Source organism: Macaca fascicularis, chromosome 11 (assembly GCF_037993035.2).
Source record: "Macaca fascicularis isolate 582-1 chromosome 11, T2T-MFA8v1.1".
NCBI lineage: Eukaryota > Metazoa > Chordata > Mammalia > Primates > Cercopithecidae > Macaca > Macaca fascicularis.
This window is the reverse complement of record NC_088385.1, coordinates 17,131,582-17,375,374: the sequence shown is the minus strand read 5'-3', so window position 1 is coordinate 17,375,374 and position 243,793 is coordinate 17,131,582. Positions and strand designations below refer to the sequence as shown.

At 38.3% G+C, this 243,793-nt stretch overlaps 2 protein-coding genes across 32 annotated transcripts; one reads left to right on the top strand and one right to left on the bottom strand.

Annotated features, from left to right (window-relative positions):
* The first annotated feature begins 16,310 nt into the window (after positions 1-16,310).
* Positions 16,311-84,007, top strand: PLBD1 (phospholipase B domain containing 1). Its single transcript, XM_045364784.3, has 11 exons — positions 16,311-16,587; positions 30,300-30,519; positions 42,459-42,542; positions 43,844-43,982; positions 47,981-48,121; positions 48,899-49,043; positions 75,475-75,675; positions 75,786-75,926; positions 80,341-80,526; positions 81,197-81,303; positions 83,715-84,007. Exons 1-11 carry the CDS (start codon positions 16,473-16,475, stop codon positions 83,895-83,897), a joined length of 1,662 nt encoding a protein of 553 aa, XP_045220719.2. The 5' UTR covers positions 16,311-16,472; the 3' UTR covers positions 83,898-84,007.
* A 707-nt stretch (positions 84,008-84,714) lies between these two features.
* ATF7IP (activating transcription factor 7 interacting protein) lies at positions 84,715-219,664 on the bottom strand. Of its 31 annotated transcripts, none has more exons than XM_065523779.2 (16): positions 200,545-200,690; positions 195,671-195,921; positions 161,259-162,820; positions 151,613-151,699; positions 149,773-149,918; positions 148,075-148,212; positions 139,374-139,439; positions 129,813-129,886; positions 129,155-129,243; positions 125,317-125,955; positions 119,894-119,958; positions 111,885-111,963; positions 109,411-109,566; positions 106,713-106,895; positions 91,316-91,428; positions 89,124-89,995 (listed from the first exon to the last, which is right to left on the bottom strand). In XM_065523779.2, the coding sequence occupies exons 3-16, from the start codon at positions 162,811-162,813 to the stop codon at positions 89,576-89,578; spliced, it is 3,810 nt and encodes a 1,269-aa protein (XP_065379851.1). In that variant the 5' UTR covers positions 162,814-162,820; positions 195,671-195,921; positions 200,545-200,690; the 3' UTR covers positions 89,124-89,575. The 31 variants fall into 31 exon arrangements, 25 of the variants coding, with proteins under 25 accessions (XP_005570268.3, XP_065379858.1, XP_065379849.1 ...); XM_074006306.1 differs by having other exon boundaries at positions 151,613-151,696; XM_065523783.2 differs by having other exon boundaries at positions 195,859-195,921.
* Between the last annotated feature and the right edge of the window lie 24,129 nt (positions 219,665-243,793).

Below are 243,793 nucleotides of genomic sequence, written 5' to 3'. Positions count from 1 at the left end.
ACTAATCATCAAATGGCAGAATATGGGCTGGGCACAGTGGCTCACATCTATAATCCCAGCACTTTGGGAAACCAAGATGAGTGGGTTGCTTGAGCCCAGGGGTTTGAGACCAGACTGAGCAATATGGTGAAACTACATCTCTACAAAAACGACACAAAAAAAAACAAAAACAAAAATAGCCAGGCATGGTGGCACGCACTTGTAGTCCCAGCTACTCAGGAGGCTAAGATGGGAGGATCGATTGAGCCTGGAAGGTCAAGGCTGCACTGAGCCATGATTGCACCACTGCACTCCAGCCTGGGCAACAGAGTAAGACCCTATCGCAAAAAAAAAAAAAAAAGGAAACTTTACAGGACAACAATCTGATGTCATCAACAAATAAACAATAAGAGGAAAATAAGAGGAAGGGGAAGTGACAGATTAAAAATAACTTAAGACACTTACTGATAAAGTGTAATATATGGACTCTGCTTGAATCCTGATCCAAAGAAGTCAAATAAAAGGAAAAAAAAAGAATCTATGTGATACTTGGACAAATTTGGAAACTGACTGAGTAGTTGAAAATATTAAGAAATTGTCAAGTTTTTTACGTATCATAATGATACTGTTATTATACTTTTAGAAAAGAGTCCCTATCATTTCAAGGGAAGAGGATATGGGATATAGATTAATATTAACCAGATTATTGAAGCTGGTGATAGGTACATGTGGTTTGATTTCAATCTTGTTTAGAAATGCTTTTCACAATAAAAACATTTTAAGAATTATATCTAACTTTAGAAATAATAAACTGTATTTTAGATATATAAACTGCATTCTCCACTGTGGCATATTTCCGTATGTATATTGGAATATAATAAAGTCCACTAAATTAAATGTGAAAAGATGTTTTTCTAAGATTAGCTTTAATATAAAGTTTAAATAGTTTGAACACTTAAAAAGGATTGTGTCATAAAATATGATTTACTCTCAGAAATAGTTCTGCAACATTTGTGTGCACAAAATTTTACAGAAACTGGAAGCTCTTAAAAAACATTTATTGAGTGCTTAGCACATACTAAGTTGTTACCAAATTATATAATATTAAGTATGATTATAGGTTCTTTGGATAGTTGAACACAACACAATAACACTTGGGTAGATGAAGAGCAGAACCGTTCATTACTTATAGCTCCAAACCAGAGAAGGCTTCCATGCAAGCCCACACAGCCGTGTGCTTCTGGGGACAGGATGACAGCAAGCTGGAGTTGTAGGGGGAGTTTATGTATAGCAGGTGGGATGGGGTTAGCTAAGTTTTGTGGGTTCCTGCTGACTGGGTATTTTGAATAATTCCACAGGCCCAAGAAAGAAGGAGTTATCCCTGGGTGTTAGGTATCTGGAGGCCTCTGGTAGTTGAGTATTATATCTTACAACCCAAGGATGTTAGAATCAGAACCTGAACCTGATAAGAGTAGTAGTCGGAGGGCAGGAGTTTAGCAAGCTATCCAAAAAGGGGAATTGAGAGTTTTTAGTTATGTCTTTCAAACTAGGTCAAGACAGCACTTGTGAAATACTGTATTACACAATTATTGTTCAAATCACTTTGACTCTATCAACTCATGGTACTTATGAAACACCTATGAAGTATTTACTATTATTAGTATTACCATTATACGGATGTGGAAACAAAGACGTGGAGATATAAAATCACCTGTCTAGGCTGAACACAGTGGCTCACACCTGTCGTCTCAGCATTCTGGAAGGCTGAGGCACATAAATTGCTTGAGTCCAGGAGCTTGATACCAGCCTGGTCAACATGGTGAAACCCTGTCTCTATTAAAGAAAAAAAAAAAATCACTTGCCTAAGTTAGTGGCAAAGTGAATATTTGAAACTGTATAATTTGGTTCTAGAAACCATATACCTTAACCACTACTTTTCACTGATCAGAAGGAGGAAGGCAAGGAGGGAAGTAAAAATAGGTGATCTCCAAGATTGCCAACAAGAGGTGTTGCATGGAAAGTATAATGGATCAAAAAGAAAAATGTCACTGTCGTTCTCTTAGGGGTACCAGGATTTCCATGTGTGGAGCTAGTGATGCAGTTTGGTTGAGAGGAGAAGCGGAGACTGGTGTTGGAGATGGGAGAGTAAGCTTAAAGCTTTTACTTAGCTTTGATGATGTAGAAAGACTTAGTGGAGGCTTTTGGAGACTGGGGCATCTAACATCAGTCCCCTGGAGGACCCATGCATCACCCACATTCCTGCTCTTGGGCAATCTGCCTAAGCTGGAATTCAATGACATACAACCCAGGTACCCTGCTGTTATAGGCTACTCTGGGGTAAAACAAAACTCATTTAACACGTACCCTGATTTCAAGGAATTTGAGAGGACACACACCTAAAACATATATGAAATAGATAACCAAGGGCCAAAACAAGTTATTATTATTTATTATAAATAAATAATAATTCCAACAGTAATTCAGCAAAGGGACAGGCCAGCATGGATTAAGAAGCGGAGAAAGGCTTTCAGGATAGAGCTAACTCCTCCCCATTGAACCGTATAGAACTTCCACTTGTTGGGTGGCACTTAATATTACTCTATCTATTCTGTCTAGTAATTTGTGCATTTCCCTAAATCCCACCACCAGATGGTGAGTGCTTCCTCCAGGACAATGGCTACAAGCTTTGTAATTAGGAGTCATTTCAGTGTCTAGCATAGTAACATTTTTTTTCACTTGGCCCTTGAAAGTGCTTGTTGAGGCCAGATACAGCACTTTGGGAGGCCAAGGCGGGCGGATCACCTGACGTCGGGAATTTGAGACCAGCCTGGCCAATGTGGTGAAACCCTGTCTGTACAAGAAATACAAAATTTGGCCGGACATGGTGGCACATGCTTGTAATCCCAGCTACTCAGGAGACAGAGGCAGGAGAATCGCTTGAATCCGGGAGGTGGAGGTTGCAATGGGCTGAGATCGTGCCATTGAACTCCAGCCTGGGCGACAAGAGTGAAACTCTATCAAAAGAAAGAAAGAGAAAGAGAGAGACAGAGACAGAGACAGAGAGAGAGAGAGAGAGAGAGAGGAAAGGAAGCAAGAGAAAACAGAAAGAGAGAGAAAGAGAGAAAGAGAGAAAGAGAGAAAGAGAGAAAGAAAGAAAGAAAGAAAGAAAGAAAGAAAGAAAGAAAGAAAGAAAGAAAGAAAGAAAGAAAAGAGAAAAAGAAAGAAGAGAAAGATACTTGTTGGAAGGAAGGAGAGAGAAAGAAAGAAAGAGAGAAAGAGAGAAAGGAAGGAAGGAAGGGAGGAAGGAAGGAAGAAAGAGAGAGAAAGAAAGAAAGAAAGAAGAAAGAAAAAGAAAGAAAGAAAGAAAAAGAAAGAAAGAAAGAAAGAAAGAAAGAAAGAAAGAAAGAAAGAAAGAAAGAAAGAAAGAAAGAAAGAAAGAAAGAAAGAAAGAAAGAAAGCTTGTTGAGCATCTCTGACTTGACCCTAGACATGAACCTTGAACAGGTTGGTTGGGAGGAGAAAACAGGAAGGTGATAAAGTGTGGAATGATCTCATCAAAAACAGAAAGAGTGAGAACAAACAGACCCTGTGGTAGAGCAGGAGAGGGTTCACCCAGGAGACATAAAACTAGATAGAAATGCATAGATCCTGCAGTGTAAAACTCTCTGGAAAGAAAAGAAAGGCATAGAAGGTCATATTGTAAAGGCTAGGCTATGAAATTTTACAGCATTCTCATATATTCTGGTGGCTTTCAACAATGCAGGCTAGAGGAAATACGAGATTTGGGGGAAGGTTTTTAAAATTCCAGCCCCAATAAGATCAGATTGAAAGAAGTGATAGCAGGGCAGTAAGCAGCCATGAGTATTTCAAAATCCTTCCTAGATGATTCATACACCCAACTGTTGCTTTTGGCCATAGAGATGCTTGAGAAAACAATGTAACAACAACTACCGAAATGGCATGAATGGCAATGTTAATCAACCTGTTTATTCAAAGGGAAAGGCTTGATCTGAAATATATTTTGTTCTAAAGTGTATAATAGCCAATTTAAAACTCCTGATTTGGCTGGGCGTGGTGGCTCACACCTGTAATCCCAGCACTTTGGGAAGCCAAGGCGGGTGGATCACCTGAGGTCAGGAGTTCAAGACCAGCCTGGCCAACATGGTGAAACCTGGTCTCTACTAAAAATAAAAATAAATTATCTGGGCATGATGGCAGACACCTGTAGTCCCAGCTACTCGGCGGGTTGAGGCAGGAGAATTGCTTGAACCCTGGAGGTGGAGGTTGCAGTGAGCAGAGATTGCACCACTGCACTCCAGACTAGGCGACTGAGTGAGACTTCGGCCAAAAAAAGAAAAAAAGGATTTGTTCAATCAGGAAATCAGGACACCTTCAGACATTTTGCTTATGTAAGATGAAATTTCCTATGACTATTTTAAATTTAAAATATTTAAATGAGAAAACTACTATATTTTTATCATATAATTTTAGAAAATTGGATCCAGTCACAGTTGTGCACAACTGTAGTCCCAGCTACTGGGGAGGTTGAGGCAGGAAGATTGCTTGAGCCCAGGAGTTCGAGACCAGCCTGGGCAACAAATACTGACATGCAGGGAAACAAAATCACCCAAAAATCCCAGTACAGAAACATCTATTATAATCTGCTCTCATGATTATTCCCTTTGCTCTAGTAAAACAAATTTGGTATGATACAATTTGCAATTGATTCCCATCCCCCCTCCAGCCACCATTTTCATTTCATTAAACTTGCAAAAATGTGTCCTTCATATTTAACTATTTTAATTTTGAGACTCTGCTCATAGCATTATGGTGGAGTTTTGCTGTATGTACACATTTTATTTTAATGGTGTCAATGGCCTTCCCTGCAGTGTTTTTGTGTTTGTTTTTTAGAGATGAGATCTTGCTCTGTCGCCCAGACTGGAATGCAGCTGCATGGTCATAGCTCACTGTAGCCTCAAACTCCTGGGTCGAGTATCTGGAACTTCAGGGATGCACCCCCACGCCCTGCACAGTTTTACTTGGTGGAAATTATGCTGACATGAAAAGTAAGCTTGTCTTCCCTGTTCTGTGGCCTGTGCTATCATTTGGCATCGGAACAGTGCTCTGATGGCCCCACACTTCACAAATTCCTTCTTGAAATCTCCCTCTTTTGCCTCTTCCTGAAGTCCCTTTCTCTTTATTTATTTATTTTAACTATTAGTATTATTATTATTTGAGATGGGGTGTCGCTCTGTCACCCAGGCTGGAGTGCAGTGGCATGATCTCACTGCTCACTGCAGCCTCTGCCTCCCAGGTTCAAGCAATTCTTCCACCTCAGCCTCCCGAGTAGCTGGGATTACAGGCACCTGCCACCACTCCCAGCTAATGTTTGCATTTTTAGTAGAGACAGGGTTTCACCATGTTGGCCAGGCTGGGCTCGAGCTCCTGACCACAGGTGATCTACCCACCTTGGCCTCCCAAAGTGCTGGGATTACAGGCATAAGCCACAGCGCCCAGCCATCCCTTTCTCTTTAAAAATGTCAAACTGAGTTAAAAAGGCAAGCAAATTATAGGGGAGGCACCATGCATTTCTTGCCATCCCTTCCTCCTTCTCTTCACCCATTCTGCCTTCCATCAAGTGCCTTCATACAAGCCTACTTCCCCAGTTCTTTTCTCAGCACAAATCAACTCCGGCAGATGGATACATGTGGACTCATGCATTTATCAGACATATCCAACCATGAATCCTAGTTTAGCTTAGCCAAAATCCTACAATTCGCAACCACGTGGGAGCATTCCCTGCAAGATGAACAATAAGAGGATGGGCTTCCTGACTGTTCATATATTGCCCCTTAGTCATTTGTTTTTCACAGTCAATATTTAAAAGCATGACATATTGGCCGGGCGTGGTGGCTCATGCCTGTAATCCCAGCACTTTGGGAGGCCAAGGTGGGTGGATCACAATGTCAGGGGTTTGAGACCAGCCTGGTCAACATGGTGAAACCCCGTCTCTACTAAAAATACAAAAAAACACAAATACAAATATATATATATGTGTGTGTGTGTGTGTGTGTGTATGTGTGTGTGTGTATATATATATATGTGTGTGTGTGTGTGTGTATATATTTGTGTGTGTGTGTGTGTGTATGTGTATATATATATATATAGCCGGGCATGGTGGCTTGCGCCTGTAATCCCAGCTACTCAGGAGGCTGAGGCAGGAGAATTGCTTGAACCCGGGAGGCAGAGGTTGCAGTGAACCAACATTGCAACTCTGCAACAGAGCAAGACTCCAACTCAGAAAAAAAAAAAAAAAAAAAAAAAAAGACCCATTATTCAGTGGGAGTTGTCAGGATGTCAGCAATGTACAAAATCATTGCTTAATTTGTTTGACAATGGAAATGGCCGTCATGGTTTTTATGTAACTTTCCTTCTGTTATGTAATTCTTGTTGACATGGTGTTTCAATCAAGGTACTTGGTAGCAAGTGTTGTACAGAAAAGGATTTGTGAGTGGTTTATGTGGACATCAACCACAGCAAAGAATTCATCTGAGCTATGCTATGAAGAATGCAGCTTGAGAAATACAAAATGTATCACTGTGCAAAAAGGAAGCAGAAGAAAAATACAGTTCTGCTCATGAGAGCTCTGAGGGGCAAGCTGCCCCTACATTTGCAGGATCCACCTCAGAATACCCAATAAATTTGATTCCTGAATTTACTAAACTGTGTGCGATTCCCCTTTAAAATTTTACATTATGACTTCTCTATTCTTCAGGTCTTAATTTTGACTTGTCAATCAATTGAAGTATATCAAAGTAATCCTTTCTTTCCTTTTCATTTTTTTCTTGAGTCGGAGTCTCGCTCTGTCACCCACACACCCAGGCATGTGGCATCACGCCCGGCTAATTTTTATATTTTTAGTATAAAATGTTTTTAGTATAAAATATAAAAATTAGCTGGGCATGATCACACACGCTTGTAATCCCAGCTAGTTGAGAGGCTGAGATGGGAGGATCACCTGGGAGGTAGAGGCTGTGGTGAGCCATGACTGTGCCACTGCACTCCAGCCTGGGTAAGAATTTAAAGACAGTGACAGCAGATGATTAAATCAAATGTGGGCCCCTTTAACACTGGGGCCCTGTTCGACTGTGCATGTCACGTGCTCAGGAGTCGGCCCAGCCAGATTTTATCCTCATGATTTGTGCCCCTCCCATCACATCATATCAGGAGAAACACTTAGATCTCTTTTTCACCTCAGGAAAGTTTTCTTGATAGTGTTTTCGTCCGTGATTCTATTCTAAGTAGTTTGATTCCTTGGTCAGAAACATCTCAGTTTTTGCTTGAATTCTGCAGTCTTTTGTGTCTCTTTCTTTATCTTCTCTTTATCTTCCTTTTCATTTTAATCTTTTTATCTTTCCCTCTTCTTCTTGGAGAGCTTTATCAATTTGTCCTTGAAATTGAGTTAGCAATTTCAGTTTTTCTTTTCTTTTTCTTTTTTTGAGACAGAGTCTCGCTCTGTCGTCCAGACTTGGCTCACTGCAATCTCTGCCTCCCAGGTTCATGCCATTCTCCTGCCTCAGACTCCCGAGTAGCTGGGACTACAGGCGCCCGCCAGCACGCCTGGCTAATTTTTTGGTATTTTTAGTAGCTAGCCAGGGTGGTCTCTAACTCCTGACCTTGTGATCCACCCGGCTTGGCCTCCCATAGTGCTGGGATTACAGGCGTGAGCCACCGTGCCCGGCCAGAAATTTCAATTTTTAACACTGTCAATTTCTCCATTTTACTATTGTCTCCAATGGAAATGTTAATTTCCACTATTAAATTTTCAATTTCCTATCAACACTTTCTTATTCTACTCATCTTTCCTTTTCATCTCATGCATTTTTCTTATATCCTGTTTTTCTTTACAAATGTTCTTCTCTTGCAGGCCATGTTTGTTCTACTCTGTGGAAGATGCCAAAACGTTTTCTAAAATGTTATTTCATTTCCTAAAATTGGTAGTTTTAGAAATCTAGCAAGATTACAAATCCAAGATTTCAAGACATGCCCCCTTTTGCTCTTTTTTTCCCCTTTCTCTCATTCTGCAATATCTTTCAAAGATTCCATGTCATGTTCATTCTTGCTTCTGATCATTCATCTTAAAATTAAAAGAGTTAGTAGACAGTGTGTTTCTCAACAAAGAGAGTATTCAAATTTCTTTTGGCACTGCTCCTCAGAACTCCTCAGAGTATAGTTGTAGAGAAGATTGATATGCACAGTTTCTAACTCAATTTCCTGTATCCAGGAGATGTTTGTCTAGGCTGAAATGTGATCTTTACCTAGAAACAAATTCTGGACTTTTGACTCTGGGTTTTATTTATTTATTTAGAGACAGGGTCTCGCTCTGTTGCCCAGGCGGGAGTGCAATGGCACAATCACAGCTGACTGCAGTCTAAAACTCCTGAGCTCAAGGGATCCTCTCACCTCACCTCAGCCTTTTAAGTAGATGGAACTAGGTCATGTGTCACCTCACCTAGCTAATCTTGTGTGTGTATGTGTGTGTGTGCGTAGAGATGGATCTTGCTATGTTGCCCAGTCTTGTCTTGAACTCCTGGCCTCAAGTGATCCTTCTGCCTGAGCCTCCCAAAGTACTGGCATTACAGGTATGAACCACTAAGCCCAGCCAACCCTGGGTTATATTTAAATGTTAAATCTAGCCACTTTTCAAGAATTGACTGCCTACAATTGTTCTTCTTACTGTCTTCATTAATCAGGAGCAGCCAGACTTATCAAATATTTATCAGGCACTTTTCGTTTAGTCATTGTTATGCCAGTACCATTAAGGCTTAAATCCTTTCCTACAAACTGAAAGAAGAGCTGTGGATATTTAACATAGGAATATTTCACCACTACAGTCAAGGCTCAATACCACTAAGAAAGGATTATGTCTTGTTAACTGTTTGTATTTGGCATTTGTAATTTTTTTCTGTGGAATGAAGAGAAGATACTAAGATAGTAAACGTGGAAAAAGAAATGTAAATAGAGGAAGTTGATGGCAGCTACTCAAGAATGCCGCCACCCAATTTAGGAAAGAGCTAGAGGAAAAGGTTTGGGGAAATTATGAAAAAGGAACGATTAAGTAAAAATTGCATCCTTTAAGCAATGCAGAAAATGCTCTGGGCCCTAAAAGTATTCGGAAGGGCCTTTTTCAGCCTCTGTGAAGATAAGGATGGGAAAGAAAAGCCTACCAGTAGGATTAAAAAGTTCATGACTTTGTTGTCTCTAGAAAAATAATAGTAACGATAAACTGCTTAATCAGTATTCAGCTTATACAGCAACTTCTTTCTTAGCCTCTGCCTCTCCTGCTGTAATCAATCCGTTCCTGATTCATATCTCACCCTTCAAACCATGGTCCTAAAGCCAAGACGTGCTAACAGCCTTATAATCACTGACCAATGGCAGCCCCTCTTGTTGTACCCAATTTACAAGACACTCACAGGCCAGCAGCGTGTATAAAGGACAGGCAAGTGCATAGCTGAGAGGACAGACTGACAGGACAGATGGTTATAAGTGGTCAAGATAAGCTCCATGGGCATTGAGCTCAAACCTGGGATTTATGAGAAATGTTCATTTGTTCTTTGATTCTGCAGTGGTGTAGACTCAGTATTCTGATACTGATGGACCGAATGTTAAACTCATTTTTTCCATATATATAAAAATAGACTTTTTTTTTTTTTTTTTTTTTTTTTAAATAGAGACAGGGTCTCACTACAGGGCCCAGGCTGTCCTCAAACTCCTGAGCACAAATCATCCTCCCACCTTGACCTCCCAAAGTGTTGGGATTATAGACATGAGTCATGTTGCCTGGCCCCAAATCCCAAATAGTAAATTTAACTACCAACACAACCTACACACAATAATGGAGGAAAAAATAGAAAAGGAAAATCAATTACATAAGTAAATGTTCATAATTGTAGTTAGATGTTAGTCTAAAATATTACTCTACATATTTTTCTTTTTCTTTTTTTTTTGTGAGATGGAGTCTTTCCCTGTCGCCCAGGCTGGAGTGCAGTGATGCAATCTCGGCTCACTGCAACCTCTGCCTCCCGGGTTCAAGCGATTCTCCTACCTCAACCTCCCAAGTAGCTGGGACTACAGGCGTCTGCCACCATGCCCGGCTAATTTTTGTATTTTTAGCAGAGACGGGGTTTCACCATATTGGCCAGGCTGGTCTTGATCTCCTGAGCGGGTGATCCACCCACTTTGGTCTCCCAAAGTGCTGGGATTACAGGCATGAGCTACCACGCCCGGCTTACTCTATATATTTTTCTTTTGAGAAATTGTTATTTACCCTAGTAAATCTTTCACGGCTATATTTATTCCAAAAGGCAAAGGCTTATTGCTCAAGGGAGGAAAAAACAAAAATATCAGAAGACCAAAGGGTAAACTATGTGGCTTTCTGAGACTTTGTATGTACAGAGACAATAGTCATCAAAGCCATGAAAACGTAAGATCTATGAATCTGAAGGAGAAAAATGTTTGGAAATATCAAAACTTGCCTTGGAAAATGGAAAGACAGACTGAAACAAAAGGGCATATGTATGATATACTAAAGCACAATAAATTAGAATAACAATATATGTTAATGTTGAATTCCTTCCTGCCCACAGAAGTAAAAAGTTTGAAGAGCTAATGAGATAAATACATAATGGGTCGATGTGAAGGGTCTAGGACTGTCCTCCTCCTTAGGGGTGGCGTCATCTGTTTGATGGGTGAGGCAGGGTGTGGAAATGTTTGCTAATGGAAACTCAAAGTAGGTCTCTAATTACCAGAGCAGAGATGTTTAAACTTTCCAGAATATACCCATAAACTTGCAAGCCTTGAATAGGACCCCTATAATCCCACACGGCACCTGAGTTGTAAAGTAGCAATAACTGAGGGAGATGTTTGGGGAGATGAACCCAAGGGCTGGCTCATTAATTTGATGCACACTAGATCAGACTAGCTTTCAGTCCCTACTGCCACTCCCACAGGGCTCAGAGCCATTTGAGAATGAGCCAAACGACCCGAGTATGCGAGTCAGGATGAAGAGGTTGCCAAGTGTGTTAGAAACAGCTGGCTGCCTACCAGAAATGCATGCTCTTACTTCCATGCCGAGCAGTGACATCCCAGCTAGAGGCTGCGTGTCCCTGTCTTGTTAGCATAAAGATAGGGCAATATGTCTAGCTCTTGCCGATGGAAGGTAAGCAGAAGTTATTAAGAAGCAGGGGTGCAGCCAAGCATGGTGGCTCATGCCTGTAATCCCAGCACTTTGAGAGGGCGAGGTGGGTGGATCACCTGAGGTCAGGAGTTCGAGACCAGCCTGGCCAACATGAGAAAACCTCATCTCTACTAAAAACAAAAATTAGCCAGGCATTGTGGTGCATGCCTGTATTCCCAGCTACTCAGCTACTAGGAGAATTGCTTCAACCCGGGAATTGGAGATTGCAGTGAGCCGAGATAGCGCCACTGCATTCTGGCCTGGGCGACAGAGTGAGACCTCATCTCCAAAAATAAATATATAAATACAAATGAAACCAAAAAAAGAAGAAGCAGGGGTGATGGGTGCTTTTCTCTTCTCTTCCCATGGCCACAAGACAATACTCCATAGCGTTATGGTTCCTCCACACAGTTTGGCAACCACAGCGAATGCACAGAGTGTATCTGAGGATATAGTAAATATTCATGGGGAACAGTGGTAGAAGAATACACTATAATCGATCAATGGAGCTCTCTGGGATACTTTACATGTTTGAGGGAAATGTAGCACCGTCCGTAGGACACTGAGCAAATGACTACTATTGCATTGTGTGGCCCTAACTACTTAGTAAAAAGAACTGATGGGTATTTCTTTTGGTCTGCAGCCCTAAAACTGTATTAGTGACACTCTATGGGTAGTATCAACCAAGAAAGCATGGGAACTTCTGCCTTAGAGAATCATAGAGCCACAACATGAAAGATCGGTGGGTTCTTAAATTTCTGCGTGGAGGAAAGCCACTTACTAATTAAGAACACCCACACTGGACTGGTATACGAGCCACCAATAAACTTTCATTGCGTTAACCCATTGAACTTTTGGAGTTTATTTGTCATTATAGCTAGTATTCCATTAACTAATACACAGAGTATCTGGGAATCTAAATCTGAGGTCAAGGTAAAGTTGTAGATACCAACAGCAGATGCGTATGCACTGCAATTCCTGCAGACCGAATGAGAAAAAAAGCTGTATCTTAGTGGAGGCCACTAAGCCAAGAGCATCACTCACAGAGTAAATGTCCCTTATCTAGTACCAAGTCAATACATAAGCCCCCGAAGCTAAGGTCATCCTTAAGGAAAAAGAGGAAGGACATAAAGGAGGCAAAAGACACTAAGGATTTGGCCCAAATGAAATTGAGTAACTTTAAATTTGGTATTTAAAAATTTTTACTGGCTGGGTTCACACCTGTAATCCCAGCACCTTTGAAGGCGGAGGTGGGAGGATCACTTGAGCCCAGGAGTTTGAGACAAGCCTGAGCAACATAGTGAGATCCTGTCTTACAAAAAAACAAAACAAATAAGCAAAATTACCATCAGTGGTTGTGTTTGAATGCTAAGTTAATTACACTTTTTTGGAAAAGAAACAAATTTACATTTTGCATATTTTATTCTGGAACTGGAACTGTAAAATTTTCAATCTGCCACATATATGTTACAGCAAGGAAAGAACTATAGAGGCCAACAGAGACCACCATCTTTGTTTCTGCAACTGGTCACCTGGCTATAGATAATTATATGTGACTTCCACACCTTTTTTCCGTGTTCCCTTTGCTTTGGGCCAGTATCTCAGCTGCTGGGATTCTTTGCCCGTTGAGATGAGGAGCCTGAGTCTCCAGTGGTGCTTCCTAGGTGAGGTTATGCTCCTAGTACTTTCGTTTTGTTTTGGTTTTGGTTTTTTGAGATGGAGTCTCTCTGTCATCCTGGCTGGAGTGCAGTGGTGCCATCTCAGCTCACTGCAACCTCTGCCTCCTGGGTTCAACTGATTCTCCTGTGTCAGCCTCTCAAGTAGCTGGGATTACAGTCATGAGCCACCACACCCAGCTAACTTTTGGTATTTTTAGTAGAGACCCTGTTGGCCAGGCTAGTCTCGAACTCCTGACCTCAAGTGATCTGCCCACCTCAGCCTCCTGAAGTGCTGGGACTACAGGAGTGAGCCACTGCACCCAACGCTCCTACTCTTTTTGATAGTCAGGCAAAATTACCAATACTACAATCCTATTCTTACCCATTCAAACATATTTTTACGTTTTAAGAGGAGCTCAAAAAAGACCAATTGCAATTCAGTAATGGACTTTCAAATTCCAATTCAATAAAACTTCCTTTCTGTGTCTCCTGGTAGAAATACCTCCACCCTTGGCTCACCAAAAGTTGGTACAGGAGTAGAATAATGGATGCTGAGTAGCCCCAAACCACACAAGTCCATTATAGAAGTGATGAGAACATTTGGCAGCCAGCATCTTTGGTCCTCCTCATTGCAGCTTTAGTATGTGAACCCAAAAGATCTGAGACAGGTCTCAGTCAATTTTAGAAAGTTTATTTTGCCAAAGTTAAGGACACACCAGGGCTACAGCCTCAGGAGTCCTGACAACATGTGCCTGACATGGTAGAGGTACAGCTTACTTTTATACATTTTAGGGAGACATAAGACATCAGTCAATATGTGTAAGATGTCCACTGGTTCAGTCCGGTAAAACCAGACAACTCAAAGTGGGGTCTTCCATGTTAGAAGTAGAAAAGAGACAAAATGTTACGTTCTTTTGAGTCCTTGCTCAGCCTTCCGAAGAATACACAGTTTACTCTGGCTCAGGGAGTCTGCATTTTTACGTAAACAATACTGCAGAGGAAGCAGTCAGACATGCATTTGTCTCTGGTGAGCCTCAGAGGGATGACTTTAAGTTCTGTCTGCCCTTCGTCCACAGGGAATTTCCTTGTGGGCAAATTGTGAGGGAGGTGTGTAGTTTCTTATCTTTGTAGCTATCTTATTTCAGAATAAAATGAGAGGCAGGTTTGTTTGCCTGACATAGTTTCCAGCTTGACTATTCTCTTGGCTTAGTGATTTTGGGGTCTCGAGATTTATTTTCCTATGTGTGAGTTTTGCAGCTCATTTTCCTCCCAGATACGTAAGACTGGCACAATTTAAAGAAAGCAAGATGTATCATCATTTAATTCAGTGATTCTCAACTAGGGGGCAATTCTGCTCCCCTACGGAAGCATTTGACAACGTCTGGAGACATTTTCAATGGGGGTGCTACTAGCATCCAGTAGGTAAAGGCCAAGGGGTGCCCAGGACAACCCCCCAACAACAAAGGGTTGTCTGCTCCAAAATGTCAATAGTGCTGAGATAGAGAAGTCCTGATTCAATTAATGTGTTTATAGGTATAATTTGCTCCCTCCTACTGGAATGCAAGCTCTGTGAGGGCAGGGACTTTGTTTTGTTTACTACTCTATGCTTGGAACATGGGAGTCAACGAATATTTGATGATAAATAATAGATGAATGAATGCCTCAAGGTTCACATTGGGCATTTCTATGCACCTTACTTCATCAGAACACTTGGCTCCTTGGATCAGAAGGGTTAGTAAGGTGAGGGAGGGTGGTATAGGTCAATATGACTCAAATATTTGGGGTGGCACCACTTCCTTGAATAGCCTAATGTGGATCTCTTCCCAACATAACACAACCAAAATTTTCATAATTTTTCTTCATTTTAATTTTCTAACTTGAAGGAAAATGTGCAACTTTTACAATGTCCTCAATTTCTTCATTCAGTAAATGTCATTAAACAGAATTGGGACTTTAATTTTAATTTTTAAAAAAATGAGACGGAGTCTCCCTATTTGGCCCAGGCTTGTCTTGAACTTTTGGGCTCCAGTGATCCTCCCACCTTGGCCTCCCAAAGTTCTGGGGTTACAGGCATGAGCCATGATACCTCGACCACAAAATTGTGACTTGTGTTTCACAATTTGCACAGAGATTTGATGTACTTTTAGGTTTTTTATCTTTTCTAACAATTACAAGTGCATTTTCCCTATTATGAAAGGTACTTCTTATTCTCTCTTCTCATCTCTCCTTGACACCCAGGTTAAGCTTAGAAGAAAGGCCAAGAGGAAGAGCAGGGTGCTGAAGCCCCCATCTGAGGGGTGACTTGTTCCCTTCTTCCCCCTCTTCCATGCACCTTAAACATAGCTCTAATACAGCAGAATGGCAACTTCTGTGTACTTTTTAATCTATACGGCTTAGTTTTGTTTTGTCTTTTTTTGAGAGGAGTCTCGCTCTGTCGCCCAGGCTGGAGTGCAGTAGCGCGATCTTGGCTCACTGCAAGCTCCGCCTCCCGGGTTCACGCCATTCTCCTGCCTCAGCCTCCCGAGTAGCTGGGACTACAGGCGCCCGACACCACCCCCGGCTAATTTTTTGTATTTTTAGTAGAGACGGGGTTTCACCGTGTTAGCCAGGATGGTCTCGATCTCCTGACCTCGTGATCCGCCTGTCTCGGCCTCCCAAAGTGCTGGGATTACAGGTGTGAGCCACCGCGCCCGGCGGGCTTAGTTCTTTTCGTCTGTGGTGAGGCGTGCTCTTAGTTGTCTTTATATCACTGGTACCTGGAGCATAAGATGGGCCCAGCCAATGCTGACTGAATGAATGAAATGCCTTTTGCCTACTTCACAATGTCACCTAGGGCACCCTGTGCCAACTTCACAATGTCACCCAAGGCATAACTTTTGACTACTTCACAATGTCACTTTTCACTGACCCCACACAGAAATGGGGACTCCACAGAAACGTAGGAGTGTGTTTAGTGTCAGCCCCTTCTGAATCACTCTCCGGTGGTGGCTCCAGCCAACGAAGAGGAAGCAAAAAGGATAAAAAATTTGAGCTACAGCACATGGATTTAGGTTAAACAGCCTGGGAAGGAGGGGCACGCTAATCGCTGAGGGAAATGGACCCGTGGAGGCCTCTCCAGAAACAGCAGAGGATCCGAGCTGCGTGTAGGCAGGGCACGCATGTCACCCGGGCCCCGGGCGCCTGGTCCGCTGCTGGAGATAAAAGGTCGGCCACAGAAGCAGAGGCCAGCAGTGCTGTTGACGTGAACTGATTCGCCCAAGCCTTGGGCCGCAAACTGCCAAGGAAAGCGGCAGGCAGCCTCTGCGTTTCCCATAAGCGCAGCTGGGGAACTTTCCCAGACCGGCCCACGGGTTGCTAGAGGGTCAGACCGAAAGGACCCGCCTTTCCCAGGCGGGGTGGGCCCCAGGCCACCACGTGAAGCGTCCTCGCCCCTCAGAGCCCGGAGCAGGCAGGCCTCATGAAACAGGAAAGTTGAGGACGCCCCACCTCGGAGAGGCGGCGCCCCCGGGTCGACCACGAGCCGCTCTCGCAACTTCTGCAACCGCGGGCCGCCGCGGCCGCCTGATCTCGCAGAGGAAGGTTGTGGCTGTGGAGCGATGACCCGCGGCGGTCCGGGCGGGTGCCCGGGGCTGCCACCGCCGCTGCCGCTTCTGCTGCGGCTGCTGCTGCCGCCGCTGTTGTTGGTCACCGCGGAGTCGCCGAACCCGGCAGGTGAGCAGAGTGCGCCCTGGGCGAGGGGAGCCCGGGAGGCTCCTCGGAATTTGTCCGCGCCAGTGCCCCGCGTCCGGCCGAGCTGACGTCCAGCGGGCGTCTGGTTCCTGGGTGGACGCCGAGAAACGCGCCTCTGACCGGCCGTCTCGCTCCAGCCCTGCGGCCGCGCAGCGAGGGCGCTTGAGAAGGGCTTGGAGAGTGCGTCTGCCAACTTTACAAGTTTTGGCCCGAATTCTCCGCCAACAAATTGGTTTGCTCCTGCGCCGATTCTTGGCCCACAGAGCCTGGGCTGGTCCTAAAAACTCCAGCCAATGGGCATCTAAATATATTTATCCAGACTGTAGGGAGATATGGTTCCGGCTTGCCATTTGTTTTGTGTTTTAAAAATTTACAGTGACTTTGGCTTAAACACACGATTGCACGATTGTCAGTTTGATATGTGCCAGGCAGTGGGCTTAAGGGCCTTCTGGATTTGTTGTTGTTGAGACGGAGTCGCGCTCTGTCCGCGAGGCTGCAGTGCAGTGGCTCACTGCAACCTCCGCCTGCCGGGTTCAAGAGATTCTCCTCCCTCAGCCTCCCGAGTAGCTGAGATTACAGGCGTCTGCCACCATGCCCAGCTAATTTGTGCATTATTAGTAAAGACGAAGTTTCACCATGTCACCATGTTGGACAGGCTGGTCTCGAACGCCTGATTCAGGCGATCCGCCTGCCTCAGTCTCCCAAAGTGCTGGGATTACAGGCATGAGCCACCGCGCCCGGCCGGGTTTTTTTTGTTTTGTTTTGTTTTTTAATATATGTCTCATCATAATCCTAAATAGGATTATATTCCCCATTTTGCAGATGAGAAAACTGAGATTGATCAGAAGTAATTTGCATAAAGATAACACAGCAAATAAGACAGAGCTAGGGGATGCCAGAGGGCTTTGCTTAACTACTTCCCTCTTGGAAAAACAGGTTTTATCTCTATAGGTATTCATGCAAATCTACATCCTTTGCAAAAATGAAATGAAATGAAATTAAAAAGCTTTGGATTTATGATTTCCATTTCTAAGGAAGTGAAGATTATGAACTATAACTAAGGGACTTGAAAGAATTCTAAAGTAATACTAAGAGAGAATTAATTTTGTTTTATTTCATAATCCCCTTTTCTGTGCTGACCTTGTACAAGAGTAGGGTGGGGCTTGGGGAGGATGCCCCTTTCTAAATATGTGTACTGATTCTTGTTACACCACCTTCCATCATCGAGTGCCTTCGTTTCCAAAACTTGTGCAGTTATCACTCTTCGATCTTAAATGTTTCCAGTCTGTGCCAGTCTGTGGGATCAGATGTACCCACAGGCTCCTGACTGGTGATTTTCTGTATTCTTTGCCTAAACTATGGCGGTGGCCTTGGTGCCTACTTCTAGTCTAGGGATACAGCTCATTCAGATGTACCTGGGGGTGGCTTTGGAGGGTCCCAAATATTCCTTTTCTGTTTGTTTTTTTTTTTGTTTTGTTTTGTTTTGTTTTTTGAGACGGAGTCTCGCTCTGTCGCCCAGGCTTGAGTGCAGTGGCGCGATCTCGGCTGGCTGCAAGCTGCGCCTCCTGGGTTCACACCATTCTCTTGCTTCAGCCTGCCAAATAGCTGGGACTACAAGCACCCACCACACACCCGGTAATTTTTTTTGTATTTTTAGTAGAGACGGGGTTTCACCATGTTAGCCAGGATGGTCTCGAGCTCCTGACCTCGTGATCCGCCCGTCTCGGCCTCCCGAAGTGCTGGGATTAGAGGCGTGATCCACCCCGCCCGGCCTTCATTTTCTGTTTTATTTTTGGACGATTGAGATTGTTTTTATAGGTGGAGGGGGCAGCCTGAGGAGTGAGATGGAGATGTTGGATTTCTGAAGATGGAGCACTGTTTATTCAAGAAGGTAACCACCTTGTAAGAAACTGCATCTGAAACAGTTCTTCCAACAGGAAGCTGACTCCATGCTTGGAGGTTCTGGAGCCAAGGCAGAAAGTAAGGACATTTCTGAGGTGAAGTGATCCTGATAGCACCATGCCCAGCAATCTGGAAGGGATTCTTACTTACATAGGTGTTAAGGATGTCTGGTGATGCCACACTATTTCAGCAGACGAGATCTGTTTCCTTTGTCCTACGCACATTAATCTATTTTCCCTTGAGGCTTTTTGGGTCTCTGCCTTCTACTAGCCTGCGAACAACCGAAGAGTAAAGAACTGGGGCTTGCTACCTCTCACTTGTCATGTGTTCTCTGAAGCACCCAGCTCAGTACCCTGAATTTAGTAGGAATTCAGTAAACACTAAAGGGACTGCATGTCCATCCCCTTGGAATGAATTTTATATCCACTAACATGCATCTATGTATCCAAAAACAACTTCTTCAATTTTTAATTTTACTTTTATTTTTATGTTTTTACTATTTTTAAAATTATTTTTATTTTCCCCCCAGGCTGGGTACAGTGGCATGATCTCGGCTCACTGCAACCTCTGCCTCTCTGGTTCAAGCAATTCTCCTGACTCAGCCTCCCAAGTAGCTGGGATTACAGGCACACACCACCATGCCCGGCTAATTTTTATATTTTTTGTAGAGACGGGATTTCAACAGATTGGCCAGACTAGTCTCGAACTCCTGGCCTCAAGTGATCTGCCCACCTCAGCTTCCCAAAGTGCTGGGATTACAGGTGTGAGCTACCATGCCCGGCCACTTTTAGTTAATTCTTGCATATTCTTCAATTTGTAAAGGTTACTTCATAGTTTTATTATTCCAGAAGTTGACAAATAATTGCACAGTCATTCTAGCCAAATCTTTCAAGCTATGATTTCAGACATACGGTGTTACCTTTATCTTTCCAGACCAAAAGCCCCATCATTGATTTTAGAAGGTCCTTATATAATTTTTTCTAAGTGGTATGTATGGAGAAGTCAGGTGGTCACTAGAGAAATAAGTGATACCTTTACCTGGTTCTGAAAAAGTTTAACATCTTGAAAGTCATTCAGTCTCCATAAAGTGATTTGGCAGACCTATGACTGGAGTCAGTTTCAGTTGATCCTTTAACTCTGCAGACATTCTTACTTAGGGTTGGCTGCTGAGAGACTCGGAAGATGATATGTATATTGGTAAAACTGGTTCACAATCTGGCCCTCAGTCTTGCAGGGCTAGACTCCAGAAATTCAGTCTTTCTAGTGCTCCATATCTGATCAGAAGTAAGGAAGCTGATTCATCCCAATACACACCCAAGTCTATTCATCAGACTTAGTGTTAATTTTTAGTTAGAAATATAACTGTCAGGCAGACTGGATATTTGTGAGGTCTACTCTAGGCACTTTCTCACTGTAATCAAACCACATGGGAGTAGATAACATGAGATTGTCAGGCTGGAGGCCTGATTTGTCTGTCTCCTGATAAGCATCATATACATCATATACTTGAGTCAGCCGAGAGAGTGCCCCTCCACTGCACAGTGCTTGCCTGGCATTGCTGGCCCCTGATGTTGGGACACTGCCTTTTCCACATTGCCATGGCTTACCAGTGTCCACTTGAGCATAACAGTTAATACCTTCATCTTGTTGTCAAAAAGTTTAACATCCTGAAACATTCAGTCTCCAAGGTGATTTGGCAGACCTATGATTGGGTTCAGTTTCAGTTGATCCTTTAACTCTGCAGACACTCTTATTTATTTATTCATTCATTTATTTGGAGATAGGGCCTTGCTCTGTCACCCAGGCTGGAGTGCAGTGGTACGATCATAGCTCGTTGCAGCCTCAGAGTAGATGGGACTACAGGTGCACACCACTACATTTGGCTAATTCAAAAAAAAAAAAATTATTTGTAGAGACAGAGTCTCACTATGTTACCCAGGCTGGCTTCAAACTCTTGCTCGCAAGTGATCCTCCCACAGGTTCATTTCCCAAAGCCCTGGGGTTCAGGCAACAGCCACTGTACCTGGTCTCTGAGGACATTCTTACTTCCCAATTCACTTGACATAAGGCCTCACAGTTGCTCAGTATATTCATTCTTCACACGGAAGCTTTTCATTCTTGGAAGTATAGTATTAGAGAGGTAACAGAATTCCGGAAAGAGGAAATCCTTTGGAACCCTAATGCCTGTGTTTGAATCCTGGCTCCAACACTTGCCATGTGACCTTTAGTCAGTTATTGTCTCTATATGTCCTTCGGTTTCCTCATCTGGAAGATGGGTATTGTAAGTGTCTGTCTCATGGGGTGGTTGTGAGAAACAGTGTGCCTGACATGCAGTAAGTGTTATATAATTGAGTGGCCACTGAAGTTGCTTTTCTCTAAAAAGTTATCATGTCTTGATAAGGCAGGCAAGATTGAAGATGATAATCTACGTGCTTTGAAGTAATTTTTTTTTTTTTTTGAGACAATGTCTTGCTCTGTCGCCTAGGCTAGAGTGCAAAGGCACCATCTTGGCTCACTGCAACCTCCATCTCCCAGGTTCAAGTGATTCTCGTGGCTCAACCTCCCGAGTAACTGGGATGCAGGCATGCACCACCATGCCTGGTTGATTTTTGTATTTTTTGTAGAGACGAGGTTTTACCATGTTGCCCAGGTTGGTCTTGAACTCCGGGCCTCAAGTGATTCGCCTGCCTTGGTCTCCCGAAGTGCTGGGATTACAGATGTGAGTCATCGTGCCCAGTGCCAACTTGAACATTTTCTCGTGCTCTCCCTTTATCAACTTGTTTGCATAATGTACACAAGATAAGTTCCAGAACAAAGTCTGAGGCAACTGCCCAGTTGTCTTTATTATTAAACTTTGTTTCCTCGTCCTTCTGAAAACATAAATTTGGAAGCAAAGCTAAAAATCTTTCTTTTGAGGAAAATTTAAAAGGATCTTCCTTCAGTGTTTCATTGAAGTAAAACAATTTTTAAAAAAAAATTTTCGGGCCGGGCACGGTGGCTCACGCTTGTAATCCCAGCACTTTGGGAGACCGAGGCAGGCAGATCACGAGGTCAGGAGATCGAGACCATCCCGGCTAACACGGTGAAAGCCCGTCTCTACTAAAAATGCAAAAAATTAGCCGGGCGTGGTGGCGGGCCCCTGTAGTCCCAGCTACTCGGGAGGCTGAGGCAGAAGAATGGCGTAAACCCGGGAGGCGGAGCTTGCAGTGAGCCGAGATCGCGCCACTGCATTCCTGCTTAGGCAACAGCAAGACTCTGTGTCAAAAAAAAAAAAAAAAAATTCTGGTGGTTTCTTTTTATAATATACATATATATACTATGAAACATATGAACTTTTTCTTGAGTGTTCTGACATGCAGAAAATAAATTTTTGCTTTCATACTTCCTTAGACATGAATTTTACATTGTCACTTGTTATCTTTTGCTTTTGTTAGATTTCAAATTATAAGACATTAACTATGGAGATAGCAAAACAAAAGAGGTGGTGATACCCTTCATGGAATGAAACCCAAGGGATTTATTTTCTTCAGCATTTTAAATAATTTTTATGCATTTAGGTTTTGCCTTTTTAAAAACTGGAGTAGGTTCTAGTTTATACAACTTCCATGTTACAATCTTTTGAACATCCAGCTTGAAAATGTGACTAGAAAATGTATTAATAATGTTATTATGTAGCTTCTTTGCACTACTGCAAAACAAAACAGGAATTTACTTAATATGGTAAAAAATGAAATAGAGGTAGTGAATTTATGGGGAAATTTTAGCTTAAAACTTGAAACACTGTCTACACAGATAACATATGTTACAGGTTTTTTTTTTTTTTTTTTTTTTTTTGAGAGGGAGTCTCACTCTGTTACCCAGGCTGGAGTGCAATGGTGTGATCTCAACTCACTGTGAACTCCGTCTCCTGGGTTCAAGCGATCCTCCTACCTCAGCCTCCCAGGTAGCTGGGATTACAAGCGTGTGCCACCGCACCCAGCTAATTTTTGTATTTTTAAGTAGAGATGGGGTTTCACCATGTTAAGCAGGTTGGTCTCAAACTCCTGACCTCAGGTGATCAGCCTGCCTTGGCCTCCAAAGTGCTGGGATTACAGGCATGAGCAACCACACCTGGCCACGTTACAGTCTTCCTAGAGAAAATTGTGTAAGTCTCTTGATTGAGAGAGTTGAAAACAGGATGAGCACTTCACTGAAAGAGATGGGCTGGTTCTGAAATTTGTCCATCTGCCTTGCATAGGCAGTAATAATTTCAGCATAAGGGAGTGTCAAGTTATTCACACCGGTGTTATTCTCTTTGAGGTCATTTTCAGACCTAAGACACCAAAGTTCTAATTCATAATTAGAAATCAAGAATGACTATACTATCAAGTTTATATAACTTGATAAAATCTGTCACCAGGTGTGACCTTCCCAGACAGTGTGAAAGTTTGGGATCCAGGCCGGGCATGGTGGCTCACACCTGTAATCCCAGCACTTTGGGAGGTCAAGGCAGGCAGATCACCTTAGGTCGGGAGTTCGAGACCAGCCTGACCAACGTGGAGAAGCCCCATCTGTACTAAAAATACAAAATTACCCGGGCATGGTGGCGCATGCCTGTAATCCCAGCTACTCGGGAGGCTGAGGCAGGAGAATCGCTTGAACCTGGGATGCGGAGGTCGCGTCAGCCGAGACCGTGCCATTGCACTCCAGCCTGGGCAACGAGAGCAAAACTGTCTCAAAAACAGGAAAGTTTGGGATCCAGGTGGCCACGTAATCCATAGAGCATTGTGCTAGGCCTAAGGGAGTGGATGCAATGAAATGTGAGACTGCACCTCTCATTCGCAAGGAGCTTGTAATCAAATTTTTGGGACCAAGCAGACACAAATACATAACTAATAAGTAATATAGATGAGGACTGAGCTAAGAGTAGAGAACCAGAATGAGGCAAAGTTGACTTTCTGCTGACAGGGCTTTTGGCAAGAACTCTGATTTCAGCTGCCAGTGACGAACGGGTATGTTTCAACAGGATGAAGGAAAGGGATCATTCCAGATCTAAGCAAATCTCCAGCATTTTTCCTCATTCGTGGATTGTTGTTTTGAAGCTAGTTTTTAAAGCTGTGTCCCTTTCTACTTATCTAGTGTGTCTCACACTTCCTGATCCTGTGGCCCACCTCACGTCCTCTCACTTGCCTTTTATTTCCACTTCATGCAGATGACCTGAGGGGCCTCATCTCTGCCTCACTGTAGAAATCTCTTACTTTCCACCTCAGGGCGTCTCTGAAATGGAGTGAGGGAGTTAACACTTCCTAGGGCAACGTTTAACCTTAATCAGATGGGAGCAGGTAGCTGGGTCTTCCGTGCCTGGGATGAAGATTTCCGAGGCTAGTCCCAGTGGGATCGCCCCTGTGTCCACAGTGGAAAGCAGCTCAGAATGCACCCTCGAATCAGTGTTCCTCTCTTTCACTCTCCCAGCCCCTCGCTCCTGTTCTCTGGGAGTACTTGCCAAAGTAATCCTCCTTCCAGCAGGCATCTTAGCCTCTGATCTCTGGAGAGAGCCAAGGCTTAAACACCTACTTACAATTTTGTTTACTGGAGATTGTTTAATTTACAAATCAGTTATTTCCTTAGTGACGCCGACGAAGAGTCAAAACAAATCCAAAAACCAGGCATCAATTTACTGGGAGACCTTTCAAAGAAGGCAAGTGCCATGCCAAGGCACACAGAGGTATACTGAGAGACCAGCTGAGCAGACATCAAAGAGAAAGCAGTTCAAGGACCAAAACCAGTGAATTTTTAGCTAAACCCAATATGAACAGATTATTTTCATTATAATTTTTTTCTATTTTCTCTGACATCTTTTGCTTGTTCTATTTCTCATTTCTTTCTCTTTTTTTCCCCTCTGACTTCTGAATATATTAAATAAACATTGCATTGCTTGGGGTTGAAAACTACCTGCTTTTTCATAAATGAGGTGCTAGAAAAATTATTATAGAATCCAAATATGGGAGAGAATAGTTTAAGCTACTTATAAGTATTTTATACATTTTTTTCTTTCTAAGACAGGGTAGGAATTTTTTTCAACTGAAAACAACGAACTCATAGAAAATATTGCCACTTGCAGTGGATCATGCCTGTAATCCCAGCACTTTGGGAGGCCAAGGCAGGCAGATCACCTGAGGTCCAGAGTTCGAGACCAGCCTGACCAACATGGAGAAACCCTGTCTATACTAAAAATACAAAATTAGCCAGGCGTGGCAGCACGTGCCTGTAATCCCAGCAACTTGGGAGGCTGAGGCAGGAGAATCGCTTGAACCTGGGAGGCGCAGGTTGCAGTGAGCCGAGATCACACCATTGCACTCCGTCCTGGGCAACAAGAGCGAAAACTCTGTCTCAAAAAAAAAAAAAAATAAAATAAATAAATAAATAAATAAAATATTAATCGGAGTATACAAGTAAATATTAATACAAAAAAATTTAACTTTGGCGTTTGGGCTTTTACATAGAAATATAAAAATGATGGCATATTTTCCATCTTTATTTATAGAAGAAAAATACTTTTTATAAATAACATTCCCATTCATTCAACAGATATTTAATCAAGTGCATTGATTTTGAGGATATTGCTGTTAAAATGTTTGAATTCTGACTTTTCATTTTCATAACTCTAAAGAAAATATCAACAAATAGCTCCTGCTCTTGGGGCTGGATAGACTTAATCCAAGATTCTGAGCCATTTAGGAAGTCTCTCACCCAGGCTTGAAAACATAATTACTTGAGCTATTTCATACTAACTTCTGTGAATGAGTGCTCTGATGAGCTTCGTTTTCTGGGAGGCTCAGGTAGGAGGATTGCTTGAACCCAGGAATTCCAGGCTGTACTGAGCTGTGATTGTGCCACTGCACTCCAGCCTGGGCAACAGAGCGAGACCCCAGCTCGAAAATAAATAATAAATAAATAAGTAAATAAATGGCTTTCTTTTCATTTAAAGAACACACACAAACTAGATTCGTCAAAGAAACATTATTTTGTCAGGTTTATAGAGTGTTAAGCAGAAATAGTCCCCACTTTCACAGAGCTTGTATAAAACTAGGTTTGCATTAGAATTATGTACTATTTTTCTACTTTTTTCACTATTACTTTGTTCAGACCATTCACCTCTCATCGTGAAGATGTCTTTTAAAAATGGAAAAGTACAATGGCTTAAACTGTTACAGGTTTTAAGAAAATCAGAAAATGGCATGAATAGTGGGAGAACCAGAAAGAGTTGAAACTTAGAGAAAACATTGAGGAGTGGAGGACCTCGGCTGGAGTGGAGGGAAGACTCTGATTTTGGGCTTTATTCTCAAAGCACATGCTAAGCTATTGGCAGGACACTTTTCTCACCAAAATCTCTTGGGGATTGAGTAAAAGTTTTTTCATGCATGGAGGTACACGAGTGTCAAAAAAGCACATATTTGCAGAAGTTTCTTTTTGTGGTCGGGAAATTAGGTAGGACCAGCAACAGTGAAAACATAGCTCTTGGTTTAGTACTCAGGTTGTCTTGGGCAAGCCCCAAATTACATCAAAAAGGAGTTGATTGATTGGAAGGTGAAGGCAGGCCTGGGTTGCCTAACGATGAGAAATGCCAAGGTTTTGGAGAAGAAGAAAAAGCTAAAATCATGCTTTGCGGGTAGAAAGAAAAGAGACACACCTTCCTTTTTTGTTTTATGGTTCCTGTTTATGACTCTGCTTTTTATGCAAGCAACCACACTTCCTCATTTCCCTACAAGGCTCCCTGGAGGTGAGGGTGGAAGGGAATGTGTGAGAAAAGCTGGGGATATGTGGTCAAAAATAAATTTGGAAAATTTATTGCCTTTGGGTGGAGAAGGGAAGTTTCCGTGGGTGCTGCCTACAATTGTCAAATTGTGGCCGAATGGCTCCATTAACAATCAGACAATTATTTGTCAACCACAGTTTATTGGCAAATTATTTGACCCTCCCTATTTCTTAATGCCATTACTTCCATTTAGCGATTGTGAAGGCCTGCCATGGTAGTCATTGTACTCAGAAGTAAATTGACTCAGGCCTACTCAGATCATTCCTTAAGAGTTTAATCAGGATTAGTTTCTAAGCCTGACTAAGCCCCAGCCTATCACCGAGCCCCTGGACCATGGTGCCATGATGCTGTAGTGTTAAGACTCTACTTTTAGTGCATGTTTGATAGACGGTCTTTTTTTTTTTTTTTTTTTGGCTGCATAGTGTTCCATGGTGCATACGTACCACAATTTCTTTATCCAGTCTACCACTGATGGGCATTTAGATTGAGTCCGTGTCTTTGCTATTGTGAATAATGCTACAATGAACACATGTGTGCAAGTGTCTTTATGACAGAACAATTTATATTCCTTTGGGTATATGCCCAGTAATGGGATTACTGGGTTGAATGGTATTTCTGTTTTTAACTTTTATTTTAAGTTCAGGGATACATATGCGGGTGTATTATATAGGTAAATGTGTGTCATGGGAGTTGTATGCATTATTTCATCACCCAGGTATTAAGCTTAGTACCCATTCGTTATTTTTCCTGATCCTCTCCTTCTTCCCTCCACCCTGAAGCAGGCCCCAGTGTCTGTTGTTCTCTTCTATGTTTCCATTAGAAACATAATGAACTAAATGATGTGTCCCTTTGTTTAGCTCCTACTTATAAGTGACAGCATGCAGTATTTGGGTTTCTGTTCCTACGTTAGTTTGCTAGGATAATGGTCTCCAGCTCCATCCATGTTCCTGCAAACACATGATTTGTCCTTTTTTATGGCTGCATAGTATTTCATGCTGTATATGTACCACAATTTCTTTATCCAGTCTACCACTGATGGGCATTTAGGTTGACTCCATGTCTTTGCTATTGTGAGTAGTGCTGCAGTGAACATATATGTGCATGTGTCTTTATGATGGAACAATTGATATTCATTTGGGTATATGCCCAGTAATGGGATTACTGGGTTGAATGGTATTTCTGTTTTTAGGTTTTTGAGGAATCATCACAATGGTTGAACTAATTTGCACTCTTACCAACAGTGTATAAGCATTCCTTTTTCTCTGAAACCTTACCACCACCTGTTATTTTTTGACATTTTAAATAATAGCCATTCTGACTCGTGTGGGATGATATCTCATTGTGGTTTTGATTCGCATTTTGCTAGTTATCAGTGATGTTGAGCTTTTTTTCATATGCTTCTTGGCCACATGTATGTCTTATTTTGAAAAGTGTGATAGACAGTCTTTTTGTTTGTTTGTTTTTTTGAGAGGGAATTTCACTCTTGTTACCCAGGGTGAAGCACAACAGCACAATCTCAGCTCTCTGCAGCCTCTGCCTCCCAGGTTTACGCGATTCTCCTGCCTCAGCCTCCCAAGTAGCTGGAATTACAGGCATGCGTCATCACACCCAGCTACTTTTGTATTTTTAGTAGAGATGGAATTTCTCCATGTTGGTCAGCCTGGTATCGAACTCCTGACCTCAGGTGATCCGCCTGCCTCGGCCTCCCAAACTGCTGGGATTACAGTGGTGAGCCACTGCACCCGGCTGATAGGCAATCTTAACATCAAAAAGTAAAATGTTGGCCAGGCGCAGTGGCTCATGCCTGTGAGCAGAACTTTTTGTTTTGTTTTGCTTTTTTTGTTTTTGATACAGAGTTTTGCACTTTTTTGCCCAGGCTGGATTGCAATGGCACAATCTAGGTCCACAGCAACCTCTGCCTTCCGGTTTCAAGCAATTCTCCTGCCTCAGCCTCACGAGTAGCTGGAATTACAGGCGCACACCACCACGCATGGCTCATTTTGTATTTTTAGTAGAGACAGGGTTTCTCCATGTTGGCCAGGCTGGTCGCAATCTCCTGACCTCAGGTGATCCATCCTCCTTGGCCTCCCAAAGTGCTGGGATTACAGGTGTGAGCTACCGCACCCGGCAGCAGAACTTTTAAGAGATAGAAACTATTGAACATTTTTAGCAGGCAAGCTAACAAAATCAGTTCGCATTTTAGAAATGCTACTCTGGTAGAGAATGAAGAATGGATTAAAGGTCAGAGAAACCTTGAAAAAGTCCTCTTCTATACTTAAACGGCCAGTTGTGTTACCTAAAGTAACATAGAAATGTAGGCATAAAGAGGTGGAGACTGGTGGGAGAGATATTTAGGAGGCTTTTTGATTAAACCTAAGATATCAGAGAGAGAAAGGAAGCCAGGATGGATTCAAATTTCAGGCTGGGAGATCACTGAGAGAGAAGCATCACGATGGAGGATATTTCGAATCTCTAGTGCGATGGAGTCATCCGGATTGTGTTATCAAGTGTGCTGTGGGGTTTACAAGATAAAGAGGAACCTATGGGGAGAATGAGGAAAAAGGCAGGCACAGGAGAAGGAGACTGGGGAGGGTGTAGTGTCCCAAAGGCCGTAGGAGGAAAGAGTTTTAAGAATAAGTGGTCACGAATCCAATGCTTTCAGAAGTTCATATGACATTAGGACTCCAGGATTTTGTGAGTGAGCCAGGCAGAAGCCGCGTTGGTATCCTGGAGGTGGAGAGCAGACTGCAGCCGGCTGGAGCAAGGGACAAGAGGAGGAAGTGCAGGGCGTGAGTGCATTCCTCTTTCCAAAAGGCGAGGCCTGGAACTGTGCCAGTCATGTTCACAGCTCTGTCACCAGCACTCAAAACAGTCCCTGATACAGTGTGGACACATTAAACTTTGTAATGATTTCGTGAAGGGAGTGAGAGATTCCGGCAATAGCTCCATTGGGTCACAGGATCCAGATGGCTTCTGTAGTTGGTTTATTTTTAGCTATGAGACAATGGAGCATGTTAAGTATGCCAAAGGGGGGAGAAGCTACTGCCGAGAGAAGGAGCTTTAGGGCACAGGAGCAAGAGGATATAGGATAGAACAAAGTTCCTAAAGAAGGTGGGAGGGTGAGATCCAGAGCATGGGTCGAAGGATGGAGGTGAACCAGAAGCTCTGGAGAGATGGGCGTGATGAGTTCAGGGATTGTGTAGGGATGGACCCACAAAATTATCAACACCTGACGGAGTCACAGGTGGTAGCTTCTACTTGCTTCTACTTTTTCCTGCAAAGAATCTAATGTCATATGACATTAGAAGAATTAAGCAGGAGACATAGGATAAGGAGCCTGAGAATGGTGATGTTTTGTTCCACCTGTTAAGGGGAATGGAAGAAGTTGCTGACTAGGGATAAGAGCCCTATTCTTGTCTGAATTAAGAAGTGGGCGTTGGATGTGAGGGCGATCTGGCTGCGACATCTGTCACCCCATTGACCGCCAGGTTGATTTGGCTGATCTGGCTGGCTGGGCGGCTGTCCCGTTCCTCCCTCACTCCTCCATGTGCGTCCCTCCTGAAGCTGCGTGCTCAGTCAAAGAGGACGAGCATCCCTGATAGAGGAGGACCGGTCTTCGGTCAAGGGTATACAACTAGCTCAGCTATCCTGCTGGAACCTCCAAACAAGCTCTCAAGAAGTTGGCTTAAGGTCCAGCTCCAGCCCTGCCCAGATTCCCACCCTCTAAGGATGAAGCACTCAGGCTCACCTCTATGATGCTGTAACTACACCCCTACCTTTGACCTTGTTCTTTGTGTTTTGAGCTTATTCCCCCTTGATCAAGGTTCCAGTTTTTCCTCACTTGGAATAAGGGCAAACAATAACGGCAGATTTCCCAATTCTAATAGAATGGAAATCTTTAAAAGCAAATGTCTTGAAATTGTTGGATACATAGGAAAAAAAAAAGCATCACAGCTCATTTGAACGGCATTTTTATCATTATTCCCTTTTCTTCTAGGAGTCTACTATGCAACTGCATACTGGATGCCTGCTGAAATGACAGTAGAAGTCAAAAATATAATGGACAAGAATGGGGACGCCTATGGCTTTTACAATAACTCTGTGGAAACCACAGGCTGGGGCATCCTGGAGATCAGAGCTGGCTATGGCTCTCAAGCCTTGAGCAATGAGATCATCATGTTTGTGGCTGGCTTTTTGGAGGGTTACCTCACTGCCCCGTAAGTATCCCAGTCATGGTGGGGCCACTGCCAGGCAACCCCTGTCCTTCCCATGTTCCACAGTGACTCTCATCTTCCTGGCGTTGCACATTAGAACTGAAGAGTAGCTGGAGTTCTTCACGCGTGTGATAGAGACATTATTACCATTGCATTTTTGCGGCGGCGGGGCATGGGACAGGTTCTCGCTTTGTTGCGAGGCTGGAGTGCGGTGGCGATCATAGCTCACTGCACCCTTGATCTCCTGGGCTCAAGCAATCCTTCCACCTCTGCCTCCTGAGTAGCTGGGACCACAAGCATGGGCCCAGAATTGCATTTTTTCCTATAATCAGTACCTGCCGAAAAAGAACAAAACCCCCAAGTGTGGCACTCTTTAATTCTCATGGCACTTTTTAAAAATCTTCCTATCCCATGAAACTATTTTATTTTATATATTTTTGCAAAGACAGGGTCTCCTCATGTTGCCCAGGCTGGTCCTAAACTGCTGACCTCAAGCCATCCTCCCATCTTGGCCTCCCATAGTGTTGGAATTACAGGTGTGAGCCACCATACCCAGAAATGAAATGATTTTAAAGGACAGCAAAGTCCTTTCAGCCTACTAGTCACTTGTTGTCTGGTAGAAAGCAAATGAGAGGTGGGGTCGCTCCTTGAGAACAACGGAGCAGGGAAGATTAATTAAAAATAAACGGTTGGTGCATTTATTTCCAGCCATCTTGAAACAATACCTCCATGTGGGCAGAGATTTTTAAATTGACATTATAATGAGTCTAAAATAAATGTTTCTTCTAGTTCTACTGTTACTTGATTCTAGTGTCCTTGCCTTGCCTTATAAAAGTAACATGGATGTAATTAATAATAATGCAATCAGGCTACATGCCTTTTAGAGAAGAGGACTTTAAGGAAAATAAAGTTGCAATTTATCTAATCAACTCTCATCCCTCCTTTGATATAAAAAGTGTCTTGATGACTTTGCTTGACTCTTTTATTCTCTGTGACCTAGATTGTTGAGTGCAATTTCACCAAACATTATTTAGGCTGTTACTGCCTTAGTCATAGTAAGTGAAATGTCAATCTTAATTTACTTTGAGTGCTGGAGATTGTATCAGATGTCGAATGACTAGTTGTTGGGCTCTGGTTGCTCTTTTTTAATTCAGACTACAAATTTTTGTTTTTATTTTTATACCCAATTTTTTTACTCTTCCATACAAATCTCCTTAACAGCATACTATTCAATCAATGTATAAAACTTCGTAAACGGAATCAGATTTTTTTAACATGTTTAAAATCATTTTATACAGGTAAAAATCTGAACTTCTCCACATCTTTATCCACTTCTGTTTCCACTGAATTCTGATTGTGTTATTTGAGTCGTGAGTTGGAAGAAACAATTTGAACCACAGTTGTGTGAATATAAATAGGTTAGATTAACTCATGAGTGACATATACAATGGGTTATTAATGGAAACTATGTGATCTGCAGAAAGCAGCTCTAATCTCTGAGAATGTTCTGAGAGTGCACATGTTTCCCTTGGATATTTCTGTTGGTGTTACTCTTAGAGCTCACAGAGATTCACAGGGCTTTGACAAAGGTGGCACCTCTCATATTCTTATGTCTCAGAAAAACATAAGCTTTAACATCTCATAGCAGCTACTTTTGAAGGTGGCTTTATCATTTCACCTTTACTTTTTATATAAAGCATTGAGCTATTCTTACGAGTAACTTTATCCACTAACCAAAAAAGTCTATAGAAAAAGAAGCATTCTAATAATAACTTTTAAAAAACACTTCTGTGTTAGAGTAAAAATTGTTTGTTTGTTTGTTTGTTTGTTTGTTTGTTTGTTTTGAGTTAGAGTCTCTCTGTGTCGCCCAGGCTGGAGTGCAGTGGTGTAATCTCGGCTCACTGCAACCTCTGCCTCTCGGATTCAAGCAATTCTCGAGCTTCAGCCTCCCTAGTAGCTGGGACTACAGGTGCATGCCACCACAACCAGCTGATTTTTACATTTCCTTGTAGAGATGAGGTTTCACCACATTGGCCAGGCTGGTCTCAAACTCCTGACCTCATGATCCTCCCCCCTTGGCCTCCCAAAGTGCTGGGATTACAAGCATGAACCACCGCGCCAGGCCTGTATTAAAGTACAAATTTTATTTATTTATTTATTTATTTATTTATTTATTTATTTATTTTAAGACAGGGTCTTGCTCTGTTACCAGGCTGGAGTGCAGTGGCGCAATCACGGCTCACTGTAGCCTTGACCTCCTGAGCTCAAGAGATCTTCCTACCTCAGCCTCCACAGTAGTTGAGCCTACAGATGGGAGCCACCACATTCAAATAATTTTGTTTTGGTTTTTTTTTTTTGAGATGGAGTTTCACTCTTGTTGCCCAGGCTGGAGTGCAATGGCACGATCTCGGTTCACTGCAACCTCCACCTCCCAGGTTCAAGTGATTCTTCTGCCTCAGCCTCCCGAGTAGCTGGGATTACAGGCATGAGCCACCATGCCCGGCTAATTTTGTATTTTTAGTAGAGATGGGGTTTCTCCGTGTTGGTCAGGCTGGTCTCAAACTCCCGACCTCAGATGATCCACCTGCCTTGGCCTCCCAAAGTGCTGGGGTTACAGGCGTGAGCCACCGCGCCCAGCTTAATTTTTTATTTTTAGTAGAGATGAGGTCTCACTGTGTTTCCCAGGCTGGTAATTTTGTTTCTTAAAAAAAGACACTCAGCTACTATTCAGGAACTGTTTTCTTGTTTAATTTGCCTTTTTGCTATGTCCTTTCAAAGAGAAGTTGAGATGTATAAGTCAGCCTTTGAAAATTTTAAAAACAAATAAACAACAATACTTCCTGCAAATTGTGATGTAGGCTTTGAGGATCTGAGTCTGCCTTCCTTTCATACCAGTAGCAACAGCCCACGGGCGAATGATCAGGAGTGGGGCAGAGATAGCTCTAGAATCTCTAAAACTACATCCTTAAGGAAAAGCTGGGTCACTCTTGCTAGCAACTCTACTGTAGAGAACAACCTCAAAAGAGCTTGTTAGCCATAAGTACAGAGTACAAGAGAGAAAAGCACCCCAGTGGCCAGAATAGTCAAAGAAGGCTTTTGGAAGAAGTGAGTTGTAGGCCTGGTGCTTGATAGAAGAGAACTACTAGGTTTGGCTGGGAAGAGGGATAAAGTCATTCCGAGCAGAATGTAATGGAACAGAGTAGTGAAAAAAGGCGCTGAGTCTGAAATAAGCTGCATTTACAAGGAGTAAGGAGTGGCTGGGCACAGTGTCTTGCGCCTGTAATCACAACACCTTGGGAGGCCAAGGTGGGAGGATCACCTGAGGTCAGGAGTTCGAGATCAGCCTGGCCAACATGGCGAAACCCCATCTCTACTAAAAATGTAAAAATTCGTCTGGTGTGGTGGTATGCATCTGTAATCCCAGCTACTTGGAAGGCTGAGGAAGGAGAATCGCTCCAACCAGGAGGTGGAGGTTGCAGTAAGCTGAGATTGCGCCATTGCACTCCAGTCTGGGCAACAAGAGTGAAACTCCATCTCAGAAAACAAAAACAAAAACAAGGAACGAGGAGTGGAGGCTTCAGTTGAACAATCGAAGGACGGTGGGTTTCAAAAGGCAAATGGGGACCATGTGTGGAAGGCCTTGGATGGAAGTGCTGCCAACAGTCCTTCTCTACTTGGAGCACAGAGTGCCCAAGGTTTCTTAAATATGAAAGATGGCCTCTCTGTCGACTCTGTCTAGTGTTTGTGACTGTGGTCATTTTCCCACCCTTCTCAAAGAGGGGCTTCCCATATATGTGGTACCAAGAGCCTGAGAGGACCTCTGCTGTGCAGAGTCTTTGATGTAGCTCAAAGGCCATCTCAAATGCTGTCTTCTTTTTCTTTTTTTTTTTGAGACGGAGTCTCACTCTGTCGCCCAGGCTGGAGTGCAGTGGCGCATCTCGGCTCACTGCAAGCTCCGCCTCCCGGGTTCACGCTATTCTCCTGCCTCAGCCTCCCAAGTAGCTGGGACTACAGGCGCCTGCCACCACGCCTGGCTAATTTTTGTATTTTTAGTAGAGATGGGGTTTCACTGTATTAGCCAAGATGATCTTGATCTCCTGACCTCGTGATCCGCCCGCCTCGGCCTCCCAAAGTGCTGGGATTACAGGCGTGAGCCACCGCGCCCGGCAAATGCTATCTTCTTGAAGCTTTTTAAGATTTCATTCCCACTGGATTAGAGCTCCAGCTCTCTCCTCTACCACCTGTTAGTGCCTTGATGGCCACCCTATTTTGTTAATCTTTATATACCCCAGATGTCTGGCATAGTGCTTTGCTCCCAGCTGTTACTTATTACATGCTAATTAGGTTTAATAGCATTCTAGTGTTCCAGTTCTATTAGAAACAAATTCTAAGTATGAGGTATATTTCCATGTAATGCAGTGTGATGGTAGCAGCCTTGACCAAACTGAAGATTCTTCCTCTGATTTTTAACTCTGTTGGACAGTTCCCTAAGAGTTACAGATTCAGCCTTTGATGTCTCATGAATGATATAAAGGCTGTTAAATAATCACGGATTGATTTTTAATAAAATGAGACATGAACTCTATCTGGAAAGCATGGTGATAAGCGTATGGGGACCTGGTCTCTCTAGTTTTTAATAAAGCAGCTGATCTCTTGTGTTGTTCATGCGGCTGCTGAAACTCCCTCCTCTGGAATTACACAGTTTGAATGAGTCAACTCAGCATGACAAACACTTGTTTTCCTACCTTGTGCCTGGCACTGAGGATAGGAAGAAACGTACGGAGTTTGTTCCTGACTACATTCTTCAAAGGCAACTCCTTTTACTTACATTAATATGTTGAGACAGGCGGCTCACGCCTGTAATCCCAGCACTTTGGGAGGCGGAGGCGGGCGGATCACGAGGTCAGGAGATCGAGACTATCCTGGCTAACATGGTGAAACCCCATCTCTACTAAAAAATACAAAAAAATTAGCCAGGCATGGTGGCGGGTGCCTGTAGTCCCAGCTACTCAGGAGGCTGAGGCGGGAGAATGGCATGAACCCAGGAGGTGGAGCTTACAGTGAGCCGAGACCTCGCCACTGCACTCCAGCCTGGGTGACCGGGCGAGACTCCACCTCAAAAAAAAAATTATTTTTTCTTCTTCTTCTTTTTTTCTTTTTTTGAGATGCAGTCTCACCTGTTACCCAGGCTGAGTGCAGTGGCACAATCTCGGCTCACTGCAACCTCCACCTCCCAGGTTCAAGCGATCCTCTAGGTTCAGTCTCTTGAGTAGCTGGGATTACAGGCATGCACCACCACTCCCAGCTAATTTTTGTATTTTTAGTAGAGACAGAGTTTCACCATGTTGGCCAGGCTGGTCTGGAACTCCTGACCTCAGGCAATCTGTCTGCCTCAGCCTCCCAAAATGCTGGGATTAAAGGCATGAGCCACTGTGCCTGGCCCACTCTCAAAAATTTCTAATGATGTAATTTAAAATTGACCACAATTATTTCTAATTATTCTAATTTTTTGTAATTATTTCTAATTATTTGTAATTTAAAATTGACCACAAAATACCAAAGACGATGATAACCAGCCATTATATGCCATTTACAGTGTGCCAGACTCTGTTCAAAGCATTTGACATACGTTGAGTTATTTAATCCACAATACCATGAGGTGTGTATCATGATAATCTTCATATTATTCATATGAAAACTTGGGAAGTTAGGTAACTAGCTGAAAGTCACGAAGCTTGTGAGTAGGAGCCAGGATTGGAACGGAGGCTATCTAGTCCCAGAGTTTGCATGCGCATGCGCATGCCCCGCTACCACAGACAAATGGATTCATCGCTGTGGGAAATACTAAAGGAGCCCAGTATGGTCTCTGACTCAGGGAGGCCAAGCAGGAGAGCGTAGGAGGTAGCACATGACAGGTGCTAAATGATGTGTTATTGCCATCATGCAAAAATATTCTGGGAAAGATGGGTGTGCACATGTCTTTCTGATCTCAACATGTAGAAGAGGTGTTGAAGAGGTAAAGGTGAGCAAAATCTCAGCCAACCTAGCAGGAAACTTACCGACTTTACACACTGCAGGAACTGAAACTAAACCTGACTCATCCATGAGGTTGACACTAGTGTCGTCTCTGTTGAGAATTCAGAAGCATAGAGAAGTTGGAATCCTGCTTTTAGTAAGATATAGCTTAGAAGTAGTGGAGTCAGGCTTTAAACTCAGAGCTCAAAGCCTGAATTCTTTAATGTTACACTGCATTGCTCTGCCACACAGAAGTGTAGGGTCCCAGGCCCAGGGATCAGAGAAGGGCTTCAACCTGAAGAGACTGCAAGAAGATTGTATTCCTTGGAGCTTCTGTGTGTGGCAGGATCAGGTGAGGCCCCCACTTCTCATCTCAAGGTGGAGGTTTCTCTCCCCTTGTACTGAATGTCAGAATCAAAAAGGCTAGTCTCCACACCCAAGAAAAAAAAAAAAAAAAAAAGCCAGGGGCAGTGGCTCACTCCTGTAATCCCAGCACTTTGGGAGGCTGAGGCGGGCAGATCACCTGAGGTCAGGAGTTCAAAACCGGCCTGACCAACATGGTGAAACCCCATGTCTACTAAAAATACAAAATTAGCTGGGTGTGGTGGCACACGCCTGTAATCCTAGCTACTTGGGAGGCTAAGGCAGTAGAATTGCTTAAACCTCTGTGACAAAAGTTGCAGTGAGCTGAGATCACATCACTGCCCTCCAGCCTGGGTGACAGAGCGAGACTCCATCTAAAAAAAAGAAACCAGAAGAAAAATTTTAATACTTCTGGCTCAGTCACCTTCCTGTATTTCCATCTGTCTTGTCTATGGTTATGTAGTAGACACTCTCAGCAGTGACACTCAAGTCAGGATTAATATTCCTCTGTTTAAGGATTTTCCCATCTAGACAATATTGACATTTGGGGTTGGATTATTCTTCACTGTGGCAAGCTGTTCTGTACCTTGTGGGATCTTCAGCAGCATCTGTGGCCTCTACCCACTAGCTACCAGTGGCACCTTCTCCCTCACTCAGAAATGTCTCCAGAAATGCTCCCTACAGGGAAAAATCAGGCCAGTTGAGAGCCACTGCCTTATCTTGAAACAGACTGAAAAATTTGGGGGATCTGGGACTCTGCGTGGAGCCAGGCAGGGCGCAGTGATGGAAGACTTTGGATAAAAAGTATGAATTTTTTGTTTCTTTACCTGAGTGAACATTGTAAGTGAAGAGCCCACAAGTTATTTGTTTCCAATAAATAAAACTGTTTTCATATAACTCTTTTTTTTTTTTTTTTTTTGAGATGGAACCTTGCTCTGTTGCCCAGGCTGGAGTGCAGTGTCATGATCTCTGCTCACTGCAACCTCTGCCTCCTGGGTTCAAGCAATTCTTGTGCCTCAACCACCCGAGTGCTGAGGTTATAGGCATATACCACCATGCCCGGCTTTTTGTATTTTTAGTAGAGACAGGGTTTTGCCATGTTGCCAAAGCTGGTCTTGAACTTCTGATCTCAAGCAATCCACCAGCCTCGGCTTCCCATACTGCTGGGATTACAGGTGTGAGTCACCGTACTGGCCTTCATATAACTTATTTTAAGAGCATGAGGCCAGGACAGAGGATCCCTCTCTTGTCACCCACACACTTGTCTAGCTTTAGTGCTGTTCTTGCTCTTGCATTTAGAGGTAGTAGAAGGTAACTAAATGGATCAAAGCAAAGGTATGTGATAGCATAAACTATATGTAAATAATAGTTTAATGTGATGATTCAATTTAATATATATACACAGGTAATTGGAAGAAAAAATTCTCATGAGGTAAAGTTTATTAAATTCCAGTACCACAAAATAAACAATTTCAAAGGATCATAATATTGTATACTTCACCAGCAATAAAACTATTCTCAGATTATTAGTTTCAGTTCCGGAAACTACTAGATAAAGAATATCTAAAGTTTCAAAATGTAGGAGCCAAATTCCCATTCTTGGAATCCAGCATGGCCTCCAATTCTAAAGTCCCGACATCAGTGAAAAGCATCAGATAAAAACCAGAACGAGGACTGCAGGTAAACATTCAGTCCAGAGGGTGCAGGGACTTCCTCTTTGCTCTAAACTTACAGCAAATTATAGGGAAAATATGAGAAAGAAAACCTCATAGTAACACAGCTGGGCTCCAGAACAAGATTAAATGTCTCTTCTACCAGAAATTGAACAGATAACAAAGTGATAAAATATGGATCTACTGGCCCTTGGCCTGAAGCCAGCAGAGGCAGCCACCTGCTGATGGGTGAGGGCCTCAATGCTTTGAGTGAGCTGAGTCAAGGCTGGGAGCCAGAAGTAGCCTTGATGCTTTTAACTGCTTGTAGAAAGGAGGCCACAAAATAGTGTGGGTGATGTAAGTCCTAGCCTATAGATTTATAAGAAACGGTAAGCTTGGGGGTGGGGAGGTGGTGGCAACCAAAAGCCAAAGCATTCACATGCTGGTTTGGTTATTTACAAATATCGCTGCAATATTCCATAGGATGGAAGTCCCAAAAAGGCACTGTAAGACCTGATTCCTAGGACTCAGATGGAGGCATTTGGACAGGGAAAGAGGGAGGGAGAGAGGGAGAGAGACAGAGGGGGGAAAGAAAAATGCCTACACACCAAAGTTCCAAAATCCACAAAGAAATTGAAAGATAGTTAACAAAATCAACAATGTGAGTATACTCCAGATTAATTTTTAGAATGGTTTAACAAAGACTTTACATTTGCATAGGGTGCTTTAAGTTATAAATGAAAGAAAACGGAGAATTTGTTAAACAAGGAGTAAGAAGTAAAAAGACGGATTTTTAAAAAGAGCTTGTTAGAAATGTAAAAGAAAATTATAGAAGTTAAATTTTTAAAAATCTCAATACATAGACAAACTCTGGACTAGATACAATCAGATAAAAAATTCTGAATCGGATATTAGTACTGAGGGATTTATACGATACACAGCCCAAAGAGAGAAAGGGTAAAACTTATGAAAAAACTGTTATTAGACATAGCAATTAGATTGAGAAACTCTCATATAGACCTATTAGGAGTTTCAGAAAAAGAGACTAGAGGCAATTGCAGATAAGCAATAATTGACAAGGTAATTGCTGAGAATTTATCAAAATGGAAAAAACAGGCCCAGTGCAATGGCTCATTCCTATAATCCCAGTACTTTCGGAGGCTGAGGTGGATGGATCACCTGAGGTCAGGAGTTCAAGATCAGCCTGGCCAACATGGCAAAACCCCATCTCTACTAAAAATACAAAAATTAGTCAGGCATGGTGGCAAACGTCTCTAGTCCCAGCTACTCGGGAGGCTGAGGCAGGAGAATTGCTTGAACTTGGGAAGCGGTGGTTACAGTGAGCCAAGATCACACGGCTGCACTCCAGCCTGGGTGACAGAGCAAGACTACATCTCAAAAATAACACAAAAAACAAAAAACACAAATCCTTAGTTGGAAGACACAGCCTTTTAAATTGCTATAATGCAGCAGATGAGACTGCAGACAATTGAAGATAAAGGGAACCATCTTAAAAGCTATTAGAAAGGAAAGACATTAACTACAAAGGAATCTCAGCTAGGAAGCATACTGCGGATCATCAGCAATAGTGTCAGAAGACATCAAGATATTATCTTAAAAGTATTGAGGAGAAATATCTAACTAGAATGTTATAACCGTTTAAATCATCCAGGAGGAGGGGCAAAATAATAATATGTTCAGATACATAAATTAAAACAGTTTACCACCCAAAGACTTCATTAAACTGTTAGAGGCTATACTTTACCAAGTATAATAGGAGGGAAAGTGTGGTATGTAAGGAACAATCATTAATATAAGAAACAAAAAAAAATTAATACAATTTAATTGTAAAGGTTAAAAAGAAAATATTTTTTGTTTTTTTCCCGAGATGAAGTCTTGCTCTGTTGCCCAGGCTGTAATGCAATGGCATGATCTTGGCTCACTGCAACCTCCGCCTCCCAGGTTTAAACCATTCTCCTGCCTCAGCCTCTGGAGTGGCTGGGATTACAGGTGCATGCCTCCAGGTCCGGCTAATTTTTGTGTATATGTATTTTTAGTAGAGACAGGGTTTCACCATGTTGGCCAGGCTGTTCTCAAACTCCTGACCTCATGATCCGCACACCTTGGCCTCCCAAAGTGCTGGGATTACAGGTGTGAACCATTGCGCTCGGCCTAAGAAAATAATTTTTAAATAAAAAATTTTAATTAAAAAGGTAAAACTAAATCTTTGAGCAATAACATGATGGAGGATGTCAATGGGTAGTTAAAATGTGCTAAAATATGCTTTATGTTTGGAGGAAGAGAGAAATATAAAACTCATTTAGACTTTATAAGAAAATACTCGTTATATCTTTTTAATGTTAAGAATAAAAATACATTCTATAGGTTTTAAATCAGCAGAACTGAAAAGAAAATAACAGAAGTATTATCTAAACAAAGAAAACATAAAAGAGGGGACGGGGACAAATGAAGGGATAGTAAATGGAAAACAGAAAAGATTATAGAAATAAATCCAAGAGGCTGGGCGCGGTGGCTTACGCCTGTAATCCCAGTACTTTTTGGGGCTGAGGCGGGGAGATCACGAGGTCAGGAGATCAAGACCATCCTGGCTAACTAACACAGTGAAATGCCATCTCTACTAAAATTACAAAAAATTAGCCGGGCGAGGTGACGGGCGCCTGTAGTCCCAGCTACTCGGGAGGCTGAGGCAGGAGAATGGCGTGAACCCGGGAGGCGGAGCTTGCAGTGAGCTGAGATCGTGCCACTGCACTCCAGCCTGGGCGACAGAGTGAGACTCTGTCTCAAAAAAAAAAAAGAAAGAAAAAGAAAGAAAGAACTCCAAGAATATTAAAATCCCAGTAAGTGGATTATTTTAATCAATTAGAAATATGAACTGTACACCATATGAGACATTTTTAATTTTTTTAAGTTTTAAAATAAAGAATTACAAATGCCCAATAATCTTATGAAGAATGGAAATTAAATGGAGGGACTATTTAAAACCTATCAAATTGTTTAAAAGTTGAAAAGTCTCACAATATGAAGTGTTGGTAAGGCTGTGGAAGAAGGAGAAGTCTAACATGTAGTAAGTAGGGATATAAATTGGTACGATCACTGTGGAGAACAATTTGGCAATATCTAGTTACTTTATAGCTATATAGAATACTTACCCCAACTATTATTCACATGTGTGTGTGTGTGTGTGCACGCATGTCCTAGAAGAACATGCAAATGTGTGAAAAAAAAAGACATATACAAAAACATTTGAAGTTGCATTATAATAGGAAGAAATAAAAAATCAGTTAAATGTCCATCATGGGAATGCATACATGAATATTGTCATACCATGGAATAGTATCAGCAGTTAAAAAGAATAAATTTAAGTAGCAAATAAAATAGATATTTCTTCAAAAATCATATTGAGATAAATAAGAGTGATCAGTATGATCTTTTTTATAGTGTGTTGCGAACATGATAAATAATTCTATGCATTATTTATGGTTAAATGTATATGTAGTAATTGCATATAAACATGCATGGGAATAATCAGATTCAAGACTGAAGTTATTACCTCTTGGGAGAAAGGAAAAGAATTAGCATCAGGAAGTGCACACAGGGGCTTTGACTCTACTCTTTTGTTTGATTTTTTAAATATATGTGGCAAATATGGCAAAATATAATAATTTAATAAAGTTGAGTGGTGAATACTTGGGTGTTTTCGACATTCTATCCTTTTCTATATGTTGCAAATATTTCCCAATTTTAAACTGTGCATTTATTAAGGAAAAAAAGATAGTAGGGAGAGTTTGTAATTAGGGACATCCTAGTTAGCCAAATGATTGAATAATTTACTGTGATGGAGAAATCCAAGAATAAAAATAGAAATGTGGTAATTTTCATGTATCATTTCAGGCACATGAATGACCACTACACAAACCTCTACCCGCAGCTGATCAGGAAACCTTCCATCATGGATGAAGTGCAGGATTTTATGGAGTACGTATACTAGCTTTTCTCTTTTCGTTGTTTTTAATGCTGCAGGGACTGAATCTGTAATTTCAAGCAGCAATTTTTTCTTTGCCCATTTCTTTTTAAATCTCGTTAGCAGGACTCTACAGTTGTTCTTGTAGTAGGGGATAGCACTTTTTGGTAATGGCATGAAAACTGGTTGCAAACAACATGCTCTCTAATGTCAGCTCTTTCGAAGGTTGAGTTGAGTATCCCATAATCAGTTGCTGACACGGTTAGAGGAACATCACCAGTGTAAAGTATCAGTGTTAAGTCCCTGGATCTCTTCCTCATGGAGGCCCTTCTCCTTCTTGCAGGGATCCCCTCTCTTCACTCTTTAAGGTGTTTCCTTTTCATGAGCCTGCAACTAATCCTAACTGAGGTCTTTGATAATATCTAAAGTCATAATTCTTAACACCCTCTGAGAATATTTCCATTTTAATAGAGTTTTCTGAAGACTAAAATTTTAAATGTGTTTACACTTGTGGGATGACAGGAGATTAATTTGGGGACAGAAAGGCTCTTGGGTTGGCCCTTCAAATTGCACTCTAAGCAACCTCTTCATGAAATGCTAAATTTACTATAGAGCTTCAGTTAAAAACCACTGGGCTACATCCCATGAAGCAAGGACATTATTCTAAGACTGATCTAGTGATTGCCTGAACAAGTCAGAAATAGTTTTCAGTATACAAAATTATATCAAATCATCCCATGAAAGTTCAGAGAACTGGAAGAATGAAAGGACCATTAAAAAATGACATTTTTGCTACCATGCTGGGACAGAGGCATTGAGGCAGTTCCTGATAACAACTGAAACGGAATGAATCATAAGCTATGCAAATGATCTGAGAGAAATACAAATATCAACCACCTTGCCCTTAGATTTTGTCCGGTTGTTTAACTTTACTACTTCTACAACTAAAAGTAAGGTTAATCAATGTATCTTTATTGACTTAGTAAAACATTGTGGTTTTACACAAAATGCATTTGGATAGTCTCTCCTCGACATGTTTAGGTCTCGTATCACAGGTAGGTCAGCATCACACTTATGCTTTTGTTCGAGATACAGCCCAGAAGAAGCTGTGAAAGAAGAATCAAAACCCTAGGGAGAAATTAAAAATCAGTTAGAATTTTCCCTGAAATCCTTTGAGTGACTGGAGTGTTACCAGATCTAGAATTGAAATCACATTAGCATAAGTGTCTGAGTATATAATCTCTCAATGCTGGTTTGATTGACCTGTGAATGAGTAACTATTGAGACTGTAGTGCAAATCTAATTTCTCTTCCAGGAAGCAAGATAAGTGGACCCGGAAAAATATCAAAGCATACAAGGATGACTCATTTTGGAGACACACAGGCTATGTGATGGCACAAATAGATGGTCTTTACGTAGGAGCAAAGAGGAGGGCCATCTTAGAAGGGACAAAGGTAGGATTTTAAACAAGCTTCTCAGAATTTACACAGTACGGTAAGAATATTGAATGTTATCTTTAAAATAACATTCCAGTTTAGAAGCAGATCAAAGTAGAACTACAGTATACATTCCTTACAGCCAAGAACCGTCATAGCTGTCATATTGTGGCACCTAATTTACAAAATTACAAGCCCAAAACACAAGTAAGCCAACTTGTTTCTGTGTGTTTTCAATCTCCCATAATACTGGGCTCAGGATTAGGTTAAAAAGCATGGTATGAATGTACTGGGTTTTTAACTAATCTGATAAAACTAGTGTTTTAGACTGCATGCTCATTAAGACAAGATGCTTAAGTATATAAGTTCTATGTTTCCCACACCCCACAACATTCATGTAAACACATATCCACACAAACATATATGCATTATAATTCTGGGGGAAAGCTTTACTGACTCACTGAGGCTTCCAATGTACCATTTGATATACTTCCAAAAATTGTGGATATTTTGTTTCCTGGGATAATATATGTATAAACGAAATATGTGTATTATGTAACTTTTTGTCTATTTTGCCAGTATATATGTATATAATATGTATATTATATAACATATTACATTTATTACGTTTTGTCTATTTTGCCAGTATATATATATATATATATATAATATGTATATTATATAACTCTTTTTGCCTATTTTGACCAGTGTGTGTATATATATATAAAATTAAGTGCACAGCTTTTCTTTGAACTTTTTGTCTATTTTGTCCAATGTGTGTATATATGTATATATACATATATATGCACATATATACATGTACATGTCTGTGTCTGTGTGTACATGTGTGTATATATGCGTGTATATACACATATATGTTGATAAATGTCAAAATAATGTCCAGTGAAAGCAGTGAGTTACAGAAAAATGCATACAGTAAGACTCTAACTTTTTTTTTTGAGTCAGAGTCTTGCTCTGTTACCCAGGCTGGAGTGCAGTGGCACGATCTTGGCTCACTGCAACCTCTGCCTCCTGGGTTCAGGTGATTCTCCTGCCTCATCCTCCCAAGTAGCTGGGACTACAGGCGTGAGCCAACACTCCCAACTAATTTTGGTATTTTTGGTAGAGATGAGGGCTCACCATGTTGGCCAGGCTAGTCTCGAACTCCTGACCTCAAATGATCTACCCACCTCAGCCTCCCGAAGTGCTGGGATTACAGGTATGAGCCATTGCACCCAGCCCATACAATATGACTCTATTTGTGCAAATTCAAAAAAGGTAGAGTTTTAAAAATATATCTTAAAAAAATATATATATATAGGTGATAAATATATTATATATAGGTGATAAATAATAGAGTGGCAGGTAATGAGCTATACAAAATTTAGCATAGTGGTGACCGCTGGCAGGAAAGGAGTGAGATGAGATTGGAGACTTCTAAGGCACTGCTGATGTTCCATTTTTTAAACTGTGAGTTGACTACATCGGTGTTTATTTATTTTTCCTTAAATTGTATGTATACATCTTTATTCTTTCAGATGTGTAATATCATCTGTCCTTCCGCTTCTAAGCAGCATTCCAACGTATGGATATATTATACAGTATAACAAAAGAAATGCAAATATCAATTACAGTGGGATACTGTTTTGCACCTATGAGATTGGAGATAAACTAAATGTTTAATATGTTTTTGAGGATGGAAGAGTTTTATTTATTTATTTAGAGACAGAGTCTTACTCTATCGCCTAGGCGGGAGGGCAGTGGCTTGATCTCAGCTGCAACCTCCGCCTCTGGGGCTCAACCAATTCTCGTGCCTCAGCCTCTTGAGTATCTGGGAATACAAGCATGCACCACCCCGCCCGGCTAATTTTTGTATTTTTAATAGAGATGGGATTTCACCATGTTAGCCAGGCTGGTCTCGAACTCCTGACCTCAGGTGATTCATCGGACTCGGCCTCCCAAAATGCTGGGATTACACTCATGAGCCACTGCACCTGGTCAGAAGAGTATAATTTAAACAGTTCGTATGAGAACAATTTGGCAATATCTATTAAAATCTAAATCACTTCTAGGAATTTATCCCACACATAGACTCAAACATAAGCAAAATGATGTGTCCAAGATTAATTATTGTGGCATTGTTTATAATAGCAAAAGACTAGAAGCCACTTGAAAACTCATCAAAGAAAACACTAGTTAAAAATATTATAAAACATCCATACATTGGAATGCTGCTTAGAAAAGTGAAGACAGGCCAGGTGCGGTGGCTCACGCCTGTAATCCCAGCACTTTGGGAGGCCAAGGTGCGTGGATCACCTGAGGTCAGGAGTTCTAGACCAGCCCAGCCAACATGGTGAAACCTCGTCTCTACAAAAAACTACAAAAATTAGCTGGGCATGGTAGCGGGCACCTGTAATCCCAGCTACTTGGGAGGCCAAGGCAGGAGAATCGCTTGAACCCGGGAGGTGGAGGTTGCAGTGAGCTGAGATCGCGCCATTGCACCCCAGCCTGGGCAACAAGAGTGAAACTCTGTCTCAAAAATAAGGAAATAAATAAATAAATAATAAAAATAAAAAGAAGAGTGAGGACAATTTTTACATCCAATATAAAAACATCCCCAAAATATTAAGTGAAAGATATTAAGACAAAAAAAAAAAATCAAGGTGAACAACAGTGCATATAACACACTACCATGTATGTTTTTAAAAATTGTATTTACAAGACATTTTTAAAACTCTGGATCCAAGATCACAGTGCCAATAGGGAAAAATAAAAAATCAAAAAACTGGCAGTATATGCAAAAAAACTAGCAAAATGATTAACTAGAAATGGTAGTACCTGAGCAAATGGAGAACAGGAAAAGGAGGAGACTTTCTGCTATAAACATTATTATAATTTTTAAAATCTTGAATAATAAATGCGTAACTTATTCAAACAAACAAAACAGAGATGATATTTATATAAATAAAAATTGGATTGAGTTTTTGCTTTGGTTTTAGTTTTTCGGTTAAAATGTTATTTGTGTTTGTCTTCCCACCACCTCTACCCCAAAACCAATTTGTTGATGCCTAACCCGGACCTGCTCCAGCAGACTGAATCTTCCTGGAGCAGTGCTCTCCAGTTTACACAAAGTTCATGTTCAAGTACAATCTGATAACGGCTTCAGAGTTAATGCTGGCCAGTCAGCTGGTCTTACGGTTAACACACAATCAAAACCAAAAGCTTCTTAGTTGAATGTTTTTGCTGTGTAGCAGTGGTTCTTGTCTAAGAGTGGTTTCTCTCCAGAGGACACTTGGCAATGTCTTGGAGACATTTTTGGTTGCCAAAACTGGGAAGTTGCCACTGATACCTAGTGGGTAGAGGTCAGGAATGATGCTAAACATCTCACAATGCACAACAACCGAAAAGAAAGTATTAACTGGCTCAAAATGTCAGTAGTGGCGAGGTTGAGAAGCACTGCTGTAGAGTGCAAACAGAAAGCTCTACTTTACTCTCCAAGGAGCCACTCCCAAATTCTGTGGCTATCAAAACATGCCAAAACAGCTCTTCTAAACTATAAAGCCATAAAAATTATTTTATAAGCTACAATAAAAATGTAGCATAAGAGACTCTTCGGAAATATTTTTTTTTTTTTTTTTTTGAGATGGAGTCTCACTCTGTCACCCAGCTGGAGTGCAGTGGCGTGATCTTGGTTCACCGCAACCTCCACCTCCTGGGTTCACATCGTTCTCCTGCCTCAGCCTCCCGAGTAGCTGGGACTACAGGTGCCCACCACCACGCTCGGCTAATTTTTGTATTTTTAGTAGAGACGGGGTTTCACTATGTTAGCCAGGATGGTCTCGGTCTCCTGACCTCGTGATCCACCCACCTCGGCCTCCCAAAGTGCTGGGATTACAGGTGTGAGCCACTGCGCACAGCCTGCAAGGGAATAATTTAATGGGACCCTAACGAGAGGAAAAACAGGAAAAGATGTCTGTCACAAATCGATGTTAAGTGCAGTCTTTGTCCTTTCCTAGCCAATGACCCCGTTCCAGATTCAGTTCCTGAATGCTGTTGGAGATTTATTGGATCTGATTCCCTCACTCTCTCCCACAAAAAACAGCAGCCTAAAGTTTTTTAAGAGATGGGACATGGGACATTGCTCCGCTCTTATTAAGGTAAGACATAGCAGCTCCTTTTGCCTTGTTCTGGTTCTTACAGACTTTATCTATATAGCGCCCAAGTATAGCAACATCTCATCACCCCTGGCTATACCAGTGTATCAGCTCATGAGTTCTTCAATGGTAGAAGTTAAGAACTGGAAGTAACTTTGATGGAGATAATTTTAAGTACCTGATGTTACATCTATTTCTTCCACCATTCCTCCCATGCTGTGTGCACCTGCGCCACTTCCACCTTCTAGAATCTTCCATTTTGTTTTTTTGTTTTGTTTTGTTTTTGAGCTGGAGTCTCACTCTGATGCTCCGGCTGGAGTGCAGTGGTGTGATCTCGCCTCACTGCAACCTCTGCCTCCCAGGTTCAAGCGAGTCTCTTGCCTCAATTTCCCAAGTAGCTGGGACTACAGGGGTGTGTCACCATGCCTGGTTAATTTTTCTTGTTTTTTTGGTATAGACAGGGTTTCACCATTTTGGCCAGGCTGGTCTCAAACTCCTGACCTCAAGTGATCCGCCTGCCTTGGCCTCCCAAAGTGCTGGGATTTTGAGTGTGAGCCACCATGCCCAGCTAGAGTCTTCCATTTTGAATGTTAGAAGGAAGAGTCTGTTTGGGGCCACATTAAAGGTTAATCTTGATTCCTTGGCCATATTTTCCAGTAATCAATATAGCAATAAACATTTACCTGAAAGGGCACAATCCCTGATTGCCTCTTACACTTAAGACAATTGCAGTCAGTTAGCTATGTACATCTGTGTAATCCACTATGATTCTGGCTGTAGGTTCTTCCTGGGTTTGAGAACATCCTTTTTGCTCACTCAAGCTGGTACACGTACGCAGCCATGCTCAGGATATATAAACACTGGGACTTCAACATCAAAGATAAAGATACCAGCAGTAGTCGCCTCTCTTTCAGCAGTTACCCAGGTAAATGAATTTAAAGAAACATCTGAGCACTCTGAGTGCTATTCCCGGATAAAGCCTTAGTGACTCAGTGTTAACTGCAATGGGAGAAGAAATGTTTAATGGCTAGTATATATTAACAATCAATCTGATTTTCAGAGTGCTTTTGAAGAAATATAGCTCAAATACTTTTATTTAATAGAATGACATAAACAAGGTTACTAGAATTGCCAAATAGAAGACACTTCATAAATGTAAACGGCTACATCTAAATTTATTTCAACAAATGCCAACTGAGTATGTATCATGTACAAGACACTTTGCTAGGCTCTGCAGCAGAAGCAATGAAGACATGGCTGATCCTGCGCTCAGGTACCTCCTTGAGGGCCTGTAGTGTTTCTTTTATTTACTGCAATATCTACAGCACTTAACCTTAGTGTGTGGCATCAAGTACTTAATAAATTGCCAAATGAATGGATGAATGAATGTGTAAGTTTATAAACTTTACATTATAGTCAGGAGGACAATATAAAGTGTAATATGAACAAGAGTAATAATATTACTGAATACTGTATGTACTACAGAAGAAGTGTAACCAGTGTTGTCCATTCCAAGGGGGTGAGACGCACATCTGATTGTTGGGGAAAGGAAAGAGAGGATGACCTTTGAGATAGACCATGAAGGATGGCTAGAATTTGAAGAAGTAGAGATGGACGGGAGGACAGTCCCAGTAGAAGAGAGGTTGCAAATTCCTGGGTCTAAATGCAACAGGCAGGTGATGTAAATGAATAAAGCAGGTCTGGTTTAAGAAAACAGAAAGTGGAGGCCGGGCACGGTGGCTCACACCTGTAATCCCAGCACTTTGGGAGGCTGAGGCTGGCGGATCACGAGATCAGGAGATTGAGACCATCCTGGCTAACACGGTGAAACTTCGTCTCTACTAAAAATACAAAAAAATTACCCGGGTGTGGTGGTGGGCGCCTGAAGTCCCAGCTGCTCGGGAGGCTGAGGCAGGAGAATGGCGTGAACCCGGGAGGCGGAGCTTGCAATAAGCCGAGATCGGGCCACTGCACTCCAGCCTGGGCGACAGAGCGAGACTCTGTCTCAAGGAAAAAAAAAAAAAAAAAAAGAGAAAGTGGAAACAAGCGTAGCAAACACACGACCCATGGAAAGGAGGTAAGGATCAGCTTTCACTGTCTGTTCTCCATCCAAGAATTTCCAGATCCTCCAACTTAGATCAAAACATGTATTTAAAAAAACAAAACTCACTCTGTAAATCCAACAAAGCGTATGTGTTAGCATGTGTTAGCCCCAGCCTCCTCAAGAAACATTAAGAGCAAAGTCAAGGGGAAAACACTAAACATCTAAGAGTTCGACTGGATACACTGTAACCAACATGACCTTTAATTACATATCTGTAACTTATGGGGTGGTTATACCAAACACCTGTCATATCTATCTACCTTTGTCAGAATATGTTTGGTCTTCCTATCAGAAATTCCTTTTTATTTTTAGAGTCAGGGTCTCACCCTATCACTCCGGCTGGAGTGTAGCGGTACAACGATAGCCCACTGCAGCTTTGACCTCCAGGGCTCAAATGATCCTCTTGCCTCAGCCTCCCAAGTAGTTGACACTACAGGCACACATCACCATGTCTGGCTAATTTTAAAAAATATATTTTATTTAGATGGGATCTTGCTACATTGCCCAGGCTGGTCTTAAGCTCCTGGGCTCAAGTGGTCCTCCAGCTTCAGCCTCCCAAAGTGCTGGGATTAAGGTGTGAGCCATCATGTCCAGCCCCTATCAGGAGTTCTGACCAAGGGCATAACCCAGTATTTCTCTGTCCTTGTGACCTGATCCTTTCTTTGAAACCACTTTGATTTCATCTTTGTCTTAGTTTGCTTAGTTGTTTTAGCATTGAGGGGGACTAGGGACTCCTCTCTCTGAGTTAGACTGTGTTTTGATTCTTTCACATTCTATTACACTGACATTTAAGGACAGCAAGAGACAGAGCAGTCCACTATTCTTCCTCTTCCTCATCTTTGTGATAAAATGCAACATTCAGATGTTATGTGCACTGCTTTGAAATCTCTGTGAAATACAATGCTCTCCAGTAGTGTTAACAGTCCTGGACCCCAGAGGTAGTGATGGAGAAGGTCATGGAAGGTTTTCTTACAAAATGTATAATCCCGTTAACATTTGCATATGTATCCTTCCAGATGAGTTACACAAATAGATATCATAGATCATATGTAGAGCTTTTTGGAGCAATTGAAACTCCAAGAGAGCAAAAGACACTTTTATATATACCCCAAGACGTTTTTACAGGAGCCAATGGAACAGTGGGATTCATATTTTCTCTAACTGGGCAGCTTTGTTCTCAGCACCAAACAGGAAAAACATGTGCAGTCTCATTTATGTTACAAATTATTTTATTAAGGGACCAGCAACATTGGATTCATTGAATAGACATGACATAGAACTATGCTTTGCGATGAAGCTCATGCCATCTTAGCTGCTGAGTCCAGAACAAAGCTGGATGGCTTCCTTGTTTTTCTTTGATGGAGGAGTGCCATGGTCAATTGAATAGGTTAGGAGTGTCGAGTCATTTTTTCATCAAAGAACGCAGAGCCTGGAGGCTCTTCAAGATCTGTGCAAGGATATTAAGAATTCCTGCGTCAGTAGTTGAGAACAATGTACTGTGTTTTTGAAATTTGCTAAGAGAGTAGATCTTAAGTATTCTCCCTACACACACGACACACAAAGGTAGCTATGTGAGGTGCTGAATATGTTAATTAGTTGGGTTGTGGAAATCATTTCACAGTGTATAGGTGTATCAAAACATCATGTAAACCTTGAATATATACAATTTTTATTGTCAATCATGCCTCAATAAGATTGGAAAAAAGAGGATGGAAGTGAAGTTAATTAGGAATTAAGCAAATAACTTGTGTTGACGTAGCAGTTTGTATGTTTGTATTAAAATTAAATGGAGGCAATATAAAAATTAAAAACAAACGAAAAGAATTCCTGAGTTAGAACATACAGATCAACTCAAGAAACGTTCCTGACTTGGCTGAGGCACGTTAGAGATGATGGTAACTGGGATGCTACAACTACCATCATGCTAAAGATACAGAGAATTCTGAGGATTTCATACGCTCCTATCCACCTTTTACGACACATCATGGCCTTCCTGCTAAATTTTTTGGAGTGATCGTCAAGATCATTGCCATGAAAAACGCTGAAGCTTCAAGATGGGATATTTTGTGTATTTTCTGAGGTTTGTAGGAAGGAAAAAGGCAGAGCTTGGACAGCTGCTAAACTCTTTCAACGTATGAAGTCCAGCTGCTTTACTTTGGTGAGCCACATCTTTCTGGCTGTAAAATGAGGCTAATAGAACGCTTGCTTCATACAGTTGTAACCATTATATAGTTTATTCATCCACAGTTTTCTGTTAAATTGGGCTAGGCAAAGGATTGTTGATGGAGACCGGCATAGACACAATTCCTACTGTCACAGTTGACTTTCTGTTGAGACGTAGAGGCCAATAAAAAAAATGACATTAGAGTGTGATTTTTGTAATAAGAGAAAGACTAGTCTGGGAACATTGAGAAAGCTAAGAGAAAGGAAAATTTAAGTCGAGGCACAAAAGACAAGATAATTTAGCCAAGCCCAATGGGGATACAGAGGTAGAATGTTCCTTGAGGAACAAACAGTATATGGGCAAGAGACAGCATCAAGAAGGCCAGAGAGAGGGAATGAGGCACGGCATGAGGCCACTAAAGTGACAAGTGAAAGGGACATGAGTAGATCTGCATTTGTGGATTATCTGGCCAGTTAGAGGAGGACAAGAGAGGCTGCCAGCAGAACATTTAGAAGGCTGGTGCAATAATCCAGGCAACTCAAACCACCATATTTTGTAAATGGTCAATCAGCATATGGATGGAAGCTTGATAATCCCTCTTCCAGAGGATAACAAATATGACTGCTGAATTACTGAAACACAACGCAACGTTATGTGTCCTCCTGTTGTCCTTGCAAGAATCCTTGAGGGATAATTACCTAATAAGAATTGTCAGGACACTCCCCAAATTGTACTCTAGCATAGGAGAATAGAAGGAATAATGGTAATCCTTCACATTTATCAATAATACAAAAGGATTTGCTGCCTTCAGTACGCCCAAACGTATTGAAGCCAGTCTCATGCTGTACGTTCACCAGAGCCTCAGTTCACTCCATAAAAATAGAGGTGGTTATAGGTTAAGAAAACAGAATAATTTTTATTAATTTAGAAAGAATTTAAGGTGATTTGGTTGCTTAACAGGCTTGGTCTTTTTTAGTCTTTTCTAAAAATACAAAGTGGAGATTGAGGAAATTATTTCACCTAAAGAGGCTAACATGCAATACCCAGGGAAAGTCAAAAGTATACCAAAGTATACCAGGTGCTGATAACCTCAGTACCACCCTTAGGTCTGGGCGCAGGAACCCCCACCCTCCCAGCTTGGAATTACATTCCTGAAAATTACCTAAATCCCCCTCCAGCATCCTGAGACCGGCCAGGTTGGCAGTATCTTGACCTGTGTCTCTGGGTGTCCAGTTTAGGCATGCCCAGGATGTCTCTGGGCATCCTTTCCAGAAAATTTCTAAATCCCCCTCTAGTGCCCAAGACTGACCAAGATGGCTGAGCCATCCAGGTCAGCTTCTCTGAGCCCAGAAAACAATGCACATGGGCCTTTGTCCCACATCTCCCTATCTGGGGGCTCTTCTCCTCCACTCCTGCCCACACATGGGTTCAACAAGATGCCACAACGAGCTCTGGGACTCAAGCCTATGGCCTGGTCTTGGTAAGCAGATTCCTCTACTTGGCCCTCACAGTATATATTTTTTGCAAGATGGTGCATAACCTAGCTATCAGAATGGTGGTCGCGATGACCTGGGGTGGCTCTCATGTCAGAGCATATGTTCAGGGATCTATGCTACTGAAAGCCACCTCTTACCCTTGGGTTTCAGCATGCAGCGGGGGAGGACAGTAAAGTGCAAGCGAACTTCGACCTATGAGCTCCACATCTGGCCCCCGTGGTGGCCTCCTCACCCCTGCAGCTGTGCACCGTGTGTCAGGCAGTCCTTGGGGCAGGCTAGGCCTGGCCCCTCTGAGGCCTTTTGAGAACCTTGCTCTACAACACAAACGGGCCCTTGTAGCAAATCTTTTGCTGCAGTTGATGATGTGACTTCCTACTGTCTTGAGTCAGTCTTAAAACAGATGGATTTTTCTTGTGGGATTGGGACAGCTCTTCCAGCTTGGCTTACAGGCTTCTCACTTATCCTGCCCACTGGTACCCATGGGTGAGGAGTGAAGGTGGCGGAGGGTTCAGCATGAAAAGAGATTAGGCTCATGAAGACTTGACTTGACTTAAATTGTGAAGACTTAAGTTATGAAGACTTCGCTTAAATTTTCCTGGGGCTTTGAGCCTATTCTTCTATCTTCTTATGTACCTACTTTCAAGTACATGCACTTAACATTTAAACAGGCTAAGCAGGCTCATGCCTGTAATCCCAGCAGTTTGGGAGGCCAAGGCAGGTGGGTTGTCTTAAGCTCAGGAGTTCAAGACCAGCATGGGCATCATGGCAAGACCCTGTCTCTGCAAAAATACAAAAAAATTAGCCAAATGTTGGTGGCTCATGCCTGTAATCCCAGCTGCTCGGGAGGCTGAGGCTGAAGAACAGCTTGAGCCAGGGAAGCAGAGGTTGCAGGGAGCCAAGATAGCACCACTGCACTTCAGCCTGGGGGACAAAGTGTGGCCTCATCTCAACAACAACAGCAACAACAACAACAACAACAACAAAGAGATTACATTCTAGGGAGGCAGCAATTAGCCTAAAGAGTCCAACAGAAAACATGTTGATCTGTGTTTACACTGTAAAATTCCCAGTGTAGCTTTAGTGACCAAAAAACAAATTATCATTCACAATTTTTTTAATACTCTGGTAAGACTTGCGTTTGTGATCAACATTAACAAAGCATAACAAGGATTTTTGAGTCATTAGAAGCTAGGATTCACAGGTGGCGTGATAGTTGTTGCAGAGTCATTAAGAGAATGGTGTTAGGGAACTGCAGAGGCAAGGAGATCTGTGGTGTTTGAATACAAACGGGTTCCAAAAAGTCATGGTTTTATAACAACAGTATTGCTACCTTTTTCTCATGACAAAAAATAGGAACTTAGCCAGGAACAATGCATTTAATAATAAAGAATACAAAGAGATGGTACCTGGATACTATAAAGAATCTTCGCATGCACTGATTGGACAATAGACAAAACAGAGTACGTTTCTCTGCCCACCATCCTAAATCTTCAATGATAAATCATCATACTTCACATGTACCTATGAATTTTTAAATATATGTTTTTAATCAAATTGTTTGTATAGGCAGGGGTCCTGTTAAACAAACAAAAACACTTGCCTGAGGCACTGGATACCCCAAAAAAAGTGACTTTGAATAGCCTTGTTCTAGAAGTTTCTGTCCCTAACAAGAAGGGTTTTGAATACATGGTCTGTTTTGCCTAGCAACTGCTGAGGCTAAGTAAGGAAGGTAAAAGCCCTGCACCAGCCCTCCCCATATATGTACTTATTTTGGCAATACAAATCAATAATCAATGAGGTAAGACAAAGAGATAAATCACTAGAAGATGATGGCACTGAAATGGCAGCCAATACAATGTGTGAAGACCTCAGCACAAAGATCTGATAGTTTTAACCAATTCAGAGAAAATTCACTTGTCAACAACATTGAGTCTTCCAATCCACTAATATAATCTATTTGTTTATTTAGGTCTTTAATTTGAGTCATATCATGTAGTTTTCAGTATTTAGGTCTTACATACCTTTAAGTAAGTTAAATCCTAAGTTATGTTTGATGCTCCTGTAATCAAGATTTTATTTAATTCTTTTTTCAGTTGCTTGTTCTCATGCATATTTATTGATTACCCATTGCTACATAACAAATTGCTCCAAAAATTAGTGGCTAAAAACAATAATGATTTAGTTACTCATGGTTTCTGTGGATCAGGAATTTAGATAGGACACAGTGAGTATAATCTGTCTCTCCTATGACTGGGGCCTCAGCTGGAAGACTCAAAGACTGAAGGGCTGAAATCTCTGATAGCTTAACTGAGACTGGAGTATGGGCTTCCAAAGCGACTTACTAACATAGCCGACAGGGTGGTGCTGGCAATTGGTTCCTCTTCACTTGGGCCTTTCCTCAGAACTGCTTGTGTGTCCTTCATGGCAAGACCCCTGGCTTCCTCCAGACCAAGCCATCCAAAAGAAGAAGGGAGAAATAGTAATGCCTATTGTGACCTCACCTCAGACGTCAACACTCACTTCCACCAGGTTCTATTAATTAGAAGCAAGGTATTATGACCAGCCCACATTCAAGGAAAGGGAATTAGAATCCACCTTTTAAAGAGAAGGGTGCCAAATAATTTGTGGAAATTTGAAAACTACCACAATATAGTATGACTTTTTTTGTACATTATTATCCTGAGATCTTTTTAAATTCACATATCACTTCTAATAGCTTTTTTATAGATTCTTTAGGATGTTCTATATATACAATCATGTCATCTCTAAATAAAGACAGTCTGACTTCTCCCATCCCTTGTATGCCTTTGTATTTTTGTATGATTGTGCTGGAGAAGACCTCCAGAATAATGGAGACCGTAAGTGGTGAGCATGGAAATCCTTGCCCAATTCCTGACCTGGGGTGAAAAGTATTGTCTTTCACCATTAAGTATGATGTTAACTGCAGATTTTTTGTAGATGCCCTTTGTAATATTAAGGAAGGTCCCTGCTCTTCCTACTTTATTTAATATTTTTATCAATATTAAATAAATGTTGCATTTTTCTGAATTCTTTCTCAGCAACTGTTGAAAGGATCATACGATTTTTTTTCCTTTATTAATATGATGAGTTATATTGATTGATTTTCAGATGTTAAACCACTTGAAATTCCTGGGTTAATCCTCACTTAGTCATGATGTGTTATTCTTTGTATTTATTTTTAGTTCAATTTACTAACATGTGTTAATGATTTTTTTCATTTACATTCATCAGACATATTAGTTTGTAGTTTACTTTTCTTATGATGGTTTTGGTTTTAGGATAAGCTTATCCTCATATCCTAAATTTGGAATTATTTCTTTCTCCTAAATTTTTTAAGAGCATGTATAGGATTGGGATTATTTTGTTCTATTTATTTATTTATTTATTTATTTATTTATTTATTTTTAAAGACAGGGTCTCACTCTGTCACCCAGGCTGGAGTACAGTGGTGTGAACATAGCTCACTGCAGCCTCAAACTCTTAGGCTCAAGTGATCCTCCTGCCTTGGTTTCCCAAAATGCTGAGACTACAGGTGTGAGCCACTATGCCAAGCCCATTTTCTTCTTTAAGTGTTTAATAGAATTCACAAGTGAAGCTATCTAGGCATGAAGGTTTTTATTAGTTGAAAAGTTATTAATTGTAAATTTAATTTCTTTCACTGCTACAGGACTATTTCAGTTTTCTAACTCATCTTGAGTTAGTTTTAAAAATGTGTCTTTCAGGGAATTTATCCCTTCTTTCTAAGTTATTCTAAGTTTATTGATATGAAGCTATTTATAATATTTTTCTTAACCTCTTAATGTCTGTAGGATCTGTAAAGTCCCCATTATCATTCATGATATTGTCCATTTTTCTTCTTTATTAAGATAAAATTTCCATTTTTATCTTTATTTTCTTTCTTCTACTTACTTTGCATTTAATTTGTAATTTTTTCTAGCTTCTTAATGCAGAAAACTAGATAACTGATTTTCATCTTTCTTTCTATCTTAAGCAAAAAAAATGATAAATTTTCCAATAAGCACTATTTTTGGTGCATCTGACAAATTTTGATATATTTTGTGTTCATTTTTATTCCATTTGGAATATTTTTTAATTTCTCACATGATTTATTTAATCCATAGCTTATTTGAAAGTGTATTGTTTAATTTCCAAAAATTTACAGATTTTTCAGATCTTTGTCACTGTTTTCCAATTTTCTATGGAAATTTATTTCCATAGAAATAATCATAAATTAATTGGAAATAAATTTCCATTTTCTAATTTATTCTGAGATTAGAGAGCATATTTGGTATGATTTCAAATTTTTTTAACTTTATTGAGACCTGTGTTATGGCTCAGCATGAGTCTATCTCAATGAACGCTTCATATGCAGTAGAAAATAATGTAAATTCTAGTATTTCTGAGTGTAGTGTTCTGTAAATGTCAGTCAGTGCAAGTTAATTGATAGTGTAATTCAAATCATCTATTTTCTTAACTTTCTATTTGTTAATCATTTACTACAAAATAAATATTTATACCTCCACTGTAATTGTTAATTTGTCTATTTCTCATTTTCTTATCTTTGTTCTCTAATCCCATGGCAGATTATATTTCTCATTTCATTTCTGGTAGTTTTGCTTTATGCATTTTGATACTCTATCATTTAACACATACATTCATAAGTATAGTATATTCCTACTATATGGACCCTTTTATCATTATGAAATGTCTTTTTTTGTCTCTAGGACAACTCCTTGTCTTAATGTCTATATTGCCTTATATTAATATAACCACTCCAGCTTTTTTATGTTTACTGTTTTCATACCAGCAATTTTATTTACACAGCAAGAACATACAGGTATCTGTTATAAATGTCAGAGATCATCTCTACATTTCAGATCTTGACTCAGTTTAAGGGCCAACAAAGGAAGGTTTTTCTCTTTGCATTAAGTTTCTTGCCTTTTTTTTTCTTGTAAAAAGTGTGAGTACTAGCAGGTTCATTACCATAGCATGTCTTTAATTTCCAATTTGAAATCTGATGTGCTGGAGAAAAGTGCATCATAAGTTTTTGTTTTTGTTGTTTTTCCCCTTACAAATTCAAAAGACTAGAATAATGGTAGTCATCTGGAAAAAGTAAATTATACTTTTGAAACTGATGGCTATACTTTTGAAACTGATGCTTAATGACAGCAGTGATTTTTAAGTGTGGTAACAAACGTTTTGGGAGCATGTATCCTCTGTCAAGGTGGTACTAGTAACAGATTCAAAGTAGTACCATATCGTATCAGACTGATGTGGGGTGTTTTATGTTTGAGATCAGCTGGTGAGCCTGTTGTTCCTTCATAAATTGGTGCCGTAAGCTAAAGTTAACATATTCATATTTTTTCCTACCAATAGTCCTTCACAAATAACTGGTCATAAACTAAAAAAAAACAATATCTGCAATATAAATGTGTTGTCTATTAGAGATGGAGCTAGATGTCTTAAGGACTTCTAAGTATATCTTAAAATTTATAACATAGTAGTTCATACTAAGAATCATCTGGAGAATTTTAACGAAATACGTGTATGTTCTAAACCTCATCACTACCCCATAAATGCAGCTTAAGTCTGTAAGTCTGAAGGAGTATGTGTATCCGGGTGTTTTTCTTTTTTCTTTTTCTTTTTTTTTTTTTTTTTTTTGAGACGGAGTTTCGCTCTTGTTGCCAAGGCTGGAGTGCAATGGCGCGATCTTAGCTCACCGCAACTTCCACCTCCCGGGTTCAAGCAATTCTCCCGCCTCACCCTCCCGAATAGCTGGGATTACAGGCATGCGCCACCACGCCTGGCCAATTTTGTATTTTTAGTAGAGATGGTGTTTCTCCATGTTGGTCAAGGCTGGTCTCCAACTCCCGACCTCAGGTGATCTGCCTGCCTGGGCCTCCCAAAGTGCTGGGATTACAGGCGTGAGCCACCATGCCCGGCCTTGGGTATTTTTCTTTCAACTCCTCCAGTACTTTCATACTATTCTGATATATTTTGTTGGTATGAAGCTATGAAGCAAAAGTAGCTACTACCAATGCATACATACAGTATATTGGTTTTAAGTTCCACCTCAAAGTGAATCTTAGAGCCTAGTGTAAGTGTTCCACTTTAGAGATGTACTTTAATTACTACTGTGCAAATTAAGGGAAATTTACGTCATCATTTGATTTTCTAAAACCTAAAAGGAACTGGCCATCATTATGAAGTCTTTCTAGATAATCAAGGGTAGATGGCTGGGTTTTTTTCTTTTTTTCTTTCTTTTTTTTTTTTTTTTTTGAGACGGAGTCTCGCTCTGTCGCCCAGGCTGGAGTGCAGTGGTGTGATCTTGGCTCACTGCAAGCTCCGCCTCCCGGGTTCACGTCATTCTCCTGCCTCAGCCTCCCGAGTAGCTGGGACTACAGGCCCCCGCCACCACGCCCGGCTAATTTTTTGTATTTTTAGTAGAGACGGGATTTCATCATGTTAACCAGGATGGTCTCGATCTCCTGACCTCGTGATCTGCCCGCCTGATGGCTGTTTTTAATGTGGCAATTAATGTAGGCATTCCTGCTTTCAGGTTCAAATGTGAATCAAAGCATATTTTAATTTGCTAGCACAAATGGAATGTCTTTACTTTCAAACTATTTGTGGTTTTGCGTTTGCTGTATGTCTTTTGTAGACAGATAATTAGTACATTTTGCTTTCTTTTCTATCAAGTTTGAGTCTCTTACTTTTGATGGAAGTGTTTGGTCCATTTACATTTACTGTAAATATTTATATATTTAGATTTAAGTCTGCCATTTCACTATTTAGTTCATTTCATCTCTATTTTGTTTCTCTGTTCCTCCTTTCCTGTCTTCTTTTGTGTTAAACATTTTAACAAAGATTTTCTAACAAAATAGTCTATATTTTAATACTCCAGTTGGCTTTCTAGCTATATTTATTGGCATTTTTAAAATTGTTGTCCCTGGGGCTTGTGATATGCATCTTTAACTCATCACAATTTACGTAAAGTTAATAAGCAATTATGTCTACTAAAAAGTATATAGGAACTTAAAATGGTAATTATCCCATTTAGTGCCTTCCATCCTTTATGCTATTGTTGTCATATATATGCTACATCTATGTATGTTAGTGTTAAGATTTTTTACTTAAAAACTTACTGTCTTTTAAAAAATTAAAACAAGAAGTGAGTGTGTGTGTGTGTGTGTGTGTGTGTGTGTTGAGAAGTAAGCTGTTAATTATATTATTTTCTGCTCAAATTTTTTTCTGCATTTAGATTTTTGGTGACTTCAGCTTTCTGGCGGGCTAACTCTGGTCTTCTTTGTGGTTATTTTAAGTTTGTTGTGCTGATAGGAACTGTAAATTAATGTTTTTCATTAAAGGTGGAGCTTTTTCACCACTTATAGCTTCACATATTTTTTCCTCTTTTCTCTGTCTTCTCCCTCTGGGACTCCAGTCAATTATTCATCAGATGCTAAACATTTTTGCACAAGTCTCTGGGGCTTTGTAAATTTTATGTAGTTTTTATTTTTTTCTCTCTGTTTTTCAGATTGGATGATTCCCATTAATCTTCTATCTTCAGGTTTTCTTTGTTTTATTTTTTCTTTTTTAATTTTATTTATTTATTTTGAGATGGAGTTTCACTCTTGTTGCCCAGGATGGAGTGCAGTGACGTGATAGTTCACTGCAACCTCCACCTCCCAGGTTCAAGTGATTCTCCTGCCTCAGCCTCCCAAGTAGCTGGGATAACAGGCATGCGCCACCATGCCTGGCTGATCTTGTATTTTTAGTAGAGACAAAGTTTCACCATGTTGGCCAGGCTGGTTTCCAACTCCTGACCTCAGGTGATCCACCTGTCTTGGCCTCCCAAAGTGCTGGGATTACAGGCGTGAGCCACCGCGCCCAGCCACAATCTTCAAGTTTTCTATTTCCTTCTTCTGCCATCTCAAATTTACTGTTGAAGTATACAGTGAATTTTTCATTTCATTTACTGTACTTTTCAGGTCTAGAATTTCAATTTTGTTCTTTTTTTAACTTCTAATTTTATGTTGAGATTCCCTCTCTGGTAAATCTTAATACTATATTTTCCTGTTTTGTCTTTTTCCACTAAACCCAATATCAAGGCCTACTTGGAAACAGTTTCCAGTGACTTAAGTGTGGGGTCATATTTTCCTTTTTCTTTGGAGGTGACAAATATAGCAAATACCACGACTTGATCATTACACAATGTATATATATATATTTAGTATATTCTTCACCACAAACATTTATCAATTTCTTATGGTAAGAACATTCAAAATCCTCTTTTATAGTTATTTTGAAATATGTAATACAATATTGTTAACTATAGTGCCTGGTAATTTTTGGTTGAAATCTGGACTTGAAAAATAGCACACCATAGTGTCTCTGAATTTGTATTTTTGAGAATTACGTTTTATTTTATTTTTAATTGACATATAATTGTACATATTTATAGGATACAGTGTGATGTTTTGATGCATGTATACATTGTGTAGTGAACAAATCATGGTATTTAGAATATTCATCACTTCAAACATTTATCACTTTCTAATGGTAAGGACATTCAAAAATCTCTTTTAGTTATTTGAAATATATAATATAATATTGTTAAGTATAGTAAGCCTACTGTGCAATAGAATACCAGAACTTTTTCCTTCTATCTAACTGTAATTTTGTACCTGTTGATTAAACCCTTCCCACCTTGCCTACCCTCCCCAGCTGCTGGTAAGCATTGTCCTACTCTACACTTGTATGAGATCGGCTTTTATAGATTCCACATCTGAGTGAGATTGTGCAGTATTTGTCTTTCTGTGCCTGGCTTATTTCATTTAACAAAATGCCCTCAGAGCTCATCCACATTGCCACCTATGACCTAATTCGATTCTTTTTATGGCTGAATAGTATTCCATTATACATATATGTATCACATTTTCTTTATCCAGTCATCTGTTGACAGACATATAGGTTGATTCCATATCTTGACTATTGTGAATAGTGCTGCAATAAGCATGAGAGTGTAGATATCTCTTTAATATACTTATTTCATTTCCTTTGGATAAATACCCAGCAAGGGGTCTAGTTTCACTCCTCTCCATGTAGATATCCAGTTTTCTGAGCACCATTTATCAAAAAGAATTTTTTCCAATGTGTGTTCTTAGTTTCTTTGCCAAAAATCAATTTGCTGTAAGTGTGTGAATTTATTTCTGTATTTTTTATTCTGTCCCATTAGTATATATGTCTATTTTTATGCCAGTACTATGCTGTTTTGGTTATTATAACTTTGTAGTATATTTTGAAGCCAGGTAGTGTGATGTTTCCAGTTTTGTTTTTTTTTGCTCAAGATTGCTTTGACTCTTTGGGGTCTTTTGAGGTTCCATACAAATTTAAAGATTTTTTTTCTCTTTTTATGAAGAATGTCATTGGTATTTTGATAGAGCTTGCACTGAATCTGTATATTGCTTTGATTAGTATGGACATTTTAAAAAGTATTCCTCAAATCCTTAAACATGGAATATCTTTCCATTTGTATCCTCTTCATTTCTTTTGTCAACATTTTATAGTTTTCATCATAAAGATCTTTCACCTCCTTAGTTAAGTGTTTGTTTTTGTAGCTATAGTAAATGGAATTGCTTTATTTTTTTTCTGATTGTCTGCTATTGTCATAAAGAAATGTTATAGATTTTCATATATTTATTTTGTATCCTGCAACTGTACTCAATTTACTTATTAGTTCTAATAGTATTTTGGTGAAGTTTTCAGGGTTTTCCCTATATATAAGATTATGTCATTTGGAATCAGGGACAGTTTGATTTCTGCCTTTTCAATTTGGATGCCCTTTTTATCTTTCTCTTGCCTTATTGCTTTGGCTAGGACCTCCAGTATTATGTTAAATAAAAGTGGTGCATTTGTGTCTTGTTCCAGATCTTAGAGGAAAAGCTTTCAACTTTTCCCCATTCAGTATGATGCTAGCTGTGAATTTGTTATATATGGGCTTTACTGTGTTGAGTTATCTTTCTTGTATATCTATTTTGTTGAGAGTGTTTATCATGAGGGGATGTTGAATTTTTTAAAATGTCTTTTCTAGATCAGTAGATTCAACATCCCTTCAGGGGTTTGTTCTTAATTCTGTTAATGTGATGTATTATTATGTTTATTGATTTGCATATATTGAACCATCCTTGCATCCCTGGAACGAATCCCATTTATTATAGTGAGTGACTTTTTTTAATGTGCTATTGAATTCAGTTTTTAAATATTTTTTTGAGGAGTTTTGTATCTATATTTATTAGGGATATTGGCCCATAGATTTCTTTCTTTGTTGTGTCCTTGTCAGGTTTTGGAATCAGGGTGATGCTGGTCTCATAGAAAGATATTGGAAGTATTCCCTCCTCTTCATGTCTTTTGAATAGTCTTCAAAGGATAGGTATTAGTTCTTCTTTAATGTTTTGTAAAACTCATCAGTGAGGCCATTGGGTCCTCAGCTTTTCTTTTGTGGAAGACTTTTTATTACTAATTCAATCTCATTACTTGTTATTGGTCGGTTCAAATTTTCTATTTCTTCATGATTCAATTTTGGTAAGTTTTATGTGCCCAGGAATTTATTCATTTCTTCTAAGTTTTCACATTTGTTGACATAGAGTTCTCCATATCACTCTCAAAACTTAGGAAGTTTCTGCTATTATTTTGTTAAGCTTTCTGTGCCCTTCTCCATCTCTTCTCCCTCTCAAGTTTCTTTTTTTTTTTTTTTTTTTTTGAGATGGAGTCTGGCTCTGTCGCCCAAGCTGGAGTGCAGTGGCACAGTAGCGCAATCTCGGCTCACTGCAAGCTCCACCTCCCGGGTTCATGCCATTCTCCTGCCTCAGCCTCCCCAGTAGCTGGGACTATAGGCACCCACCACTGTGCCTGGCTAATTTTTGGTATTTTTAGTAGAGATGGGGTTTCACTGTATTAGCCAGGATGGTCTTGATCTCCTGACCTCGTGATCCGCCCACCTCAGCCTCCCAAAGTGCTGGGATTACAGGCGTGAGCCACCGCGCCCAGCCTCAAGTTTCTATAGTGTGAAAATGTGTTTACTGAAAGGTGTCTCATAGGTCTCATAGGCTTTCTTCATTCTTCAAATGAAGAGCTGTCTTCAGTTCAGAAATTCTTTATTCTGCTTGGTGTAGTCTGCTGTTGGAAGTTTCTATTATATTTTGTCTTTCATTCATTAAAGTCTTCAGCTCCAAGAGATTTTTTTAAATGATATCTCTGTTGAATTTTTTATTCATATCATGAATTGCTTTTCTGATTTTATCAAATTGCCTATCTATATTCTCTTGAATCTCACTGATTTTCCTTAAGATCATATTTAAAATGTTTTTTATGCAATTAGTAAATTGCCATTTCTTTAGTTATTGGAGAGTTATTGTGTTTTTTTGGTGGTGTCATATTTTCTTGCTTTTTCATATTTCTTGTGTCCCTGCATTGATGTCTGGGCATCTGATAGAATGGATGCCTCTTCCAGTTTTATAGAGTTGTTATCATAAGGAAAGATTTTTGCCTGCAGATCTGTCCAAAGGTGTCAGTTGTGTAGGGTGCATTGGCTTTGGTTCCAGGTGGATGCAGGAGTGTAGTCACCATGCAGTTTTTTGAGCTGTAGTCAATGTTAGCAATTTCTATGGATGCCTCAGTGGCATCCTAGCCTGCAGGAGTTTGTATGGCAGCTCTGTCAAGTCATATGCATGGCCTTTCTGCTGGTGGCAGGGGTGCCAGGTTGTTTCATGCACCATGGGTGCACAAGGCCTACTCCAATAGGATTAGACACAGTCTCTCCTCTGGGGGCAGGAGTGCCAGGCTGTTATACACAAGTACATAGGGACTGCTCCTTCAGGGTAAGGTGTGGCCTCCCTGCTGGGTAGGATCATCTGTTCCTTGGGGGTCAGGACAGCACATGGGCTCAGGCACAAAGGTTATGGCTGTTTCACTGGGCCTATGCTCTGAGTAATTGAGGTTGAGGTGCTGCAGCCACAGGGATGGGGAAGATGGAGAGCCTCCTAGGCAGCATGGATAGGAACAGATAGGCAGCATGGATAGGTGGATAGGAAACAGTAGCTGCTCGACTGGTGAGTGGTGTGCTACTGTTTAGAAGCACAGTGTACTTGCAGCAGAGCCTCAGGATGGGGAGAAACAAACAGTGGTTACTGGTCCTCCAGAGCACAGTGCACTGCAGTAGTGGCGCCGGTCTCAAGATGGTGCTGTGCCTCAGCAGCTTAGATCACAGAGGAGAAGATGGCACAGTGGGCTCATTCTTTATAATACAGCCATGTGAATGCCAGGCAGCTCCCTAGAATGGGTTCACGGCTTGTGAAAACTGCAGAATTCTCAAGCAGCAAAGACTAGGTGTTTGCAGTGGAGATTGCTGGGAGTTCTCCTGCTCACCTTTTCTCCATAGGGAGACTGCCTCCTGGTTTCATACCAATCCTGACTGGGAAGACGGAGTGGCAAAGGCAGAACGTTTCACTCTTTTTTTTATGCAGCCATCCCAAGTCTCCATGCTCCACTGGGTCTCTGCAACTCCCTTATTGTACTCCTTTGGAACACTTTAGTGTTCTCCTTTGGGTACTCTAGTCAAAATATAGTTGTTTATTCATCATTTTGGTTCTTTTTTTTGTAGGGAAATGAATGTTAGACACCTCTAGTCAGACATCTTGCTGAAGTCACTTGTTTTACTTTTTGTTTTTAACAGGTAATTATTTTGCTTGCATTCAAACGTCAATGTATGTCACCTGCATGGTGTGCAGCAACGAATGTCCTTCCTCAGTGTTGCTTACTTCCAGCTGCTGCTTCAACCTGGTCCTCTGGAGGTTGCTCCTGCATCTGTGTAATTTAGCAGCCAGTGAAAGATGTTGGCAGCTCATATTCGTATTATAGAGCTAACTCTCTTTGTGATTTCCTTGATCCTCAGGTTTCCCCTATATTCGGATTTGGTTTTCCAGTTCTTACCTTTGTCCTCTGACAGCTTGAGGAATTTGAGCTGCATATGAGTTGGGAACCGTGGCAATATTAAGTTGCAGCAAACTCACCTATCTCACTTCTAGAGCAATTCTGTCTTACAAGGGAAAACCTTCTCATTTCTTTGTATTTTTACCCTGGGCTCCCTGGCGTTTCCCACGTTCATGCACAGTTAGTGGTCAGTCAGGGAACTGGACAGAGTTCATATTCAGATTTTGAATCTCTGCTCTTGTAGTTCTCTTGCTCCCAAAATTTTCCTCTTAAATTCTCAGCTGTTCTGCAACACTAGACTTTGGCCTCGCCATTTCAAGCCAGAATGACTGTAGTTTTCCATAGCTAAAGTTGGGTATGGGCTATATATTAGTTTGCTAAGGCTGCCATGACAAAGACTGGGTGGCTTAAACAACCAGAAATTAATTATTCTCCCAGTTTTAGAGGCTAAGAGTCCGAGATCAAGATATTGACAGGTTTGGTTTATCTCTTTGACTTACAGATGGCCACCCTCTCACTGTGTTCTCACACGGCCTTTTCTCTGTGCGTGCATATACCTGACATCACTTCCTGTTTTTTTCTTATTTATGTTTTTATTTTTTTATTTTTTGAGATGGAGTCTCACTCTGTCACCCAGGCTGGAGTGCAGTGGCATGATCCCAGCTCACTGCAACCTCCGCCTCCCAGGTTCAGGTGATTCTCCGGCCTCAGCCTCCCAAGTAGCTGGAACTACAGGCGTGTGCCACTACACCTGGCTAATTTTTTGTAAAGATGGGGTTTCACCGTTAGCCAGGATGGTCTTGATCTCCTTACCTCGTGATCCACCTGCCTTGGCCTCCCAAAGTGCTGGGATTACAGGCGTGAGCCACTGCGCCCGGCCCACTTCCTCTTCTTATAAGGACACAGGTCATGTTGAATTAGAGTTTGCCCATAAGACCTCAGTTGACCTTAATTACCTTTTTAATGCTCTGTATCCAAATATAGTCTATTTTCAGGTACTGGGGGTTAAGACTTCAACATATGAATTTCGAGGAAACAGAATTCAGTTCATATCAGGGGTTTAGGAATACATGCAGGCAAGGAAGCCTCATACTCCAGCTTAACCAATGCTGTACTAACGTTCTGTTTCTCCCTGCCTTTGGTCATTCCTAGTACCTTCAGATCATTGCTTTAAATAATTTGATACAGTTTTATAATGATTATTTGTGGGAAAATCACTCAATTTTATCATGCTGCTATTATTGGAATACTCACCCTTGATACCACCTTTTTATTTATTTATTTATTTATTTATTTATTTATTTTGGCCAGGTAATACATAATACCACAGCGCTTCTCATATTAACAAAGAGTAGCACAAGAGCTCCTTTTAGATGGTTTTACTAACCTTCAGGACGAGTAAGTCATCTCTCCTTTGAGCTTCCTAGGTACCCTGTGCATAATTTCTTCAGAGCCCATATTCTGTATTCATGCCTGTGTCCCTGGAGGAGCACAGAGCCTTGCATATTATAATCATTGAATAAATATTTATGGAAGGAAGTAGAAAAGAAGGAAGAAAGAAGGATTAGAGGAAAATCAGAAAGGAAGGAGATAGATGATGTCCGCTTTGATGTGGACATGGTAGGAACTGTAGGAAAGAAAGATGGGCAATAAAACAAGGAGGAGGTGGGGACTGCCTAAGAGATCACACTTCCTATTGTAACTTGCTTTCTATTCATCCTGCCCTCCCTTTCATACCCTGGATTTGAGAACAGGAGTCTAAGATGTTCAGGAATTGTAAACAAGGGACTTCAGATGCAAAACCTACGTGTTCAGCACAGGACTTGTTACTTGAAGAGAATCCTTTGTAGTAACCAGATGATAAATAACATGAATGGGACCTGACTAGTTTTATGGGAATGAGGCAGAATTTAAATTTTAAATAAATTACTATAAGCTTGTGTTCAACTTGTTATTAAATAGAAAGGAAAACAAAAAACCTGAATATGTGTTTAGCCCCTACCATGTACCCAGCTCTGTCCCTGACACTATGCTAAACATTTTGTTTTTGTTTGTTTGTGGGGTTTTGCTTTCTCAGACAGGGTCTCACTCGGTCACCCAGGATGGAGTGCAGTGGTGTGATCTCGGCTCACTGCAACTTCTGCCTCCCAGGTTCAAGCGATTCTCATGCCTCAGCTCCCGAGTAGCTGGGATTACAGGCGTGTGTGACCACGCCTGGCTAATTTTTGTATTTTTAGTAGAGACATGGTTTCAACATGTTGGCCAGGCTGGTCTCAAACTCCTGGCCTCAAGTGATCCACCTGCCGCAGCCACCCAAAGTGCCGGAATTACAGGCATGAGCCAGGGTGCCGGACCAACATTTTATTTTTATTATGTCATTTAATGTTCATAAAAACCTAACAAGAAGGGTATTTTTAAAATCAGCTGTCCACCATTAATTTCTAGCACTGTATTTTCTTAACAAGCATACAAAACATCAAACTTCTCTTTAGACAAAGTGCAGTTCTTTGACATACTTTACACAAAACAGTCTGAGTCTGTAGCACGTTAATGCAGTGAAGAGGCAAATTATACTGATTTTTACAAATTCTACCTTCCATAAAAAACCTCAAGGAGGGTATTTTGTCTGCATTTTTAAAATAAACAGTTAAATAGTCGGCGAAGTTAAATAGTCAAACAGGTCAAGGTCACATAATTCAGTGGTTGAGGACTGAGTGCAAAGGCAATCTATCCAACTATAAATATTCATTTCTTTTTTTTTTTTTTTTTTTTTTTTAGAAATGATTCAGATTTAAATTAAATGGCTAAAACTATAAGAGCCAGCTGGGTGTGGTGGCTCACACCTGTAATCCCAGCACTTTTTAAGAGGCCCAGGCAGGAGGATTGCTTGAGCCCAGGAGTTTGAGACCAGGCTGTGCAACATAGCAAGACCCCTGTCTCTACAAAAAAATTTAAAAATGTAGCCAGGTGTGGTGGTGGATGCCTGCAGCCCCAGCTACTCAGGAGGCCAGGTGGTTTGAAGCTGCCCTGAGACTTGATCCCGCCACTGCATCCAGCCTGAGCGACAGAGCATGACCTGTCTCAAAACAAAAACACAAACAAAAAACGAAAAGAGCAGTGAACTCAAAGGATTTCCTGCCATGCCTGGTGGGTGGAGCTTCTGTGTGGGAACAAAAGATGGAACCTATTTAAAGTACTTTTTTTTTGAGACGGAGTCTCACTCAGTCGCCCATGCTGGAGTGTAATGGCGCCATCTCAGCTCACTGCAACCTCTGCCTCCCAGGTTCAAGCGATTCTTGTGTCTCAGCCTCCCGAGTAGCTGGGACTACAGGCGTATGCCACCACGCCCTGCTAATTTTTGTATTTTTAGTAGAGACAGGGTTTTGCCATGCTGGCCAGGCTGATCTTGAACTCCTGACCTCAGGCGATCCGCCCTCCACGGCCTGCCAAAGTACTGGGATTACAGGCATAAACCACCTTGCCTGGCCTCAAAGGACTTTTAATTGAGGATCCCAGTAATGATGATCCCCATAAGGCGGAGGCTTCAAGCTTAATGATCTATAAGTGAGGCTTTCTGGGATGCACTTAGTGTGTTTCCCCAAACATGGTGTGTTCCTACTTTTCACTATATACAGGTATGCTATCGCCTCCCCCATACACGTATACATACTTCTTAAACTTAGATGTTCCCCAGTTTTTCCTGTGGAGCTTGCTAAAAATGCAGTGTTATCCATAGAAATTCCTGTTTCATTGATCTGGGCTGGGGCATTTGTAACAAGCACCCTAGACCATCCCAGCATACTGAATCCATAGTCCATCCTGTATGTGAGACTATGGCAGCCCTTGTGGTCTAAGCGGCAAAATTTTTGCTTAGCCCTTTTTGTTGTCGTTGTTGCTGTTGTTTGTTTTTTGTTGTTGTTGTTGTTTTGAGACGGAGTTTCGCTGTTGTTGCCCCGGCTAGAGTGCAATGGCGCGATCTCGGCTCACTGCAACCTCCGCCTCCCAGGTTCAAGCGACTCACTGCCTCCGCCTCTTGAGTAGCTGGGATTACAGGCACGCGCCACCATGCCCGGCTAATTTTTGTATTTTTAGTAGAGATGGGGTTTCACCCTGTTGGTCAGGCTGGTCTCAAATTCCTGGCCTCGTGATCCACCCGCCTCAGCCTCCCAAAGTGCTGGGATTACAGGCGTGAGCCACTGTGCCTGGCCTTGTTTTTGATTTTTGAGACGGAGTCTGTTGCCCAGGCTGGAGTGCAGCGGCCAGTTCAACCTCCACCTCCTGGGTTCACGCAATTCTCGTGCCTCAGCCTCCCAAGTAGTTGGGACTACAGGCATGTGCCACCACCGCCGGCTAATTTGTGTGTGTGTGTGTGTGTATTTTTAGTAGAGATGGGGTTTCCCCATGTTGGTCAGGCTGATCTTGAACTCCTGACCTCAAATGATCCACCACCCACCTCGATCTCCCAAAGCGCTGGGATTACAGGCGTGAGCCAGCTTAGCCTCTTTAAATATTAAGTGCATGTACTTGAAAGTAGGTACAAATGAAGATAAAAGAATAGGCTCCAGGAAAATTTCAGTCAAGTCTCCATAATCTATAAAATTGCCTATTTAATAAATATATGTTGTAAACATTTTTAATGTTCTATAATTACTTTTATTAATGTCATGTTACCTCTTTAATCGAGGTACTTTGCTTATAAAGCTGAAGCATATAAATACAATCTATATTTGGTACAGACCAAAATTCATGTCCTTTGCTTTTAAAAGGTAGAACTAAGAAAAGAAAAGAAATAGCAGAATTCCGGCACGTATTCTAAAGAATCATAAATGGATCTTGCAGCACTTAATTTCTGGGTTTTTTTTTTTTTTTTTCAGTACCTTTCTTTGATTTTTTGTCTCCTCATTGGCACCATCCCAGGACACTGATATCTTCTGCCAGATCAGACCTGTCTGGATCATCTTCCCCACGTAACTCAGGATGCTTCCTCCCTTCTACCTTTCCAGAAATCCCACCTTATTTTTCATACTTTTCTTGACTAACTGGTCATAAGATGATTTCCTTCAACTCCACCCTGTCTCAACATGCAACTCCCCATGAGTCAACCATCATAATTGTTTCTAATGTGTTTGTTCCATGGTGTGTGTTGAGTAACCGTTGTTGCCATTTGCCTGACTACATAGTGGTTACTGTTTATTTCTGTAATTCAGTGTTTTTTTTTTCTTAAGTCTTGAAATATGATTTATTAACTGAAAGAATTTCTTTTTATTTCTTAATTAAATTCAGTGAGAAGCTTACCATGAAATATTATTCTTAGGCTGGCATTCATAAAACACTGGAGTGTTTCATTTTCTCCTGATCTCAATCTGCCTTCCAAAGCTACCAATGACAGATGAGAGCAAGATCATAATTTTAGTTAGATGTGGTGGCTCGTACCTGTAATCCCAGCACTTTGGGAGGCCAAGGCAGGAGGATCCCTTGAACTCAAGAGTTTGAGACCAGCTGGGCAACATAGGGAGACCCTGTCTCAAAAAAAAAAAAAAAAAAAAAAAAAAAAATTTAAAAGATTATAATTGTATATAGTCAAAAAAATGTGCTTTTTTTTAAAAGGTAATGTATCAGAACTTTGTCTCATCTCTGGGCCTTTTCTTTATCATCTTAAACTCTAAACTATAGAATTAGCCTCCTCGACTATAGTTTTTGCAGGCCAGTCATTTTCTTTGCTCTAGAATTCTAGATAGCCTATATATTTCCATCTTCCTGTCTCTTTCATAAAGAATCTTGCCTTTAAAGGAAAGATGACTCCTTAAAACATTAGTACTTGTAATATTCAATCACCTACATATATTAAAGAACGCCTGCCCTCTTGTGTCCAGAGAGACTGCTACAGTAAGGAGTGAATTAGCAAAATTGTCATTCCAGAAATACAGCATTCTACCCTACAGGGATTTTCTACCAGGGAGCTTTCTCAAGGCTGCCAGGTATGGTTGTACAGTTTGAGCACTGAAAAATGATCCCAGCCCAAGAGATGAATGAAATCCATTTTACACTCTGCCAAGCCATATATCCTTGCCCAGGTCACGTCTTTCTAGAGAGGTGACCATTAAAATTTCATTCAAGGGCACCTTTAAGCCTTGTACCACTTGGAGTGTGCAACTTTCTCTAATTTACACAAACCTCTCTATAGCTTAACGGCAGCCTTGTAGAGGCTCATTAAGGGTTAGTTGGACAGTCCTCTCATCGTGTAACTTTCCTACTCAAGGAATTTCAAGAAACTAAAATCAGATTGTTAGAGCTGAGTGACATCACTTAGTCCCAGGTTATCAGAGGAAAGAAATAAGGAACAGAGAGGCAAAATGAGAATTGTCAAATTCATTAGAGGCAAGCAGGGAACTAAAATTAGGCCCTCTGACTCCCAATCCATGCTCTTACCTCCGGCTTCAAGTGACCCCTTTCTTTGACCCCACCTTACTTATTCCAAACTAGGCTAGAATAGATGTGCAATAGCATGCATAGGGTGGTGGGGTGATTTGAGGTGGTATGTGGACAAATATTTTTTGCACGTTAGTAGAAATGTATTTGTTTCAATGTATTTCTTTGGGAAAAAACAAAAACATTTAAGTCCATAGTTTCTTAGACATTATGGTATGTGACAAGGGTAAGTATTTTAAGTTTGAAAAGAGAGTTAATTTGAAGAAAGATATTAAGTAGTGCATATGTTAATAGCTTGATTTAGCCATTGACAATGTATATACATATATCAGAATGTCATTTTGTATACCAAAATATATGCAATATTTACTTGTCAGATATCAAAATATCATTTTGTATAACATAAATTTATATAATTTTTACTTGTCAAAAAATAAAAATATTAACTAAATGATAGTTTAGATCTCAGATATGGCAAAAATGATAAAAGTGGTAAAAAATAATGATAGAAATTTGAGACTATCTCAGTCCATTCTGACTACTATGACAAAACACCTCAGACTAGGTAATTTATAAACTATAGAAATTTTATAGCTGGGCGTGGTGGCTCAAGCCTGTAATCCCAGCACTTTGGGAGGCCGAGACGGGCGGATCACGAGGTCAGGAGATCGAGACCATCCTGGCTAACACGGTGAAACCCCGTCTCTACTGAAAAATACAAAAAAAAAAAAAAAAAAAAAAACTAGCCGGGTGAGGTGGCGGGCACCTGTAGTCCCAGCTACTCGGGAGGCTGAGGCAGGAGAATGGTGTAAACCTGGGAGGCGGAGCTTGCAGTGAGCTGAGATCCGGCCACTGCACTCCAGCCTGGGCGACAGAGCGAGACTCCGTCTCAGAAAAAAAAAAAGAAAAAAAAAAAAAAAGAAATTTTATTGCTCACAGTTCTGGAGGCTGAGAAGCCCAAGATGAAGGGACTGGAAGACTCAGTGTCTAATGAGGGTCTGTTTCTCATAGACAGTGCCTTCTCTCTGTGACCTCACATAGTGGAAGGGGCTAGCTAGTTCTCTCTGGACTATTTTGTAAGGGCATTAATCCCCTTCGGCAGGATGCACCAAAGGAACTTATCACTCTGGCCCCTTCTAACTCTACCATTGGGGTCCTTTTCTGACTCTTCTTTAACACTGACAGTTGTTCCATTACTGTTACTGATGACAATATATCCTCTCTTTTTATTACAGCTGCGTCTGATATTCTGTCCTTTCCATACTCATCCCAGTGTAAACGACAAAATAGGTCTTCAGAAAAGACTGTGGCTTCACTGATTTTCCTGTGTTGCCTCTAACATTTATAAAAAAGCATTGACGAAGAGTGTCAATGACCGAGTTTCAAAACCATCTTTTCTTTTCTAAATGTAGATGTTTTTCCATGTATAAAAATTACATAGACTTAGCCACGTGTGGTGGCCCACACAAGGCGGGTGAATCACTTGAGGTCAGGAGTTTGAGACCAGCCTGGCCAACATGGTGAAACCCGGTCTCTACTAAAAATACAAAAATCAACCAGGCATGGTGGTGCACACCTGTAATCCCAGCTATCCGGAGGCTGAGGCACAAGAATCGCTTGAACCCAGGAGGTGAGGTTGCAGTGAGCTGAGATCATGCCACCACACTTCAGCCTGGGTGACAGAGTCAGACTGTGTCTCAAAAAAAAAAAAAAAAAAAGTAGACTTATACAAAATTTGAAAAATATGGGAAAGTAGAAGAGAAGAAAAAAAGGCATTTATATCCTACTAATGAACGCTGCTAATCCCCTCCCTAATTAAAAGTTCTCCTGCGAAATCCTAGCAAGTTGGGATCTACATCTGTTTATCATTCTGGAAACTTGCAATGTTCTGGATTTAACATTTTTTAAATTTCAAATCATAAAATAAATTTTCAATGGAGAATCCAGGGGTGGAGGTCTATTGGCACCTCTGTAAGCGGCAGTTGGGTGACTACCACAGAGGTGAGCCAGAGCTGGGGGAGGCAACTGCAGGTCAAGGATAGTCATAACTGACACGCCTTGCAAAATGCATGTGTATGTAAAGCTCTTTGCTAATAATGATGGTTCACTGTTCCATATATACATAGGCTGATGTGTATATTTGTCTTTTCTGCAGGGTTTTTGGAGTCTCTGGATGACTTTTACATTCTTAGCAGTGGATTGATACTGCTGCAGACCACAAACAGTGTGTATAATAAAACCCTGCTAAAGCAGATAATACCCGAGTCTCTCCTGGCATGGCAAAGAGTCCGTGTGGCCAATATGATGGCAGATAGTGGCAAGAGGTGGGCAGACATCTTTTCAAAATACAACTCTGGTAAGTGACCCTGCAGAATAACTGTTAGGCACAGACATATATTTCAATTTGGGCTTGTTAACCAGTAAAGTCATACCTATGTCCCGTCTTCACGTCTGCTGATATTTCAGGCACCTATAACAATCAATACATGGTTCTGGACCTGAAGAAGGTAAAGCTGAACCACAGCCTTGACAAAGGCACTCTGTACATTGTGGAGCAAATTCCTACATATGTAGAATATTCCGAACAAACTGATGTTCTACGGAGAGGTACTTTCTTCATGTCCTAAGTCTGAAAACCTGACGAGTATGTGTGAGTTCATATATGGTAGGGGAATGCACGATGTGTGAATGTGTGGTGGGGGAGGGCATGGGGGGGAAGACAGGATGGGGATGCCACTGCCAGTTACACTGGGGGAGAATGACCAGGTTTAGCACAACAGGTAAACCTACGTCGCAGACTCTTGCAGGACAATGTGCAGATTGGGACGCAAATCAGGCATTCATGGCCCTGTGATTCCTCATGGTTCTAATATTACCTTTTCTCCTGTATTCCTGGTTAAAGCTTTAAGTTCAATTCAGCAAATATTTATGGAGTGCCACTGTGGCCCAGGGACCAGAAAAGCAAGGATGCAGAGTCCCTGACCTCGAAGGACTCAGGAGTCTAGTAGGGAAGCAAAGTGCTCAAAGCAGCTGCAGGAGCTCAGGATGGGAAGAGCTGTCATCAGGTCTGGTGTCCCTAGGCCGGTGGTGAACATAAAGAGAATGTGGCTGTTAGTGGGTGGGGTCAGAGAAGGCACTTCTGGTGGGCAAGAAGGAGTCCAGTCATTTGAAGCCAGGAGGCTCACTGCCTTCATTCAAATCTCAGTTCCTTAAAATCTCAGGCAAATCATTGGATCTCTCCAAGCCTCACTTTCCTCATCTATAAAACTGAATCGTGATATAGGTCCACAACCAGGTATTTGTAATTTTAAAATTCTAAAACTGTAAAACCACAAATTATTATTTTGTTTCTTGTGTTTTGTTTTGATTTGGTAGCTGGCTCACTTGGTAGCAAGATATGACCTGATCTGAACTCATTTGGCAGCAAAACTGCCAGAAGGAAACTTTTAGTTGTTTTTAATTTTAATTTTAATTTTTCTTCAGATGGAGTGTTGCTCTGTCACCCAGGCTGGAGTGCAGTGGTGCAATCTCGGCTCACTGCAACCTCTGCCTTTCGGGTTCAAGCGATTCTCCTATCTCAGCCTTCTGAGTAGCTGGGACTACAGGCACGTGCCACCACACCCGGCTAAGTTTTTACGTGTTTTTAGTAGAGACAGGGTTTCACCATGTTGACCAGGTTGGTCTTGAACTCCTGACCTCAGGTGATCCATCTGCTTCGGTCTTCCAAATTGCTGTGCCCAGCCTGTTTTTTTAAATTGTCTTTATTTCTTCTTAGAGACCCCATGTATACATTAGGCTACAGAAATATCAACATCTTTGATTATGAGGTGTTTCCCAAAGAGACTGTAATGTCACATAATCCACGCACTCCATGGTTGTTCTAAAGTCTGAAAAATCCTAAATTCTGAGACTCATCTGGCTCCCAAGAACTTCCTCTACAATTTCACAGGACGGTCATGAGAATCAATTAAGATAAGTAGATAGATTGAGAGAAAATGTTAGCCTTAAAAATCCTATTGGGCAGTTCAGCCTTTATGTTTTAGAAATTGGGAGTTCCTGACAAGGGAGAGTAGACTGGGTGGGAAGAAAGGAGACTAGTTAGGAGAAGGAAGAGTAGACTGGGTGGGAAGAAAGGAGACTAGTTAGGAGAAGGAAGAGTAGACTGGGTGGGAAGAAAGGAGACTAGTTAGGAGAAGGAAGAGTAGACTGGGTGGGAAGAAAGGAGACTAGTTAGGAGAAGGAAGAGTAGACTGGGTGGGAAGAAAGGAGACTAGTTAGGAGAAGGAAGAGTAGACTGGGTGGGAAGAAAGGAGACTAGTTAGGAGAAGGAAGAGTAGACTGGGTGGGAAGAAAATAGACTAGTTAGGAGACTATTGCAACAGATCAGCTGGCAGATGAATAGAGACAGAACAGAGATAAAGTTTTGACCCTAGGGATCAGGACCTGGTCCTCCGTTTTCCAGGTCCCCAAATTGACTTTGTAATGATGCCTAGAGTGGGCCTCATCAGTGGAGAATGGTTCACACCAACTAAATGCACTAAGACTTATGCATAACACCAATTTTTAAGGTGGGAATTTTCATTGCCAAGCAGTTCATATACTACCAAGCAGTGGACCTACCTTCTTTGCTTGTTAGGAAAATCCATCCAAGAAGTGAAATCATTAGGTGGTTACTGGTTAGCGCAGAGCAGTTCAAAACAGATAACCCAGCTGGTCCCTCCAGCTCCTAAGAGCCTGAAAATAATAGCAGGCCTCAAGAGAGAGATGCTTGCTAAAGTAGTCTTTTCTTCTTTGGACAGTTACTAACAGAATGGTAGACTTGGTTCTCTGCAGTCCCATTGCTAGACCCCTTGAAACTCCCTAAGACTAAAAAGAGTTGATGATGATCTGTCTGTATTTTTTTTTTTTTTTTTTTTTTGCCAGAGGAGAGAAGAACAGAGAATTAAATTCAGAGTACCTACTGCATTGTAGACACTCTTCTGGGCCTTTTACTTAAGTTCTCTTGTTTGATGTTTGTAACATACTACCACATAAGTGTTATTGTTGCCATTTTACTGTGAGTAAAGAAAAGCTCAGAAAGAAACGTGTTTTGCCCAAACAAATAAATGATATCATATAGCCATTAAAAAGGCGGGGGGGTCGGGGTGGGGGGTGGGCACACCTCCTAGCATATTTAAGCAACTGTGGTATGGTGATAGAAGCCCTGGATGTTTTAGTTAGAAGGCCTGTATTCAGTCAAGTTTTGTGAGGCAAGGAAGACATCTGACCTCTCTGAAACTCTGTTTCTTCTGTTCAAAAAAGGGATGATAATACTTACACATCATCAGGTTGTTGTGAGATTAAACAAGTCGCCCTATTTTATTTTTTTATTTTGAGACAGGGTCTCACTTTGTCATCCAGGCTAGAGGGCAGCTGCGTGATCTCGGCTCCCTGCAACCTTCGCCTCTCGGGTTCAAGCGGTTCTCGGGCCTCAGCCTCCCGAGTCGCTGGGACCACAGTTGTGCACCCCAATGCCTGGCTATTTTTTTCATATTTTATTAAAGAGGCAGGGTCTTGCCATATTGTCCAGCCTGGTCTTGAACTTAAGAACTCAAGCAATCCACCTGCTTCAGCCTCCCAAAGTGCTGGGATTACAGGCGTCAGTCACTGCACCAGGCCAAGTTGCTCTGTTTTAAATCATGAAGCTTCATGAAATGTGAAGTATAAAGCAGACATTTTCATTATTCATTTGAGCTGTTTTCACAAAGAGAAATATAATAATAATCTAATGTTTACCAAGTATTAGATACTATAATTAAGCACTCCATCTGAATGCATTTCATGCTTATGCTTATGAAGATGCTTAATGCTGAATACTTAATGAAGATGAAGAAACTGAGGCACAGAGGAGGATAAGCAATTTGTTCAAGGTCACATACTTAATAATGGCAGAACCAGGCTTCAAATCCAGGCAATCGAATTCCTGAGTCTATATAACCTAGATATGTTTTAGCAACAAATCTGTTTTTCTTCTATAATTTCAATGTCATCCATATCTCAGTTCTTCTGATGCTGGCTCTCAGAATTAGCAAGGCTGAATGTCTTATCATTTACTTTTTGTCTCAGTAACCTCACCCCTAAAGAGGAGGTCCTGTACAACAATACAAAGGAGAAAGGCAGACAAGGGCCAGGAGAGAATGTGGAGGTGGGAGAGAACCCTGAATGGTGGAGACATTCCTTGACTGTTCTGTAGGCAATAACCCAGACCAGTGCAATCTAGGATGTTTCTGAAATTCTTTTACCAGAGAGAGCTGTGTCACGTATTTGGTGCTCAGTGACTAGTAGGCTATGTGGCCTTCACACACTATGAAGCTTTGAATGAAGCTGAGCCTTTATAAATGTTTAGAGTCAAAGGAATTAAAACCTAATGTAACCTACAAGATCATCCCCAATCCCCTCACATTACGGACTTCTCCTCTCCCTCCCCACTGATGTCTTTCAAAAAAACAGAAACAAAACAAAACAAATGAAGTTGCCTAAGACCTACTTCTTAAGCCCTGAGCCTAGAATTCAGGCTTTCTATTCCCAGTGCTATGTTCTTCCACTACATCGTGATTACCATTTGACATCTTCCTTTATAGGGCCATATTGTGAACAGCCATTTCTTGGCATTTCAGTAACTAAATCCACTTAGATGAGCTCCCCAGATCGCCTTGCATTATACTTTATTTTGCTCTGTAAAGAATATGGTTATTTTTTGGCTTAGAGATTAATAATTTTGGGTGAAAACCAGAGAATTCTGATGCTCTTCTTCCCCTAATGAAATAATCTAGAGGTGTGCTGATTTAGGAAATTTAAAAGGCTGTTTGGCTGCCAGGGTTCGCATGCAAAAAGCTTTATTTTCTATACCTTATTTTGTAATGAAACACCTGTGCCCATTTTCAAAATAAATGAACATGGATAACATTTCTTTTGCTCTCTCTCCTTTTTCTGTCTCCTTCCCTGTCAATCCCTCCCTTACTTCCCTTCCACTCCAAATCAGGATATTGGCCCTCCTACAATATTCCTTTCCATGAAAAGATCTACAACTGGAGTGGCTATCCACTGTTAGTTCAGAAGCTGGGCTTGGACTACTCTTATGATTTAGCGCCACGAGCCAAAATCTTCCGGCGTGACCAAGGGAAAGTGACTGATGTGGCATCCATGAAATATATCATGCGATACAACAGTACGTAGCATATTTCTCAAGAATCATTCTTCAAAACTCCTTTCTTCCCTATGGATAAAGAATCCATGTAAGTTTATCATCTCTGTACTAGAAGGAATTACAAGAAGTTATTTAAGTATTTAACTAATATTATACATTTTATACTCAATAATAGAGCTTTGGCCTCCTTTATAAAATGAAAGAGAAGAGTCTATACATTTTGTAATTGAAAAAAGTCATCTGTAAGACACAGAAGAAATAACTCATACAGGGTTATTTAAAATTTTTCTCCAAACACAAGTTTCTTTCCAAGGATAACAGCAGCTAATAAAACAAAAATTGTTCATAAATACCTCATTTTTTTTTATGAACAGCATCAAAGTCAAATTTGTATTTCTTTTTTTATGAACAGCATCAAAGTCAAACAACTGATGCATTTATCTGGTTCTCTCTCCCATCCATTTTTCACTGTGTAAGGTTCTTAAGAGCAGGCTGGGCCTGGGGCCAAGGACTTACTCCTTCCTCACAAGCCAAGGCAGATGTCTATCCTGGAAGCGGGCTGGGCTGAGGAGGCCTGTGGGGGTACACTCTCTGATTATCTAGGCTTTAACAGGCCCCAAAACCTTACTGTGGAGAAGTGTCTCCGAATAGCCAATACTCACTCTCTTCCCCATCTCTCTCTGTTTCCTAGATTATAAGAAGGATCCTTACAGTAAGGGTGACCCCTGTAATACCATCTGCTGCCGTGAGGACCTGAACTCACCTAACCCAAGTCCCGGAGGTTGTTATGACACGAAGGTAACATGCTATTGGCTTTTGAATGTAATTCCCACCAGTACACAGGCCTCTCCAAAGGCAAAGTTGCACAGGCAGGAAGCACAGTAATGGCTCTAACCATAAACTCAACCCAGGAATCAGCTCTTTCAGAGATTCTGGTGGTAGGTCCTATTATCTAACTTCAAGTCGCTGCTCTGCCATTTAGTAGTAAATCACATAATTCCATCATGTCTCTGTTTCTTCATCTGTAAAACGGATATAACAGTACTTACCTCATACGGTGTTCTGAAGAATAAGCCTTTCATCTCTGTAAAATGTTTAGAACAGTGTTGAGTTATTTGTAAATGTGTACAGCCATAATGACGATATTGTTGTCTTAAGTTTTACCAGACTGGCCCAAAGTCCAAAGAACATATTATTCAAGCAGTGTGATTCCATGTTAAACATGAATCGAATTTAGCCGAAGGAGCAAGTTTGGACAAGATGCCTAAAGCACAGGTTTTTCACAACGTTAGAATTGATAAATGCTGTAATGTGTCTCAAAATATAAGTAATAAGTAGGTTTGCAGTGGTGTGCTAAAGCCAGCTCATAGACAGGCAGGAACCAATTGTTAGTTGACATCATGTTGATAGTTTGAAACCAGTCAAGTGAAAGTATTTACATTATGGAAATCAGGAACTTTTTTCCTCAGAAAGATGGTTGTTAAAAATTTACCTGCTCACCACTGGATTTGGGATGTCTGAGGGTATGAGGCATTTGGTTGGCAGATTATGCTACTACATCCTTTTGCAGTCTTGGCTTGGGTGTGTCTTTTCATTTCACCACCTGTCCTAAATTCTGGAAGAAACCCGTCAGGGTAAACTCTGTATTCGGTTTTGGCTCCAAAAATTATAGGAATGCTGACCCCAGTTATACATTATTCTCTATCAGCCTAATACCTAAACAGGAAATGCTTTAAAGTATCTTGAGTTCCAGCTCAACCTTCTTTTTAGCTATGTGATGAAGGCAAAGCTTTTAACCGTAATGATTCTCAATGTTAACATTTAAAAAAAAAAAAAAGGTAGATGTAGAGAAGCTGGCACAGATGAAACCCTTATGAATGTTTTTGTGTTCCTTTTTTAAAATGGTATTTGCAAACATTCAGTCAAATGTGTGAAGTTTGTATCTATCACAGAATACACCAAGAAAATCACCTGTGCTGCCTTGCCTGGGAGAACTCAAGCCAAGCTTCCCTCTACCAAATCTCACTTCTGGAGACAGAGGCCTACAATTGTTTTTATCAAAAAGTTTCTGTTGAAGGATATTCTTTAAAAATATAATTTCTCTCTTTATGGGGAAAATCAGAAGAGATTCTCTTTCCCCTCTAAGATTAGGATCCACTGCTAGTCAGTGGTTAGGTGTTTTTGAGAACCATGGCCCTCAATTTTTGACAGTGAGCTCCATCTACTTTAAGACTCGTTAGGCCGGGCGCGGTGGCTCAAGCCTGTAATCCCAGCACTTTGGGAGGCCGAGACGGGCGGATCACAAGGTCAGGAGATCGAGACCAGCCTGGCTAAATACGGTGAAACCCCATCTCTACTAAAAAATACAAAAAACTAGCCGGGTGAGGTGGCGGGCGCCTGTAGTCCCAGCTACTCGGGAGGCTGAGGCAGGAGAATGGCATAGACCCGGGAGGCGGAGCTTGCAGTGAGCTGAGATGCGGCCACTGCACTCCAGCCTGGGCGACAGAGCAAGACAACGTCTCAAAAAAAAAAAAAAAAAAAAAAAGACTCGTTACCACCCTGATTAATAACAACTTTTTCTGAGGACTTCATCTATTCTAGGCATTGCTTTGAGCATTGCTTGCATTAATCCTCATGCCAACTCTATGAAGTAGGGTTATCAGCCCTTTTTACAAAGGAGAACACTGACTCATAGAGGGGTTAAGTGATCTTTAAATGAGCTTTGGAGCTAGAATTCTGAATGAGTAATCTGACTTCATAGCTTGCTTTTGGCTACATTGTTCATTTCACACACTTCTAGTTGATTGACATTTGATGCCAAATGTATACAGAAGACTACATCATACAAAGACAGTGTGAAAAATGGCAAGAAAATTTTGTTTTAAAGAAGGCAGCCTGGCGCAGTGGCTCATGCCTGTAATCCCAGCACTTTGGGAGGCTGAGGCAGGTGGATCACCTGAGATCAGGAGTTCGAGACCAGCTTGACCAACAAGGCAAAACCCCATCTCTGCTGAACCTGGGAGGCAGAGGTTGCAGTGAGCCGACATTGTGCCACTGCACTCCTGCCTGGGCAACAAGAGCGAAACTCCGTCTCAAAAAAAAAAAAAGCTCATATTATGACTTTGGTAGTTGGGGGAGTGGGAAAGGTCATGGGTTTAATTTTTTGCCAAATGATTTTTCTAAAATGTCCTCCTCCTCTCTCTTTCCAGGTGGCAGATATCTACCTAGCATCTCAGTACACATCCTATGCCATAAGTGGCCCCACAGTACAAGGTGGCCTCCCTGTTTTTCACTGGAACCGTTTCAACAAAACTCTACATCAGGGCATGCCAGAGGTCTACAACTTTGATTTTATTACCATGAAACCAATTTTGAAACGTGACATGAAATGAAGGAGGGAGATGACAGACTAGAAGGCTGTAAATAAGAAACCAAAGGCACTATTTTAGCTATGTTTTTCCCATCAGAATTATGCAATAAAATATATTAAATTCATTTGTCACTTTCGTTTTCCACTGACTTTGTTGTTTTTACAGCAAGCACTTGCTATAAGGTAGAGCACTGTAGAAGAAATGTTATATATATAAATAACACTAAGCTTCAGTATACATGCTAATACACAAGAGGGTATGGCAGAAACTGCTCCTTCATTCAGCAGAATTCATATTCTCCTTTCATGCCTGCTCACACAGACCACATCTCCCAGTGTCCCTCAGATAGTTGTGCCACATGACAATTCTAGCCACTGGAACCTGAGACAAATGCCCGGCCCATAAGAATCTGTACTCCTCCTATGCTCTTTCCTGTTTCCCTGGATGAATATGCCTAATGACAAAACCCTAGGGGACGCTGGAGCTTCGTTTTCAAAGGAACCTCTAGTAGTAGTTAGTGATTGTAGTGATTTTTCAGGTCATTAACAGGCATCAGTTGAGTCCTTTTGTGGTGTAGGTTAGGCATACAATATAGTAAACCTTACTGTTGCCTCCTATAAGCCAAAAGCACCTATACAAGCTGGCAGCAACCCTGCATAGCAACTTTCTTTCAAAGTTGGAGAGTTACATGTGATCTGAGTGCCATGGAATTGCGAAGTAGGTTAAATAAGCCACACCACATAGTATGTAATGGGTGACTTTAAACAAGGCGGAAGATTCTTAAAAAAGAAAGAAAAAAGCCACAAGGGTGAATAACCAGAATTAAACAGAGTACTCAGAATGTTAAAAACCCAGTAGTTTTATTTCAAAGTATAAATTTCAGGCTTGCTGGACAAAACCCCACTACAGTTAACACTTATACAGACACCACTCTACTATACATTTAAAAAAGAAAAACACACGCGCGCGCGCACACACACACACACACACACACACACACACAAACCTTCAAAACCCTAATAAAAATAGGGCCACTTGCTACAGCCCAGTTTGTATTAGACATTAGGAAGGTCTTACTTATATTGTCTTATTATTTACACTTTCAACTGCAATAAAGAAAAATTAGGATGCAAGTTACTTACAAAGGATTTTTATATTTAATTTTGAAATGGCTGATAAAATACTAAAGCCAGAATCCCCAAAAGGTGTTTGATTGCCCAGTTACCTTATTTACAAAAACAAAACAAAGAAACAGACAAAAACAAAAACCTCAAAAAAATGATAAAGACAGCATTTAAATATGGGTACTTAGCTGACTCTACAAATAAAAAACAAAGAAAAGTTTATTTTAACATGGTAAATTATTTGAAAATGAGAAAACAAAACATGTGTTTGCATTATCCTATTCCTCCCCATTGGCTGGCTCAAGGGGATGAATGAGTTTCAGGAATTAGACAAGTCTGCCACTCCAACAAACGCTTCATGAGAATTGCTGATTTGTGTGTCCCAAAAGTTAAAAAAAAAAAAAAAAAAATAGGGCATTTGCCCAGTAAAAATAATAAGGAAGGTAGAATCACACATTGGTTTTAGACAGTTATTTGATATTGCAAATACTAGGACTTGATTTTTCTGGAAATTAGGATAAAACAGGCCAACCACAGGTCAGTGATAAAACAACAAAATCATAGGATGTTGAGGATACTGAATTGGCCCAAGAAGCAAAGTCAGGGAGAACATTTGGAAGGAAGGTCTTTGCAGTACCTTACTGTGCTAAGATCACAGTGTAAAAAAGTGAGAGATGAGGATACCACAGGCATTACTTTGTTAACCTTGTACAGTACTGGAAAGTTCATGAAACAAGATAAATGAATACCATGCAGTATTAACCCTGACCTTGTTGCATAAATGGTAATTTGGAGAATATTTAAAGCAAAAGAACAAACAACAAAGTTAACACTTACCCAATGCAGTAAGAGAACTGTAAGACGCAGCCTACTTAAGGAGGTCTGCAGATAGATGCACCTAAGATTTAAGCTGTTTTAGGTCACTTTTTCAAAGTATTTATTATCTGGCAATGGGGATGGGAGTGGGGAACATCTCTCTGTGAGGCAAATGATATCTCCACAAATACCGACTTTTCAAGGAAGAAAGCTCTCCACTTCTCTCATAAATGTATATACTATCTTAAACAGTATGCAGTATTCTGCATATTTTTAAAAAATGAATCCAGAGAAATAGAAGGATATAGTTACCTCATAAAATTAACTGTTAACAACAGATGTCTTTGTATGTGATTTATAAATTTCTTGACAAGAACAAGAGGCTTACTCACATTTAAGACAGTGAAAATTACTCTCACAGAATGCAAAGTATAGAATAATAAACATCACCGTTATCTTTAAATGCCATACAAACATCCTACATTGCAGGTTGCAGTATCAGGTTTCCAGAATTTCCAATAAGGCAATACCTACACAAATATTGCCAGGCTAAAAATGTAGTAAAACTTGCATTCCCAAAATGGGAGAATCTAGCTTATTTGTAATACTTTGTGAAAAGATACTATGAAACTAAAAAGTTAACCGCGGAGTGGAAACTGCTACTAGAAAGTCTGTTATCAGTAGCTACTTACTACTTAAGTCCTCCATTCTCTCTCCCAGAAGCAGCAAACCAAACAAAAAGCATCTATCAATATTAAAACCTGCCTCAATAAAAACCTAGTGTTCTAACCTAGCACCTCTAGTAAATCTAATATAGCTGCTGCCCCTACATGCCATGGTAGGCTAATTTGAGTATACTATCTTATAATAAATATACTTCTCCCCTAAATAATTGCGATCTCTCCCTGTACCTTCCTTCCAACTGGAATAAAACATTTTAAGTAATTATTTTACTTTGGTAAATCTATTTTTAGAACTGCTATTTGAGAATTTGTTTTCCTTTGACAGAAACCATAATATAGGCTAGGATAATGATTTTTTTTTTTAAATTCTACTGGGCTTTCTTCATTTGATTAAATAATGCTATGAAAGCTTTTTTAAAAAAATTAGTAAATATAAATAAAAATGTTCATCAAGAGAACCTTTTGTAGGTTATGTAAGAAAATTGTAACCACGTGACCATAAAAACACCCAATAAAGAACAATTTGAACAAGGGCCTTCAATTTTGTAGACAGGAATAATCTTGAACACATAATCAACACTGCAACCACTGCAGGTCAAAACATACACATGCAGATATAGACAGGTGTTCATATACATCTAGAAGATCACCGACTCCTTCCTTTTAAAATTTTCGTTGCCATAACAATGGCAACTTCTTTACCATCATCATTAGTCCTAGAATGAGTAATATCTACATAGTTGGTTGGCAAATTTGATTTATAGCATACTCCTTTGTGGTCTCATTTTCTGAGAGTGAAAGGAGATTTGGAGCATTAATTTTTTGGCAATCTATAGGCTTTCTTCATCATGAATCAAATCTTACACCTCAGATGATAGTATACTGACCAGTCAAAAGTCTCTAAAGAGTTTTCTTTACAACTAGAAAACTTCCTGTTATAAGCCATCAAAGTTGCAAACAAACAACATTAATAAAAGAGAGAGCTCCCTCCTGCAATTCTAGGAAAAATGAATGACTATTTTGAGAAGGTAGAAAAATGGAATTCAAATATTGCAAAGGAAGAGGACTTGTAAGTTATTTCACAAACTTCATAAATTCCTTTCAAAATATTCTCAAGTACATTCTCACTCCTAAAACTTAACCCAGCCCTCCAGTCCTAAACTATCTACACTCAAAACACCTACCTGAAACCAGTACAGCTGCCCCTCATATTAAAAATCCATGACCTAAGCTGAATTTTAATAACTTTGAAGAGGAACAGAGAGATACACAGGAGGTTATATCTAATTGTTACATAAAATGACCTCAAAGAATATACTTTAAATTCTTTTTTTTTGAGACAGAGTTTCGCTCTTGTCTCCCAGGCTGAAGTGCAACGGTGCAATCTCAGCTCATTGCAACCTCCGCCTCCCGGGTTCAAGCGATTCTCCTTGCCTCCTGAGCAGCTGGGGTTACAGGCATGCACCAACATGCCCGGCTAATTTTGGGATATACTTTAAATTCTATCCAAAGCTAACAATGGGTACATCAGACTCAACTTGGCACCATCAAAACAAAGTTAAAAGGTTAAAACAGGAAGGACGCTGTGAGAATAAAGAGGAAATGAAACTTTCTCCTTGATATTTTAGCTCATTCTATATTGTGAATCTTTCTATTTGCTTCATTTGAAAGAATACTAAGGAATTAGTATTGGGTGATAGCTTTGGGTGATAAACTGAACTAGAATCATTTTCATAATCTCTAACACAGTGTGCAACACGGATACTAAAACATGTGAAAAATTTTCTTCCACAATATGGTTTTCGCTTGGTCCACTTTACACAAAGTTAAATAGTGACCAAAAATAAAAGCATCTACAGTTTTAGAAGAAAATAGCACGTCAAATTTTTGGAGTTAAATGTGATGCCATCACCATGCCCGGCTAAGATGAGACTGTGCATGCGCATGTGTGCGTGTGTGTACAAATACCTCCATGTACACACACACACCTTGGTTTAAAAATCACTTGAGTAGGCTGGGCACGGTGGCTCACAACAGTAATCCCAGCACTTTGGGAGGCCGAGGCAGGTGGATCACCTAAGGTCAGGAGTTTGAGACCAGCCTGGCCAACATGGTGAAACCCCATCTCTACTATAAATACAAAAATTAGCCGGGCATGGTGACGGGCACCTGTAATCCCAGCTACTCTCGGGCTGAGACAGGAGAATTGCTTGAACCGAGGAGGCGGAGGTTGCAGTGAGCTGAGACTGTGCCACTGCACTCCAGCCTGGGCAACAAGAGCGAAACTCCATCTAAAAAAAAAAAAAAAAAAAAAAAAATTACTTGAGGAGGTGTGCAAGAAATCAAGGGTAAAAAGGCTGCAAGGGAAGAGTAAGCAACCATGGACATATGGCCATGTTTATTTATTTATTTTTGGCCATGTTTATTTTTGTAGTTAATCTTTAAGGCACAAAATAAATGTAAAAGCCAGATCAGGAAAGGGAGGGGGCCATTGCAGATCTTTTTTAACCTAATTAACAACTTAGGAGACCAGACAAAAGAAACAACAAATAGATCCTTTCCTGTGTTCAAATCAACCTATTTTAAACTATTTAGCCATTTTGTTTTTAATTCATTTCTTTGGGTTTTGTTTTGATTCTGTTTAAACCATTTAACTAAAATGATCCTACAGATCCTTTAAAAGCAGAGTCATGCCAGTTACACATCTCAGATCCTTTGATCTACTACTTCGTACTTTAAGAGGTAAATTTGAGAATAAAAATGGGAGACTCCAATGCAGTAACACATACATAGGGAAAAACACACATAAACACCCACACATATTCCCCAGCCTCAAAACTAAAGCAAGGTACACATTTACATTTCCAAACCCCAAAGCCTAAACTGTCCAGGAAAAGATTCTAGCTTTGTGGGCTGAGTTTATTTTGCTTCTGTTTATAAACAAATGTAGTGTATACACACATCTGTCCAAGAAATCTTGCACAAGGTGGATTTTACATGGGGTATCATGCACAAGATTAAAAACAAGACCAAAAGGTGGAAATTTTAAAAGAGGAAAATATAAAGGCTCCAAGGTTTAACTGCTCTGGGTGGAAGAGATCACATCTGTTGACTGAGGATCACAGAAAGGCCCAAAACGTCCATAAATATCCTTGGCTCGTACTGCAAAGTAGTATTTGCTACCAGATACAAACTGGGTGAGAGTACATGCCATGGGCAAGGGAAGTGCCTTGACTTCCCCTATCTTTTTCCATTGTGAGGGCACGGTGGCACTAGGTTCCTCATGGTAAGCATAGAGATGGTAGCTATCAACAGTGGCACAGCTTCGATCCACCTCCAGGACACTCCATGACAGTACTATGCCATTTTGACTCTGAACTCGTGCTAACTTCAAGTGTGGCTTCTGAGGCAGAGATGTGCTGGCAGCTTCTGGGGGCACACGCTGTGGTTGTGGAGCTTCTGGTAAGGGTGCTGGGTGCACAGGGCGTGGCGGCTCCTAAAAAAACAAGTCACACTGATTTATAATGATCGCAAAAAGAACATTTTAGAATGTTAGGATTAAAACACCTTAGAGAACATACATAGAGATACCATTTTACATCAAGAATTCTAGGAAATACCAAACACCATATCAAATTTGGCAAGTTCTATTTGGGGTTTTGTAATGAATGATGCCACAAACAATGATGCTGAGGTTATTCCTGCTCTATTTCCTAGACCTAAAATATTTTGAGTTTTTCTTAGGAAATAAAAAGCCCCTGCTGATGGAACATCATTTTGAGGAACACGGAAATAATGATCTACTTCTAACAAAATAATTTATGATTGAATTATCTATGTTACAGATTATCACTTCAGTATAACATTTTAAAATATCATGTATGGCAATCAAGATCATATAAAATTGGAGAATACAACTATACTTTCATTTTTAAGTTATTTTGCAATATAAGACAACAGCATATTCTTATAAATAAGCGTATTAACACTGAATGTGTACTATATTCTTGGCCAATTTACAAAAAAAAGGTGATATTTAAACTGAACTGTGAAAGATAGGATCTAGAGATGCAGAAATAATCATGTACCTTTTAGCCAAAAATAAAGCATGAGCAAAGGCATGTGGACAGGAAAGTGAGGGGACGTATGGACAACAAGTATTAACTTTTTCTTGGATATAGGGTACATGAAGAAAAATCTGGAAAGGTAGGTTAAGGCCAGATGATGAAAAAAACGTGACTCTAACTTTAGGAGTCCTATTGACTTTTCTAACACTGGAACATCATCGTCATTATGATGATATTTCATACCAGTCAAACACTGACAAAATTGTGTCACAGGATAATGTGACATTGTTTTGGAGGCTAAATCTAAGGAGAAATCTTTGGTTATCTCTGCTGCCTCTTAACTAATGAATTCCCAATATCATTGGATTCTTTAAAACAATTGATGACAATGTAGCAGTTAGACGTGGCATAGTTTAAAACAAAAGAATAAAATTAACACATGGAAAAACGTCCTTTTTAATTTAACTATGAATTAGAAATGGTCTGTATTTCACTTCATATACCCCAACTGTGGACCTGTTTTTGTATACTGTACACCACAAGCAAACTCAATGATTCTAAATGATCATCATCCCTATGAACATTTGTTCATAATGGTTTAAGATCAATTTTTAGAAATAAACTTCTGAAAAAGCAGAAAGACCTAACAATTCCCTTGGATATAACCACTTTAAAGAAAAATGCCAACTACAATAATATTTTATACCTTTACAGTTGAGAATTTTACAAAACCAAGCATCAACACTTACAGTATGCACTTGTGGTGGTCGGTGATGCACTGTGAGCTGAGGTCCTGTGGATCCCAGGGTTAGTCCATTGTTTACAACATACGTGGTTGTTTGAGGCACTCGAACTGTAACACCTACAAAAAAAAAAAAAAAAAATTACAAGATAAAATAATTCTATTGTAAATTTGGTGGAAAACATTAAATATTTGAAGTCAGTGAAGCAATGTTTTCAAGATTTGAAAGGAAAGATATTTCTAACTTAGAGGTCCTATTCGTATTCAGCCAAGCTATCAACCAGCCTGTGGATAAAAAAACTTTCTTATGTGCAAGCACTAAAAAAAAATTCTAACTACCACAAACCTTCTCTCAATAGTCACTGGAGAATATGTGCCACTAATATGTGAGAAAATAAAGAGAAAAATATGAGACACAAGCAACAGGAGGTCCAGCACAGGGAGAAATAAAAGGATCCTTACCAGGAGAACTATGAACAAAAATCCTAGAACACTGGTTGTGTACCGCATGTAAAAGGTAAATGGCCATAATGGAGCAGTGTGACTCAAAAGATAGACAAATTGGGAGTATCTTCATAAAAAGCTCTGCAGTCTCATCTTTTCAACCAGGACAGAAAGCCAGAATAAGTCATCCTTGCCATGTACTAATGAAGTTCCTCTCATTTTCTCCATGCCTAGCTCCTTGGTTCAGGATACTCATTTCACCCCACAGAAAACTGCTGTGACATACACCAAGGAAACAAAAATAGAAAATTCAGAGCTACCTACTGCCCTGACCATACTCCTGCCATTTATTCAGTACCTGGCCCATGCCATAGTTTGGCCTGGTGCCTGGACGATAGTGAGCCAAGTTTCCCAGAACTCATTTCCAAACTTGTTGACTAATTTTCCCAGATAATGCTCTTGTAAACTTGAGAGAGTTGAAGCCAAACTATGATCCAGAGACTCCAATCAGTTTATTTTCTAATGACAGCATTACTGTTTCTTTAAACAGCTATATTTTTCCTTGCTATCACATTTTGCAAAACTACTACATATGTGTGATGGTTAAAACTGAGTGTCAACTTGATTGAAGGACACAAAGTGTTAACCCTGGGTGGGTCTGTGAGGATGTTGCCAAAAGATACTAACATTAGAGTCTGTGAACTGGGGAAGGCAGATCCACCCTTCATTTGGTGGGCGCAATCTAATCAGCTGCCAGAAAATATAAAGCAGGCAGAAAAACGTGAAAAGGAGAGACTGGCTGAGCCTTAGCCTCCCAGTCTACATCTTTTTCCTGTGCTGGATGCTTCCTGCCCTGGAACACTGGCCTCCAAGTTCTTCAGTTTTGGGACTTGGACTGGCTTTCCTTGCTCCTCAGCTTGCAGACAACCTATTGTGGGATCTTGCTTTTTCTTTTTTTTTTTTTTTTTCTGAGACAGAGTCTGGCTCTGTTGCCCAGGCTTGAGGGCAGTGGCGTGATCTCGGCTCATTGCAATCCTCCGCCTCCTGGGCTCTCCTGCCTCAGCCTTCCGAGTAGCTGAGATTACAGGCTTGTGCCACCATGCCCAGCCATTTTTGTATTTTTGGCAGGGATGAGGTTTCATGATGTTGGCCAGCCTCATCTCAAACTCCTGACCTCAAGTGATCTGCCTGCCTCAGCCTCCCATAGTGCTGGGATTACAGGCGTGAGCTACCATGCCCAGTAGTGTGGGACCTTCTGATTGTGTAAATTAATACTTAATAAAGTCCCCTTTATATATATAAACATTTACTATAAAGTATGCATTTTACATATATTTAATATTTATATATAATTAAAAGATACACTGTATATATAAAGTAGTAGGATATAAAGTAGATATATACTATTAGTTTATATGTAGTATATATTTTATGTATATACCCTATTAGTTTAATACATACATAATATATAAAATACATACATCCTATTAGTTTATATATATGAATATTGTATATAGGATACATATATGTGTATATATACATATATACACACACACACACAAATATATATATTCTATTAGCTCTGTACCTCTAGAGAACCCTAATTCAGATTTTGGTACCAGGAGTGGGGTCCAGAGGAACAGAATATTAAGGATGGAGTTCTTTCATTGGTTTTGGGGTTTCTGGAGTTGGCTGCTTAATGTGATTAGACCTAAAAATGTTAAAAACTCTATTTCTAATAGTATAGAGAACACTGATAGTCCCTGGTGTGAACTGTTTACAGAGTTATGCAAAATAAATGCATTTGACACTCCTGATTCACAGCTTGTGAGAAGCTAGGAGTTTAGTGACTCTATACATACCTTGGACCATATGTGGAGAACCAAGGAACATAATGAAGCTGGTTCCTAAGTGCAGTGGACAAGGTGATGAAAGAAAATGATGAACTCAGGGATTCTGTCTCTCAGCTTCAAAAGAAGATACTGAGGCTCAAAACTGCTAAGATTGCCCTGAATAAGAGTCTTATCTCCTGTAGAGAAAGAGCTGAAGTTGTGGAAAAACAGACATAAGCTCTTATCATGCGAGTGTCTGACCTGCAATGAAAGATACATGCACAGTCTTGCCAGGTGTCTACTGTTAAAGTGAGGGCATTGACTGGAAAAGAATGGGACCCTGAAACTTGGAATGGGGGTGCGTGGAAGGACCCAGATGAAGCTGGGGACACTGAGTCTGTAAACTCCGATGAAGCTTTTCTGCCAGAAAGAACAGCTTCCCCATTCCCAGTAGTGGCAACGTCCACTTCCTGACCCATGTTGCCATCAGTCTTTCCAACTTTGAGGAAATAAAGCCTGTGCTATGTGAGGCAACAGTGATGACTTCCCCTGAGGCATTTGTCAGGCAAGCCAATGTTGATTCTTCTCAGGAGCCACTCCAAACACCTCTCTTTGTTTCTGGACCTATAACTAGACTAAAGTACTGGTGGGCCCCTAGAGGTGAGGCTGGGAGTGTGACCCATGAGGATGTACGCTACACTCAAAGAGAACTGTTTTGAGTTCTCTAATTCATATACACAGAAATCTGGAGAACAGGCATGGGGATGAATATTAAGGGTATGAGATTATGGTGGAAGGAACAAAGTTGGATCAGGCTGAATTTCTTGATTTGGGCCCACTAAGTAGGGACTCTGCATTTAAGGTTGCAGCTCAGGGAGTTAAGAAAAGGTTCTAATAGGTTATTTGCTTGGTTGAAATAAGGATTAAAAGATGGCATACGGTGAGTGAGCTGGAAATGACTGATCTCTCTTGGTTAATGTACAGGAAGGGATCCAAAGACCAAGGAGATTGGGATGGTAGGGTGAATCAGTCACTTTAGAGCTAGTCATCCCAGCTGGGAGGGTCCAGAAGATATACCCTTGACCAATGCCTTGAGAAATAGATTTGTGAGGGCAGCACCTGTATCTTTGAAGAGCCCTCTAATTGCTCGACTCTGTATGTCAGATCTAACAGTGGGAACCGCAGTCACTCAACTACAAAATTTAAACATAATGGAAATAATTGGATCCCCAGGTGGCAGGGGCCAAGTGGCGGCACTCAACTGTCAAAGACAAGGTGGGTATAGCTACCATAATGGACAGCAGAGGCAAAGTGGCAATCAGAAGAGTCTGACTTGGATAGAGCTCTGGCATTGGCTAATTAATCACAGTGTTCCTAGAGGTGAAACTGATAGGAAGCCTACTGCATTCCTACTTAATTTATACAACCAGAAAGCTTCTAGGTCAAATGGACAAAAGACTAAATTGAATAATAAAAACAGAATGACGACCCCTCAGTGAATTTCTAGACTTGAGCCAGTTTACAGATCAAGAACCCCTTGAATGAAGGGGAGGCCTGATGCCCTTGAGGAATGACCCCCACTACATTCCCAACAATTTATGCAGTGAATCTTTCTCCCACCCTTCCCCAAGGAGATCTCTGGCCTTTTACCAGGGTAACTGTGCACTAGGGAGAGGCAAATGATCAGACATTTCAGGCACTACTGGACACTGGTTCTGAGCATTGATTCCAGGGGACCCAAAGCATCATTGTGGTCCTCCAGTTAAAGTAGGGGCTTATGGAGGTCAGATAATTAATGGAGTTTTATCTCAGGTCTCACTTACAGTGGTTCCAGTGGTCCCTGGATTCATCCTGTGGTCATTTCGCCAGTGCCAAAATGCATAATCGGCATCAACATACTTAGTAGCTGGCAGAACCACTACATTGGCTCCTTGACTGGTAGGGTGAGGGCAACTATGGTGGGAAAGGTCAGTTGGAAGCCATTAGAGCTGCCCCTAAAAAATAGTAAATCAAAAACTATCCATCCCTGGAGGTACTGAGGAGATCAGTGCCACCATCAAGGACTTGAAAGATGCAGAAGTGGTGCTTGCCACCACGTCCCCATTCAATTCTCCCATTTGGCCTATGCAGAAGACAGATGGATCTTGAAGAATGGCAGTGGATTATCATAAGCTTAATCAAGTGGTAACTCTAATTGCAGCTGCTGTATCAGATGCGGTTTCATTCCTTGATAAAATTGGCACATCTCCTAGTACCTGGAGTGCAGCCATTGACTTGGCAAATCCTTTTTCTCCATTCCTGTCCACAAGAACCACCAGAAGCAATTTGCCTTCAGTGGGCAAAGACGACAATATACCTTCACTGTCTTACCTCAGGGGTATATCAACTCTCCAGCTTTGTGTCATAATCTTATTCAGAGAGACCTTGATCAGTTTTTGCTGCTGCAAGATATCACACTGGTCCATTATATTGATGACATTATTCTGATTGGATCAAGTGAGCAAGTAGCAGCAAAAATACTGAACTCATTGGTGAGACATTTGTGTGCCAGAGGATGGGAAATAAATCCGACTAAATCTGGGGACCTTCTACCTCAGTAAAATTTCTAGGGGTCCAGTGATGTGGGGCCTGTCAACACATTCCAGTGAAGGCAAAGACTAGTTGCTGCAATTGGCCCTTCCTACAACCAAGAAACAAGCACAACGTCTAGTGGACCTATTTGGATTTTGGAGGCAACACATTCCTCATTTGGGTATGTTACTCCAGTCCATTTATCGAGTGTACTGAAAGGCTGCCAGTTCTGAGTGCAATCTAGAACAGGAAAAGGCTCTGCAACAGGTTCAGGCTACTGGGCAAGCTGTTCTGCCACATGGGCCATATGACTCAGCAGATTCAATGGTGCCTGAGGTGTGAGGGGCAGAGAGGGATGCTTTTAGAGCCTTTGGCAGGACCCCATAGGTGAATCACAGTGGAGGCCTCTAGGATTTTGGAACAAGGCACTGCCATCTTTTGCAGGTAACTACTCCCTTTTGAGAGACAGCTCTTGGTCTGTTAACTGGGCTTTGGTGGAAACTGAACATTTGACTGTGGGTCATCAAGTCACCATGTGACCTGAGCTGACTATCATGAACTGGGTGCTTTCTGACCTATTTAGCCATAAAGTGGGTCATGCATCAAATGGAAGTGGTATATATGTGGTTGGGTTCCAGCAGGTGCTGAAGGCACAAGTAATTTACAAGTGGAAGTGGCTCAAATGCCCATATCTCCACTCCTGCCACCCTGCATTCTCTTCCCTAGCCTGCACAGATGGCCTCATGGGGAGTCCCTATGATCACCTGACAGTGGAACAGATGACTAAGGCCTGGTTCACAGATGGTTCTGCACCATATGCAGGCACCACTGCAAAGTGCACAGAAGCAGCACTACAGCCCCTTTCTAGGACATCCCTGAAGAACAGCAGTGAAAGAACATCTTCTCAGTGGGCAGAATCTTGAGCAGGGCACCAGGTTGTATGATTTGCTTAGAAGGAGAAATGGTTAGATGTGTCATTACATAGATTCATGGGCTGTAGCCAATGGTTTGGCTGGATGATCAGGGACTTGGAAGAAGCATGATTACAAAATTGGTGAACAAAGAAATTTGGGGAAGAAATATGTGCATGGACCTTTTTAAGTGGTCAGAAACTGTGAAGATATTTGTATCCCCTGTGACTGCTCACCAACGGGTGACCTCAGCAGAGGAGATTAATAATCAAGTCGATAGGATGATCCGTTCTGTGGACACCACTCAGCCTCTATCCGCAGCCACCCTTGTCATCACCCAATAGGCTCATGAACAAAGTAGCCATGGTGGCAGTGCTGGAGGTGATGCCTGGGCACAGCAACATGGACATCCACTTACCAAGGCTGACGTGGTTATGGTTGCTGCCGAGTACCCAATCTGTCAGCAGAAGAGACCAACACTGAGCCCTTGATATGGCACGCCATTCCTCGGGGTGATCAGCTAGCTAGCCGGTGGCAAGTTGATTGTATTGGACCTCTTCCATTAAGGAAAGGGAAGAGGTTTATCCTCCCTGGAACAGACACTTACTCCAGATATGGGTTTGCCTATGATGCTGCACACAATGCTTCTGCCAAGACTACTATCCATGGACTCACAGAATGCCTTATCCACCATCATGGTATTCCACACAGAATTGACTCTGACCAAGGCACTCACTCTATGGCTAAGTGCGGCAGTGGGCTCATGCTCATGGAATTCACTGGTCTTACCATGTTTCTCATTGTCCTGAAGCAGCTGGATTTACAGAATGGTGGAATGGCCTTTTGAAGTCACAATTACAACGCCAACAAGGTGACAATACTTTGCAAGTCTGGGGCAAAATTCTCCAGAAGGCTACGTATCCACTGAATCAGCATCCAATATTGGTGCTGTTTCTCCAATAGCCAGGATTCACGGGTCCAGGAATCAGCAGGTAAAGTGGAACTGGCACCACTCACCTTCACCCCTAGGGATCTACTAGCAAAATTTTTGCTTCCTTTTCCTGCGATTATTACCTTCTGCTGGCCTAGAGGTCTTAGTTCCAGAGGGAGGAACGCTCGCACCAGGAGACACAATGATTCCATTAAACTGGAACTTAAGATTGCCACCTGGATACTTTGGGCTCCTCTTACCTTTAAGTCAACAGGCTATCAAGGGAGTTAGTGTTGGTTGTGGTGACTGTACCAGACTAGCAAGAAGAAATCAGTCTACTGTTCCACAACAGAGGTAAGGAAGAGTATACACGGAATACAGGAGATCCATTAAGGCATGTCTTAGTATTACCATGCCCTGTGATTAAGGTCAACAGGAAACTGTAACAGCCCAATCTAGGCAGCACTAAAAATGGCCCAGACCCTTCAGGAATGAAGGATTGGGTCACTCCACCAGGAATAAAACCACGACCAGCTCAGGTGCTTGCTGAATGCAAAGAGACTACAGAATGGGTAGTAGAAAAAGGCAGTCATCAATACCAGCTATGACCATGTGACCAGTAGCAGAAATGGGGACTGTAATTTTTATGAGTATTTCTTCCTTCTTTTGCTAAAAACATGTTTGTGCATATATGCACTTGTACGAACAAAATATCTTTATTTCCTTTTCCTTCATCATGTGATGTAAGATTTATTGACTTCCTATCAACATTTAAATATTGTTAACTTTATGTCATAGTATTTGGCTTGGGGATTGGTGCGTTTCCAGTTGTACAAAGAATAATTGTATTATATTAGGTGTAAGTATGGCTTTATTACTCTATTTGAAGACTGTGTATGATATTAGATGTATATGGATTCAAGTTGACAAAGGGTAGACTTGTGACAGAGTTAATACAAAGTGCCACTTGATTGGATTGAAGGACACAAAGTATTAATCCTGGGTGTGTCTGTAAGTGTGTTGCCAAAAGAGATTAACATTTGAGTCAGTGGGCGGGGGAAGGCAGATCCACCCTTAATCTGGTGGTCACAATCTAATCAGCTGTCAGCAAATAAAAAGCAGGCAAAAAAACGTGAAATGAAGAGACTGGTCTAGCCTCCCAGGCCTACATCTTTCTCCCCTGCTGGATGCTTCCTACCCTGAAACATTGGTCTCCAGGTTTCTCAGTTTTGGGTGTCAGACTGGCTTTCCTTGCTCCTAAGTTTGCAGACAGACTATTGTGGGATCTTGTGATAGTGTTAACATTTAATAAACTACTCTTTATAGATATATATAAAATATGTACTATATCTATAAATTATTAGGCTATGTGTGTGTCTTATTAGTTCTGTCCCTTTAGAGAACCCTGATTAATTCAGATTTTGGTGCCAGGATTGGGGGTCTAGAAGAACCGAATATGAAGGATGGAGTTCTTTCGTTGGTTTTGGGGTTTCTGGAGTTGGCTGCTTAATGTGATTAGACCCACAAATGCTAAGGATTCTACTTCTAATAGTATAAAGAACACTGATAGCACCTGGTGTGAACTGTTTAGAGTTATGCAAAATAAATGCATTTGACACTCCTGAATCGCCGCTTGTGAGAGGCAAGGAGTTTAGTGACTCTGTACACGATACCTTGGACCGTATGTGGAGAACCAAGGAACATAATGAAACTGGTCGGTTCCTCCTAAGTTTAGTGGACAAAGTGATAAAAGAAAATGATGGGCTGGGTGCAGTGGTTCATACCTGTAATCCCAGCACTTTGGGAGGCCGAGGCGGGTGGATCATGAGGTCAGGAGATCCTGACCCATACGGTGACACCTCTTCTCTACCAAAAATACAAAAAAATTAGCTGGGCGTGGTGGCGGGCACCTGTAGTCCAAGCTACTCAGGAGGGGAGGCAGAAGAATGACGTGAACCCGGGAGGCGGAACTTGCAGTGAGCCGAGATCTCATCACTGCACTCCAGCCTGGGCGACAGAGTGAGACTCCGTCTCAAAAAAAAAAAAAAAAAAAAAGAAAAACAAAGAAAATGATGAACTCAGGGATTCAGTCTCCTGGCTTCTGAAGCAAATACTGACCCTGAAATCTGCTAAGATTGCCCTGAGTGAGACAGTTATCTCCTATAGAGAAAGAGCTGAAATTGTAGAAAAACAGACACAAGCTCTTATCATGCAATTGGCTAACCTACAACAAAAGAGGCATGCACAGGCTCACCAGGTGTTTACAGCTACAGTGAGGGCATTGATTGGAAGAGCTTCCCTACACCCAGCGGGGGCAATATACCCTCCCTGACCCATGCTGCCATCAGTCTTTCCAACTTTGTCTGAGGAAATAAAGTCTGTGCTATGTGAGGCAACAGTGATGGCCTCCTCTGAGGAAGTTGCCAGGTAAGACAATGTTGAGTCTTCTCAGGAGCCACTCCAAACACCTCTCTTTGCTTCTAGACCTGTAACTAAAGTACTGGTGGGCCCCTAGAGGTGAGCTTGAGTGTGACCTATGAGAACGTACGCTACACTCAAAGAGAACTGTTTTGAGTTCTCTAATCTACATGAACAGAAATCTGGAGAACAGGCATGGGGATCGATATTAAGGGTATGAAATTATGGTAGAAGGAACAATTTTGGATCAGGCTGAATTTCTTGATTTAAGCCCACTAAGTAGGGACTCTGAATTTCAGGTTAGCTCAGGGAGTTAAAAAATAAAAGGTTCTAATAGATTATTTGCTTAGTTAGTTGAAATAAGGATTGAAAGATGGCACACTGTGAGTGAGCTGGAAATGACTGATCTCCCTTGGTTAATGTACAGGAAGGGATCCAAAGACTAAGGAGATTGGGATGATAGAGTGAACTTTATCATCAGTCACTTTAGAGCTAGTCATCCCAGCTGGGAAGGCCCAGAAGATATACCCTTGACCAATGCCTTGAGAAATAGATTTGTGAGGGCAGCACCTGTATCTTTGAAGAGCCCTCTAATTGCTCGACTCTGTAGGTCAGATCTAACAGTGGGAACTGCAGTCACTCAACCACAAAATGTAAATACAATGGGAATAACTGGATCCTAAGTTGACAGGGGCCAAGTGGCGGCACTCAAGTGTCCAAGGCAAGGTGGGCGTAGCTACCATAATGGACAGCAGAGATAAAGTGGCAATCAGAAGAGTCTGACTTGGATAGAGCTCTGGCATTGGCTAATTAATCAGTGTTCCTAGAGGTGAAACTGATGGAAGCCTACTGCATTCCTAATTTATACAACCAGAAAACTTCTAGGTCGATGGAACAAAAGAATAAATTGAATAATAAAAACAGAGAATGACAACCCCTCAAGTTCTAGACTTGAGTCAGTTTACAGACCAAGAATCCCTTGAATGAAGGCGAGGCTGGGTTCCCTTGAGGAAGGATCCCACTACATTCCTGACAACTTATGCAGTGAATTTTTCTCCCACCCTTCCCACAGGAGACCTCTGGCATTTTACCAGGGTAACTCTGCATTGGGGAAAGGGAAATCAGACATTTCAGGCACTACTGGACACTGGTTCTGAGCAGACATTGATTCCAGGAGACCCAAAGCATTACTGTGGTCCTCCAGTTAAAGTAGGGGCTTATGGAGGTCAGATAATTAATGGAGTTTTACCTCTGGTCTCACTTACAGTGGGTCCAGTGGGTCCCTAGATTCATCCTGTGGTCATTTCCCCAGTGCCAAAATGCATAATCGGCATCGACATACTTAGCAGCTGGCAGATCCACCACATTGGCTCCTTGACTGGCAGGGTGAGGGCAACTATGGTGGGAAAGGTCAACTGGAAGCCATTAGAGCTGCCTCTAAAAAATAGTAAATCAAGAACTATATCCCATCCCTGGAGGTACTGAGATTAGTGCCACCATCAAGGACTTGAAAGATGCAGAGGTGGTGCTTGCCACCACGTCCCCATTCAATTCTCCCATTTGGCCTATGCAGAAGACAGATGGATCTTGAAGAACAGCAGTGGATTATCGTAAGCTTAATCAAGTGGTAACTCTAATTGCAGCTGCTGTATCAGATGCGGTTTCATTCCTTGATAAAATTGGCACATCTCCTAGTACCTGGAGTGCAGCCATTGACTTGGCAAATCCTTTTTCTCCATTCCTGTCCAAAGGACCGCCAGAAGCAATTTGCCTTCAGTGGGCAAAGACGACAATATACCTTCACTGTCTTACCTCAGGGGTATATCAACTCTCCAGCTTTGTGTCATAATCTTATTCAGAGAGACCTTGATCAGTTTTTGCTGCTGCAAGATATCACACTGGTCCGTTATATTGATGACATTATTCTAATTGGATCAAGTGAGCAAGTAGCAGCAAAAATACTGAACTCATTGGTGAGACATTTGTGTGCCAGAGGATGGGAAATAAATCCGACTAAATCTGGGGACCTTCTACCTCAGTAAAATTTCTAGGGGTCCAGTGATGTGGGGCCTGTCAACACATTCCAGTGAAGGCAAAGACTAGTTGCTGCAATTGGCCCTTCCTACAACCAAGAAACAAGCACAATGTCTAGTGGACCTATTTGGATTTTGGAGGCAACACATTCCTCATTTGGGTGTGTTACTCCAGCCCATTTATCGAGTGTACTGAAAGGCTGCCAGTTCTGAGTGTGGTTCAGAACAGGAGAAGGCGCTGCAACAGGTCCAGGTTATTGGGCAAGGTGTTCTGCCACTTGGGCCATATGACCCAGCAGATTCAATGGTGCCTGAGGTGTGAGGGGCAGAGAGGGATGCTGTTAGAGCCTTTGGCAGGACCCCATAGGTGAATCACAGCAGAGGCCTCCAGGATTTTGGAGCAAGGCTCTGCCATCTTTTGCAGGTAACTACTCTCCTTTTGAGAGACAGCTCTTGGTCTGTTAACTGGGCTTTCGTGGAAACTGAACATTTGATTATGGGTCATCAAGTCCCATGTGACCTGAGCTGACTATCATGAACTGGGTGCTTTCTGACCTATTTAGCCATAAAGTAGGTCATGCATCAAATGGAAGTGGTATATATGTGGTTGAGTTCGAGCAGGTGCCGAAGGCACAAGTAATTTACATGAGGAAGTGGCTCAATGCCCATGTCTCCACTCCTGCCACCCTGCATTCTCTTACCCAGCCTGTACTGATGGCCTCATGGGGGGTCCCTATGATCACCTGACAGTGGAACAGATGACTAAGGCCTGGTTCACAGATGGTTCTGCACCATATGGCGGCACCACTGGAAAGTGTACAGCTGCAGCACTACAGCCCCTTTCTAGGACATCCCTGAAGGACACCGGTGAAGGGAAATTTTCCCAGTTGGAAGAACTACGAGCAGCACACCTGGTTGTGCACTTTGCTTGGAAGCATAGATGGCCAGATGCACGATTATATATACTTATGGGTTGTAACCAATGGTTTAGATGGATGGTCAAGGACTAGGAAGAATTATGATTGGAAAATTGGTGACAAAGAAATTTGGGGAAGAGATATGTGCATGGACTCTTTGAGTGGTCAAAAACTGTGAAGGTATTTGTATCCCTTGTGAGTGCTCACCAACGGGTGACCTCAGCAGAGGAGGATATTAATAATCCAGTTGATAGGATGACCCGTTCTGTGGACACCACTCAGCTTCTATCCACAGCCACCCCTGTCCATCGCCCAATAGGCTCATGAACAAAGTAGCCATGGTGGCAGTGCTGGAGGTGATGCCTGGGCTCAGCAACATGGACTTCCACTTACCAAGGCTGACCTGACTATGGACATTGCTGAGTGTCCAATTGCCAGCAGAACAGACCAACACTGAGCCCTCCATAGAGCACGCCATTCCTTGGAGTGATCAGCTAGCTACCTGGTGGCAAGTTGATTATATTGGACCTCTTCCATCATGGAAAGGGAAGAGATTTGTCCTCCCTGGAATAGACATTTACTCCAGATATGGGTTTGCCTATGCTGCACACAATGCTTCTGCCAAGACTACTATCCATGGACTCACAAAATGCCTTATCCACCATCATGGTATTCCACACAGCACTGCCTCTGACCCAGGCACTCATTTTATGGCTAAAGGAGTGTGGCAGTGGGCTTGTTCTCATGGAACCCATTGGTCTTACCATGTTCCTCATTGTCCTGAAGCAGCTGGATTTACAGAATGGTGGAATGGCCTTTTTAAGTCACAATTACAATCCCAACCAGATGACAATACTTTGCAGGGCTGGGGCAAAGTTCTCCAGAAGGCTGCGTACGCTCTGAATCAGCGTCCAATATATATGGTGCTGTTTCTTCCATAGCCAGGATTCATGGGTCCAGGAATCAGGGGGTGTAAGTGGAAGTGGCACCACTCACCTTCACCCCTAGGGATCTACTAGCAAAATTTTTGCTTCCTGTTCCTGTGACATTATGTTCTGCTGGCCTAGAGGTCTTAGTTCCAGAGGGAGGAACGCTCACACCAGGAGACACAATGATTCCATTAAACTGGAACTTAAGATTGCCCCCTGGACACTTTTGGCTCCTCTTACCTTTAAGTCAACAGGCTAACAAGGGAGTTAGTGTTGGCTGTGGTGACTGTCCCGGACCACCAAGAAGAAATCAGTCTACTGTTCCACAATGGAGGTAAGAAGAGTATGCATGGAATACAGGAGATCCATTAAGGTGTCTCTTAGTTTTACCATGCCCTATGATTAAGGTCAACAGGAAACTATAACACCCCAATCTATGCAGCACTAAAAATACTCAGGAATGAAAGACTGGGTCACTCCACCAGGAATAAACCATGACCAGCTGAGGTGCTTGCTGAAGGCAAAGAGAATACAGAATAGGTAGTAGAAGAAGGTAGTCATCAATACCAGCCACGACCATGCGACCAGTTGCAGTTATCAGGGACTGTAATTGTCATGAGTATTTCCTCCTTCTTTTGCTAAAAACATGTTTGTGCATGTATACACTTGTACAAGAAAATATCTTTATTTCCTTTTCCTTCATCATGTGACATAAGATTTACTGACTTCCTATCAACATTTAAGTATTGTTAATTTTATGTAATAGTATTTGGCTTGGGGATTGGTGCATTTCCGGTTGTACAAAGGATAGCTATATTATGTTAGGTTTAATTATGGCCTTACTACTCTCTTTATTTGAAGAATATGTATAATCCAAGGAGATGTGTATGGGTTCAAGTTGACAAGGGGTGGACTTGTGATGGTTAACACTGAGTGTCAACTTGATGGAAGGATACAAAATAGTAATTCTGGGTGTGTCTGTTAGGGTGTTGCCAAAAGAGATTAACATTTGAGTCAGTGGGCTGGGGAAGGCAGATCCACCTTTAATCTGGTGGGCACAATCTAATCAACTGTCAATGAATACAAAGCAGGCAGAAAAACATGAAATGGAGAGACTGGTTAGCCTTCCAGCCTACATCTTTCTCCTGTGCTGGATGCTTTCTGCCCTTCAACACTGGACACCAAATTCTTCAGTTTGGGGATTCAGTCTGGCTTTCCTTGCTCCACAGCTTGCAGACAGCCTATTGAGGGACCTTTTGATCGTGTAAGTTAATAGTAAACTCCCCTTTATGTATCTATTTATCCTGTCAGTTCTGTCCCTCTAGAGAACCCTAATATGTTTAAATGATATCAATTTTGGTGGCAAAATCATAAAGAAAAGCAGAATGACTAACAGAAAAGTAGGAACAGTGGTTAACCTTTGATGGAAAGGAAAAGGGATGTAGTCAAGATGGGATACAAGAGCACTTACAGGATACTGAAAAATTTCTACTTCTTAACCTGATGAAGAGTTCATATGTAATTCATTTTATTATTTTTCTTTACTTTAAAGTTTAGATACACCTTTTATATAAGCTTGTGTTTATATGATATATTCTACTACTGCTTATATGTGGTTAACATATAATTTTAAAACATGTCATATTTGTAACATACGTTACATATATGTAACATATGTATGTAACTAATATATGATATATACAGGAAACTATAAGCTTTCTTTAACATTTTCCCTTCTTTTCTCAGCCACTTTCCATATCTTTAAGACTCTCATTGAAGGCTATCCTTTACCATGATTTCCATCATCTGGGCTAAATCACAATTGACCATTCCCACTCTAATTAGGTAAGGTGTTTCTTAATAGAGTAGAGAATATACCAATATCAAATTGTGTACTATACCAATACAGGCCATAAATAAACTTAAATTAAAGACAACACTCAGAGCACAAATCAACCAGTATACATGAACAATTTTCTCTGTTTAACTCTCCTAAGGGAAGAAAAATAATAATAGATTATTTTTGGTTATATTGCCATTTCTTTTTTGAAAACTATTTTTTAATCGACAAAAATCATATATATTTATGGTATACAACATGTTTGAAATATGCATACATTGCAGAATGGCTAAATCTAGCTACCTGACATATGTATGATCTCACATACTTACCTTTTTTGTGTGTGGTGACAATACTTAAAATCTGCTCTATTGGCTATTTTCAAGAATACACTACATTGATTTTAACTATACTATAGTTTCTATGTTGTAGTACAGATCTCTTGAACTTATAACAATACTTTTAATATGACATTATAAGAAATTGTTGCAAAATTTAACATTATTATATGCCATTCCAACTAAATGCTGAAGAGAACTACATGTATCTTGGGGCCATATACAAGAAAAATCTCTTACTATTTTGGGGATTGACCTGCCGAACAGCAGGAGCCTGCATAACAGTTCCTCGCAAGGGAGCCTGAGCTGGTGGTGCAGGAAGAGTTGTATAAACCACCTGGTGGTTTGCAGGAGCTCTTGGTACAGGGAGTCTTGTGGTCACCTGAGTTACTGGACGATGTGTTACATTCACGGTAGTTGGAGCTAATGCAAGGCAGAAAAAGATAATAAGAATACAGTAAATTTACATTAAGTAAACAGTATTAAATGGTAGTTATCTTTGTATAAAATCTAACTGATAAAGACAGAAATAACAGTCTCCTTTTATGGTCTTCTAAGATAAAAATGATAGGGCCAATAAACATTAATAATATTAAAATCCAAGCTTCAGAGGAAAAGAACACCTCCACCACATCCAACTCCCTTCCCACTCTGGTCTGACCAGATAACAAGCAATGTGAAGATTTTTTTAAAAGGTGCAGAATCAAGAGTATGATGGCACAGGAGTGACTTAAAAGAGAAAACCTCCTACTTTTAATTGTTCTTAGCAAAGTAGAATCATAAGCCCTCCAGGCCTTCTACCAAGGGGGTGTAAATCCAAAAGAGTATCTTTGTATTCCCAAAGATAAAGAAACTGACTGGCTATTGTTAATTCACATTTATTTTTCAAGTGAGCCAACCTAACTCTTTGACCATTATAATCAACATTTTGTTTAGCTGAACCAATCTATCTTTTTTAAAAACAGTAAATAAAATCCATTAAAAAACAGACTTCTCCCTTCTCTACTCTGGCATTCCTCCTATTGTATGTTCCAGAAAGCATTAATATCTTGAGTAATGTTAATAAATATTTATCAAAAAATGAGTCATAAACATTCACTGACAGCATGTATCTATAATAATGATTTTTAGTGACACTTTCTTGTTAACAACTCTCTGAATTAGAATCATATTTTACAAATGACCATGCAGTAATTATATAATAAAAAATAACAAATCAATCTACTTTGATATGGAAAAACATGGGTCCTATAAAAAAATCAATTTGGAGGAAAATACTGGCTATAACAAAGATAAAACGGTTTCTTTACTAAGGACTCTTCGGTCTTTACAGATCCTAACTTTCGATGTGAGTCTTCATAAATGGGAAGAAAGAAGAAAGTATTAACAAGAAAGAACACTTATTTCTTCATCTCTTTACTCCCCATTCCATAATCTACACTGCCCATGGGTTTGAATAATGATATTTCCTTCCAAAATATCTAATTTTGATGACTGTCACTATAACTTTGTTATAAATGTAAAGAAAGATAGATAACACAGCTCCCAAGGTTGAACTTACTTATAATTGCCTATTTAGATAGAACAATGGTATTGAAATGAGAACCAATATAAAATTTACACACTAGATAAAGTCACACAAGCACATTCTTTTGCCTGGAAATGCCAACAAGGTAAAATTTATTTTAACTGATGGGAAAGTCTGAATAAGCATCTAGGATTCTGAAATTCAACAAATCTAAACAGTCCCTACCAAAACAACCACGCATTTGCTACATCAACAATAATTTCATAGCTCAAAGATTAATTAACAAACAGTTTGCTAAATCACTACGGAAAATATGCTGATTCCTACAAGTTATTTGGTGTTTTAAGTGTAAATTTTACTGGATAAAACCCCACTTTAATTCAAAGTTTTCCTTAATGAGAAGAGTACTTATATAAGAACTGTGCAGATAAATCTTCAAGCAATGGACTGTTTTACAGAAGACAAACCATCTTGATTGGTTTCTGAACAGTTTAGGGGATACAGGCTAAATCTTGAAAAATTTGAATTTACAGCTTCTTGAAAGGTAGCAAGCATATGATTCCTGGTGGTAGTGTTAGACTAGTTAAAGCTATTTCAAGATAAGACACATTTAAAACTTCTTGTTTGATCGGTCAGTTACAACTTCTTGGTTACACTCAGAGCAAGTCATTATATCCATCTCTTCCAGAGAAATTACACTCATTTCTGCTGTTTACAGAACATTTGCTGTGGCAGATGACAAATCTGCTACTTTTAAAATTTTTTTGTAGAGATGGAGTTTCACTGTGTTGCCCAGGCTAGTCTCAAGAATATAACTCAGAATAATATTATTTTCCACATGCATTAGGAATCACCAGAGTTTTAGAGATATTAGGTGAACGTTATTTTGCGCAGCCAAGTAAGTTTGAGAAACACTTTTTAGCTTAAATCATTCTTGGAGATGTACATTATAAATTAGCATAGTGAAGGCTCAGAGAGGCCTGCATTAAGAAAAAAATTAATTTAGCTTCAAACTCAGCATTTCCCAAGCATATTTAACCATGGAACTTTGTATTCATGAAACACCTATTAACACTGCACAATAACTAGGAATATGGTTTACAGTTTCTAAATATTCTAACTCAGAATACTATTACTTTGGATGTGAATGCTTTTTAAAATTACTTCTATTTTTATTTATATAATGTTAAGTAAATAAATACATACTTTATAATCATTCTTTACCAGTGCTGCTGCTTAAGACAGTCAGCAAAACTAAGTTATACTGCCTTCAAAAGGACATACATTGTCGTCCTTAAATTAACAATAAGAATTATTCTTAATTTTCTGTCATATCTTTCTGCTTAACTCCATAGTCATAGTTCTCTACAGGTAAACTAAAGCTTCTACTCAATGATTCAGCAAATTTACCTGTAGGTAGTAAGTGTATGGTGGTCTGAGATGGTCCACTTGTTGGCACCCCAGATGGTTGAAGAGGTGGTGCTGGTTGTATGGGTTGCAATGGTCGTGACACAGGCTGAGAAGAACTCATGGTTGATACGGGAGTGTGATTTAGCTTTTTGGGGTCTGTTAGTTAAAAGTGAAATATTATGACCGACAAGAAAAAAAATTGGGAAATACAAGTCTTTCCTCTATGGACAAATTTTACTTTTGCTTGTCACTTGGGTGTCACATTTACCTCTAAGAGAACAATTTATTTCCATTTTACTTATGTGTATTTTTGCTGATTTGAAAACTGAGTTAAGAGCATATGTGTAATTCGTTGGTGGTTCTATCACAGATTCTAATTCACATTTACAGAAATTCAGAAATAATCTTACTTGTAAATTCAATACAATATGCCAACTAGAATAATTCATTACTTGCATAAATGTATAATCTACATACCTATAATAGAAAGAATACTCTTCAAGACAAATATCTATAAAATGATGAGTTTTTGCTGTGATCTTGAATTTCTATTACTACAATTATTTAGGTTCTTTGATAACCAATGGTTGCTTATCATCACTATATAGTCTTTAAAAAAGACAAAGAATGACTAATCTCAAAAAAGATCTTCAACAGCCTATAAAATAAATATTTGCATCTCAGAAAAAACTCTTAAAAACAGGAAACCACCCAAAAGTCCTTCTATCCAAAATAATCCCCATCAATTTCTGTCCCATAGAATTCCACACTACATGTAAATAAAACCCAAGGCGTTAACGATGGATACTTTAATGCCATTAGAAAACAGTGTACTTTAGGAACGTGAGAATTTGAGACAGACCCAAAGGTGGGGCAACAGAGAGACCCCATGAGGCATGGATGCTAGGGAAATGGTGAGAGCACTGAAAACAAACTTTTAGGACTTTACTTTTTAATCCAGAATTAAGCCTACCTGTGTCCTCTCAAAAACCTGTATTTATTTTTTTCTTTAGGGATCCATTATAATAGTCATGGCTGTCTATTAAAAATTAGTGAAAGCAATAGAGATAATTTGAAACTTTTAAAGAATAATCATACTGGCTTGAGTTCAACCCAGATGAAGGATGGCATACATTTCTCAATTCAGTTTTAAATAACAAAATCAACTTTACTGTCATATAATCAATTGTATAGCTATTTAACTTTTGTTTTCCTAAGCTCAACTAGACTGATTCCCCAAAATATTACTTTTAAAATATTTGGGTTTTTAAAAAAGTAATGTCTTTAAGATAATAATAAGTAATTCAGCACATTATTACTATATTTTCCACATGCAATTATCACCAGAGTTTTATAGATATGTAGCTGAATGTTATTTTGCGCAGCCAAGTTTGAGAAACACTTTATATCTTAAATCATTCTTAGAGATTTACATTATAAATCAGCATAGTAAAGGCTCAGAGAAGTCTGCATTAATAAAAAAACAATTTAACTTTAAACTCAGCATTTCCCAAGCATATTTAACCATAGAACTTTGTATTCATGAAACACCTATTAACACTGCAGAATAACTAGGAATATGGTTTACAGTTTCTAACTATTCTAACTCAGAATATTATTATTTTGGATGTGAATGCTTTTTAAAATTACTTCTATTTTTATTTATATAATGCTAGATAAAAGAAACTAATTCAAATGACCAAAATTAAATGTATACATACATATACAGTATCTACACTGAATCATAAACAGAGAGAGAAAAAGAACATTTAATGTAGAGACAGAAGAGTTGGATTTTATTCCCAAGACCCTTACTGAGTCTGAATTGTTTTCTCTAAGGCTAACAAGTTTCCTCAAGTCTAAAATGAGTATTATAGGATTTTTTGCAAGGATCAAGTGAAATAAGAGATACAAAAACAGAGGTACTCCGAAAATTACAATATTCTCTTAATTGCTGTTTTCCTCTACAGATTGTTCATACTTATTTAAGAGTTGATTCTATTTTAATTTTTTTTTTTTTTTTTTTTTGAGATAGGGCCTCATTCTGTCACCCAGGCTGGAATACAGCAGCATAAACACAGCTCACGGCAGCCTCAACCTCCCAGACTCAAGTTATCTTCTTGCCTCAGCCTCCCATGTAGCTGGGACCACAGACCCATGCCATCACATGCAGCTGATTCTTAAATTTTTGGTAGAGATGGGGTTTCACTGTGTTGCCCAGGCTGGTCTCAAACTCCTGGCCTCTTGCCTTGATCCTCCTGCCTTGGCCTCCCAAAGCACTGGGATTATAGGTGTAAAACACTGCACCTGGCCAAATTTTAAAATTCTAATATAGAAACTTCCATTACAAAAAGAACACAAATAAACCAAGCATAATGCTGTAAACATCTGTCTTCGTAGAATATTGTACTGTATTAAGACAAAAAAAAAAAGGTATCAAAACCAGGCCCAATCCCAAATTACTATTGAAGTACCTTGTGAAGCTCCACTCTCTTCATCATCCATTGTGAGATCAATGACACCACCTGAATCACTGCCAGTGGCTTTTCCACTCTGAAAAACAAAGCTTCTACATTTTACAAAGAAAACTCTGGCAGATATACATGTTAAAAAATGAAATGATAAGTGAGGTAAAATGAGACTAATGAGTAACCTCGTTCAATTGGGACCCCTAAAAAGCTGTACCTGAATAAAGAGAGTTTGTCTGACAAATGCCCCAGGATACTCACGCGTTAAACATCCACTATATGAAATATAATTTTCAGAAGAAATTCAAGACGTTTTCTTTAAAAAATTAGGCTATCTGTTGCACACAGCAAATAAGATTAAATACAAACACCATTCATTTTGTGACATTTAAAATGTTTATCAATACTACTCTAAATTATCAATATTAATCCACCACAACACCAAAGGCAATCATTCAAGCTAGAATTGGGTTATAGAAAATAATCTAAATTTTTTTGCCCTTAAAAAACGGTATGGTATACTATGAAATCATACGGTTTGCTATGCTATTAAATGCACAGCCAAGTTGACCAGTAACCCATCATTCAAAATCATGAGAAATACTAGGATTATAAGACAAACCTTTAAAAACCACGATAGCAACTGAAAAGGAAGGTAAGACAGTATAAACCTAAAGAGCCAGGACTCTGAAGTCAGAAAGATTGAGTGTGTCTTACAGTTCTAACTTATTAGTTACCTAATTCAGATGGGTAATTATCTCAATTTCCAATATTTGAATATTGAGGCTATTGTGAGGATTAATCCAAATGTGTATATATGGTGCTTAATGCCATATATGATACATGACAACTGTTTAATAACTGATAATCACAATTTACTTTGATATATTATACTGAGATCAATTCCAAATGATAAAGGTTTTCATCTGCAAAACTCAAATTGAGAAATTAAAGAAAATAATGCCTTGACTTTATAATATCCAGGCCCAACCCCAAGATAATAATGCAATTCTAATTCTTATAAATCTTTCTACAATAATGATTTCACAGAAAATGGGTTATTTACAAACACCAAAAATCTATAAAATCCCAAACTAAAAGATCCCAAAAATCACCAACAAATGTAAAATAATGTTTCACTACAACATATTATCATTAAGGTCCAGAGCTTTGAAAAGTGGAACTAACTTAGGACAAAAAATAAGTCAATACAAACTGACTCTAAGCAGAGATTAGATTCAGCAGATAAAGACTTGAAAGTAGCTATTAAAAATATGTTTAAAGCCAGGAGCAGTGGCTCACGCCTGTAATCCCAACACTTTGGGTGGCTAAGGCAGGCAGATCATGAGGTCAGGAGTTTGAGACCAACCTGGCCAACAGAGTGAAACCCCACCTCTACTAAAAATACAAAAAATTAGCTGGACGTGGTAGCAGGTGGCTATAGTCCCAGCTACTCGGGAGGCTGAGGCAGGGGAATGGCTTGAACCTGGGAGGCGGAGGTTGCAGTGAGCCGAGATTGCACCACTGTACTCCAGCCTAGGTGGCAGAGCAAGACTCCATCTCAAAAAAAAAAAAATTCAAAGAGTTAAATATAATAACAATGAATGCACAAATAGGACATCTCTAAAGAGAAAAAGAAACAAAAAAATAGAAATAATAGAGCTGAAAAAATAATTACTAAAATACAAATTAGCTATGTAGGCATAAAAGCAGATTGGAGGGGCAGGAAAAACTCAAATGAAATTGATGCTAGATCAATAGAAACTTTCTAGTCCATAGGACACAAAGAAGAACAAAAGAAAATATGAAAAATGCCTGAAACTTGTGCAATAAGAAACAGTTCAGCAAAACACTAAATGAGAAGAAACAAAGATCTAAAGAAAAAATTGAATAATAACCAAAAACTTCCCCAATTTGGTGGAAAACACTAATTTACAAATCCAAGAGGTTCAATGAACCTCAAGCAGAAGAAACATTAAGAAATCTATACACATCATAGTCCAAATACTGAAAACTAATAATGAAAAATTTTGAAAGTAAACAGAACAAATTACATGTTATATAGGAGCAAAGAGTAACTGCTGACTATTGGTCAGAAACTATGGAAGCAAGACGACACTGGAACAATATATTCAAATTGCTGATGATTAAAAAAAGAAACCCTTTAAGAATTGTATATCCAATGACACTCTCCTTGAAAAAACGAGACAAAAGATACAAAAGTACATTTTTTAGATATTAAAAAACCAAGAGAATACATCACTAGCAGATCTACACTGTAAAGATGAGCTTAAGGACATTCTTCAGTTTGAAAGGAAATACCAACTTGGATCATGGGAAGAAGAGGACCAGAAAACGTAAACATAAGGATAAATATTAAAGACTATATCTCTTTTCTGTTCTTAACTTCTTTAAAATTCTGTAAGGCAACAATTAAAAACAATATATTTAGAGCTCTACAACATGCAGATTAAAAACAATGTAATGTATGTGCAATATATGTGAAAACATGAACGTGATAATTAAGGAAAGCAACTTCATTACGGAGGTAAATGTACACATACAATTGCAAGGTTCCTATAATTAAGATTCAGATACATACTTAAACTCTAGAACAAACCCTAAAATACATACACACACATAAACACACACATACACACACACATAGATAGAGAGAGTGCTAGAAAGTTAACAGAGGAATTAAGACAGAATGCTTTTAAAAAAAACTGATACAAAATGAAGCAGGAAAGAAAGTACACAGAAACCAACAAAAAAAGAAAACAGATGAAACAAATAGAAAACAAATAGCAAAATAGCAGACCTAAGCACAATCCTATCAAAACTTATATTAACTATAAATGGTCTAAAAACTCCTATCAAAATGTAGAGATTATCAAATGGGATAACACAACAACAAATCAAGAAATATGATTTTTTTTCTCTTGCAGATTCACTTTAAATACAAAGACACAGACTGAAAGTAAAAAGCGGAAAAAAGTAACATGCAAACAGTAAGCATAAAAATGCTGCTGTAATTATGTTAATATCAAAAACAGACAAAGAAGGAAATTTTACAATGATAAAAGTATGGCAAGATTACAAATTATACATTATAAAAAATACCATGTAATACAGGGTCAAAATCTATGAAGCAAAACTGATAAAATTAAAGGAAGAAATAGATTCACAATCATACCACTCTTAGTAATAGATAAAACCACTACAGCAAAAGGCAATAATCAGTAAACATAAAAATAATCCAAATTACACTATTAACCATGCCATATTGACATTTATAAAACATTACACCCAACAGCAGAATACATATTCTTTTCAAGTGTAATGGTACATTCACTAAGATATATACCATAGATGGAACTTTATAACACATATCTAATTTGTGTAAAAGTAACAAAGTCATACAGAGGATATCTTCTAAATCCAATAGCATTAAATGAAAAATCAATAATAAAAAATTTGCAAAATCCCCAAATACTATGAAATTAAACAAATTACTAACTAAACAACCCAGGACTCAAAAGGAAATGACAAGGAACCTACATGAAATAAAAATGCAACACACGAAAATTTATGGAATGCAGCCAAAGCAGTGCTCAGAGGAAAATGTGTATCATTAAATGTTTATATAGATCGAGAAGATCTACAAGCAATGATCTAATGATAAATTATGTTTACTGATCATAAACTGACAGATACAATTTATCTATTATCATATACTACAAGTAGTTTCCTGAATAGACCTTTTTTTTGACAAATAAAATTGGTAATTACTTCAATAACTATTAAGTACATTTATAAGATAGTCATGATAGCTAGCACTACTCCTATTAGACTCTGCTAAATGCTTTACATGCATTAACACATTTACTCTTCCTAATATTTCTATGTGGTAAGTACTAGCACTAGCTCTATTTTATAGGTGAAAAGTCGAAGGTGTTCAATAACTTAACATAGCACCCACCCACTATTAAGTGACAAGCACCAGGTTGTCTGACTGTAGACCTTATTATTTCTATGCCACCAGGTGGAAACGAACCAACAGAGACATGTGATACACATATATGTGATACATATATCTTTACATTTTTTCCTGACAAAACATGTCTGAGAAATCTAATCAGAGACACGTTTATATCTGTTTTTACACATACTACTGAAACTTTCAGTTTGAAATCATTAAAAAATTATATCAAATAGTTTTTAACACTAGAAATTTTATTAAAAAGTTAGCTAATCATGTGCCATTTTCCAAAATGAACAGTCTCAATAAGCAAACACTAAGAAAATTTCAAGAGAGCAAACATACTGGCTTTGTAGCTTTTTTTTGTTACGAAACGAGAATATACCTGAAAGGCACACTTCAGCAAATGTGAAGAAAGAGTTAACACAGAAGAGCTGGTTGTTCATTCCTTGCACATCTCTCCAAGGGAACTTGGAACCATAATTGAGACTTGGTTAGTTATCAGAAATGTTGCCCTTGGAAGGTCATGTTAACGATTAATTCTCTTATATACACTCTGAACAGTGAACTGTGCCATACTGTGTTCATCAGGATTGCTTTGCATAAATATGAAGACTGATGATGTATACTTGGGTTTCATTGTTGGGATCCTGAGTTTCCAATGCCATGGCCATACAGAAAAATGTCACTATGTGACCAGACCTCCAAAAAACCTCAGACCCTGAGACTCAGTCAGGATTCTCTGGGAAAAGACTCTTGGCACATGTCTCTAAGGTTAATAAGCCAGAGAAAAAACAAATTGTGTGCGATCCCAGACAGACGACTTGGAAGTCTTTGCCTGATCTCTCTGAACTTCAACTCTGCACATTTTTTTCCCTGTTGCTCTTGCTCTACACCTTTCGTTGTGACAAATCACAATGGTGAGTATAACCTACTACTGGGTCTTATGAAATCCTTCTAGCAAATCAGCAAACTTAAAGGTGATCTTGAGTCCTTAAAAACAACAATTACAGATAGCAATGCTATTTTATAACTTACATTGATAATTTGAATAAATTTGTTTTTCAGGATATAAAACTAATAATTCATTATATAAATGATATATAGTAATAAAATATACAATAATAAATTATGTGCAATGTTAATAAACAGTTATTTGGGGATATCAGATAAATCTTCATTTAACAACTACAAGAGAGTATTTTACATATTTCATCATTTGCTAATTAACTACAGCCGAACAACAAGCATTTCCACACTAGACATCCAAGTTTCTCTTTTTCTTTTTTTTTTTTTTTTTTGAGACAGTGTCTCATTCTGTCACCCAGGCTGGAATGCAGTGGCATTATCTTGGCTCACTGCAACCTCCTCCTCCCAGGTTCAAGTGATTCTCCCGTCTCAGCCTCCCAAGGGATTACAAGCATACACCACCACCCTCAGCTAATTTTTGTAGTTTTAGTAGAGACATGTTGGCCAGCCTTGTCTCAAACTCCTGGCCTCAAGTGATCTGCCCATCTTGGCCTCCCAAAGTGCTAGGATTACAGGCATAAGCCACTGTGCCTGGCCTTAGACATCCAGATTTCTTCTGATCTAAATAGCCTTAAAGTGTTAAGAAGTACAACTAAGTAGGTTTGGGATAGAAAAATGAAGTTAGCCAATTGTACTTACAATGTGACAATTCAAAGAATCACACACTACCTGTTTCACACTAGTTTCTATCTGCTAGAAAGTTGCACATTGGGGCAAAAAGATAACAAGAATTTCTTAGTCAACAGTGGAACATTAATAAAGGTATTCATCACAATGACAAAAATGATATTTGTTTCAAAAAATTCTGGCTGGCAAGCATAACTTCATAACTGAAAGCACATATATACTTCCATTATGGTTTCTTATTACACAATAAAACTCCTGTAATTGTATTTCTTCTTCATATACATAATTGACACTGATTCAAAGCTGAAACTTTATTTTTGATAAGGCACTGCTTCAGCAGGCTGGCTGCTCAAACTGCTTGTACGCATTTTTTTATACTCAGATATTAAATTCCTCTTCCTTGAAGCCAAATAAAATATCTATTGAGAGCTTAACATTAAGTTGTACTATTGCTTTGCTTTCTGATGAAGTCAATTCCTGTTTCAAGTGTCTTTTTTTTTTTTTTTAAGTTTCTTCTTTTTTATAGAGACGGAGTCTCATGTTGTTGCCCAGGCTGGTTTCGAACTCCTGGGCTCAAGTGATCCTCCTGTCTCCGCCTCCCAAAGTGCTAGGATTATAGACGTGAGCCACCACGCCCCACCTCAAGTGTCTTATATTATATCCATTTTAATTTCACTTATATATTTATGATGTTACATATATTATTTATTTATTTATTTTTTTGAGATGGGATGGAGTTTCATTCTTTCACCCACACCGGAGTAAAGTGGTATGATCTCAGCTCACTGCAACCTCCGCCCTCCTGGGTTCAAGCAATTCTCCTGCCTTAGCCTCCCAAGTAGCTGGGATTACAGGCACCTGCCACCACGCCAGGCTAATTTTTGTCCTTTTAGTAGAGATGGGGTTTCCCCATGTTGGCCAGGCTGGCCTCAAACTCCTGACCTCAGGTGATCATCTGCCCGCCTCGGCCTCCCAAAGTGCTAGGATTACAGGCGTGAGACACCGTGCCCAGCTACATATACTATATTTCAGCAAAATACTCTATACAATAGAGTTCAATACAACTTTCTGCAATGATGAAAAGAGTCTATATCTGTGTGGTCCAATATGCTAGCCACTAGCCATTTGTAGCTACTGAACCTTGAAATGGCGGTTATTTTGACTGAGGAACTAAATTTGTAATTTAATTTAAATAGCTACATGTGACTAGTGGCTATCATATTAGATATCACAGCTCTAGAAGAACCACCATTTATAAAATGACAAAAAATAGCCATCATAATGTCCATTTTCCTTTCCTTGAAAATATTACTTAAAAAAAAAAAAACTCACTGAGGGAAGTAGAGATGTTCATAAATCCTTTGTTTAAAGTTTAACTAGACTTCCTATAAATGTCACTAAGTATCACTGAATATATCAGCATTTTCTGTATGTCTTCTAGAAAGTATCTCAATCTTATAATTTTAAATGAAAACAGTTATATCCACAAGACATGCTGAGAAACAATCACAACTTTGATCTCTAATAGTGCACACAAAAACTGCTAACACTTGTAAGAAGTTATGATATTTTTAATAGCTTTTATTTGATCTATAAACTATGGTATATATCTAGGTTGGTCAAAATCCATTGTTTTTAAGGAAAATCGTCACATTTAAAGATCAAAAAAGTTTTAAAAATCTTGTCAGTTTTTCATGCCTGACATGCTCAAAGATTTTTGTTCTTCTAGGAATATATGAGATTCTTGAAATGATTCAAAGGAAGTGAAGAAAATAAAACTATCAGTAACCTAATCACTATGAACTGATTATACCTAAAGCAATAAAGAACAAGGAAGAACACTGTTAATACAGGAAAGAAGTAGTTACTCTATTATTGGGTGGTTAAGATTTAATAGGAAAAAGTACAAAGACTGGCAAAGTGCTAATAAACAAGCAGACAGACGAAAAATTCTTCCTCAAAAGGTATTTCTGATTACCTTTGAGGAAATTAAAATGGTGGTAGGGGTCTGTAGAGAGTGGTACAAGTGAGGGTAAACCAGTGAAACACTCTTAAAAAAGATGTACCTGGAAGAAATTACATGTGTTTTCTTTTTGCAGACAATCTTTAGAGAATGTAAAGGCAAATGACTGGACTGTCAATTGTACTAATCAAATCATTCAGTTAATAAACTATTACCTCTAAGAGAACTGCTATGTAAAAACAAAAAACAAAAAATATCAATTCTTGTCAAATATTACAGAGAAGTTATGAGACAATATTTGGACAGTTATAAAAAACAGACATAGAACAATTTTCATTCAATCAAAGAATGATGAAAATTCATTTTCCTGTAGACCATAAGTAGGATTTTACTTTGAAGAAGGAAAAATCTTACCTGTGATGTGCTATCAGCTGCTTTCTTACTGACAGAAGCATCTATTGTTTTGTTCGTCTGGTTTTCTGAAAAGTAAAAAAAAAGCCATTTTTAAAAACATCTACAAAATGTAAAAAGTTAAGTTGCTTTATATAAAACAATTCATATTGTTTTCTCCAACTATTTTTCTGTCAACATGTCACATATGTAAATAAAAACACAAACTCACAGATCACTGCTATAGTATCTTTCAGAAGGGGAAATTCACAATACTGATTAAAAAACACTTTCCACTGGCCCAGCAATTTTAACTCTAAGCAGTATCTCATGGAAATAATTTAAGATACACAAAACTTAAATGTTCTAACATGAGGAAATAGTTAAACAAAATATAATTCCTGCATTCTATGTCCCTTTGGAGAAAAAAATTTAATATGTCAAAAATGTTTCCAATAAATTCAGTAGAAACAGTTGCAGTAAATCCAAGAAAATACGCATGCATATTTCTCAGTAGTTCAATCATCCATGATTTTTCTTTCTCTGTTCATTTTTCAATTAACTTGTAATGACTTTGCAGTTAAAAAATAATGTTACTTCCAGAACAGCACAGAAAATGAACAAAGCATATTTTGTCCCAATTTCTAATGAGAGGAAAAGAGAGAATGCATTAAATTTCATCAAAGGTTTTATGTACCTATTGAGATTATTTAGGGTTTCCTGTTTGGTAACATGGGGTTTTTAAATGTTGAAACAGCCCATCCTTTCTTTCTGGAGATAAAACTCTCTTGGTCAAAGTATGGCATCCCTTTCATTTGTAAGTCTTCAGAATGCATACAGAGTAAACAATTTACGTTTAAAAAAATACAGGAGATTAAACTACCTATGTATTTCCATATGTACATATATAAATCTGTATGTCTAAAAAATCAAGTTGGGTTAATATTCACCTGTTAAAAGAGAAGTATTCTAGGGTAGAGAAGTAAAAAGGATGCCCTTTGATTTCTCCTACCTTGTCTGAATTACTTTCTTTTTGTAAGAATAATATTAATATATTATCTATTTAAAAATATATTCAAATTACTTCATTTATTACAAGTGAGCATCTGTTTGGGACTATGAAGTTCCTGAAAGACTAACAAAACTAATTCTAGGTTACTGATGTTACATAGTGGAGTATTAAGATACACTAGGTGATACTACCAAAATATCAGTGATTTACTACCAAAGGTTTTTATATACAATGTTAAAATACATTCATTTGGATTTGAAACACTTTCATCTTCAACTCAAAATAACTTTACATAAAAAGTAAATGAGAAAGCCTCACTTTTGTGTTTTTATTTTTTAATTCTTTATTTTATTTATTTTTTTCTTTTTGAGAGAGTCTTGCTCTGCCACCCAGACTGGAGTGCAGTGGCACGATCTTGGCTCACTGCAACCTCCATCTCCCAGGTTCAAGCGATTCTCATGTCTCAGGCTCCCGAGTAGCTGGGACTACCAGTGAGTGCCACCATGCCTGGCTAATTTTTGTTTTAGTAGAGACCTGCTTTCACCATGCTGGCCAGGATGGTCTCGATCTTCTGGCCTCAAGTGATCCACCTGCCTCACCCTCCCAAAGTGCTGGGATTATAGGCATGAGCCAACATACCTGGCCTCATTTTTACTTTTTGTCATAATATTTTCATATAAGAAAATTCCTAAAGATGCAAGAAAGATTTAGACTGCTTAATAAAATGTTACATACACATTTCTTTGTTCCCCAGCATGATTCTCTCTTAGACCTAATTGCCTTAGAGCTGTAAGTTAATTATTCACGGAACTGTAATAATATTCCTTATTCTAGATTCTCAACTAACATCTCCTTTGCCCATTATTACACAATTTTTCCCTTGATTCTTAATGTAATGTCTTATAGCTCCATTGCATTGCTTTTGCTTTCTTCTGTAAGATCTACTTTGGATGACTTCTGGATATAAATATTATAACTCCATCTATCAAGGCAACAAAACTGGTCAGGATGTAAAATAAGAAATTATAGCTTAAAATCCTTCTATCATATGGAATACATCTCCATAAAAATAAAAATAAAAGTAAATAAAATTAAAAAGTACTTTACAGGAGTTAAACTGGCAGTATCCCTTAGTAGCTCTGGATAATTGTATGAACATAAAAAAGGCAAACGATTCATTTAATTCTATCCTTGAAGAAATGGTTGAAGAAATAATTGCTGTGTTTAAACTCTTACTTGTTTTTGTTTCTGAGACAGGGACCTTCCTCTGTTGCCCAGGTTGGAGTGCAGTGGCACGACCATGGCTCACTGCAGCCTTGACCTCCTGGGTTCAAGCAATCCTCCTCCTTCGGCCTCCTGGGTAGCTGGGACTGCAGGCATGTGTCACCATGCCAAACTAATTTTTTATTTTTTGTACATATGGGGGTCTCACTATATTGCAAGGCTGGTCTCGAGCTCCTGAGCTCAAGCCATCCTCCTGCCTCAGCCTACCAAAGTGTTGGTATTACAGGCATAAGCCACCATGCCCAGCCAACTCTAGTTTTACATAGTCTTAGAACAAGATGTTTAATGTAATTTGAAAGTGTACCTTGTACATGGATTGTATATAACTTCCCCCAAATCTGTTCTTTCTTTAATGTCTAGTTTAGTAAATGGAACAACATTTAAAAATGTCTTAGAAAGCTGAGTCATCTTTGAGTTCTCCATCTTTTCCACACATCTAAACTTTTATTAATAAATTACCAAGTACTGCCAATGCTACCTCTTAAATAACGTTTAAATCTTTTTCATACCACCATCTCTCATCTCGTACACTACAAGAGCCTCCAGTCTCCTAATTGGTCTTCCTAACACTATTCTTACCCCTTCCAAACCATTCTCCATACTGTAACCAGGGTTCATGGATGTCACATTACCCTCTATACCCACTACAAAAACCCTTTAACCCTATTTCCCCCATTCTTCTGTTCATTACTTCATACCTTTCCAGATTTCCCATGTTCTCTTTTGTCCTCTCACGAAAACCTGCAAATCCTAACACTCATCACATTTATAATTAAATCCTTATTTAATGACTACATTCCCTATTTGATTGTAAGCTTGATGAGATCATAGTGACTATTTTATACATTTCTGTGTATCTAAAGAACCTCAGATAATATAGGCATTCATTACTTTGTGAATGAATGAAATTAGCTATAGTTTGAGCTTTAAATTTCCAAGCCCTTAGGAGGACATTTACCTCACTATAAACAGAAATACAGATTTAAAATCCATAAGGATATACTTAACTATAATAAAATACATACAAATGCATGAACATATAGCATATGTTCTTATTAAGCAAATATAATACCCACATAAGTATAGAGCTTAGAAAATTTTAATTATATAACCTAATTAATTTATCAAACTACTAAATGTAGTAGAGATGTACTGAAGTTCGGCTTCAGTTTAGGTTTTGGGAATCCTAAAAAGCCAAATGCTTACTTTAACATCATTTATGTCACTGCTGAAATTATACTTGATCAAAGAACATATTATAAGTAATAAAGTCAGAACTGAAGAATAAGCAAGTTCCTAAGATCTCATTTTAGTTAGCATTATGAAAAAAATACAAACAAAGCTTGTACTCACATTTATTCATTATCAAATGTAGGTAAGCATTCTAAATGGAACTTGAAGATCTTGATATAATTACATATTAAAAATATATAAATGTGTTAAATAAATATGTGTTAAAATATGTAATTTTATGTTTAGAAATAATTGTACATTATCTTAGAATGCTACACCAATTAATGATTGTGAAAACTTACTTTTATATAAAAAAATTAAGAATAGTCAAATGAAACAGACTGACATGCATTACTAATAGTGTACATCAACTAGATAATTTGGGGAATATACCCTTTCTATAAAAACTGTAAGAGAACAGAATAATGAAATTATAATTCTGACACTTTTAGAAGTGTTTGGAGTATGAGCATGACATTAAACAAATACTCCTAAATTATTTCTTTTCAAGTCATGGTTTTTCAGGAAAAGTTCTCTATTTAAGAATATATCTCATCTCATGACCATGAAATTAAAACAATGTCAACTTTGCCTCAAAATTTCATAAGGAGGAAAACCCAAAATCACATAAAACAATGTCCATCATTAAATCATCTGGCATTAAAAAATACTAACAACTAAAAGAAAAAGAAGTTACAGAAAAATGAAATATCACCCAAAAATCTTGTATGTCCACTGACCTCAGTTAAAAGTAAGCATCTCTTTTAGTGTTGTAAACATGAAAGAATATCCAAAAAATAATGTGGTAGCAGATAATACTAACAAACATTTGCCCCTGTACTATGCAAACATTTAAATTGTAAATACTATAAATAATAATTACACTTTCATATAAAACATTAGTTTATTCTTATAAATATGATAAGAGTGATACCCAGCTTCAATCCAACATTAATTTTGATCTGCCACTCATTTACTTTCTTAACAACTCTGAAATACCGTCATTGTTTTATATGAGAAAACACTTAAGGAGTAACTACACTAGTAATGACTGTATGACAAATAAAAACTAAGGCTTGTACATCTCACTTATAAAAGTAATTTTGTACTTTAGAATTTGTTTCCTACATTACATGGTCACTTACAACATCAATAAGAAAAACACTAGCAATTTTACTATACACATGATGCCTACCCTTCCCTGCCTTTCCAAAAGTAGTGCGGATACATGTGAAGTCAGAAATGAAGAATAAGCAAGCTCAAGAATGCATACAACACAAACTCTTTCCAGGAGCCAGGAAGACACAGAGTTTGGCAGATTTTAAACAGGTATAGTCAAGTTCTCCTTTTTGCAGTATTTCTAAGTAAAATACAAACAATCATATAATATGTCATATGGGAAAACAGAAAGGATAAAACAAGAAGGACTCAAACATTTTATAGTAAATGTGAAAGAAAATCTATTTTTAAGTTGTTCAAATTTGGAAGCTATGAATGAGAGCACAAAGGATTTTCCAAATGTGTAAGGAACATAAACGTGCCTTTTTTTCTTAAGAGCATATATTATGTAAATTTGATACTTTAAAATGTTTTAAACAGACATTGCTGGCAAATGTATCATAAAAGTAACTCATAATGCTTGCCACAAAGCCATAAATTCAAAATTCACCAAACTTAGGAAAATTACTAAAAGATAAAACACAGATACTAACTTCTAATTCAAAATAAACCCCCTCTCAAGCCCCATTTTAGCAACATCATTTCTCTCAGGTATCTAAAAAATTACTAAAAATAATCAAGAAAATTCTATTTATTTTGTCCTTCCAATAATGCTAGCCACTTAGAAAAAAAAAGTTCAATCGTTACAAGGCTATTAACATGCTTGCATTTCTAGCATTAAACCTACGTGGTGACTTACCAATTCTTGGGGTGGTATTGCTGTTCTGTTCTGCAGGAGACGAAGTACTAAATGCAGAAATTGGAATTTTCATCTGTATAGGACCTCGATTATTTGATGGACTATAGAGTCCTGATGGGCCCACTGTGGGCAAAGAAGTCCTTGTGGCTTGTACAATAGAGTGTGCCGTTGGAACAGCCTGCACCGCAAGTGTTGTTCCCAATGGTGCAGCACTGGCAGTAGGGTTCCTTTGAATACTAGAACTGGGCACAGAAGGAACGTTGTTTGGTTTAGTGGGATTTGGCAAGGATGGCAAGGATACTGGATTTTTGGTAAGACCACTCACTGTAGGTGGGCTTTGCACAGAAATGAATTCAACGTTGCCAGATGGTTGATTAGTCACCAAAGTCCCTGGATGGCTCTGTAGAAGCTGAGGCTGGGAGGATACTGCAACAGGTACATGCAAAATCACTGGCAAAGGTTGTAAAGAGATTGTAGGTTGAGGATTTCCACTAGGCACCTGAGTAGTAGCAACTACAGTAGCTGTATTGGGTGCAGGAAGAACTGACGTTGCTGTGAGGGAACCCGAAGTCACTGGAGTCTGCAATTTAGGTTGACTACTGACAACTGTTGGAGGAGTGACAAGATTGGTTGAAGATACTATAGAAAGAAAACAGAATTCTCTGTTTAAATGGTTATATTAATTTATCAACTAAGAAAATATGACAGATACAAATTAAATACATTGCATTAGACTTAGCATAGATTAAATACATCGCAAAGACTGTAAAGTCTTTTATCATGAAATTTTTTCCAGATTCAAATTCCGAAATTTAATTTAGAATTAAATTCTTAGAAGAATTTTGTATGTAGGTTTAGTATATTACAAAAACAGCACATGATGGATGATTAATATGCAAGACTACTGAGTATCAAAATGGTCTCTGAAAATTACTATAATCACTTTAGAGTACCTAACTAGTACACAAATAAAAAATACTAAAAAGTTAAGTAAAAATATATAGTTTTGAAACTACATTAAAAACATTATAAATGCCTTAAAACGCAAGTAATACATAAACTCAAATAGTAAATCTGAAGAGTCATGACCATTAATGAATAACAGGTAAGCTTACTCATTATATTTTATTATTTGAACCATGTCTGTATCTTTGGATCAAGTTTGACTGAATTCCTTGGGAGAGGAACTATTAGGGGGAGGTTCCCTCTACTGACACCCTACTGACATTGTATGATATGAAAAATAGCACTGAGTGAAGTTGACAGATGAATTAAGAAGAAATTAGGTAGCATATACAGAAGAACAGAGAAAATACAAATGCTGACAAATGCTGGTCACTACAGTTTTATAGCAATTTTCAACTACTTGTGTTTATTCTCATTGGAACAGGTTTAAAATACATGACCAAACTTCTTTCTCACTGATTTATAGTCTTTCCAAAAATCACAGGTTCACTAGAGCAGCAGTTTCTCGAAGTGTGGTCCAGGGGGGTGCCTGGGGTTTTCTGAGACCCTTTTGGGGAGTTTGCAATGTCAAAACTATTTTCATAACAATGAGACATTATTTGACTTTTTAAATGAGCAGACATTTGCACCAATGGAGCAAAAGCAATGGTGAGTAAAACTTCTGATGCTTAGTACAAAAATCAAGGTAGTACAATGGACCAAACGTCGCTGCATTCTTCATCACATGCTTACAGTAAAAAACAAAGTCAGTTTTACTTAAGAATCCCCATGATACAGCAGTGAAAACTATTAACTTTATTATATCTCAACTTTTGAATAGGGGTTCTTTTCTTAATATTCCATGTGAAGGAATAGGCAGTACATACGAGACAACTACTGCTTGCCAAAGTAGGATAGTTAAGGAAAAATGCGTGTGCAATTGAGCTATAAACTAAACTAGCAATCTTTCCCACGAAAGACTATTTTTACTTGAAAGAATGACCTATAGACACACCAATGATTCACATGTGGGTATTTTGAAGATCTTTTCTTAGAAATAAACTAGGTAAGGCAGTCACTTCAAAGAAAAAAAGCCCAACTGTATTTATCAGTAATAATAACATTTGAGTTCTTAAGCAAAACTAAGAACATTAGAAAAAACTTTTATCTGTCACTGAAAGCATGACAGCTCCCTAAATCCTTAAAATGCTTCTCTGAGTAGAACTGATAGTAAAATCAGTAAACGTAATTTTTAAAAATAATATTAACAAAATGTGTCAATATTTGGAAGATTTGCATAACTTGGTGAATAGTTTTCAAATGATCAATGAATATTAGTAAAACTCCATGTGCAAGTACAAGATAGAGGAATTTTTTTTTTTTTTTTTTTTTTTTTTAAAGACAGGGTTTGCCTCTATCGCCCAGGATGGAGTACACTGGCGCAATCTTGGCTCACAGCGGCTTACACCTCCTGGGCTCATGTCATCTTTCCACCTCAGCCTCCCAAGGAGCTGGGACCACAGGTGTGCACCACCATGTCCGGCTACTTTTTGTATTTTTTGTAGAGACAAGTTTCACTATGTTGCCCTGGCCGGCCTGGAACTCCTGAGTTCAAGGGATCCACCTGCCTCGGGCCTCCCAAAGTGCGGGGATTACAGGCGTAAGGCACCACACAGGTCCAATAAATGGATTTTAATGGAGGAGTTAGAAAAGTTCTTTGGTGTGGTTTCAGATTATACTTCACAACCAACCTTAAAGAAACTACTACTGGACAGTATCAAAGAAGAATATCCACAATTATCTGTAAGGGCTAGCCCTTTTCCATCTATATATTTGTATAAGACTGGATTTCCTTCATATGCGTCAACCAAATCAACATTTTAAAACAGACTAAAAGCAGATACAGATATGAGTATACAGCTATCTTTAGCTGTCTTAATGTCTCAAAGTATTAAAGAGATACGTAAAAAATGTAAGAGAATAATGCTCTTTGTGCTGCTATTAAGTGAAAATACACTTAGTTTCATTTTAAAAAGTTTTTTGTGTTAGACAGAGTTTACTATTACTTTATTTATTTTTATATTTATTATTTATTTATTTTATTTTTTTTTTTTGAGAGAAAGTCTCACTCTGTCGCCCAGGTTGGGGTGCAGTGGCTTGATCTCGGCTCACCGCACTCCACCTCCCGGGTTCAAGCGATTCTCCTGCCTCAGCCTCCTGAGTGGCTGGGATTACAGGCACCAGCCATCATGCCTGGCTAATTTTTGTATTTTGGTAGAGATGGGGTTTCACCATGTTGGCCAGGCTGGTCTCAAATTCCTGACCTCAAGTGATCTGCCTGCCTCAGCCTCTCAAAGTCCTGGGATTACAGGCGTGAGCCACCAAGCCCAGTCTACTTTTATTTTAAAAAAATCTTTAAATTTCTGTTTAATTTCTACTTCATTTCAACTGAAAATAAACATCAACTGATGTAACCCACATAAATAAAAGTTCTGGGGTTCTTAATGATTTTTTAAGATTGTAAAGGGATCTAGAGACGAGAAAGTTTGTGAACTACTACAATAGAGATTTGAATATCTATACTGTATTTTCACATATACTTATCTACCACCCTAAATTTTTTTGTTTTAAGAGACAAGTGGATTTCACTATGTTGCCCAAGTTGACTCGAACTCCTAGGTTCAGGTAATCCTCCTCAGCCTCCCAAGTAGCTGAGACTATAGGCATGTGCCACCATGCCCAGTTTGATCCTGAATTTTTAACAAAATTTTTGTACTTAGACCAATGTGCCCAATTTCTTAATCCATTTCAACCTCAAAAGAATGTAAGAAAAGAGAACCAAAGCCTTTAATTCCTAAGAAAATGTATTTTGGTATTTTAAAAAAAAAGTTACCTGTATTCACAGGAGTTTGAAAGGATGGTGGTGCACTCTCGCTTACATTTCTTTTGGACTCCAGCATCTGTCTCACTGTGCCTGCATTTCTATGAAATATATATACACACAAATAGTCAACAGATATGCCACTCTGGGAAAACCAACTGATATCTAGAATAAGCAGTGGCCCATAGGGGAAAAAGGGTGGCTAGACTTGGGTTTCACAACCCTAAACTGCAAGCAAAAACAGTGAGGCATAGCTGGCACAAAGACTTCTAAATGCTGGGGTCTATGGCATTAGGAAAGAGTCTTAACTCTTGTATTCTAATGTCTGTTATCAGTACTTAACCTGAATACCAAAAGTAGGTCCTAATATGTACAGACATTAGTCTTTCTCACCCTTAACAGAAGCATTTCTCAATTACTCGAGAGAATACTATTTAAGACAAGTGGTTAAACAAATATATAGTGACCAAAGAATGCCTTGCAATAAGTTAGCAAAAGTATTATTCACAGATGAACAATATAATGAAGCAGAAAAAGAAAATATACTAACCAAGTACACCACTTATTTCCACATAAATACCATGATTATACTGCAAGATTCTTCGACCAAATAAAGAAAATTAGAACTTTGTTCTGTTATTTAAAAACTAGACAGACTATGAATTCTCACCTGTAAGGTATGTTATTATTGCTGTTGACATCATTTACAGTTTTTCCTGGTGATACTGGTGGGTTGGGTGGATGCTGGGGGAGAAAAAAAATTTAAGGTAAAAAAAAAACACACAGGGAATCTTTAAAAAAAAATAAGACCTGTAGATGCCTGTCAATATATTATCTGTCAGTGCTCTAATACAATGGGAAACATTGCCAGCTGAGACAACATTTGAATCTTGGCATTATCACTTGTTCATTGTATCTTAAGCAAATCATTTACTTTGCTGAAGGCAACTGCTTATCATCTGAGAGATTAATAAAATAATTCCTGCATCTCAGTGTTCTTATGAAGATTAAATTAAAAACACAAAAATGGCTCACATGCTGCAAGAGTTTAAAAACATTAACAATATAAATCTAAAGAATAACCAGACTCACTCATTTAACACATAACTAGTGAATGCCTACTATGTAGCAGGCATCATATTAGCACCAGCAGTTCAACAAGTAAGTGGTATCCAATGTCACAAATCAAAATTTTCAAACCGAAATTATTTTAAGTTGTTTTTTAAAAAAATACTACCTACCACTGTGTGACTTAAATTATTTCATAAAATGTCACAAATCTAAGCTTCAGTAACAACTTATTTCAGCCTTTCTCCCCAAAACCAGGGAATACAGAAATGGAATTATAACACCTACATATTAATTATCATTACTTAGGCCTCCGTCATTAATAACACTATCATCATTTATGTCTTAAAACGAGGCCGGGTACAGTGGCTCACACCCATAATACTAGCACGTTGGGAGGCTGAGACAGGCAAGGATTGCTTGAGCTCAGGAGTTATAGACCAGCCTGGGCAATGTAGCGAAACCCCATCTCTAAAAATATATATATATGTGTAAAAATTAGCCAAGCATGTTAATACACGCCTGTGGTCCCACCTCCTTGGGAGGCTAAGGTGGGAGGACAGCTTGAGCCGAGGAGGCAGAGGTTGCAGTGAGCTGAGATTGTGTTACTGCAATCCAGCCTGGGTGACACAGCCAGACCATGCCTCAAAAACAAACAAACAAAAAAAAAAATGAGAAGAATAAAATATCTCTACTCAAGACTAAGTCAAGTGTAAGAACAACATATTAAACCAAAGGTAATAAATGCTTAGAATTACATTGAGCAGATGCCCTTAATCACTCTTCTTAACAACAAATACATCTTGCTACTTTTTATATGACACAACAATAATTTCAACTTTCTAGTATGACATTGCATTAGATATGTGTAGAGGGAAAAACAACAGAATTAAGATAATATGCTATAAAGGTATTTAAAATCTGGCTGTTAAGACAAACAAATGTAAAACAAGAGAAAAGCAAATTAAAATAACAGTGTAATGTGATGTAAAAAGGTTAAAAAATAAGCTTTTAGGGAAAGGAATGCATCTTTAAGCACATCATTGAGTTTTTTTTTTTTTTTTTTTTTGAGATAGAGTCTCACTGTCACCCAGGCTGGAGTGCACCATCTTGGCTCACTGCAGCCTCCGCCTCCCAGGCTCAAGAGATTCTCGTGCCTCAGCCTCTGAGTAGCTGGGATTACAGGTGTCCGCCACTAGGCCCAGCTAATTTTTGTATTTTTAGTAGAGGTGGGGTTTCGCCATGTTGACCAGGCTGGTCTTGAACTCCTGACATCAAGTGATCTGCCGTCCTCGGCCTCCCAAAGTGCTGGGATTACAGGCATGAGCTACTGTGCCTGGCCATCATTAAGTAATTATTACACTCAAAATGGTTAAAAGAATACTTCAGGAGAAAAACAAAAAAGAAGAATAAATGCATAGGGAATAAATAAAACAAATGGTTTAGAACACAGGAGTCATTAGATGGAGGATTTTAAAAAACTGTGGTAGGATCAGCAACATGTCAGAACAGGAAGTCCCCTCTGCTTTCCATATGGAGATGACTTAACAAGGTAAGCATCATATTGCCTGCATGAGATTTCCACAAACTAGTTGAGAGGATATGGCACAAGGCCAAAAAGAGGCACACTGGAACAGTTAGGAAAATATATTATATTTACTCACTATACCCCATCAACCTCCCAACACAGCTTCTACATCAGAAAGGAAAGAGAAAAGTGGAGCTTGAATCCAACTGTTTAAGAAGATGCCCAATGCACTAGATTTTGTCTTACCCAAAATGGAGGACTAACCTGTAGTAAGAACTGTGGCTATGGCACTTTGGATGCCTGTGAGCCTGAGAGACCAAAGGCAGGACCCTCAACTTGATAGAGCACCAGAGAAATTGCAGTAACACTGACAGACAGCAGGGGAAGCACTAATACCACAGCTTGCTAAAGTACCAGAGGCTGCTACAGCAAAGACAGGTACCAGAGGAAGCTTCAGAGTGGAGAGGCAAACCTCTTCGGATGGAAGAGTACAAGTAAAAGCTCAGAGAAGACACGCAGCCAAAAAAAGGTGTTAGAGGCCCACAGACTCTCTAACAAGGCTGACTGGTGAAGCCCTTCCTGTGTACAAGAGTCCACAAAGACTGGGAGATGTGGCTGTTTTTTCAAATGCTAAAATTTCAACGAGCATACAAATAAACAGAGAAACATGGTCCAAATAAATAAAATAAACTTCCAAAAATCAACCCTAAAGTAACAGAGATCTATGAATTATCTGCCAATGAATTCAAAATAACTATCATTAAGATACTCAATGAGGTGAAAGAGACGACATAAAACAGCAAAATCAGGAAAAGGGTGCATGAACAAAATGAGAATATCAACAAAGAGAAACTGTAAAAACTTATCAAATAGAAATTATGAAGCTGAAAATGAAAATTCACTGTAGGGAATCAAGAGCAGACCAGATCAAACAGAAAAATAAATCCACAATTTTGAAAACAGATCATTTGAAATTATCAAGTCAGAGGAGCAAAAAGAGAATGAAGAAAAGCTAAGAAAGTCTAAAGGACTTTTGGGACACCAGTAGGCAAACCAATATACACATAAGGGAAGTAAAAGAAGACAGAGAGAAAGGGGCTGGGAACTCATTTAGATAAATAATTTGCTGAAAATGTCTGAAACTGGAAGAAGAAAATGGAGATGCAAATTCAAGAAGCTCAAAGACCTCCAACTATCGTTAACCCAAAAACATCTATACTGAGATACATTATAACCAAGCTGTCTGAATCACAGTAAATAATCTTGAAAGCAGTAAGAGAAAAGCAACTCATAACAATATACAAGGGAACTCCCATAAGATAACATGCAGATTTCTCAGCAGAAACCTTGTAGGCCTGAAGGAGTGAGATAATATATTATTAAAGTGCTGAATGAAAGAACTGTCAAACAAGAATACTATATCCGGCAATAATATGCTTCAAAAATGTAGGTGAAATTAAAATTTTTCCCAGATTAATAAAAGCTGAAGGAGTTTCATCACTATACCTGTCCTACAAGAAGTGCTAAAGAAAAACCAAATACTGCATGTTCTCACTCATAGGTGGGAATTGAACAATGAGATCACTTGGACACAGGAAGGGGAGCATCACACACTGGGTCCTATTGTGGGGAGGGGGTAGGGGGGAGGGATAGCATTAGGAGATACACCTAATATAAATGACAAGTTAATGGGTACAGCACACCAACATGGTACATGTATACACATGTAATAAACCTGCACATTGTGCAATGTACCCTAGAACTTAAAGTATAATAATAATAAAAAAAAAAGTGCTAAAGAAAGTCCCTCAAGTGGAAACTAAAAAGTGCTACACAACATCATGGAAGCATACAAAAATATAAACCTCCCTAAGGTAAAGGTTGATAAGGAGAAAAATACAGAATCCTGTATTCTTGTTATATTGGTGCATAAATCACTTTTAATTCTGGTATAGAACTTAAAAGCTTAAAAAAACTAAAAATATGTTAACAGATACACAACATAAAAAGATGTGATATATGACATCAGTAACATCAAGTCATGGTGAGGCAGATATAAAGTAGCACTCTTATATGATTAAAGTTATTTGCAGTTTAACATAGACAGTTGTAACTTTAGGATATTTTATGTAATCCCCACGGTAACCACAGAGAAAACATCTACAGAAAATACACAAAAGGAGTTGTAAAAGGAATGAAAGCACACTACTATACCAAAAGAAAAAAAGCAATGAAACACGAAGGAATCAAGAAACAAAAAATAGCTGTAAGTCATAGAGAAAAAACCAAAATGACAATAGTAAGTCCCTCCCAATGAGCAGTTTATTTAAATGCAAATGGATAAAACTCTCCAATCAAAACACAGGTTGACTTAATGGTTTTAAAAATAAGATCCAACTATATGCTGCCTACAAGAGGCTCACTTTGGATCCAAAATACAACATAGAATGAAAGTGAAAGGATGGAAAAATACATTCCATGCAAATGGTAACACAAAGAGAGTAAGGAAGGGCCATACTTATGTAAAACAAAATAGACTTTAAGTCAAAAACTGTCAAAACAGACAATGAAGGACATAACGATAAAAGGGTCTATTCACCAGCTGTAACACACACACACACACACACACCCCTCCCTACCTAACATCAGAGCTTCAAATATATGAAACAAACATTGAAAGAATGAAAGGGAGAAACAGACAGCAACACAATGATAGTAGGAAACTTCAATACCCCACTTTCAATAATGGAGACAACCATCAGACAGAATATCAACAAGGAAACAGAGAACTTTAACAACACTATATGCTAATTGGACCTAACAGACATATAGAATAAGTTATCGAACAACAGCAGAATATACATTTCTCTCAAGAGCACACAGAAAATTCTCATGGATAGGTCACATGTCACAACTCAGGTCTTAACAAATTTAAAAAGAATGAAATCATGCCAAGTATCTTTTCTGACCATAATGGAATGAAACTTGAAGTCAACAGCAGAAGAAAAGTAGGAAAAGTCACAAATATGTGAAAATTAAACACGCTGTTAAAAAAAAAAAACCAACAAGTCAAAGAAGAAGGTAAATTACAAGATATCTTCAGACAAATGAAAATGAAAACAAAATATAATAAATTGTATGCAGTGAAAACAGTGGTAAGAAGGAAGTTTATAGTGGTAAAACACTTACAAACAGAAAGATCTCAAATCAACAATCTAGATTTACAACTCAAAAAACTAGGGGGAAAAAACTAAACCCAAAATCAGCAAGAGGAAAGAAATAATTAAAATTAGGGCAGAAGTAAACAAAATAGAGAATAGAAAAATGGAAAAGCAAAAACAAAACTAAGAGTTGGTTTAAAAAAAAAAAAACGAAATTGATAAATCCTTAGCTAGGCTAACTAACAAAACAGATGACTTTAAAAATGAAAAGAAATGAAAGAACGAGAAGACATTAGAACTGATGCTAAACAGATAGGATTACAAGACACTACAATGAACAATTACACACCTGCAAACTTGATTACCTAGAAGAAATAAATTCCTAAAAACACAACCCACCAAGACTGAATTATTAAAAGTAAATAAATAAATCTGTAATTAGTAAGGAGATTTAATCAGTAATACAAATATCCTAACAAACAAAAGCCTAAGGTCAGGTGCAGTGGCTCACTTGAGGTCATGAGTTCAAGACCACCCTGGCCAAATGATGAAAGTCCGTCTCTATTATAGATACAAAAATTAGCCAGACGCAGTGGTGCAGGCCTATTATTTCAGCTACTCAGGAGGCTGAGGCACACAAATCACTTGAACCAAGATCACACCACTGCACTCCAGCCTGGGTGACAGAGTGAGACTCTATTGAAACTATAATAATAATAATAATAAATTTAAAAAATAAACAAAATTAACAAACAAAAGCCTAAGACCAGATGGCTTCACTGGAGGATACTACCAAACAATTAGTAGTATTCCAAGAGGAGTACTTCCAAGTAGGAGTACTCTCAAATTCCATTTATTAGGCAATCATTACCTTGATACCAAAGCCGAATGAAGATACTAAAACTACAAATATCCCTGATGAATACTAATATAAAAATCCTCAAGAAAATATTAGCAAACCAAATTCAACAGCATGTTAAAAAGATTATACACCATGACCAAGTTGGTTTATCTGAGGAATGCAAGGATAGGTCGAGATATAAAAATCAATGTAACATAAGACATTAACAGAATAAAGGACAAGACCCACATGATCATCTTAATTGATGCAGCAAAAGAACTTGACAAAAGTCAACACCCTTTCATGGAAAAAAATAAATAAAACACTCATCAAACCAGAAATGGAAACTATCTAAATTTAATAAAGGCCATACATAAAAACTCCACAGTTAACATCATACTCAATGGTGAAAAACTGAAAGCTTTCCTCCTAAGATAAGGAATTAAGCAAGCATGCCCACTCTTGCCACTTCTATTCAATATAGTACGGGAAATCCTAAACCAAACAATTATGCAAGAAAAAGAAATAAATGGCATCCAAATCAGAAAAAGAAGTATAAATATCTTTGTTCACAGGTGATATGATCTTATATGTAAAAACCCTAATGACAACTGTTCAAACCTAAGCAAACTCAGCAATGTTGCAGGATACAAAATCAACCTGCAAAAATCAGTTGCATATCTATAAACTATAAAAAATACAAAAAAGAAATGAACAATATAATTTACAATAGCATCAAAAAGAATAAAATACTTAGGAATACACTCAACAAAGGGAGAAAACAATTATACAACAAAAACTACAAAACAATGTTGGAAAAAGTTTAAAGACACAAATAAGTGAAAAGACATACTGTGTTCAAGGATTGGGAGACTTCTTACTGTTAAAATATCTGTATTACCCAAAGCAACCTACAGATTCAGTGCAATCCCTATCAATATTGCAATAGTGGGTTTTGTTTTTGTTTTTGTTTTTTTTCCAGAAAAAAATCCTAAAATTCATATGGAATCTCAAAGGATTTTGAATTACCAAAACAATTTTGAAAAAGAACAAATTTGGAGGTTTCATACTTCCTGATTTGAAAACATATTACATATTAGGCTAAGTTGGCCAAGGGGGTAGAGTGTGGGGGAACCACACAATATATATTACAAAGCTACAGTAATTGAAAAAAGTGAGGTGCTGGCACAAAAATAGACAGAGACCAAAGGAACTGAATAGAGAGCTCAGAAATAAACTCACATATATGGTCAAATAATCTTCAACAAAACTCCCTAAACCACACAATGGGATAAGGACAGCCTCTTTAATAAATGGTGCTGGGAAAACTGGATATATACATGCAAAAGAATGAAGATGAACTCTGACAAAATATATAAAAATTAACTCAAAATTGACCAAAGATTTAAATGTAAGACCTAAAACTAAAAAATTCCTACAAGAAAACACAGTGAAAAAGTTTCATGACATTAGATTTGGCAATGATTCGTTTGTACTAATAGCACAGGTAAGAAAAGCAAAAATAAACAGAACTGCATCAAACTTAACTTCTGTATATGAAAGGAAACAATCAAGAGAAAAGGAAACAAAGAATGCAAAAAAGTTGCAAATAATTTATATGATAAGGGTCAATATTCAGCATATATAAAGAATGCCTACAACTTAATAACAACAAAAATAAGGAACTTGATTTAAAAATAAGTTAAGAACCTGAAGAGATTTTTCTCCAAAGGAGATATATAAATGGCCAACAAGCATATGAAAAGATGTTCAACATCACTAGTCATTAGAGAAATGCAAATCAAAACTATGATGGTATCACATACATCCATGAGGATGGTCACTATCAAAAGAACAGAAAATAACACGTTAGTGAGGTTTTGGGCAATCTGGAACTCTTGAGCACTACTGGTATAAATGTGAAACAGTACAGCCTCTATGAAGAACAGAATAGGGGCTCCTCAAATATCTAGAGGTATTACTATACAACCTAGTAATTCCTCTTTTGGGTATATATGCAAAAGAATTAAAAACAGGATCTCGAAGAGATAGCTGCACTCCCATGTACACTGCAGCCTTATTCAAAATAGCCCAAAGGTAATAATGGCCCAAACGTCCATCAACAGATCAAATAATAATAAAAATAAAACCAGAAAAGGGTAGCATGAGGGAATCCACTTATGGTGATGTAACAATTTTATATCTTGACTGTGATGGGGGCTACATAAATCTATACATGTGATCAAACTGCATGGAAGCATAAACACTCACAAACAGACATGCATGCACAATGAATTTTTACATACACATGTAAAAACTAGTAAAAACTGTTAAGTTGATAAACTACTTAACAAAATTGTCCATTTCTTCGCTTTGATACTGTACTACAGTGATAAGATTTCACCACTCGGGGAAGCTAGGGGAAGAGTTCATACGGCTCTACGTACTATTGCTGCAAAAACAGGAAAGAATATATGAACATGCATCAATACAGAAAACTTCTAGGAAAAATGATTACTATTTATTGGTACTGGCAATTTACTATGTGCCAGATAATGGAACTATCAATATGAAGAAATGGAACTTGTTCAAATAAAAAAATTAAAAATAAAATTCAGCAGGAAAAGAAAATAAATCCAACTAAAAACTATAATGCAATATACAAAGACTATATTAAAATATGAATAATAAAGGAAATAACAGAAGAGTAGCAAAATGATAAACAAAGGAAAAATGAAGGAAACAACAAAAAGCAAAAGCCAGACTATGGAAGTCAATTTATGCTATAAAGTTTGGACTTAATTGTATACTTTAAAAAATATTCAAACTGTTTAAGGCAATAAAGTGACTTAATCTAATCTCTGTATATTACAATTAGAGCAAAAAAGAGGTCTGACTACATGGGGAAGAAAGAAAGGGGAGAACAGGCACACTACAGGCAGTACAATACTAAAATACTTTGGGGAAAATAGTAAGAGACCATACTGGGAAACTGACAAGAATGCAAAATGAAAGAAACAAGGTAAGACAAATCCCTGAAGCCTAATTTTAAAGATGGACAGAAAATACAGCTTCAAGAATTGCATAACCTAAGGGGCCAGGCATAAAGGCTCATGTCTGTAATCCCAGCACTTTGGGAGGCCAACGTAGATGGACACCTGAGGTTGGGAGTTCAAGACCAGCCTGGCCAACATGGTGAAACCCTGTCTCTACTAGAAATACAAAAATCAGTCGGGCATGGTGGTGGGCACCTATAATCCCAGGTACTTGGGAGGCTGAGGCAGGAGAATCAATAGAACTCGTGAGGCGGAGGTGAGGCGGAGGTTGCAGTGAACAAAGATGGTGCCACTGAACTCCAGTCTGGGTGACAGAGAGACTTCATCTCAAAAAAAAAAAAAAAAAGAATTGCACAACCTAAAATAAAATATAAATGTTGATATATGAGAATAGTAAATGAGGATTTGAAAGGGGTTCCTTAGTTCTAGGGCTGAAGGCACACAAATTACATACAGGAGTACACAGTATGAAAGCAAATTTCAGATTTGTAATACAGACTTTCCTCCTAATTCAGCATTTCCTAAGATTACCACTTAGAGAGCTAAATATTAATTATGCAAGAATAGAAAACTTTACTTCATGTCTTTTCTTAAGATCTTCTTTGGCTGCTTCAAAGCGTTTGGTTAGCCTGGCTATCTTGGCCTGAAAGAAAAAAAAAAAAAAAGACAAAAATGAATGGAAATCAAATGGTATTATAGCATTAAAAAAAAAAAAAACCCATAAATACATAACAAGAAACCTATAGAAAGCAGGATCCTCAGAAGACAGCTGAGCAAAGAAAATAAATTAAGCTGATTATAAAATATACACTTGGAAAATACAGTTATGACTAAAACTAAGTGACCCCTAAATTCAATACTCAGATGTAAACACTCTTAATTAGGTTAGCCTATTTCTTCCTCAAACTGTGTTGCTCACTTACCAGTACATTCCTGATTATGTAAGCCTGTGTTTTGTAATTTTTTTTAACACAGTTGTAATCACACTTGATTTTCCCACTAAGAATTATAAAGTGGACATATCTGTAAGTCATAAAAGATCCCTTGCCAATACTACATATGGATGGATGTAGGCTTTACTGTGACACTTTCAACAGAAGTGTAGATGAATGTTCACATATTACTTTTTCACAAATTAAATTACATATTCTTTTAATCTTTAACAATCTGATAAAAACGTTACCTTGGCTAGGCATTGTGGCTCCTACCTGTAATCCCAGCACTTTAGGAGGCCGAGGTGGGTGGATCACCTGAAGTCAGGAGTTCGAGACCAGCCTGGCCAAAATGGTGAAACCCCATCTCTACTAAAAATACAAAAATTAGCCATGGTGGTGCGTGCCTGTAATCCTAGCTACTTAGGAAGCTGAAGCAGGAGAATAGCTTGAATCCAGGAGGCAGAGGTTGCAGTGAGCCAAGATGGCACCACTGCACTCCAGCCTGGGCAACAGAGTGAGACTCTGTCTCAAAAAAAACCCAAAAACAAAAAACAAACAAAAAAACCCATTACCTTGTTTGTGTCAACATGGTCAATGAGGTTATTAATCATTTGTTGTGCTTATATAAACTCCCTGATCACATATTTTGCCCAAATACATATTGAAAGGAAATCTGAGAGAAAAAAAAAGCAGAACAAAAATAAAAATAATCATTTCACCACATGAATATTTGGTTGTATTTCCTTTCAGTCTTTTACTAAGCATCGACGTAATATTCAACTATTTCTGTTGCTGCTGCTGCTGAAGCCATTTTAAATTAAACATATTTTCAAGAAAATTACACTTCTGAGTGTATTCATGAGGCCCTACCTAAGGAAGAGCTCTGCTAGAGAATTTCTTTTATCTAATAAGGGCATTCACTTCATAAAAATGAAAAAAGGTATGATTTACTTTTAAAGTTTCTTTCAGAAAGCAGTCACTTCTAGAGGAGACCCCAAATCTTAAAATGTGCTTAAGTCCAATATTACGGCCTAGGCAATCAGTTACCTATGACTCTCAAAGGTAAAGATTTTCCTAAGGACTTAGTTATTTATGCATGTTATTAAGGCTCAAGATCATAAAGCATAATTTCATGTCGTTAATATGGATTTACCTTTCTCATAACTAAAATATCTCATATAACTTTCTAAAAAGGTATATGGTGCAGTGGCTCACGCCCGTAATCCCAACACTTTGGAAGGCCAAGGTGGGTGGATGGGTGACAAAGCGAAACTCTCTCTCAAAAAAAAAAAAAAAAAGAAAAGAAAAAGAAAAGAAAGGTATATGGGAAGGGGAAGGTATTTTCTGTACCCCAACTTATGCGAGAATGTCAATTTTCCTTTAGTCAAATTATCTAAGTGGGGCCAGGCGCAGTGGCTCCCAGCACTTTGGGAGGCCGAGACAGGTGGATCACAAGGTCAGGAGTTCAAGACCAGCCTGGCCAACATGGTGAAACCCCATCTCTACTACAAATACAAAACTTAGCCAGGTGTGGTGGCACACGCCTGTAGTCCCAGCTATTCGGGAGGCTGAGGCAGGAGAATTGCTTGAGTCCAGGAGGCAGAGGCTGCAGTGAGCCAAGATGGCGCCACTGCACTCCAGCATGGATGACAGAGCGAGACACTGTCTCAAAAAAAAAAAAAAATTATCTAGGTGGTTATACTATAAATTGCACAGTATGCATAATGTTATTATTCTATTGTTACTTAAGCCCCACCCCCAAAATCATCTTGTATATGTTACATGTATAGAAAAAGATCTATAAGGATACATTCCAAGGTTAAAAGTAGTCACCCCTGGAAGCTATGATTGGCAGAAAGCGGGAAAGAAAGTGAACTAAGGACCTCACTTTCACATCATATAGATTTGTAGTACTCAAACTCTTTTTTAAAAGAATTATCATTTTAAAAATGAAACCAGTAGCAGAAAAACAAACTCAAAATGTGGAAACTGATTTATAGTTTTCTGATATGTAATATTATAAAACAGAAAAATCAAAGAGCAGCCTTTTTGTTTTTACATAGGAAGCTGTACAATTCTTTTTTAATTATAATCCAAAATATCTGCCATACTGTGTCCAAGAATGGCTATTCTGGTAAATATTCTGAGACATTTTTAAAAAATGAATAAACAAGTCATTTTTGTAACTCCAGGAAAGTAATATTCTATCACATTGGGTTTTACTTGGGAAACTAGACAAACCAAGAATTTCATTGCGTATGTACCTTTAGGAAATAACTCTGTCTACAAAAAACAAAAGGTTTCCTTAACATCAAGGTTGGCCTATAACAAAATATTGCTGCTCATAAAAGCAAGTGAATAAACAGACCCCCAGTTTCTATTATTTAAAACTGTCTCCGTATTAGGCTGTCATAATTTTACTTCATTGATAGGGAACAGGAGCTGAGGTTGAAAGGAAAAAGTAAAATACACATTTTCAGTTAAATCTACTTAAAATGGCATTTTCTAAATCATAACCAATGGAATGTTATATTCCAGAGTGTGCTGACAGCTTTTCCATTTCCGTAAGAAATCTAGTTGAAATTCCGAGTATTATGAATTTGAACTATACTGTGATTTGAGAGGAATCAAGTCCTCCTATCTAAGAGCATAGTACTATTGACTCCTGTTTTCTTGTTCTGTCCTTTTTCTTCATAATGGTCTTAATAATTTATTCTTGAGTGCTTACTCATTTTTAAATAACTACCATATGTGAAACCTTTTTCTCATTATGTTTTCTAATTGGTTATTGTTGATGTAAGGAGAACTATTAGAATATGTTGTTCTTATATGAAGTAGTTGCTGTATTTCCTTCTTCATTCAACCGTTTGTCAACTGAATTCTATTGGGTTCCCACTTACCAATTGTTACTCATTTCTTTTTCCTGTCTTTGTATTGCCCAAGACTAATACCAAATCTCTAAATAGCAGCGTCTATTAATAGGCATTGTCTCATTCTCAACTTTAGTAGATATATTTCCAATAATCCATTATTAAATATGATATTTACAACAGGTTTCTGAAAGCAACCCTTTAAGAGATTCAAGGTATTTACCTCCTATGTTTTCCACGAATGACCAGTAAATTCTAACAAATCCGGATTTGGCATGTACTGAGATGATCACACAGTTTTTCACCTTTCCTACATTAGCAGAGTGACATATAATTGTTAATACTGAACTAGGCTTGCATTCGCTGGGGAATAAAACTAAACTATGTTTTTGTCTCTTCTTGTGCTAGAGGTTTCACAGATGAGCTTATTTCATCAAACGGACGTCTCATCTTTCTCCATACCCTGAAACAGTTTACATCACACAAGAATTATCTGTTCCTCAATGACTTGCCAGAATTATCTGGCAAAGCTTTCTGGGTTCCATGACTTCTTCAGAAATAAATCTTTGACTACAGTTTTGATAGAGTTCCTCAAAATCTAGCTTTCCTGATTCCCTTTCTGAGACACAGTCTCGTTCTGTTGCCCAGGGTGGAATGCAGGCGCACAATCTCGGCTCATTCCAACTTCTGCCTCCCGGGTTCAAGAGATTCTCTTCCCTCAGCCTTGCTAGTAGCTGGGATTACAGGCATGTGCCATCACGCCAGGCTAATTTTTGTATTTGTAGTAGAGACGGTATTTCATTATGTTGGCCAGGCTGGTCTCAAATTCCTGACCTCAGGTGATCCACCTGTCTCAGTCTCCCAAAGCGCTGGGATTACAAGCATGAGCCATCGCAACCGGCCTCCTGCTTCCTTTTTATATACAACAGATTTCATTGGTACGAAGTTGTTAACATAAAAATGTTCTTAAAGAATCTCTTCTGGATCTTGCCTTCTTTTCTAATCCTTGTGCAGTTTATTTGTACTTATTTTAATTCTAGGTCAAAGACTTATCAGACCAATAGAACAATTTGTCTCAGACATATTCAACTGAACAATTTGTCCCTGGATAATTATACTAAAACATATTAAGCCAAAAGTCAAAATATCATATTAGCTAACAGGAAATTGTTCTGAAATATGCAGTAAGAACGAATTGAAAGTTTTATTTCCAAATCAACTACTCCACATAAATTTGGCCAAAATGAGCACAACAGATCTCAACAAACTCCTCTCATTGTTGTGCACTATGCTTTATATTTGTTATAAGAGGACTCGATTTGCTAAGTGTTACTGTACGCAGAGTGAAGGGCAAAATCGGGCTGAACTATGTACGCATTGCAAAACAGGCAGCAAAGTTTGGGTAGAACGGTTGCCAACAATTGCTACATGGGTACTATCCACACCAAAAAAACATATTTCCCTCTCTAGAGCACAACCATAATGATACTTGATTTTGCATGCTACTGAAAATAAGTAGATATTAATTCAAACCTAACTGTTATAAAGTTAAGATGTTAAGTGTAATCCTGAGGGTAACCACTAAGGAAAAAACTAAAAATATATATAAGAAGAGAAACAAGATGGAATCAAAATGATATACTAAGAAAAAATCAATTGCAAAACAAGGCAGTAATGGAGAAAGTAGAAACAAAAAAGGTATCAGACATAGAAGAAATGACAAATTGCAAAAGTTTTTCCTTATTAGTAACTACTTTAAATGTAAATAAACTCCCTGATTAAAAAGCAGAGATTGGTGGAACTGATAATAAATCATGACCAAACTATATACCATCTGCAAGACTTCATTAAAATTTAAAACTTTTGTGCAACAAAAGGCATTATTAAGAAGTTGTAGACAAATTACAGAATGGGAGAAAATATTTGCAATCACATATCTAGTAAGAGTTTGGTATCCTGGGCCGGGCGTGGTGGCTCACGCCTGTAATCCCAGCACTTTGGGAGGCTGAGGTGGGCAGATCATGAGGTCAGGAGATCGAGACCATCCTGGCTAACACAGTGAAACCCCATGTCTACTAAAAACACAAAAAATTGGCCGGTCATGGTGACAGGCGCCTGTAGTCCCAGCATGGGAGGCTGAGGCAGGAGAATGGTGTGAGCCCGGGAGGCGAAGCTTGCAGTGAGCTGAGATCATGCCACTGCACTCCAGCCTGGTGACAGAGCAAGACTCTTTCTCAAAAAAAATAAAAATAAAAAATAAAGAGTTTGGTATCCAGAATATATAAATAATTCTTACAACTCAACAACAAAAAGGCAAAAAATCCAAATTAAAAATGGGCAAAGGACTTTAACAGGCATTTCTATAAACAAGTACATATGATTGATCAACAAGCACATGAAAAGATGATTAACATCATTTATCATTAGGGAAATGCAAATCAAAACCCTAATGAGATACCACTTCATACCATTCTGATGCTATAAGAAAAAAATGAAAGTAAAAATAACAAGTGTTGGTGAGGATGTGGAGAAATGGAACCCTCATACATTGCTGGTGGGAACAGAAAATGATATAGCCACTGTGGACAACAGTTGGGTGATTCTTCAGTAAGTTAAACAAAGAATTACCATATGGCCCACAATTCCATACCTAGGTATATGCCTAAAAGATTTGAAAACAAGTATTCAAACAAATACTTGTATATAAGCTCAAAGCAGCATCAGTCAAAATAGCTGAAAGTAGGAACAACCCAAATGCCATTCAAAGGATGAATGCATAAACAAAATGTGGCATACACCACCACATAATGGAGTATTATTTAGCCCTAAGAAGGAATGAAGTACTGACACATGCTACAAACACAGATTAAGCTGGAAAACATGCTAAGTGGAAGAGGCATGTGAAATATGCAAAATAGGTAAATCAATAGGGACAGCAGATTAGTGGTTGCCAAGGGCTAGTGTAAGAGGAAAAGAAGAGCAAGTGTTTAACGGGCAAAATGTTTCCTTTTGAGTTGACAAAAATGTTTTGAAATGCGATAGATAGTGGTTGTATAAAATTGTGAATGTACTAAATAACAATAAATTGTACACTTTAAAACAGTTTGGTATCTGAATTTTATTTCCATAAAAAAACAAAACACTGGAAGAAGACACAAAGAGATGGGAATTAAATTGGGCTTGGTAACATTTTAAAAATAATACAATGAGGGCACATGATTACGGATGCATGAACAGGGGAAACAATATGAAGTCAAAAGCCTGGTATCAAAATACAATAAACATTAATAGTACCCCGTAGGCAGTGAAGCAACTGGTGGATATTAGAAAAAGTGGATTGAAAACTAAGAGATTAAAATTTAAAAATGTAAAACATGAATACTGGTTTTACTGGTACACAATTGAGGAACTTGGACTATAAAGAGACTGAAGTAATCAGTATTCAGAAAAATTAGTACAATGCTTTGGAAGGACCAGCAAGAAGTTAAAAACTAGTACCAGAGTGCTCATATAAAAGGTGTTACTATAATCAGGGAATTGGGCAATGATGGCCTAATGAAAAGTGAAAAGAATTGAGATTTTTTTTTTCCAGGAAATAATCAAGTTGTAACTTGGCGACTCACTGTGCATATGAAATGACTGAGGGATCAGTCTCCAAGAATTCAAGAGCTGCCAATAAGAGGAACAATGGGAAGATTTTCCTTCAAGAGTTTTCCAGGAATTCAGAAATTGTCAGTAAGAGGAACATTTGCAGAGAAGCTAATTGGCTTGGTGTTAGAAAGATTCAAATTCTGAGACTACAAGCAACACCTAAATACAAATTTAAATGTTAAGAAATCTGGATTGCACCTTATGTGTGAGATGATAGGTGTCAAAAACTCAGGTTTTATAGTATGTATGTATGTATGTATGTATTTATTTTGGAGACAGAGTCTCACTCTGCTGCCCAGCCTGGAGTGCAGTAGCATGATCTCAGCTCACTGCAACCTCCACCTCCTGGGTTCAAGCAATTCTCATGCCTCAGCCTCCCAAGTAAGTGGGACTACAGGCACACACTACCACACCCGGCTAATTTTTTGTATTTTTAGTACAGACAGGGTTTCACCATATTGGCCAGGCTGGTCTTGAACTCCTAGACTCAAGAGATTCGCCCTCTTCGGCTTCCTAAAGTGCTGAGCTCACAGGCGTGAGCCACTACGCCCAGCCAAAAACTCAGGTTTTAAAAACACAATTTCATAGTTGTACCTGTGGGTGTGATGAGAAACAATGAATAAAATTATTCTTTCAAATCTTCAGGCATTTTCAAATTTAATTCAAAAGTTTGAACAGTAATAGTAAAATGAAGTTTAATAATTGGATAGGTCAGTCTGGGAGATACACTTAAATTCTAATCCTATTTAGCTAAAATTTCATTCACAATGGAAAAAGTGATTTAACTTCTATGGGCCACTTTTCCCTCATTTGCAAAATAAGGCCCTATACATGGTTTACCACTCAGCATCTTTGGGATATGCTCATATATAAAATAACCCAATAGGAAACATACACTTACTTACGACAGAATGAATGTACTGATTCAAATACTAGCTTCTTAGCTTTGGAATAAAGTAGATTACTACAGCACACCACTATGTGCTCATTTCAGCTGACCAGAAGCTCTGGTATTGTGTGTTAAGATATAGTTGTACTTAATAAAAAATGCAAAGTAGAAATTAATAAATATGTGTTATTAAACTAACATCTTTAAAACATGAGGTCCACCAAAGGAGGTAGATTAACATAAAAAGAATCCCTAACAAATATTATTTAGTATTTATTACAGCATGCTAAATGACAGCCTTCCTTTAGTGACTGGAAAACAAAATATGAAGTACTAAGTCAGATCCAGTAATTTCTGAGTCTCTGTTATGGTTTGAACTGTGTCCCCTAGAAGTTCACATATTGAAGTCTAAACTTTCAGTATTTCAGACTGTGACCTTATTTATAAAGGTCATTGCAAAGGTAATTAGTTAAGATGAAGTCATGTTGGAGTATAGTGGGCCCCTACTCCAATGACTGGTGTCCTTGTAAAAAGGGGAAATTTACAAACAGACACACATACAAGGACACCCCACCATGTAAAGATAAAGCCAGAGATCAGGGTGATGTTTCTACAATGCCAAAGAACTGTACGCAAACCAAAAGAAGTTAGCGTAAAGGCACAGAACAGATTCTTCCTCACAGCACAGCCCTCAAAAAGAACCTACACTGCTGACACCTTGATCTTCAACTTCTAAATATTTCTACTGTTTACACCACTCAGTTTATTGTACTTTCTTTACAGCAGCCCTGGCAAACTAAACAAACTCCTTTTACTTCTTATATTTAGAATTTAAATGTATTTTATAGTCAATGTCAATCTCAAATATATATGTCAGAAAATAAGTTATAAAAACAATGACAAATGGAGTACAATTCAAGTCAATGAACAAACCTGTAGTTCAGTGAGAACTGTTTTATGTCTCTTGTTACATTCAATCTTTTCCACTCGTGTTTTCAATTCTGCCAAAGTCTTATCAAATACAGCACACTGCAGTGCACACAATTTTTCTTCCAGCAACCACTGTATAACCTAAAGAAACAAATATTCCTTCATTATGCCAAGAAGGCATTCCAACAAGCAATAAACAGTAAATATTCTTAAGTACCAAGAAGACAGTAACGATAAATTAACTAACTTAATGAATAAAACATGCTAGAATCTGTAACACAATACTATCTGCTAAAATCCTCTACTTTTATATATATAAAATCTACCTCAAGAGGGTAATACATACTAAAAATAGAAAATTTCCAGAGAGTAAACTTTTGAAAAATTTCCATATTCTCATTATGGGTCCACAACAAAGACATTGGCACATATCCATGAACCATACTTGAGTAACACTGTTCTAAAGAAGTAAACTCTCAGGAAACCTCAGCTTTCAAAATTTTTCACATAGCTACCTTCATAATTCTAACAGCTCTGTAAGAAAGACTGAATAAGCATTATTATCTCCATATGTCAAATAAAAAGAAACTAGGGGGAAAAACACTGAGAGTTTCTACTGCCATACTATTCTTTTTTCTACAAAGTGCAAATATGTATGCCATATTTTAATTAAAGAATGTTGTCCTAAAACATTGATTGTAAAATGTCATCCTTAAATATATAAGACCTTGAAAAACTAGTTATCATTGACGTTTAATATTCCTCTCTAAGAAAAGCATTTGTACAAACATTTGTGAATATATGTTGAAAAACATAAAATACTGAATATTTTCATTATCTCTATCTCTAGTCGAACAGAATTTCAAACTCCGTACTTTACTCCTTTCTCTAGTCCTTTTAAAACCCTGTCTCTACCACTTTTATACTAACCCTAAAGTACACAATAAAGAGTTTAGAATGTAAAGACTTATAACCATGAAACCAGCTTTAAAAAGATTAAAATGTTAATATTTAAAACTCTAACATTTCCTTTTCACAGTAAGATAAAGTTCAATATGAGAAGGAAAAAGAAAAGCTGAAAAACAACATTCAGTTTTGTTACCAAAGCAAATAAATAAAAATGTTACCTTCTCTCCCTTCTGTTTTGATAATCATAAGCATTTTTTAAAAAAAAGATGTAGCCAAAAATAAGTCAGAAGGAATTTTAAAATTAAATTATCAAGGATAGTAATAGACTTATTTATTTATTTATTTATTTTTTAAGATGGAGTCTTGCTCTGTCACCCAGGTTGGAGTGAAGTATTGTGATCTCGGCTCACTGCAACCTCCACCTCCCAGGTTCAAGTGATTCTCCTGCCTCAGCCTCCCAAGTAGCTGGGATTACAGGCACCCACCACAACATCCAGCTAATTTTTGTATTTTTAGTAGAGTCAGACTTTCACCATGTTGGTCAGGCTGGTCTCGAACTCCTGACTTCAGGTGATCCGTCCACCTCAGCCTCCCAAAGGGTTGGGATTATAGGGGTGATCCACCACATCTGGCCAGTAATAGACTTTAAAAGCTCAACCACTTTCTTCAAGTTCTTTCTTTCTATGATAAACCACATTAGGTCAATAAAATACAGAATAATGTCAGAAACCTAGAAGAAGACAGTGGTGCTACTTATTCAATATGGTTTATAACTTATAATTGACACAATACCTTTTGAAGTTTCTGGTTAATGTCTCCTTTGGCTGTAATCTTTACTTGAAATTCTGCCTCATATTCTTCTTCCATATATCGACGACGTTTAGACTGTACATTGTCCATGTCTTCTGATTTAGAACGTTTTCGTCTGGAAAATTCATCTGAGAAGAAAAACCACAATGATCACACTCAGGTGTTTTTCTTATAGCTCTTAATGCATATTATCCATCCTCAGCAAAATATTGTTTCTATCAAAATAGCCTTCTCAACCAACTATTTTGTAAATTGTTTTGGAGATCAGAAAAGTAGGTATATAGCTTTTAGCTTTAAACTTCAAATGACTTTCAATATACTAAATAAGAACTTTCTAATGGTCAAGCAATGCATACTTTGAACACAAAATTTCCTTGATATCTTCACATTAAGAAGGAGAACTGCCTCACAATTGTGTCATGAAGAAGGTAGATGAAATCACCTCATATTCATTCCTGTAACTAAATGTCACAGTGCACATGAATCCTCTGACAAAATATTGTATTCATTATCACGTCAGATTTTTAACTACGCACAGCTTTATTTATTCTTCTTCCTCCGTAAGTACAGGAAAAAATTCTTAATCATTAGCCTTACAAAACTAGCATGTTATTCTTAACATATCCTAATGAATTCAAATAAAAATAAAATTAATGTCATTAAAAGTACATTTATAAAGAATATAGACTAGAAGACTTCACTTAGAAGATTTGTTTCAAGTGCTGTTAATATTCATGAGATCATAACCAAATTGTATCTGGTTTCTTCAATATCTAAAAAAATTAAAACACTAATATCTTCATACTTTTTAAATGCAAATGCTCTTATGTGACCATGCTTATCCCTCTGTATATATCTGTATCTATGTGCCTACTTTTAAATCCACTCTATTCCACAATTTCTCTTATCTTAACTTACCCATGGTCACACATGGATAGCAGCATGACAGAAGAGTTGTTGAACCCAGCTTTCCTGACTTCTAGTCCAATGATCTTTCTATAAACCTAAGGACACACAGTCCACCATTTTCCTCCCTTCCCATAAAGCTAAAGAACCTTCCCTTTCCCTTTTCCTTCTTTCCTTCCTTCCCTCTTCTTTTCTTCCTCTCTCCCTCCCTCCCTCCATCCCTTCCTCTCTCCTTCTCTCTCTCTCTCTCTCACAAGGTGTCACTCTGTCGCCCAGGCTGGAGTACAGTGGTTCATTGCTCACTGGAACTTCAAATTCCTGGACTCAAGCAATACTCCCACTGCAGCCTCCCAAGTAGCTGGGACTACAGGTGTGTGCCACCATGCCTGGCTAATTCAAATATTTTTTCTGCAGAGACAGGTTCTTGCTATGTCGCCCAGGCTGGTCTTACATTCCTGGCCTCAAGCAATCCCATCTTGGCCTCCCAAAGTGCTGGCATTACAGGTGTGAGCCACTACATCCGGCCCCATGAAGATAAAGAACCTTAAGTAAACTAAAATACATCCTTCCATTTACTTATGTTAGCCCATACAAAATTCTTGTAGTTTCATTCTCTGAACATAAATGTAAAACAATTTCTATGTCAAAACAGTCAGTACCTTAATAAATTTTAAGCTAAATCTTTCTGAGGAACAATAAAAAGTATAAATAAACAAAATAAAATATTGAAGTGTACAAAACATACTTTCAGAAATCCTTCAGTTAGCCATCAACAAAATGCTATAGTTGTGGCTTACTTAAATTGCAAAATTTTACAATTATTTCATGGGCAAAAAAGAATATTACATGGTTGTAAATATAGAAACAATGAATTAGTATTTTTCAACCCAGTTCAAGTTTGTTTATATATGCATACTTTTCTCAGAAGGTCTTTCATCTTCTTCATGTATTACTTGCTCTTCTTCCTCAGGTTTGCTGTCCTTTTCATTACTTTCTACTTCTGCTGTTAACAAATATAGAAAAGAAAAGTCTTACTTCTACTGGAATTCGTAACAGCTCGCTAATTTACATTTTTAGTCACTATCCAGTTACAAAACTAACCTTTTATGAAATCAGAGTCCCAAAATGTAAAATTTGGGGAGGGAAAAAGGGGAGCAGGAACTGGTCGAATGAATGACTAAGTCCACATTCAACTGTTCTGCAATTCACAACAAACTCAACACAGGATTTAATCTTAATATAGATTTTAAGTAACTTAAAAAAAATTAATTAATAATTTTCTGTCACCAATAACATTAATAAAATGTGAAAACAACTGCTGTAGAGCATTTTGATTCCTCTACATTCAACAATTAAAACTAAAATAGTGTCTGTGACAATTATCAAAAAAATTCCAAAGTACTGGAGCATTCAAAACACCTAATATGTTGAACATACAGGTTGAATCATTAAGTTACTTTAATGCTTATGGTATGGAGAGTTCATAAACAAGGAACGGAAAGGCTATCCCAAATATAAGAAAAACTTTAAACATATACCTACTTTGATAACAGTGCCAACAACTGAGCTGGGTGCTTAATATAGTTATCACATTGCCACAATATAATCTCACACTGTAAACTATTTTTTGTCTTCACATAAACGAGGAAAACATTCAGAAGGGTTAATTTTCTTTTCTTTTTTTTTTTTTTGAGACTGAGTTTCACTCTCGTCGCCCAGGCTGAAATGCAGTGGGGCGATCTCGTCTCACTACAACCTCCACCTCCCGGGTTCAAGCAATTCTCCTGCCTTAGGCTCCTGAGTAGCTGGAATTACAGGCACCCGCCACTACGTCCGGGTAATTTTTTTGTTTGTTTGTTTGTTTGTTTTGAGATAGAGTGTCACTCTGTCGCCAGGCAAGGGTGCAGTAGCATGATCTCGGCTCACCACAACCTCCACTTCCCAGGTGCAAGTGATTCTCCTGCCTCAGCCTCCCAGGTAGCTGGGACTACAGGCACCCGCCACCAGGCCCAGCTAATTTGTATTTTTAGTAGAGATGGGGTTTTACCATGTTGGTCAGGATGGTCTTGATCTCCTGACCTCGTGATCCGCCTGCCTCGGCCTCCCAAAGTGCTGAGATTACAGGCATGAGCCACCGCGCCCAGCCTAATTTTTTGTATTTTTAGTAGAGACAGGATTTCACCATGTTGGGCAGACTGGTCTCCAACTCCTGACCTCAGGTGATCTGCCCACCTCAGCTTCCCAAAGTGCTGGGATTATAGGCGTGAGCCACCGTGACTGGCCCAGAAGGGGTAATTTGCATGACTCATATAAAATGTAACAACTGAAGAGTGCTGCCAAAAGATACTGCTAAAAATGTCTATGCAATTATATTAAATAAAATCCAAGAGGTACCAAAATGTTGTTTTGGTCAATCAATGTCTCTTCAACTTACCTACTCATTAAATGAGGAATAAGGGAGCTACAAAAAAAAAAAAAAATCACTAAGATGTTTGACTTCTATTTTTCCCCCTTATGTCATTGCAACTTGCTTCTCAATGACTTCAATCAAGCATACTATGTTTCATCATGTTCTGCAACTAGTATTAAATAAACAATCATAAAGTATATCATGCTATATAAAGATTCTGATACGACATTTCTTCTCCAATCATCAGGGTTTTAATCACAACAGCCCTAATAGCAAAAGTCAAAGGTTAAAAAAATTTAAAAGATACTTTAGGTGAAAATATGTAGGGAAAAGGATCATTGATGAATACCTATTAAGGCGCTAGAAGTATTTTTTTCACTCTAAGATAAACAATAAGTTAACATAGTACACAGGATTACTAAAACTATTTTTGAACTTTAAAATAAATTATTTGAAAAGTAACTCTCCATTTACTACGCTTTGCTCATTTTAAGTGTTTTAAGACCTCATCTCTGGCCGGGCGCGGTGGCTCAAGCCTGTAATCCCAGCACTTTGGGAGGCCGAGACGGGCGGATCACGAAGTCAGGAGATCGAGACCATCCTGGCTAACACGGTGAAACCCCGTCTCTACTAAAAAGTACAAAAAAAAAAACTAGCTGGGCGAGGTGGCGGGCGCCTGTAGTCCCAGCTACTCGGGAGGCTGAGGCAGGAGAATGGCGTAAACCCGGGAGGCGGAGCTTGCAGTGAGCTGAGAAAAAAAAAAAAAAAAAAAAAAAAGACCTCATCTCTCAACTTCAGTTTCAGTGAAATAAAAATTTATGTTTGCTTTCTTGTAAACAGATCACAAACTCATTAAAACACATTCTTTCTCTATATATTTTTCCGTATCTTCCTAATTTTAATACTGAGTGTTGGTAACTCCTGAGCTTCCTAGTTCCCAGAGTTTCCAGAGAGACAGAGTAACTGAGTTGCTTGATATAAAAGGTTTACATAGTCTCTACTGAGCAAATCCTCACATCGCACAAAGCACAAAATTAGCCACGGCTCCAACTAGAGTGACTCCAAGCCAGAGCATCCAGAACACAGCAGAGTAAATTGGCCTGGTATGGTTTGTCTCTTTTATAAGCATGTCAGTTTCCTCTCTATATGTCAAGCTCAGCTTGAGATTTCTTCATCTTATTCAAAAACCTCCTCCTATTACCCAACTCCCAGTTTCCAGATATGCTTAGAAGATATTACTGGATTCCCAACACTTAAAACACACAGGATTCACAGAATTAAAATATATGCTAGAGGTTTATGTAACAGAAAGAACTTGGTAAAAATGGTAGTAACAGATTCTACAGAGACGGGTAGGGACTTGTATTTCTTTAATTTTATTTTGTTCACAAAGCCTGAAGAAAACCTGAGAATGGGTCTTCTTCAACCCGGAGTAATAATCCAAGGCCCTTGGTACACAGACAACTTTAGACATAATTTCAGGTAGTTCCTGGGACTCCTGAAACTCACCCAAATAGTAGGTTAAGAATGTCTTTTTTACTGACGGGTGCGGTGGCTCATGCCTGTAATCCCAGCACTTTGGGAGGCCGAGGTGGGCGGATCACAAGACCAAGAGATGGAAACCATCCTGGCTAACATGGTGAAACTCTGTCTCTACTAAAAATATAAAAAATTAGCTGTGCGTAGTGGCACGTGCCTGTAGTCCCAGCTACTCGGGAGACTGAGACAGGAGAGTCACTTGAACTCCGGAGGCAGAGCTTGCAGTGAGCCGACATTGCGCCACTGCACTCCAGCCTGGGCGACAGAGTGAGACTCCATCTCAAAAAAAAAAAAAAAATAACAATAAGGTCTTTTTTAGAATCTGTCCTTACTTACAGATAAGTTTCTGTTATAATTCCTCTGATTTTCTTGAGTATAGCCTTATCACAATTTGGCAAGTTTTCATAGTTTCATGTGTGATATTCTTTCCTTTCAAGCAAACTAGACAGCTCATTAAGGGCAGATACCAGATCTCATAATTTTGGTAGTACCATAACTTTGAGAAATAGCTGAGACAAATTAGATGTTTAATATCTATCAGAAGACTACTATCTTTAATAAGGTTCCATTAAGTAAAAGTAGAAAACTGTGTTTTTAAAGGATTACAAAATAGAATTTACATTAGGGGACTTAGTTTCCCATTTCAGAATTACACTTTATAGAACTTTATTCTAAGGAAAAATGGAGGACAAAAACCATTGCCTTAGATCAGAGATTGGCAAATCTTTTTTTGTAAGTGGCCAAAAAATAGGTATTTTCAATCTTGTGGGCCACAAGACCTCTGACACAACCTCTTAATTCTGTCCTTGTTGCAGGAATCAGCAATAAGTGCCATGTGACATGTAAACAAATTACCATAGCTATGTTTCAATAAAATTTTATTTATAAAAACAGGGCTCACAGGCCAGTCTACTCCATTCCTGATTTAGATTACTGGCTCCATGAAAATATTTATAACAAAACAAGAAATTCCTACAGACTACTTAAAAACAATATCCATCAGAAAAATGGGCAAAGGAGATGAACAGGCAGTTCATAGATAAGGAACTACAAAAGGCCAATAAACATATAAAGATTCTTAACAAGATCTATCAGAAAAATGAGGCATGACTGGTAATGTGACTTTTCCAGACATTTTGTATCAGTTTTATTTAACCAATATAGAGTGGCAAATAATGTATCCTATGTGAATTTTTGTGCTCTCTTTAAAAGCAAAACCTAGTGGGGGAAGTCACATTTTTTTTTTTTTTTTTTGAGACGGAGTCTGGCTCTGTCGCCCAGGCTGGAGTGCTGTGGCCGGATATCAGCTCACTGCAAGCTCCGCCTCCCAGGTTCACGCCATTCTCCTGCCTCAGCCTCCGGAGTAGCTGGGACTACAGGCGCCCACCACCTCGCCCGGCTAATTTTTTGTATTTTTTAGTAGAGACGGGGTTTCACCGGGTTAGCTAGGATGGTCTCGATCTCCTGACCTCATGATCCACTCGTCTCGGCCTCTGAAAGTCACATTTTTTTATATCCAATTCTGCCCCTCCCATTCTCTCTGAAACCCGAATCAGGTTTTCCACTCCATCATTCACCAAAACTGCCCCTTGGTAAAAGTCACCAATGATCTCCAGATTGTTAAATACTTCTCTTCCATCTTATGAGCACACACAGCAGCATTTGATATAGTAAACGGTTACCTTATTTCCTCCTCAAAACAGTGTCTTTACTTGGCTTCTGAAACACCAAAATCTCTCCATTTTCCTTCTACCTCAGGGGCTGCTCTTTCTCAGCTCCTTTGTTGGTTCTTCCTCATCTCCCCAACCACTAAACACTGAAATGCCAAAAGCTCAGTTGTTGGATCTTTTCTCCATGTATACTCACTCTGAGGTGATTTCATCTTGTCACCTAATAGCTACATGCTATCTAATACATTTTTCTAATGCAAGCCAAGTCTCTGATCTGAAATCCAGACTTACACATCTAACTCGGACAACAGTACTCATTTGAAAATGATCTTCCTCCTATACACCTCCTTCCAAAATCTGTTTCATCTTTGGTCTACCTCAACTCTGAAAAATCTGCACCTTGCACACTAGTGTACAGAACTAAGAAGCTCCACAAAGAGAAGCCAAGTACATAAGTAACAACTAAATATAAATGGATTGAGATGATAAAGAATTTTAACTGAAGTGACAACAAATTAACAGTAAATTGACTAAATCATGCCAATTCTATCAATACTAACCTACAGCAAAAATAGAAGTCTCAAATTCTAGTCTAATGTAATTATCCTCATTAGCATCAGTTTATGTTTATTTACCTTAAATATCTAATGAACAAGGGGAAAATTATCAACCACAGATTTTTAATCTGAAATAAAATCTGCAAGGAAACTATGTCAATGTTTAATGTAAAAAAAATCTGGTTTACTCTAAAACAGATTTTTCTCTTCAAAAATCTTATGTTTAAGAAAAAAAAAAGCATGTGGAGGAGGCCTATCCCTATTTTTCCATGAAAAATAGAATGAGAAGGACCAAAACAGAAGGGAAGATGGAGAATGCAGTAACCCAAAAGCTAAGGAGAGCCTCAAGAGGGAAAGACTGTTATTAAGAGGTCATCCAAGTCTGAAAGAATAGATAAGACAAAGAAAAGATGTCCCTGGATTTAATAACATGATCATCAATGTCATTTCACTGAGAAAAATTAGGAGGGGGGCGGCTAGCAAGGCAGAAATCAAAATCCAATTAAGTGGAAGGGCTAACAGAAGAAGAAATGGTACTAGCTTTGTTAATATAACTTGAAGAATGGCTCTAAAAGAAAGGAAAGAGATGAAATAGTAGCTAGAGGAAAGTATATAGCATGGAGATGCAGCTGCTCTAGTGTTTGAACTTTCCCAGAGGGATAAATCTTTATTTTGCCATCCTCTTTAAACAGATTATCATTTTAATAATCTAGTGAGTATCAGTTATAACATAGTACTATGCCACAATTCAATAGTGTCTCTAGACCTATTAAGGTGTATATATATGTATATATATACACACACACATATATATATGCAACACTTTTTTAGCTCTTTCTTCTACTTTTGTAAAATTAAAATAGCTTTTCTATTTGCTTCATCTTTCATTATTTCTTGTTGCTGCTAATACACATCACAATTACTATATTTAAAACATATTTGCTAAACAAGTGCCTGAAATGGCAGGTCATGCTATTTTCTGTTTACTACACTCATAGATGTTAGCAGCTAGAAGTAAGAGCCAGTACTGAAGCTGACTTTAGTACTTCAGCTAATAATTCTGTGTTCTGAGTACATTAAAAATTAGTCAAGAATAAAGGCATTTATTTAAGTAACATTTCAGCAGGAGTACAGCAACATAAATGGCACGTAACAGATTCTGCCACCATATAAAGAGAACAGAGTACAGTTTAAGAACCAATTAAGAAACTGTTCTTAAACTCAAAATACACAAAATTACCTTCAGAGGAAGGGGAAAAGATACAAAATAAAAGTTTAGTTATGAGCCAAGAAATTAAATCTATCACTAAATGTACCCTGCTAATATAGCATATCAGATTAAAGGCAAGTAACCAAAAATATTCCCAACTTTGAATTTTCAAAGTATGCAACATGGATGGCTTAATATTCATCTCTCAGCACTTCACTGCCTTGTGTGGGATGCCCTCCAATATCAAGATTCTGACATAAAGGTAAGGTGTATAAACTCATTAAATCATAAGCTGCAATTTGCTTTTTTAACTTTCTTATACAGACTTTTTTTTTTAAAGGACTTATAAGGCTTTTTTTTAAGGACTTGCCCTAGTGCCTCACTCTGTATAAACACTTATAGAAAATGGATGAGTGAAATTCATTCTCAACACTGTCACCTATTATCTTTCCAAAATGTAAATTTCATTCTCCTCTGCTTGAAGTTCTTTATTGGCATTCCAGTGCCATCATAAAGCTTTAACATTATAACCAAGGTCCTCCATGATATGCTTCTCTTATTGATTATTCATTCACTTTACAAATATTTACCGGGCACTTACTGTGTGCCAGGCACCGTTTTGGCCTGATGACGGTGACTCAGAGCAGGAGTAATAACAGTTGTGAACTGGACTTCAGATCTATTATGGTAGTAGTACCAACAGAATTTCCTGATGGACTGATTATGGGGTGTGAAAGAAAAAATAAAAATGGTTCCAAGGTTTCTGGCCTGAGCAAGTAGGATGGAGCTGCCATTAAAAGGAATTAGATTCAGCCAGGTGCGGTGGCTCACGCTTGTAATCCCTGCACTTTGGGAGGCCGAAGTGGGCGGATCACAAGGTCAGGAGTTTGAGACCAGCCTGACTAACATGATGAAACCCCGTCTCTACTAAAAAATACAAAAAACTAGCCGGGCGAGGTGGCGGACGCCTGTAGTCCCAGCTACTCGGGAGGCTGAGGCAGGAGAATGGCGTGAACCCGGGAGGCGGAGCTTGCAGTGAGCCGAGATCGCACCACTGCACTCCAGCCTGGGAGACAGAGCAAGACTCTGTCTCAAAAAAAAAAAAAAAAAATACAAAAATTAGCCAGGTGTGGTGTCGCGCACCTGTAATCCCACCTACTCAGGAGGCGGAGGTGGGAGAAGAATCGCTTGAACCCGGGAGGCGGAGGTTGTAGTGAGCCAAGATCGTGCCACTGCACTCCAGCCAGGGCGAAAGCGAGACTTCATCTCAAAAAAAAAAAAAAAAAAAAAAAAAGATTTAGACTCGTTAAAACCCTATGTTACAGCAGAGCCAATATAGCAAGACCCTGTCTCTACAAAAAAATTAAAACTTTGCCAAGTGTAGTGGCACATGCCTGTATTCCCAGGTACTCAGGGGGCTTAGGCAGGATGATCACTTAAGCCAGTGAAGTGGAAGCTGCAGTGAGCTATGATTCTTCCACTGCACTCCAGCCTGGGCAACAGAGCAAGATTCTGTCTCACAAAACAAAAACAAGCAAACAAAAAAAACCTCTATGTTATACAGATATTAAAAGGGACAAGACATCCCTGAATACATCTGGTGCTCTAATAAAGTTACCTTCCTCTGCACTCCCAGAATACCAATTTAACATTATCACTGCACTCACAGCCTTGTATTTAATGGTCTGTGATTTAATTCTTGTGTGTATCCTGAGGGCTAATACTACCTTCAAATCTCTAGAACCAAGAAGGGCCTGGCCTCTTTATATAGGTTTAGCTGAATGTTCTTTGAAAATAAAAAGCCTTTTTTTTTTTTTTTTGAGGCAGGGTCTCACTTTGTCACGCAGGCTGGAGTACAGTGGCACGATCTCGGCCTACTGCAGCCTTGACCTCCCAGGTTCAAGTGATCCCCCTACCTCAGCCCCTCAAGTAGCCTGGACTATAGACAAGTGCCACCATGCCTGGCTAATTTTTCTATTTTTTGTAGAGATGGGGTCTCGCCATGTTGCCCAGGCTGGTCTCGAACTCCTGAGCTCAAGCAATCTGACTGCCTCAGCCTCCCAAAGTCCTAGAATTATAGGTGTGAGCCACGGTACCTGAACAAAAAAAAAAAAAAAGCCATTTTTTAATAAGTAAAAAATCTCTACCTCCAAAAGCTGATACGATATATTGGGGGAAAAAAATTATCTGTTTCTCTTAGACCTGCCTCCATTTTTCTTTCTTTGAACAAATTAGATGGTGTTTTATGCTAGCAAGGTCACTTCTCTCATAGATGTCTAAATCTAAAAGAATGTGATATAACGGGAACAAAAAGGTATTCATGCTTTTCTCAGTCTTCCTCAGGCTGAGAAAGTTCCATACAGGAATAATGTTTTTGAGTTTGACCATAAAACAATTTTTATCATTCTCTTTTTCTCTAGGAATAATAAATAAAATAAAAGAGATTGGGAGAGAAAGGTACTGAACAAATCATAAAGTTAATGTACCTTTTACATAAGGAGTTTGAAATCAACCTAAAAGTAACAGAGATCTAAGACATAGAGGGACAATATCAAGTAAGATAATTGGGTTATAGAGAGCTCATTCAGAAAATGAGGGAGAGAATAGGTTGGGTAGAATCAAAAGGGCTGGGGAAGCAAATGGGTAAAGTCTTTATCAAATGAATAATCAAGCTTTAAGGTTTCTGGCTTACAACGATGGTGCTGTCATTCCCTGGACAAAGAATATTAAAGTACAGGATTTCATTGGGAATATTAATTGATTGAAAATATAATTTGTTACACTTGAAGCTAACAGAATAAACTATTAGGCTTTTAGTTCTAAGTTATTTGTTCGCTAAGTGATAGCAAGAAAGAACTGCTACAACTCTAGTCAATTATGTACTAACTTAAACTGTTATCTCAGTGTTATGGTGCTCTATTTCACCTCTATTTCCAGACTATAAGGGCATATTTTCTACTTATTTTATCTCCCTTCTTAGTAATTAGCACAATGCTACTCACAGAGTAGACACGCTGTAATTCTGAATTCTATGAAGTTAAGACATCTTTCTATAGAGTCATCACTATTCTCAACTTTCTCTGCAGCAAAAATAAATTTAAAACATTATGATAATATTTTATTAAACAGTTCATCAAAGTCAATAAAAATCTTTAAAATTTAAGTTATATGCTAACCTGGAGAGCACGTTTCATTTTGCGATATAACTTCAGACTCATCTTTTTCACCTGAAATATCCTCTTCATCAGAGAGGACCAGAAATGCTTCTTTTGGCAAACTCTCACTACTTTCTTGTTTAGATGGTGAACCAAAAGAACTTTCCATTTTCTCTTCCAAATCTGGATTTGTCTCATCGATTGGAAGGAGAGATGTTTTAGAAAAGCAAGTAAGTTCATCCTCAGAAGGTGCAAGCTTTTCCAAAATAGGAATGATTTCATCTGTCTCCATAGAGTCTGTATTTTCTAAGATATTCTCACTTTTATCATCTTCAGTAACATTTTCACTAATGGTTTCTACAAGATCTGCAGAAGTTTCATCTTCATTCTTTTCACCTTGGTCAATTTCCATACTGCTAGATATAGCATCTTCTCCAAGAGCAAGCTCTGTGATATCTTCCTCTACCTTCTTTTCATTTTCAGGGGGTCGATCTGAACAAATAGTTGTATCATCTGTTTCTAGAGTTTCTTCATTAGCATCAATATTATTATCAGCTTTATTTTTCTCATCCAATGAGTCTTTACTCTGGATTTGCTCTAATTTTTCGTCAACCCCATTTTTTTCAAGAAAATCATCATCTTTATTGCTACTTGGTTCTATATTGTCAATTTCAGGAACTGGTTCACAAACTGGTACAGAATTTGGTTCAAAGGTACGATCGAAGGCTGATTCAGAAGTCAGCTCATCAGAGGCCAGTTCACCAGTGGCTAGATCATCAGAGGCCAGTTCACTAGAGGATAGATCACCAGAGGCCAGATCATCAGGGGCTGGATCAGTGGAAGCTGGTGCTCCAGAAGCCAGATCAACAGAAGTTATTTCACTAGAGGCTATATCATCAGCGGCACAATCACCAGAAATGGGTTCAACAGGGACCGGTTCACCTGGGATGGGATCACCAGAGGTGGGATCACCAGAGGAGAGATCATCAGCGGTGGCATCACCAGAGGTGGCATCACCAGAAGGGACATCACCAGAAGGGGCATCACCAGAGGCTGCATCACCAGAGGCAGCATCACTAGAGGAGGGCTCACTAGAGGTGGGATCACTAGAGGTGGAATCACCAGAGGCCAGTACTCCGGAGGTTGGATCTCCAGCATCTAGATCACCAGCGGCTGGATCACCAGAAACTGGTTCAGCAGTCAGTTTAGAGTCTGGTTCTGGAGCTATGTTATGGGGAGACAAAGGTTCACAATTTAAATCATCATCCTGCTTGTTTTTTACATTAACACTTAGGATACAGGGTGTTTCTTTCCATTCTGTTTTAGTTTCTTCAGGATCAAGACAAATCTCTTCGATGCCATTCACCTCTTCCTTGTCTTTAATGTAATCCATATTCTCCAAAGGTGAGGTTGGGTCCAAATCTCCATTTTCATGGTTGCCATTTAACAGCTTGACATCAGTTTTCAACAGTTCTTCTTTGACCTTGTACACTGCTTCAAGTTGCTGACGATCACTCACTCTCATCGTTTTTCGAGCCTTGAAGACTTTTTTCTGAGGTTCTTCTAAACTGTCCATTTTGAATCTTTAAGAAAAAAGAGAAAGAGCGTTTAATAACTGAAACAGTAGCCACCAAATTGTAGACTTAATACAAATTGATCTTAGAAGAGATGCAAGCAGCACATTTCACATAATGTTTAAATAAAGACATAGAAAACCTACTGCTTGTGTATACTGATTTTCATATTTATTGCATCTGTGTAATACAAAATCAAAAATGACTATAGTCTACTAGAAAATCAACTAGGAAGTACTGGGGGAAAAGCGACAAGTTTTCATTTTCAATATGGAATTCACAGAGTATGGAGATGTATAAGCAAAAAAAAAAGGTAGATAAAGTAAAAAAAAAAAAAAAAGTACCTGAAGAAAATGAGAAAGAAAAATACAAGTGTAAGAACAAAAACAGTAGGGAAATAACAGGTATAGAGATAAAGGAAAAAGGAGGAAGAATTAAGAAACATGTAAGGAAAGATTACATTTGCAACCAAGCATACTTAGATTGGCAGAACTATAAGCATATTAACAAAAGATTACCATCAAGAAAGAGAATTCACAACAATGGGAGAAAACATTTGCAAATCATATGCCTGATAAAGGACTTTCATCTCGAATCTAGACTTTCATATCTAGAATACAGAACATATATTTATATAGAATAGACTTTTATATCTAGAATACATAAGAACTGCTATAATTCAATAAATCAAATAACCCAATTTAAAAATGGTCAAAGGACTTGAACAGACATTTCCAGAAAGAGACCCCTAAGCCAAAAGTCCGTTAGCAATAAACATCATTAGTCATCAGTGAAACGCAAATCAAAACTACAATGAAATAACACTTCATACAAACCAGGACAGCTACAATCAATGAGAATAATGAGTGTTGGCAAGGATTTGAAAAAACTGGAAGTTTCATACAATGATAGTGGGACTGCAAACAGGTGCAGTTGCTTTGGAAAACACGCAGTTCCACAGTATGTGAAATACAGAGTTGTCATATGACCCTGCGATTCCATTCCTAGGTGTATACCCAAGAGAAATGAAAACATGTCCACACAAAAACTTGTACACGAATGCTCTATAGAAGCACTACTCACAATGGCCCAAAACTGGAAACAACCTGAATGTTCTATGACTGATGGAGAAATAAAATGTGGCATACCCATACGACAGAATATCATTCAACCACAAAGGAGAATGAAGTACTGAACATGCTACTACATGCATAAACCTTAAAAATATGCTGAGTGAGAGATGCCAGTCACAAAAGGCCACATACTGAATGATTCAATTTATATGAAATGTCCAGAGTAGGCAAATCTAGAGACAGAAAGTAAATCAGTGACTGCCTAGGGTTGGAAGGTTCTGGAGAAAATGAGGAGTGGCTGCTAAAGGGTACAGGATTTCTTTATGGGGTTATGAAAATGTTCTAACATTGATTATGGTGATGATTATACAGCTCTGTGAATATGCTAAAAATTACTGAATTGTACTTTAAATGGGTGAATAGTAGATATGTGGTTATATCTCAGTAATGCCACTACAAAAAAAATTTAAAAATAAATACAAAGGTTGTGTGTGTGTGTGTGTGTGTGTGTTTGTGTGTTTGTGTGTGTGTGTATTCTTCTCTTTTTTTGGTAAGTTGTGCTAGAGTTTTATCAATTCTATTCACTTATTAAAGTATGAACCTTTACTTGGCTGATATTCCTTAGTTTTACATCTGCTTTCTTATTTTAATTATTTACTCTAATATTTATTATTTCTTTTCTCTTACTTTTTCTTGGAAAGAGTTTAACATGCCATCCTTTTCCTTGAGATTCAAGCTTAAGTGTTATTTTCAATCTTTCTTCTTTTGCAATGTGTGCATATAAAACTATAAATTTCCCTCTAAGAGCTACTTTAGTTGCATCTCACATTTTCATGTGTCATTTACATTATTCTGTTAAAATATTTTCTAATATCCATCATGATTCTTCTTTCATCTATGAGTTATTTAGAAGTAGGCTTTTTAAAAAGGTAATGAATTCTGACCAAGTGAAGCTTACTTAGAAAAATACAAGGCCGATTTCACATTCAAAAATCAAGCAGTGTTGACCATGAACAAGCCATGATGCATTCTGACTTTATTTCACACCCAGCAGAGTGTACAATTATGAGTTTTGCCTAAACTGAATGTCTGGTACCAGGTTGTTACTGACTGAATTGTGCAACATCCCACACCCCACCACATCCCCAGAAAGATATTAGTTTTAAGCCCCAGTACCTCAGTATGTGATCTTATTTAAACAGGGCCTTTACAGTGATCAAGGTAATATAAGGATACTAAAGTGAGCCCTAATCCAATACAATTGGTGTCCTTATAAAAAGGGGAAAATCTGGACATAGACAGACATGCATACTGGGAGAATGCCACGTGACGATTGAAGTTATGGTACCCCAAGCCAAGCAACTACCAGAAGCTAGGAGAGAGGCCTGGAACAGATCCTTCCTCAGCACCTTCAGAGGGAGAATGGCAGTGACAACACCGTGATTTCAAATGCCTTGCCTCCAGAACTCTGAAACAATACTGTTAAGCATGAAAGAAAACCACAAAACAAATCAAGCTACTTAATTCACCACATAAACAGAACAGAGGGACAAAATGAACAAAGGATTACCTCAACAAATACAGAATATTCATTTGACAAAATTCAAGACTGATGCATAATTACAACTCCCTGGAAACTAAGAATACAAGGAAACTTACTCAAATCTGATAAAGGTTATCTACCAAGAAAACTAGAGGTATCATGTCTGATATTGAAACAGGATCAGAAAAAAACAAGGATGTTTCCTGTAACCATTTCCATGTTAACATCTGGCCAGTGCAATAAAGGCAAACAAAAGAGCACAAAGATGTGGTTCTGAAGAAAACAATGTCATCAATCAATAGTAGAATAAAACAAATACCTTTAAGGACTAAGATGTATAGGAGGCAGGAATACTGTTTTAACACTGGATAGTCACTTACCATTACCATCACCAGTAGGAATGATATGGTAGAATACATTTGCTTTGGCCTGAGAAAGAAAGAAATGCAGCCCCTGATGTCTGAAAACTTAACTGACACTCACAGTTAGGGCTCAATGTTGTTAACGGATCTGATGCTTACGGTTAAGCAATGCTGTTCTCTGGTTGGACACAAAACCAACTCAGAGAACATTCAAGTCAGACAAGGTCACTGTGCAACCCACAAAATTCCAAACATCCCCCCTCACTAAATAAGTGATGACTACTTCTTTATCAGTTACAGCTTTATCTTATAATAGTCTGTCCTCCCTATATAGATAAAATTTATTGAGATACCCAAGTATAGAAGTGCCCCAACTTTCTGATGCCACCCAATCCACCATAAGGATCTACTTCCTTAATCTCTCCCCAGAGTAACCCAACCTATACTATACTATACTCAAATCCTATACTAGGTTTTTTCTAACATCCTCTTACTGAATGATGTGCCTTACAGTTTCCCCATAGTGAACATTATTTCCTCCCTGCAACATAGTAAACCTAACTTGTTCAATTACAAAGGTGTTCCTGCTGATCTTTGGCTGAAGGGCATAAAACAATAAGCCTAGCCTATTTGCTGGAGGCCAATTCAGCTTGAGATTCTACCACCTTGTCAGAGAATTTCTAGACTGTGATACATTCTGTATTCATTCTCTCATTTTGAGCCAATAACTTAGAACATATGTCTTATTCTAGCCATTTTATTTATATAACTAAATATTTAGGAAAATTACTCTTCATTTAAACAGAAACCTTAATACAAAATTATAATAGACACTATGTTAAGGATTTTTAATTACAGACTAAAATTTCACACCTTCAAGGTTTTTCCCTCCCCATCATTACAGTTATTCTAACTGCAAAATTTTCTGCAAAAAGATACATATACAATGCATTGTATTTTGCTGTCACTTTTCCTTACTAATTCCAAAACTACAAAATAATTAAATTTATAATATAAGTAGCATAGTTACCCTGTAAGTATTTCAAAAGGCCATTCTTTTGAATTTAGCCTCATAATATCCACATCTCAGATATTATATGGATAGCTGGTAGTTATTACCAATTGCATTAAAAGTAAGTATTCCTTTTAAAAAATTCATAACTTTTAATAACCCAATTAAGAACATGAACTCTTACATTAAAAGTAAGCATTCCTTTAAAAAAAGTCATAACTTGTAATAACCCAATTAAGAATATGAACTCTGTAGACTGTAGACAAATTCATAGATTTGAATTCCAATTCTTCCAGGAAACCTACTGTGTGAGACTGGGCAAACTAACATCAATTTCTTAGTTTCGGCTACCTTAAAAAGGGATGAATAACAGCACCTGTCACAAAGGTTGCCATGAGAACTAAATGAGATTCTATACATTAAGCACTTGGAATGTAGTAAGAACTCAATAAATGTTATAACCATCACCATCTATATATTCAGGATAATGTTTTTAGGAATGAACTAAATATTCAGGATAATGTTTTTAGGAATAAACTAAAGAGTGTAAGACAAATTCCCCTTTGGTATTTTACATATAAATTACAAAATCCAACATGTAAACCTCACATTTAATATTAAATTGCCACCACCAAATAATATTTAATAAAAATATATATAATTTAAGAAAAGTTGATTTTATCAATAAAATTGCCATTAACTTCAGTAATAATAAAGCACTCTAAAAAGAATTACAGAATAACTACCATCCATACCCACAAGGGAGCACACTACAGCCATTTACCGGATCTTATGGGTTCTAAACATAATAAAAAACAGACAAAGCAATAAGGAAGTAGCATGAACAATTAGTTCAAACTAGTTCAGCCATATCTGTACCAACCAATCAGCAGTCTGCTTTTAGAAATGTATTTTGCATTTGCAAAGCATATTAAAGAAAGATACACATTAAAGAAAGGTGTGTTACCTGCAAACAAGTTTCCATGGCTGTAATACCACAGCAAAACACTTCCAAGGATCATTTTAGTACTGTCACCTAGAACTAAGATGCCATTCATAAAACTATTCTATAAAATAAATTTAGTATTTTAGGTGGCAACTCAAATCAGAAAACTTTCACATGACTGTAATTCATTTTCACAGAAAAAGCATTGGTATTTTACGGCAGAAGATGTCTGCCATGTCTAAAAGTAACTGCAAAACATGATGAACTAGTTTCTCCTGAAAGTATTTTTTTCATGAGGAAGAGAGTCAAAATAATGTTAAGTCTCTGTATATTCAAGAACTCTGGGAAAATACTATCACTAATAAAATCTTTTCCACAGGAATTTATATTTAAATAACCAGAGAAGGGTTAAGTCTCTCTGGCTTGGAAATTTTTTTTTTCAAATTTTTGGTAAATTATTTTAAAAATATTTTTAAGGAAAGCCCAACGAGCTTCTTCTTTAAATGAAAACATTACTCTCTTCTCTGCTTCATTCCCCTCCACCCACTTCTTTCTAGCAAGAGATCATAGCAATGAAACAACAAAGGGAAGCTGTTATGTCTTAGCCTACAATCTGCCTGCTCAAAAAGCTCAAGAATTTAAATGGCTGTTCAAGAGCCGTTCACAAACTCAGCCAATCAGCAGCCAGCATTCTGATTCCTGCCCAGCAACAGGAGACAGACAATAAGGTCAGAAAAACATAGTTAAACAAAAGCTGTATCTGTAATACTTAAGTGTGGTTCTTTGTTTGAAATAAAGAATCTAGAACACAGTTTACATAAAACCCTAAATCCATGTAACATGCATTAAATATACCACACACATAAATGAATAAGATTTACATCTTTTTGCTTTAATAAATATCCATGAACATTTCCAGAAATATACATTAATATAAATTAATTTCCTACCTGAGGAGTAAGTCAAACATGGACAATATACATAAGAACATACTTTTCTATACAATGAAAAATTCAAATGTAAATTTCTTTTTAAAAATTCCATAGACCATATATATAGTATATATAAATCTAGCAAAACCTTAAATCCAGACAAGTAAAAAAAAAATTTTCATACCCATCTACCACTATTGTTGCAGATTTCCGATTCCAAAAATTAATAGTATTCTGGACCCAAAGGATTACTAGGGATAGTATTATGAAGTGTTGTGCTGTCTACTGCACTGAACTGACTTAGTTTAATTCATCTAATGAAATCTAAATGTCTGATGCTGGACAACCTATATTAAGTGGTAAAAGTACAATTACTACATCCTTTTCTCCTTAACTGCCTTTCGCAGCGTTACAAAAGGTTATATGAGATGTCTTTTCAAAGCTTTATTATAAAACAAGTGTGGATTACAAAGTAAATATTCATGAAAATAAAAGACATTTTTATTACATTACACCATTCTATAGTTCTTTAAATATAGAATTATAAAATAAAAATGGAAACTTTGTTATCAGAATTTTTTTTCTCAAATTCACTACTTATTAGGTGTTCTTAATAACCAAGTTTTAAAAATAAACCTCATTTCCCCCCTTCCTTACAGATGAACCTTGTAATTTTTCAAACATACCCAAGAGGGAGCTTGCTGCAGCCATACTCTTAGTTTATATAATCTCCCCACAGGAAAAATATATCAACAGCTGCTTCAATGTTTCAGTCCTGTGAGAGAACTGAAATTCACTGTCTGATTGGCTCAAAGCCGAAATAGTCTAAAACCAATCAGACATCAGTGTCACAAACCTTGCCCAGCAACAAGGGAAGCAGATGAGGGCAAGTGCTCTATCAAAAATCCAAAGGATGTGAAAATAAAGGTGAACAATGAACTGGAAACATTAGGAATATTAACTCCAGATGCTCTGTTTGAAAAACAGGTCTATGGTAGGGTTTCTCTGATTAAATAAACTAGGATCTGTACTGCTTTCCAAGAACAGACTTAACTAAGTACCATGATTGTTAGGTCAAAAAGCATATACAACACATAAACAAAACAAATGCTGTATTAATTCAAAGTAATGAATATTTGATGAAGTATACTTCAAAATAAAATTAAAGCAAAAACTTAGAAAACATTAAGTGGACATGGCATTTCTATCTTTGACAAAGGCATTTCAATTATATTCATGCTGTTGGCTGAGAGTATAACATTTTTCTGAATGAACATTTCATTCATTTTTCTAGTGAAAATAATTTTAATTCAAGTTTATTTTCATTAAATGGCTGAATTAAATATTAAATATTTAATATTTAACTGATAATTTCTAACCTCTTTAGAAATGCAACTCTATTAGGTTCTTTAAGAATCCCAATCTCAGTTGAAAACTGTATGATTTTATTTTGCATTTCTAAATTTTGCTTGAGAATTTGCAATACTCTTAAAATCATAAAGAATAATGGGTTGCACAATAAATGCTAATAATCTGCTTTACTGCTTATTGTTCATTAAATAGACTAGTGAGTCTGTTCACTCACTTTGATACTTATCTGCTCAAATTTAGTATAAAGATTTTGAAATTTTTATTTTAAATATGATGTCCATCAGTATTTGTGGGAGACTGGTCTCAGGACTTCCCACAGATAAAATCTGACAATGTTCAAGTCCCTTATATAAAGTAGTGTAGTATTTGCATATAACCTATACACATATTGCTGTATACTGTAAATCGTCTTTAAATTACTGACAATACCCAGTATAACATAAAGGCTATGTAAATAGATGTTATCCTGTTGCATTGTTAGCTACTGTTCTCTCAACTAGTATAAAATAACTGTCACTAGCTATCCTGCTGTCTTAAAAAAAAAACAGTAAGTGGTGAAATCTGTTTATCAAATACTCATAAACTCAGTTGAGTAAGTTATCGAGTGATCATAATATTTGACACGTCCACAAATTAACCCCTCTGCCTGTCACCAACCAAAATGTGGAATGCAATATCCCCAAACTACGTTGTAAAAAATAACCAACCACAAAGGAAATAGGGAGTTTGCTTTACCAACAATTCCCTAGACTATGCAGGAGTAAATCATGTTCTTAAAATTTTGGTTAAATCAAAGCCAGAATTGTCACTACAATCTAACTTCGTGTTGCATTCAGTGCTATGTTTTCAGAAATTTTGGAACAGTCTATATGATAAAAACATAAGATACCTTAAAATTACTTCTCCAAGTCAATTTTGGGGATCATTGTCTTACAAGGGCAAAATAAAATTAAATGACTTGATCCAACAAATGCCATTTTAGAATACACAGAGCAAATTACACCCCTTTAGAAAATTGGCCAATTTTCCATCAAGGCCCAACTCACTAGCTTGCCAAACTCTATTATCATTATGCAGATAAGGAGTGAAGTTATAGAAGGTCTTGTATTTATCTCCACAGGAATTTAAGAAATCATTTGTCCAGAGCTGGGAGCAGTGGCACATACCTGTAATCTCAGTTACTTCGGAGGCTGAGGCAGTGGACTGCTTGAGCCTGAAGGGTAGAGACCAACCTGGGCAACATAGCAAGACCAGGTTTCATTTAAAAAATAAATAAATAACCAGCAGTAGAAATCATTTGTCCAAACGTACTTTTCACATTTTGCTTGGGTGAAGTAAAACACCCAGAATGAGGTATGAGGAGCTGAAAGATGTAAATCCCTCAAATGCCAGGAAATAGCTCTTACTTTTCTTATTAACCCAACCTAAAGAGAAAAGCTGGACAGCTAACTTTCTGTGTCAGTCACCTTTTACTAGATGATAATGCAGCAACAACAACAAAATTTCACCGGCCAATAACTGTATACTTTTTCATTCTAGGACACCAGGCTGAAGGAACAGCACCCCCTCACCCCATCTAGGCCTTGTGGCAGAGGGAAAAGACCAATATGACAGAGATACACAGTATACAACAGCCTTTAGCAGGGGTGTCCAATCTTTTGGTTTCCCTGGGCCACAATGAAAGAATTGTCTTGGATCACACATAAAATACACTAATGATAGCAGATGAGCTGAAAAAAAAATTTTCATAATGTTTTAAGAAAGTTTACAAATTTGTGTTGGGCTATATTCAAAACAGCCCTGGGCTGTATGCAGCCTGTGGGCCATGGGCAGGACCAGCTTATTTTAAAGCTTTTGCTTAGACATTACTTTCATTCACATTCCTTTGGCTAAAACCAAATTAGTCATTAACGGCATGGGAAGTAAAAATCTCCCAAAGGGAAACACCTCACATCACATGGCAAAAGGTAGGGACATAGAATTCTTTTGCTGTAAAAAGGTATAATTATAAAATATCATACAAACTATCACACTAATTTAAAATATACATATTCTAAAAAGCTTGGCATAACAAAAAGACTTCTGAACTAACAAAACTAGGTTCTATTCCATGTTCTAACATTAGTATACACCAGCATAGAATAAATCAATTTAACTCTTTAGAGTTCAGTTTCCTCAACTGTAAAACTGAAGAGGTTAGGCCAGATGCTTGCTAAGTTCCATTCTAGCTCAAGTTTTATGTTATTTTATTAATGTTTAGCTATACTAACACATAATTTTTCATTATGAAATAAAAATAAAGTGCCCTGTGCAACACAACAGCTTACTCCTCCTTCCTCATCCTTGACTCCTAAATGCCAAGATAAGCATAATCTTGAATTTGATGTTTATTATTCCCAACCATGCCTTATAAATTCTGCCTTTTATTAACACCTTGAAAAAAAACCCATTTTATTTATTACACACTTTGAAAGGAGAAAAAGAAACTGATGCTTATTGAGGAATAATATATGTCAGACACTATAACAAAACATATCCTTTTCTCATTAGTTTATGTGATAATTTACATAATTTCAACTTTACATATCATGTGAATTAATACATCAATAACTATGCTACTATCCATAATTACACAGATAGTAATTTTAACTTAGTAAGGTAAAGCAGACACCCAATTCAGTACCAAGTTGTTTTCTTCAGCACAGGAACCTTCTAATGCATTTCATCATTTAAGTTTTGGTACCATTTTAATAAAATGTTGAACAATCACCTACATGGTATCTTCCACAATTGTCTTCTTTATCTCTTTGAAAATGGAGATGTCATTTAAGATCACTGGTAAAACCTATCTACTCAGTAAATGAGACCTGAGAGTAGACTCCCTCCCCAGTTTCACCAGCCTGCTGACTACTTCATGTATTAGATACAAGAGTATTACCAGCAGCTTTCTAAGTATTAAATTATCTCATCCTTAATTTAACATAGCAATTAAGGGCAGAATTCACTCAACAAACTTAGAAGAGGATTTCCTCAACCTGATAAAGGGCACCAAGGAAAAACCCACAGCTATCATACTTAAAGGTCAAAGACTGAAATTTTTCACCCTAAGATCAGAACAAGAAAAGTTATCTGCCCTCACCATTTCTAGTCAGCATTGAACTAGAAGTTCTAGCCAGGAGAATTAGGCAAGAAATGAAATAAAAGTCAAACAACTTTTTGTTTGTTTGTCTTTTGAGACATGGTCTCTCTCTGTCACTCAGGCTGGAGTGCACTGGCACGATCTCAGATCACTGTAGCCTCTGCCTCCCGGGTTCAAGTGATTCTCATGCCTCAGCCTCCTGAGTAGCTGGAATTACAGGCGTGAACCACCAAGCCTGGCTAATTTTCGTATTTTTAGTAGAGACGGAGTTTCACCATGTTGGCTGGTGGTCTCAAACTGCCAAGCTCAGGTGATCCACCTGCCTCGGCCACCCAAAGTGTTGGGATTACAGGCATGAGCCACCATACCCAGCCCAAAGTCATACAACTTTAAAAAAAAGAAAGAACTATTTTTATTTACAGATAATAAAATATCGTATATAGAAAATAGTAAGAAATCAACTAAAGATTTATTAGAACTAATAAGAGTTTAACAAAGTTGACTATAAGATTAATATATAAAAATCTATTGCATTTCTATACCCTTGAAACAAATGATCCAAAAATAAAACAATTCCATTTACAGTAATATCGAAAATTATTTTGCCAAAAGTACAAAACTTAACATTCTGAAAACTATAAAATACTGTTGAAGAAATTAAAGACATAAATAAATAAAAGACAGTTCATACTCATGAATCGAAAGACTCATATCCTTAAGATGTCAACACTCTTCAAATTAAAGCTACAGGTTTAAGACAATATCAAAATCCTAGCTATTTTCTTTGCAGACACTGATAAGCTGATCCTAAATTTAATATGAAAATGCAAAGGTCCCAGAACAACCAAAACAATCTTGAAGAAGAAAAATAAACTTGGAGAACTCATACTTTGCATTTTCAAAAGTTATTACAAAGCTACAGTAACCTAGACAGTGTGGCACTACTAGCAAAATGACAGGTATATCCTTAGGATATATTTTGGAACAGAAATAAACCCTCACTTTTACAGTAAATTGTCTTAGACAAGGGTTACAAGACCATTCAATGGGGAAAGAATAGTATTTTAAACAAAGAGTGTTGGAAAAACTGGATAGCCACATGCAAAAGAATGAAGTTGGACTCCTATTTCTTGCCATATACAAAAATTAATTCCTATAAATGAAAGACCTAAATTTAAGAGCTAAAACTAAAATCTTAGAAGGAAACACAGACATAAATCTTCATAAATTTGGAACAGGCAATGGTTTCTTAGATATGACCCAAAGAGAAGAAGCAACAAAAGAAGGGGAAAAAAAAAACAGTGTAACTGAACTTCATCACAATTAAAACTGTTCGTGCTGCAAAGGAAACCACTAAGAAAGTGAAAAGACAATTCACACAATGGACGAAAATATTTGCAAACCATATACCCGATACGAGACTTGTATCTTGAATATATAAAAACTGTTAAAATTCATAATAAAACACCAAATAACTCCATTTTAAAATGAGTAAAGGACATAATAGGCATTTCCACAAAAAGGCTTTTTTTTTCTTTTTCTGTTTTCTTTAAAAATTATTATTATACTTTAAGTTCTGGGGTACATGTGCAGAATGTGCAGTTTTGTTACATAGGTATACAAGTGCCATGGTGGTTTGCTGCACCCATCAACCCGTCACTTACATTAGATTTTTCTCCTAAAGCTATGGTTTTTATAAGTCAATAATTCATAGGCAGTAAACGTCATTAGTCATCAGTGCAAGTCAAAACCACAATGAGATAACACCTCACACACACCAGGACAGCTATAATCAACAAGAATAATGAGTACTGGTAAGGATATGGATAAATTGGAGCCTTCATACAATGCTGGTGGGATTGCAAAAAGGTGCAGCTGCTTTGGAAAACAGGCAGTTCCATACTATGTGAAACACAGAGTTGTCATACGACCCAGCAATTCCATTCCTAGGTAAATACCCAAGAGAAATGAAAACATATGTCCACACAAAAACTTGTACACGAATGCTCTATAGAAGCACTACGCATAATGGCCCAAAACTGGAAACAACCTAAATGCCCTGTGACTAATGAATGGATAAATAAAATGTGGTATATCTATATGATGGAATATCACTCAGCCATAAAGGGAATGAAGTACTGAACATGCTACTACATGTGTAAACTTTGAAAACATGCTGAGTAAGAGAAGCCAATCACAAAAGGCCACATACTGAATAATTCCATTTACAGTATTCTCCGCTTATCCACAGAAGATACATTCCCAAACACCCAGTGAATGCCTGAAACTGGATAGTACTGAAACTTATATATACTATGTTTTTTCCTATACATATAAGACATTTAACTTATAAATTAGGCACAGTAAGAGACTGACAATAACAATAAAGTAGAACAATTATAACAATACACTGTTCGTTTCACAAAAGTATAAGATAGTTCTTACTAAAGATCTTAGCAACCTCAGCATACGATTCTTTTTCTTTCCTTTATCAAGTCAAAAACTTTAACCTTTTCCCTTTAAGGAAGCACTTTACAGTTTCTCTTTGGCATATCCAAATTGCCAGCATCACTACTCTTGCATGTTGAAGCTGTTATTAAGTAAAATAAGGGTGACTTTATGACAAACATTGTGATATCAGCACAAATCTAATAACCCAGACATCTCCTAAATGACTAATAGGTGGGTAGCATCTACAGTATAGACACGCTGAACATACTGGACAAAGGGATGGTTCGTATCCTAGGTAGGACAGAGGAGAATGGCATGAGATTTCATCATACTACTTAGAACGGTGCCAAATTTGAAACTTATTAATTATTTATTTCTGAAATTTTCCACTTAATATTACCCACAGTTGACTACAGAGAGCTAAAACCACAGAAAACAAAACTGTGGAGAAGAGGGTACTACTGTATATGAAATGTCCAGAATAGGCAAAGCTATACAGACAGAAAGTGGCTTACCAATTGCCTAGGGCTGGAGGGCCTGGGAGGAAATGAGGGTTGGTTGCTAAAGGGTACAGGATTTCTTTATAGGGTAATAAAAATGTTCAAACATTGATTGTGGTGATTACATGACTGTGAATATGCTGAAAACCACTGAATTATACACTTAAACAGGTGAATTGTATGACATGTGAATTGTATCTCAATAAACTTGATATTTAAAAAAAAGAATAGCAGAACTTCAGTCAAGTGTTTTTCATTTATTTTTAACCTAAACCCCTTTACTGGGTCACACTTCCAACATGGACAGAACAACTATACCAAGAGAACCGAGTGTTGGTTTATACTTTAGAGCATTCACATTTTTAAGCCAACAAGTGTATCTGTAATTATATTGATGGTGAAAGGCAGTATGTGTAAAATAGCCGCAGCCTTGTTCTCTTATGTGCTCATCTTGGATGAGGTCATTACTCTTTTTCCCTGTCCTTAAATGGTACGTAATTCTACAGTATGCTCATCTTGCAGGATTACAGTAATGGGCATAAAATACCCATGCAAGATATTTAAAAACAAAAAGAAAGCAGTACTAAGCATGACACAGGTGACCCCTCCAGGAGCAAATATTAATAAAGTCTTCTACACATAGAAAATGCAATTAACTATCTTTTACCAAAAAGACTAGACAGTCTTAAGTGAAACAAAAACATTATCTTTTATTATAAAATGGTACTATAACCAAAAGGCCTTATATGTAATTAATGATGATAAATGTTTTTAAATGAGGTATACTTCTTGAACTTTCTGATGTTACATATGGCTTTGTCACACTTTATCAATATTGTTTTTATTCATATGGCGTGTTTTGTCACCATTCTCTGTATTTGCCAATGCTCTAAAGGTATCCTTTAAGACATTTTTATTATAAATGGACTCTAATACTACATTTGTGTATTGTTTAATGGAACACTTTGACATTTTTTACCAAGTATCCAGTATAAAATTACTGCTTCTTTCAAATTTTAATCTCTGTCAAATCTCAGGAAAAGTTAATATATTTTAAGTGTCCAAAGCTTTGATATTAGAAAACATCTTAAATATGCTGATATCATGATGATGTGCCTCTGAGGTCATTTCACAAAAGAACAAAAAAATGAAGTATTCTAGTATAATATTAGTGAACTACATAGTGTTGAGCACATAGAATACAGGTAAGTACTGGCTAAAAGAATGATGCGCTATATACACATAACTGACATCTAAAATAATTCCTACATGAAAAAAAACTATTATTTTAGAAAGCAAAGACAATAATCTAGAACATTTTAACAGACTTCTAAACTAGCATGCTGGCATGTTTATATACAAAAAGTAATAAAATATACCCACTTATAAGTTGCCTAATAGAGGCAAAACAGAGCAGCATTAAAATCAAATACACAAGAGAGGCATTTTTCAGCCTTTTATAAAGCTTGCTTTGTTAGATTTCCCATTTCAAAAATAAAATGCCCCTTCAAAGGAAATCTACCTTTGCTTCTTACTACATATTGATGAAAACCCTCTTTAAAATAAAAAACATACCCCAAAGGGAGCCCCCTGCAGCCATCTTATCAGTTCTTTCACAGCAACAGAAACTGAAATACAATTTGCATAGTCACTGTGGTTGGCTAATAAAAGCAGCATCATGTAACCAATCAGGAAGATAGAAATTAGACAGCCATAAGAGAAGAAATTTTAAATCTGCCTGGCAACAGCCTAAAAATAGAAACAATATGCTAGCAGGAATCTTAGAATAGATGCGAATATAAAAGCAAAACTTCCAGCAAAAACACTCTATTTTCTTGGAAAAAAATATGTGCCTTGCATTTCATCACCTAAAATATTAACTTGACACCTTTACTTATTAGGTGCCAATTAAAGAAATGAATGTTAAGCTAAATAAATGGGCCACTTTCAAGAAACATGCCATTGTCCATATATATTTGTGGGTGTGTGTGTGCAAGCACACATCAATACCTATATATTTAAGTGTTTTTCTATTTACAGAAGAATCATAAAACACTTGAATCACAGTCCTAATACATTAAAGGTTCTCTAAAATCTCAAATTCTAAACAGTACTGCAATTTTCCTAGCACTTTTTTTCTATAATTTTATGAGTCGATGAGATTTGTTGGTTTAAAAAAAACGTTTAATATGTATTAAAAATACAAAGCTTACATAACTTACCAAAGCAGACTTCAAAATAAGGTAGGAAGTATGCCTTATACATTTTTTAACACAAACTTCTTTCCACAAACAGTAGTGTCTTATACACAGTAGGCATTCAATAATTATTTTCTCAATTAAGTTAAAATAATTTCTATCAGTTAGAAAAACAAATTATCTTATGATTGTGTCAAGTAAAAGTTAAACATGCACATAAATAATCTGTACAGCACTATTTTTGATTTTTTAATTTTACCTAAAATGTAGTAAAGTTGACAATACTTGAAATTTCTTACTCCTTTACCCAGATAACAGAATGCATTTTATCATTCTATCTTTCCAACCTAATAATGCTTAATAGGCATGTCTCTCTGCAGAGTACAAATTTATTATGGAGTGGATTTTAATTCCTAAACATGGCAAACAATGTATAGTCTAATATAACATCATGAAGAGGATCATAGATCAGTACAAAATAACCAAATCAAACCAAAAAATAAATAGATAAATAAGAAAGAGAAAACAAAAAGAAAAAAAAAACCAACCTTTTAATTTCAAGAATTTAAATTACAGTTGCTGAAACGAATGGCTGGTTTGACAGCCAAGTCATGTTAAAACCAATGCTATTTATTAAAGTACTTGTTCTATGCATTTCTTATATCAAACTAACCAGTAGTGTGTTTTGATGAAATGACTAATTTTTAAAGGTTTTCTTTGGTCACTACTTGTTATCCAAAATGCAAAGTGAATTCATATACTTGACACTATGAAACCCTTAAACACTTAATATAAAAATTATATGTAGAGAACTTACTTTAATCATGAAATAAAGATTAGAAACAATGCCTTTAAAACATATAAGAACACATAACCATTTTAAGTAACAAAAAGCTCCAGTGGAGAAAGGGTAAAAATTATACAAGTAATCCACTGACTGATGCTCTTTTTAACCGAATATTTAACAGTAGTTAGATTTTAAAATGAAATTTAACCAAGTTTTTAAAAACATTGGCCAGGCGCGGTGGCTCACGCCTGTAATCCTAGCACTTTGTGAGGCTGAGGTGGGTGGGTCATGATGTCAGGAGTTCAAGACCAGCCTGGCCAAGATGATGAAACCCCATCCCTACTAAAAATACAAAAAGTTAGCCGGGCGTGGTGGCAGTGAGTTGAGATCACACTACTGCACTACAGCCTGGGCGAAAGAGCGAGATTCCATCTCAGAAACAAAACTGTTATTTTAAACACTGGTCTATATGAAAAGTAGCTTAGTTTATTTTACTTATTTTTTTTTAATGTTACATTCATATGCAACAGATATCCAAAATTTAACCACAATTATATTTATATCTAAAATATCTTAAAATAGATCTTAACTTATACTATTATCCTCATTGCAAGGAAAGCAATATGAATAAACCTGAGTCACAATTAGTGAAAGAGTGTATCACAAACATATCAGATTTTGTTAATAAAGCACTACAGGCCAGGCACGGTGGCTCTCGCCTGTAATCCCAGCACTTTGGGAGGCTCAAGCAGGTGGATCACTTGAGGTTGGGAGTTCGACACCAGCTGGCCAACATGGCGAAACTCCAACTCTACTAAAAGTAGAGCAATTAGCCAGGCATGGCGCAAACATCTGTAGTCTCAGCTACTCAGGGGCTGAGGCAGGAGAATCGCTTGAACCCAGGAGGCTGAGGTTGAAGTGAGCTGACATCACGCCACTGCACTCCACCTCGGCAACGAAGCGAGACTCTGTCTCAAAAACTAAAAAAAAAAAAAAGCACTACAAGTGAGAACATTTAATAATCCCACATATCAAATATCACTTTAATTATGTCTTGGTATTTCATATTTTCTTTATTAGTTTTAATACTTTTAAAATAATTTTTGCTTATACTGGCCAGTTCTGTTTCAAGAAAAGCAAGAAGGCATCATGCTTGCAAAACTTTATTCAAAGCAGTTACACATCACATACCAATCCAAATCTGAGGGAAACTGAATAATCAAGGTACCTTAGAACAATTAGTATAGCAACTAAAATGCCTTAGAATAGTTTAGAGAGTTCCAGGAACTTCACCCTGGATCTCTATCTTATTTCTAGTCTCTTCCCCCTGCCCTACTAAAAACCCACAGGAGTTTAAAGTGGCAGCTGAGATGTCTGGGTGCAGTGGCTCACGCCTATAGGTGGGAAGACTGCTTGAGGCCAGCAGTTCAAGATGAGCCTGGACAACATAGTAAGACCCTGTCTCAACAAAAAAATTTTTTAAATTAGCAGGGTGTGGTGGTGCACAGCTGTGGTCCCAGCTACTTAGGAGGCCATGATTGTGCCACTGCACTTCAGCCTGGGCCACAGAGTGAGATCCTGTCACTTAAAAAAAAAAAAAAAAAAAAAAGGTGAAAGAAAAAAGACTCTTAATCCTCTTCCATATTATGGAAGAAATTCAAATTCCTCTTTGTACCAACTATTTATCTTCTATAGCAGAGCATACTGCTGGTTATCCCTCCTTGCAGATCTAATTAAAATTATTTTTTATCGCAACTTTTCCAGCCAATTCTATTTATAATTCTACATCTTCCTTCAGTTAAACCTTTCAAAGAAACTTACACTTTTGATAGCAAGATCTCTGCTACTGGGCATACAACAAAGAATGAACCAGCACCTCCACTGGCAGCAAAAGAAAAAATTACATTACCACTCTAAATTTTTCCTAGCAACAATGCCTAAGAATACAATCTACTTGTTTCTCACAAATGTCTGCAATCGACTTAGTTTCATAGGATGGGCTGTTAAAAACTAACTATTAACAAAAGTTTAATATATTTTAAGGAAGCACGGAGTTCTTTATCCAAAACCAAGAACTGCCACTTAGTTTCATCTTTTAGAACCTGAAAAAAATCTGTAGAGTTCTGACCAAAAACTCTATACTATGGAAACTCTCTTAACCTCCTAATCATCGTATCAAATAAGCCAGTGTTCTCCATCCATTCTACAAATATACTCACTGATACCTATGGTCCTCTCCTCTCAACTAAACCTGTTCATATAAATTGTGTTTGTTACTAAACTTAGTTGTACATTTTTTAATAAATTACAGAATTCAATTAAATTTTGTGTAAACTGATGAAATATAAGTGCAAAAAAAAAGACAGTTGTGAAGTATGTAACGGTAAGAGAGACCAATGCAAAAAACACACACACATACACACACCAGGGTGTGATAGATCTTAGGCAAATCATTTAACATCGTTAGGTCTATAGCTTTCCATGTGAAATTAAGGAAATTAAATTAGAAGACCTTAAAGAATCTTTCAGGTTTTTTGCTGATAACATTTTAATGAAGTGTACTTTAAAATGTACTGTTTAAGCAATAATAAAGATAGGTTGATTTACTCATGTATTCAATATTCATCAAATGCCTATGTGGTCATGATTATAGGACAATTTTTAAGCCACTCTAAAGAAATGATGTGATGAAAAGTACAAGAACATAATCTAATAAAGTGTTCCTGTATGTAGATTTTAACGTAAATGTGGAAGAGAAATATAGCAGTAATACAATGTATGGATATTGTTCTACATGTATGACCAGGAAAATTAGGAGAAGTTCTGTTCTCTAGTGTCTATGAACTGCCATGTCTCCATTATAGACTGTTTAGTCTTCGGAGGGGGGGAAGCTTCCAAATGTGTAATTACAAAGATGCCCATATTGTCTTCCTGATAGGGTTAGTATTACCAATGTTTATAAGCCAGATTTCTGAAAACTGACTCTGCATAAAAAAAAAAAAAAAATCACTCAAATTCAAGTGAGATGGGGAAAAAAAAAGAGTATGCCTTTCTTTCCAATCTCAATTTCAATTGCACTTCTGCTCATAACCCTATTTATAATTCAGTTATAGCCACAAGACTTCACAAGTAGTTGCTAAGCAACAGCAGCATGCTGAGTTCAGGGCTATTGGAAATCTGGCTCTCTGCCACATGAAAATATTTAACTGAGCCTAGAGCCTCCAGAATTAAAAAAAAATTTAAAAGGAGGAAGAGGAGAGAGAGAAGCGGGGGAGAAAAATTCCAAGGAAATTCAGTGATAAATGCAGTAAGCCACCAAGTACATACAACTAAGCTCTTTTTGAGGGTTCACAAATGCAGATCTAGGACCTTATTTTGGCATTTCCAAATACCATATTTCTCTTCTAAATTTTTAATCATCTTTTCTACTGTTGACATAAACAGTCTGAAGCCATTTGACTGGTAAACAGAAAAAAGTTCGATCAGCCACCTCACTGTTAACAGCACAACAATCAATTCAATAAATATACTGTGCAAAGAACAGTGCTGAGAGAGACTAGAAGAGCAGTTTGTGAGGCCTAACTGTGACTATGTCAGATCATTAAAGCCAGGAGGCAAGAAACTACACATTTTCTTCGAATTCTTGTATCCCCATATTCCTGGTTAACTACTAAAAGATGATATTAACGTCTCTATCCTAAACTGCACTGTTTTTCCATTTTAAATACCTTTAATAATTTTTAAAGCATAGTCGGAAATTTACTGACAATATAAAAATGGTAAACAAAAATTAACTCTTTCTTTACAGAAATTGAAAAGACACTAATATTTCAACACTCATTCACTGATAAAAATTAAAATTAAGCACTGATAAAAATAAAAATTAAGAACATAAAAATCATTCCTTAAGCTGATAAAGATCACTTCAAACTAACAAGAAATTCCATAATAATACACCACAGATATTTCTCTTCAACACAAAAAACACCATAGTAATAAAACACCACAGACATTTCTCTTAAACACAAAAACAAAGGATATGACACTATATTCAATATGTTGTGAAAATCCTGAGCAAAACAGTAAAAGCTCAAACAGGAGTCAAAAGATACAACGAAGAAAACATTCAGGCCAGGTGCTGTGGCTCGTGAATGTAATCCTAGCACTCTGGAAGGGTGAGGTGGGTAGATCACCTAAGCTTGGAAGTTCAAGACCAGCCTGGACAACGTGGGGAAACCCTATCTCAACTAAAAATACAAAACATTAGCCAGGCACGATAAAATCCCAGCTATTCAGAAAGCAGAGGCAGAAGAACCGCTTGAACCCAGGCGGAGGTTGCAGTGAGCCGACACCGCGCCACTTCACTTCAGCCAGGGTGACAGAGGGAGAATGTCTCAAAAAAAAAAAAAAAAAAAAATCAGAATGGCAAGAAAAAGGTATCTAGAAACACTTACATGACATGTTAGAGCCGTCTTATGAAATGTTAGAGCTAAGACTCAACGTAAAAAAAAAATCAATTCTTCCTGGATAAAATTTATTAGAAGTATTGTCAGGGAGGTGACTAAAGAAAAAAAAAGGAGAATTTTTAAAAGTAACTATAGCCAGGCATGGTGGCTCATGCCTATAATCCCAACACTTTGGAAAGCTGGGACAAGAGGATTGCTTGAGCCCAGGAGTTCAAGACCAGTCTGGGCAACATAGTGAGACCCCACCTCAGCAAAAAATTAAAAAATTAGCCAGGTGTGGTGACACGTGTCTGTGGCCCCAGCTACCTGGGAGGAAGTCAAAGCTGCAGTGAACTATAATCATGCTACTGCACTCCAGTCTGAGTGACAGAATGAGCCTCTGTCTCAAAAAAAAAAAAAAAGAAAGATGAAAGAAAAGAAAGAAAAAGAAAAGAAAGAACAAAAGAAAAAAGAAAAGAAAGAAAAAGAAAATTCCACCTAGGTATTTTGTAGCATGACAAACTTTTAAAACTTAATCTGAGGGCAGGTACGGTGGCTCACACCTGCAATCCCAGCACTTTTGGAGGCCGAGGCAGGCAGATCACGAGGTCAGGAGTTAAGAGACCACCCTGGCCAAAATGGTGAAACCCCATCTCTACTAAAAATACAAAAATTAGTGAGCCCAGCGCCATTGCACTACAGCCTGAGCGACAGAGCGAGACTCCATATCCAAAAAAAAAAGAAAACTTAATCTCTAAGTGAAACAATGCTAAAAACAGGGAAAAACCTGAAAATCAAAAGTAATGAGGAATGTTTGCCCTCTCAAATGTGACAGCATATAACAAAGCATTATTATCAAAAGTACAAAAAAAAAAAAAAGAGTACAACAGAATAATTATCCAAAAGACAGACGCAAACAATAAAAAATGTAACTATGACAGAGAAGCATCACAAATAAGGAAGAAAGGCCAGGCGTGATGGTCCACATCTGTAATCCCAGCAGTTTGGGAGGCCAAGACTGGCGGATCACCTGAGGTCAGGAGTTTAAGATTGGCCTGGCCAACATGGCGAAACCCCATCTCTATTAAAAATACAAAAATTAGCCGGGCGTCGTGGCAGACACCTGTAATCCCAGTGACTCAGGAGGCTGAGGCAGGAGAATGGCTTGAACCCGGGAGGCAGAGGTTGCAGTGAGCCAAGATCATGCGACTGTACTCCAGCCTGGGTGACAAGAGCAAGACTCTGTCTCAAACAAAAACAGAACATAACAAATAAGGAAGAAATGGATTTTGAAATAAATGGTGGAAAATCGATCAAAATGGCAGTCAAGTGCAATAGCAAAGACACTGGATATAAAATTAATAGAAATATTCAAAGGCACAGAAAGTACAAGTAACCACAAGTTAGGAGAAATCCTTGAAAAAAATGGCATAGAGCTATAGGATTAGTATCCAGAATAAAAAAGAAAATCTATTAGTGAATGAAAAGGACAAACAGTTGGAAAAAAAATAAAGAAACGTGAGCAGCCAATTCATGAAACACATACGAGAAAAGGCATTCAACCTAATCATCAAAAAAAGACAAAACAAAAAGAGAAAATCCATTTTTAAACATCAGATTGGCAATTATTTGTGGTTAGCATTAATATACAGAAATGAGCGGTCTTATGTACCATAAGCAGAAGAGTTAAGTGTCATATCCATTTTTAAGGACAAATAAGCAGGAACTGTGCATCATTTTGACACACCAAAGGACCTTTAAGGTATCTATCTATGTACCAACATGTTTTACAAAGGAATGTATCAGGATGCCTACTGCTGCACTGTCATAGCAAACACAAAAATAAAAACCCTTAATATCCCAGGCATTAAAAAAGAAAAATCTCTGAGAAATATTGTCAAATGTACCAAAAAAGCAGACTTCTTAGTAATTAATAGTGCAAATCCCAGGACCAGAAATATCTTTTTAAATATTAATCCTATTATTTCCTGGTTATCTATCTAAAATATGTATCTTCTCCTTACCTCAGTATCCTCATCTATGAAACTGAAATGACAAAGTCTGTCTTCGTGGAAATGCTATGGGAATTAAATGACATAATAAATAGAAAGTACTTAGATACTGTAAGCAGTCAATAAATGTTCCCTGTTTTTATGCCATTATATTTTAAAACACACACACACAAATCTAAACATGTATACAGGCATGCAAGTGATATTTTAAAGACTAGAAGGATAAATGTCAAACTAGTTAAAGTACCTCACTTACACAGAGACAAGGGGATACAAATAACAGACTTTCAATTTAGACCTGATAGGCCAGTGTGAATCATCACATGAAAATACACTCATGTAATTGGTATTTGAACAGTTAAGTCCATCAGACATTCTCTCTTCCATGCTAGTGCTAAACCAGGGCAGCATTGACATTTGTGAGCTAGAGTAGTAACTTATATAGACACTATGCCCCCAGAGAGACATGGAAGCTACCATCCCAAAGACAAATTACCAGCATATCCTATGTGCAGCAAGTACCACTTGCCCACCACTCACAGTCACCTGAACCATCAGCATCCAGCCAAAGTAAAACAGGAAATCTCAAATACCAAAATGATTACATTCAAGAATTCAAATGAATACATTCAAGAATTCAAATACATTCAAGAATTCAAATACATTCAAGAATTCAAAACAAAAGGTCAGGTGCCAAACCCCACAAAAAACACTAGCTAATTAGTAGGAGAATAAACAGAAGACATTTTAAAATAATATATTAAAAAATCCTCTAAGTGTATGAGAAGCTATTACACCCACAAGAACAAACACATAAGAAATATATCCAGAAGCAACAACTTTCAATTAACTCAAGTTTCGGGAAAAAAGAACCAAGAAAAAAAGGAGGGAAAACATAAGAAAAAAAAAAATCAGCAAATCTGAAAAAATACACAAGTTTTCCAATAATAAAGGCCTACTGAATCCCAAAACAGACTAAATTAAAACAAGCAAAATAAAATTTTTTGACACCTAGGCATACTGTGATAAGATTTCAGAAAATCATTATAGGGAAATATTAATAACTTAGAGTATCATTTAACTACAGAAGAGAAAGAATTAAACTGGCATCAGACTTGTCATCAGCAATACTGAAAGCTAAAAAAAAAAAAAGTACCCTCAAAATTCATGGGAAAAGTTATTTTCACTGTAGAATTCTATAGCTAGCAAAGCTAACAATCAGCTTGAGTGAGGAAATAAATATATTACTTCTGAGCAAAGACAGAGAACGCAGACCCTTGGTAAAACGATTATAGATAAATATAAGACAAGACAGCAGAAGACCCTATGAAGGAATTCAGATAAGGAAATTAGCAAAGCTCCAAAGGTAAAAACTCTTGAGCAGGCTGAAATAACTGAGGATCAATCATCTTTAAAATAAATACGTTATTTATGCCAGATAATTGCAATGTGTAAGTTAACAAACTAATAAGTTGCAGAATATGGGACAAAAATAAAGAAAATTATCAATCGGGAAAAACCTGGTGGGTTTCAAGCTGTGTAAAGCAACAAAAATATCATTAGCTATGCACTATAAATGAGACATACCTTAGAGTAATACCTTAGAGTAAAGGTTGAAATAGAAGGATAGAAAATGATACGCTAGGCAAATAGTAACCCCAAAAAAGGGTAGGTATACATATGAAACCTATATATGACATATAAAAAAGAATTCAAGTTGAAAATCAAGTAATAGAACAAAAAAAAAGATATGTCCTATTGATAAAACAGGTTTAAATAATTCAGGAAAAAACTAACAAATTCACAATCAGAGATAAATCTATAGATGAAGAAAACAAAATAAAGAATGAACATCCTATTAGCATGCCAGAATAACAGAACAATAAATAGAACTGTATATCCAATAAACCCAAAACCAATTTTTTTACAAATATAGCCAATGTACATTAATATTGACCATGTATATGGTGACAAGAAAATCTTAACAAATTCAAAGACAAAAAAAAAAAAACACTGAAGGCTATATTCTCTAGTCATAATGTAATAAATATACCAACAAGATGACAGAAAAATTATCTCTTTATAAAAAAAAAAAACTTTTAGAGGTAGAAGGAAATCAGTGATAAAATACCAACAAAGTACTAACAGAATACGACCTAAGGAAATCAGCCAAAATGATATTCAGATTAAAACTGATAGCCTTAAATGCATATATTAACAAAAAACTCAAAAACATTAATAAAGGCAAAAAGGTATAATCCCAAAGCATGGAATTACAATAAAAGCAGAAAAATTATGAAAGAAAACAAAAGAGCAAGCAATCAAGGAACCAAAAGCCAGTTCTTTAAAAACACTATTAAAACAGAAAAAAACCTTGCAAGGAAGATGGAGACAAAGCATACTAAATATAATGAACAACATTAGAAATTATTAAGAAAACATAATAAGGTAACATAGTTGTTTCAAATATTAAAGTATATTAAAGTTTATCAATGCCTGTTAGGGAAAGACTGAGGTGTTTTAACTTAATGCAAACTCAGAAAATCCAACAGCTCAAGGTGGCTACCAAAAATGCTAATGCAAAGTTAAACTGTAGAACAAACAGCCAAGGAGAAGGGGAACATTTTTAGAGTAGTTAATTATGTTCGGTTCTGAGCATCACAGATAAAGAAGGACCTAATAACTGTGAGATGACCATGCTAAAGAATGCTCTGGAACAGTATGTTGTATGAGGAAATGTTGGGAAAAAATGAAGGATATTGATATTTAGCCTAGAAAACATAAGAAAATTTTAATGAGCTTTCTTTAAATAGTATCTATTTGTCATGTAAAAGACATAAAAGAGAAAGAGAGCTACAGACAGACAGGAAGTGGGGGACTATGACAGGCAAAAATAAAAGTAATGAAAGGCAACTTCATCTCAAAATCAACAAACGTTAATTTGTTTGGATGCCCAACAAAAGAAGAAACTGCCTTATGAAATTAGAGACTCTCCCCCCTTCCATCATTAGAAATGGTGAAGTATAAACTACATAATTATCTGTCAGGAACATCAAACAGTAGGTTTCAGTGCAAAGAACAATATTAGAAACTACCTGAAATACTGTATACAAAATTTTAAAATTCTTTATAAGCATACACCCTCATATCTTTACAGTAATGGTAATATTTTTATTGCAATGGAATTGTATATTTTTGTATATAATATTTCAAGCACAGAAAAAAAGAATAACAAATTACTATGTTCCTTTAACCCAGGTTAAGAAATATTAAATTTAATTGATTTCCTAATTAATACATTCATTTTACAGTTTTCATTAGTTAATTTCATTTTGAAGATTTTGAGGATTCTACATTGCTTGCTAAATACATTTTGTTTTTTAAGAGGAACACAAACACTTTTTAGGAACTCAAAGATTTTTATACTACAAATTTCGGATCATTCACACTCAACTTCAATAGCCTCAAAGACTATATATACCTTTATCCTCATGACTTTGTTTTTTTGGTGTTTTGTTTTTTTGTTTGTTTTTGGTTTTTTTTTTTTAGAGACGGAGTTTCAGTCTTGTTGCCCAAGCTGGAGTGCAATGGTGCGATCTTGGCTCACAGTAACCTCTGCCTCCCGGATTCAAGCAATTCTCCTGCCTCAGCCTCCCAAGTAGCTGGGATGACATGTGCACGCCACCATGTCTGGCTAATTCTTTGTATTTTTAGTAGAAATGGGGTTTCACCATGTTAGTCAGGCTGGTCTCGAGCTCCTGACCTCAGGTGATTCGCCTGCCTTGGCCTCCTAAAGTGCTGGGATTACAGGCGCGAGCCACCACGCCTGTAATCATACTCATGACTTTTATCTTTGTTTTGGTTGTCTATATACAAAATACACCTCTGTCCTACTATCCCTCATCTTTCTTTGCTATGACCTCCAACTCTAACAGCATTCAATAAATTCCTGTTTTTGTCTATCAACTCTTTTTCTCTGTCTATATTTTAAAAACCAACCCATCTCAACTATCTTCCCTGCGCAGCATTCCCCTAACCAATATAATAGCACAAGAGAAGTTTGAAAAACTTTTTCCTACTGTTTCAGGTGTGTATGTCTTCTACACCAAGAAGCATGACCTTTCCCTCACCCAACCTCAAACACATTAATCAAAATTGATTTCTTTCTACTATTATCATTTTGTCAATCATAGTGAAATTGTTTACTGAGATGAAACACACACAAAAAATGTTGTTTCTATAATCAATAAAATACATGTTGTTTTTTTTTAATCCAAGCAACACTGTCAAAAGGCAACAAGTAAGGAACGGTTCCTGCCCCTGAAACATGAGTGTGGCTTCTATTACAGCTGGCCCCCAGTTTTAAAGTATACAACCATGTAGCAATAAGTGACCAAACTTTCAGAAATTAGAGAACTGGAAGTCCCACCTAAAAGTAACACTTTATGGTTACAGAAAGAGCCTGCTGCTTGACTTCTAAAGAGGGAGGGAAAGAGCAGAGAGCTGCCTAACATAATTCCTTTCTTTGATACACTTCTCTAAGCTATCTCACTACCACTCTTCACTTGACTCTGCTATTCAACTCTTCACACCCACCCTCCAAAAATTATTACAATCAGTAATGTATCTCTGGCCATACTGATATGAATGAACACACATATTGGCATTTCTTTATAAGCATATACCTTCGTATCTTTACAGCAATGGTATTATTTTTATTGCAATGGAATTTTGTATTTTTGTATACAATATTTCAAGTGTAGAAAAAAAGAATAACAAATGACTGTGTTCCTTTAACCCAGGTTAAGAAATATTAAATTTAATGGAATTCCTAATTAATACATTCATTTTAGACTTCTAAAATTCACTTTATTAAAATAATAAATTTAAATATAGAGAAATGGAAAGAATAAGGGTGGAAGTAGAAAAATTGACCAAGTTACATGTATAAATATACATTATCTAATGTATGTCAATGAGCCATATTTGAAAACATAAGCACTCTGATTTGTAAAGGTGAATTCAAAGTGGTAAATTTAAACTTAAACTTTATACTTAAGTGAGGTTACAAAATGTCATCTCTCTGCATGTACCAGTTGGTGTCACTACAACTGAGAATATACTAACAGACTATAATGAAAAGAGATCTAAAACTGATTTCTATGTAATATGAACATATTGTATGCATGAGTAATAATCACATATGAAGTCCACTGTTAGTTCATTTCAATTCAAATGTGAAGGAATTTTGAGAAGATGAAAATTACATTTTAAAAAATACCAAATCCAAATGTGGCATTCAAAATCTCCTGAATATTAACATTAAACGATCTACCAATCCTGTTTTCATTAGAACTAAAAACAAACACATTTTTTAAAACTTACCAATGGTGAGAGAAAAATATAAAGCCTGGGGGGTAGGTGTCACAGAAAAAGGACCTGAATCTCTTACCTGTGGGCAGCTTGACACTGTGAAAAGGACTTCCTCTTCTGTAAACCACTGCTACTTAGTTCATTTGTATAAACATTAAAAGCTAATGCAGACTTCTAGGTAAGCCTTCTTGAGTCTAAATTTCTTGTTTGATTCATATTCATTAAAAATAAAAAAGAATATAGTAGGTTGGCTACATATTAAAATTCCTTTCAAACAGTGGTTCACATCTGTTGGGTAGTTTGTGCAGCATACATCCCATTTACTACAAAAGCCAAAAAACGTCAGACAATATGTCAATGAAGCTCACAGAACACACAGAGTATATCTTCAAAATGACTATTTCAAGTGAAAATGCCTAGAATCAGAATTCTTTGTACTGCTTTCTATGCTGCCAACTATTAGGTCTGCAGCAACTGTGTGCAGTTAAGTACCTCCCACATATTACCCAATAGTATCAATAGGCATAAATCTATAAAAGAACTAAAAGCTTAAAAGGCTTATAGCTTCTCACTATTTCACATATTCACTGTCAATTGTGGTCTCACTACTGCTATTCTAATGTATCAACTCTGTTCTTTCAGTCCAAAAGGCTTAATTCTTATACATTCCAAACAGAAAATCCATGACACATTTTATTTGCTGCCCCAGCACAGCCAGACTGCAGTTACAGCTAGCTGGCGCCAGTAAGAACAATTTACATAAAGCAGTCCTCATTTCATGACCAAACTAAAGGGGAGTACTGCTGAGTAAACCCTCCCCATTTGTTCCCCAACATGTACTGACTGGTTCTAGAATATATCTAGTTATCTACTTACTAATATAATTCAAATCCAGATAATAAAAGAAAACCAATTTATAATTCTTATATAACTGAAATTCCACCCCCCACCACAAGAAAAATATTTTTAACTCTCAGAGATATTCAAAAGCCTTAGCTTACTTATGGCACAGACCACGTAAATTCAATGGCTGCTGTTTAACAATCATTAAAAATTTTACAAATTATAATTCACATTACCTAAAAGCTATCCTCATTCTACTCTACAACTCCCTTTCAAATTTTAACTAATCAATTAAATAGTAAACATCATTAAGTAGATTTGCTCTTATAAGTATATTGTTTAACATTTCACCAAATAATAAGAATTGTGTACCTTCAAGTATCACTATTATGATGGTTAAACAATTCAACACATTTACCACTAGTTAATATTACCAAAGCATATGCTCAGTACCAAAACCTAGGCATATTAAATTAAGAACGTCTTCACAAGAAAATATTCTGTCTGTGCCCATTCTTTTCAAACCTGTATCATTCATGTATTGTTTTCACTGGCCAGATATGACAAGGCAAGAGTTGAGTCATTATCTGTAAGGCCTTTTTTTAAAATTTTTATTTAGTTTGTAGTTAATTTATGATCTATTAATATCTAATTCTACTCCATTACCATTTTCATTAAGGCTATAGATATATTAAATTTCATTTTAAAATAACAATCCAGAAACTAATTTAGTCCCACATCTGAAATAATAAAATGAAAAGAAGTACTTAAAATGCTAACTAGGGGTTATCTAAAATATTTCCCGTATTTCTAAATCTTATTTTCAGGTATCTTCAACATAATTCTTAAGTTACCCCTATTACATAAAAAAGATAATGGGGCTATAAATGAGGGGACTCATAAAGTTATTATTTATCAATACAAATGGTAGAACTTATACAGACAATCAAAAATATTACCCAGGTTATCAACGATAAATTTCCTCAAACAACTATATTCTCTTCTCAGGATCTATGACCCACCAGCAGCAGATGAAGTGATGGGAACAAACATCATGATTTAATTTCATGCAGTGTACACCATATCAATTAACTCTTGGTTGGAGGAAAGGTCTTATATCAAAAGAGCTTTCTAAGTACCATATACTGATCATAAAATATGAGTTGAGAAAAAAATATTAGAAATAATCTAAGTATTGAGAACCGAATCTAGAAGTTAAAAATTTAAAAAAGAAATCACTTATTATATACCTTATAGTTTTAGTTTTCCTCTCTTCCTACTTGTATCATGCATCCAACCATGAATAAAAGTATTTGAAAATCAAAAGACCTAAAATCATTCAGTCCAACATAAAATACAGTGTAAATAACATGGATGTAAATATTTTTAAGCCAAATAAGCTAATTACTTGACAGTGAATTAATTCATCAAAAGAAGCTGAAAATCTCCACAACACGCTTACTAAAACTACTAACAATGGCAACTGTTGATCTAGCTCACTGCTCAAATGAATACAGTAAAGACTGGTGTTTTATTTTCAACCCACTATAGATCAATGCTGTTGTAAAATATGGTGGCAATGAATTACTTGAAAAATGAAATTTAAAATAGGCATATAAAACATGAGTCTTAATTGTTTTGACTCAATCGCATAAAATTACATTATCAGATTGATGTAAAAATTTCTATAAACTCTCAATTTCAGTTATCTCACAGAGGATCAAAAGCAAACAGTTCTCAGACTGATCACAGGCCACATTTTGAGTAGTGCTCATCTAGCTCTTAGATACCTATTCTACCCTACCCCACAGCATTCATAATCCCTAAGTATTTGCAACCTTCTCTTGAATTTATTGTCTGTGTCTTCCCACTCCCTCCACAGTGTAAACTCCCTGAGGGAGAGCAAGGATCTTATATGCTAAGCATCAAACAATACCTGGCAAATAATAGGTGCATAATGAATAGCTGTTAAATTTGTTGAGTAATTGATCAATTCACAGTCTGTTTTAGTTTTCACTCTACCATGCTGCCTTTGCACAAGTAAGAATTCTTATTTTGTCCCCTTTAGACTCTTCAAAGTCTTCACTTGGAGATTCTAAACACCCTGCTCTCTGACATTTTTACTGTAAATCAGCCAGGTCCCTAAAAATGCCCTCTCCCTAAAGATCAGTTTCCAAACTACCCAGTAGACCAGATTTCTCCCAACCCCATTCTTCCTGAAATAATGATTTTTTTAAAAAAAACAAAGATCTGTGCTAAAGGGAATCTTGTGAAACAAACGCAACCAATACTTAATTTGTGCTACACTTCACTAGTCGCTTTATATTTGTTATCCTCATTTAAACCCTAATATTAGTTCTTTATGATAAACATTATTCCCATTTTAAAAACAAGAAAAACTGAGGTTCTGAAAATAAGTAACTTGCCTCATTCCATAAAAATACCTAAGACTTGGCCAGCCGTGGTGGCTCACACCTGTAATCCCAGAACTTTTGGAGGCCGAGGCAGGCGGATCACTTGAGGTGAGGAGTTCGAGACCAGCCTGGCCAACATGGTGAAACCCTGTCTCTACTAAAAATACAAAATTAGCCAGGCATGGTGGCGCACGCCTATAATTCCAGCTACTTAGGAAGCTAAGGGAGGAGAACTGCTTGAATCCGGGAGGCGGAGGTTGCAGGGAGCTGAGATTGCACCATTGCACTCCAGCTTGGGCAACAAAAGCGAAACTCTGTCTCAAAACAAACAAAATACCTAAGACTTATTGAACACATAATCATAAATAGGTACTGTACTTTGAACACTATATATCCATTTTTCAGATAACCTATAACTAATGAGAGGAAGAACATGGATTCACCCTGACTCTGTTTGACTCAAAGTTGGTGTTCTTCCAATGACCCCTCTCAATTAATGATCAGGGATAACACAAAGAGGTTAAATATTCATCCAAAACTACATAATTACTTAATAACAGTATCAGAGCAGAAATAATCTTTTCCTAACTTCTATACTAATGTTTTCCACTATGTATGCCATGATACAGGTACTTCTATATCCAACAAAGGGATATACTAGGTCAGATAGTTCTACTGGCAGTTGGCTAGCTGTATCTGGCTTACTTCAGAAGGAAAGACAGATTCCCTCAGGCAGATGCAGAAGCAACTCCTCAGACCTCTCTCCAGTGTTAAGGTCCCTCTTTCATTAAACTGATGAAGATTTACTAAATCAATTTGTGCTGTTTTCACAATTTCCATATTCACATATTAATGAATAATAACAGACGGTTACAAATCATCAACAGAGAACTCTTTGTGAGAGTTCTAACCTGGGCAATTAAAAAAACAATCACTTATTTGAATAGACATTAGGCTTTCTCCCAAACCACTTTCTTTTTTCAAAGTGTGAAGAACAGTAAAGCAGGGGAGTCACTGTTTCCCATGCAAGTTAATCACTTTTTCAATTTTCTCTAAAGCTGAACTCTAACTAGTAAACATTTTCCAAAAAGGCGTAACAGTCTTTTAGCTCTTCCTTAGAGTTACCAATGTCGTGGTATTATTTGAATGTTAACAAGCTGGCTTTCCTCTGGGAAATGTGGAATTCAAATTTAAGTCAGATCAAGATTATGAATTATCATGCTTCATGCATCATCAAGGTAGTCTTCACATAGCCACTGTAAACGTTAAATTAATAAATGTAAACAGTAGTAAGTTTTCAAAAAAACAAAGTTTGTAATGGCCTAACAGCCATTGTCTAATCTAGTATACAGTTAAGAAAACGTTCTATTGGGACATTTACTCATTATTTTAAGTGATAAAACTTCTTAGCTCAACTAATTTGAGCAAAAATCTTTTATAAAATGTTATTTCATTTACCTGTTCAGTAAACCACATAGCTTGAATACACTTTAACTTTTTCTTATTCAGTATCACCATTAAGAACATCAAGTTGATAGTGATGTCCTTTAATACAGTGATAACATTTAAAGAAAACAGAACTGATTATCACATAAAAGATCTCAAGATACTTATGTTTCTAATTAGTATTTCTTTAATCTCTTCACTTTCAATCAATTGTTACTTGTTGTTATGTCATTGGATCTCCTTCATTTGGCTCCCATGGCACTCTATAAAAAATTAGGACAAAGTGAAAGGTTACAAAAGGTGCCACATCTTCTAAAGAGTAAACTGACTTTATATATTCTAAGTCTCTCCTACCAAGTAAAGTAGGCTACATTTTACTTATGCTTACCTTCTTTTGGGTTAGAAGTTGTATTTTAGATATTTAAGGTTGCCAATAACCTATCAAATACGTAGGATAGATATTTAAAAGGAACTGTTTTCCAAGGCCACACAGGTAATGTGATTCACTGAAGAGGACCAGAGGTGGGCAAGAGGAGGCCCTACCTGAAGGAGACAGCATCTATACTCAGTTATATAGATTGCTATTCTCAAGCAAAAATGTTGTTTGCTTTTCAAGAGGCAAGACACCTAGATTTTTAGGTAAAATCTGACAACTTTAAATGTTAACAATTAGAGAAATGGGCTAGTGGCTAAATAAAAACAAGAATAAAAGTGTTTGCTAGCTGCCAGTCTGTAGCTCTGAAAATGAATTTTTCTGAAAGAGAAATTACTGTTTTTATGATTCTCATTTGTACTGAAACACAGGAAACTCTAGGCCATGAATTCAAGTCATGTTTTTAGATAAGTTATTTTCTCACAGTATATTTGAAGAACTCAGCCAGACTATACCCAAAACATTTCTCCTACTCCTCTAAATTCTGTAATGTCAACATTCTATATTGGCTTTACTTAATAAATACATCTGCCATATCCATATACAACAAAGGATGGCTAATTTATGCTAACAGAGTAGGTCCCAGTACTACAAAAATGAATATATAACATTACTAAGTGGATATAGTGTTACTTAGCACTTCTTGCTTCTGAGCATGAGTTATACAAGAAATTTCTCATAGTTTTTAAATATACACTGATCCAATCACACTTGAAAAGGTATATGACACTTGAGAGGCAAATAAACTGAAATGCATTTGGATATTACTGAGAAAATTAGTATGCAAGATTTTTGCAGAGTATTTCAAGATACTATTCTGAAACATTATGTAAATTGATTCTCAGCATATGCTTGCCAAATAGATAGGAATTTTCCCCCATTTTATAGATGAAGAAACGAGAATCAAAAAATGGAATGAACGTAGGGCACGATGCCTCATGCCTGTAATCCCAGCACTTCAGGAAGCTGAGGTGGTCAGATCACTTGAGGCCAGGAGTTCAAGACCAGCCTGGCCAACGTGATAAAACCCCGTCTCTACTAAAAACATAAAAATTAGCTGGGCAAGGTGGTACATGCCTGTAATACCAGCTACTCAGGAGGCTGAGGCACAAGAATTGTTTGAACCCAGGAGGTGGAGGTTGCAGTGAGCTCAGACTGCCACTGTACTCCAGCCTGAGAAACAGAGTGAGATTCTGTCTCCAGTAAAGCAAGAAAGGCGACTGGGGGCAGTGGTTTATACCTATAATCCCAACACTTTGGGAGGCCAAGGCAGGTGGATCCCTTTAGGTCAGGAGTTCAAGATCAGCCTAGCCAACATAGTGAAACCCTGTCTCTACTAAAAATACAAAAATTAGCCGGCGTGGTGTGGGCGCCTATAATTAATCTCAGCTACTGGGGAGGCTGAGGCAGGAGAATCACTTGAACCTGGGAGGTGGAGGTTGCAGTGAGCCAAGATTTCACCACTACACTCCAGCCTCGGCGACAGAGTGAGACTGTCTCGACAACAACAACAAAAAAAATTAGCAGGGCACAGTGGCTCACACCTGTAATCTCAGCAATTTGGGAGGCCAAGGCAGGCAAATCACCTGAGGTCAGGACTTTGAGACCAGCCTGACCAACATGAAGAAACCTCATCTCTACTAAAAATACAAAAATTAGCCAGGCATGGTGGTGCATGCCTGTAATCCCAGCTACTCAGGAGGCTGAGGCAGGAGAATCGCTTGAACCTGGGAGGCAGAGGTTGCAGTGAGCCAAGGTCGTGCCATCACACTCCAGCCTGGGAAACAAGAGTGAAACTCTGTCAAAAAAAAAAAAAAAAAAAAGAAAAAAAAAGAAAGAAAAGAAAAGAAAATGGAATAAGCTTGTCAACGTCAGAAAAAGGTAGGAAAAACAGTATTCAAATTCAGGTTTGGACCCTTGGCAGTGTCACCACCCTAACATTTCTCTTAGAGGCTTACATAGATGAGATTGTTTATGAAAAAGAGTAAACAAAAGGGGAAAATTTTAACAAGTGACAAAATAACATCATAAAACTTCAATTATTCAGCTCCCAGATTTATTATGCCCTCAATTACCCAGCATAATAGCTAACCTGGAATTGGAACAGAAAATTTGAAAACTATCACCAATCCCAAAAGTAATCATCTCAGTAAGGGGTAATTTATGCTTACAGTTGCAAAAATGCAACACAGCAGTGAAAGAATTAGCAATAATATCCTGAGTAACCATAGGGCATTAATATTTCCTCATGTGCAAGTAATAATCTTGTAGAGGGCAGGGGTAAATATTATAGTTAGCAATAGAAGGCAAAAAGACTGAGTTATTAAAATTTCCCTAAGATCCCACTCAAGACCAATATAAACTGTTCAGTAATTTCAACATGGACAGTTTTTCTACCTTATATAAAATGTTTTAAATACATGTATTTTTAAACACTAGAGTCTCCTCCCCTCCCACTCTCGCCACCAAGATAGTGAGCTGTTATTACTATTAAAAGGCATGAAAATAAGAGTGATTAAGGTCACAGCACATTCACTTTTGTATGTCATGTTCACTCCAAGGATAACCTTGCTGAAAGGAATGATGAATAGAATCCCTCAAACACACTAAAATGTTTTTCTTTTTCTTAAGGGACAGTTCATATGACTAAATGATTTACATAAATTAGTGTTCAAATTATGAGAATTGACTATGTCATATAAGACAGTCCTAAAGATTTTGCAGTGTAGTGACTAAAGTGAAACAAAAATGCTAAAGCTATTGATGAAACTGAGATAAATACTGATCCCAGAACACATTTGAAGCCACTAAATAAATGGACACTGAATCAGTTAAGAAAAACAATTATTTTGTTTAAAAAAAAGTAATGAAAACAAATATAAACACAAGGCCGTGACAAGGCAACAATTTTAAACTGTTAAGTCATGTACGTATAGATCTTATATTCCATCTTCATGAACATCAAAAAACAACACAAAGAAGATACATTCAAGAATAATTTTCAAACTGAATTCCATAGTGCCTTAAGAGGCCAAGGTTCTACAAACAAGTGAACTAGATTTGGATCTAATATAAAATTATAATTGTCAGATATGATCTTGTTTCAAAGTTTTGTTTATCTTAATAGCAAAATTATTCTCATTTTATTAAATACACATGGCATATGAATAAGTTTACCATATAAAATAAGTACATAACAATAAAATATTACATGTGTCCTTTTGTTTCTTAAGCCTTGCAGAATTAAGCAGAAACCATAAGTATTCCTTTTATATACTGGAATCCTCCCTAAGAGTTTAACTTGCAAAAAGTTTCTGTTTTTAGAAAGCTGCTCTACTCAGAAATTTAGAACTTACTGCTCTATGTCATATAAGTCAGGGATATATTCTTAATACTCTACGGACAAAACCAGGAGTATATTATACCAGCTAAAAAAGATTTTAATAGGTACTGCAATTTAAGTATTGCTGCTTAAAGTATGCTTTTTTTTTCCTATTCTCTGAAATACTACGCGAATAAGAATTTCATTCTCCCATCTTTCTGGTTAACCACAGACTTACAGTATCTCAATAAACATTTCTACTCCAGAACAATGTTAAGAAAGCTTTTTAAATTTTTTGAAATTAAATTTACAAAATCATTGAGCTATATTTCTTTTAAATATACTACAGGTTTAAATTAAGACTAAAATGAACATAATAATATCACTTAATTAACTAAAACAACTGAGTACTTCAGCTCTGATGGTATCTGAATACATTAGATATATTTTTTAAGAAGAGGTATCCATGACTAGATGTGAATTTATTTCTAAATTCAAAATCTGAATCTGAATGCCAACTTAAGCAAAAAGTAATTTGAACAAAGAAGCAAAGCAGCCTTAAAAATATCTAAGAGTTGGATACTGGGAGGAGGCAGCATGATGAGAAAGAATTGGAACCCATAATGCCAAAAAAAGATTTTGGACAGTATTAAAAATTTTTTTTCATGCTTTATATAATTACCCTTCTTCCCAAAAAGCTTCCACACAATACCTCACAAAAACCTAGAAATATTGTAGTCTTTGTGCAAAACAAGGCTTATTTACGGATCCTTTAAAAAAAATCTATTCGGATAATATATTGTTTTAATTTCTACAAATAAATATCAAACACACTAAAATAGCCTACACAAAAGGAATGTTACATTAATTAGGGCCAGAAAAGCACTACTGTGGTGATCAAATGTTCTGGCAATGACAGAACATAAAATGGTGAGAAAGTACAAGAATTTAACCTTTGACCCCACCATGCTATGTACTGTTTTCATAATAAAGGCTTAAAGGTTCTACCAAACATTTCAACTTTTTAAAAACCAAGCTCTAAGTTCGCCCTTCTAAGTAAACTCAGTTAAATTCCTTTTTTAAAAAGAAAAAAATGAGAATGTTTAAAGATAAAGAGTAATTGGTTCTTACCTCTGGTCCTGATGCATGTGACAAGTCTCCTCACTGGCATACTTGCTGCCTAAGCAGCTACAAAGACTAGGTTAGCAGCCATTTTGAGACAGCTGCACAGTCTCAGTTGCACAAAAGTGTAATTAAGATGGCTGCAATGTGCACTCAAGAACTCACACAGTGAAAACTCAGCTATGTAACAAACAAAGCCCCTCCCACTTTGTCAGCCTGCAGGAAACTGAACATAGGCAACAGCTAATGCATATACTGCAACAAACAATGCAGCTACACAGGACACAGAAAAAGAAAACAGAAGGCAGCAAGCCAGTTTTGTAACATAATGCCTGTGAATCCCGTCTTGCAATACAGACTTTGGGCACATCCAGATCCCAAACAACTTGAAATCCATGCCACATATTAGCAGTTACAGAGATAGAGCCAAATCACACAGAGCAAACATCAGGGAATTCGCTTGAAAGAAAGCCTCCATTTCAGTCCAGAAAAAAAAAAAAAAAAAAAAGTTAAACCTTGCTCAAGGCCTTTTTTTTGGGTTTTTTTTTTGTTTTTTTTTTTTTTTACCTTTTATAGTTTTATCATGAAAAGAATTTCAATTTTATAATTTCTAGAAAAGTGTTTAAATCCTGAAAATAGCTTGATTGATCGAGTTAATTTCAATTTATAGAAGGCTAAAGATTTTCTCCACAGAATCTAAGCCCCAAAGTGCTCAAATCTAGCAGAACAGTTAAAGCCTACAATTAAATTTTTGAACCTTGACAACAGGGTCTCTAGAAGATGGCAAAAAGCTTATTTTGAGTAATTTACCATAGATATAAAAACAATTTCTTCTCTTCAGTAGTACAAATGGTCACAAATATTAACATCCCCAGGTGAGTGTTTAGTCCCAGGGCAAATTACATTTCCTGCCCTGACACAGACCTCCCAACATTTTGATGTGAGTAAAAGCAAATAAAAACAAAGAATTATAGATTCTTTCTGATGGAAAGAAGGGAATTTTTAAAAAGGGTAAAAACTCAGTCTAATAATGGGTATATTAGCAAGACAAATTTGAGACCCAACAAATGTGGGTTGGCAGAAACACATCAATCAAAAAGAAGGGAAGGACAAAAGCACAGGGAGAACCTGTTCACATCAGCGACAGACTCCACGTTTTCTTTCTCTCTTCCTCAGTCCACCTTCCTAAAATTTAGCTAACCTGTGTATTTTGTCTCTATCCATCACTAAATATAGGTATTTACTAAAACGTTTTAAGGGTATAGGGGGTAATAGGGATATAGCTAAAACGAGATTGGCCCTATGATTTGACAATGGTTCAAGCTGAGCAATGGGCACACAGAATTCATTATCTCATTCTATTTTGGTATATATTTGAAATTTTCCATAACAAAAGTTTTTTAAATTACTTATCTTTAAAAGGTCCTTATGTATTTTCCATGAAGCAAAATGAATAATGTAGGTAATAACTGCTTTAAGTATATCAGAAAAAAAAAAGTTATACTTGATCCAAGTCATATTAATTCTTCAAAAATATAACTGTGATTCTCAAGCAAAGACTTCATTAAAAGCAAGACTTAGGCCAAGCACGGTGGCTCACGCCTATAATCCCAACACTCTAGGAGGCCGAGACGGAAGGCTCTCCTGAAGCCAGGAGTTTGAGACCTGCCTGGCAACAAAGCGAGATCTCTTTCTCTACAAAAAAAAAATATTTTAAACATTAACAGGTGTGGTGATATGAACCTGTAGTTCCAGCTATTCAGGAGGCTGATGCAGGAAGATCACTTGAGCCCAGAAGTTCAAGGCTACAGTGAACTTAACCACTGCACTCCATCCAGTCTGGTCAACAAAGCCAGATTCTGTCTCAAAAAATAAATAAATAAATAATATAATTAAAAGCAAAAGCAAGATTTGGTAAACTGAAAAAGGCTGGAATAGAACTGATATTACTGTAAGCACTGGAATCTATGTTTAATTGGGGGGCGGGGAAAGAAGGTACAAATAGCCAAAATATTCAGAGCTGCCTAATGAACACTTTCTTACATTCTGGAATATAAGAAATTGTTTTTAGGAAGTCTGATCCACAAAGATTTAAATTACGGAACTCACTGTCAAATGGATGATATCTTCTTCAAGCCTCCCTTCTCTTGCCAAATACTTTTCCGATGTAAATCCTGACTACTTTTTTCTTAATAAACATAGTCTACCAACAGAAAGCTGCTGGCTACTAATAATACAGGTTGGACATCCCTAATCTGAAAATCCAAAATTCTCCAATAAAATTGCACAGAACTGATACAAGCAGAAATGCAACTTAGACAACACTTAGTACCAGCTGACAGAGCTTCATCCATCCCTTCACACATTGGTTCTGTTTCTGTGTCTGATGAAACAGTTTAGAAAAGGAAAATAATTAGGCTGTTATTCAGATAAAATAAGTGTCGAGGCCAGCATCTTTATCCCAAAGAAACTATCCTATTATAGTTTACTTGATATATCCTCTACATGATTCAACCTATATTACCCTATCACTAAAAATTATTTCCTTAATCTCTCCTTACTATGCACATCCCCAAACCAGGTATCATTACTCTCTCAATATCTTTTACGCATATTATCATTATACTTACCACATTTCATTACTTGTATCTTTATGCAAATAATCTTTATATAAGGATATAAATCACATCTTAATTCATTTTCCATTCTCTTCCATAGGATAAAACACAGTTATTTGCTCAATAAATAGTGAGCTAAAATTCTCAGTGTTTTTGTTTCTACCACAAAAACCTCAAAAGAACCTTCATTTTTAGGATCTCAACTCCTACTTTCTAAGAAGTAGTCAACTAATATGTCTACGAAGATTTTAGTCTTGGCCTAAAAACATCTGCACTTCAGAATCCAAGATGGAAAAATAACTTTTGCAGGGCACTTTTCAGGAACTACATAGGAACTACTATGTGCTTATGATAGATGACTCTGAGAAAATCTACAGGAAACCTAAGTGATTTACTTTTAATTTTTATTAATATTACTAAAAAAGCAAGATTCAGCTTGATTGTATAATGTCACAGATTACAAGAAATTTGTTTTATATAGGGTCATTTGTAATGAGACCAATCATTGTTAATTTATAGAAGCATAACTACTTGCAACCAATTTCTAATGTTCAGGAAACAATTCCATGACTATCCAATGTTTAATCTTTTCCTAATTAAAAATCAGCACTTTCACAAGTCTTTTTGTTTTTTCGTTTATTTGTTTGTAGACAGGCTGGAGTGCAGTGGTGCAATCATGGCTCAGCTTACTGCAGCCTCAACTTTCTGGGCTCAAGAGACTCTCACTTCAGCCTCTGGATTAACTGGGACCACAGGTGCACACCACCACAACTGGCAAATTTCTAAAATTTTCTGTAGAGATAATGTCTCACTATGTTGCTCAAGCTGCATTCAATTTTTTTTTATTTCCCTCTTACAATGACCATGTAAAATAAGAGTGCTACAATCTCAAATTTTAAGACCAGTGAATGTAATCATTTGCCAGGAGTCACATAATTAGTAATGAAAGAAAAAAAAAACAACTAGAATTAACTCTAGTCAACCATTACATTTTTTTATATATTATGCTATTTGAAAACTTTGCATATGCAAATTATTGAAAACTATAGCATCTAAAGAAAAAGTTTCACTGTATTTGGTTGAGAGGAAATATATGTTTTGTTTATTTAATTAAGATGCTCTAACTGTAAGTTATTATTAACATTACACATATTAAAATCTAAAACGCATGTTAGAATGGTATTAAGATGATGAACTAAGAACACCTAATTTCACTCCCTCAAATCCCACTAAAACTACAATAAAGTTTTTTTTTGTTTTTTTTTTTTAGGCATAAATCCTAAAAAACAGAGAGAAATAAGAGGTAACAGCCACAAAGATTTGGGAAGCTGAAAAATAAGCAGGACTGGCCAGACGTGATGGCTCACTCCTGTAATCCCAATACTTTGGGAGGCCAAAGTGGGCAGACCACTCAAGGCCAGGAGTTCCAGACCAGCCTGACCAAGATGGCAAAACCTCATCTCTACTAAAATACATAAATCAGCCAGGTGTGGTGGCGCACCTTAGTCCCAGCTACTCAGGGAGGCTCAGGTACAAGAATTGCTTGAACCTGGGAGGTGGAGGCTGCAGTGATCCGAAATCAAGCTACTGTACTCCAGCCTAGGCGACTGAGTGAGACTTGGTCTCAAAAATAAATAAATAAATAAGCAGGACCAGCTGTAACTAACGTAGCAATCTCTAAAACACAATATTCCAAGCTGCAGTGGTAACAAGTTAAGAACCAATCCAATTTACCTGGCAGAAACCTGAAAAATCATAGGAAGTAGAACTACTAAGCACCTTTGAAAGTCAGAGTGAAGGGAGCAGAGAGAAGGATAAAATGGCCAAAATAGTGACTGCTGTTTAAGAAGCAGAAAGATATCTTAGATGCCTTTACCAAACACATTTAACAGTGACTATCTGCTCCTCCCAACCCTAACAAAAGTCTGAAGACAATATCTGCAGTTAAAAATGAGAGTATCTGGCCAGGCACGGTGGCTCATGCCTGTAATCCCAGCACTTTGGGAGGCCAAGGCAGGTAGATCAACTGAAGTCAGGAGTTCAAGACCAGGCTGGCCAACATGGTGAAACCCCATCTCTACTAAAAATACAAAAATTAGCCGGGCGTGGTGGCACACACCTGTCATCCCAGCTACTCGGGAGGCTGAGACAGGAGAATCCCTTGGTCTAGGAGGCAGAGATTGCAGTGAGCCAAGATCGTGCCAGTGCACTCCGGCCTGAGCTTGAGTGAGATTCTGTCTAGAAAAAAAACCAAAAAACTAAGAGTACCATATCAAAAAGAGAAGGACCAAGTCCAGACTGCAGAGATCCCTAGTCCTCTTCATGAATCTCCCAGAGTGCTGGCAATCAGAGCCTATTTCTCTATTTATAAAAATGGAAGACTATTCTCTGGGGGTGTCTGACCAGCACAAGACGTAAGACCTAAGGTCTCTGGAGAACTCTCCCAAAATGGCTCACCCAGATCAGCCTAAAGGGAAGTTTAAAACTGTCTAATTTAGATAAGGCAATCAACTTTTTAATCTTCCACATCACATTATGCAGTTAGCTAAGAAAGGCAATTGAGAAAAGTTTCCAACATGACAGAAACCAAAGAAAAACGAAAGCAAAAAAAAATACATGAAGCAATAGACTATGCAGGAATAAGAAAACTTCAAAAAAAATTAATATATGCAGACAAGATGTTATATTCTTGAGTGAAGAATACAATGCTACAGAAAAGGAATGAAAATTAAGAACATGATAGAAAAAAATGAAAAACTCAATAGAAGGACTGGATGATAAAGCTGAAGAAACCAACCTTAGCAAAAAGGCAAAATTATAAATCAGAAGAAAAGATACAATTGGAGTATCCATTCAAAAAATTCAAATTGGAATCACACACACACACACACACACACACACACACACACAAACACAAAGACATCACCAATGAAATCATTTAAGAAAACTTTCCAGAGTTGAAGGGCAAGAATTTCCAGACCAAAAGAGCCCAAAGTATGCCAGCAGACCATAACAAACAGATCCACACAAGGGCACGTTCCATTGAAATGCCATAAGACTAAAGACTAATAATCAATTCTATAAGCTTCCACTGAGAGGAGAAATCAGAATGGCTTCAGATTTCTCAGTGGTGATAATAGTAGGAAGAAAATAATGGAGCAGTGTCTTTAAAATTCTGAAAGAAAAGACTTTCAACCTAGAATTCTATACCCAGCCAAACTATCAATCAAGCATGAAAATATAGAATGATATTTTTCCAACATGCATGGTCTTTAAAACCTGTATCTCCCATGCACCCTTTCTCAAAAAGCTACTGGAGAATGTGTAGCTTTCTACCAGCAGGGAAAATTCTAAGAATTCTCCTGCCAAGGACAGAATAAGTCGATAAAAAGACAAAGCATTTGGAAAACAAGGGTCCTAGAAGACAGGTAAGGAAATCTTCACTAACGGTTGTATTAGTCTATTCTTGCACTGCTATAAAGAAATACTTGAAAATGGGTAACTTATTAAGAAATGAAGTTTAATTGGCTCACAGTTTTGCTGGCTGTACAGGAAGTACAGTGGTATCTGCTTGGGTTCTCAGGGTGAGGGCTCAGGAAATTTACAAACATGATGGAAGGCAAAGGGGGAGCATGCACATCACGTGGCAGAAGCGAGAACGAGAGAAAGAAAAGAGGTGCTACACATTATTTAAATGACCTGATCTCACAAGAACTCAAGTCACTACTGCGGAGGACAGTACCAAGGGGGATGGTGCTAAACGATTCATGAAAAATCCACCCCATGACCCAATTATCTCCTACCAGGCCCCACCTCCAACATAGAGGATTATGATTTAACATTAGATTTGGGTGGGGATAGGGATCCAAACTGTATCAATGGTGAATAAAATTATACAGATGACAGTTGTATACAAGATGAGGTGAGCAACTAGGCCACACAGAAGCAGTGACACTCAAGAACTAAACATGAGTCAAGATTTTTGCTGCCACCTACCTGAGGAAATGTGTCTTATAAATTAAGTCTTTTAAATAAACATCATAAGATTATTAGTAACTGTACCAAATCGTCTTAACTATTACTATTTACATGGAAGAGACTCATAGATGCAGGCATCCTGGTATAAAGCTGACATCATGAATCAACAACTGTCATAACTGTATCAAGGGAATGGATCATGATTTTCATGGTTATGTTCTACAGACCAGTCAATTCTGTGTAAGTAGGTTGCTTAACACAAGATCAAAAAAACAAGAATTACCTAAGACTAAATGAATGATTTAATTGTGGTTAATGTTTTATTTTAAATAGTCATAAGAGAAGAATACTTTCTTCTCAATCTATCTCTAACCTCCAACTTAAGGTGTACTTTATAGAAATAGTAGTATCTTTCCCCCTCAGAGATCAGGGGAAAAAATATCCTGTGAAAGGTTTTAATATAGGTTATAAGCTAAAGAAGCCACCAAAAACATTTTATGAATGATTCTATAGAAAAATACTGAATATCGGGCCGGGTATGGAGGCTCACACCTGTAATCCCAGCACTTTGGGAGGCCGAGGCAGGCAGATCACCTGAGGTCGAGCTGGAGACCGGCCTGGCCAACATGGTGAAACCTCATCTCTACTAAAAATACAAAAATTAGCTGGACATGGTGGCATGTGCCTTTAATCCCAGCCACTCGGGAGGCTGATGGAGGAGAATCGCTTGAACCCTGAAGGCGGATGTTGCGATGAGCCAAGTTCGTGCCACCACACTCCAGCCTGGGCGACACGGCAAGATTCCATTTCAAAAAAAAAAAAAAGGCCGGGCGCGGTGGCTCAAGCCTGTAATCCCAGCACTTTGGGAGGCCGAGACGGGCGGATCACGAGGTCAGGAGATCGAGACCATCCTGGCTAACACAGTGAAACCCCGTCTCTACTAAAAAATACAAAAAATAGCCAGGCGAGGTGGCGGGCGCCTGTAGTCCCAGCTACTTGGGAGGCTGAGGCAGGAGAATGGCGTGAACCCGGGAGGCGGAGCTTGCAGTGAGCTGAGATCCGGCCACTGCACTCCAGCCTGGGCGGCAGAGCAAGACTCCGTCTCAAAAAAAAAAAAGAAAAATACAGAATATGTTGTTCAGCCTTGTCCAGAGACTGCTTAGAACAATTATTAAATATTGTATGAAGTATCATAACTCAATCTTTTTACTTTTTATGACTCAGTTTACACAGTTTCAGTAAGAATCTGTTCTCCTTCCTACCAGGATAAAATTGGGTAAGTCAGACCAGGCACGGTGGCTCATGCCTGTAATCCCAGCACTTTGGGAGGCTGAGGCAGGTGGATCACCTGAGGTGATCCTCTTGAGGTCAGGAGTTCAAGATCAGCCTGACCAACATGGTGAAACCCCATCTCTACTAAAAATAGAAAAATAAGCTTGGTGTGGTGGTGGGCGCCTATAATCCCAGCTACTCGGCAGGCTGAAGCAGGAGAATCATTTGAACCCAGGAGGCAGAGATTGGAGTGAGCCGAGATTGCACCATTGCACTCCAACGTGGGTGACAGAGTGAGACTCTGTCTCAAAAAAAAAAAAAAAAAAAATTGGATAAATCAAATTTGTAACCATAACCACACTGGAAATGTGAAATTTAAAAATGAATTTCAGGCTGGGCTCAGTGGCTCACATCTATAAGCAGAGCACTTTGGGAGGCCGAAGCGGGCAGATCACTTGAGGTCAGGAGTTCGAGACTAGCCTGGACAACATGGTGAAACCCCATCTCTACTAAAAATACACAAATTAGCAGGGCGTGATGGTGCATGCCTATAATCCCAGATACTCGGGAGGCTGAAGCACAAGAATTGCCTGAGTCTGGGAGGTAGAGGTTGCAGTGAGACAAGATCATGCCACTGTATTCCAGCCTGGGCAACAGAGCAAGACACTGTCTCAAAAAACAAACAAACAAATAAATAAATAAGCACAAATTTCCTTTAATTAGGTATGACAGGGAACAAAAATTGCATCTTTTTTTCTTTTTTTTGAGATGGAGTCTTGTTCTGTCGCCCAGGCTGGAGCGCAGTGGCGCAATCTTGGCTCACTACAGACTCTGCCTTCCAGATTCAAACGATTCTCCTGCCTCAGCCTCCCAAGGACTGCATCTTAAATATAGAAATCATGCCTACTAAATCTTCACGAGAAATCAATTTAGTATCTCTTCTATAGCTTATAGATTCCAAGCTTTGAAGGGAATAAAGAATAGTATTTTCCAAAAAACCTGGAATACTGATAAATGTGGGAATCTCAGAAAACCCCAAGATACCCTACAATTATAGGTACTGCAGATGAAAGAAAGTTCATTGAGATAAGTCAGATGACTTGGTTTCTGATAGTGGAGACAAGCTAATAAATAAATAAGTCAATTATAGTACTTCACAAAACATCCATACAGAGGTTAACTCTTACCTTCATATCAAATGGACATAGTTTCGTTAAGCACACAATAGGGATGTCTTACTACATCATAGGTCAATACCTCAATAGACCTATGTGACTCAAATGGCCAAAGAAAACATGAAAATATACCAATTCAGAAAATCATTTAACAAACTTTATGGCCAAATCTATGCCTTAAGAGGCTGCAGCTTGATTTCAAGGAAGGGCTATCGATGAAAAATGATACTTGGTATCAATTTTGAGTGAACACGTCCAGCAGATTTTTTAAAAGGAGAGCAAGGAGTAATTCTATGTGGACTTAGTGCCCAAAATGTCTTCATCCCTAACTTTGCCAAGGATGAACACTGCCAAACCTTGCAGATATGACAATTAACGTGAGAAAATGGCTGCTTTTTCACCAGGAAGATGTTTACTGTAAATTTAGTGAATTTAGTAATCTTGTGGGTTTTTTTCCCTTTAAATACCCATTTGTTTTTAAATGAGTCAGTCCTAAAACTGGTCTCCATCACAAACCTTTACAAGTAAACTACTTTCCCAAATGCTTATTTACCTTACTAGTGAGTGGTATTATGAAACCCACCTTTCCAAGTTACTTTTTAAATGCATTTAAATTCTAGCTCCAGAAATCAAGAATATTATTTTCTATAAATCTCCCTGCATTGCAGGGCTCCCTGCACATAGTTGCTTCTTAATAAATATTCATGAATGACTAATTGATTCACCGATTGATTAAAACTAGAGATATGTGTGAGGCACAGATGCTAAGCATTTTATATATCTAATCGTATTTAACCCTCAAAACGTTACCCTGTAGGAGGTAACTCCACATTTTAAAGATAAAGAACACTGAGAGGAGACACTAATTGCCCAGGTCCCAATACAAAACTACTGTTCTTTCCACTTCACTGTGTAACTAACTGATTTTAGGAAAATTCTTTGACTTTTCTTTTGTTCTTCTTTTCTTTCATTTATTTATTTACTTTTATCTTTCAACGTTTAAATCATTTAAAGTCAGTTTGGTGGGGGAAGAAGATTATACAAACCTAAAATACAAAATAATATCATTCCATCTTTTCCTCAAACCCTTATTAATTTATATATGCAGGCTCTTCACAGTCATATTTTAGAAACTTTTTACTAATAAGCAAGCAAAGGTGCTTCCTTGTTTTCTTAATTTTCTTCTGGTTCTTAATGAATGACATTGAAGATTTTTTTTTCCTAAAACTGACTATTTATAATTTTTCATACATAAAGTGCCTGTCAAATCTTCCCATATGACAATTTATCATGTGGGTATTTGCCATTTGAGTAAATTACATGTCTGATTTTTAAAAAAGTTCTGACATCTGTGGATAATGAGTTAAATAAAAGAAAATAATTAGAATATCTTATTCCCTTTTTTTCACCTCCACCTAAAACGTAGGAATTTTATTCTTTTGATAAGCAAGTATTTATTGAATATTAATACTTTAATACTGTAGAAAGCAATCTTATACTTTTAATAGTGGTCTTATCATACCTTGGAAAGAATTTGTCTTAAAAAATTGTCAGATATATCAATAAGATATGATTCCTAACCCCAGGAAGCTTATAAAGTACTACACAAATAACTATAAACATAAAAGTGGAAAGGAATAAATGCCTTTAAATATATATATAAAGTAAAGCAAAGAGAAAATAGAGAATTTCCAGCTGAGAGTAACAACATGCTTTATTAGGCATATTATGTGGGTGCCATGGCAATTATGACTTTTATTCACAAAAACCAAGGATATGTATCACAGAGTTATTAAGAGTTCTCCTAACACACTACCTTTCTTTCTGGCCTCTGAGATTTTGAACATACTATTTATTCCCTTTACTAGTATTATCTGTCTAATTCATTGTTTAAAATACAACTCCCATAAAATCTCCTTGATATCCTTCCAACACTCTCACCACTTTCTGTACCCTATAAAAACATCTCTTGTTTTACTTGTCATATTCCATAGAAAGCTACTTTTAACTATTTACTTATTGATCAGTTAAGTTTTGCCTATGTGCAGAGGATTTACAACCACCATCTTTTTACCAGTGTATATTACAATGCTCCTAGAAGTCACATTTTTGGCCAGGCACAGTGACTCACACCTGTAGTCCCAACATTTTGGGAGGCCAAGAGGGGAGGATTGCCTGAGCCCAGGAGTTCAAGACCAGACTGGGCAACATGGCAAGACCCCATCTCCACACAGAAAAAAATTATAAAATTACCTGGGCATGGTGGCATGTGCCTGTAGTCCAAACTACCTAGGAGGCTGAGTCAGGAGGATCCCTTGAGCCCAGGAGGTCAAGGTTACAGTGAGCCATGATCACACCACTGCACTCCAGCCTGGCTGACAGAGTGAGACCCTAGTCTCAACTAACAAAAAAAAAAAGTCACATTTTCCATCACGGAAAATGTATATTTTATACATACAGTTATAAAGAGAAAAAAATAATCTGTATAAAATAATGCAAACATAAACTATTCAAACATTTGTCACTTAATTCAACTACAGTCCTTTTGAACTAAGCAAGTTAACCTGTAAAGTTCAAAAATACTACACTGAGTTTTAAAAATTAGGAATTCCAAATCTCGCAAAACTAATCATAATTTAATGTTTTCAGTAGCAAGCAGAGAGGAGGAGAATTCTATCAAATATAAATATTTATAATAACTGGGACCCCAGTCACAAATCACGAACACAAAACCCCCAAAATACCATTTCAATGGAAGACATACAGAGTTATACTATAACTGAACCTAAATCTTAAAACAGAGAAATAGTTTTCAGTATCAAATTATGAAGTACTTTGAAACCACTTCTTCCAATTCCTTATATAGCAGAAAATGCTATTCATTAATATCCATTTCTCTTTTATAACATTCTCTAGTTTTAGCTAAGTATATGATTATCCAGCTAGATATATTTCCCAGACTTCCTTTCACAGCTAAATATGTCCCAATGACTAAATGATCACACATAAACTATGAGTCAAAGTGCTATGTGCCACTTCCATATCATGCTCTCAAAAGAGTATGCACTCCCATTGTTCTTTCTTCCTTGCCTCTAGCTAGTAGAACTAGAGAGTAATCATGTTTCCGCTAGTGATGGAAGCCATATGTTAAGGCAAAATCACTTATCAACTCTAAACAGTCTTACTTTGTATGGTTACATAAGAAAAAAACACGTTATCATCTTTAAACAACAGAAATGGAGTCTCCTATACTGTGGCAGCTTAGTTTTTACTCAAATTGAATTCACTTCAGACATTTATCACCTAAAAGGAAACAAAAGAGTTCAAAAGTGGTCCCTCTTTTCCCTTATGCTTTTTACTATTTCTTTCTTTTCCTATGACATTCTATCTAATAAGAGTAACAGGGCAGATATACATCTAAGGCTCCAAAGCCTTAGCTGGGAATGAATTGCAGCAGTCAAGTCATTCTTTATTGTTCCATCAAAGTCTCCTGGTCCTCAAAACAGCAGATTCCCTTTCCATCTTTTAGCTTTATCCTACTACAAAATGGTAGGCATTATCATTGAGAATTACTGAACCAAAGAAAGTTCCTTTTACAGCTTTGACAGTTCTGAGGATAACTATTCTAACATACAAATCAAATTTCTTATTAGAATGTAAAAGTGCCAGGAGTGATGGACACATAATTTCTAGGTACCAAACCAGATAATATTTCCCCCAAGTAGCATAGGGCTATACGAACAACAAAGATAGGGAGAACGGATCATATATAGTAAGACATTATGGCATTACTACCTCACATCACCATCATACAAAGGGATCCTCTCTCCTAAACACAGCTAGTTACTACCAGTTATTGGATATAAAAGAACACAAAATGTTTCTTGTAATACTCTGAGCAATGGAAAACTGCAGACATGAATAAGTGCATATTTCTGATGGTTTAATAAGTCATCTTCATTTCACAGATTCTCATATTCATATAGGTCAACTATAAAGAATCTCAGGAAGATAATAACAGTTCCCTTAGGCCTCTGGCATTTTTTTGAAAAGTGGCTGAGGTACCGGAGTCATCCTCTTAAAGATTCTAAAATCCAAATGATCGAAACTTAAAATTGAAAACATTCACACCATATAAACAAGCACTAGCAGCCCTGATCTACTCATTCTTAACTGAAAATGCTCCCCAGCACTCACTCTGTCTCCAATACAAAATGGTTTCCACCACACAAGATGAAATCATCGATAAATAACTTAGTTTTGTTTTCAACAAATTAAAATGCCTGGAGAAGCCCCTGATTTACTCTGTGGACGGCAGGACAATCTGAGAAAGAACATGGCAAAGCAACATTTAAATAGTCTTGGCCTCTCTAATAAAATATAAGGTCAAACATGCAAGAATTTTAAAAGAGAGTTCCACTAAAGGAAATATCTTAATATTTTATATCTAGTTTCCAGATTTATTTTCATAAAGCCAATAATATTTTATCATTAGAGTTCTATATTTCCTTGATTTCTTCTTTTCATGCCTCCACTAATTTACAAGTTTAGTTCAATAAAAATGATATTTTGGCAATAAACTGACTCTTGAATCAATTATTTAAGATAGTAGAATTACAGCTGAAATACACCCTTATTAATGGAGATAATCTTTTTCAATGCAATCAGCATAAAAAAGAGATTTAATGAAGAATAAACTTATTCTAATAATTAGGGAAACATCCTTATGAGAAAATATAATAATTTAATGATACTAAGGAAATTAAAATAAAAAATTTTTATCTTTATTATGAGATTAAGGTCCACTGTGGCCAGAAAAGGAATAAGGTACCTTTTCAAACTGTCTTTGTTTAAGAAAAAAGGATTTTGATTTCAAATATTGTACAATACTTTACTTTGCGACTTATTTTTACCATGTCTAACTTCATACTGACACTATTTTTATGTCATCATGTCCTAAGGCAGATTAAAAACAGAAATATAATCTTATATCATCTCCTAATTCATCTCTACTAAAATTATAGCTGCACCAAGAAAACATCTTCCTGAAAAGTCACAGATACCACAAATTCTCCCAGAGTTCCTAGCAAATAGTACATTTTGGTAGTCTACAGGAAGGGTGTAATACTCATGAATTTAAAAAAAAAATAGTATAAGGTTATAAATTCACCCAATGTAAATTTAATGGAATTGTAACCAAAACCATTAGCTAGCTTTTTCTTTTCTTAATTAACCAAATGAACCTAAAGTTCATCTGCAAAAACAGCCACAATTAGCTAAAAAAATTGTAAAATGGACTTGTGAGTGGCTACTGCATTTTATATAGGATATAGCACTACAAACACATATTTAAATTGTGTACAATCCTACAGCAAATAAAACAATGCAATAATGCTCTAAGAATAAGGCCCAGATACAGTCATTGTCAATCTCTGTTTAAACTATGTATTATATGTTCTTTTGAGAAGCTAATGAAAGCTGTCACTGTTTCCCCAGAAAAGTGCACATACGAGGCCAGGCGCAGTGGCTCACACCTGTAATCCCAGCACTTTGGTCGGCTGAGGAAGGCAGATCACCTGAGGTAGGGAGTTCGAGCCAGCCTGACCAACATGGAGAAACCCCGTCTCTACCAAAAATACAAAATTAGCAGGGCGTAATGGCACATGCCTGCAATCCCAGCTACTCAGGAGGCTGAGGTAGAAGAATCATTTGAACCTGGGAGGCAGAGGTTGCGATGAGCTGAGATCGTGCCATTGCACTCCAGCCTAGGCAACAAGGGCGAAACTCCATCTTGGGGGGGAAAAAAATGCACACACACAGACTCACATAAAATGGTGTATATCAAATATCGAGGGATCGGTAGAACCCCTAGAGGCCAATGGACCCCAGGTTAAATATTCCTAGTATATGAATCAGAATTGTTTGCTCAAATCTAGCTCATAAGTTAGCAACCAAACCAATAAGAAATGAATCAAGTCTATAGAAACTAGATATCTGGAAAAAATGGAAATTAGTAACTTATCTTAACACAAAATATGTCAAAATACAGACATGTCCACATAGATGTAAGAGTATTTTTTAAGTTTATTAAAACTTCCAGAAAAAGTTCTAGTAAAAAAATTAACAAAACACATGAACAAGGCTGTGCACGGTGGCTTACACCTCTAATTCCGGCACTGTGGGAGGCCAAGGCAGACGGATCACCTCAGGTCAGCAGTTCAAGACCAGCCTGGCCAACATGGGGAAACCCTGTCTCTACTAAAAGCAGGGCGTGGTGATGCACGCCTGTAATCCCCGCTACTTGGAAGGCTGAGGCAGGAGAATCGCTGGAATCCAGAAGGTGGAGCGTTACAATGAGCCAAAATCATACCACTGCACTCCAGCCTGTGAGACACAGCTAGACTTCACCCCAAAAAACAGTAATAATAAAATACAATATAAATATGTAATTCACCTCACAACAGGTAATATTTTCTAGGCAGACAAGTGCTGTAGAAATCACAAAGGAAAAAGGCAGTGCAGGCTGGACATGGTGGCTCATGCTTGTAATCTCAGCACTCTGGGAGGCTGAGGTGGGAAACTCTCTCGACCCCTGGAGTTCAAGACCAGCCTGGGCAACATAATGAGACTTTGTTTATAAAAAAATAAAATAAAATAAAAAAATTAGCAGGGTGTGATAGCCTTCACCAGTAGTCTCAGTTACTCCAGAGGTGGGAGAATTGCTTGAGCCTGGCAGGTCGAGGCTGCAGTGGGCAGAGATCACTGCCACCGCACTTCAGCATGCACAGCAGAGCAAGATCCTATCTCAAAAAAAAAAAAAAAAAAAGGCAGTACATTTTACAACATAAAAATGCAAAACTTCTTAACATATAAAATCATAAACCCTTTAAAAGGTAATTTTAAAATTACTGTGACAAATATTAAAAGCTAAGGACCTCAAAGCCATAAGTAGCTGTTACTAACAAATAAGAAAAACAGTAACACTCACCATAGAAAAATATACAAAAAGCCAAACAGCTAACTCACAGAAAATGAAAAAAAATGCACACATAAAACAACAACAAATTCAACTTCATTAGTTATCAAAAAAAGTTAATGAGCCACTATTTTTCACCCATAAGATGGTGGTATTGAATATGATAAAAAATGCTTTCCAAAAAAAAGTTTTTATCAATTTTGCAAATTACTTTAAAAGTCCTTTGAAAGTAATTTCAAAGAAATATTCTGAGGTATAGTACAAGAATGTTCACTGTAGCATTATTTTTAATAGAGAAATGAGCAACAAGCAAAACAGGAAACAAAAAATGAAAGGTTTAATAAGTCACAGTACATTCTTCTTAAAGATAATAATATGTAACCATTTAAAAACGTGTTTAAAAAGAATATTTGATCATGTGGGATATTACAATAGAGTATCATGTAACCATGAAACATATTTTAGAAGAATTAATGGGAAGACACTCATAACATTAAAAGAGTAGAAATGAAATTATGGTACCAATGAAAAACTAATTAATAAACATTTATAGATTGCTCAACCATGGAAAAGTGAAGTCACAAATCACCAATACCTTCAGAGTGGTTATTTCTAAGCATTGTTAATTAATTTTCAACATTTTCCAAATGTTCTATAATGAGTAAGTTTAAAAATATTTAAATACATTTATCACATATGCAAATCCTAATTTAAAGCAAAAATAGTTCTAATTATTTAATAATTCAAATCTGTCTTTTCTAAACTACATACAAAATCTTAAATTTACAAAACCACAAAGATTTCAAATAACTTCAGTAACTTGGTATTCATTCCTGGAGTAACCTAGTCTTAATAGTTACATATGTTGGATATGTGTCAAAATTTTGTGGCATCATAACCACCAAACTAAAATTTTAAAATACACTTGTTATCAACAAAGTACTAATAAACTAATAGTTGGTGTTCAGGCAATTAATCTTATTAAGTTTATATGGTTATATCTGCCTTGTAAGAAACATGACATCAAAATTGTCCCATCAAGAAATGTTCTTCATATTCGAGTATTTTCAAATACCTCTTACTACCTTCAATATTAACCTAAGAAGCAATCATCTGTATATTCAAATGAAAACATACGCTTAAATATATACACCAAAGTATTTCATTTTTCTGGAAATGTAAGGTGTACCATGCCCTAAGATCAAAGTTCTTTTGTTAACCTAAACATTTATGTGTATTTTCTACTCTAAAATGCCTGAAATAGCATGTGGTAGAAAGGGGCTGCTAGGTAACCACCCCAGAAACATAAAAGGGAGAAAATTACACAACTGTCCTCTAAATATACTTTGTGTGTAGAGGACCTTAGAGATTCAGGAACTACATCAGGTCAAATATTCTGTTGAGAAAAAAAGAAGAATCTTTCCTATAACTCCATTCTATCTCATATGTGACGTCATTTAAAAATCCACCAACCAAAAATATTACTTTCAATTACATCTAGTTAATATTTACTAATGGCATTTGTTTTAGGCAATAAAAATTTCCCTAAATTAACAGAGATTATAAAGCAAAAGGCACGTCTTCATTTGACAGTAGACTGATTCAAACTTAAAGAGTTATAACCAACCAAGAAACCAGTTGTTGTATATATGAGCCACAGATGAAATCTACGGAAAACATTTGCATTTTTTTTTTGCCTAGTAAGAAAGAATTTGCACAACGGGAGAATCATAACAAATCTTATATAACTTCCCCCAGATGTGTTACATAAGATTTAGCTATAATTGACACTACCATTTTAAACTAATCAGTAGCATATTTATAATTACTTTCCCTAAAAAAACTATTAATAAAACCAGGAACACACTTACAATTAAAAAATCAAACACAGCTGCATCTAACACACATGTATACAGTATAGTGTTTAAAAGAACAGATTTTTTTTTATTAATGGTCCACTTTCCTCAAAGAGGCCTCAGGGTAATGGATGTTCTTTCTAGAATTCTTCATCAGAAAAATTTACCAAATAAATGTTATAGCTTACATATCATAGCAAACAAAAATGCTAAGAAAATGAGTTGATTAATTTAAAAAGCAACAATTATCTAGCTGAAGCAGTAATGAACAAGTCACCTAAAGAACTTAAAACATGTAAAATCCAAATGCCCAGAAACATACAAACTGATCAAAATTAAAACTTCATTTACTTAGGATCAAATATTTAAAACCAAAATAATCCTCAGATTGGGATTTCATTTTCGATCACACTGTAATTTCTTCCACTATTCCCTTTCCCCCAATATTCCCAAAACTAAAGTTCTTTCTGTTTTGTAAACATTCCACACATTCATAACACAACAGGTAAAAATAGGGTTAAAAATGTATTTGCAAATATGCAGTCCAAATAAATGCACTTCCCGTGAGAACACCACTAGGTGCTGATCTTTACCACCCTAAATATAAACCTCAATCCAGCAATACTTTAAAACTGAAATTATAATCAAGAACCAAAAAAGACAATCAGCTTCACAGAAAATTAAGTCCACAGCTTCTCAAAAAATCGAAAAAACAGAGAAGAGCTTGAGGTCGGCCCAGGAGTACAACATTAGAGAAATGTTTTTCTTGAAAAATGTGAGATTTTAAGGGTAACACAAAGAAACCCCTCAAGAACGAGGAAAATTAAATCTAGAACCCAAATGGCGTCCAACAAGAACATTAGATCTCGAAAATGAATATTGCGCTTGCGCAGCCACCGCCCCGCCAGCTGCACAACTGCAGCTAGAGCCCGACCCCGCAAGATCACGTGCTCCCATGCAGCGCCGCCCGCAGCTCCGCAACCGCGCAGGCGCACACACAACTCCCGCAGCCGCCATAATGCGGTCTTGACTCCTCAGAAATACAATAGTAATTTAAGAAACTGTGGTTTTAACAGCCCCTGGGATTCACATATACCTTTTGGGGCGGAAGCTGAGGGAGGGGGAACCAAGTTCCTTCCTACAGAGCCGTCCCGCGCAGCCGTCCCCGACGTTGCCGCCTCAGCTTTTCGCGCGCTTCAGTCTCCGCGCCGCCGCTGCCACCGCCGCCGCCTCCGCAGATTCAAAAACAAACCCGCTTCTCCCTTGCACGCGCTGGGGCCGTTATGCAAATTATTGTGGGCGGGGCTCCGGGCTCGTGATATGTACCCCGCCCACTGTGCTATCAGCCAATAAGCTCAAGGACTAGCCATTCCCCATGCAAATTCTGGTTTTTTATTTGAATGAGGGAAATTGGCCCCGCCTCCTGCGTGGAAAAGAGAAGGAAGCCCGAGGTGGTGGCGCTGCGTCTCTCAGTTGCAGTGTGAGGTGTGTTTTTTGAGTGGAGCTTCTTCAATCAATAAGTAGCACTTTGTGAGCGCCCTCTATGAGGCTTAGAAAAGAAAGAAGGAAGGAGGTAGGTGAGAGTTAAAGAGCAGAGGGAAAAATTTTCAAAAAAGCCAGGAGTATGTTGATTTATTCATCATTTATGTTTTAAATTCACAGAATGTACTTTGAATTGTATTAATAATGATGGAATGAAAAAAAAAACTTTTTTTTCAGTTGCTCGGTAACAGAGCAAGCACTTTTTATCATACTCTCTCACTAGAAGTTGTATTCATCCCATTCATTCAATTTCATGCTGGGAGTCGGCCTTTAATGAATTCCACAGGAAGTAGTGGACAAGTCGCTACCTTACTGGTTAAGAGATCTGGGTTCAAGTTCGACTACTGCAGCTTCCTTGCCAGTTCCTTGGAATAAGTGTGTTACTCAGTTTTCTCACCTGTATAATGGCAATGATGACTATAGTTGAACTAGTTTGGAAGCACTAAATGATAGAATAAATGTACATATGTTTTGGCCAGGTGCGGTGGCTCACGCCTGTAATTCCCAGCACTTTGGCAGGCTGAGGCGGGTGGATCACCTGAGGTCAGGAGGTCAAGACCAGCCTGGCCGACATAGTGAAACCCCGTCTCTACTAAAATTACAAAAATTAGCAGGGCATGGTGGCACGTGCTTGTAATCCCAGCTACTCGGGAGGCTGAGGCAGGAGAATTGCTTGAACTGTGAGGCTGAGATTACAGTGAGCCCAGAGCTCACCGCTGCACTCCAGCCTGGGCTACAGAGCCAGACTCCTTAAAAAAAAAAAAAAAAGAATAAATGTGCATATGTTTTGCAAGCAAGAAGAGCCTGAAAATAATATTAGATGGTACCATGTGGGTTTTTTAAATGTAACTTCTCATTATATTAATGTATTAGTTCAGTATTTATTTAGCAATCACGGTGTTGTAGACCTGTTAGGTGCCTATCCTCAAGAAATCTGTACTCTAGTGGAGAAGACAGAAAAGTGAACAGGAAATTTTTGTAACTAATAAGAAATTAGAATAGGGTGGTTAATACTTATTTTTATAACTGGAACCGTTCAATTTACTTAAAATATAAGGTGGCCTTTAGAAATATCACCTAGGGCCAGGTGCGGTGGCTCATGCCTGTAATCCCACTTTGGGAGGCCGAGGCAGGCAGATCACGAGGTCAGGAGATCGAGACCATCCTGGCTAACATGGTGAAACCCTGCCTCTACTAAAAATACAAAAAAAAAAAAAAAAAATTAGCCGGTTGTGGTGGCACGCGCCTGTAATCCCAGCTACTGGGGAGGCTGAAGCAGGAGAATCGCTTGAACCCGGGAGGTGGAGGTTGCAGTAAGCCGAGATCACTGCTCTCCAGCCTGGGCAACAGAGTGAGACTCCGTCTCAAAAAAAAAAAAAAAAAAAGAAAGAAAAAAGAAATATCACCGAATCCAGACCTATAGAATTAAAAAAGCCTTCCTAGAAGAGGTCATCTCTATCATGATAAATGATTTAATTAATTTCTTGCCTAAAAGTTGGAGCTTATTGGGACAGCAATGAGGAATCATTTAAAAGGTTTTAAGTTAGAATATAACACAATTAAATTTGCATTGTTTAATCGCTAAATGTTGTAACGTCCTTAGCACAGTCCTTAGGATACACTCAATAAATTATAGATGCTCAATTATGATTTATTATAATTTTCATAGTACATCAGTGCTCAATTATAAATAGATGCTCAGAAAATTATAAATATTGGTATTAAATGTTACACTGCATAATAATAAGAGAAATTGGATCAGAATAATAGAGCCAATTATGTTTCTCTTTGTATGTCTTCTGTAAGCATATAAAAAATAATCATTTTTATAATAGTCTTTTTTTTTTTTTTTTTTTTTTGAGACAGAGTCTTGCTCTGTTGCCCAGGCTAGAGTGCAATGGTATGATATCGGCTCACTGCAACCACCGCCTCCCGGGTTCAAGCAATTCTCCTGCCTCAGCCTCCCGAATAGCTGAAATTACCAGCGCCCACCACCATGCCTGGCTAATTTTTGTAGTTTTAGTAGAGACGATTTCACTAGCTTGGCCAGACTGGTCTCAAACTCCTGACCTCATGATCCACCTGCCTTGGCCTCCCAAAGTGCTGGGATTACAGGTGCGAGTCACCATACCTGGCCGCCGCCTTCTTTTTTTTTTTTTTAAGACAGTCTTGCCCTGTTGCCCAGCCTGGAGTGCCATGGCACTATCTCAGCTCACTGCAACCTCTGCCTCCCAGGTTCAGCGATTCTCCTGCTTCAGCCTCCCGAGTAGCTGGGACTACAGGCACGCTCTGCCATGTCCAGCTAATTTTTTCTATTTTCAGTAGCGATGGGGTTTTGCCATGTTGGCCAGGCTGGTCTCGAACTCCTGGCCTCAAGTAATCTGCCCACCTCGGCCTCCCAAAGTGCTGGGATTACAGGCATGAGCCACCACACCTGGCCTATAATAGTCTATTCTTGATTATCTATGCTAATAGCAAATGGAAAAATAATTCAACATAACCACGGATTTATCAGTTTTCTTAGATATGCTCATATTCTAGACTTGCCTCCTGAAGACTCCAACTAGACAATTTTATTAGATTTGAATCTCCTCAAATATCCTCAACCACAGTTACAGTCTCTTCAGCCATGCAACCCGCTGGTTAACCTAATCAACTATTCATTGATTTGTTCAACAAGTACAATATTTATAATGTCTCACAAACTATTCTAGGCATTGGGGATGCCCGAAGGAAATGACACTGTTTCTCATGGGGAAAGAGTCATGAATACAGGTAAACATTATGAGATCATTAATATTTTGGTGGTATGTCTTAAGCATAAAAAAATTCTAAAATGAGAGAACCTAAATCTTCTTCATAGTATATGGGAAAACTTCACAGAGGAAGTGATACTTGACCTGACTTATGATACAGAACTTAAAGTGGCTGTCAGACTAAGTACAAAAGTATTCAAGTTAGAAAATAACAGAAAATACAAAAACCATGAAGAATGAAAAAAGCTTGACTTAGACTTCTAGGTAGGATCACATTCAAAATACTTATCAATCCCTATATCACTGACCAATCAGAATGGAAGCAGGCTTGAAGACGCCCCACCCCCCACCCCCCGTGCGCGCGCGGCGCGCGCACACACACACACACACACACACACACACACACACACACAGACACACACACACACTCTTTGGCAGGTGTTAATCCTTTAGTTGTAGGATCTTGAAGAGGTCCAGAGGCTCTTCAGCTGGGGACTGAGCCCGACCGGGTGGTAGGAAGGGTTTGGTAGGGTGGGGCAGCTACTTACCAGTTAGTGCAAAAGGATTTTCATATTTTATCTACCATTATGTTTTTATTGGTATATATAGGCTAAAATGATACAGGCTAAATATCATGTCCTAGGAAAAAGTGCTAAAGTAGGATCATAGAACCTGTCTCACCAAAAAATAAATACATAAAAAACCTAAACTCAAATAATAAATATAAACCAATATATTTCACTTGTAGCAACTGAACAAGGAAAACAGAACTTTTGAAGAAACAGCATAGGCCGGGAGCAGTGGCTCACCTGTAATCCCAGCACTTTGGGAAGCCGAGATAGGTGGACCACCTGAGGTCAGGAGTTTGAGACCAGATTGACCAACATGTTGAAACCTCGTCTTTACTAAAAATACAAAAATACAAAATGTGTTGGTCCTGTAATCCCAGTTACTTGGGAGGCTGAAGCAGGAGAATTGCTTGAACCAGGAGGCAGAGGTTGCAGTAAGCTGTGATCACACCATTGCACTCCGGCCTGGGCAACAAGGGCAAGACTCCATATCAAAAAAAAAGAAAAGAAAAGAAAAACAGCATAAACTCCAACAAGAAGCCATTGAAATGGAAAACTAAAGTTTCTAAGTATAAAATAATACAACGGGAGGCTTAATCTAGTGCTCTCAGGTTCTGAAGGCTTACTGCCTGAATTGAAACCTTCACTCTACCTCTTACTTGTTTAGTGTCCTGAAATTCTCTATGCAAATGTTTCCCAGTCTATAAAATGGGGATGATAAAAATAGCCCTCCTGGGTGAGCACAGCTCATGCCTATAATCCCAGCACTTTGGGAGGCCAAGGTAGGTGGATCACTTGAGCCTAGGAGTTCCAGACCAGCCTGGGCAACATGGTGAAACAAGTTTCTACAAAAATTAGGCCGGGCACAGTGGCTCACGCCTGTGATCCCAGAACTTTGGGAGGCCAAGGTGGGTGTATCACTTGAAGTCAGGCGTTCACAACCGGCCTGGCCAACATGGTGAAACACCGTCTCTACTAAAAATACAGAAGTTAGCCAGGTGTGGTGGCACACCCCTGTAATCCCAGCTACTCGGGAGGCTGAGGCAGGAGAATCACTTGAACCTAGGAGGCAGAGGTTTCAGTGAGCCAAGATGGCGCCACTGCACTCAAGTCTGAGCAGCAGAGTGAGACTCGGTATCAAAAATAAATTAATTAATTAATATGAAAATTAGCCCAGTGTGGTGGTGCATACCTCTGGTCTCAGCAACATGAGAGGCTGAGGTGGGAGGATCGCTTGAGCTTGGGAGGTGGAGGTTGCAGTGAGTGGAGATTGGACCACTGCACTCCAAGGGTAATAGAGTGAGATTGTCTCTAAAATAAAAATAAAAAATTTATGGCCAGGCACGGTGGCTCATGCCTGTAATCCCAGTACTTTGGGAGGCTGAGGCGGGCAAATCTTGCGGTCAGGAGTTTGAGACCAGACTGGCCAACATGGTGAAACCCCATCTCTACAAAAAATACAAAAAAATAGCTGGGCGTACTGGCAGGTGCCTATAATCCCAGCTCCTCGGGAGGCTGAGGCAGGAGAATCGCTTGAACTTGGGAGGTAGAGGTTGCAGTGAGCCAAAATCGTGCCACTGCACTCCAGCCCAGGCAACAAAGTGAGAGACTTTGTCTCAAAAAAAAAAAAAAATTATATATATCCCTGATCTCTTAAGGTTATCATAAAGACTAAATTCTGGTAAAATACTTGGAGTAGTACTGGATATATAGTGATGGCCCAATAAATATTATCTAAGAGTAATAGTAATAGTAATTAGTACTTATAAGAGTAGTACTAATACATAGCTCAGCTTGAACAGTTTCTATCAGCACTCCCGACACTCCCGTTAAGAGAGGAGATGAATCAACAACAACCTGATCAATTTTATTATTGTCCTCCAACTTGCAGAGTTGAATGAGGTGTTACATAGGCAAATTTGGAAAATCTTAAGAAACAACTCTTGAGAATAGGAAGCTGTAACTTGCTTCTAGCCAAGAATTTTGCAGATGTAATAAAGAACCAAATGAATTGATTTGGGGTTAACCAAAAGAGATATTATCTTGGGTGGACCTGACTTAATCTGGTAAAAGCCCTTTGAAAAGAAGCTGGATCCTCCCTGAGGAGAGAACTCTTCCTTGCTTGCTTGATGAAGAAAGCAGCCATGTGGAAGAAGCCCATATGGAAGGTTACCACAAGTGGCCTGTAGGTTCTTTGGGTGACCTCTAGGACCTGAGAGCAGGCTCCAGACAACCACGAGCAAAAAAAAAAAAAAGGCCGGTCCCCCAGTCATATGGTCCTGAGGAAATAAAAGCTGCCAACAAACTGAATGAACGTAGATCTTTCTCCAGCCAAGCCCCCAGATGAAAATACAGCCCAGGTGACACCTTCATTGCAGCCTCTGAGACCCTGAGCAGAAGATACACCTATGGTCCAAACTCCTGACCCACAAAAGCTGTGAGATTATAAATGTGTGTTGTTTTGTTACTAAGTTTGTAGTAATGTGCTACCCAGCGATAAGAAACTAATACAGGAAGTAATTAGAGAAGGGAAAGGGCATCATAACCATCTTCCAACATAGATAGGCTACCTAAATAGGTGAAATGGTTCGTATTAGAAGATATTGAACTAGTACTCACTGAAAAGTATAGAACTGGTATTGCAATTTTAGCTAGGTAAGAGGGACCTCTGTCCTGGTCCCCACAAAAGAAATTTTTAAATGAGCAGCTGCCTAAGATGGCCAGGGAGTGAGAAGGAAAGGAGTTCCCATAATGCAAAGCTTTTCAGGGCAGAGCCAGGATGCCAGGTGAGACTCTGGACCTTTTTTTTTTTTTTTTTTTTTTTTTGAGACAGAGCCTTCCTCTGTCACCCAGATTGGAGTGCAGTGGCGCCATCTTCGCTCACTGCAAGCTCCACCTCCTAGGTTCACACCATTCTCCCGCCTCAGCCTACTGACTAGTTGAGACTACAGGCGCTCACCGCCACACCCGGCTAATTTTTTGCATTTTTAGTAGAGACAGGGTTTCCCTGTGTTAGCCGGGATGGTCTCGATCTCCTGACCTCGTGATCCGCCCGCCTCGGCCTCCCAAAGTACTGGGATTACAGGCATAAGCCACCACACCTGACCCTTTTTTTTTTAAGAGATGGGATTTTGCCATGTTGCCCAGGCTGGTCTTGAACTCCTGAGCTCAAGTGATCCTCCTACCTCAGCCTCCCAAAGTGCTGGGATTATAGGAATGAGCCACCGTGCCTGAGACTCTGGACTTTTGAGTTAGTGTTGGAATAAGTTAAGACTTTGACGCTATTGGGATGGAATGAATGTATTTTGCATATGAGGACATAAATTTGGGGGGCCAGGGACAGAATGTTATAGTTTGAATATGTGCCCCAAATTTCATATTCATTGTTGGAAATTTAATCCCCAATGCAACAATGTTGACAGGTGAGACCTTCAAGAGCTGATTAGGTCATGAAGGCTCTGCCCTTATAAATGAATTAATGCTGTTATCTTGGGAGTAGATTGGCTCTTTTAATAGTAGGCAACAAAGTAAGACTCTGTCTCAAAAAAAAAAAAAAAAAGTTGGACCTCTCCCTCTCTCTCTCAATATGCATATGTGCATATGATTTCTTGCCCTTCCACCTTCCACTGTGGAATGATGCAGCAAGAAGGCCCTTACCAAATGGGGGCCCCTCAACCTTAGACTTCCCGGCCTCCAGATCTGTAAGAAATAAACCTGTTGTTTATAAATTATTGCCCCCCAGGTATCCTGTTATAGCATCACAAAATGGACTTAAGGCACAGGGATTTCAACTGACTGGTTTTGTTGAAGATTTGAGGGAGTTACCATTTCTCAATTTCTTGGTTTGATTAGTGATTAATTTTCCATTAAATAAAAATTATATGATATCCTTTTCACAGATTTTAGGTAGTTAATGCTTGAGAGAAGTCTACTCACTTTTATTCTGTACAGTTTTTGTTTTTATGTTGTTTTTGTTTTTTTGAGACAGAGTCTTGCTCTGTCACCCAGGCTGGAGTACAGTGGCACAATCTCAACTCACTGCAACCTCTGCCCCAAGGGTTCAAGTGATTCTTATGCCTCAGCCTCTTGAGTAGCTGTTATTACAGGTATGCACCACCATGCCCAGCTAATTTTTTTTTTTTTTTTTTAGGTGTGAGACACCACACCTAGCCCTGAAGCTGCTCTTGGTTGGGAGTCATCCCACACCTAAGACAGAAAGATAGTGGCTTCTAAAAAAGATGAAAAAGTCATTGGTGTCAATCAACTCTAGGCTCCAACTCATTATGAAAAGTGGAAAGTAGACTGGGCACCATGGCTCATGCCTGTAATCCCAGCACTTTGGGAGGCCGAGGCAGGCAGATCACGAGGTCAAGAGATCGAGACCATCCTGGCCAACATAGTGAAGCCCCAGCTCTACTAAAAATACAAAAATAAGCTGGGCAGAGTGACACATGCCCGTAGTCCCAGCCACTTGGGAGGCTGAGGCAGGAGAATGGCTTGAACCCGGAGGTGGGGATTGCAGTGAGCCGAGATCACGCCACTGTACTCCAGCCTGGCAACGGAGTGAGACTCCATGTCAAAAAAAAAAAAGGTGGAAAGTATGTGCTGGGGTACAAGCAGACTCTGAAGGTGATCAGACAAGGCAAAGTGAAACTGGTCATGCTCGCCAACAACTGCCCCACTTTGAGGAAATCCAAAATAGGGTACTGTGCCATGTTGGCCAAAACTGGTGTCCATTACTACAGTGGCAATAATATTGAATTGGACATAGTGTGCAGAAAATACTGCAGAGGATGTGCACACTGATCCAGGTGCACATTGATCCAGGTGATTCTGATATCATTAGAAGCATGCCAGACAGATTGGTGAAAAGTAAATGATGCAAAATTTTTCTTTTATGAAACTTGCGAAGACTGGGCACGGTGGCTCACCCCTGTAATCCCAGCATTTTGGGAGGCTGAGGTGGGAGGATCACCTGAGGTTGGGAGTTCAAGACCAGCCTGCCCAACATGGAGAAACCCCATCTGTGCTAAAATAAAAAATTATCCGGGTGTGTTGGTGCATGCGTGTAATCCCAGCTACTCTGGAGGCTGAGGCAGGAGAATCACTTGAACCCAGGAGGCAGAAGTTACAATGAGCCGAGATTGCACCATTGCACTCTAGCCTGGGCAACAAGAGCGAAAGTCTGTCTCAAATAAAAAGAAGGAAAGAAGGAAAGAAAGAAACAGAGACAGAGAGAGAGAGGGGGAGGGAGGGAGAGGGAGGGAGGGAGGGAAAGGAAAGAAAGAAAAGGAAAAAAAGAAAGAAAAGGAAAGAGAGAGAGAGAGAAAGAGAAAGGAGGAAGGAAGGGAGGAGAGAAGGAAGGAAAGAAAGAAGGAAAGAAAGAGGAAAGGAAAGGAAGAAGGAAGGAAAGAAAAGAAAGAAGGAAGAAGGAAGGAAGGAAGACTTGTGAGAGCTTGCTTTAGAAAAAAAAGTCCAGAGTCTCATCTGACTCATCTATGAGTGAGACTCAAGGCACAATTCATTCTGTGGCAAATTCTTTTCCAGCTGTGAGCCTGTGAAATTAACAAGTAACATGCTTCTAAAATACAGTGGTGGGACAGGTGTAAGATAGACATTCCCCTTCAAAAAGGGAGAAATAGCCATAAAGAAAGGGGTAACAGCTCCCAGGTAAGTCCAAAATCTAACAGGGAAAAACAACATTAAGTCTTAAAGCTGGAGAATAATCCTTGCCTCCATGCCCCATATCCTGGGCACACTTGAGGGCATGGGGCTGGGCCTCCAGGGATGTAGCACATATTTTCCACTTTTTTTTTTTTGACATGGAGTCTCACTCTGTTGCCAGACTGGAGTGCAGTGGCGCGATCTTGGCTCACTGCAATCCCCACCTCCCAGGTTCAAGTCATTCTCCTGCCTCAGCCTCCCAAGTGGCTGGGACTACAGGCGCGTGCCACCCTGCCCAGCTTATTTTTGTATTTTTAGTAGAGATGATGTTTCACCATTTGGCCAGGATGGTCTCAATCTCTCGATGGTGTTTGCTTACTGTTCCACTGTGATTGTATTATGCTGGTTCGAAAGTAATTGGGGTTTTTGCCATTAAAAGTAATGTTTCCTGTGGCGTCCCCAGGCATGTGGAACTGTGAGTCAATTAAACCTCTTTCTTTTATAAATTACCCAGTCTCGAGCAATTCTTTACAGCAGGGCAAGAACGGACTAATAGAGTAAATTGGTACTGCAGAGAGTGGGATGCTGCTGTGAAGATACCTGAAAATGTGGAAGTAACTTTGGAACTGGGTAACAGGCAGAAGTTGGAACAGTTTAGAGGGCTCAGAGAAAGACAGAAAAATGTGGGAAAGTTTGGAACTTCCTAGAGACTTGTTTAATGGCTTTGACGATAGTGATATGGACAATGAAGTCCAGGCTGAGGTGATCTCAGATGGAGACAAGTAACTTGTTGGGAATTGGAATAAAGGTGATTCTTGATATACTTTAGCAAAAGGACTGGTGGCATTTTGCCCCTGCCCTAGAGATCTGGGGAACTATGAGCTTGAGAGAGATGATTTAGGGTATCTGGTGGAAGAAATTTCTAAGTGGCAAAGTATTCAAGAGGAAGCAGAAGTGGCTGGGCACAGTGGTTCATACCTGTAATCCCAGCACTTTGGGAGGCCAAGGCAGGTGGATCACCTGAGGTCAGGATTGAGACCAGCCTGGCCAACATGGTGAAACCCCATTTTGAACCTCTATTAAAAATACAAAAATTTGCTGGGCATGTTGGCGTACACTTGTAATCCTAGCCACTCGGGAGGCTGAGGCAGGAGAATTGCTTGAACCTAGGAGGCAGAGGTTGCAGTGAACCAAGATTGCTCCATTGCACTCCAGCCTGGGCAATAAGAGCAAAAGTCCATCTCAAAAAAACAAATAAAAAGAGTAAGCAGAACATAAAAGTTTGTAATATTTGTAGCCTAAAGATGAGAAAGGAAAGGAAACCTCATTTTCTGGGGAGAAATTCAAGCCAGCTGCAGAAATTTGCATAAGTAATGAGAAGCTGAATGTTAATCACTATGACAATGGGGAAAATGTCTCCAGGGCATGTCAGAGACTTTTGAGGCAGCCCATCCCATCACAGGCCTGGAGGCATAGGAGGGAAAAGTCGTTTCATGGGCCAGGCCAGGACCACACTGCTCTATGTAGCTTCAGGACATGGTTTCATGAGCCCCAGCTGCTTCAGCTCCAGCTGTGGCTAAAAGGGGCCAAAGTACAGCTCAGGCCATTGCTTCAGAGGGTTGCACACCCCAAGCCTTGGTGGCTTACATGTGGTGTTGGGCTTGCGGGTGCACAGAAGTCAAGAATTGAGGTTTGGGTAGGTGGATCACGTGAGGTGAGGAGTTTGAGACCAGCCTGGCCAACATGATGAAACCCTGTCTCTCCTAAAAATACAAAATTTACCCAGGCATGGTGGCAGTGCCTGTAATCATAGCTACTTGTGGGGCTGAGGCAAGATAATCACTTGAACCAGGAGGTGGAGGTTGCAGTGAACCAAGATCATCTCAAAAAAAAAGCTTTAAGGTTTAGGCACTTCCGCCTACATTTCAGAGGATGTGTGGAAATGCCTGGATGTCCAGGCAGAAGTCTGTGGCAGGGGTGGAGCCCTCATGGAGACCCTCTGCTAGGGCAATGCAGAAGGGAAATGTGGGGTTGGAGCTGCCACACAGAGTCCCCACTGGGGAACTGCCTAGTGGAGCTGTGAGAAGAGGGTCACCATCCTCCAGACCCCAGAATAGTAGATCTACTGACAGCTTTCACTGTGTGCCTAGAAATGCCACAGAAACTCAATGCCAGTTATGAAAGCAGCTGGGAGGGGGGCTATACCCTGCAAAACCACAGGGACAGAGCTTCCTAAGGTCATTTGGGAGCCCACTTCTTGTATCAGCATGATCTGGATGTGAGATATGGAGTCAAAGGAGATCATTTTAGAACTTTAAGGTTTAATGACTGCCCTATTGGATTTTGGACTTGCATGGGACCTGTAGCCCCTTTGTTTTGGCCAATTTCTTCCCTTTGGAACAGGTATATTTACCCAGTGACTGTACCCCCATTGTATCTAGGAAGTAAATTTAAGGATTCGTAGGTGGAAGGGATTTGCCTTGTCTCAGATGAGACTTTGGACTGGGACTTTTGAGTTAATGATGGAATGAGTTAAGAATTTGGGGGACTGTTGGAAGGGTATGATTGTGTTTTGAAATGTGAGGATGAGATTTGGGAGGGGCCAGGGGAAGAATGATATGGTTTTACTGTGTCCCCACCTAAATCTCATATTGAATTGTGGTTTCCATAATCCCCACATGTTGTTGGAGGGACCTGGTGGGAAGTAATTGAATCATGGGGGAGGTTACCCTCATGCTGTTCTTGTGATAGTGAGTTCTCATGAGATCTGATGGTTTTATTTAAAAAAAAAAAAAAAAAAAAAAAAACTTCCCCCTCCCTTTGCTCATACTTCTTGCTGCCATCATGTGAAGTAGGACATGTTTGCTTCCCCTTCCACCATGATTGTAAGTTTCCTGAGGCTTCCCCAGCCATGTGGAACAGTGAGTCAATTAAACCTCTTTCCTTTATAAATTACCCATTCTCAGACAGTTCTTTTAGCAGCATGAGAACAGACGAATATAAAAAGGGTGGCGTTTACTCCAGGTTCCAGTACCTTCTTCCTCAGTTCCATCTAAGATATTATCAGAATGGCATTTACCATCCATATTTTTACCAGTATTCTGATCACAGCCACCTAAATAATCCCTAAGATTTAGGATCTCCCAAAAGCTCAGCTTCTTCTGAGCCCTCACTAGAATTGCCTTTAAAACTCCATTCATGGAAATCTAAGCTCTTTCTGACTTGCTTCTCCAGATTCTTTCAGCCTCTACCCATTACTCAGTTTAAAAGTCATTTTATAACAACAATCCTACTTCTAGTACGAATTTTCTCTTTTAGTCCATTTTGGGATGCAATAACAGGATGCCTGAGACTAAGGAATTTATAAAGAACAGAGATTTATTTCTCACAGTTTTGAAGGCTGGGATGTCTAAGATAAAGGGGTCCTCATCTATTGAGGGCATTCTGGCTACATCATCCAATGCTGGACGGCAGAGGGCAAGAGAGCATATGTAGACATTGAGAGAGCGAGAGAGAGAGAGAGATCAAACTTATCCTTTTATCAGGAACTCATTCCTTCAATAACCAACCCACTCCTGATATAATAGCATCACACTTCATGAGAGCAGAACTCTCATGACCTAATTACATCTTAAAGTTTCCACGTCTCAACATTGTTGGATTGGAAATTAAGTTTCCAACACATGAACTTTGGGACACATATTCAAACCATAGAACCCTGCAATCTTGTATTGTTTATTAAATGAAGAGTCAATTATTTATTGCAAAACATCATCTGCACACAATAAAATACACAGGCAATTATTAGGACAGTGCCACATATTATGTTGTTTTATGGCAAAACAAAATGAAAATTTTGAAAGAATGTAAGAAATACTACATGAATCTAAGTATTGTTTTTAGAAATTGTGGAAATCTCAGTATGAGAGTGATTAATGAAAGTGAGGTATTTTATAGTATTTTCAGAGAGAATAACTTAAAATATGGACCACATTACAGTGTGAACACAGTATGTAAATATCCTCATTCATTTTTTTAAAACTAAATATACCTTAACAGTGTTTTCGACAACTCTAAGTATTACAACACAATGAAGTTAATCAAAATGGAAAGTTGTGGGAAAAATAAACTACCTAAGAACTATAATTATCTATAGAAAAGTTGCCTAATTTTGCTATAATTTCACTAGAACTAAAATTGTGTAAAAATCTTGATTTTTAGCAACATTTTCTGATATTACAGAAATGAAGCAAAAATGCTTAATGGAATAAATATACAATATTTTATGACATGTTTCTTTTTATATCTTGCAAACAAGGCTGGCTCATCAACATGTGTGGAATACCTAAATATCTGCAATTATAAATTCAGTCACCTTCCATATTTTGCTGCCAGTCAGTATGAATGGAAGTCCTTATTGGTGGGCATAGGACTCTACATTCATTACAGTTCTTTTTTTTTTTTTTTTTTTTTTTGAGACAGAGTCTCTGTCACCCCAGCTGGAGTGCAATGGTGCGATCTCGGCTTATTGCATCTCCGCCTCCCGGGTTCAAGCAATTCTCTTGTCTCAGCCTCCCAAGTAGCTGGGATTACATTACAGGCATGAGCCACCAAGCCCAGCTAATTTTGTATTTTTAGTAGATATGGGGTTTCTCCATGTTGGTCAGGCTGGTCTCAAACTCCAGACCTCAGGTGATCCACCCGCCTCATCCTCCCAAAGTGGTGGGACTACAGGCGTGAGCCACTGCACCTGGCCCTCATTATAGTTCTTGTCAACATTTTAAATAGTAATATAGGTGTAGTAATAGGTAATATGTTGGTCAAATATGAATAGACAGGATATAATAAAGTGGATACATTTGAAGAAAATATATTTCTTTCATATTGTAACCATGGGGAAAAAGATCAAAATTCTGCTTAAAATAGAAGCTATTGACAATGGCATCGAAAAGAATACAGTACTTACAGGTTTAACCAAGGAGACAGAAAACTTGTACAATGAAAACTGCAAAACATTGCTGAAATTAAATAAGAATAAATAAAATAAATTATTTATTGAATAAATAAAATAATGAATAAAAAAAAAGTCACTTCATGTTCATGGCTTAGAAAACTTAATAGTGTAAAGATTGTCCAAGCATGGTGGCTTATGCCTATAATCCTAGCACTTTGGGAGGCCAAGGTGGGGGGATTGCTTGAGGCCAAGATTTCAAGACCAATCTGGCCAACATAGCAAGACCCTGTCTCTATTAAAAAAAAATACATATTGTAAAGGTGACGACACTACCCAAAGTGATCTACAGATTAAAGCAATCCCTATTAAAACCCAATGGCATTATCTGCAGAAATAGGAAAACTGATCCTAAAGTTTATATGGAATCTCAAGTTACCCTAAATGGTCAAAACAATCTTGAAAAATAAGAAGAAAGTTGGAGGACTCATACTCCCTGATTTCAAAATTAAAAAGTTACAGTAATCAAAACAGTTTAGTACTGGCATAATGATAGACTGATGGAACAGAATAGAGAACCCACAAATAAACCTTTGCATATATGGTCAATTGAATTTTGGCAAGATTCCAAACATGATTCAGTGAGGAAAGGACAATCTTTTCAACAAATGGTATTGGAAAAACTGGATAGTCAGACTAAATATTCATATGCAGTAGAATGAAGTTGGACCCGTACCTCACCCAATATACAAGAATTAACTAAAAGTGGCTGGGCACAGTGGCTCACGCCTGTAATCCCAGAACTTTGCAAGGCCAAGGTGGGCAAATCACCTGAGATCAGGAATTGGAGACAAGCCTGGCCAACAGGGCAAAACCCCATCCCTACTAAAGATACAAAAACTAGCCGGGCATGATTACGCATTCCTGTAGTCCCAGCTACTCGGGAAACTGAGGCAAAATCTTCAGAATGTTGGATTTGACAGTGATTTCTTAGATATGATATCAGAAACACAGGAAACCGAAGATAAAACAGATAAATTGGACTTCATCAAAATTAAAAACTTGGAGGCATTAAAGGGCACTCTCAAGATAGGAAAAAGACAATCCACAAGATAGGACAAAATACTTGCAAATCTGAATGAATATACAGAATATATAAATAATTCCTATAACTGAAAAATAATAAACACCAATTCAAAAATGGGAAAAGGGCTTGACTAGACACATTGCCAAAGAAAATATGCAAATGGCCAATAAGCACATGAAAAGATGCTCAACATAATTACTCATTAGGAAAATGTAAATGGAAACCACAATAACATACCACTTCACACCTAATAAGAGAGCTATTATTAAAAAAAGAAAAAGGTAAAATAAGTATTGACAAGGAAGTGAAAAACAAAAAATGGACAGCAGCTTGGCAATTAACAAAAAGTTAAACACAGAATTACCATATGATTCAGTAATTCCACTCCTAGGGCTGTGTGTGTGTGTGTGTGTGTGTGTGTGTGTGTGTGTGTGTGTATTTAAAAAATGAATGCAGAGGTTTAAAGAGTTACTTTGTACATAGTGTTTGTAGCACATTATTCACAATAGCCAAAAGGTGGAAACAACCCAAGTGTCCATCAACAGATGAATGAATAAATAGAATGTGGTATGTACATATAATGGAATATTACCCATCCATAAAAAGGAATGAAATTCTTCTACATGATACAACATGAATGACCCTTGAAAACATTATGCTAAGTGAAATAGGCCAGACAAAAAAGGACAAATGGTGAATTACTCCACTCTGATAAGGCACCTGGACTAAGCAAATTCATTGGACTGGAAAATAGAATAGAGGTTACCAGGGCCTGGGAGAAGTGGGGAATGGAGAATAGTTTAATGGGTACAGAGTTTCTGTTTGGGATGACGAAAATATTTTGGAAATGGATAGTAATGGTGATTGCACAAAATGGTAGATATACTTAATGCCACCAAAGTGTACGTTTAAAAATGCTTAAAATTGGCCAGGTGCAGTGGCTCATGCCTGTAATCCCAGCACTTTGGGAAGCCAAGGTGAGTGGATTGCCTAAGGTCAGGAGTTCAAGACCAGCCTGGCTAACATGGTGAAACCTCGTCTGTACTAAAAAAATACAAAAATTAGCCAGGCATGGTGGTGCATGCCTGTAGTCCCAGCTACTTGAGAGGCTGAGGCAGGAGAATCACTTGAACCTGGGAAGTGAAGGTTGCAGTGAGCCAACATCACGTCACTGCACTCCAGCCTGGGCGACATAGCAAGACTCTGTCTCCCAGAAAAATATAAAAAATAAATAAAAATGGTTAAAATTATAAATTTGATGTATGCTTTACCACAGTTAAAAAAAAAACACACACACAGAGAACAAGAACAAGATCTGGGATATTATAAATATTCTCAATAAAATAGAACAATTTAAAAAGACAAAGAGTAAAAAGAAAAAAGGAAACTTTTTTTTTGAGATAGAGTCTCGCTCTGTCGCCAGGTTGGAGTGCAGTGGCGCAATCTTGGCTCACTACAACCTCCGCCTCCCTGTTTCAAGCAATTCTCTTGCCTCAGCCTTCTGAGTAGCTGGGACTACAGGTGCGTGCCACCACGCCCAGCTAATTTTTGTATTTTTAGTAGAGACGGGGTTTCACCATGTTGGCCAGGATTGTCTCGATCTCTTGACCTTGTGATCCACCCGCCGTGGCCTCCCAAAGTGCTGGAATTACAGGCGTGAGCCACCGCACCCAGCCTATTATTTATTTATTTATTTATTTATTTATTTTTTTTTTGAGACGGAGTTTTGCTCTTGTTGCCCAGGCTGGAGTGCAATGGTGTGATCTCGGCTTACTACAGCCTCTGCCATTCCAGTTCGAGCAGTTCTCCTGCCTCAACCTCACGAGTAACTGGGATTACAGGTATGTGCCACCACACCCAGCTAATTTTGTATTTTTGGTAGAGACAAGGTTTCTCCATGTTGGTCAGGCTGGTCTCGAACTCCTGAGCTCAGGTGATCCACCAGCCTCGGCCTCCCAAAGTGCTGAGATTACAGGTGTGAGCCACCATGCCTGGCCAGAAATTACTTTTTAAAAGGAGAGAATCAGTCTACAAGGTCTAACTAATAGTTGAAAAGAAAGAGAAAATATCTAACTGTGTTAGGGTTCTCCAGAGAGACAGAACCAACATATATGTACATATGAAAGGGACTTTATTAAAGAGAATTCACATGATCACAGGGTGAAATCCCATGATAGACTGTCTGCAAGATGAGGAGCAAGGAAGCCAGTAGTGGCTCAGTCTGAGTCCCAAAGTTTCTAAAGTAGGGAAGCCAACAGTGCAGGCTTCAGTCCATGGCTAGAGGCCCAGAAGCCCCTGGCAAACCACTGGTCTAAGTCCAAGAGTCCAAAAGCTGAAGACGATGTTCAAGGTGAGGAAGCATCCAGCACAGAAGAAAGATAAAAGCTGAAGACTCAGCAAGCCAGCTTCTTCCAACTGCTTCTGCCAACTTTTTCTAGCCATGCTGGCAGCTGCTTGGATGGTGCCCACCCACACTGAGGATGGGTCTTCCTCTCCCAGTCCACTGACTCAAATGTTAATCTGCTTTGGGCAACACCCTCAAAGACACACCCAGAAACAATACTTCGCAGCTTTCAATCCAATCAAGTTGACACTTGACACTTACATTAACCATCGTACTAACAGAGGGAAGGAAGTCTCAAAATTCAAAGGGTCCACTAATAGTACAAACTATGAGATGTGCATCTAGGCACATCACCTTGAAATTTCAAGATCTTGAGAATAGAGGAAGATCCTAAAAGCTTATGGTGAAGTGGAAGTAAGGGGATAACAGGCCACATATACACAGGATCCAAAACAAAAATGATACTGGATTTCTCAATTATAATACTGGAAGCTAGAAGAAATTTTGAAGCATTACCTTCAAAACTCAATAAAAATGCTGCTCAACATTTAATTATGTAACTAACTAAACTACCAATTAAACATGAAGTTAGAGGGTCCAGGCACAATGGCTCATGCTTGTAATCCCAGTACTTTGGGAGCCGAAGCAGGGGGATTGCTTCAGCCTAGGAGTTTGAGGCTACAGTGAACTAAGATTGCACCACTCCACTCCAGCCTGGGCAACAGAGCAAGACTCTGTCTCTAAATATATATACAAACATAAAGCTAGAATACAGACATTTTCAGATCTGCTAAACCTTAAAAATTTACCTCTCATATACAATTTTGCGGAAATCTTAATCAAGGATACCATCTACAAAAAGTGACAACATAAACCAAAAAGAATAAAATGAGTTTCAGAAAAGAGATCCCAATATAGTTGAGAGATGAAGAAAATTCTAAGAATAAATACAAAAGAAAAGAACAAATCCTGACCAGAGAGGAGCACAAGGTGCTCGAGAGGCATCTCCAGAGGGAAATAATGGAAATACTAGGTTATCTGATATATTGGGCCATGTGAAAAGCCATCTTTAGAGGATGTTTAAGGATTTAAGAAGGAAATTCTCTTGCAAAGAACAACAAACTAATGAAAAATAAACCAATTACCTGTAGGAAAATTAAAGTTACAGAAGAAAGAAAATATAATCATAGGGCACTATTTGATTTAGCAGCAAATAATATTTTCCTGGCCCTAATAGCATGAACAGTATTTGGCTGAAGAGCAAATAATGTTTACCTGGTTTTAATAATGTAAATACTGAATGTTGACTTCATAATGATTTATGAGAGAGATCTATTTGGAGAATAAAGAGAAGGATAGTTTGGAGGAATGGGGAGAAGGAAAAGGGCATAAGTGAGAGGAATCCTATTCTACCATATCAGTAAGCTACTATAATAAGTAAATGGGTGAATACAGAGATAGCGATATATGCATGTCACTTAGAAATACCAGTAACCATATGCAGAAAATTGAAACTGGGCCCCTTCCTTACATCATATACAAAAATTAACCAAGATGGATTAAAGACTTAAGTGTAGAACCTAAAACTATAAAAACCCTGGTAGACAACCTAGGAAATACCATTCAGGACAAAGGCATGAGCAAAGATTTCATGACAAAGACACCAAAACAAAAGCAATAATTGACAAGTGGAATCTAATTAAACTAAAGAGCCTCTGCACAGCAAAAGAAACTATCAACAGAGTAAACAAACAACCTACAGAATGAGAGGAAAATTTTGTGAACTATGCATCTGACAAAGTATAATGTGCAGCATCCATGCAGAACTCAAACAAATTTACAAGAGAAAAACAACTCCATTAAAAAGTGGGCAAAGGGCATGAACAGACACTTCTCAAAAGAAGACATACATGCAGCCAACAAGCAAAAAATCTCAACATCACTGATCATTAGAGAAATGCAAATCAAAACCACAATGAGATACCATTTCACACCAGTCAGAATGGCTATTATTAAAAAGTCAAAAAAAAAAAAAGAATAGATGCTGGTGAGGTTGTAGAGAAAACAGAATGCTTATACACTATTGATAGGAGTGTAAATTAGTTCAACCAACCATTGTGGAAGACAGTGTGGCAATTCCTCCAAGACCTAAAGGCAGAAATACTATTTGATGCAGCAATTCCATTACTGGGTATACACCCAAAGGAATAGACATCATTCTATTATAAAGACACATGCATGTATATGTTAATTGCAGCACGATTCACTATAGCAAGTCATGGAACCCACCCAAATGTCCATCAATGATAGACTGAATAAAGAAAATATGGTACATATACACCATGGAATACTATGCAGCCATAAGAAAGAAGGAGATCATTTCCTTTACAGGGACATGGATGGAGCTGGAGGCCATTATCCTTAGCAAACTAATGCAGGAAGAGAAAACCAAATACCGCATGTTCTCACTTATAAGTGTGAGCTGAATGACGAGAACACATGGATACATGGAGGGGAACAACAACACACACTGGGGCCTATCAGAGGGTAAAGAGTGGGAGGAGGGAGAGGACTAGGAAAAATAACTAATGGGTACTAGGCTTAATACCAGGGTGATGAAATAACTGTGGAATAAACCCCCATGACACACATTTACCTATGTAACAAACCTGCACATCCTGCACATGTACCTCTGAACTTAAAATACAAATTTTTAAAAAGTAGCCAAATAACAGAAAATAGAGCTTAAAAATGATAAGCAATTACTTTTGGATAAAAAAAGTATGTCACGGATAGGAAGAACAGCAGGCTGCTATTTTTATTATAAAACTTTTAGCACTATGAGGCTTTTTAAACTATGTATATGTGTTAGTTTGATAAAATAAAATGAATAATTTTAATAAATAATTTCAGCGAATAAAAGGATAAATAGAAATAAATAGGAGAAAAAGAATAAAATATTAAATGTTCTACTATCAAGAATAATACAGCTTCTATGATCACTGGAAAAATGACAATATTATATTAAATAATGTATGTAACAGACATCCCCTTTGTTGGAGGAATTTCTTAGTCTTTATAATTCTTTTCTTTTACAACTATTAAGCAGCATTCCTGCTTAACTGCTGTGTATTGAGCTGAAGAATATGAAATAATTGATTAGAGTATAAAATACTTGGAGTAAAATTGCAGAGTCCAAATATTCACAGCACTAAATTGCCTCAATAAAAGATCTGTGTCAAAATGGCATGAAAGTGTTCTGCATAATTTGCATGTCACAGCTCTCATCCAATGTGTTTTGAAAACACAACTTTTGGGACGGGCGCGGTGGCTCACACCTGTAATCCCAGCACTTTGGGAGGCCAAGGCGGTCGGATCATGAGGTCAGGAGATCGAGACCATCTTGGCTAACACTGTGAAACCCCGTTTCTACTAAAAATACAAAAAATTAGCCGGCCATGGTGGCAGTCGCCTGTAGTCCCAGCTACTTGGGAGGCTGAGGCAGGAGAATGGCGTGAACCTGGGAGGTGGAGCTTGCAGTGAGCAGAGATCGCGCCACTGCATTCCAGCCTGGGCGACAGAGCGAGACTCGATCTCAAAAAAAAGAAAAGAAAAGAAAAGAAACACAACTTTTGGAAAATTAAATTAATACCCAAAATATTTTTAATTCGTCTTTGTAAAATTTTGGTATTTTTAGTTATAGTACAAATTGAAAATTGACAATACTGCTTTTGTGTGGGATACTGTGGTAAATGAAAATGCCTGTTCAAGGTCTGGGGAGAACTAAGATGATTGGGGCTTCAGCTGCCTCCAGCTGCCCATGATGGCAATGATAGCTAAGAGGGTCGGTGTATCTGCATATCTGTAACCCATACAATGGCATGTCAGTGAACCTGAGCACATCATTATACTTTGGTACGTTAGTTAGAATGCTCTGATCTGGCAGGATGCGGTGGCTCAAGCCTGTATTCCCAGCACTTTGGGAGGCCAAGGCGGGCGGATCACGAGGTCAGGAGATCGAGACCATCCTGGCTAACACGGTGAAACCCCGTCTCTACTAAAAATACAAAAAATTAGCCGGGTATGGTGGCAGGCGCCTGTAGTCCCAGCTACTCAGAGGCTGAGGCAGGAGAATGGCATGAACCTGGGAGGCGAAGCTCACAGTGAGCCGAGATCTCACCACTGCACTCCAGCATGGGCAACAGAGCAAGACTCCGTCTCAAAAAAAAAAAAAAAAAGAAAGCTCTGATCTACAAGACCCAAATTGTTATTTTTTTCAAGGAAAGGAAGATCCATATTTGTTTTTGGGGGAAGAAAGGAACAAACTGCAGAGAACAAGGTTTACCAGGATGCTGAAGGATAATATTATATATTATATATGTAAAATTCATATGAATTATATATTTGGTATGTGTTTAAAATATATATTTAAATATATACTATATTATATAGTTTTTTGAGGGTTTTTTTTTGAGATGGAGTCATGCTCTGTCTCCCAGGCTGCAGTGTGGTGGCTTGGCTTACTGCAACCTCTGCCTCCCAGGTTCAAGCAATTCTCCTGCCTCGGCCTCCTGAGAAACTGGGATTACAGGCACACACCACCAGGCCTAACTAATTTTGGGGTTTTCTTGTTTGTTTGTTTGTTTTTGTTTTTTTTTTTTTTTTTTGAAACAGAGTCTCGCTCTGTCACCCAGGCTGGGGTGCAGTGGCGCAATCTCAGCTCACTGCAACCTCCGCCTCCCAGGTTCAAGCGATTCTTCTGCCTCAGCCTCCCGAGTAGCTGGGATTATAGGCACGCACCACCACACCTGGCTAATTTTTGTATTTTTAGTAGAGACAGGGTTTCACCATCTTGACCAGGCCAGTCTCAAAATCATGACCTCAAGTGATCCACCCACCTTGGCCTTCCAAAGTGCTGGGATGATAGGTGTGAACCACCACACCTGGCCTAATAAATAGTTTATATGTATTATAAACCACTGAACTATATATTCTATAGTTTTAGAAAGGGGAAGGAACAGGCCGGGCGCAGTGTCTCACGCCTGTAATCCCAGCACTTTGGGAGGCCGAGGTGGATGGATCACAAGGTCAGGAGATTGAGACCATCCCAGCTAACACGGTGAAACCCAGTCCCTACTAAAAATAAAAAAAAATTAGCCAAGCGTGGTGGCGGGCGCCTGTAGTCCCAGCTACTTGGGAGGCTGAGGCAGGAGAATGGCATGAACCCGGGAGGTGGAGGTTGCAGTGAGCTGAGATTGTGCCACTGCACTCCAGCCTGGGCGACAGAGTGAGACTCCATCTCAAAAACAACAACAACAACAACAAAGGAAAAACAGTAATAGAGGCCAGGCGTGATGGCTCATGCCTGTAATCCCAGCACTTTGGAAGGCTGAGGGTAGATCACCTGAGGTCAGGAGTTCAAGAACAGCCTGGCCAGCATGTCAAAATTCTATCTCTACTACAAATACAAAAAAAAAAAAAAAAAAATTAGCCTGGCATGGTGGCAGGTGCCTGTAATTCCAGCTACTCAGCAGGCTGAGGTAGGAGAATTGCTAGAACCCTGGGAGCAGAGGTTGCAGTGATCCAAGATTGCGCCACTACACTCCAGCCTGGGTGACAGAGTGAGACTCCATCTCAAAAAAAAAAAAAAAAAATAGTAATAGAGATGAAAATATGTCTTCAATGAGCTCATCAATTAGAGTCAATACAGGTAAGCAAAAAATCAATAAACTTGAAGATAGGTCAATAGAAATTATTCAAGCTAAAATGCAAAGAGAAAAAAAGGGATGAATGAAAAACACAACAGAATATTCATAATATGTGGAGCAATATCAAAAGAACTAACATTTGCATAATTAGAATTCCAGAAGGAGAAGAGAGAATAAGAATTAATATTTTAGTAAATAATGGCCAAAAATTTTCCAAAATTAGTGATAGACACTAAATCATGGATCCAACATGCTCAAAAAACACCAACCAGGAGAAATACCAAAACCTGGCAACTTAGGCTGTATCACATTCAAATAGCTGCAAACCAAAGACAAACAAAAATCTTGAAGCCAGCCAGAGGAAAAGACACATTACCTGTAGAGGTACAAGAATTAGAATTACAACAAATGTTTCATCAGAAACCATGCAAAAAAGAAGAAAATGAGGTAATATCTTTCAAATGCTGAAAGAAAATGTCAACTCAGAATTCTATACCCAGCAAAAGTATCCTTTAAAAATGAAGAAGAAATAAACATTTTCTCAAACAAATAAACACTAAGTGTTATTAACTTACACTATCGCAAGGTCCCACAACAGGCTGTCTGCAAACTGAGGAGCAAGGAGAGCCAGTCTGAGTCCCAAAACTGAAGAACTTGGAGTCCAATATTCAAGGGCAGGGAGCATCCAGCAGGAGAAATATGTAGGCTGAGAGGCTATTGCTAGTCTCTCCATTTCAAGTTCTTCTGCCTGCTTTATATTCG

Excerpts from the sequence above, each read along its gene's own strand:
- PLBD1 (XM_045364784.3), top strand. The coding sequence starts at position 16,473 with ATGACCCGCGGCGGTCCGGGCGGGTGCCCGGGGCTGCCACCGCCGCTG. Across the intron at positions 75,927-80,340 it reads AACTGATGTTCTACGGAGAG|GATATTGGCCCTCCTACAAT; the intron begins GTACTTTCTTCA and ends ACTCCAAATCAG. Across the intron at positions 81,304-83,714 it reads GAGGTTGTTATGACACGAAG|GTGGCAGATATCTACCTAGC; the intron begins GTAACATGCTAT and ends CTCTCTTTCCAG.
- ATF7IP (XM_065523777.2), bottom strand. Across the intron at positions 125,956-129,154 it reads TCAAACTCCTGTGAATACAG|TATCTTCAACCAATCTTGTC; the intron begins GTAACTTTTTTT and ends TTCTTTCTATAG. Across the intron at positions 119,959-125,316 it reads CAATACCACCCCAAGAATTG|AAAACCAGACGAACAAAACA; the intron begins GTAAGTCACCAC and ends TTTACTTTTCAG.